General features: G+C 44.2%; 1 protein-coding gene and 1 long non-coding RNA gene across 3 annotated transcripts; one reads left to right on the top strand and one right to left on the bottom strand.

Moving 5' to 3' along the window:
* Nucleotides 1-38,810: 38,810 nt before the first annotated feature.
* LOC146867466 (uncharacterized) lies at nucleotides 38,811-260,145 on the bottom strand. Of its 2 annotated transcripts, none has more exons than XR_014961694.1 (3): nucleotides 259,815-260,145; nucleotides 133,284-133,356; nucleotides 38,811-38,941 (listed from the first exon to the last, which is right to left on the bottom strand). It is a non-coding gene; the product is annotated as an uncharacterized LOC146867466 (long non-coding RNA). The 2 variants fall into 2 exon arrangements; XR_014961695.1 differs by lacking the exon at nucleotides 38,811-38,941 and adding an exon at nucleotides 81,982-82,856.
* CYP26A1 (cytochrome P450 family 26 subfamily A member 1) lies at nucleotides 255,258-260,927 on the top strand. The gene is made up of 7 exons (XM_085606132.1): nucleotides 255,258-255,798; nucleotides 256,084-256,311; nucleotides 256,943-257,227; nucleotides 257,773-257,919; nucleotides 258,268-258,402; nucleotides 258,702-258,857; nucleotides 260,060-260,927. The coding sequence occupies exons 1-7, from the start codon at nucleotides 255,610-255,612 to the stop codon at nucleotides 260,399-260,401; spliced, it is 1,482 nt and encodes a 493-aa protein (XP_085462258.1). The 5' UTR covers nucleotides 255,258-255,609; the 3' UTR covers nucleotides 260,402-260,927.
* The last annotated feature ends 9,617 nt before the right edge of the window (nucleotides 260,928-270,544 follow it).

The raw sequence follows: 270,544 nt of genomic DNA, 5'->3' as shown, positions 1-270,544 counted from the left end.
CAGCAGCATAGATCTGAAGAGCTACCTTTTTCAATGTTTTATCAACGCTTTTTTGATTTGCTCCCAGTGTGCTTTAGGGATGTCCCCTAAAAAACCTGTGGGTTTCAAGCCTTGTGGGGCCTCTCACAGGCACAGATCCCCACTTGGTTTGTTTGTGTTGCCTGGAGCCAGACTGTGACCCCAAAGCCTGTTTGGACTGTCGGACAATGCACCAAATGCAATTAAGGAGTGTGCTATGAAACTCCTAGCTGCTCACCATCAGACGACTCCGCGCTGCTTCAAGTCCAGGTCACATGAAAGGTTCCAACCCTGCTCTTGGAGTTGCTCCTCTCATTCATAATTGAGGTCCCAGACCTCATAGGATAAGTCCCACTAAAAGAAATCCAAGAAGCTCAGGAACTCTTTGAATTTGCCTCACCAGCCCAAGGTGCAGGAAGGACGCCACATGTTAAGGCCCTACTCCGTCATTTCCCCAGCGGAGCATGAGTCTGAGTCTGCTCTGCGGCTCCCTGAATGCCACAGAGCTGGAGCGACCCCCGCCTAGTTAAAGGAATTCTATGAGGCCATGCACCTCATCTTTGGGCAACTGGACCCCTATGGAATGCCGTTGGGTCCTCTGGATATGGACTGACCATGTTTGAGAATCCATGACCTTGTACCAGGGTTCAGTACTGTGCCATCGTTCCTAGTGCCACTGATGCCTTTCAGTGGAGATGAACCCATCATAATTCCTAACTCTGACATGGAGCTGGATCGGCGTCGCCTGACAACTGGATCCAAACCTTATGGATAGGAGACAGTACCCCCTTTTTCTACTGGGGCATGTGAGGATTATGAATGAAGGGGATCTGAGAATCCCTATGATTCCACCTTGAGGAATCGTTGGCCGAGAATAAAGGATATGAGAAGCTGGCTGATGCCAGTGGCCTGGACACCTTGCCAAACACTGGCCTCTTCTCTCCTCCTAGTATGGATACGGAGGAAGTAGCTTTCTTGGCCATGGTATTGCAGAGGGCAGCTGTGGTCTTGAACCTTATGATGCCCTTGGTGGAAGACAAAACTAATGTCTTGACAGAGATGCTTCAGCCCAGGTTATCCCCGACAGAACCCTTACTACCCTTCAATGAAGACGCACCAATGTCCTGCTTGGGCCCTGAGCCAATCCCTGCCCAGCCACTCCAGAGCACAGGACTGCTGCCTACCACCACTGCCATGCTCCTGATGATCCAGCTTCACTCACCCAGCAACCCGGTCGTCCCGGCCTCCATGTCCAAGGTAAACCCTGGCGAGTTCCCTATCACACTGCCGGATAGGGAATCCGAGAGGCTGGGCACCTTTGGGAAGAGGATTTGTTTTCTTCCACTAGCCTTGCACAGCGGTCAGTGAACATTGTATATCTCATACAGTATGAGACTCATTTCTCAATTGCTGCCCATGGTCTCGGAGGACACCTTAGCCAAACTGATCCAAGTTCTTGCCGATGGCAGGGACACAGCAAAGTTCACAATCTGCTGCGGACTGGACTCACCAGGCAGGGCCATTGCTTCCTCACCAACACCACATGTGGCTGGGATCTACTTGCTTCGTGGGGGATGTCCAGGCATCTCTTAAGGACATGCCCTTTGATGGCAGTCCACTGTTTGGCGATAAGGCGGATTCTGCACTTGAGCGCTTTAAGACAGCAGGGCCTCAGCCACATTGCTGGGACTCTCCATGCCCCACAAAAAATGCACCCCACCTTTTGCTTATTCTGTTGCTACAGTAGGGGCTACCAGCTGCCTCCTATTCCACCCAGCCACCACAGCCAGTAGACCACCCAGTCCTTTCATGGCTGCGGCTTCCACAAACCATGTGGGACTCAAGGCCGGAGGTGTGCCCAGTCCACCATCCCCTGGTAGCCAGGGCCACCAAACCGCTTTAATATGCCCTCAAATCATCACTGACAACTGATTAGCAGCAGTACCAGGCTCCAATTGCCCCACTCGCAAGCCATCACTTTGGACAAGTGGGTGCACCAAATTGTTCAGCAGGGTTACACCCTTCCATTCAGGGAAACCCTGCCATCTATGCAACCATCCTCAATTCATCTGATGGAGGACTACTTCTCACTGTTACATCAGGAAGTGCAGGCTTATTTAGGCCAAAGGAGCCCTCGAGAGGGTGTTGACATCAGAAGTAGTTCGTGGTTGCTACTCCTTCTACTTTATGGTGCCAAAGAGTGACAGAGGCCTCCGTCCCGTTCTAGATCTCTGCTCCCTGAATGACTTTCTAAAGAAAGACAAGTTCAAAATGTTCACTCTCGCTCAGGTCCTGTCTGCGTTAGACCTTGGAGACTGGATGGTAGCGTTGGCCCTACAGGATGCCTATTTTCATAGGCGTTACACACAGTTCATGGTGGGCCACAAGCAGTTTGCTTAGCTCCCCTTTGGTTTTACCAGTGTCCCGCGGGTGTTCATAAAAGTGATGGTGGTGGTTGCAGCCCATCTACAGAGATCAGGGGTTTCAGTCTTCTCCTACCTTGATGACTGATTGTTGAAAGTGGCTTGCTCTGGCAGTCGTCACCCACCTACTGACTATGGCGGACCTCCTGCATTTGCTGGGGTTAACTATAAATATGCCAAAGTCACACCTGACTTCCTCTCCAACCTACCTTTTATTGGAGCTGTTCTGGACACAGTGTAATTCTGCACCCGTCCTCCAGAGTGGGGAGTCCAGAATATTCAGGCTATGATTCTGATGTTCCAGCCTCTTTCCTGGATTTCGGTGATACTGACCCTGAGGCTGCTGGGCCTCATGGCATCCTGCATCCTGCTGGTGAAGCATGCCCACTGGCATGTGCCAGCTCTGCAGTTTGACCTAATGCCTCAATGGGCACAGCATCAGGGGAATCTGTCTGACCTGGTCCAGATATCAGAGGAAACTGTACAAAACCTGCAGTGGTGGTTGATGAATGCAATTGGGCCAGTGGCAGGCCCATCTATCTTCTCCACCTAGAGCTAATTGTGGTGACAGATGCCTCACTTCTGAGTTGGGGCGGCCACCTGGGTGAGGTAGAGATCAGAGGACTCTGGTCTCCATCGGAGTCTCTGTTCCACAGCAACCTGTTGGAGTTGAGAGCGATTCAATTGCCACTGAAAGCCTTCCTCTCTTCCAGCAAGAGACAGTTGATTCAGGTGTTCACAGACAACAACACTGCCATGTAGTACTGCAACAAGCATGTTGTGGTGGGGTCTTGGACCCTGTGCCAGGAGGCTTTATGCCTCTGGACATGGCTGGAACCCCAGAACATTTTCTTGGTTGTACAACACCCGGGGGGAAGCTCTGAATACCAGGATGGAAGAGGTTAGCTGGGGATGCCTTGAACATCATGAATGGCATCTACATCTAGAGGTGGTACAAGGTCTCTTTCGAGACCAGGGAGAACCTTGGTTAGATATACTTACCTCCTTCGAGAACACGCAATATCAGCACTTCTGTGTCTAAAGTGGCTCTGGGTCAGAGACGCATTTTGTCTCCACTGAAGCTCAGGACTCCCGTACGCCTTCCAGTCAATACCACTCCTGCCCGAAGTTCAGGAAAGACCGGGCCCAAGTCATCTTTGTGGCTGTGGATTGTGTGCATAGAGTCTGTTATCCTGAACTTCTGAGCATGAGCATCAGTCCTCTCATCATGCTGCCCCTTCAGGGGGATCTTCTGTCACAGCAACAGGGTGGGGTTCTCGGAAATTCAACAGTGGCAGCTCAGGATCTTCGATCACCCTCCCGAAATCTGGGAAGTCATCTTATGGCAGCCAGGCGTCCATGGACAAAGACCATAAATGCCTGCTGTTTGTGGTTTGGTGCACTGATAAATATGTTGACCCTCTTTCAACCCTCTTGTCTGCAGCGTTGAGGTCTGTATTGTCCCTCTCCCAGCACGTCCTTGCTCTGGGCACAGTTAAAGGGTACAAGTCAGTCATCTCAACTTTTTTGCAGTTGTCGGATCAGCCCTCCATGTTCAAGTCACCCGTAGTGACATGTTTTTTTAAGGGTCTCCAGCATATGTTTCCCTCTAAACCCTTCACCATGCCCCTCTGGGACCTTAATTTGCTTGGAAATTTGTTGATGTGTTCACCAGCTGCCCTTTAAGACTCTTAACAATCAAAACTGTTTCTTGGTGGCCATTAGTTTGGCGAGGAGGGCTAGTGAGATGCAGGTGCTTTCTGATAAACCTCCTACACAAACTTATTCCCAAACAAACTGTACCTTTACACCTGTGCCACCTCTCTGCCAAAAGTGGTGATACCCTTCCATGTCTGCCAAAGCATCGCGCTGCCACCTTTCTCTGTTCTGCCTCACTCGGTGCTAGTGTCAAGGTGATATGCAAGTGCTGTGTACTTGATGTTCCATATTTTCTGATAGTAGCATCTTAGGGCTGTGTTGAAGATGTCTTTATCTGTGGTGTCTTGACTTAATTTCCATTTGTGCTACAGTTGAATGCAGTGGTATTTCGTTAGCTAGAGTCCCTCTGTGTACTATTTGGGCTATGGTTGGGCTCTTGCCATTGGGTTTCACTTAAGGGGAGCCTGTGTGTTGACACATTCGGTGATCCAGCTGTTGAGGTTCCGATGGCTTTCATCAATGTGCTGGGGTGCTCGGGCCGATGCTCAGAGAGGGCGGAAGCCCACTTCTCTCCTGTGATGCTTTTCAAGCTGCAGCAGGCGGTTCCGGTGGTGGTAGGTCTGTGGTTGTGTGGGTATGTTTAAACTGAGTCAACAACATGCAGCATAAATATGCTGCAAACCCATTCGCACTGCTTCAAAAAATGTGTTTACAAACTTTTCAATATTTAGTTCATTTTATTTCTGAAATGGTCACTTATTTTCCAACTTGACAATTAATCACGATAAAGTCGTCCAAATATCCATAAGCTTCACACAAAATAGTTGTGCCCATCCATGCCTCTTACTAGTTGCGTCAGGACATTTAATTCATGAATTGCAGCAAAAAATCTTATTCCCAATGCATTTCGGGCACCTTTAATTGCCCTTCGTCAGGGGACGCTGTTACAATAAAATAAAACAAAACCCATGTTAATTTGCCATATTGCTACTCAAAAACATTTTTACAACTTTGCACACTGTAAACATAACCTGCATAATCTGCCCTTTTGAATAAGTGATTAACAGAATAACTGACCCTCAATACTCTTCTGCCAATGTAAAGAGTTAATTCAGCGCGGTAACCTCCCCCTCTCCACCTCGATGTAAAATCTGCCAGAACTCTGCCCGCATTGCTGGATAAACACTAAACGTCCCCCAGTGAATTTAACGTGACCTTAAAATCAAATGAATGCATCGCTGCTCCCGACTAATGTACATGTGTTAAATGCCTGTATTCCCATTCTGTGCCATTAAACGAAAATACCCTCCAAAGTTTCCAGATAACCTGCTTTTAAAACGATGTATATATCTATTCTGTGCCGTCTCTTATCAACTGGTCACTCTCCTTAATGTTACTGCGCGCGCTTTTTCAACTCTAGCTTATGCGCCAGTCACACCTGTAGCATCAATTGTCTTGCCTGCGGTTACAACCAATCAGAGACTGTCAGTCCTTAAACCCACGTATTTCCGCCCTGTACTTTCTGCCAATTCTTCGCTACTACATGTCCCATAAATCTTTGCAAACAAATCACAAATCTGTGCTTTCAACTGAAACATAAACATTGTGTGCAAAATACAATCACCCTTATTTTGACATAAAAACTTAACTACCGTGATATTTTGCTCATAAATAAGAAGTTAATTAGTAATGCGTATGCTTAATTGTTTCAAATCAACTTGCGAAAGTCCATGTAATTACAGTATGCTGTTGCAATGTTAGGATTACAATGATAACCAAGAGGAAATTGATAAACATGTGTGCACCGGCTGTTTTCATATGTTTAAACTGACACAGGTGTGGTCTGTCCAGGGCATAGTTGCTGGCTTTTTGACTGCGATGTTGCCGATTGAGGAGAAAATCGGGTCAAGTAAGTTTCCGGCAGTGTGGTTGGGTACATTAACATGCTGGACAAGTCAGAGGTTCTCTCGAATGGCCATGGAGTTTTGGTCTGTGCGGTATTATAGGTGAAAGTTGAGGTCTCTGAGGAGGGTGAAGGTACTGGGATTGATGATGAGGGGTGTGACGAAGTCCATGATGTCACTAGTGACATTGGTGCAGGGTCCTGGTGGTCTATATACAAGGTTTCCACCCAGGGAGAAGTTGGCTGTGATGCATATCTTGAACGTCAAGTGTTCAATGTAGCTGGTGGAGGTGTCCATGTGGGTGGTGCAGCTGACGATATTTTTGAATATGATGGTAACTCACCTCTGGGCTGGTGCTGATGTGATATGCATGCTTTTTGCAGCTATGAGCATTATAATAAAGAAGGAACCACAGATGCTTGCTATGTTCTTTCTGTAATATCACTTATGCTGGCACATCTTATGCATCCGCGTACTGAATAGTGGGAGTTTCCTCACTTGCCTGGGGACATGGACTTACGCAAATAAGAAACACATTTGCCCCTGCACAATATTGTTAACTATGTTCTTAAGCAGTAGGGCACCAGGCCACAGTCTGCACAGGTGCATCCAATCAGGTTGTGCCATGGCTCAGATGAGGCCCATGCACCAGTTTAATACATACAATGCTAAGTGGTTTTTATCTTGAGCTGAATGAAACACACACATTGCCACAGACTTTTGTATTGCCCCCTCAGTTTCTCCAATTCATTGTTTTCAGTTATCCTTCCAGTTTTGGCAAGCACTGCATATGAGTAAAATAATTACTTCATGTTGCAATACAGCTTTGTGATGAAGCATCGGTCCACAGATCTATATTACTGAACTATGAATCGTGCAAATTAATGATTACCAGTAAGATCAAGTAAAGAATAATTGATGTTGTAGTTGTTTGTCTTTTTATCAACATTGTTGCAGTGGCTGTCTGGGTGGGAAGTTGCAGGTACCATAAGTGGGCACAGATTTCTTGAAGAATGTATGACTACAGGAACATGTCCCCCATCAGATGTGCATGATTCCTGAAAACACCCACAATTAGGCATGTGTAGGACTTGGCCTTTTTGGCTAAAGTTCCCTAAACTTTTTGCTTTCCCCCTACACCGTTTTCCTGACATAGAGTTGCCAATTTAGATGCTTAATGTACTTTGCTACTGCTGATCAGTGTCAAAGTACAAGGGTTCCCTATGTAAAGTACAATGGTAGTTGGCCTGATTGGTATGTTTGCCTTACTAGTAAAAGTCCCTAGTGATGTGCACTGTGTGTGCAAGGGCTAGTAATGCAAAGGCACGCAGAGAAGGGAACTCAGGCCTTCAGTGTAGGCCCTGCGCGCAGAGTGCTAAGTTAGTATGTTGTCTTGACAAGTACAACCACTTGTCAGGCCATACTTTTCCTTTTGCATACACAGAGAGCACCCCTGTGGTAGGTCCCGGGTAACCCCTGGGCAGGGTGCAGTGTAGAAAAAAGTCAGGACATATACTGAGGTGTGTGTTATGTCCTGACCGTGAAAAACACTCCATTTCGTTTTTCCCTGGTGAAATGCCATTCTGCCCATAGGACAGAATGGGGGAGGCTGGGTGTTGTGTTTGTTAGCCTAGTTTCCTGTACGTTTAAAATGGAGAGGTGAAATTTAGTATGTATGAACTCACAGTGTCATAACATCTTTCTATGAAAGTGGTTTTGTCACTGTGTGTTCAGAAACCACTCTTTTAGAAAGTGGCTGAGTTTTGTGCTTTAAGCATTCCTGTGTGTCTCTGCTGAATGTGTATTGACTGTCTAGATCTGAGAGGTGAGAGGAGCTGGGAGAGTCTTGACCCAGGGAGGGGTTGAGATGGCATCAGGCTGCCCGATATCTGGAGAGTAGGGGGAGGAGAAGCCCAGGAGGTGAAAAGGCCTGGGCTGGTGCTATAAACCAATTGACCCATCTCCTGCTGCGTGATTAAGCATCCAGGCCCCCAGCATCAAAGGGAAAAAAGTGACACTGGGAGGGAGACACCCAGAACTGATTTAGGCAGGGGTCAGGTACCCCTGAGCACAACAAGCTTCAAAGACATGAAGGGGTATAACTAAGAGAACTGAAACCCCTAGAATTTGGTGTAGTTTTGAATGGCAAAATGGACAGGTCAAGTCTGCAAAGGCTTTGACCTCTTTCATGGTCAAGAAGAACCTCTGCCAAGGTAGAAGTTGCTGAAGAGACTGCTGGATAGGACTGACCCTTGCCTCGTGATCTAGGGCTGGCCTGCAGTTTGTAGCTTTTACTAAGGAAGAGATTGAAGGAACATTGCAGTGGGTGGTGTCACCCCCTTCTTGAACAGGACTGTGCTGTGTCCTGAACCCCAAGGTCCAGAGGTGAGCTGGCTCCCTGTTTGGAAAAACAGGAACCTACATTTCCGGATAAGTCCCAAGCAACGCGGTGTGCACGTGCTTTTGCAGCTTGAGACCCTCGGAAGTTGTGCCTTGTGATCATGGGCACACAGGAGTAAACTGAGTCTCTGACGCGCAGGGTGCGTGTCATGGTGCAAGCCGAGGCGTTGGTGAAGAGCACCTGGTCATCGTGTGCACCGGGAGAAGAGATGAGACTCGGACATGCAGGGTTGTTGCTGTGCTGCAAGCTGAGGCGTTGGTGAAGAGCGCCTGGTCATTGTGTGCAACAGGAGAAGAGGTGAGTCTTGGACGCGCAGGGTGCGTGTCGTGGTGCAGCCGAAGCGTTGCTGAAGAGCACCTGGTCATCGTGTGCACCAGAGAAGAGGCGAGTCTCGGACATGCAGAGTGCGTGTCGCGGTGCAACCAGAGGCGCTGGTGAGGAGTGCCTGGGTAGTGTGTGCACCAAAATCGAAGTAAGTGTCCACAGTGCTGAGTGAGGGTCTTGGTGTCCCCTGAGACCGCCGGAAGGAGGGCCAGGTCATTGGGCCTCAGAGTGAAACAGTAGCGGACCGAACTGGCAGCCCTGGAGGCCATGCCCATTGACGGAGTTCTGGATCAAGGCCCAAGTCGCGGAAGGAGGAGAGGAGAGTGGGGTCACGTCCCCTCAGGTTACATGGATCACCACCTGGGGTGGGGTGCGGGCTCGGATGGACACTCTCTCAGCCTCTCGCTTCTGTCAGCTGCGCAAGCCTGTTGCTTCGACTCGGATCGAGGCCCGTGCTGGTCCAAGGAGGGGCAGTACTGGGGCCGGAGTGAGAAGCGGTACTTTTGTGTCATCATTGAGCCATGTTGGGGGCAACTGTTAACGGAGCACCTAGACTGTCGTATTACACTTTGCATTATTGCTGCTAACAAACTATCGAACTGTCGTATGACGCCTGACCTTATTTGTGCCTGACGAACTACATGCTTGGTGCGCTATGCACTGCGTTATTTTTCCCTTGCAAAGTACATGATTGTAACATGGGGCATTGCATTATTTCTTCATCGCACAGTACATGATTACAACATGGCACATTGCATTATTTCTTCATTGCATAGTACATGATTGTAACGTGACGCATTGCTTTGTTTCTTCCTTGCACAGGGCATGCTGGTAGTGATACGCATTGCATTATTCCTTCTATTTCAAAGTACATGACTGTGGCGCTACGTATGGCATTGTCTCTCTATTGCACAGTACAGGAGTATGTTGTTATGCATTGCAGTATTTTGTTTCTTTTGCAACTTGTGTGATTTTAGTAATACGACCTGCTTAACCTTTTGGAAACGGTTAGAAGTAAGCTTAACTGTTGGTTAGAAGAGGTGGTTGGGATTAGAACCTACCAATCCACCGGAAGGAATACTACCCATTATTATATGTTGGTTTTGTATTGTGTGGTCATATTGTATATCTTCTTTTATGAAGATTATACTCGTTTTTATAAAAAATCGTGTGGAGTCTATTTATGGTGACATCATTGGGTTGCTGTGAGTGTGGTTGCACATACTGTACACTTGTGCCTTGGAGAGAAGCCTGGCTGCTCGTGCCAAGCTACTAAGGGGGTGAACAGGGCTATCTCAGACGGTGTCCTTACTTAGCCTAACGTTGAAACGAGGGGTCCGGATCTCGCACCTGGCAACAGCGGTATGTGACAGGAACTCCCGCCTCCAGCATTTGGTGGCGCCGGTGAGAGATAAGGACCCCCACTTCCAACAGCATGGAACAAATGAGTAGATAGGTAGGGATGTCAGCAGCCCTGACAAAGGCCTTAGACCCATATGGGATTTAAATGGTGGCCAAAACATGTTGGCATAAACGGTTGATTGAGTCATTGATACTCATACAGGCCCCATGAACTGTTTTATCCGCGTCCAAGGTACCCAACTAATAAACGGAATTTCCTAGGGTATACCCTGAGACATTTTTACTGTTTTTTCTTCTGGATTCCTGCTTAGAAATCCAGTCACGATTTAAATAAGAACTCCCAGCCTTTGTAGTACTGCTACAATGGTGTGAATAGGTGCTGATGATGAAGCATGCCACTATTTAGTGGGTGAGGCACCTACTCAAAAATCTAAGGATTTCCCTCTAGGACCTCACCTTGACAATCCAGCCTAGTTGCTCATATGAGTATAACATTTTATCAATATAAACTCAATTCATCAAAGAATTTCATCCAAGAGTTTAGCCATACTTGGCAAACCGAAGACTAGTCAATTATACAAATTGGCACGTTTCATGAATAAAGAAAAAAAGGATGTTTTGTTTAATCTGTCGTTAATAAAACACAACCTCCTCCAAATTAATGTTTCTTTATGACTCTTACCCTACTATGCTATACTATACTGTACTATAGATGTTGTAAAGTGCATGGTGACCCAAATGTATCCCAGCGCTAGTATATATGCACCATATAGAATGGTGAAGACATCTTAGGGCAGTTACTAATTAAAGAGTCAGGTTTTAAGGGCTTTTCGAAAGCATAGCTGTTTGTCACTCGGATAGCTATAGGGAGGCTATTCCAGAGCTTGGCTACATTGATACTGAAGGACTGTCCTCCTCTACGAGCCCATTTGAGAATGGAGGCAGTCGCAAACTGGAGGTTCGAAGATTGAAATGGTCTATTGGGGATATAGGGTGAGGCAAACTGATGTAAAATCGGTGGGCCTTGTCCATGTAAAGCATGGTGGAAAATGCACAGTGACTTGAATTGAATTATTTGGGTGATGGGGATCCAGTAAAGGTCTCTCAAGCCCTGTCTGACTGTGATCTAGAGATTCCAAGTAGCATGCATGCGGCCACATTTTGCAAGACAATGTTTCTGTATCACTCCTTTGGGAGACCCCATGTATAGGGAGTTGTTATAGTCTAAGTGGGAAAGAACAAGGGCCTGTACCACCACCCATCTCGAGTTCTGTGTCAGCAAAGGCAGAATCTTACGCAGCATCCTCAACACTCCAAAGCAGATAGTAGATATTTTGGTGCCTGGGCTTCCACTGATAAAGTATTTTCTAGACACATCCCTAGACTTTTTATGACCGCCTTAGAGACTGAGGGGAGCCGAGGGTAGAAGGCCAGCCTAGGACTTGTTGAGTGGTGATGTTGTATCCAAAAAACATTAATTCTGTTTTAGCGCTTAAGACACGACTTGTTCAGCCAGCTGGACACCTGCTCTAAGCAAAGGTCCACTGGGGAAAAAAGAAGGATCCAAGTCTGGGGCAAGAGAGAAAACCATCTGGGTGTCATCTGCATAGGAAACTATAGAGATTCCATAGGGGGCTATAAGGTCTGCCAAAGGTTGCAGGTATATATTAAAAAGTGTCAGACTAAGAGAGGACCTCTGCAGGACCCCACAAATGACAGGCATAGTTTCCAATAAGAAATCCAGCCAGAAGAGCAGAAAATAAATAGATTAAATAATAAAGGCCTAAAAACCACCAACAGAAGAAAATCATTCCTTGTTTTTGAAAGGAAATTGCAATATTCATTGATCAACATTCAGTGAGGTGCAAAGGCACCTTTTGAGGCATACTGCACGGATTTTAGAAAGCTTTTTTCTTGAAAACATGTATTTGAAGAGATGTTTTAAATCAGTCATAAAAATTGCTGGCACAGGTTATATTTAGTGGAAATATCACAAGGGAAACAGCCTTTACAACTGATGCATTCCAAATGATGCCTTCACCATGCATCATTTACCCTGCAAAGTTTTACCACGCATATGCCTTTACCACTCATGGTAAGTATAGTTAAGGTAAGGATATGTGTGTAGTGTGTATGTAAACGTAGAGATATTGCAGGGGCATAAGTTATAGTTAGCTCAGGTAACTATAACTGATGAATTTCAATAGTTTTGTATGAGTGAGATTTGAGCCTAACTATAATGTCCCTGTAACTTTTGGCTTTTTCAGTGAATTTCTAAGGGTTTTTTAAAATTCTATTTTCTAACTATAACATCCCAGTAACCTTTGTTTTTTTCTGTGAATTTCTAGGGTTTTTTATTTAAAAAATCATAACTGTGACCTGTAACCTTTGGTAGTGGTGTGTAAGCAGCTGTGTGGGTCTGTGAGAGGGTTTATGAGTGTCTATGTGGGTTTGGGAGTGGGAGTTTCTCAGTGGCTATGTAGGTCTGTAAGTGAGTGGCAGTGCTATTAATTTCTGTGTGAGTCTCTGAGTGGGTCTGTGGGTGGGTGCATCAGTCTCTGGATGAGTCTGTGAGTGGGTGCATGAGTATCTGAGTGGGTCTGTGATCGGCTATGTGAGCCTTCTGAGTGGATCTGTGAGTGGATGCATGAGTCTGTAAGTGCTTGCATGAGTCATTCAGTGGATCTGTGAGTAGGTGTATGAGTCTCTGATTGGGTCTGTGAGTATGTGTGTGAGTGTTTGAATGGGTCTGTGAGTGGGTACATGAGACTCTGAGTCGGTCTGTGAGTGGGTGCATGAGTATGTGAGTGGGTCTGTGAGTGGTTGCAATGGATCTCTGAGTGGGTGCATGAGTTTCTTTGGAGGGCTCCGAGAGAGTGCATGAGTGTCTGAGTGTGTCTACCAGTGTGTTCATGAGTGCTTCAGTGAATCTGTCAGTAAGTGCCTTAGTGTACAAATATATATATATACATATTTTCCGGCGGTCTTCGTAAATTCGTCACAACGTTACATGGGGCCAGCGCTGAACATTGCTGTGAATTTAAGAATATCGTGTGTGGCACAGGAAAACATTTTCTTCTACGTTTTCTTCACGTAAACGGTCTCAGAGATACCCCTATTTCCAAACCATGGGGTCAGGGTACATCCAGACCTGACCCTTTATGTCAGTTTCTGCCATTTCATTTGAGTACCAGGGACTGTTCCGATAAACTAAAATGGTGACTGCAACACTCTGCTCAGGTTGCGGCCAGCTAATCACGACTTTCTTGTTGGCGTGTGCATTTGCGATTCATACAAATTTGGATTTCCTTAAATTTACCAAATGCTACTGAACAGATTTACACCAAATAAATGAAAGCGTGATCTGCGGAACCAAATCTAGCTTCCTGCCAAAATCGGTGTAATTTCGTCCAGCATTTCGGGCTGTAGTCGTGTTCAAAACTCCAATGGAAATTATCATGGGAAATACACTTTTTTACCCCCTTTTTTCTTGGTCCCAGCTTGAAGGATCATCCCCAAACTTTCCATGGACAACAAAAACCACTGGGGCACTTTTTTGGAACCTATCATGAAGATTCATCAAACTGTGACAAAGTTATAGGTAAGTCAAAAAACGCTTAGTATATAGTAGTATATATATATATATATATATATATATATATATATATATATACTTGAAGATGAAGGATCACAAGAAAACAACAGCCAGCCAGGGCAAAAATCTGGATCCCAAAGGATACAATGAGTCACAAAGAAATAAAATATCCAAGAAAGAAGTGACTCAAACAGATAGATTCACCAAAGAACAAAAATATATTTCCACTACAACGTTTCAGCTTCCGCCTTCCTCAGGTAGTACAAGAGCAAACCATCTTGTACTACCTGAGGAAGGCGGAAGCTGAAACGTTGTAGTGGAAATATATTTTTGTTCTTTGGTGAATCTATCTGTTTGAGTCACTTCTTTCTTGGATATATATATATATATATATATATATATATATATATATATATATATTTTCACAGAAAAAAACATAGGTTTCAGGGGTGTTATAGTTAGCTGGCCATTTCACTCGTACAAAACCATAGAAATTCCCCTGTTATAGTTAGTTCTGCTAACAATAACTCGCGCGCCCGCAATGCACTGCTGATGATATCACATATTGCATCATTCATGACATGGTCAGTGACATCATTGATGACATCTCAAATGACATCACTGATGACATCATCCAGTGAATGTGGTTCAGTTTGGAATTTAAATATGTATTATATATATACCAATCTGTATTGAAGATTGTGTGGATGTATAACTGTCTGGATGGAGGATTTAGTAGCTGTCTGACTGTTTAAGTGAGTAATTAAACGCGTCTCGCTTAATACATGGATTAGTAACTAAACTATGTGAATATGTGCAGCACTGTCTCTCTTGTTGTATAACATGCTGCATCTGTTGGTCACTAACTACATGAGTGTGTATATTAGTTATTGATTAGTTGGGTGAGTATTTGTATGGGACACTGAGTTTGTGTGTGGTTGGATGGGGTGTGTGTAACTCTGTGCATAGATGTGTGAATGGTTGATTGACTAGGTGTATAGGTTTAAGAGTGCATGTGGAAACAGTTGTTTGGGTGACTGAGTGTATTTGTGTGTTGGTGAGCAAATATATGTTTTAGTTGTACATCTTCAACAAAGTAAAAAAATAAAAGTCATTGTATGTGAGAGTTGGTGTATATAAATAAGTATGTGTAAGAGTCAGTGATTGTGAGAGTAATTATATTAATGAGTGTATAATTGTAATGGTGATTTTTTAACATATTAACTATGAGTTACTATGTGTTTGAATAAATGAGGTGTTGTTGGATAATTGTGTAAGTGAGTAAATGTAAGTGTGATTAATTTTTTTCATGAGTGAGTAGGATGACTGCATAACCGACTAAGATCACTGCTGATGTGTCAATGTCTATATATGTGTATAAGTGCATTTGATAGTGTTCTATTAATTAGTGACTGCATGTATAAATGATTCTGTTGCTGAATGGGTAGTTGTGTGTGTAGACTTAGGAATCAGTGAGTGGGTATGTAGTAACTAGTATTGGTGTGTCAATGGTTTCAAATATGGTACTCTGTATTTTACAGTGAGTGATGAAAGGTTATACTAGTGTATGATGAGGTGTATCAGATTGTCACGTTGATGAGGTCATCAGTGATGTCATCAGTGATGTCATCAACAGAGACAGTGCTGCACATATTTACATAGTTTAGTTACTAATCCATGTATTAAGTGAGACACTTTTAATTACTCACTTAAACAGACAGTCAGACAGCTACTAAATCCTCCATCCAGACAGTTATATATCCACTCAATCTTCAATACAGATTGGTATATATATATATTACATATTTAAATTTCAAACTAAACCACATTCACTGGATGATGTCATCAGTGATGTCATCGGTGATGTCATTTGAGATGTCATCAGTGATGTCACTGACCAGGTCATGAATGATGCAATATGTGACATCATCAGCAGTGCATTGCAGGGGCGCGAGTTATAGTTAGCAGAACTAACTATAACAGAGGAATTTCTATGGTTTTGTACGAGTGAAATGGCCAGCTAACTATAACACCCCTGAAACCTATGTTTTTTTCTGTGAATTTCTAAGGTTTTTTAAATGTTAATTGCTAACTATAACGTCTCTGAAACCTATGGTTTGTTCAGTCAATTTCAAAGCTTTTTTAAATGCTAATTTCTAACTAGAACGTCTCTGAAACCTATGTTTTTTCTCAGTGAATTTCAAAGGTTCTTTTAAATGCAAATTTTTAAGTGTGATAGTAGTTATACCTATTTTTTTGTACTGATTTTCTACAGTTTTTTAACTGTTTATTTATAAATATTTTATCAATTAAATAACATTATATATTTTTCTGAAAATTGCACAAAAAAAACCTCAAACTGAAATATTGATTAATTTTCTTGTTTTCATTTTTTATTTTAATATATTTATATTATTTTCTTTAAAAAAAATTCCAATTTTTTTTCGGAGTCGTGCACTCAAAGCGTACACATCACGGTGGGTGCTCGCATTCTAGCCGCCATTTTAGAAAAGTCGTGAAGGATCCGCGTACGGTGTGCGACAGCTGCGTGTTTTTCAGTTACATCATATACATTTAATATTACGTGATGTGCACGATTGGTATGTGACCAGTCCGCGACTCCTGCTCCCGCGCAACCGCGACACATGCGCATTACGGTACGAGATGGTTGCAGGTCCCGCGTGACGTTATATACGTGCTGGGGCGCGCTGGGTGCACGACTCCCGCAAAAAAATGTTATGTTCCAAAATGATATGTATGTGTCTTTAATATACATATTAGGGCAAGAGATTATCTAAGATATTCATAAAAATAATATATTTGTACTTATAATAAACTTATATTATTTTTAAATATATTTTTGCGAAGTCGGGTGCGTGCATCGTGAGTGCAGAGAACCAGGTCAGCAGAGCTGCTCTAGAGGCTTAGAACCAGGTCAGCAGAGCTCTTTAGAGGGAGAGAACCAGGTCAGCAGAGCTGCTTTAGAGCCAGAGAACCAGGTCAGCAGAGCTGCTTTAGAGCCAGAGAACCAGGTCAGCAGAGCTGCTTTAGAGCCATAGAACCAGGTCAGCAGAGCTGCTTTAGAGCCATAGAACCAGGTCAGCAGAGCTGATCTAGAGGCAGAGAACCAGGTCAGCAGAGCTGCTTTAGAGGGAGAGAACCAGGTCAGCAGAGCTGCTTCAGAGCCAGAGACCCAGGTCAGCAGAGCTGCTCTAGAGCCAGAGAAACCAGGTCAGCAGAGCTGCTGTAGAGCCAGAGAAACCAGGTTAGCAGAGCTGCTTTAGAGGGAGAGAACCAGGTCAGCAGAACTGCTTTAGAGCCAGAGAACCAGGTCAGCAGAGCTGCTCTAGAGCCAGAGACCCAGGTCAGCAGAGCTGCTTTAGAGCCAGAGAGCCAGGTCAGCAGAGCTGCTTTAGAGCCATAGAACCAGGTCAGCAGACCTGCTTTAGAGCCAGAGAACCAGGTCAGCAGAGCTGATCTAGAGGCAGAGAACCAGGTCAGCATGCTGCTTTAGAGGGAGAGAACCAGGTAAGCAGAGCTGCTTTAGAGGGAGAGAACCAGGTCAGCAGAACTGCTTTAGAGTCAGAGAACCAGGTCAGCAGAGCTGCTCTAGAGCCAGAGACCCAGGTCAGCAGAGCTGCTTTAGAGCCATAGAACCAGGTCAGCAGAGCTGCTCCAGAGGCAGAGAACCAGGTCAGCAGAACTGCTTTAGAGCCAGAGAACCAGGTCAGCAGAGCTCTTTAGAGGGAGAGAACCAGGTCAGCAGAGCTGCTTGCTTTAGAGCCAGAGAACCAGGTCAGCAGAGCTGCTCTAGAACCAGAGAACCAGGTCAGCAGAGCTGCTTTAGAGCCAGAGAACCAGGTGAGCAGAGCTGCTTTAGAGCCATAGAACCAGGTCAGCAGAGCGGCTTTAGAGCCAGAGAACCAGGTCAGCAGAGCTGATCTAGAGGCAGAGAACCAGGTCAGCAGAGCTGCTTTAGAGGGAGAGAACCAGGTAAGCAGAGCTGCTTTAGAGCCAAAGAACCAGGTCAGCAGAGCTGCTTTAGAGCCAGAGAACCAGGTCAGCAGAGTTGATCTAGAGGCAGAGAACCAGGCCAGTAGAGCTGCTTTAGAGGGAGAGAACCAGGTCAGCAGAGCTGCTCCAGAGCCAGAGAACCAGGTCAGCAGAGCTGCTTTAGAGCCATGGAACAAGGTCAGCAGAGCTGCTCTAGAGGCAGAGAACCAGGTCAGTAGAACTGATTTAGAGGGAGAGAACCAGGTCAGCAGAGCTGCTTTAGAGCCAGAGAACCAGGTCAGCAGAGCTGCTCTAGAGCCATAGAACCAGGTCAGCAGAGCTGCTTTAGAGCCATAGAACCAGGTCAGCAGAGATGCTTTAAAGCCAGAGAACCAGGTCAGCAGAGCTGCTCTAGAACCTAAGAACCGGGTCAGCAGAGCTGCTCAAGAGCCAGAGAACCAGGTCAGCAGAGCTGCTGTAGAGCCAGAAAAACCAGGTCAGTAGAGCTGCTTTAGAGCGAGAGAACCAGGTCAGCAGAGCTGCTTTAGAGGGAGAGAACCAGGTCAGCAGAGCTGCTTTAGAGCCAAGGGACCAGGTCAGCAGAGCTGCTCTAGAGCCAGAGAACCAGGTCAGCACAACTGCTTTAGAGCCATAGAACCGGGTCAGCAGAGCTGCTTTAGAGCCAGAGAACCAGGTCAGCAGAGCTGTTGTAGAGCCAGAGAACCAGGTCAGCAGAGTTGCTCTAGAGCCTAAGAACTAGGTCAGCAGAGCTGCTCTAAAGCCAGAGAACCAGGTCAGCAGAGCTGCTGTAGAGCCAGAGAAACCAGGTCAGCAGAGCTGCTTTAGAGGGAGAGAACCAGGTCAGCAGAGCTGCTTTAGAGCCAGAGAACCAGGCCAGCAGAGCTGCTTTAGAGCCAGAGAACCAGGTCAGCAGAGCTGCTTTAGAGCCTAAGAACCAGGTCAGCAGAGCTGCTCTAGAGCCAGAGAACCAGGTCAGCAGAGCTGCTGTAGAGCCAGACAAACCAGGTCAGTAGAGCTGCTTTAGAGGGAGAGAACCAGGTCAGCAGAGCTGCTCTAGAGGGAGAGAACCAGGTCAGCAGAGCTGGTCTAGAGCCAGAGAACCATGTCAGCAGAACTGCTTTAGAGCCATAGAACCGGGTCAGCAGAGCTGCTTTAGAGCCAGAGAACCAGGTCAGCAGAGCTGTTGTAGAGCCAGAGAACCAGATCAGCAGAGCTGCTCTGTAGCCTAAGAACTAGGTCAGCAGAGCTGTTCTAGAGCCAGAGAAACCAGGTCAGCAGAGCTGCTTTAGAGGGAGAGAACCAGGTCAGCAGAGCTGCTTTAGAGCCAGAGAACCAGGTCAGCAGAGCTGCTCTAACTGACACAGACTGACTGACACTGACTGACTGACACTGATTGACTGAAACTGACTGACTGACAATGACTGACACTGATTGACTGACACTGACTTACTGACACTGATTGACTGACACTGACTGACTGACACTGACTGACTGACACTGACTGACTGACACTGACTGACTGACACTGACGGACTTCTCTCTACTACTCTACTACTCATTCTCTACTACTCACTCTCTACTACTCACTCTCTACTACTCACTCTCTACTACTCTACTACTCACTCTCTACTACTCTCTTTCTACTACTCTCTACTATTCACTCTCTACTACTCACCCTACTACTCTCTACTACTCACTCTCTACTAGTCTCTCTCTACTACTCACTCTCTACTAATCTCACTACTACTCGCTCTCTACTACTCTCTCTCTCTCTACTACTCACTCTCTACTACTCACTCTCTACTACTTGCTCTCTACTACTGACGCTCCACTACTCTCTCTCTACTACTCTCTACTACTCACTCTACTACTCACTCTCTACTACTCTCTACTACTCACTACTCACTCTCTACTACTCTCTCTACTACTCACTCTCTACTACTCTCTTACTACTCTCTCTCTACTACTCTCTCTCTACTACTCACTCTACTATTCTCTACTACTCACTCTCTACTACTCACTCTCTACTACTCACTCTATTACTCTCTACTACTCACTCTCCACTACTCACTCTCCACTACTCACTCTCTACTACTCGCTCTCAACTACTCTCTACTACTCACTCTCTACTACTGTACTACTCTCTTACTCTCTCTACTTCTCACTCTCTACGACTCTACTACTCACTCTCTACTACTCACTCTCTAATACACACTCTCTACTACTTGCTCTCTACTACTCGCTTTCTAGTACTCACTCTCTACTACTCTCTACTATTCACTCTACTACTCTCTACTACTCACTCTCTACTACTCTCTACTAATCTCTCTCTACTACTAACTCTCTACTACTCTCTCGACAACTCTCTACTACTTATTTGCTTTCTAGTACTCACTCTCTACTACTCTCTACTACTCTCTCTACAACTCTCTACTACTTATTTGCTTTCTAGTACTCACTCTCTACTACTCTCTACTATTCACTCTACTACTCTCTACTACTCACTCTCTACTACTCTCTACTAATCTCTCTCTACTACTCACTCTCTACTACTCTCTCTACAACTCTCTACTACTTACTCTCTAGTACTCACTCTACCACTCACTCTCCTACTCACTCTCTACTACTCTCTCTCTACTACTCTCTACTACTCACTCTCTACTACTCACTCTTCTACTCTCTACTACTCACTCTCTGCTACTCTCTCTAGTACTTTCTACTACTCACTCTCTACTCTCTATTACTCACTCTATACTCTCTACCTCTCCCTCTCTACCTCTACCTCTCTACCTCTCTCTACACGCACACATATGCACATATATATATGCATATATATGCATATGCATTTATATATATGTGTATATATATATACATACATATATAAACATATATATAATCTGCATATCTATATAAGTGCAAATATAAATGTATGCATACATATACATATATGCATGCATATGCATGTTATGTACATGAAAGTTTGAAAAACACTAATAAAAGCAAAGCTAAAAAGCCACCTAATTACAAACAGAATTGCTTTAACTTAAACGAGGGCGAGACCAATTGCATTTTCAATGCTTGTTTACTTTGGTTCCATCAAGAAGGCATTCAGATGTGTCACACATTTGCCATAAATTCTGAATGGTAGCACTCTAGTTGCTCATTAGATCACTGTAGTAAAGCTACTGCTCACCAGGGAAGTCTGCTGCTGGTATTCAAAGTGCATGTTTCAGTCTGCATGTCAGAATTATTTAAAGAAATGGAAGAGGATTTGAGAAGTCAAAATGTGCCCTAATTTTTCTTTCTGTAGCACTAATCATAATTTCTATGGCAAAATGAACCCCCTCATTTTGTTCCTTTGCAAATTAAATGTTTTAAGTGTTACCACTTTATTCCAATCAAGATGGCTTCAGGTGTGCCATACTTTTGTCATAAGTAAGACTGTTAGCGCTCTAGTTGTTCTTTAGAACACTCTGGGACATTCTGTCATTGGGCTATACTTGGGCTAAATCTGGGTGATATTTGTGCTACATTTGGGCTCTTTTGTCTCTGGTGGCCATCTTGGGAGACTTATTTGTGATGAAGTTTCCTAATTTTCTCATTTACTACAGTCTCCTCAGTAGGAATACTTTCAGTTTTTTATTTTTTATTCCATCAAGAAGGCATTCAGATGTGTCACACATTTGCCATAAATTCAGAATGTTAGCACTCTAGTTGCTCATTAGATCACTGTAGTAAAGCTACTGATCACCAGGTAAGTCTGCTGCTGGTATTGAAAGTGCATGTTTCAGTCTGCATGTCAAAATTTCTTAATGAAATAGAAGAGGATTTGGGAAGTCACTCAAAATGTGCCCTAATTTTTCTTTCTGCAGCACTAATCATACTTTCTATGGCAAAATAAACCCCCTCATGTTGTTCCTTTTTAAAATAAATGTTTTAAGAGTTATCACTTTATTCCAATCAAGATGGCTTCAGGTGTGCCATACGTTTATCATAGGTAGGACTGTTAGCGCTCTAGTTGTTCTTTGGAACACTCTGGGAAGCTGCAGTAGAACACAAAGGAATCAACTGACAGTCTCTGCCCTTGTTGAATGTACATGTTTTACTGAGAATGTCAGACTTCATTCTCACATAACTGAGAAAGATAATGTGAATTTACAGAAAATATGCTCTCAGTTTAGCTTCCAGATCACCTTCCAAACCTCTGTGGGAAAAGCATGAGAAAATAGTTTTCTCTCAAACATGATTCATGATATCCCAGCAGAAGGCTTTTTCACATGGTAAAATCACCTTAGAACATACCACAATTCCTAAAATGAGTATGGTACCATCAACAAATGATTTATAATGTAACTAAAGTCTTAAAACCTTCTATTAACTGTAATGCTTTTTAATGAGGTGTTATCATGTATATTGGTCCCAAGATGGCTGCCAACACTTCTTGGATGAAGTGCTGACAGCCAATCAGATCTCACGATGAGATGTGTGCTTAGGCTCCACCCAGATATATATGTGATTTTACTTTTGATTTTCTCAGGAACTACTGAACGGATTTACACCGTTTAAGCAAAAGGCACAACTCTGAACCAAGCTCTACCTTTCTGCCAAATTTGTTGTAATTCCGTTCAGCAGTTCGGGCTGTAGCTGCGACTAAAGGTCCCTATGGAAAATTGCATGGGGAAAACATGTTTTGGGACCCCCCTTTTTTCTCAGGCCCCCGCTTGACGAATCACCCCGAGACGTTCAGGATAGGAGCAGTCCGGAGCGGGCCACGAGTTTTGAAAAGTTTGCGAAGATTCATCAACCGGCGCCAAAGTTATTCTAAATAGAATGTTGCGGATTTCCTATGGATAATAGGTTTTAACTATAACTACCTACTGGCGACCGCCAGTAGGTAAGATATATATATATATATATATATATATATATATATATATATATTCACTGAAAAAACATAGGTTTCAGGGGTGTTATAGTTAGCTGGACATTTCCCTCGTACAAAACCATTGAAATTCCCCTGTTATAGTTAGTTCAGCTAACTATAACTCGCGCCCCCGCAATGCACTGCAAATGACGTCACATATTACATCACTCATGACATGGTCAGTGACATCACTGATGACATCCCTGATGACATCTCAAATGACATCACTGATGACATCACTGATGACATCATCCATGTGATAAATTACTGCATCTTCTCACACCCTAATTTAACCGTTGATACACGAACTCAAAATTTTAGACGTCCATTCTCAAAACCATAGAAACTCCAATACCAATAACTACATACCCACTTATTAACTCTTAGGTCTACATACACCTCCACTCATTAACATGTACAGTCACTCATACTTACAGTCACTCCGTACAAGACTATCATATGCATTTATACACCTACATAGACACTCACACACCACCAATCATCCATAGAGGTACTGTCACACCTAGTCAGTCATGCAAATAATTAATCACACTCCCGTTTACTTACCTATGCAGTTATACACACTCAAGTTCACTTACTCATAAAAATAATACCACATTCTTACGCTCTTATACAATCATTGATACAAGCACACACTCATCCATACAGCCACTCTCACAATCACACACTCTCACATATACCCACTTATATAGTCTTACACGCATATATACTGCCTTTCACATATGTAGTTAGTCACAAATGTACCACTGAGATATACATTCAATCCCTAACACAACCATACATACACTCACTCAACCATACAGTTCATCACAGATGCACTCTTAAAACCATGCACCCATAGAATCACCCACTCACACATCTATGCACAGAGTCACACACAGCCTACCCACACAAACACTCAGGCACCCATACAGATACTCAGACAACCAATCGATAACCCATATAGACACTCATATAGCTATTCACAAAACCATGCAGCCACTTATACACCAACAGACAGAAATATACAGACATTCACACAGTTTAGTCACTAGTCTGCAGTAAGATACATTTAATGACTCACTTATAGAGTCAGTTACGCACCTAGAAAATCATCCATTCACACACTTGTACAGCCACTCATTCTTCCACAGGCCTTTCACTATAAATATATAAAACATATTTAAAATTTACAGAAACACACAGTCACTGGATGATGTCATCAGTGATGTCATCAGTGATGTCATTTGAGATGTCATCAGTGATGTCATCAGTGATGTCACTGACCATGTCATGAGTGATGTAATATGTGACGTCATCAGCAGTGCATTGCGGGGGCGCGAGTTATAGTTAGCTGAACTAACTATAACAGGGGAATTTCAATGGTTTTGTACGAGGGAAATGTCCAGCTAACTATAACACCCCTGAAACCTATGGTTTTTTCAGTGAATTTCTAAGGTTTTTTAAATGCCAATTCCTAACTATAACGCCCCTGAAACCTTTGGTTTTTTCAGTGAATTTCAAAGGTTTTTTAAATGCCAATTCCTAACTATAACGTGCATGAAAACTATGGTTTTTTCAGTGAATTTCAAAGGTTTTTTAAATGCTAATTCCTATCTATAACTTATCTCTGAAGATATCATGAAAAGCATTCTTTTTTAAAAGTAGGGTGCACATTAGTTTTGTGGAAAAGCATCTTTGTGATTGGTTAAGAAAAAGCAGTTTCAACGTGGAGTACATATCATAGGATAAAATTTGCTCAGCTCAACCACACCTGCTACTTGCATTTGGAAGGCACTGTTCGAACTTAAAACAATCGTCAAATTTTAACCTGCACGTGTCATTAAATGTTCAAGAAAATGTTACAAAAAAATATCGTAAAGTTTTAAAAAAGTGATGAACTTTTAACCTGCACGTGTTGTAGAATGTTCTAGAAAGTGTGTTGATAGAATACGTTGCACTTCTGACTTCTATGTGTTGTTGAATATTTAAAAAACGGTTCATATGGAAAATTAAAAAGAAACCAATAGAGAAGTTTTGAAACCTAAAAGAATCAAGGAACTATTCTAATTTATTCTTTACATGTATTTATGTGTGCAGCAACAAAATTATAGACACAACAGCAGCAGGAAGAGGAAGAAGCAGGGAGTGGGGGGATGAGGGGAGATGGGCAGAATGGCACACATGCACAATTAAGTACAGCACAAGTATAAACAAACAATGGCCAAAATGAAACACACCAACAAGGAGCACAAGTCACACAACCCGCCAACATCACACCACTGAACGAGCATAGAAGTGAAAACCACGCTGCATTCATACAGGATGTGTACAAAGGCCAGTCGTTGGTGTTGTCTGCGACCGTGGTCATCATGGATGAGATGCCCAGCATGTGGCACATGGTCGAGTTCACTGTGTGTTATGTTGCTATACGGCTGCTCCTCCCTCCCACGAGCCCCCACACTTTTGTACGGTGACCTGTTGTATCTCGTGCACTCGTACGGCACGCCATTGTAATGCCTATTTGCGCATGTCCTGCTACATTTCAACAACAACAACATCACAGTGCCGTTTGGAGGTGGTACATGCCACTTTACAACATCGTCTGCTGCGACTCTTGTAACAGGCCACACCAGAACACAGAGACACACTTACCGCACTTCCTGTACATGGACATGTCTGTGACACCCCGTTCCCCTTGCCGGATAGGCACACCCCTCCACTGACCTGTGAACCCCAGACCAGCACACGCCAGTTGTGCATGCAGGAGGATGCGTACGTAGCTACACATCCAGGCTCACTGCCAACGCTGAGGTGACAGCACACTGTGATGTTGCAGGGCTCGTGCCTATCCTGCTAAGACAATGACCACAGGGACACACTCACTAAGATATGGGTTTGGGGGGCATTGGCGGTCCTGGAGTTGTTGAAATGAGTCTTCTGGCCCTCATGGGTATCCCTGTATCATGCTCATTGACTTTATGGCACCTGTGGGTGTTCTGGTGTGGCTCTTGGCTGTGTTCCCTTTCATGGTGCAGGTAGTTGTCCTGCTTAACACCAGCAGAAAGCAGGTGTAAAATCCCTGGTGCTAACTTGTCTTATCGCCGGAATTTGTTTCGCATTGCAATTAGTGTGAAAGTTGTGATGTGATTTTTTTCGTATGCAGAACAATATACGAACTGAGCAGTGTATCTCGTCAAGATCCAGCACCTGACGCACTATTCCCAATCAATATAAATACAATGAGATTTCTTAATAGATTTTGGGCCTCATGTAGGTAGCGAAATACCGGTCGGTAACGGCCGATTTTCGGTAAATATGCCGTTACCGACCGGTATACAGACAAGTGAGATGTAGGAGTCCAAAAACCACTTTTCGGTAAATATGAGGCGGTAAATACCGATTCATAGTTACTGAATTCTAAAATACCGATTCATACTTACCGAATACAGAATTAACGAATCGGTAAACATGAAGTGGTAAATATGAAGTGGTAAAAATTTAAAATGACATGTAGGAGCAGTCGGTAATTAAGAAATCCATTAAAATCGGTAATTAAGAGTCGGTAATTAACACGGACTAAAAGCAGGTGGTAACCATCAACAATGGATAAAAACAAACCCAAAATTCAACAGCGTGGACAACATGGCCGCTATGTACGTCATTGCAAGGCGCCTAAGTCTACAGGCAGCAGGACTGAGGGTGTGGCGACGGGAGGAACAAATCTACAGACAGCGCATCACACTATTCCAGCTGACTGATGCAGAGATACATGAGAGGTACAGGCTACACCCCGAAACCATCATGGACTTAATCAGGGACCTACACCCACTCCTGGACCAGCCAGTTAGAAGGGCGCACGCCATACCCCCACATGTGCAGGTGCTCTGCAGCCTACATCTGTTGGCATCCGGCAGTTATCAGGTGGTGATAGCTGCGGTGGGTGGGGTATCCCAAAGTTGCCTGTCCCGTTTCTTCAGGAAGTTCCTGGATGCCATGATGCAGAGAATGCACCACTACATAAGCTTCCCGAACTCACAGGCTGCACTGCAGAAAACAAAAACTGACTTTTATCACATGGCACAGTTCCCCCATGTCCTCGGCTGTATTGATGGTACCCACATCCCAATCTGTCCACCAGCAGATACAGAGCACATCTACAGGAACAGGAAGTCCACCCACTCCATCAACGTGCAGGTGATCTGTGATGCAGGGAACATCATCACAGATATTGTTGCAAAGTTTCCTGGGAGCACCCACGACTCTTACATCTTCCAGAATAGTGGGATTTACACACGACTGAGTGCCGGAGAATTCGGAGAGGGATACCTGCTAGGTAAGTCACAGTGACGCCCCTTGAAACATGCAAACATAGTGTATAGAGGCATGTTACTGATGGTTCCCTTTCACCCATCCAGGCGACAGTGCATATGCATGCCGGTCATTCATCCTCACTCCCTACCTACACCCAGCTACCCAGAGTGAGAGACGATACAACGTGGCACACAAAACAACACGCAATGTGGTGGAGCGCACGTTTGGACTACTGAAGAGCAGGTTCCGCTGCCTGCACAAGAGCGGAGGCGCACGCCAGTACAAACCCATCACCTGCTGCAAGATCATTGCCACTTGTGCAATGCTGCACAACCTTGCCACGAAAAAAGGTACAGATGTGGAACTAACATATTTTGAGGACAACGAGGATGAGTCAGGCCAGCCAGAGGGCAACGCAGCTAGAGTGCCAACTGCAATCGATGGGAGAGAGAGACGGGCAGAGATCACATCCAACTATTTCTGAGTAAGTAAGGGGACACAGCGAGTTGTGAGCAGTCATGACGTAGTTTAATGTGGCACCACGCCATGAACACATGATCAGGCCAATCTGGCAATATATCATCTATACAAGGAGTATGTCCAGGGTTACGTCACCCATTGTGAAGTGGCTAGGCAGGGCGACATCAATGTTTGCGCATACGCGCTGCAGTGGTGGATTGCACGGCCTGTGCATCCTCACTAGAGCCAACCCCAAGCCGCCTGCTGCTCCTGCGTGTTTCTGGGACGGGGGGTGTGATGCTGCTGGTGGTGTCGATGCTCTCCGCAGGATCCCCTGCAGCAGTTGTCGACGCCTGACTCGTCAATAGCACCCCTAGTGCACTTGTCACCTGCACCATCCCCCGAGACAGGTCGCTGCAGCACTGTGTTAGGCCCTCCTGCATCGTCACAGAGCGCCGGCACAGTAGGGAAGTGGCAGTTGCCAGACGGTTGAGTGCCCTGCTGGTAGTGTCCCTTCTCTGGCGTTCCCGGCGCCGTGCTTCGATGTCAGCATCTAATTTGCTGCACAACTGCTGGATAGACTGGGACATGTCCCGAATGCCCGCAGCCATGCCGCCAATGTTTGTGTCCATGTTGACTATGCTTGTCTTCATCACCCGCATGTGCCTCTGGACTGACATGACTGCCTTTGATTGCAGGCGCTGTTGCTTTAACATTTGGCCCTCGAGCCCCAAGAAGACACCATGGCCGTCAGTGGGTGCTGGTGGACTCTGGACACGCGACCTGCGGCGCCCTCTTGTTTCCGTCTGTGCTGCCTGTGAGGTGTGGGGCACAGTGGCATGGCTCCCTTCCTGGGGCCCGGTGCGGTCTTCAGGGCCCATGCTGTCGTCTGACGAGGTGTCCAAGGCTCGTAGCCTGGCTGCTGGACGCCTCCTCTGTCTCACGCATGCAAGCGGAGATGTGGCCGGTGAATCGAACATGAGTGGCGAGGCTGGCTCTGGTGGTGGTGATGCTGGCTCTGGGTGAGGTGATGCTGGCTCTGTGTGCGGCGATGCTGGCTGTGTTGGTGGTGCGGCTGCCAGTGGGCCTGCTCCCCGGTCTGTACTTGTGCTGGCTGGAGGTGTTTGATGTTGCCGTGGTGCCGTCTCTCCTGCAGCATGCCCTGTCCTGCATGATGTCACATCTGTGGACAGAAATACAACATTGGCTCAGTGTCCCCGAAGGGCTGCATTGCAAGCGGCACAATAAATAATTTCACATTCCAACATGTCCCCTGTCTCCTTGTGCCTCGAGTGCGTGACATGCCTTGTTGCCCTGTAACATTTACGTCATGGTTAGTGTTGCCCTGACTACATCTCCCGAAATGCATTGCCTGTCTGCACTGACACGTGTGGACTGCAGTGTGATTCTCGTTTCACATTTGGGGGATGTGGGATGGGGTAGGGGGGGATACATTGCTGTGCTTTCGTCTTACCTTGGTGTGTTGCGGCTCTGGCAGAGCTGTCGGCGTCCCCAAGACCCACGACGCTCTCTTGCTCGATTGTGGCCGCCACCAGCTCCTCCAGTTCGGTGAGGGCAGGTGCCCTGTTGGTTCCACCTCCGGTCTGGCTGGCCTCCTTCTGGATGTCGCCCATCTTCCTCTTGGTTACAATCCTCAGGTCATACCAGCGCTTTTTGAGGACCTCAATGTCCCTGTGGGTCACTCCCACAGCATTGACCTGCGCCTGGATGGCCAGCCATATGTTGCGCTTTTCCACCTCAGGCACTTGCAGGGATTGCCTGCCGAACAGCTTCTGGTGCTGCTTCACGACCTCCTCCACCAGCACCTGGAGTTCCTTGGGGCTAAATTTCAGCTTCCTCCTCCTTTCCCCTCCGTCTTTCTGTGTTCTCTGGCTGGACATGCTGTTCGTTTACCCGCTCGCACATGCAACTGCTCCCTGCCTCTCCTCTGCACTCCAAGCCTCTCCAGGGTCGGCTAATTATGTCCACCTGCCTGGGTGTGGCCACTTCGGCTAATTGAGTACACCTGCCTGGGTGTGGGCAGTTCCAGGTTGGGTGGGCTGTCGTTGCACTGGATTCGCTGTTTCGTCAAGTCATGTGATTTTCTTTACCGACTCCGTACATACCGAATCGGTATTTTCCGAATCGGTAACTACCACCTCGGTATTTTGCGATTCGGTAACTTCCACCTCGGTATTTTCCGATTCGGTAAATACCACCTCGGTATTTACCAATTCGGTGAATTCCGATTCGTGATTACCGAATGTTACCGAATCGGTAACTGTTACCGAATTTTTACCTACATATAACTTACCGATTCTAATTTACCGATTCGGTACGGCTCGGTATTTTAGAACCGGTAAAATTTATTTACCTACATGAGGCCCTTTGTGTGTACACTGTAAGTGCAGCCAATACCTCAGTGCAATACAATACAGGATTTTAGTATTTAGAATAAATCGCAAAGGTGCACCTCATGTCTTTTTGCACGGGAACGGCTACTTTCCATTTCATTATCAGCACTTTAACGGAAGTAAAGTTGAGATAAATCTAACACACTATTCAGAAGTTGGTGCAAACTACAGATATCACTAGTATTCCAGCGATAAGTACCCCAAAATTTAACACCATGGTGGACTCCATCAAATAACAGTAATAAGAACAACAAAGAGTCACACAGCAGTTAAGAGAACAACCAAAAACATTATTAATTTTTTTTTCAAACTTTATTTTTTATAATAATAAATATATAAACGATAAACTATTTTCAAACTTTATATTTTTATTAACCCCTTCAGTGCCCATGACGAGATGGTCTCGTCATGGGCCGCGGTTGCGCTGTGCCCATGACGAGACCATCTCGTCATGAACTCCGCCCGCTAATAGAAAGCCCGGCACAGGGCGGGGAAAGGGCGGGGCACGCAAGAGGTTAACATAAATATAAACAATAAACTAATAAACAAAATCTAACAACAATAATACAAAACAACAAAGCAGAACACTCCTGTGGGAACCACGGATGTCGACAAGAGACCTGGAAAATCAAAAAGATTGTTAAAAAAAAACCAACATGGTGTTCTTAACAAAATACCACAAGAAACAAATCACAGATATATAAAATGTATACAGCTAACAAAATTTTATAAGTTTAACTTACAAAAACTGTAAATGTTGCCGCTATAAAATATTTACCAAATCTGAGGAATTATTTTTGCAGAAGGCACCACGCCCACAACGTTTTTCATCAGTAGTGAAGAAATTTTTAATTTTTTCCAAGGGGCAAACAAAGACCAATGCCACCTTCTTCATTCGCAAGATTTGCCAAAGAGTTCTGTTACGAGGGGATCCTAACAAAAAATACTCATGCGGCACAGAAAGTATGATGAAACACCTAAGGACCCTTCATCCAAACAATCTTGCACGAGAAGAGTGCAAACAGATGAGAAGCACTCCTGTTCTGTATCTGAAAAGAATCACAAATAAATGTATATTAATAACTTTCAAATTTATACTATTCCATTACTGTACAAACACATTTTATATAAAAACTCACTAAGAAACTATAGCCCTGAACCACAAGTGTGACGATCGTTAAAACACTACATGCATAGTGCATACTACTTTGAAGCAGTTCATGCCCTAAAGCCTACCTTACTAAAAGACTACATGCTAACTGACTAAATGATTACAGTACTATGAGGAGACACACTGGGTGAGTGACAGGGTGTTTGCTAGAAGAGTATGAATACTAACTAGAGAATTGAAGGTGTGAAAGACAACTGTGTAGGTGATTAGAGGCCTGCATCAATACTGCATAGGCATTTAAAGCAGTCCATGTGCTAAGGCCTGGCTCACTGCATGACAACTTGGGTACTGACTGAATGATTAGAGTAGAGCAAGGAGAGTGCCTAGGCAAATTTATAAGTGCTAGGATTTCCGCACAGGGAATGGATTAGTACTTGGTACTGAATGAGTCACTAGAGGAGTGCAAAGGCAGTCACAAGTGCTGGACTGTATGGATACTGACTAGGAAATTGAAAGTGTGAAAGACAAGTGTCTAGGTGGTTAGAAGACTGCATGCATAGTGCATAGGGGTTTGAAGCAGCCCATGTGCTAAGGCCTGGCTCAGTGTATGAATACTTAGGCACTGACTGAATGATTAGAGTACTGCAAAGATAGTATCTTGGTGAATTTATAAGTCTTTGGGTTTTAGCACAGTGAATGGATTAGTACATGGTGCTGAATGGGTCACTAGAGGACTGCAAAGGGAGTGACAGGTTATTTCCTGGAAGTGTATGGATACTGACTAGGGAACTGAAGGTGAGAAAGACAATTGTGTAGGTGGTTAGAGGACTGCATTCATAGTGGATAAGGGTATGAAGCAGTCCATATACTAAGGCCTGGGTCACTGGATGAGTACTTGGGTACTGACTGAATGATTAGAGTATTGCAAGGAGAGTGCCTGGGTGAATTTATTAGGGTTTGGCGCAGTGAATGGATTAGTACATGATGCTGAATGGGTCACTAGAGGAGTGCAAATGGAGTGACAGGGTGTTTGCTGGAAGTGAACGGATACTGACTGGGGAATTGAAGGTGTGAAAGACAAGTGTGTAGGTGCTTAGAGGACTGCATGCATAGTGGATAGGGGTTTGAAGAAGTCCATATGCTAAGACCTGGCTCTGTGCATGAATACTTAGGCAGTGACTGAATCATTAGAGTACTGGAAAGAGAGTGTCTTGGTGAATTTATAAGTGTTTGGGTTTTGGCACAGTGAATGGATTCGTACATGCTGTTGAATGGGTCTCTAGAGGACTGCAAAGGAAGTGACAGGATATTTCCTGGAAGTGTATGGATACTGACTAGGGAATTGAAGGTGTAAAAGACAAGTGTATAGTATGTTAGAACACTACATGCATACTGCATAGACATTTGAAGCAGTCTATTTGGTACTTAGAAACTGACTAAATAATCAGACTACTTCTAGGACAGTGCTTAGATAAAACTTTTACATTTTCAGTTCTGCCACAGTGAACAGAATAGTACATGGTACTGCACCTTAGTGTCAAACCCTGACTCATTTTATCAATGCATAAGCAAAGACTAGCTTCTAATGCTACTAAAACTTGACAACATGAGAGGTTTTAAATTAGTTATCTGTCAGCAAATACACAATGTTACCAAATGCCTCTCTCACAGTGGTTCTCAAATGCACACAGACTCACAGTGTGATTCTAGACAAGCACCACTATCCCTAGGAGTTTACCAAAACTCATTCACTACAGTGGAAGTGGTAAGCGAACTGCACACAATCTTCATATTTCAGGACTGCACTTTTATGTCAAAGCCTGACTCATATAATCAAAGCATAAGCAAAGACTGGCTTCTAATGCTACTAAAACTTGACAACATGAGATGTTTTAAATTAGTTATCTGTCAGCAAATACACGATGTTACCAAATGCTTCTCTCACAATCCTTACCCAAATGCACACAGACTCACAGTGTGATTTTAGACAAGCAACACTATCCTAGGAGTTTACCAAAATTCATTCACTACTGTGGAAGGGGTAAGGGGACTGTACACAATCTACATATTACAGTACAGCACATCAGTGTCAAGGCATGACTCATTTAATCAACATATAAGCAAAGACTGGATTCTAATGCTACTAAAACTTCACCACATGACAGATTTTAAAACAGTTATCTGTCAACAAATACATGATGTTACCAAATGATTCTCTAACACTGATCCCAAATACACACTAACTCACAGTGTGATTCTAGACAAGCACCACTATCCCTATGAGTTTACCAAAACTCATTCACTACTCTGGAAGAGTTAATGGTACTGCACACAATCTACATATTTAAGTACACCACATCAGTGTCAAAGCATGACTCATTTAATCAACGCATAAGCAAAGACTGGATTCTAATCCTACTAAAACTTCACAACATGACAGGTTTTAAAACAGTTATCTGTCAGCAAATACACGATGTTACCAAATGCTTCTCTCACAGTGATCCCAAATACACACTAACTCACAGTGTGATTCTAGACAAGCACCACTATCCCTATGAGTTTACCAAAACTCATTCACTACAGTGCAAGTGGTAAGGGAACTGCACACAATCTACATATTTTAGAACTGCTATTTACTGTCAATGCCTGACTCATATAATGAAAGCATAAGCCATAACTGTCTTCTAATGCTACTAAAACTTGACAACATGACATGTTTTACAACACTTATCTGTCAGCAAATACACGATGTTACCAAACACTTCTCTCACAGTGGTTCCCAAATGCACACAGACTCACAATGTAATTCTAGACAAACAACACTATCCCTAGGAGTTTACCAAAACTCATTCACTACAGTGGAAGTGGTAAAGGATCTGCACACAATCTACATATTTCACGACTACACTTTAATGTCAATGCCTGACTAATTTAATCAACGCATAAGCAAAGACTGGCTTCTAATGCTACTAAAACTTGACAACATGACAGGTTTTAAAACAGTTATCTGTCAGTAAATACACGATGTTACCAAATGCTTCTCTCACAATCCTTACCCAAATGCACACAGACTCACAGTGTGATTTTAGACAATCAACACTATCCTAGGACTTTAGCAAAACGCATTCACTACTGTGGAAGGGGTAAGGGGACTGCACACAATCGACATATTTAAGTACAGCACATCAGTGTCAAAGCATGACTCATTTAATCAACATATAAGCAAAGACTGGATTCTAATGCTACTAAAACTTTACAACATGACAGGTTTTAAAACAGTTATCTATCAGCAAATACATGATGTTACCAAATGCTTCTCTCACAGTGATCCCAAATGCACACAGACTCACAGTGTGATTCTAGACAAGCACCACTATCCCTATGAGTTTAACTCATGCACTACAGTGCAAGTGGTAAGGGAACTGCACACAATCTACATATTTCACGACTGCAATTTACTGTCAATGCCTGACTCATTTAATGAAAGCATAAGCCATAACTGTCTTCTAATGCTACTAAAACTTGACAACCTGACTGGTTTTAAAACAGTTATCTGTCATCAAATACACGATGTTACCAAATGCTTCTCTCACAGTGGTTCCCAAATGCACACAGACTCACTGTGTGATTCTAGACAAACAGCACTATCCCTTGAACTATATCAAAACACATTTCTTCATCTAGAAGTAGTACTACATTTTAGTATAGAAACATAACATAACTCATTTCACAAATTCATAAACAATGACTGGTTTCTAATTCTACCAAAATATAAAAACTGCAGTTATCTGTCTACAAACACATGAAAAACACAAATGCCAATCACAGAATTGTTTCTACATGCACACACATTGTAGAGAAAAAAAGTACTCCCTACACTTTAGCAGGAAAAATACATTAGTCTGATTAAAATCAAAATAGTCTACATACATCCCCTCACAATTAAATAACTCACCTTTCAAGTTCTTTTGTAGATTAAGGAGTATATCAATCACTCACCATATTTTCTTTTACAGAATCTCTGCACTGTGCACCTCTCAGCAAAAGCAAAGAATGAAAAAGTTTCCCTTTCATTTTCCACACGTATACATGTAAACATCAAATCACAATCCTTCGCACATAAACTCAAAAGCAAACACACATTTCTATTGGTTAAACATTTCAACCCTTTCCAACTGAAATACATTTCAACCCTTCCCCCAATCTGCCTTCTGCCTGTTACCATAGAAACAGGTCATGGAACACTGCACTGAGCTCACAGGTCACGAGTTCAGCACACAATGTTCCTACACAAGACAGGAAGTGTGCTTGACTTTTCAAAATATCAGCTTATCATATATAATGTTCCTTACAATCTGTTTTTGTTAACCAATAACAATCATACCTTTAAAAAACAGAAATATACACCCTACCTTTCAGTGTAGAAAGTTGTTATACAACCAATGATTTCTTGTCGTTTTTCAAAAAACGTTGCCGTGGATCCGCGCACCCACCGCGAGAGAATCCGTGCATCCAACGCGGTAGGATGCGTGCACTGTGCGCGCATTTCGCCGCTTTTTTAAAAAAAAAACAAGGGGGGCCACAGGGTGTCCTTCTGGGACCCCCTAAGCAGATCTAGAGGGTCAGAGTATTTCCACTCTGTCCCCTTTATATCTTTTACACACTTATTCCCCTTCCATCTTCAGCCTCGCTTCTACCGAGGCAGAAAATGGCCGCTAACAGTTCCTGGTTCAGAATGTAGAGAGACGCTTGACAGCCAATTAGCATTCAGCGCGCCATCGGGAGGGTGCACGCTCCGTTCGGGGAGGGTGCGCTTACGGTGCGGGTACGGTCCGCGGATCCTCCGTTGCTATAGATATCACTAACATTTTTACCATCATTTTCTCAGGAAACAACTGAACAGATTCACACAAATATGCAAAAGGCACGAGTCCGAACTGAGGACTACCTCTTTGCCAAATTTGGTGTCATTCCGTTCAGCGGTTCGGGCTGTAGCTGCGACAACAGATCCTATGGGAAATTGCATTGGGAAAACGCGTTTTGGGACCCCCCTTTTTTCTCGGCCCCTGCTTCACGGATCTCCGCAAAACTTTCAGGGTAGGAGCGGGGCAGAGCTGGCCAAAAGTTTGGAGAATTTCACGAAGATTCGTCAATCGGCGCCAAAGATATTCCCAATAGAATGTTGCGGATTTCCTATGGAAAATAGGTCCTAACTATAACTATCTACTGGCGACCGCCAGTAGATAATATATATATCTATATATACATATATATATTGACTGAAAAAAACATAGGTTTCAGGGATGTTATAGTTAGCTGGACATTTCCCTCGTACAAAACCATTGAAATTCCCCTGTTATAGTTAGTTCAGCTAACTATAACTCGCGCCCCCGCAATGCACTGCTGATGACGTCACATATTACATCACTCATGACATGGTCAGTGACATCACTGATGACATCACTGATGACATCATCCATGTGATAAATTACTGCATCTTCTCACACCCTAATTTAACCGTTGATACACGAACTCAAAATTTCAGACGTCCATTCTCAAAACCATAGATACTCCAATACCAATAACTACATACCCACTTATTAACTCTTAGGTCTACATACACCTCCACTCATTCACATGTACAGTCACTCATACTTACAGTCACTCCGTACAAGACTATCATATGCATTTATACACCTACATAGACACTCACACACCACCAATCATCCATAGAGGTACTCTCACACCTAGTCAGTCATGCAAATAATTAATCACACTCCCATTTACTCACCTATGCAGTTATAGACACTCAAGTTCACTTACTCATAAAAATAGTACCACATTCTTACGCTCTTATACAATCATTGATACAAGCACACACTCATCCATACAGCCACTCTCACAATCACACACTCTCACATATACCCACTTATATACTCTTACAAGCATATATACTGCCTTTCACATATGTAGTTAGTCACAAATGTACCACTGAGATATACATTCAATCCCTAACACACCCATACATACACTCACTCAACCATGCAGTTCATCACAGATGCACTCTTAAAACCATGCACCCATAGAATCACCCACTCACACATCTATGCACAGAGTCACACACAGCCTACCCACACAAACACTCAGGCACCCATACAGATACTCAGACAACCAATCGATAACCCATATAGACACTCATATAGCTATTCACAAAACCATGCAGCCACTTATACACCAACAGACAGAAACATACAGACATTCACACAGTTTAGTCACTAGTCTGCAGTAAGATACATTTAATGACTCACTTATAGAGTCAGTTACGCACCTAGAAAATCATCCATTCACACACTTGTACAGCCACTCATTCTTCCACAGGCCTTTCACTATAAATATATAAAACATATTTAAAATTTACAGAAACACACAATCACTGGATGATGTCATCAGTGATGTCATCAGTGATGTCATTTGAGATGTCATCAGTGATGCCATCAGTGATGTCACTGACCATGTCATGAGTGATGTAATATGTGACGTCATCAGCAGTGCATTGCGGGGGCGCGAGTTATAGTTAGCTGAACTAACTATAACAGGGGAATTTCAATGGTTTTGTACGAGGGAAATGTCCAGGTAACTATAACACCCCTGAAACCTATGGTTTTTTCAGTGAATTTCTAAGGTTTTTTAAATGCCAATTCCTAACTATAATGCCCCTGAAACCTTTGGTTTTTTCAGTGAATTTCAAAGGTTTTTTAAATGCAAATTCCTAACTATAAGGTGCATGAAACCTATGGTTTTTTCAGTGAATTTCAAAGGTTTTTTAAATGCTAATTCCTATCTATAACTTATCTCTGAAGATATCATGAAAATCATTCTGTTTTAAAAGTAGGGTGCACATTAGTTTTGTGGAAAAGCATCTTTGTGATTGGTTAAGAAAAAGCAGTTTCAACGTGGAGTTCATATCATAGGACCACACCACACCTGCTACTTGCATTTGGAAGGCACTGTTCGAACTTAAAACAATCGTCAAATTTTAACCTGCACGTGTCATTAAATGTTCAAGAAAATGTTACAAAAAAATATCGTAAAGTTTTAAAAAATTGATGAACTTTTAACCTGCACGTGTTGTAGAATATTCTAGAAAGTGTGTTGATAGAATACGTTGCACTTCTGACTTCTATGTGTTGTTGAATATTACAAAAACGGTTCATATGGAAAATAAAAAGAAACCAATAGAGAAGTTTTGAAACCTAAAAGAATCAAGTAACTATTCTAATGTATTCTTTACATGTATTTATGTGTGCAGCAACAAAATTATAGACACAACAGCACCAGGAAGAGGAAGAAGCAGGGAGTGGGGGGATGAGGGGAGATGGGCAGAATGGCACACATGCACAATAAGTACAGCACAAGTATAGACAAACAATGGCCAAAATGAAACACACCAACAAGGAGCACAAGTCACACAACCCGCCAACATAACACCACTGAACGAGCATAGAAGTGAAAACCACGCTGCATTCATACAGGATGTGTACAAAGGCCAGTCGTTGGTGTTGTGGGATGTCTGCGACCGTGGTCATCATGGATGAGATGCCCAGCATGTGGCACATGGTCGAGTTCACTGTGTGTTATGTTGCCAAACGGCTGCTCCTCCCTCCCACGAGCCCCCACACTTTTGTACGGTGAGCTGTTGTATCTCGTGCACTCGTACGGCACGCCATTGTAATGCCTATTTGCGCATGTCCTGCTACATTCCCACAACAACATCACAGTGCCGTTTGGAGGTGGTACATGCCACTTTACAACATCGACTGCTACGGCTCTTGTAACAGGCCACACCAGAACACAGAGACACACTTACCGCACTTCCTGTACATGGACATGTCCGTGATACCCCGTTCCCCTTGCCGGATAGGCATGTTGATGGTGACCTCAGCTAGGCCTACCAGTGCAAGGGGTTCGCCCTTCTCTGCACAGAGTCCTCAGACCAATAGGAAGAAGTTGGCACAGAAACTGGAATAGAAAATACAAAGTTTAATAAACCTCATGAGGTGGAACTACATTCACACAGCACCCTTCGGTGTTGAGTGAAGTAGCACACTGAACAGAAGAAGCATGGTCCTTTTATACCCACACAGGGGCTGAAAAAGGTGGTACAAGTACACATGAGAAGAGTTATGCACATAGATGGTCATACAGAAACTGCACAGTCAACAAGTAGGAGGAGTAATAAGTTGCTGACATCAGTTAGAACAGCCTGACAGTTCTATACTAGGAACAGGTGCACTCTTCTAGCTAAGCACATCTGCAAGACTCTGGGAGAGGGAAACAGCAAATGTCCAGCACATAGCTAACTAAAATGGCTGCCAAGTACAAAATGGCTTTCAGCTCATGCTAAGAGATTAATGCAATCTTCAACAGGCCCACCCCTCCACTGACCTGTGAACCCCAGACCAGCACACGCCAGTTGTGCATGCAGGAGGATGCGTACGTAGCTACACATCCAGGCTCACTGCCAACGATGAGGTGACAGCACACTGTGATGTTGCAGGGCTCGTGCCTATCATGCTAAGACAATGACCACAGGGACACACTTACTAAGATATGGGTTTGGGGGGCATTGGCGGTCCTGGAATTCTTGAAATGAGTCTTCTGGCCCTCATGGGTATCCTGTATCATGCTCATTGACTTTATGGCACCTGTGGGTTTTCAGGTGTGGCTCTTGGCTGTGTTCCCTTTCATGGTGCAGGTAGTTGTCCTGCTTAACACCAGCAGAAAGCAGGTGTAAAATCCCTGGTGCTAACGTGTCTTATCGCCGGAATTTGTTTCGCATTGCAATTAGTGTGAAAGTTGTGATGTGATTTTTTTCGTATGCAGAACAATATACGAACTGAGCAGTGTATCTCGTCAAGATCCAGCACCTGACGCACTATTCCCAATCATTATAAATACAATGAGATTTCTTAATAGATTTCGTGTGTACACTGTAAGTGCAGCCAATACCTCAGTGCAATACAATACAGGATTTTAGTATTTAGAATAAATCGCAAAGGTGCACCTCATGTCTTTTTGCACGGGAACGGCTACTCTCCATTTCATTATCAGCACTTTAACGAAAGTAAAGTTGAGATAAATCTAACACACTATTCAGAAGTTGGTGCAAACTACAGATATCACTAGTATTCCAGCGATAAGTGCCCCAAAATTTAAGACCATGGTGGACTCCATCAAATAACAGTAATAAGAACAAGAAAGAGTCACACAGCAGTTAAGAGAACAACCAAAAACATTATTAATTTTGTTTTCAAACTTTATTTTTTATAATAATAAATATATAAACGATCAACTATTTTCAAACTTTATATTTTTATTAACATAAATATAAACAATAAACTAATAAACAAAATGGAACAACAATAATACAAAACAACAAAGCAGAACACTCCTGTGATAACCACGGATGTCGACGACAGACCTGGAAAATCAATAAGATTGTTAAAAAAAAAAAAACATGTTATTCTTAACAAAATACCACAAGAAACAAATCACAGATATATAAAATGTATACAGCTAACAAAATTTTATAAGTTTAACTTACAAAAACTGTAAATGTTGCCGCTTTAAAATATTTACCGAATCTGAGGAATTTTTTTTGCAGAAGGCACCACGCCCACAACGTTTTTCATCAGTGGTGAAGAAATTTTTAATTTTTTCCAAGGGGCAAACAAAGACCAATGCCACCTTCTTCATTCGCAAGATTTGCCAAAGAGTTCTGTTACGAGGGGATCCTAACAAAAAATACTCGTGCGGCACAGCAAGTATGATGAAACACCTACGGACCCTTCATCCAAACAATCTTGCATGAGAAGAGTGCAAACAGATGAGAAACACTCCTGTTCTGTATCCGTAAAAAAAGAATCACAAATAAATGTATATTAATAACTTTCAAATTTATACTTTTCCATTACTGTACAAACACATTTTATATAACAACTGACTAAGAAACTATAGCCCTGAACCTCAAGTGTGACGATCGTTAAAACACTACATGCATAGTGCATACTACTTTGAAGCAGTTCATGCCCTAAAGCCTACCTCACTAAAAGACTACATGCTAACTGACTAAATGATTACAGTACTATAAGGAGACACACTGGGTGAGTGACAGGGTGTTTGCTAGAAGAGTATGAATACTAACTAGAGAATTGAAGGTGTGAAAGACAACTGTGTCGGTGATTAGAGGCCTGCATCAATACTGCATAGGCATTTAAAGCAGTCCATGTACTAAGGCCTGGCTCATTGCATGACTACTTGGGTACTGACTGAATGATTAGAGTACAGCAAGGAGAGTGCCTAGGCGAATTTATAAGTGCTAGGATTTTTGCACAGGGAATGGATTAGTACTTGGTACTGAATGAGTCACTATAGGAGTGCAAAGGCAGTCACAAGTGCTGGACTGTATGGATACTGACCAGGAAATTGAAAGTGTGAAAGACAAGTGTCTAAGTGGTTAGAAGACTGCATGCATAGTGCATAGGGGTTTGAAGCAGTCCATGTGCTAAGGCCTGGCTCAGTGTATGAATACTTAGGCACTGACTGAATGATTAGAGTACTGCAAAGATAGTATCTTGGTGAATTTATAAGTGTTTGGGTTTTAGCACAGTGAATGGATTAGTACATGGTGCTGAATGGGTCACTAGAGGACTGCAAAGGGAGTGACAGGGTATTTCCTGGAAGTGTATGGATACTGACTAGGGAATTGAAGGTGAGAAAGACAATTGTGTAGGTGGTTAGAGGACTGCATGCATAGAGGATAAGGGTTTGAAGCAGTCCATATACTAAGGCCTGGGTCACTGGATGAGTACTTGGGTACTGACTGAATGATTAGAGTACTGCAAGGAGAGTGCCTGGGTGAATTTATTAGGGTTTGGCGCAGTGAATGGATTAGTACATGATGCCGAATGGGTCACTAGAGGAGTGCAAATGGAGTGACAGGGTGTTTGCTGGAAGTGAACGGATACTGACTGGGGAATTGAAGGTGTGAAAGAGAAGTGTGTAGGTGCTTAGAGGACTGCATGCATAGTGGATAGGGGTTTGAAGAAGTCCATATGCTAAGACCTGGCTCTGTGCATGAATACTTAGGCAGTGACTGAATCATTAGAGTACTGGAAAGAGAGTGTCTTTCTGAATTTATAAGTGTTTGGGTTTTGGCACAGTGAATGGATTAGTACATGCTGTTGAATGGGTCTCTAGAGGACTGCAAAGGAAGTGACAGGATATTTCCTGGAAGTGTATGGATACTGACTAGGGAATTGAAGGTGTAAAAGACAAGTGTATAGTATGTTAGAACACTACATGCATACTGCATAGACATTTGAAGCAGTCTATTTGGTACTTAGAAACTGACTAAATAATCAGACTACTTCTAGGACAGTGCTTAGATAAAACTTTTACATTTTCAGTTCTGCCACAGTGAACATAATAGTGCATGGTACTGCACCTTTATGTCAAACCCTGACTCATTTTATCAATGCATAAGCAAAGACTAGCTTCTAATGCTACTAAAACTTGACAACATGAGAGGTTTTATATTAGTTATCTGTCAGCAAATACACAATGTTACCAAATGCCTCTCTCACAGTGGTTCTCAAATGCACACAGACTCACAGTGTGATTCTAGACAAGCACACCTATCCCTAGGAGTTTACCAAAACTCATTCACTACAGTGGAAGTGGTAAGCGAACTGCACACAATCTTCATATTTCAGAACTGCACTTTTATGTCAAAGCCAAACTCATATAATCAAAGCATAAGCAAAGACTGGCTTCTAATGCTACTAAAACTTCACAACATGACCGGTTTTAAAACAGGTATATGTCAGCAAATACACGATGTTACCAAATGCTTCTCTCACAATCCTTACCCAAATGCACACAGACTCACAGTGTGATTTTAGACAAGCAACACTATCCTAGGAGTTTACCAAAACTCATTCACTACTCTGGAAGAGTTAATGGTACTGCACACAATCTACATATTTAAGTACACCACATCAGTGTCAAAGCATGACTCATTTAATCAACGCATAAGCAAAGACTGGATTCTAATCCTACTAAAACTTCACAACATGACAGGTTTTAAAACAGTTATCTATCAGCAAATACATGATGTTACCAAATGCTTCTCTCACAGTGATCCCAAATACACACTAACTCACATTGTGATTCTAGACAAGCACCACTATCCCTATGAGTTTACCAAAACTCATTCACTACAGTGCCAGTGGTAAGGGAACTGCACACAATCTACATATTTCACACAACTGCAATTTACTGTCAATGCCTGACTCATATAATGAAAGCATAAGCCATAACTGTCTTCAAATGCTACTAAAACTTGACAACATGACATGTTTTACAACACTTATCTGTCAGCAAATACACGATGTTACCAAACACTTCTCTCACAGTGGTTCCCAAATGCACACAGACTCACAGTGTGATTCTAGACGAACAACACTATCCCTAGGAGTTTACCAAAACTCATTCACTACAGTGGGAGTGGTAAAGGAACTGCATACAATCTACATATTTCACAACTACACTTTAATGTCAATGCCTGACTAATTTAATCAACGCATAAGCAAAGACTGGCTTCTAATGCTACTAAAACTTGACAACATGACAGGTTTTAAAACAGTTATCTGTCAATAAATACACGATGTTACCAAATGCTTCTCTCACAATCCTTACCCAAATGCACACAGCCTCACAGTGTGATTTTAGACAATCAACACTATCCTAGGACTTTACCAAAACTCATTCACTACTGTGGAAGGGGTAAGGGGACTGCACACAATCTACAGCACATCAGTGTCAAGGCATGACTCACTGAATCAACATATAAGCAAAGACTGGATTCTAATGCTACTAAAACTTCACAACATGACAGATTTTAAAACAGTTATCTATCAACAAATACATGATGTTACCAAATGATTCTCTCACACTGATCCCAAATACACACTAACTCACAGTGTGATTCTAGACAAGCACCACTATCCCTATGAGTTTACCAAAACTCATTCACTACTCTGGAAGAGTTAATGGTACTGCACACAATCTACATATTTAAGTACACCACATCAGTGTCAAAGCATGACTCATTTAATCAACGCATAACCAAAGACTGGATTCTAATCCTACTAAAACTTCACAACATGACAGGTTTTAAAACAGTTATCTGTCAGCAAATACACGATGTTACCAAATGCTTCTCTCACAGTGATCCCAAATACACACTAACTCACAGTGTGATTCTAGACAAGCACCACTATCCCTATGAGTTTACCAAAACTCATTCACTACAGTGCAAGTGGTAAGGGAACTGCACACAATCTACGTATTTCAGAACTGCAATTTACTGTCAATGCCTGACTCATATAATGAAAGCATAAGCCATAACTGTCTTCTAATGCTACTAAAACTTGACAACATGACATGTTTTACAACACTTATCTGTCGGCAAATACACAATGTTACCAAACACTTCTCTCACAGTGGTTCCCAAATGCACACAGACTCACAGTGTGATTCTAGACAAACAACACTATCCCTAGGAGTTTACCAAAACTCATTCACTACAGTGGAAGTGGTAAAGGGACTGCACACAATCTACATATTTCACGACTACAATTTAATGTCAATGCCTGACTAATTTTATTAACGCATAAGCAAAGACTGGCTTCTAATGCTACTAAAACTTGACAACATGACAGGTTTTAAAACAGTTATCTGTCAGTAAATACACGATGTTACCAAATGCTTCTCTCACAATCCTTACCGAAATGCACACAGACTCACAGTGTGATTTTAGACAATCAACACTATCCTAGGACTTTACCAAAACTAATTCACTACTGTGGAAGGAGTAAGGGGACTGCACACAATCTACATATTTAAGTACAGCACATCAGTGTCAAAGCATGACTCATTTAATCAACATATAAGCAAAGACTGGATTCTAATGCTACTAAAACTTCACAACATGAAAGGTTTTAAAACAGTTATCTATCAGCAAATACACGATGTTACCAAATGCTTCTCTCACAGTGATCCCAAATGCACACAGACTCACAGTGTACCACACCAAGCACAAGCACCACTATCCCTATGAGTTTACCAAAACTCATTCACTACAGTGCAAGTGATAAGGGAACTGCACACAATCTACATATTTCACGACTGCAATTTACTGTCAATGCCGGACTCATTTAATGAAAGCATAAGCCATAACTGTCTTCTAATGCTACTAAAACTTGACAACCTGACTGGTTTTAAAACAGTTATCTGTCAGCAAATACACGATGTTACCAAATGTTTCTCTCACAGTGGTTCCCAAATGCACACAGACTCACTGCGTGATTCTAGGCAAACAACACTATCCCTTGCACTATATCAAAACACATTTCTTCATCTAGAAGTAGTACTACATTTTAGTATAGAAACATAACATAACGAATTTCACAAATTCCTAAACAATGACTGGTTTCTAATTCTACCAAAATATAAAAACTGCACAGTTATCTGTCTACAAACACATGAAAAACACAAATGCCAATCACAGAATGGTTTCTACATGCACACACATTGTAGAGAAAAAAAGTACTCCCTACACTTTAGCAGGAAAAATACATTAGTCTGATTAAAATCAAAATAGTCTACATACATCTCCTCACAATTAAATAACTCATCTTTCAAGTTCTTTTGTAGATTAAGGAGTATATCAATCACTCACCATATATTCTTTTACAGAATCTCTGCACTGTGCACCTCTCAGCAAAAGCAAAGAATGAAAAAGTTTCCCTTTCATTTTCCACACATATACATGTAAACATCAAATCATAATCCTTTGCACATAAACTCAAAAGCAAACACACATTTCTATTAGTTAAACATTTCAACCCTTTCCAACTGAAATACATTTCAACCCTTCCCCCAATATGTGCCTTCTGCCGTTACCATAGAAACAGGTCATGGAACACTGCACTGAGCTCACAGGTCACAAGTTCAGCACACAATGTTCCTACACAAGACAGGAAGTGTGCTTCTTTTCAACATATCAGCTTATCATATATAATGTTCCTTACAATCTGTTTTTGTTAACCAATAACAATCACACCTTTAAAAAACAAAAATATACACCCTACCTTTCAGTGTAGAAAGTTGTTATACAATCAATGATTTCTTGTCGTTTTTCAAAAAATGTTGCCGTAGATCCGCGCACCCACCGCGAGAGAATCCGTGCATCCAACGCTGTAGGATGCGCGCACCGTGCGCGCATTTTGCCGCTTTTTTTTTAAAAAAAGGGGGGCCACAGGGGGTCCTTCTGGGACCCCCTAAGCAGATCTAGAGGGTCAGAGTATTTCCACTCTGCCCCCTTTATATCTTTTACACACTTATTCCCCTTCCATCTTCAGCCTCGCTTCTACCGGGCAGAAAATGGCCGCCAACAGTTCCTGGTTTAGAATGTAGAGAGACGCTCAACAGCCAATTAGCATTCAGTGCGCGATCGGGAGGGTGCGCGCTCCGTTCGGGGAGGGTGCGCTTACGGTGCGGGTACGGTCCGCGGATCCTCCGCGGCCATAGATATCACTAACTTTTTTACCCTAATTTTCTCAGGAACTACTGAACAGATTCACACCAAATATGCAAAAGGCACGAGTCCGAACTGAGGACTAGCTCTTTGCCAAATTTGGTGTCATTCCGTTCAGCGGTTCGGGCTGTAGCTGCTACAACAGATCCTATGGGAAATTGCATGGGGAAAATGCGTTTTGGGACCCCCCTTTTTTCTCGGCCCCCGCTTCACGGATCACCGCAAAACTATCAGGGTAGGAGCGGAGCGGAGCTGGCCAAAAGTTTGGAGAATTTCGCGAAGATTCGTCAATCGGCGCCAAAGATATTCCCAATAGAATGTTGCAGATTTCCTATGGAAAATAGGTCCTAACTATAACTATCTACTGGCGACCGCCAGTAGATAATACACACACACATATATATATATATATATATATATATATATATTTGCAAGCACTCTTACACTCCGCGATTCTGCCACCAGCCACGGAAAAAGAGCACGGACCACAATCCTTAAAGATCGAAGTTTTTTAATGTCCTTAGGTTACATCCACAGAGTAGCAGCCATTACGCGTTTCGTCCCTGCTGGGGGACTTGATCACATGACGCTGAACCACCATATATATATATATATACACACACACACACACACTTTCACACACACACACTTTCACAAACACACACACATGCATACATATATACCTACAATACCTAGTGGAGGTCACCACTAAGTAGTTATAGTTAGGTCTGCTTTTCCATAGAAAGAGCATTTTCTGGTTTGCTAATAACTTTGGCCCTGTTTCACACATCTTCACAAAACTTTCCAAAAACAAAATTAATCCGCCACAGCTCCTTCCTGGAAAGTGTTGTGGTAATCCATCAAGCAGGGGCTGAGAAAAAAGGGGAGGCTCCAAAAACTCAAAATCCCCATGCATTTTCCATAGACTTCTTTAGGAACGGAATTTCACCAAATTTGGCAGGAAGCTAGGTGTCGCTCCGCAGAGTGTGATGTGTGTGATTTGATGTAAATCCGTTCAGTAGATTTGAGAAACTAAGGGTAAAAATAATTGTATAATTTGGCAGCTGGGTCTGCGAGAGTCTTGATAGACTCTCGCGGGAGCGCAACTTAAAAATGAAGCTTTCTGATTGGCCCAGCGAGCTTTAATTCCCTTGGGCCATCTTGCGCCCACAGGAGTCAGAGTCCCCCGAAAGAGAGCGCTCTTTTTGGCTACCAGCAACATGAGAACCATGTGGCTGGCAGCCATTGCAGGACTTAGGGACTTAGCCCCCTGTCCTGAACTTAAAAATATATATATATATATTATAAACGGGCAGGGTAGGGCTACCCGGACTCCTTGGCACCCATGGGGGGGGGGGGGTACCTAGAGAGATCCAACCAAAGGCCAAAATAGAAAAAAATGCAGCGATCCTGTGAGACTTTCACAGGATCAAAAGATAAAATTTTCAACCTGCCAGCATTCACTGGTTTAAGCCCCGGGGAGCCCACCCCAGGGCTATATTATAAAGGGGAGGGGGCGGCATGGTCTTACCTTGCCGAGCTGCCAGAGGCCCTGGGGAGCTCACCCCGGTTGAAATTATCTTTCATGGGGAAGGGGGCTGTGTGGACCCCCTCCCTGTGCCTACAGAGGCCCTTGGGAGACCACCCTCAGGTCCGAAATTAGCTTATATATGGAGAGGGGCAGCGCGACCCCCTCATCATGCATCCGAAGGCCACGGAGAGCCCACCCCAGACCAAAACCTCACAAAATGGGTAAAGGTGGCTGTGCAGCCTTCTTCCTGTGCCACAAACAGTCCTAAGGAGCCCTTCCCCAGGGCTGATTACTTTAAGGAAGGGGGGCCGCGTGGACCCCCTGCCTGAGCCATTAATGGCTCAGGGGATCCCATCCCTCGGGCCACCTCACAAGCAATATCAATCAATCTATCAATCAGGAAGTTTTAAGCGTGCTTCTCACACGTGAGAGTCTCAAGGCGCTGGGTGGGGGTGAGCAGCTCCGCTCAGCCGAAGAACCAGGTCTTGAGTGTCTTTCTGAAGCTGTTCAGGGAGGGGTGGCCAACCCCAGGACAAAGCAGTTTCCCTGCTTGCAGCGGCACAGGCAGGGAACCTGTGTTTGCTCTTGCATGGCGGGAGAATTTCTAAATCTCCTGCCAAGCGGGAGTAAACGCCAAGTCCACTACCAGGGGGTGGGAGATTCAACAATGCTTCCACTTGCTGAGAGTGGACTTTAGATCTGGTTCCCTACCTGCACTGAATCGTTAGCAGCTGCTTACTTACTATGTGCGGGAGCATGTAGGGAGCTGGTTGGGGCAGCAGGGGCTTTAGGGCTCCCCCTGTTGCCCCAACAAGACTGTGGTGAGTATCCTGGGTTGGTACCAAACTTTTGTAGTCTCAGGCCCCATGGGATTGGGTCCCCTGGCGTTAATTCGGCCCAGAGAGGGGGGGCCACATGCCCCCATCCCCCTAAAAATCACTCTGGTGTCTTCGGGGGATGGAGTCCCTAGGGCTGCATGCCCCCCTTCCCCCTAAAAATGTCATTGAGCCAGGGGGAATGGGGTCACCAGGGCTTAAATTTGCCTGGAGAGGGGGGCTACTGCCCCCTCTCTCTTACTTAAAAAAAGATCTTGGAGAATGGGATCCCCTGGGCCTAAAGGGACCCTGGAGCACAGGGGCGTGTCTCCTCTCCTTTATATTTAGTAATTGCTCTTGGAGAAGGGGTCTCCCAGGGCCTAAGGATTGGGGAAGAGGGCTGCATGGTCTCTCTTCCTTTTAATTTAAAAAAGGTACTAGGGAATGAGGTTCCCAGGGCCTAAAGATTCTTGGGGATTGGGACCGTGCTGCACCCCTCCCCTTAATTATAACAGGCCCTAGGTGATGGGGTTCCAAGGGCCTAATAAGGCTTGGGAAGGGGGGCCAATCGGCTACCCTCCACTTTAAAAAAAAAAAAGGCCCTGGGTGATATGGTCCCCAGGCCCTGTGGCCAACCCCAGTCATGCACAGCTAAAGACGATGTGCAGTGTGGTGTTGGCTGCCTTTTGGGGTTGGCCACAGGGCCTGGCTGCTAGCTAGTAGGCCTTGTGGCCAACTGCCCACTGTGCATGGCCGAAGGTCGTGTTCAGCGTGAGGTTGGCTTTATGTGGGGAGTTGGCTGCAGGGCCTGACCACAGGCCAGGCCCTGCATCCAACCATGCATGGCCGGCGGTGGGCGGGTTGGATTTAAGTATGGTAATTAAATATAACTTAATTTTTTTTAAAGTACAAATTCACTGGAAAAAAAAAGGTTAAATTAACTTTATAATAACATTTTCAACATAAAAATACCCACAGAAATTCACCAGTTATAGTTAGCAGCGTTAACTATAACTTGCACCCCTGTAATCCACTGCTTATGACCTCGCATGTGACATCACTCATGACATGTTCTATGACATCATTTATAACATCACTTATGACATCTAAAATGACATCATTGCTGGCATCACTGATGACATCATCCAAGCACCTTTTGTACATGTTGCTCTGTAATGGGTATACGATTAGAGCTATGAAAGTAAGTGCACAATAGCTCAGAAGAATATGAAGCATATTTACTGCTATCATACATACAACCACCATAGGCAAAGCAAGCTTGTGTTATTTCCAACATTATCCCGATACTATACTCTGCATGGGTAGCCGAGTTCATGTTGACTTTTAACCACAGATGAAAGTGTAACTTATCCTGCACACAGTGTTCAATCTGTATACAACTGTTCAGGGAAAACCACATTTTTTCAGATACTCAAGCCCAGTTACATAACTAATGCCCTATTACGGCGGCTTTACCTGTATCAAACCCATTGCAGTCACTGAGCCTACACTGAGAAATGAAATGGATAGGAGTAGAAAAGTGGGTACTGTTAACTCTACATAGAGATTTTACTCTGCACCACACTATTTGCACACAGTGAAACTCTCATGAGAAATACACCATAGAGTACTAAAAATAGTCTACTAAGAGCTGTGTACTCTATGCACAACGTGTCCAAAGAATAACTATTCACTTAAAATAACCAAGGTCTGAAGGAGCTAAAGATCATACTACTTGCAGCCTTCATACTGTGGTAAAAACTTTACAGATAGCCCATCTTCTGAAGCAACACATGTACATAGGTTAGTATCTGATGCATACAGTCTTCTATGTTAAGTAGAACGTGTCATGCTGAGACGATTCTGTCCAATAACTTAAGGCTGCTTACAATACTTAGTATGCAGAATCTTTGCCCTGATGAAACTATTTTTGCAGTGCCAAAAACCTTGTGTAGAACATAATGAACACAAGTTAACTGTCATCTACGCATAAAGTTACTCTTCAATCCAAAGATTTAGAACATGTTCAATACCTCTACACACCTATGCTGCATTAGGAGCACATGTGTTTTGTAAACACTTATACCAATTAGCTGGACACAGGCTGTACAAAATTAGACAGAAAAGTAATATGGTAGTTACTCGCCACTATGCAAACTATAAAACAAACGAACACACTCATTGGATGATGTCATCAGTAATGTCATCAATTATGTCATTTGAGATTTCCTCAGTGATGCCATAAATGATGTCATAGAACATGTCATCAGTGATGTCATATGTGAGGACATAAGCAGTGCATGGTGGGGGTGCAAGTTAGAGTTCATGCTGCTAACTATAACTGGTTAATTTCTGTGGTATTTTTATAGCTGAAAACTTAAATGTTGTCACTGACAAGTTCACCTAACTATAACGTTACTTTAACCTTTGTTTTTTTCAGTGATTTTCTAAGGTTTTTTCTTTTAAACAAAATCAGATCTTTTTATCACACCTAACTATAACGCTATTTTAACCTTGGCTTTTGCAGCGAATATATATGAGCTTAGGGGTGGGTACTTGGTGAGTATGGGGTGATAAGGGTTGGTTTAGCGGTGGGTAAGAGTATTGGATTTTAAGGGTTTTATTACTGTTAAGGGGTTGGTAGGGGTATTTTAAGGTTTTGGGGTAAGTAAATGTTTTGAGAGTGCTATTAGGGTTTAGGGCTTGTATGGGGTGGTAAATATATTTTAGAGTTTAGGAGCAGGTAACGGCATAGGGTAATAAGTAATTTTTTAGGGTTAAGGTGATAGTAGGCATATAGGTTGGTAAGGGTTTTGTAGTAACGAGGTCCACAGCCAGGATGTAGTTTCAAGTAGATTTATTGAGACTGGTTACAGGTAGTTAGGTAGAAGAGATACAGCCCCACCAGAAGCAGTCTTCCTGCTGCTCAGCCCATACTCCAACTGACAACCTCAAGCATCCAGGCACCCAAACATTCCATTCAAGACTCTCACACCAACATTCCATGCATCACATTCACACTGGCTGAGCAGCTAGAGAGTAAGTAACCAGATACATACAACACAGGTTACTACATACCTTCCCTTCTTCTACAAAACAAAAATAGCAACCTCCAAGAAGAGGACGGTTCAACCAAGGAGAACCCCAGGAAATAGAAAAATGGAAAAGTATAGAAAAAGCAAGAAGAAAGTGAACCCAAACGTGAGGGGATCATAGCAAAGATACCAAGAAAACCAAGCGTCAGCAAGGAAGAAAAAGCACCAAAGAATAAGCAAGAGTAAGTACAAGACTGACTTTCCCCAAAATAGGTGAATAAATGGACCAGAAACAAGGAACATCTACACCAAACAAGAACTACAAAAAAATTTAAGAAGAAAGAAATGTTGACTGCTAACCATACAGCGAATCAGGCCTTGTGGCAGACAATTAACGAGTGTGCACAAAGAACGCACAAACAATGATACACAAGGGACTCAAACTCATCAGAACCTCTAAATGAAGGTTAGAAAAGTGTAAAGAACAATAAAACACATGGGACTAAAAACCCATTAGAACCCCTATGTGGAGGTTAGTGTAAACATACAATTGAACACATGGGACTCGTACCCAATAGAACCCCTGTGTGGAGGTTAGCTACGTGAACAGAACACAAAAACACATGGGACTCAGACCCATAAGAACCTCTAAGTGAAGGTTAGATACATGCATAGAACAATGTAACACATTAGAACCAAGTAGATGGGACTAAAACCCACTACAAACTGCCTAGATGGGACCCAAACCCCCTACAAAAACATGGGACTTGTACCCATTAGAACAGCGTAAATGGGACTAACACTCACTACAAAAACATAGGACTTGTACCCATTAGAACTACGTAGAGGGGACTAAAACCCACTACAAACGACGTAGATGGGACTAAATACCACTACAAAAACAAAATGTGAAACACCAGGTGAATACACCATAAACTGTGAAGATACGTTGAACACCAGGTGACTACACCATGAACTGCATGAATTGCGTGGACACTAAGCAGGGAAAAACTAGCACAATGAAAGAACGAAACCCAATGCCGGTGAGCGACCACTCACCATAGTAATGCTACTATGATCACACCCTAGGCGGTCACACCAGATTTGGAATCAGACCGATTCCAAAAACCATGAGGGTTAAGCAAAAGAAAAGAGAATATTTTCAATGCCTTTGCCCCTAAAAGAAAATATTAGCTGCAAACTGAATAAAACTTTAAATATCAGGGGACCCCACAGGAATTACATGCAGCGTATTGATACAAGTTCCAGAGAAGCAACCCCTTGACTATGCCCACCCAACATATTGAGTGTGAACTCAGCCGTAACTGGTGCAGATCAGAGCTTCCGAATCCCCTCTACTTCCACGGACGGAATGATTCCACAGTCACACACGCATACACACATCACACGCTGGTGGGGCCCATTACACCAACATTCATCCTAAATCACTCTATCCGTGCCCTGTAAAGGAGAAACACTTTCACAAGAACCTTATCCAATCTGCCTGTACTTTGAGGTCAATGCAACCAGCTAGTTGCTTGTAAATCTAGCGAGAACATTTCATAGATTACACAAATCAATTCAATAAACATGACAAGAAATAACCACCCGAGACAGAAATTCAAACAGATTGTTCATTTATCTAAAATTGTAAGAAAAGCCAATTAAATGCAAATTCATTTCTCTCATATTTACCTATTCTGTCTAAATGTCAGATCCTAAGTCAGAACCGGTCCTCTGTAGAAGAATTAGAGTTTCCTGCCGTCATGTAGAGTCATCGTCCTCTTCGTCAGCATAGGGACCTCGGATCATCAGCTCGGGAAGAAGTGGCGCTAGACCTCTCTAGTCTGCTAATATTTATACTAAAATTTGCATTCTATAAAGTTACAATTCTTTGTTCAGAACGGATGAATGGCGGAAATAATGTCATCTTGGTACATTTTCGATATTGTGCGAGATTTTCTAACACCTAGATTGTCCCAAATAATGAATAGCAGAATTGAACGTCCATGACTAATTCGATACATCTACGGATGTCTCTACTAGGTAAATTTGTTTCAATAGTGAGTTCATTATAAGTTCATGTGCAACATCTCCATCTTCCAGGGGCACTTGGCTGCGTTCCTGGACTTGTCATCATGTTTATGGCTTTTCAGTTCATCGGAGGTGCAAGGTCACAGGCAGAGCGAAGCCTTTTTGTAAATTTCCATCTACTTGAGTGCAGGCTGTAGATGGTAGCCATTTTCGGATAGGCCACATTGGACAACTTAAGCAAAAATAGACATAAAACAGAATTACTGCACGGAAATGATTATACAGTGTTATTCCCCTGCTACTACCCTTATGTGTGTGTATTTACCTAGCCATTTGCGACATCAAAAGCCATTAATGCATTTTAATTATAAGCGCAAACACAATAACATCACATAAGCAACATCGATTTTCTGTCAATTTGCTCACCAATTTAGTTCACTCATTATTTTAGCCATGCAATAGCATTCCCACGTGTAATTCTTTTGTTAATATGGTTGATTAGACAACATTCGACAAACTTTTAATAATTAATAATTAATCAGCAGTACTTTTAGTTATAACATGCGAAAATGAAACAGGTATTCGGTTTTAAAGAAAAAACCCTGCTCCATCAATCCCCCCTTTGGTGATATATAATCACCACAAAAATCAAAACCTCAAAATCAATTTAGTTTCCCCTTTTGGAAGAATGCAAAATATCTTCTTTTTCATTTTTCTAAACTCTTTTTTCCATCTCATCTTCCTTTTTAGTTTCTATATACATGCTTTCTCTTAGCTCTTCTAATTCTATTTCTTGTGGATCTCCTTCTGGTTTCTTTTGTCTCCTTTTAACATTTTCTTTTGTGATTTTCTTTTTATTTCTTCTATATCTACAACACATACATCCTAATCTAAGGATCAATAATGCAACAATTACACATGTTAATGGAAATAATATCTTACCAAAAATGGTACTACCTATTTTAGCTATAAAGTTTTTAATAGCAATCATCTTATTAGCCATTCTAGTCCAGATACTTTCAGCTTCCAGTGGTACTAATTCTTCATGCAAATCAGTAATGTTTTTGATATAAACTTTTAGATCTTTATTTTCGTCAGGAATGTAAGTGCAACAATGTTGAACTTTCAGCATTCCACAGACTCCACCCTCTTTTGCCAAAAGAATGTCAAGGGCAAGTCGATTTTGCATCGCCATAGCACGCAAAGCAACCATTTCTGTATTAACCAAAAGAAAGCCTCCAGCGGTGCTTGTTGACAAGCGATCCACCACTGTTGACAGCTTCCGAATGCCAAATGCATTTAAAGAAATTCCCACTGCTGGAATTAAAGCTCCAAAAATATCTCCTACAATTTCTGTCCATGTTTCTCTTCTATAGCGTGTTAATGTGTTAGAATATTCAGCCTCATCTACTCTATCCATGTGGAAAATCTTTGGAAAGACCAGGCCAACATAACATGTACCAAACCAATGGTCAGGCAAACGGTAATAAGCCTTGTTCCCGCAAATATAATACACTCCCGGAAAAACTGGATCTTCTCCTCCTCTAAATCCCCATCCGGTTATATAGTATGTATCATGGCACTCACTAGTCCCTATGAAATAATAATCATATTGGGATCTCTTCCTGGTAATGCACAGTTTTCCTTTCTGTGGGGCATCTATAGCCATAGTTGGACTGGCTCCATTTTTCAACTCCTTTTCTTTCTCAATATCCCACATTGTGTCACTCATTTTATGCCCTTCTGCTTTCTTGTGCATATTCAATCTTCTTCTCTCAACCATGTCTAGAAAATTCTTCTCTTCTCCTTTCAAACTGCAAGTTAAATTATTTCTAAAAACATATTCTAAGGTTAATTCTTTAGTTTCTAGAAAAATCTCACCTAAAGTGTTAGCATCCTTTGCAGGATTCAGTGCTTTATTCATAGGCAGTTGCCCAAGAATATTATCTATATTAGACATATTGTAATCTAATTTCCCTAACTGATAAAATATACTAATCAACACACTACAGGAAATTCTATACGTAGCCGGAAGATGATGATAAGTCACTCCTTCCGAAACAGAGGCAGGTAATTGCATGCAGACGTAGCAATCCCTTACATTTTCTTTACGTACTCATACAACAATTTAGAAAAACATTGCTAGAAAAATCATTAATTGACCTATCCTTATGTATATGTATATTGCTAGTTCTAGTCGGTACTATTTTCTGTGGAATTTTTCCTATATTAGTTTTATTCTCAATATGACCTTCTAAAGTGTCTATAGTTACTCTAAATGAAATCAATAGAGCAAGCACGCTCCAAAGCAGCATTAATAAACCTGTACAGCAGCAGCACATTTTGCACCATCTTTTCAGAAAGGTACATTTACTTTTATTCTCAGTGTTAGCCATTTTGTTAATTTGACCGTGTCTTTTGACTTAGCCTCTTCTACTCCTCAACTGAACTTTCAAGGGCAGCAAGTACCCAACAGATTATTACAATTTACTAATTTTTAGTATTTCTTTTTCTTCTCTTCTCCAAGTGATTTTCCTTGAATTTACTCAATTTGGATTGTCATCACTTTTCACTGTCTCTTCATCATCATCAAACTGTATCAGGTCCTGAACATCCGTCTCTTCTCCAATGTCGGACAAGATAACTCTCAGGATTCCCACAGCTTCTTCTTCAGCAACCTCCTTCAGTAAAGCCTCCTCTGGACTTCCTTGGCTGTCCGCCTCTTCTCCTTGTTCAGGCAGTGCCACATACGTCCATTCCGGTGACTTGTACCTCTGGTTTGGTTTCCTTATTCTTTTAGTCCTTTCAGGTATCTTTGTTTCCTCTTCTTTGGTTGGGTTTTGACTTGACACTTCGTTCACTTGTTCAGCTTTCGAAGAGTTAACTCGTGTCAGTCTGTACCTTAGTCTCTTTATCTTATTTGGCCAAAGATCTCCTTTAGCATTTCTCTTTTGTTTTCCTTCTTTATTGTTTCTTTCTCCAAGCCAAGTTCTCTTTCTCAGAATTCGTCCTCCATGTATCTCATTATCACTTTCCTCAGACTCTGTCTCTGTTGTCTTTTGTTCATTAACAGTTTTCTTTTCCTCAACAACTTCCTTTTCTCCAACAGTCTCTTTTTCCCCCAATTGATATTTCCCTACTTCTGTCCCTCCTCGGGTCTCCGACACGCAATCTTCTTGCTGTCTACTTGTCCCTTCACCTAGCTTGTTGTTGATATTCCCTACACCTCTTCGTGGTTTTTCCGCAATCTGTCCCTCACTGTCTTTGTCTGTCCCTTTTTCTTCAATATTTATCTCAGGTGGAACTTGTCCAATTTCCTCATGTGATTCAGGTGTCTCCTCTGTTGGAATGTTCTTTTCTTTTCTTTCTTTCTTTTTATGTTGGTCACTGTCAATTGGAACCTCAGGTAATTCTTCTGAGTCTGAACCTGCTTCTGCAGTTTGCACTGTTCTCTTCAGAACCTCTTCTGGTGGGATGAAAATTTCCCTTGACTCACTTTCCCCACTTTCAGTATTCTTTTTCCTTCTTACTGTCTCACTGTTTGCATCATCACTGGAATCTGATTCTTCAAAGTATTCTTTTCCAGTACCATCTCTTGGATTTGGAACTCTCAGTGTGTGACTTGTATGTATCCAATTTTTCACACCAGCACACTTCACAGCAGTCATTGTGGTCAAGATGACTTGTCTTGGCCTTCCCCACCTTGGAACCAGGCAATTTCTTCTTCTGTGGACTTTTATCCTTACCCAGTCCCCTGGGCTCAAATCATGGGCTGGTTTCTTTTCAAGTGTGGTGGCGTCTTCTCCAACCTGGTGAAACACAGAATGAACTGCGTCAGCCAGGCCTTTACAGTAATCCAAAATCATGTCATCAGTTATCGTCATCAACTTGTTGACTGGTACATATGCATGCCTCATTGCACGTCCCATGATAATTTCATGTGGACTCAAACCTGTCGTTCTGTCTGTAGTAGACCTAATGGTCATCAGGACTAGAGGCAAGACATCAGGCCATTTCATTCCTGTGGCTAAGCACATTTTGCCAATTCTGTTTTTGATGGTACCATTCATTTGCTCAACTACACCAGAAGCCTCTGGTCGGTAAGCACAATGCAACTTCTGCTGTACACTCAATGCTTCACAAATTATACTCATTATTTCATTATAAAAATGTCCTCCTCTGTCTGATTCAATGGTTACTGGGAACCCGTACCTTGGGATGAACTCTCTTAACAGTAATTTGGCCACTGTTATCCCATCATTTCTTCTAGTTGATTGATTGATTGATTGATTGATTGATTGATTGGAGTACTTATAGAGCGCAACTATCACCCTACGGGCATCTTGGCGCTTGCATTGGGAACCCATCCTGGTTTTTCCCTGTAAGATAACCCGTACTGGGCATCCCCAAGGTGAAAGCCAGGCATCCCGCCGCGGGGGGCCGTTGTGGAGATTTAAGCAGGCTTGTTGCCCAGAGCTGCATAGTGTGAACTCGTGCTTAGAGTGGGCACCGAAACGAGAATTATCGAGTCCGTGGACAATTGGGTTCTGGACCCTGCCGCGTCGGGAATCGAACCCAGGTCCCGGGCCTGATCTCTGCTTCAGGGTATGCCTCCTCTAACCAGTGAGCTACACTTCTCCACAGTTGGATAGGCCTCCACCCACCTGGAGAACAAACAGACCACCACCAGGACATACCTCAATCTATTGACTGGGGGCATTTCAATGAAGTCTATCTGCATTCTTGTGAAGGGTCCTCCCTCCCTGCCTATTGTTCCTAGGCTCACCACTGTTTTCTTTCCAGGATTGAATTGCTGACATATCAGACATCTCTGGCAGATACTTTCTGCTATCAGTCTGAACTTTGGACTGTACCAGGTTTGCTTAAAGGCTCTTATCATAGCATCCCTCCCCAAGTGTCCTTGGCCATGATACATCCTTGCCATTGTTGATAACAGGCTATTTGGCATGACTGGTCTTCCATCCCTGTATACCCACACATGATCTTTTTCCCTTGGTGCACAACCTGCTTTCACCCAATCCTTCATTTCTTCGTCTCCTGCCTCATCCTGCAATTGTTTTACTTCCTCCCATGTTCCCACTTCATTAGTAAACATTAAGGAACAAGAAGATATTTCTCGCTCTTTACTCCTGTTAATTCAATGATTGTTTCTTGCACAGTATTGTGTTATGTCATTGGCGAACTTGTTACCCACTGTTACAAAATCATCACCATGACCATGAGCAGCACATTTTACAACTGATAGTTCTTTAGGCAGCTGTATCGCCTCTAGCAGTTTTCCAACCACTTCAGCATTCTTTATGGGAGTTCCACTTGAGGTCAGGAAACCTCTTTGTAGCCATAGCTGGCCAAAATCATGGACAACTCCGAAGCCATTCTGGCTGTCAGTCATCACAGTCACTCTCACACTCCTCCCAATCTTGCAGGCTTTTGTCAGTGCCACCAATTCTGCCACCTGAGCGGATTTAACTCCTTTCAAGGGTGATGCTTCCACAACTTCCGAGACTTTGCACACAGCATATGCAGCACTCAACACTCCTTCCTCTGTTCTCAGACAAGATCCATCCACAAACAACACATGATCACTTTCAGGCAGTGGTAGATCTCTTATGTCTGGCCTTGGCTTTGTACAGTAATCAAGTACATCCAGGCAATCATGATCAACATCATTTCTTACTCCCACACATTCAGCATCAGGCAACATTGTCGCTGGATTCACATTCACACATCTCTCCAGGCTTACATTGGTTGCACCGAGAATGACTTTCTCATATTTAGTCTGCCGACTATGAGACATAAACTGTGTCCGGCTCCTTGTTAAAAGGGTAGCCACATCATGAGGTACGAATACCCTCACATGGTATCCCATTATGATTCCTTCACTTTGTTCCAGACTTTTGCAGGTAGCAGCTACTGCTTTCAGGCAACCTGGCAAACCCACAGCTACTTGGTCAAGAGTTGCTGAGAAATAGGCAATTGGCCTCCTCAGACGTCCATGTTTCTGCATTAACACTGAAAGTGCACATCCATTTCTTTCACTACAATACAGCTCAAATTCCTTTTCATAATCAGGCATTCCTAGGGCAGGAGCTTCACATAATCTGTCTTTCAGCTCTCTGAATGCAGCCATTTCTTCTGTGTTTAGTTCTAATGGGTCTTTCACCTCACTTTTGGTCAATTTGATCAATGGTTTGGCAACCAGGGAAAAGTTACTTATCCACTGACGACAGTAACCCACCATTCCCAGGAACATTCTCACCTCTCTTTGTGTCATTGGTGCTCTCATTCCTCTAATGATTTTGATCCTGTCAATGGTCACTTTTCTCAGGCCTTTCTCAATATTATGTCCCAGATACTGGACTGCTTTCTTACAGAACTGCAATTTGGCTGGAGATACCTTTAATCCTCCATCTGCCAAGTGATTCAGTAATGCAATGGTGTCTACTTCACAAGCTTCACGTGTTTTTGATGCCAAGAGTAGGTCATCAATATATTGGACCAAGACCGAATTTTCAGGCATTGTCAGACTTTCCAGATATTTCTTTAGCAATTGATTAAATATTGAAGGGCTCTCTGTATACCCCTGTGGAATTCGGTACCATGCAAAAATCCGTTCTCCAAATCTAAAAGAAAATATTGGCTGGCTGTCATGATGCAATGTGATTGAAAAGAAAGCATGACACAAATCAATTACCGTATACCATTCTGCATCATGGGGAATCTGATACAAAATCACTGATGGATTTGGCACAATGGGACAACATGACACAACAATCTTGTTAATTTTCCTCAAATCCTGTACTATTCTGAATTTTCCATTAGGTTTCTTCAGTCCCATTATTGGTGAATTACATGGGCTGCTCAATATTTCTCTTAACACCCCTTGCTGGATCATTTTTTCAATTAAGGGTGTTATTCCTTCAATTATTTCAGGTGTCAATCTGTATTGCGGTATGTTTTGGTAAACCACTCCCTCTTTTACAGTAATCTTTACTGGATCTACATTTCTCATCAGACCCACATCTTCTCCAGTAAAATCCCAAACTGCTGCTTTCACTGTCTGTTTCAACTCTGAGGGTAATGCATCTGGATTAAATATTGCATATGTTCCCAAAGCCTCACATTCTCTGTTATCCATGGTCATTCTGTATAGAACATCCTCATCAGGTTATTCCATCTGGAGTACAGAAAATAGTGCAATTCATCTTGCACAGCAGATCCCTGCCTAGCAAGTTCACAGGACTTGTGTCACACACCACAAATCGGTGCATGTCTGAATATTTTCCCTATTCTAACCCTTACTGGTTCAGTAAGTAGAGTTTTAATCTGTGTGTTGGACACACCAACTACTTGGATTGCTTCGTCCGAGAGAGGAAGATTCTTTATATCAGCTGACCTGACAGTTGATCTCGTGGCCCCTGTGTCAACTAAGAAAGTGACACTTTCACCATAGATTTTCCCATCTACAAAAGGCCCTGCCTGGTCTATTTCTAGAGTTGCGCCAAGTACGCACTCCTCTTCCTCTCTTCGGCAACGTCAGAAGTCTCCCTCGGAGTCACTTCCCTCATTCTTCAGCCAGTACTGAGAAACTGCGCTTGCGCGTTTTGGTTTGATTACCTTCTCTTCATCGTAGAATCCCGACTCTTGGCTGTACTTCTGAGATCCTCTTCTTTGTGGCAAGGGTGGTTTTGACACCTGATTCTGCTGCTTATCAGCCTTCTGCTGTTGCCGATGCTGACCACACCCCTCACTCTGCACCTGTGAATTCAATGATGGATTATCGTCATTAGTAGACGGTGGATTCTTACACTCGGATTTCCAGTGCCCCAATTTTCCACAGTTGTGGCAGGGGAACTTTTTCTTTGCCTCCTCAATATTCCCCTTTCCTTTTCCTGGACCAAACCTGGGCTTATTTTCTGGGTTATTTGCCTGTTCAACCAACTGGGCTTCCTGTCTTTCTGCTACTTTCACCTGTGCCCACATTGCCTTTTCTTTTAGATTTCTCTGTTTTGCCTCAATCTCATCACTGAAGTATTTTGCATGTCTCAGAATCTCATCAATCTTCTTACTCTGCCAGTCTACGGTGTGCTGCCGTATCATTTCACTGATTTCAGGCCGAAAACCGTACACAAATCTATACACAAAATGACTCAAATCCTTGTTACCCAGGTGTTCATCTCCACTGAACTGCTTAAAAGCTAGTATCAGTCTTTCATAGTAAGCATGGACTGATTCTTTCAATTCTTGATGTGTTCGATCTATTTTAACCCAGTCTGTCTCCTTGGGGGGTACTTTATTTTTCAAGAAGGTCATAACCTGCTCGTACTTCTTCATTACCTCCGGGTCTGGAGCTCCTGTTTTTGGATCTCTTGGGTATTCCTTAGTGGGCCAGTCTATGACTATTTTACATTCTGCCCACAGGTCTGCTGGTACAATTATATCAAACAGACTATTCAGGTCAATCCACAGTACTTTTGACAGCTTTACAAATCTGTCGACCTGTCTGTACCACTCAACGGCCTTTTCCCTTAGTCGAGGGAAATCATTCGTAAATGATAGAATATCCTGTCTTGTCCATGGGACATGTACGTACCCACCTCCTGGAATCTCTCTCATGGGGTAAGCTGACACTGCCTTCTCTTTTTCTTTCAGGGGAAATGCCGAGTAAGTTCTATCTGCCCCATCCTCTCGCTTTCGGTACCATCCGTCTTTCCATCTTTCTACATCTCCCCATTTCTTCAGCAAGGCAATCATTTCCTTAATCTGTCCTGTTCGGCCTGCATTGTTCAGATTCTCAATATCCTTGTCTGAAAAATCCACTCGGTAAGGCTTTTGTAAAGCTTTCACCTTATCCATGTCAATTCCCAATTCACTGGCTATTCCTGTTAACCTGTCGTGTATGTTCTTTGCTCTCCACGTGATACTCTTACACAGGAAGAGGATCTCCCCTTCCTGATAATCCTTCAGCGTTTCTGTAGGTATTGTTCCTACTATCATCTCTTCCATTTCCATACGTAGCCTAGCTACATCAATTCCCTGTGACTCTTTCTCCTTTTTCTGTAAAGTTTTCAGCCAATCATTCAAATCCTCAGCAGTTATCACAGATTTTTCTGCACCCCCTGGTTCTGTCACTCTTTGCGGTTCTAAAATTGATCCTCTGTTCCCTTCCATACATCCAGAACTCAAACTTGAGTTAGTCTGCACACTCAATTCTCCTCCACATATGGTATGTCTCCACTGATTTTCTCCTGTTCTCCACTGTGTTTCTCCTGCTCTCATTTCTGCCCGCTCCGGAGAAACAATCAATCTATTTCCCACATATGGTACCGTCAATCCATTCTCACCCGTCCTCTGCTAGTCAAAAATCGGCATAACCGGGCCTATTGTCACAGGCACTGTAACTGCCTCAAGATTTTTAGTCAATTCTCTGATTTTCTCTGTCAGTTCAAAGGTAGTTCTTGCTAGTTCTCTGGTCTTTTCATCCTCAAGTTCATTCTCTCTTTCTATCTCTCTCTCTCTTTCTCTCTCTCTCTCTCTCTCTCTTTCTCTCTATCTTTCTCTCTCTCTCTATCTCTCTCTCTTTCTCTTTCCGCCAGAGAATAACTGCTTTTTAACCCAGGGGTGGTACCCTCTGTTTTAATAATCCGCAAGGTCTCTCTCATCGGGGTCACTGCTGTCCCTACCTCTGGTTCTCGTCTATACGGGGGTGGTCTTTTATAGAGCATGTCCTCTAAGACATCATCATCAGACTCATTTGCCCCATATCTCCTGGGATCTACATTAGGTTCTTTCTCGGTACACTTTCTCCCTCCTGATTCCTCTTCCGTTCTTACAGGATATAATCTATCGGTCACACTGGCATCACGCCACCTTCTCATCCGGTCATGATGGGTTTCGCGATCATACTTCCGCCCAAACATGTACCTATAGCTACCTCCACCTCTCTGCTTTTCTCGTTCATGCATTTCATCTTCCCATTCAGTCAACGCCTCAAACTGCGTTGGCCTAGGCCGAGGCTCTAGATTCATCATCTGCTCCCGTAAGTTCCTTAGTATGGCCAGATTAAATGAACCATGTTCCGGGAATGCTAACACTCCATCGTCCTTTGTATACTTCACCCAGTTATCTAACCAAATACAGGTATGATACCCATACTTCGCAACCATGAAGGATGCTGGGGTTCTTATCGGGGGCAATAACTGTCCTTCCCTTGTCACTATGTCTTTATCCTTGTCAAACCAATTCTTTACTTTACTAAGCAAGGATTTTTTCTTCTTTTCCTCAGCGTGGTAATACATCTTTCTTATTTTCCACTAGCTGTTGACTCTTTCTACAACTGTACGATCTCTTGTCCAATTGCAGCGCGACTCACACCAACGCACCAATCCTGGAGCGTCTACGTCACTTACTCAGTCCGCGAATCCCAGCGCGACTCACACTAACGCACCAATCCTAGAGCGTCTTCGTCACCCTGTATGTCTCCCAATCCTAGCGCGGCATACACTAGCACACCAATCACCGTGCTTCCACTGCTCTAACCCACTGTCCAATCACAGAGCGGTCTCCCTGACGTCAGCAGTCGCTGCAGTCGCTTCTGCTCCTGTCTCCTGTCTCTCGTCTACCCCTCCTTTACAAGACTACTTGGTAGACTTTGTTTCAACTTCTACGAGTCTGTTAGTTACAACATACAAACATCTCCATTGTCTGCTTCGCTAGCCACAGAACAGCAAAAAGACCTTTCCCACGAGAATTCTGCCTTTCCCGAGAGCAGCGCTTACCTCTGCCCTACTACAGAATCGTTACTTCCGTTGATAAAGTAGCACATCCCTCTACTTTACCCTTCTAACAAGCATTAATTAACTGTTTCCCTCCGGAATGTTCCTAAGAGTCTCACAATTAACCAAAATGCCTTCTCATTCACGCACTTTTATACTGGAAAATGTAGTACATTCACACAGAATTCTGTCTTTCCCGAGAACAGCGAACAGTCTGTCCTACTACAGAATTATATCACACGTTAACAAAGCAGCGCTTACCTCTGCCCTGTCCTTCTAACAAGCTCTAAGAATACCTATTACTTCTCCAGCGGTAAGCTTTAATGGAATACCTTACGGATCCCTGGGACCTAAGACCAGAGTTTTACAGATAACCTTCGCTATCATACACACTTCTCTCACACAGAAAATATGTTTCTAATGGCAACACACGGCGATGCTACCTCGTCGAACCCAGACAATGCGACGTGCAACTTCAATTGTCACACGTTTTCCCCTGTCTGCATACAGGGCCAACAATCCCGCCTTTTTCCGAGAGCAACACTCCCTCTGCTCTACTACGGAACTGTCACCGACTCCCTACATCCCAGAAGCCGTTCACAATACATAGAACCCAACACGACTTCAACATATAGTGTTAGTACAAATATCAATCAATCAACAAGCCTATATACACGCAATTTCGCCAGATTAAGACAATAGCTAACCATCATTCTGCTACCAAGAAACTTTATGTGATGCGTAGTTCAGATACAAGTTCCAGAGAAGCAACCCCTTGACTATGCCCACCCAACATATTGAGTGTGAACTCAGCCGTAACCAACAGGTATAGAACTACATGCCCATGTGAATGAGCAACAACAGCCTTCAACAACAAAGACCCTGCAAGATGATGCTTGAGGACTCCACAGGAAATTATAGGCAGCATACAAATGAAGATGAACATAAGCACCTTTCAAAATTTGCAGAGAAAAGAACATAATTATAACGTGTGTGTGTCACCTAGACAACAACACACCAGACCCCAATATACATGTAATAGACACAACCGGTGCGCGTGTCATCGTAGATCAGTAGGAGAGATGAAACACTCTGTTTCCCAAAGATGGTGTGTGTGTCGGTGTCCATAGAAGGCACAAACTTCGTGGAAAAGTTATAGCAGTAGATTATGCAAACATGAGAGGTAGCACCACGCTAGTATAAGTTTGGAAAGCTTCTTGAAAAAAAAGACAAGAAGCGCTAGATGAACATGCTTCCCGGACTTGTGCGATGATGTTGCATGCTGAATTGCCATCTGTGCTGCTTTAGAAAACAAATCTTGGGTCGTGGATGTGCCGGTGTTCCTTAGGAAATAAAACAAACATTGAAGATTTCCGCAGTATCCCTGCTCACCACCACAAATAAAGATGGTGGCACATTGACGACGCTGCCCCGGATGGCTCTCGGCAAGTCTGTGCAGCTGGGCGTCCCACAGCAGCGAAAGTTGATCACCTCACCAAGACGTCACTGAAGAAAACTTCGGCACCGCATGAGACCACAAACCAGGTGAGCAGTGCGCGCACAGTTCGTAATATAAACCACATCAAAAAACTGTTCAAATGGCTTCTCAGCAGCGTCATTTTGCTAGATAGGCAAAAATAAATAATAAAGTTACCTTCTGCTCACGTGGTCTAAAATACCTCCAACCACACAAATCACCCAAATCCAAATGGGCTGGCATTCCGTAAGCCGGATGGCTTAAAGTCTAAGCATTTCTCTACGCACCGGCCAAAAACTGTACAATGAGGGGTGCCTCACGATGGTGCTTTCTCACGTAATAGAGCCCCTAGAAGCGCACAGAGACCACGCACCACCGTAATCTGATTGGAGCTTGTATTAAAAACCACAGACAAACATCATGGATTGATAATGATGCCACAAGTTTACTCCTTCCCACAAAAGAGTACAGAACAAATGTCTCGCACCAACTCGCAGCAAACAAAACTTTCTCTGTAAACTTTTCCAGGCCCAGATTACCAGAAACACGAAAGCACAGTCTGCAGCAATCATTCCCAATCCTTTAGCCCAGTGAAGTATGTGCAGGCTCGGGTTGTCTGGTGTAAGAAACACTGGTGTAGTGCACAGGATCACACAAGCTGTCATGCTGAGGATCACACAAGTTGTAATGGAAGTAGGAAATCTGAAGTACAAGCAGGCTGAGGCTGTCCGGTGAATAGGACACTGGTGAGGCTGACACGCCTTGTACTTCAGACTAGAAGTCTTCTTCTTAGTTTCTGTAGGTTTCCTTAAGAGATTTCTTGTTTCAGAGTCCTTTTTTAAAAAAGGAACGCGTAGTGTTGCTTCAAGAATCGTCACCAAAAATTTGTAGTAACTTGGTCCACAGCCAGGATGTAGTTTCACGTGGATTTATTGAGACTAGTTATAGGTAGTTAGATTGTAGAGATACAGCCCCACCAGGAGTAGTCTTTCTGCTGCTCAGCCCATACTCCAACTGACACACTCAAGCATCTAGGCACCCAAACATTCCATTCAAGACTCTCACACCAACATTCCATGCATCACATTCACACTGGCTGAGCAGCCCCCTTTCTCCACCACTCTGCAAACGCACCTCCTGGTGCACTACTAGTATGGGGATGAAGTCCCCTTGGCTTTTGAGGGTCCTTAGGGGCCAACTAGCCCTCCTGTTACCTCCAGCAAGTCCAACACAGTGTTTTTGCGGACAGATTTTTGGTGGCAACGCCCCCTTTCTTCACCACTCTACAAACGCACCTCCTGTCACACTACTAGTTTCAGGATGAAGTCCCCTTGGCTCTTGAGGGTCCTTGGGGGCCAATTAGTCTTCCTGTTATCTCCAGTAAGACTCACACAGGTAGATTGCAGAGAGGTTGTCAGAGGCCATGCCCCCTTTCTTCACCACTCTACCAACGCGCATCCTGGAGCACTACTGGCTGGGGGACGAAGTCCACTTTAGTCCTGAGGCCCTCAGGAGGCAAGGGGACCTCTTCCCCTCACCAGCAATGCACTGAATGGTGTGTTTGCAGAGTGGTGGAGAAATTGAGTACCTCTCAGCAATCCCACTGTGTGGGGCTTACTGGAGGTAACAGGAGGTCTTGTTGGCCCCTAGGGACCCTCAGAAGCCATCCCCTGGCGACTCAGCCTTTATTTTTTTTTAATTGAAAGGTTGGCCCCCCCTCCCATGTCATTTTCGGCCCCGGGGGACCCCATCTCTCCAGGGCCTGCCCTTTTTTTATTATTACTTTTTTATCAAAAAGGGATAGGGACCGTGCGGCCTTCCTCCCGGGCCATTTTCAGCCCCAAGGACCCCATTCTGCAGTGCCTGCTTGTTTAAAAAAAGAAATGATAACCTGGGAGGGGTGCCACAGGGCGCTCCTCCCGGGCCAATTTTGTTCCTGGGCCCCCCATCCTTCAGGCCCAGCCTGTAGTGTGGGCGCCCTGGTCCCAACCCAGGGCACCCACATTTTCCATGTTGGGGACTGCGGGGGGAGCCTCAAGGCCCCTGTGGTCCCTGCTGACTCCTCGCCTCCTGCGAGAGCTGGCATAGCTTTGGGATCCAGGGAGCAGCTGACATGCAGCTTCCTGGATCCCAAAGCAATGTTTGTTTCTCTCCTTGCTTCACAGCGGGCAGGGAAATAGACACTTCTCTGCTTTCTGCATGTGAACCCATTTTGACTCTTGCTTGCGGAAGGCAGAGCAGGTATGCTATGGTTTGGTGCAGGCGGTGCTCCTGCCAAGCTATAGCAAACTGCAATAACCCGGGGTGGGCCCCCTGGGACATTGCTGGACCAGCCCTGGGGGGTGGTGGTCCCCAGGGCCATCTAGGGCTCCTGGAAGGAGGCCACCCCCCCTCCTTTGTGAATTAAGCGCCAGTGAGGTGGTGGTCCCCGGGGCCTGGGGCCTGCAACGGACCCTCTTAATTACTGTATTTGTGCCCCGGGAAGGTGGCGGTCCCTGTGTTAGTGGCGCACCTTATAGCCTCCTCCACATTTTGTATAAATAAAAAATAGAGTGCCCCGGGTAGGTGGCAGTCTCCTGGGGCTGTGTGGGGGCAGGAGCCCCCCACGCATAATTATATAGCTTAGCCCTGGGGAGGTGGCGGTCCCCGGAGTGCGGGGGCCACATTCCTCACCGCATTTTTTTTGTCTTCAGCCCCAGGGAGGTGGTGGTCCCCGGTACTGGTAGGTTGCCCGCGCGGGACCCCCCCCTCATTATTTTTGAACGCCCCCAGGACCTGGCCTAAATTAAACAGAGCGTGGGAGCCCGTGCTGCGTTTTTTAAATCATTTTTGTTGGGAGTCGCGAATGCAATGCGACTTCCGTCAAACTAATTTTTATAAAAAATGTTTTTTTGCTCCTAGCAGGTCCCTAAGGGACCCCCCTTCCTCTCCCCCCAAGAGGCCTAGGGGGTCTGCGTGTTTTTACCCTGCCCCCTTTTCTTTTTTTGTTATCTTTTTACTTGTGACTCAGTTCAACTGAGTCACAAGATGGCCGCCAACACTTCCTGGTTTGAAGTGTTGGCAGCCAATCAGTTCTCACTCATGAGATTGGGAGGGGTTGCGTATCTACCGCAGCCTCAGGTGTATTTCTGAGAAATCTTTACATTTCTCAGTAACTACAGAACAGATTTATACCATTTAACAAAAAGGGAGCTTTCTGGACCAACAGCTATCTTTCTGCCAAATGTGATGTAATTCGTTTAGGAGTTCGGGATGTAGATGTGTATAACTTTTTCTATGGAAATTAACATGGAGAAATATTTATCGGCCCCTGCTTGATGGGTCACCCGAATTTCATGAAGATTCGTCAGTTGTGACTTTCTGTAGAGATTTAGGGGCATATTTATCAATGTGCTGCGTTGCCCTTGCACCCAAAGGCTACGCAACACTAAAGTTGGATTTATAACGCCACGCAAGGCCACCATGCGTGCCCCTGCACGGCATGATAAATCGAGAGCAACACAGCACGAATCTCTGCGTTGCATTACTCTGCCTCAGAGAGGCGTTCCATGGGTGTAGCATGGGTGTTCCCATGCATCCACCCATGGATTTTGGCATATTTCTAGATTGACCAACACTGGTAAACCTGGGAATGAGTCAAAATGCCCCCTCGTTGTTTCCCGATTCTAAGTGTGCTACATTCTGCAGTACACTTAGAAAAAAGAAAATGCCTCTGAGGATATCCTGCCTACAATGCAGGCACCCTTGCACCACGGCACAATGCATATCTCACATGTTGTGCTATATTTCAGAGCGAAATATGTCCTTGCATCCATTTTGGACTTGAAGATGCATTTCCTGCACAAAAAAACACAAAGATGCAAAAAACAAAGTGACATATTTTTAAGCCCCTTTGCATTGCTGTTGCACCACGCAATGGGGTGCAAGAGCAACGCAAATGTAAAATGAGATTTATGAAGCCATGCAAGGCCACCTTGCGTGGTCCTGCATGGCTTCGTAAATCTTGTGTAATGTAACAAAGCCAAAATCGCTGCATTGCATTACTTTGTGCCAGGGAGGCATTTCCATGGGTGTTGCGTGTGTGTTCCTACGCAACATTCATGTTTGTGATGCATTCCCAGATTTACAAGCACAGGTAAACCTGGGAATGTGCTAAAAAGATACGCCTCTCCAGGAGAGGTGTAACGAGGTGAAATATCTTTATTTCACCAAATTTTTTCCTCTTTCTATGTGTGCTGCATTTTGCAGCACACATAGGGCCACATTTTTCATGCATTTTACTGGTCGCAGACGGTCCAATTCGCAGAACAGGGCCGTTTGTGACCGGTAAAATGCTTTTTGGTATGTATGAATTCCAATTTGCGATTCGGTAACATGTTATCGAATCGCAATTTTGAATTGCAAATACATTCGGATTCTGTATTGGGAATGGGCGTGTTCAGGGCGTCCTTTCCTAATACTGAATTCCAGCGGTAAGTAGGAATAATTTGTTACCTAAATGTGGTCACAAAACATTTTGCCACCAAATAGGTGGTAACCCAATTTGCAAATGGTAAAGGGTCCCTAAGGAACCCCTTCCGCTTTGGGAATCGTAGTGCAAACATTTTTTAAGAGCAGGCAGTGGTCCTACGGACTACTGCCTACTCTTAAAAAATGAATGAAAACTTTTCATTTTTATTTTTGGAATGCGGCCTGTTTTAAGGAAAACGGGCTGCATCACAAAAAAATGCTTTATTTAAAAAGCAGTATATAAAACAATTGGTTCTGTCAGGTAATACAATTACTGTGAACACTGTACATTACTACAAAGGAAAAGATATTTCTCAATTCCCTATTTATAGCACACAAAAAACAATTTAGAGAAGAACACGCCAATAAGAAAAACTCACAAGTCAAGTTGATACATTTCAATAAAGTACTGAATAATAATGGCTGTCACAGACACAAATAACTTGCAACAAGAAGTGACTACGGTGAAGAAGTGACATATAGTGAATGGTGAAATAAACAATAAACTATATACATGACATACGCAAGTGACATAAAATAAAAGGATTATTTTGAATTGTTGTCCTGTTTCCTAGTTTTTCGCATGTAATGCAAGACCCATTAAAGAATCAATTTGTGGTCAAGAAAACTGTGTGGACATATGTAATAATAAATGTTGACGTTTTGACCCTGGAAACAGTGCAGAATGGTGTGCGTCAGAGCGGGTCTTTCTCAGGACTATGGAAGTGGGGGTGGACAGCCACAAGGGAGAGACTTCAGTCAATGAAATCAAAGGGTTAAGACGTGATTTTAATCCAATAATGGGCTCCACTGAGTATTCAGGTGGTGGGGTTCCGTTATAATAATCGGGAGAATTCTTCCTAAATAGAAATTCTCGAATGCTCAGAAAATCTCCACCAGCCGGTTGGAGTCTTCTGTGTGAGCACACTTGACATCCACCAGCCGTTTGGAGTCTTGTGTAAAAGAGCCTTTAATCAATTGTGCAATGTCGACAATAAAGGTCGTATCACTTCAAAATAGGAGCGTGCACCCATCTGTCAGCTTCTGGACGTTTTTGATGTCCACCAAATAGGTGGTAATCCAATTTGCAAATGGGAAAGGGTTCCTAAGGAACCCTTTCTGCTTTGGGAATCGTAGTGCAAACATTTTTTAAGAGCAGGCAGTGGTCCCACGGACTACTGCCTACTCTTAAAAAATGAAAGAAAACTTTTCATTTTATTTTTGTAATGTAGCCTGTTTTAAGGAAAACGGGCTGCATCACACAAAAAAATGCTTTATTTAAAAAGCAATCACAGACATGGTGGTCTGCTGACCCCATCAGGCCACCACCCCTGTGATTGTAGCCATTTCCAATGGGTTGCAAATTGTGACCTGCCTCATGAATATTGGTGAGGCAGGTCCATATGCAACCCATTGAGAATCGCAAACTGTGTCTGAGACACTGTTGCACATAGCTGTTTGCGATTTCCTAATTGCGAATCGCAAAAATTCGCAAATAGGAAATTACAAAAATACTTTTTTGTACATCTCGCCATAAGAAAGAGGAAAACTCCTCTCAGGATTGCCTTTGTGCAGCAAGGTGCCCATTTCCTGCACAAAAACAATCCTGCCTATAACACAGACACTCTTGCACTATGATTCAAGGGGGCCTGCATTGGCGCTAGGCTGCCAAAACATCACCAGTGCAAGGGAAAAGTACAGGAATGTGGCATAATAGATAAATATGGCACATTCCTGCACTTTCCCTGTGACGCAGCGCAGCAAGGTGACGCTGCCCATTGCCACAAAACTCATTCATATGCCCCCAAGTGTCCAGAAAAACAGCTAGTCATGTTCAGTCTGTCATGTTATTCCTCTGCTCCTGCAAGAGGATTTTTACCTGTTGGACTTGAAAGTACAGGACATGGAATAATGGCATAGTCTTGGTAATTTCATGTAATCAGCGTAAGGGGAAATGCGGGAATTTACCTGAGATTATGCCGGCATATTAAACAGTTTGCCCAGACCTAGTTAAAACAGCTGCCGTCAACAACAGCTGATAATCAACCAAAAAGAAGACTCTCCTTTCAGAATCATTTATGTGCCTCTGTCATTGTTTCCTAAGGATACATGTCTGGGCTTCTGTTTATTTATGTCCTGCTGGCGGTTGGGACAGGAGAGCAGATATCTATTCGCGTGATGCCTCAAATTCCATAAAAAGCCTTGAAAGGAATTGAAACATTTGGCTTCCACATTTACAAGCCGCATATTGGCTTATTGAATTTTCCGTATTAATGAGCCATCTGCCTTTCCTAAATAGCTAGCAGTGATTGATTCTGTGCTTCGGATGGAGCATTATACAAGAATTCAAATAGGGGGAGGGGGGGGGGGGGGACCAGAGAGAGCATGTACTATAAGAAATGAGGAATAAAGTGCCCCCTTCCATATGTAAAAAGCGCATTCAAGGCACCCTTGCGTTCCACGACCACCTAGCAGAACTCAACAATTGGTCTGATTCCGGTTTCTGGTCGCATAACTAACTGTTCAGTGGTATTTTATTACACAAATATCACACTACACATACATAACGACTGCATATATTCGTACAGTAAATTCAATAATTTTTGAGGAAATTTAAAATGATATAATCCACCTAAAGAGAATCGTTTTTTATGTAAATAGTGTATTCACATATTCACATCTTGTTCATAGCGCTCAAACTCTAGCCTGCCTGATGAATGGATAATCCCATACACTGCGGTGGGCTGTTTGAGGGCATTGCATGTGGTTTTAATATACAATACTGAAATACATGAGTAAAGATTAGCCTTAATAATGTTTTTGGGAACTTTTTCAACTATGTGGAAATGTACTTAATGAAGCGCTGTCATGTATATCCATGCTGTTAACACTACAGCCTTGTGACATATGGACGAGTTAGAGGACATCATTTATAATTAACTATCTCAGTAGTATGTTGTTTATGGCGACATTTCCTAACAGCAAGTAGAGAGTCTCTCTGCACTGGCTTTAAGCTTTGTGCACTGAACAACAGCGACATGAGCATGGATTGTTATTTTGGGTTAACAAATTTCTCTGACATTTGTTGATATCATGGACAAATACGAAGATTGCACCTTGGAACATTCTCTAATTTAATGAATCAAAAAGATGAACGGTCACATGATGAAAAGCCACGAGGTCGCCATTTTACAGATTCTTAGGATATAAAAATCCAAACGGTTAATAAATAATATAACACTCAGTATAACATAAAGAGCATTAAACACATTAATGATTAGTGCAACATTTTACATCTGTAAACCTCATGAAGGCTCATGAGAAAGTTTGCAAACGTGACAAAAATTGCAAATATTTTCTGCTTGGATTTTCCAAGTGAAACCCAGGGATTTCGCAGAACGTTTAAGCAGCATATATAATCATTTTCTGCTAAAGTAGGTGCCAGATAGCCAGTGCTGGACAGATCACACACAGCCTTCATTTTAAAATATTCTATGTGGTTAAGACACCTACTGCAGAGATGTGTGTGTGCCCGGCAATATTCACAAGAGGAAAATAAACGTGCGATAACTCTGGAGGTTAATAGACATGCTAGAGAGATCTGAGTTTTGTCTGGCCACAGTTTCACTCATCATAAAGTAGCAATGAGGGTTAATGGGTTGTATGTTGGAGCAACGAGTTCCTCAACAATGACCACCTAAACAACGTGGTCTCTAGCACGACCGCGTCTCAGCCACAATTTTTTTTTACCACGCATTCCTTTACCATGAATTTATGTGGTAAAGGAATGCATGGTAAACAGCCTTCTAACCCAAACCCTCCCTCCCCTTAAAAACTAAACTGAACCCCTCCCACTCCCTAAAAACTACCCGGTACCCCCACCCCCTAAAAACTAACATGAACCCCCCAACCTCCTAGATACTACTCCGAACCCCTCCCACCCTCTAAAAATTAACACAAACCCCCATCCCTTAAAAACTAACACAAACCCCCACCACTAAAATTTAACCCAAACCTCTCCCACTTCCTAAAAATAAACACAAACCCCTACCCCTTAACCCCTTCAGTGCCCATGACGAGCTGGACTCGTCATGGGCTGCGGTGGCGCTGTGCCCATGACGAGTCCAGCTCGTCATGAACTCCGCCCGCTAATAAAAAGCGCGGCACTGGGCGGGGAAAGGGGCGGGCATGCAAGGGGTTAAAAAAAACCCTGAACCCCTCCCACCCCCTCAAAACAAACACAAACCCCCTTGCCCCCTAAAAACTAACACTTACCCCACCCCTTAAAAACTAAGCCGACCTCTCCTACCCCCTAAAACCTATCACAAATCCACCCCTGAACCCCTCTTACCTGTCCTGTTCCTGTCCGATGCTCCTCTCAACTCCACCCATCCCGAACACTAGACCGACTTAGCCTTAACCACCACATGCGTGGTTAAGGCTAAGTCGTTGTTCAGGTAAGTCGTTGTTTGGAATTTTCCTGGGTTAATGTGCTTCCTGCAAAGCACAATGTGTGACATGCAGATCAGAGATTTGTATTTTATATACATTAGCCAGGTCTGGTGGCTTAGTAGACTAATGGGTCCACTGTAGGGGCCTGTGTTTGGATCAAATTTGCACGGGTCCGCTCAGCCTTCCATCCTTCTGAGATAGATAAAATGAGTACCATTAAGTTGGGGAGCAATAAACATCTGTTCTTCAGCTCTAAAATTCCCACAGGTGAAGGTGCGCTTTACACATACACGTTATGTTATGATATATACACATATATATATTTGATGGCGGTGCGTGGTACACCCATGGTTGAATAAAACTACCTTGCACTGAATGGATCTGGGTCCGTTTCGTCTTTCCGGTGTTTGTGGCAGCAGTTGACGAAGTTCTTCTTATATATGTACATATGTACAGAGGAACCGCCTTATCAAGTGGCCTGCACAAAATATTGGCAACGTGGCTTTTCATTTCCAAGGTATTGGACTGTGCGGGCACACCCTGAAAACTTGCCAAACAAGAGGCTGCTGCGGATTGCAGTCCGTCATTGCACGGGGACACAGGATCATTGTACCTGCTTGCCACGGCCTGGTTTGGACTTTGCGCTTGGGGTTGAGGCGTTGCGGATTCTAGGCAGCCTTGAACACCGACATTGCAAGATACACTCGATAAACATTAGTTTTCTCCCTCCCTTGATGGATATAACAGCGCTCACAGAAGTACAACATAGCTCCACATCCGATACTTGCCGGAGAAATGCATGCTGGGATTTGGTGTTCTTCAGCATCGAACTGCAGCTGCAAGCAATTGGAGCCTGCCGCTCTCCAGCCAATGGGAGTGCGGTGGAACATACAAAGGAGGGAGGTAGTGTAATCAGGTGAAACCAGGCATCTGAGGAAGGCGAATGCGCCGAAATGCATCATGCCCATCACCGTGAATAAAGGACTGCCAAGAGAATCCACGCTGTGTCCTCTGATCTTTTCTTTGAAGGGATTTTGTCTGCATATTATCGCGCGCTGGCCAGTAGCGCGTGTACAGAGGAACCGCCTTATCAAGTGGCCTGCACAAAATATTGGCAACGTGGCTTTTCATTTCCAAGGTATTGGACTGTGCGGGCACACCCTGAAAACTTGCCAAACAAGAGGCTGCAGCGGATTGCAGTCCGTCATTGTACGGGGACACAGGATCATTGTACCTGCTTGCCACGGCCTGGTTTGGACTTTGCGCTTGGGGTTGAGGCGTTGCGGATTCTAGGCAGCCTTGAACACCGACATTGCAAGATACACTCGATAAACATTAGTTTTCTCCCTCCCTTGATGGATATAACAGCGCTCACAGAAGTACAACATAGCTCCACATCCGATACTTGCCGGAGAAATGCATGCTGGGATTTGGTGTTCTTCAGCATCGAACTGCAGCTGCAAGCAATTGGAGCCTGCCGCTCTCCAGCCAATGGGAGTGCGGTGGAACATACAAAGGAGGGAGGTAGTGTAATCAGGTGAAACCAGGCATCTGAGGAAGGCGAATGCGCCGAAATGCATCATGCCCATCACCGTGAATAAAGGACTGCCAAGAGAATCCACGCTGTGTCCTCTGATCTTTTCTTTGAAGGAATTTTGTCTGCATATTATCGCGCGCTGGCCAGTAGCGCGTGTACAGAGGAACCGCCTTATCAAGTGGCCTGCACAAAATATTGGCAACGTGGCTTTTCATTTCCAAGGTATTGGACTGTGCGGGCACACCCTGAAAACTTGCCAAACAAGAGGCTGCTGCGGATTGCAGTCCGTCGTTGTACGGGGACACAGGATCATTGTACCTGCTTGCCACGGCCTGGTTTGGACTTTGCGCTTGGGGTTGAGGCGTTGCGGATTCTAGGCAGCCTTGAACACCGACATTGCAAGATACACTCGATAAACATTAGTTTTCTCCCTCCCTTGATGGATATAACAGCGCTCACAGAAGTACAACATAGCTCCACATCCGATACTTGCCGGAGAAATGCATGCTGGGATTTGGTGTTCTTCAGCATCGAACTGCAGCTGCAAGCAATTGGAGCCTGCCGCTCTCCAGCCAATGGGAGTGCGGTGGAACATACAAAGGAGGGAGGTAGTGTAATCAGGTGAAACCAGGCATCTGAGGAAGGCGAATGCGCCGAAATGCATCATGCCCATCACCGTGAATAAAGGACTGCCAAGAGAATCCACGCTGTGTCCTCTGATCTTTTCTTTGAAGGGATTTTGTCTGCATATTATCGCGCGCTGGCCAGTAGCGCGTGTACAGAGGAACCGCCTTATCAAGTGGCCTGCACAAAATATTGGCAACGTGGCTTTTCATTTCCAAGGTATTGGACTGTGCGGGCACACCCTGAAAACTTGCCAAACAAGAGGCTGCTGCGGATTGCAGTCCGTCATTGTACGGGGACACAGGATCATTGTACCTGCTTGCCACGGCCTGGTTTGGACTTTGCGCTTGGGGTTGAGGCGTTGCGGATTCTAGGCAGCCTTGAACACCGACATTGCAAGATACACTCGATAAACATTAGTTTTCTCCCTCCCTTGATGGATATAACAGCGCTCACAGAAGTACAACATAGCTCCACATCCGATACTTGCCGGAGAAATGCATGCTGGGATTTGGTGTTCTTCAGCATCGAACTGCAGCTGCAAGCAATTGGAGCCTGCCGCTCTCCAGCCAATGGGAGTGCGGTGGAACATACAAAGGAGGGAGGTAGTGTAATCAGGTGAAACCAGGCATCTGAGGAAGGCGAATGCGCCGAAATGCATCATGCCCATCACCGTGAATAAAGGACTGCCAAGAGAATCCACGCTGTGTCCTCTGATCTTTTCTTTGAAGGGATTTTGTCTGCATATTATCGCGCGCTGGCCAGTAGCGCGTGTACAGAGGAACCGCCTTATCAAGTGGCCTGCACAAAATATTGGCAACGTGGCTTTTCATTTCCAAGGTATTGGACTGTGCGGGCACACCCTGAAAACTTGCCAAACAAGAGGCTGCTGCGGATTGCAGTCCGTCATTGTACGGGGACACAGGATCATTGTACCTGCTTGCCACGGCCTGGTTTGGACTTTGCGCTTGGGGTTGAGGCGTTGCGGATTCTAGGCAGCCTTGAACACCGACATTGCAAGATACACTCGATAAACATTAGTTTTCTCCCTCCCTTGATGGATATAACAGCGCTCACAGAAGTACAACATAGCTCCACATCCGATACTTGCCTGAGAAATGCATGCTGGGATTTGGTGTTCTTCAGCATCGAACTGCAGCTGCAAGCAATTGGAGCCTGCCGCTCTCCAGCCAATGGGAGTGCGGTGGAACATACAAAGGAGGGAGGTAGTGTAATCAGGTGAAACCAGGCATCTGAGGAAGGCGAATGCGCCAAAATGCATCATGCCCATCACGTGAATAAAGGACTGCCAAGAGAATCCACGCTGTGTCCTCTGATCTTTTCTTTGAAGGGATTTTGTCTGCATATTATCGCGCGCTGGCCAGTAGCGCGTGTACAGAGGAACCACCTTATCAAGTGGCCTGCACAAAATATTGGCAACGTGGCTTTTCATTTCCAAGGTATTGGACTGTGCGGGCACACCCTGAAAACTTGCCAAACAAGAGGCTGCTGCGGATTGCAGTCCGTCATTATACGGGGACACAGGATCATTGTACCTGCTTGCCACGGCCTGGTTTGGACTTTGCGCTTGGGGTTGAGGCGTTGCGGATTCTAGGCAGCCTTGAACACCGACATTGCAAGATACACTCGATAAACATTAGTTTTCTCCCTCCCTTGATGGATATAACAGCGCTCACAGAAGTACAACATAGCTCCACATCCGATACTTGCCGGAGAAATGCATGCTGGGATTTGGTGTTCTTCAGCATCGAACTGCAGCTGCAAGCAATTGGAGCCTGCCGCTCTCCAGCCAATGGGAGTGCGGTGGAACATACAAAGGAGGGAGGTAGTGTAATCAGGTGAAACCAGGCATCTGAGGAAGGCGAATGCGCCGAAATGCATCATGCCCATCACCGTGAATAAAGGACTGCCAAGAGAATCCACGCTGTGTCCTCTGATCTTTTCTTTGAAGGGATTTTGTCTGCATATATATATATATATATATATATATATATATATATATATATATATATATATATATATATATATATCTTTTCCAACACAACCCACTTCAGGAATCATGGGCGCTCTGCGGTGGTGCGTTCGAGGTACGGCAGGGTTAAGCCGTTGTAATATCCACTTCGTTTACCCACACAGGTTTCCTCGCGCACTCCCAGAAGGACAAACAGCTTCACCAATGATCGTTTTTTATAATTCCTTTACTTTCAGCATGCCAGATACAAAAAGACAAACTCTACGCGTTTCAGTCTCAGCAGAGACCTTGCTCAAGGTCTCTGCTGAGACTGAAACGCGTAGAGTTTGTCTTTTTGTATCTGGCATGCTGAAAGTAAAGGAATTATAAAAAACGATCATTGGTGAAGCTGTTTGTCCTTCTGGGAGTGCGCGAGGAAACCTGTGTGGGTAAACGAAGTGGATATATATATATATATATATATATATATTCACAGAAAAAAACAAAGGTTACAGGAACGTTATAGTTAGACTCAAGTTTCACTCGTAAAAAAACTGAAAAATTCAGCAGTTATAGTTAGCTGAGCTAACTATAACTCTCGCCCCACAATGCACTGCTTATGACCTCACATATTACATCACTTATGACATGGTCGGTGACATCACTGATGACATCTCAAATTACATCACTGATGACATCATCCAGTGACTGTGAGTGTTTTTTAAATGTTTATGAGTGTTAAATATATATACACCAAGGTGTACTGATGAATCAGTAGGTGTATGATTGGCTGTATCGATGATTCAGTAGGTGCGTGACTGACTGTATAAGTGAGTGTTTAGGTGTCTCAGTGAATGTATGGGTCACTGACTAGGTTCTCTGAATGTCTGTATCAGTCTGTTAGTTGGCTGCATGGGTTTGTGAGTAGGTACAAGTGCTGTATGGTTTATTGATTGGTTGCCTGAGTACCTGTATGGGTGTATGAGTGTCTGTGTGGGTGGGTGCGAGGGCATGTGACTGCCTGCATGGATGAGTGACTGCGTAAGTCAGTGAGTGTATGGGTTAGTGATTGTAAGAGAAAGCTTGTATAAGTGACTTAGTGTGTCTATGACTGTGTCGGTGAGTGAATGGATGTGTCAGTGGTATATGGGTGAGTAACTGGATATGTGAAAGGCAGTATACGTAATTGTTGGAGTATATCAGTTACTGTATGTGTGAATGAGGGATTGTGATAGCAGCTGTATGGGTTAGTGAGTGGGTGTGTGAGGGTCTGTATGGGCTAGTGATTATATGTTAGTATCTGTATGAATAAGTGAGTGGGTGAGTGTATAACTTTGTAGGTGAGTAACTGGCTGTCTGATTGACTCTATAGGTGAGTGAGTAAGTGTGCGAGTAGCTCTATGAGTGACTGACACTGTGTGAGTGGCTGTATGGCTGTATGAATGGATATATCATTGGCTGTATTAGTGAGTGAGTGGGTGTATGAGTGGCTGTATGGGAGACTCAGTGGATGTGTGTGTAGACCTATGAATCAGTGAGAGGGTCTGTACATACTGGTATGGGTGTGTTAATGGTCTTGAAAATAGTAGGGTGGAAGTTGGAGTAGGTGTTTGAATGGTTACATGGGGATGTGAGTGTCTGCATAAGAGATTCTGTGAATGATGTCACCAGTGATGCCACTGACCATGTCATGTATGATATAATATGTGAGGTCATAAGCAGTGCATTGCGGGGGCGCGAGTTATAGTTATATCCGCTAACTAGAACTGCTGAATTTTTCTAGTTTTGTGTGAAACTTGAGCCTAACTATGGCGTTCCTGTGACCTTTGTTTTTTTTCAGTGAATTTCTAAGGTTTTTTAAATTCTATTTCCTAACTACAACAGCCCTGTAACCTTTGTTTTTTTCAGTGCATTGCCATGTTTGTTTAAGTAGCAATGGTCTTTGCAGAATGGTGTGGAAAGGGGGTGGGGCCTCTGACTAGCTTTCAGAAATCCTGCTGAGTAGGACTCATAGAAAGTACACAGAGGGCTTCTTGGTTCCCAAGGTCCTTTAGCATCCAGGACAACTTTATTCCCCAGCCAGTAGTGTGCCAGTAGACTTGTTTGCACAGAGGTGCAGAAAGGGGGTGTGGCCACAGAATACCTCTTTGCAAACTGACTGTGTGGAACTTGCTGGAGGTAGAAAGAGGGATACTTGGCCCCCAAATACCCTCAATAGCCAAGGGGACTTTATCCCACAACTAGTACTATACCGGGAGGCACGTTTGTAGACTGATGCAGAAAGGACGTCCTTGATGATTGCACAGAGAGTGCCCGTATGATTCTATGAGTGACACTGCCAAGGACAGACTGCGAATATCGGGTGTTTTTAACAAATTGTAAAACACATATATAGACATATTTTACATAAGGTTTCAGTGTAACTATTTAGTAAGATACTAAGTTTACTTTTCCCTTTGTATTCATTTGTCGAAATAACTAAATCAAAAATGCATTTTTGTTCTTCACAGCAACACCAGAGGTCACAATGACATCAGTAGTCACCAATACAAAGGACAAAGTGAAAAACAGATATATAGACATATTTTACAAAAAGTTTGAGTCTAGCCGTTTAATAACATAATTGTTTAAATTTATTTTAACAATACATTTAACAAAAACAACAATTAAAAAAAATAACTCAACATCTGAACTCACAAATACAACATAACTACCAACAAACACACATCTATCTACCCATTGTTACACAAACTGATGGGTAATTAAAACTGTTGCCAAACTAGTGCAATGCACAATCTGAAAACATCACATCACTAGGGAAGTAAGGAATATCATTGGATAATATACTGATAAGTAAAATCAATAGGACATGTACACCCACTCCTCCTTATTGAATCTTCTTTTCCAGAAGTTTACTTTGACCAGGTGGTAGATTTTGGCTGGAGACTTGTTTTAGACTCATGTGGGAATATGTTCATGTTCCATCATCTTAAAACTTTTCATAGAAAACTTCTCCAACTGCTGATCAATCAGAAGGAAGCTGGAGGACCATCTACATCAGTGGCAGCAGCAACAATTCCCAGCCAGACAGTCCCTTTAGAGGTTCAGACTACTAAAACAAATATGGCTCCAGAGTTTTCAAGAATGGCCACATATTGCATGATCTGTACTGCTGTTATAACAGCTGGTGAGCAGTGTGTTGCAGCTATTTGCAATACTGCCAAAAATCGTACATGGTGGATTTTTCCCCCTTTTATATTTTTTGCACATTTCATAAGACAAGTTCATAGTAAGCAGCAAGAAGGCACCGCAAAGCTGAAAGACCCTTGACTTCAATAGCAGCACAACAACACCGAAGCAGAGAGTCCATTCAAAAGTCCAATCTCAGCTTCAAGATTTGGCTTCACAGTTTTCCCTGATTGCGTCATACTGCATGGATTGTGGAGTTGCAGTTAGTGCTGGAGAGCAGTCCATAACAGCCCTTCGCACTGCTGGAAATAATAATAAATGTTGATTTCTTTTTATTTTTGACCTTCATAGTTTTTCTACATTAACAGGCATTTTATTATCTTACAAAATGGGTATCCAATATCTACGTGTTGTTCATTTTATTATCTTCCAATTTATTCTAACACTACTTACATATAACTTGCCGTACAGACAAGTCAAACTATCTCTCTACAAATAAATACACAGGTAACGTTTGCCAGTTATCATAATAAAATTGTACACTTTTTAAATATAAGTCAGCAGTCTGTGTTTAAATCTTCTAGTAACTGCATTAACAACATATACAAACATACCTTGGTTTTTTACAGAACACTGTGTTACATTTTGTAATTTATTTTTTAAAACTATCATCTGTGATATATGTGTCTTGTTCTGCAACTCCTCCTCTTAACAACTTCATTTTCCCTAGAACCCTGCTCAGGACCAAAGAAACGAAACTGCACATCACCACAAACCTTTTCTACATTTGGCACACTACCATGCATCTACTTATGCCTCCTAAACATAAAGCAAGAGTTTTCACATAATACAGCCTCCTACCTAAAGTTCACATTGTTGAATGGTATAACTTATATTGTGTCTTAAACTTCGCCTTGGAAAGATACGTAGGAATTTTCTTAATAGATTGCTGTCCAATACTAGAAACAGTACTACAGTTCCATTTGAATACAGCACCCAGACAACGCCTTCCTCGAACCTCTTCTGCAAAAACCTCTTCTACATTTCTAGATACCATCACCTCTTTTGCTATAGGACTACCATTCTTCATTTGATAACATCGTCCTCTTTAATCAACAGCATGAACTAATTTGTTATACTGGATATCTTTTTTTTCATTAAAGAAAGCCTATGTACAAGAAGTGTGTATCCATTATCCACTAAAAACTGTACAACAGTTACTTCTATTCACTAATCTTTTCTTCTGGTTTTGTCTCCTTATGCAAATCACTATTTTGCCAAGAGTCTTCATTCTATTTAGTATCAAAATGAAAAGCTTCCTCTTAAAAGCAAAGGCCTTATCAACTTCTCTCACAACTTGTTCTTTCTGTTTTATTGCATCTCTCCTTCTTCTACCCTTTTTAAAATGTAACATACAATTTACAAGGCTATAACTATGCAATCATTATAATATTGGTGCAGAACCTATGCAGCCATCTAAACACCCACTTACAACCCATGCAGACATTGAAATACTGAGGCATACACGTGCACTGATGAAACACTCAGGCTCTACTCATGCACTCATGTAATTATTTAGAGAGTACCATTGTAGAAAACCCATCACTCATATTGTTTAAAGACTACATATTCCTCAGTAAAACATGTAAATACATGGGTTTGTAGTTTAATATATCAATACTCCCTGGATGATTGAATAAGTGCATAGGTAGGGCCTAGGTGGTTCCTTGAGGATACAATTAGTGCCTAGATGATTCCCTGACTATGTCATAACTCCATGGGTCATTCCATATCTGCATACTTACTGCCGGCATGTTTGCAACAGTATACCACTAGTATCTGGATGTTTGGATGACGGAATGAGTACAGTCTGAATGATTCGACAAGTGTGTGACTAATGCATCAGCAATTCAATACATGCATAGATACTGGTAGGATGATTAAATGAATGCAACTCTAGTGCCTTGGTGATTGCAAGAATGCATACATAGTATATAGGTGATTTATGCAATGCATGTATAGTGCATACATGATTGTTTAAGCCCATGCATAGCACCTAGCATATTGGATGAGTAGATGAATAGTGTTTCAGCGATTGAGTACTGCCCATGTATTTTTAGTTGACTGAACTAGTAGTGTCTGGATACTTACATAACTATACGAGTAGTGCCCAGAAAATGGAATAAGTGCATCAGTAGTGCCTACCTAATTGGACGAGTGCATGACTTGTGTCTGAGTGACTGTATGATTCCGTTGTTAAAGCTTTAGAGATTGGATGAAAGTAAGTATTATGCTGGGGTGATTGTATTAGTGCAAACCTATTTGCTCAGTAATTAAATAACTGCACAGGTACTGGATGGGTGATAGGTTTACTACAATGGTACCCTCTATGTAATTACGTGAGTGCATGAGTAGAACCTGAGAGTTTCATCAGTGCCCGTGTGTGCCTCAGTATTTCAATGACTGAATGGGTTGTGAGTGTTTAGATAGCTGCATAGGTCCTGCGCAAATGTTATAGTGATTGCATAGTTACAGACTTGTTAATTGCATAACGCAATAGATAGTACCTAGGTGATTAGATGAATGTGTATGTAGTGCCTGCATCATACTTCAATGACTACAACATTTCTGCCTGCCTGCCCGATTGCAAGTGTGCATGTATAGTTTCTGGATAATTGAATAATTACATGGATACTGAATAACTGATTTGATGACTGCCTGCGTAATGGCTGGGTGATTCCATGGGTGACTGAATACTGCCCGACTAACTGAGAAAGTACAGAAGAGGGATGAGAGCACACTGCTCCACCTCCCTGCACAGTTTGCCCCTTAGCATCCTAGTAAAGGCAGTTCAGTTTAAATGCTTATTTGAATTTTTGTTGAAGTGTTTCACCAAAGTTGGTGCAGGTTAGTGCTGTTAATCTCTAGATATGTGTGTTTCTGGATAATATCCTTCATCAGCAGATATAAAAGACGAAATTCTTGGGTTGCTGAGAAAGCTGCCAATCCTCTCAGGTCTCTGTGCATATCCCTGGTGCACAGGTGCATCTCCAAGAGCTCATCAGCTCAGTGGCTCAAGGGAGCTTTTTTAAACAGAAGGGGGATGGGAGCACACTGCTACACCTCCCAGCAGAGTTTGCCCCTTAGCATCCTGGTAAATGCAGTTAAGTTTAAATGCTTGCTTGAATTTTTGTTGAAGTGTTTTACCAAAGTTGGCGCAGGTTAGTGCTGTTAATCTCTAGACACATGTTTCTTGATATTATCCTTCATCAGTAGAGATACAAACAAAATTCATCTGGGGTTGCTGAGAAAGCTGCAACAAACCTCTCAGGTCTCGGTACCTCTCCCTGGCGCATAGGTGCATCTCCAAGAGCTCATCAGCTCAGTGGTTCAAGTAAGCATTTCAACTGAGCTGCATTTAACAGAATGCTAAAGGGCCAACTGTGCTGGGAGGTGAAGCAGTGTGCCCCCATCCCCCTTCTGTTTAAAAAGGCTCCCTTGAGCCACTGAGCTGACGAGCTCTTGGAGATGCACCTATGCAACAGGGAGAGGTACAGAGGCCTGAGAGGATTGTGGCAGGTTTCTCAGCAGCCCCAGAATTTCATTTCTATCTCTACTGATGAAGGATAATATCCAGAAACCTATGTGTCTAGAGATTCATAGCACTAACCTGCACCAACTTTAGTGAAACACTTCAACAAAAATGCAAGTAAGCATCTAGACTGAACTGCATTTACCACAATGCTAAGGGGCGAACTGTGCTGGGAGGTGAAACAGTGTGCTCCCATCCCCCTTCAACTGGGAAAGTACCTTCATTGCTGTCAAATACATAACAGTTGTCACTATATCTCTGAATTATTGGTTATCTCCTTCTGTCAGTATCAAACAGCCTGTTTTACTGTATACATGCTTCTCTTCTGAGCTGTGTGAGTGAAATCTTGGTATCACAATTGATATATAATTGCATACATGGCCCTCTAGAAACATACATTGCTTTGTAACTGAGCATGCACATGAATCAGTAAGTTTCTAAAACAGAAAACAACATTTTGAAATTTTTCAAAGCACAAAACCTTTTGCAAATGGAATACCTACATTATTTCTTAAATTCTTCTTCTGCTTCTAAACCATATATTCAGCATATCTTAAATAAAAGTTACACTCGAAATGAAGCTAGCACAAGAACTCTTGAGGCATTCTGCACTATTGCTCCTTCTCTAGTTTAAACAAACCATGTTTAAAGAAAAACAGTACCCTCACCATATACATAACATTTTCATCAGCCTTATTGAACATAGATCCCCATGCAAACATATATGCGATTTCTTAATAGATGTAAACCTTCAAACCATCTTTCCCAAAATATATACCTCTCTGCATCTTAAAGCAAACTCAAAAGTCCCACTGTATATAAAGCTACGTGTAAGCACAAACATCATATCTCACCATCTAGGCATTAGCAAAATAGTCATAGAAGATCAAAACCACTTTGACAAACACTTCCCAATACATACCTAACAATTATTACTTCTTTCTAATTCACATACAGGCAGACAACATGTTCTCATCTTTTATTTCTCACTACACTATTCCTGTTTAATAATGTAAGAAAAAGTACTACAACTCCCAGAATGAAAAGGACAGGTGTATTTATTCTCCACATGCTGTTTAGACATTTGAAACATTCTTAGTTCCTCGTTGCAACTTTCCACAAAACTTTACTGTTATTTTTCAATAAAATACACAATGGAATAAACAGGCACTAATTCATTTTTCTCTTACTTCCCAAAACATTCATCACTAACCTCTTATTATTATTATTATTACATTTATTGGGCGCACAGCTACCCTGATAGGGTTTCCCGGCGCAATGAGTCTTAAGTTAGACTAGGTAATTCAAGCCATTTGCTGAATGAAGAGCCATGTCTTAATATCTCGGCGAAATTTTAGATAGGAGGATTCCGACTTCACATGATTAGGAAGAGAATTCCAAAGTTTTGGACCAAAGTATGAGAAAGAGCGTCCACCCATTCTTGTCAATTTAAACCTGGGAAGTGTTAGATTACCCTGGGTAGAGGAACGCAAAGCGCGGTGTGGTATATAAGGGCAGATAAGTTCTCTCAAGTATACTGGAGCTGCACCTTGTTTAATTTTAAAAATATGGCAAAGAGCTTTGAATTTAATGCGGTTATTAACGCAGAGCCAATGAAGATCCTGCAGGAAAGGGGTAACTGAGTCTCGTCGCGCAATATGACAAAGAAGACGTGCAGCAGAATGTTGAACCATCTGCAGTTTCCTAACAGGTTCCTTATTGCAACCAAAGTAGAGAATATTCCCGTAATCCAATCGGGACATTATAAGGGACTGAACTACAGTTCTTTGTGTTGTAAAAGGAAGTATCCCAATTATTTTCCGCAGCCATCGTAATATGGAAAAACAAGTTCCAACTGTATTTACTGCTTGTTGTCTCATAGAGAGTTGGCTGTCAATGATGAAGCCTAGATTACAGGCTTGGGTGACCGGCTGGGGAAATGGACCCATTTCTTGAGGCCAGTGAGAGTGGTTCCAGAGATGTTTATCTTTTCCCAAGATGATAACCTCCGTTTTATCCCCGTTTAATTTCAAGCAGTTGGTATTCATCCATTTCGAAAGTTGGAGTAGGCCGTTCCGTAACGAGGATATCGTGTTGTCTTTAGAGGAGGATAATGAAAAGATAATTTGAGTATCATCTGCATAGGAGTATAGGGTGAGTCCTGCGTCCTCAACGATGGTAGCAAGGGGACGCACATAGATTTTAAAAAGTAGTGGACTCAAAGTAGAGCCCTGGGGAACTCCATATGCAGAAACTCAAGAGGTGGAACAAACCCCAGGAGAAAAGACCTGAAATGAACGGTCACTCAGAAAAGAAGACAGCCAAAGCAGAGCTGAACCTTCCACACCTGCTAACTGAAGAGAATGCAGCAAGATAGGGTGAGATACGGTGTCAAAAGCTGCGCTCAGATCTAATAAAATGAGCGCCATGGTCTCACCCCGATCTAAACATTGCCGCAATTTTTCAGTTACTCCCAAAAGGGTAGTTTCAGTAGAGTGGTGCATTCTGAAACCTGATTGGGAGGGGTGCAGATATCCCGATTTTTCAATGTGGGTGGTTAAATGAAAGTTGATGTGCTTTTCCAAGATTTTAGAGAGTACTGGTAGAAGTGAAATGGGGCGGAAATTTGCCAAAACCGAAGGATCAGCATTAGGTTTTTTTAGTAACGGAATCACCATTGCGTGTTTCCAGTCCGTAGGAACATGTGATTCACGTATTGATGCATTTAGGAGATCTCTACAAAGACTCAATATGGGTGGAGAAAGTAATTTTAGAATGTTGGCAGGCAGAGGATCCAAAGGGGAGCCCGAGTTTACCCTGGATAGACAATAATTAAATGATTCCTCATTGAGGAGAGGCCACTATGAAATTTTCATTATGTTAGAATCGGGGACCCTTTGCCCTCTACTCATACCTGTAACAGAGAGATTTGAGTCCTGGGGCAGGGTAGGAACAAATTTGCTATATATTATTTTCACTTTTTCAGTGAAAAAATTAGCAATATTGTTGCATTTAGTAATATCCAGGGCAGGGGGTGCAGGAAGAGTATTTGCCCCGGATAATTTTTTGACCACTGAGAACAACACTTGAGGTTTGTTCAATGCATTAGTGATGGTTTTGGAAATATGCAAAGCTCTTGCTGCCTTACAAGCTGCGTGGTATTTGTGAAGGGCAGTCTTGTAATCAATTTTACAATTGGAATCATACAATTTCCGCCACTTCCTTTCCAAACCTTTGCATTGTGATTTTAAGCTCTTCAGATCTTCATTAAACCATGGAACAGGAGTCCGATGGGAAGAACAAGTTTTCAACGAGAGAGGCAAACAGAGATTTACAGAGGAAAGTAACCAGTTTGATATTGCCTTGTTTAAAGGAATAAGTGGAAGTGTTGAATCTGGAATATTCCCTTCCAGAAGATTGTTTAACGTGTCTAGGTTCAACTTATGCCAGGGTCTCTTATTCCTAGATTCATGTAATGGCCTGGACGTTGGGGGATCAAGAACCTTGAGTTGAAAAAGGACCGCGTAATGGTCAGACCAACTTAGAGGCAGAGCTGGGTAGTTACATACAAATGAAAGATTCGAAAAAATAGGATCTAATAGATGCCCTACTTGATGTGTAGAGCCCTTGTTATGAAGAGATAAACCAAGGGCTTCCAGGTTGGCTATGAGAGTAGTACTATCTGAATTCATAGGGTCTTCCAAATGCAGATTAAAATCACCCAAAATCAAAAAATTTGTAGCATGTAAAATAAAGGGGGCAATTAAATCTGGCAGTGACGATGACCAAGGTTTTGCATATCCAGGGGGGCGGTAAATGAGAAGACCAGAGATAGTAAGTTGCGGAGAAAGGGCAAATCCAAATAGGGCGGCCTCACAACCTGGGAAGGGTTGGGACTCAAATTTACAAGAATAGCCCGATTTAAAAATAATCCCTATTCCGCCGCCCCTTCCCGTACTCCTATCACTCCTGACGAAGACATAATCAGGAGGAAGGGCCTCAGCAATATCTGGTCCAGAACCATCGTGGAGCCAAGTTTCCGTAAGGTACAGGGCATCCGGTTTTCTTGAAAGTAAAAAGTCATAAATATGAGCCCTATTTTTCGGGAGTGAGCGACAGTTTATGCTCCAGAAGTGGAAAGCCTTGTCTACTCCTAGAGATGACGTATTCTTTGCAGTGGACCGTCCTAAGTACCTCTGTCGTTTTTTAAGACTGCGGCCAAATGCGAAATGGCAGTTATCACATACAAATCTTTGCTGTAGACATGTGGCTGTGGTGCATTTGGAAGAGGCCTGGACTCGCAAAGACTTCAAATTCGTCGCAGAAGATTTGATGATAATAGGTTTTACAGTACAGTGTGAAGAAAGTCTCCCTGGCACTGGGCACGGCAGGGCGCGGACGGGCGCAGACGGGCTTGCCTCTGGCGCGCCTCAGGCGCGCCCGCTGCGCGCGCGCGCTTGCATCCGGCAGTCAAAGTTGAGGCCGGTGCGAGCTGATAGGCTCCCGTTAAACTCACGAGTCACGTGATCGTGAGCGTGGGGACGTCAATAGCGGAGCGTTTAGACCAGCGCCATGTCTGAGCTGGTACAAAGCGGCAATTACAGTGATTTTTAAAAGAAGTAACAAAGTGTTCCAATGGTTTCCTTTTTTATAGTGCAAGTAAGCAGGTAACAATCAGGCAAATACAATTAACAAGAAAAGCAAGTTTACTAAATGGCAATCACATATTACAATTAAAATGTTTTAAAAATAGGGGTGGCCTAAACCTAAGTGCAGCGATCTAATCTTTATCAATGAAACTCGTAAGAACAAAAGATCGTCTTCCGACAAGCGGCGTCAATTACCACCTCTTAAACACATGCCCTCTAATAGATACAGTAAATCTCATATAGTTTTTCTCATCACTGTGATACTCCTTTTAATCAAACTCCCATATACATCTTCATTCCTAATGTACATTTTTAAAATAATTACAAAGTTATATGCATACAACTGAATTCAGTTTGTAGATTATATTGTTGTTTTAGCTCTTTCTGCATAGTTTGGATGACACTGCTAAGATTTGTAAAAACTAATAACAAGAATGGTACACCACTCTCACACAAAGCAAGTCTTAAATGGCAACCTCTTCAACTTTCCACTCTATTATCATGAGAAAGACAGCAAATGAAATCATGTCTTTCATTTTAGACTACACTATCTCCTCTTGTGAATGGTTAGTATCCGTTAACCCTTACCCTCTCTTTCTAAAATAGATTCCTATCTATGTGTTAGCGATCATCGCTAAGTAATTGCGAAAAAACAGGAGTTCAAACTGATATCTAGCTTCATTATTATGAAATGTAAATACTACACAACAGTTTATTACATAGTCCTGAGTTGGAAATTAAAACTTGCCATTACTTACATTGTGTCATCACTCCTCAACTTTAAAAAAATGTTCTGTCTCTTTAACACCCTTCCCCCAATACGGTCTAAGATCAGTGTACCTAGCAACCCAGTGGAACCAGTAAGTTACAAGTTCACAGCACATTCTAGAAGGAAAATGCTGCTTCCAAATAAAATACAGCAGGTGTGGTTTACTTCACACACTCAAAAGCATATCCATGTCTGCATAACATTTATTTTCTTAAACAACAGCCAATAATAAAACTTCTTTCTCAGGCATCCAACACACTACCTAATTGTATTCACTTTCATGCTGACAGCATCCAATAAAATATATCTTTTATTTCTTTTCTTTTTTAAACACTTCCATTTCAAATGCTCTTCCTTTGGATCCGGGATACATAACACAACAAGTAAATTCGGATTAGCGAGACTATCCATTTATTTTCATTGACTGCTCGATTGAACGCTTTTAAGGCTTAAACGTTCATCTATAAATAGGTTACTGGGACTATCACGTTTTAACAGAGTCACGCCGGTTTTTCAGAGCACGTCTTTATTTAATTTCCAGTTTGGTTCTCTCATCGCACCACCGCAATGCGACTGTATTTACTTGATTAACCGTACTGGTTTACTATGAACACCCTTGGAGCACTGAGCACGTTTGAATAGAGTAACGCCATATTTCATTTTCATTTTGGTTCTCCCAACGCATCCATGCAACGCAACTTTATTTACTTGATTAACCGCAATGGTTTTACTATGACCACCCTCGGAGCACTAACCGATTTTTACGCTTATTTGCCCCCATTTACCCTTGAATACCATATCCTACGATATTATGAGTCCCTTTTCTTTCCAGCACCATGCACTTAACATGATGAACCGAAGATGTTTGTTCACATTAGTTTAATAACACATTTGTGTACTTTCAATTTCATTCATAAGGATGGTTTCCTCACTGCATCATTGCATATTTTGTTTAATTATAGAGTGATCTCTGATGAAGGGCACCATGCCTGAAATGCATGGGATAATATTTGAGGAGACAAATGGATTATGATTATCGCCATTGAACCGGCACGATGATGGATTGAAATTAAGTCCATTAAATAAAACCATTGGATTGCAAACTTCGACTATTGTTTTTTTACCATCAAATACAAAAGGATTTAAACCCTTCTTTCATAGGGTGAAGAATTGTGCCTAGGGGGATTCAGCCCAGTCTTCAGGGCTGAACTATCAAGAGAGTATTTGGCCACGCTCACGATCAGAGAGCGATACCCCAGGAGCACATCCAGTTTAACAATATTGATTTAACCATTAATTAAAACAGGAGGCTGTGCACTGGCATCGATTTTGATTCCTTTGGAAAACTACCTCACTCAGCTCCTGCCTTCTCCTGACTACTATTTCTCCTTCACTTCAAAATGCTTAAAGTATGGATTGTGGGCCACAGCTATATCGATTAGGCAAAAGAGGCTGCAAAAAAGAGAGGTATTGATAGGGTTTGCCAAATGTGCAGATTACTTGGTTTGCCCAGAGAGGGTTAAAGTTTAATCAGTTTCTGGCTTTGGTTAAATCCTTTGTAGATTCCCAAACTCCTCACCTCATGATTGTGCACTGTGGTAGCAATGACCTAGGCACATTGCCTGGGGTAGGGCTGGAAATCCTAATGAAAGAAACCTTTGCAGAACTGATGTCGCTTTTCCCTCACACTGTCACGATGTACTCTAATATATGCCAAAGACAGAAATGGAAGTGGTAAAATAAATCTGTCCACAGATTGACAAAGCCAGGAAACATGTTAATAAAACGGTTTCTGAATTCCTCAGAGACCATCACATGGGCAGTATATATAACAACAATATGAGTTTTGCCATGCATTGCATAAATGATGGATTGCACTTTACAGATGAAGGCAACAGGGTGTCTCTAAGTCACCTGAAACTCCGCATCTGGTCTTATGCGTAGCAGCCATATACACACAACCAATGTAACGACTCTGGTCAGAGCCACCCTAGTACCTGAAATATTGCATAGTGTTTTTCTAAAGGGTTTTTTCCGTTAGTTTTTGGAGATCTTCACGACGATGTCATGATCCCCGTGGACACGTTGCGAAAACAGTAAACAAATGCAGTCACTCCATGGCCACCAACACATCCAAAAATAATATGTATAAGAATCCATTCTGAACATTGCCCTACACACATTACTATATACTTACTGCTTTCAAAGCATGTTTAAACTCATATTTTTGTACTAAGTATATTTAAAACCCATCTTTCAGACCTATTTTCTGTTTTTGCGGTTATTCGGGATGTCGCGACGACGTCGTTAATTGCACCTTTCCCATAAAGTGAAAACAAATACATGCACACAAACTACACAATTTTACACACTAGGGGTTTATTACTGAACACTTCAAACTCATGTTTTTCTATTATATTTCTAGAACAACCATCTCTAAAACCTTTTTACCGTTTTCGCGGGGAGTCCAGACATCGCAATGACGTTGCTCATTGCGGACCCCGCGGTTACGTTGCAAAAGCAGAAAGCAAAAAGCACGATTTCAATGGCCACCACCACAATCAAAAATTATAACTATATAATTAATTCTAACCATAACAGTAGATAACTCACTATATAAATAACTCTAGAAAAACATTTATCAATATCTCTATAATAATTCATACTAATAATTCATTGATATTTTTTTAAAATATTTTCACCAATATTCATGACAACGTTGATTGTCACAATGGTACACGGGGGGCCGCGCTGGGAATCACGGTGTTGTCGCAAATATCGCCTGCAACTAAACAAAACCAATTTTGGACACAACTTGTGACACTAACACCCCCATTTCTCAACCATGGGGTCAGAGCATCTCCACCCTGACCCCTTATGTGGGCTTTCACACAGATTTTTAGCCCCGGGAACCATTCCCGATAGTTAAAATGCTGGCCGCAACTTTCTATTCATCTTACGACCACCCAATCAGAGCATTCCCGTTGGTTCATGCATTCGCAATTAATTGCGAAATTACAGCAAAATATCTGCGGACAGAGATATCACTATCATTTTAAACTTACATTTCTCAAAAACTACAGAACAGATTTACACAAAATAAGCAAAAGGCATTTCTTTAAACCGACATTTACTTCCCTGCCAAATTTGGTGTAAGTCCGTTCAGCGGTTGGGCTGTAGAGGTGGCTAGGGTTTTATATGGAAATTAACATTACAAACACAAGCTTATTTCAGCCCCAAAATTCCTGGTCCACACTGCATGGTTCACCCCCAAACTTTCCTAATCAATAGTACCCACTGTGACACTTGTTTGGCACAACTTCATGCAGATTGATCAAACGACGCCAAAGTTGTGGCCAAGTCAAAAAATGCTTTTCCTTTGGAAACTAGGTCCTAACTATAACTACCTACCTATATGTATATATATATATTCACTGAAAAAACCATAGGTTTCACACATGTTATAGTTAGCGGAAATTTTACTGATAAAAAACCTGTGAAATTGCCCCGTTATAGTTAGTGCTGGCAACTATAACTCACGCGACCGCAATCCTCTGCTGATGCTAATACTGTATTTAGACACTTATTTGCCCATGTCTTCTTCCATACATTTTTAGCTATACATATATTACAAATATTTTTTTTTCATAAAGACACATATGTCATCAGCAGAAGATTGCGGTCGCGTGAGTTATAGTTGCCAGCACTAACTATAACGGGGCAATTTCACAGGTTTTTTATCAGTAAAATTTCCGCTAACTATAACATGTGTGAAACCTATGGTTTTTTCAGTGAATTTGCAAGGTTTTTTAAATGCTAATTCCTAACTATAACGTGTGTGAAACCTATGGTTTTTTCAGTGAATTTGTACGGTTTTTTAAATGCTAAGTTACTTTACGCCATTCGAGGCGTGCGCGCCCACTTAACGCAGTTCGTTCCGTGCACGGTTTTTATCAACTTTAATAAGCCCTGTACATTTGGTGGCCTTCGGCCACCAAAAGCACAGGGGGTGGGGTCAATGTGGATAGTGTTTTTTTTATTTCGATTTTATAATTTCAGGTTGCCAAAATTTAGTTTTTTTTACCTATTAATAAGCCCTGTACATTAGGTGGCCTTCGGCCACCAAAAGCACAGGGGGTGGGGTAAGTGTGGATAGTATTTTTTTTATTTTTATTTTTTTACCGTACGCTTACCGTAAGCGTACGGTAAGCGCACTCGGCGAAATTGCCGAAAAAAAAACAAACCCGTTTATGCTCTTGGGGGATGTTTGGGGACTCCCTCAACATGACTATGTGGTAGGGAGTTGTCAAAACAGCCCCGTAACATGTTTTTGGCCATCATGTTTGATAAACAACACTCAGTGCGAGAGACAAAATGGCGGACGCCGCTTCCTGGTTTCGGCCGATTCGAATGTTTACTAAGATCTAAGAGCCAATCAGAATCGCGCTCGCGCACGCCACCGTACGCTTACGGTAAGCGTACGGTAAGCGTACCGTAAGCGGGCTCAGATATATATATTGATTTAAAGGCTATTTTCTCAGAATCTACTGAACAGATTTACACCAAACCTACAAAAGGCACTTCCTTGACCTAGGGACTACCTCTCTGCCAAATTTCTAGTAATTCTGTTCAGCCGTTCGGGCTGTAGCTCGTTCTAAAGGTCCTATGGAAAAATGCATGGGAAAAACGCGTTTTGGGACCCCCCTTTTATCTCAGCCCCCGCTTGACGAATCCCCCCGAGACTTTCAGGGTAGGAGCGGAGCGTAGCGCCCCACCTATTTTGAGAAATTCGCGAGGATTCATCGACCGGCGCCAAAGTTATTCAAAATAGAATGTTGAGGTTTTCCTATGGAAAAGGGGTCCTAACTATAACTACCTACTGGCGACCGCCAGTAGGTAATATATATATATATATATATATATATATTATCTACTGGCGGTCGCCAGTAGATAGTTATAGTTAGGACCGTGTTTCCATAGGAAATCCGCAACATTCTATTTGGAATAACTTTGGCGCCGGTCGACGAATCCTCGCGAAATTTTCAAAACTAATGGGGCGCTACGCTCCGCTCCTACCCTGAAAGTCTCGGGGGATTCGTCAAGCGGGGGCTGAGAAAAAAGGGGGGTCCCAAAACGCGTTTTCCCCATGCATTTTTCCATAGGACCTTTAGACACAGCTACAGCCCAAACGGCTGAACAGAATTACTTGAAATTTGGCAGAGAGGTAGTCCTCAGGTCAAGGATGTGCCTTTTGTAGGTCTGGTGTAAATCTGTTCAGTAGGTCCTGAGAAAATAGCATTTAAATCAATATATATATCTGTAAGCGCGCTCCGTGCGCTTACCGTAAGCTTACCGTACGCGTACGGTGCCGTGCGCGAGCTCAATTCTGATTGGTGGTTACATGACTGTAAACATTCGAATCGGTCGAAATCAGGAAGTGTCGGCCGCCATTTTCTGTCTCTCGCACTGAGAAACAAAGGTGGGGAACGCGAAACGGGGGCAACGAAGAGAGTTGCAGACCCCCTAGTGTTTGTCAGGGGGTCCAAGAAGGACCCAAAAGTACGAAAAATAAATTTAATTTTTTTTAAAAAAAATCGCGGGGTACGCGTACGGTAAGCTTACCGTACGCGCACGGCAAAAACAAAAAAAAAAAAAAAAAGAAGTAACAATCACATTTCTTAAATAAATTAAATGACCCACAAGGGAGAAAAAAAAAGGCGAGGCGCGCACGGCATGGACAGCGCAACGTGGGCGCTCGGTACGCGAAGCGCACCGAGCGCTCACAGCGCGTGCACAGTGAGCGAAGCGCGCCGGGCGCGCAGGGTGTGCGCATAGTGAAAAACCAGAAAAAAAAATAAAAAATAAATACATAACTTAGCATTTAAAAAACCGTACAAATTCACTGAAAAAACCATAGGTTTCACACACGTTATAGTTAGGAATTATCATTTACAAAACCTTGCAAATTCACTTAAAAAACCATAGGTTTCACACATGTTATAGTTAGCTGTACATTTCACTCGTAAAAAAACAATGAAATTCCACGTTATAGTTAGATCAGGTAACTATAACTTGCGCGACCGCAATCCACAATGTGTAATTTCAGATGTCATCATTGATGTCATGAGTGATGTCACTGACCATGTCATGAGTGATGTACTATGTGACGTCATCAGCAGTTTATTGTGGGCGCGCAAGTTATAGTTACCTGATCTAACTATAACGTGGAATTTCATTGTTTTTTTACGAGTGAAATGTAAAGCTAACTATAACATGTGTGAAACCTATGGTTTTTTAAGTGAATATATATATATATATATATATATATATATATATATATTTCACAAATCCTGGTTCAAGGAAAGTAAAACAGGCGCTGACTCCGTGGGTGTTCGTCAAAGAAAATACTTTATTCCTTCATAGATGGCTAGACGCGTTTCGGCGGTCTTGCCGCCTTGGTCACTACAACAGGTACGTTGCCATGTTTGGTAAATTTAAATGCACCTAAACTGATTATTGACATTGTTGTCATGACAAATAATTGCTCCTCATAGACATAGACAAAATCCTGTTATGACAGTACATATAGATGATTGAATCACAGTGTCATGTACTCAAAAATTTGTAACAGAAAACAAAACATGATAAATACATCTTTGTAAATATACCAAAATCATGAAGAGCATAATTATTTAAACACCGATTACAAATTTGCTTTTGACTTCCTGGTGTTTTTGTACACCCTAATTGTCAAGTGACTTTTTAGATGTATCTGCAGAGCTATTTTAGTGAATACCCAAGTGGGTATCGTTTAATATCTGCTCATTTTCTAATCTGTTTAACCAAAATAATTATTTGAACTAGTCATGTTATTGTTTCAGTGAAAAAATAGAAATAAAAATATATAAATAAATATAAAATTAAAAGATTATGTAGTGAACGTAACCTGTTACTTCCGGAAAGGATCAAAAATTTGGGAACAATTAGCTGGTCATTGGGCCTCCAGCATTCATTCCATTGGGAATTTTGCTGTCCAGTAATACGATGTATCTTGATTCTAGTTTTCGCAAAGACAGTTGTCTGTTTCCACCCCTGTTGTTTTTGGGGATACTGTCTATAACGAAAAAGGAAAGATCTTCACTTCTACCACCATGGAATGTGTTTATGTGTCTTGCAACAGGGTATGTAGGATCATCATGATTGATGGCACGTATGTGTTGCAGGATCTGTACATGCACAGGGTGTATGGTACTACCTACATACATTTTGTTGCAAGTACAGCGCAAAACATATACCGCAAAATCCGTTTTGCAGGAATAACTGCCTCAGTTTTCGAAAGGGGTATTTCTAAATGGTATTGTCTAGCTGCGAACATTTTGCGGTCTGAGCCAATCGACTCCTGTATTAGGCCTTGGTGTGTTGCATACTAATTCTTGATTTGGCACGTCTGTATGTAATTTGAGGAGGTTTCTTACATATTCCTCCTATTACCGAGTCACTACGTACCAATGGCCAATGTCTCAATAATATTTTGCGTAAATTGTTGTGGTAGATGTTATATCCTGTGATAAGTCTTGGTGGTGTGTTCATCTCATTGCTCACAGTAGAATGTTTTTTACTAGTTTCAGTGTGTAACAGATCTACTCTTGTGGTACCTGCACACTTCATTTCTGCCCTATTCAAAACTTGTTTATTATAGCCTCAGCCTGTTAGCTGTTGGAAGAGACCATTCTTAGCCTCATTGAAACCAGTTACAGTGCTACAATTGCGTTTCATTCTTAGGCATTCACCATATGGAATGCTTTCTATTAATTTATTAGGGTGAAAATTGCTAGCGTGTAGAATGGAATTGCCTGATGTAATTTTTCTAAATGTTCTGGTTTCAATCATTCCATTCTCTATGTACAATTCTAAGTCCAAAAATTGAATTGCCTCTCTACTAATTGTACATATGAATTTGAGGTTCAAACTGTTCTTATTGATGTCATTCACAAACTTTGTGGCAGTTTCTTCAGTGCCTTGCCATAGAATGAAGATGTCATCTATGTATCTCACATATATTTTAACATTTTCTGACATTTCCTGTTGATGTTCAGACATGAGTACTTGCTCCTCCCACCAGCCCATATGCAAATTAGCATAGCTGGGGGCAAAGCAAGTACCCATGGCTGTGCCTTGAATTTGTTTGTAGCATAATTTATCAAACAGAAAAATGTTATTGTTCAAACACCATTCAGCCATATCTAATAACATAGATGATGTTGATAAAATTCTATGGCTCTCTTTCCTAAGAAAAATTTCATGGCGTTCAAGCCATCTCTGTATGTGATACTGGTGTACAAACTTTGTACATCTAATGTCATGAAAACATAACTGTCATTCCATGCATAATTGTAGATCTTCCTCAAAAAGTCTCCAGTATCTTTAATGTATGCAGGTAGTTCCCGGACAAATGGCTGAAGAAAATGGTCAATGTAGCGGCTAGTGTTTTCAAATAGCCCCCCAATGGCTGAAATAATTGGTCTTCCGGGGGGGCATGTGGGGTTTTTATGTATTTTAGGGATGAGATATAGCTTAGGTGTAACTGGATAATCGTTTTTCAAAAAATCCATCTAATTTTTAGTTAATAATCCTGCCCTTTTCCATTCATATAATGCCGCATGAAATCGTTCTTTTACACCCGTGGAGTATGTTGAGCTGATGCGACAATAACAATTTATGTCTTGCAGTTGGATCATTGCTTCCTTATAGTACATCTCCATTGGCCAAAGAACTATATTGCCTTCTTTATCTGACCATCGCACGACTATGTCCTTTCGTTTTTTGATTTTTTGCATCAAATTGTTGTATTCCATGTTTGATTGTGTTTGGTTTTTGTAAATTGATTGCTACTCCTGATTGCTAGTTCCTTGAGATCTTTGATGACATTCTCCGAGAACAAGTCTATCCCATCTTTGGGCATCATGGGTGGAATGATCGATTTTGGTTTAAAGGGACTCTTTGTATTGCCAAATATGTCTAGGTTAGATCTGATTGCTGCTTCCATAGGTGATATCTGGCTGAATTCTTGATTTAGTTCCTCTAGATTTTGGAGGAGACTCATGTCTGCTACAGATAGGATGCCAGTAGTAGAATCGATATTGCTTAGTGATGACATTTCTGTCTGTTTCTTGTTGATATTAAAGAAGTGTTTACGTAGTTTCAATTTGCGTATAAACTGAAATAAGTCTATCCTTGTTTGAGTGTAATCAAAGTTTGTGACAGTACAATACGATAATCCAAGCGATAAGATGTTTTTTTCTTTAGATGTTAACTCCATATTTGTTAAATTAATCACGGTGTTGTCTGTAGTCGCATGTATGTTCATCTGCGCCTGTTCTTCCTGTATGTTGATTTTCCTATTTTTTGTGGCGCGTTTGCCCCACCTCCTATTTTTCCTTCTCCTTCTTTTTGTTGATTTGCTGATTTCTGCTCTTGTCTTGTAGGTCTTGGTCTTAAGCTCATTATACGTTCTATCCGTAAAAAACCAAATTCTTGGATGGGTGTAGGGGCACTGCGTGTTACGTTGCTTGTGGTTGCTCCCTCTAGATCTGACTCCAATTCTGAACTTAATTCTGATTCACTTGGGTCACTCATACGTGGAAGATTCTCTACCGTAGAGGATAGTTGCTGTCGACGAATATTATCGTATTTCTTGGAAAATGTGTAAATTCTCCCATTGAGATAGTCATTTCTATCCCTTTGAAACTTCATGGCTTTCCTTTCTTTGATTGTTTGCTCATGTTTCAATACTCTCATCTCAATTTCAGCTAGATTTTTCTTCACTTCTTCTTGGTTATCAAGTTTTTCCAAATCTTTAAAAATTTGATTTATTCTTTCCAAGATTTTGTCTCGATCACTTGTAGCAAATTTTATCAAGATTTGTAACATATTTCTAGATGATTGCGCACTATTCTCCGCCCACATCTGTAACATTGCAGGGTCAGGATTTTCATAAGTAGGAGCAACAAGGATTCTCAGACCTCTAGGAATATGACCAACATCTAAGTACCTTTGCAATGATTTGCACTCCCACCATTTCGAAACTTCATTTTTTCTTAATTGTTTTAATATATATATCATGAACTGCACTCTGCAAGTCACATTTGACTGAGGTATGATGCTGTGACACATGTTCTATAGACCCAGTATCAAGAGATTCCCTCTCTGAGCTTCATTTGTGTTAGACAACCTTTCTTTGTCCCGTTCTTGCACTTTTTCTATTATTTACAACCCGTTTTAGGTCTCGCCTAGGCAGCGCGCATCCGCTGCTCTAGGAGGGCCTTTAGCCATCGGTCTCCACTTTTCAAGCACTGCACTCGTGCTTGTGGCGGCATCCACCTTGCAAGAGCGAGCAGCGGCGCGCCACAAGCACGAGTGCAGGGCTTGAAAAGTGAGGACTGCGCGCGCACGCACGCACCACTCCTAGCTGTTCTCGGCCCCTGTGATATTCATTCCCTCTTTCGAAGTTGCTGGTAGCCCTCCCCCCACCCTTCTTCCACTTCAATTTAATTTGTTTGCTTGATTGCCAGGAGCCGGGATAGAAGTGTTGCTGCATTTATTGCAAATTAATAAAATTAAGGGGATCAGAAATGGAAATGTGGTTCCCTGGAAATGTAATTAGATGTGATCATAAACAAGTGTTGAGCGAATGCCCTCTCCTTCTCATTCGCTCATTTGCTCTCTCTTGTCTTTGTCGCAGTCAGGATAGCTGCGCTCTCCTTTGCCATCCATCCTGTCACCTCCTTGCTTTGACCTCTCGCTTTCTCTCTCGCTCCCTTTTTCTTTCTCTCGCTGTCTCTCTCATGGTCCCTCGCCCATCCTTATTATCACATTCTCTCTGCCTTTTTGCCTCTCCCTCTCCCGCTCTTGCGTTCTCTTATTCTTAATGTTGCCGTGATTCTCATGCTGTCTCACTGATTGATATCAGGCATCAACAAGCCGGATCTCCTTCCTCCCTGTGCTTTAACACGTCTCAAACCTCAACATTATGTTTATCTCTCTTTATTTTTTCTTAGCGCTCCCTCTATTTCTCCCTCTGTACCCCCACACTGTCTCTTACTCTTTCTCTTCCTTCTCTTCTTCCTCTCCTCCTCTCTTCCTCTTTCCCTCTCTCTCCATCACTTCCACTCCTCTCTCTGTTGTCCTTTCTCTTTTTCTGTGCCCCTATAATGTCTCCCTCCTCTCTCCTATCATCTCTCTCGTGAGAAAATGAAAGGACCTTTTTGATTTGACATAATGTTAGGTATTGAAGTACCTCCTGCTAGGACCTGGCTGACAACTACACTTAAATCTTGTGGCCTTACTAGAGTTACCGACAACGTCATAAGCAGGCCAGGTAGTTGGTGGTATCCAATGAACAAAGAGGTCTACATGGAGAACAGGTGGTTAGGGTGGCCAGAGGAGAGGCAGTTGGAGTTTTGAGAGAGGGCTGTTTCCGTGGAGTGTTGTTGCTGAAGCCAGAACGTAAAGAGTTGAGCAGGGCCAATCATAAGAGATAGAGATAATGAGTGACTCGATCAAATGCCAATCCTTCAAGGGTTTTGGAGTGAAAGGGAAGTGACAATATAAATCCGCTGTTTTTCGTTCTCAACTCATGGGTTTTCACCACCTCACTGTGGGACCAGAAAGTGAATCCATAGATTTAAGAACAGAGCTTAGCATAGATGTACCATGAACACACATGTATGCCATGCATGGGCATGACCCCATTTATTTTGCCCTCCCCTGCTCCCTTTTTCACGCCCTTAATTGTCATTGTTGATTGGAACGTTCAGATTTATGCTCTACTCACCCTGATTATCATTCTATTTGGGTGGCTTGCGCCACAAAAGTCTGTTTTTCACCACAGGGCACTTCATTTCACCACAGAGGCTTTCCTTCTATTTCGTCTGGTTAAAATTCACCCAGTGCATGCTACTGCTCTGTGTTCTACCATCAGAACTGAGGGGCTTATATACAAGGCCCTTACGCCGCCGGTGCATGACAAAAAGGTGACGCACCAGCGGCGCAAGGGGCTTGTTAATAAGGCCCTAACAGAGATTATTAAGGCATGGGCAAAGTGGGCTCTGGCCCAGGGCCCCCACCTTTCCAGGGGCCCCATCATTAAGTTTTTATGACAGTTCCAGACAGTGGCATAACACAACAAGCATTGGCATAGCCAATAGGTCTCGCCTTTGGGACCTTATAAGTATTTTGTTATGCAGCAGGTCTCAAAGGTGACACCTATTGGCTATGCCAATGCTTGTTCCTATTTATTTTCCTTTGTGAATTTACCTTATTTTGACAATGGCACCAAAAAGCGTAAGCTTTTTGTATGTGTTTGGTGTCATACTCTTTGTCTCTGGATTTCTGTCTAGTTTGTTGGAGACAAGGAGAAGGGTTGCAGAGGCCATTATACCAAAGAGAGAAAGTGAAGCTAAGTAAATGTCCTTTCCATAAGGTGCTGCAGACCATGCAACATACTAGTCACAAATGGGTGGACAACCTCACTCAGAAGTTCTATCTGCTGCTGGGTGGCCACCTGGCAATGAGGCAGTGGTCATGAGGTGGTGTAAAATCATGTTATTTGATAATTTTATTACACACGTAGAGTTCTTCCATTGGTGTGGCCATACCATAGAATTGTGAACCTCCTGTAAAAGGGAGTATTTCAACAAACACATGAGAGGAGACTGTAGTAATGTGAGAGATAAACAACAGTGAGAATTTGGGGCTCGATTTAATAAGGACTTGCATTGTCCTTGGTTGATGCAAGTTGTCGCAAGGCCATGCAACTCCTTCAATGAAATGCACAAACCATGCAGGGGGAGATTTGTGCCATGGTGCATGACATTGTGGAGAAATGTAATGCAATGCAGTGGCTTGCATCAAACAAAATGCACCTAACACAGAGAGGCGTGTTGAGTGGAAATATCTTTATAGCACACATAGAAAGAGGACTATGCCTCTAAAGATTGTGTTTGTACAGGAAGGTATCCTTCCCTGCATAAAAACAATTCTGTCTGTAGTTCAGGCACCCTTGCATAATGGCGCGAGTATACGTGCCTGCATAAGTGCTAGGCAGAACACAGTGCACCAACACAGCGAGAGCTGTGGAGCGCCATATCCCGTTCATGCCATGCTACAACCTTTCTTGCTGCAGTGCATAACATTTTAATAAATCTGCCCATTGTTATTTTTTGAATAAACAAACGAAGTGGCAAAAAGAGTAAGCACAGTCTTTTAACATCATTTTCTATTTGCTGATGAGTGCTGACAAACAACTACTATTTGCGAGACATTGTGATGCTACGACAAAATCATATGTGCGATTATATCGCATGCCTTTTAACAACGCAGTATTTACTACGACGGCATCTTTACCATGCATGCCTCTACAACAAATTTTGTTGTAAAGGTATGATTGTTAAAGGCAAATGTGTGGTAAAGATTACACCCCAGCCCCCGCTCCGAGACCTAAAATCTGTCCCCCAGCCCTGCAAAAGACTCTGCCCCAGCCCTAAAAATTACCCCGACTCCCTACCCAGGGTCATAAAACCCAGCCCCAAGCCCTAAAAACATACCCGACCCCAGCCCCCCACCTTAGCCCTAAAACCGAACCCCAGCCCTAAAAACGACCCCGCCCCCTGCCCTGAGCCCTAAAAGTGGCCCACAGCCTTAAAAGCTACCTCAACTCCCCCCTCTGAACCCTAAAACCCAGTCCTACTTACCAAGCCGCATCAAGATCCTTCTTTCTGTGCCATTCCTTCCTGGTTCTCCTTCCATTCTCCCACCCATCTGCTCTGAATCTAGAGCGGTGACTGCCTTTACCACCCATATGCGTGGTAAAGGCATATGCCTGGTATAGAGAAGCTTGGTAACGTTTGCGGGGTAACTGAACGTGTGGTTCTGCCTGCATTGTAAACGTCGTTTCCCACTGTGAAAGCATAATGTCTTATCACTGGCACAAAAATATTGCCATTGTCCAATAGCTAAACCGATAAAGAAGAATATATACTTTAAATCTTTTGAGAGGCATACGTAGAGGCTATTAATGCACCTGATCCTGGTTCTCATTAAGAGATAAAGAGATACTCCCCCAGAGCAAGATGCGCATGAATATGTATGGAGTATACCGGGTTACCTTTTTTCTTCATGTGATATTTCAATGGGAAAGGCAGTTAGGTCTTATGGATAGTGAAAATGTGATGGGGAGGGGCCAAAGGCCAGACAAGCAAGAAAATAATGTGTATGAAACCAGCAAAGAAAAAGGAACCAGGTGTAGGAGAAATGCAATGAGAAGTCTAAAAGGGTGGGACTTGCATAGTAGGGCCTTGTAATAAAGTGAAAGAAGCACAGTATATAAGTTTAGCCCCTCGCCCTTGACCTAGCCCTCCTGGATGAGTTGGCAGGCCAGGTAGGTGAGGCAACAGAACTTGTTTAGCTTCTAAAAATGTAATGATTTGAAGGCACCAAGGTCCGCATGTAAGTCGTCTCATAATGGTCCATCTTTAAATTGATGATATAATTTATTCTTGTTATAAAGTTCATCATATTGTTAACATTTCATTCTGTGTTATTTAGTGAATACTTCTGAAATAGTAAAATGTTTCATTTTACACAGCCGACACGTGTTTCACCGCACAGGGCTGTTTCGTTCTAGGCCTGATATTATGTCGAGGGGAATCTTTAAGTAATTAGGCACTGTAGATACTATGTTTGATCTATAGCAAGGTGAAACCCTGCCAGCCCACTTTTCAATTACTGATGAGTAACTGCATTATGGGTTCCCAACCATAATCCTTGAATTTCGTCTTCATTTGATCATAAAATCTGAGTTGCGTAATACCAAGGCACACCTTATGAAAATTCTTGTTTGACTATTTTAGAAGTATTCACAATCCAGCACAGAAAGTGGTCACCAAACATGTGATGAATTTTATCAAGGATATAATTTGGATGGTCAATATAATACATGGACTATTGCGAGACGGCCTATATGTGGATATTGGTGGCTTCCAAATATTACATTTTTATATTTTATGGAACATCTCTAAGGAGAACTGGAGTTTTGTGATACTGGACACTTTATTGCTTAGTGCATTTCCCTTTGTTTTTCATTTGTAGAAGTTTGATTGGCCAAAATGTTTTGTTTAATCGATAAGGTCCTCCTACCTGTACACTTTGCTGATAAGTGCTCACTGTTGGGCACTATCATAATATGTGTTCCTCCATTAGATAGATTGCCCAGTCACCAGCCTGTGAAGGGGCTTGTTGGACTAGGCAACAAGGCACGTTGGATCGACATGTTTGATATATAATAGGTCTTCTACACTCCCTGCATCAGGAGACGCATCAACTCCGGTGGCATCAGGTAGCTCCTGAAGTAGGGCTGGAGGCGCTTCTGACAGCAAAGGCCAGCCAGAACCATCCAAGCCAGGCTGATCTCCACCAAACAGCTATTAAAGGTAGATTGTCAAAGCAGGGGATGATGAATTAGCACCTTTTTTAATTGGTAAGAAGTAGTTCTAGGAGTTATGTCAGATTATGGCACACTAAGAGGCCGCCTCGATCCTGCAGCTGGAGGACTATTCTTTCACCTTGCACCAGGAGGGGGCGTTTTGAAATGATTTGTATTAGTTACCTTATTTTAATACTTGTTCCTAAAACTTACATTATGGGTTACTTCTTTTTTTCTCCCGTTTTAATACTGTGATTAAAAACAGATTGTCTCACCCACCCCCCAAAGAAGAATTTGTAGGTTGCAATTAAATGTTATTTTCCTTCTAAATGTATTCTTTTACAGGCTTGCTCAGCATTGAATGCTCATTTGTTGTTACTGTGTGTTGGTTGACTGGGGAGTGAGCCCTGGTCAAGCAGCAACCAAAATCCTTGTCAGGGTGATGCATAAGCCAATCCTAAATTAACCTGGGCTCAACCTTCTGGTAACTTGGAATAGAGCAGCCAGGCTTAATTCAGAGGCAATGTGTAAAGTGTTTATGTAACACTTAAAACAGTAACAAAGTAAAAACACCACACAAAAGGAATCCCACACGAAGTTAGAAAAATCAAACGTGCTTTAATAAATACAAGAAGTTCAAAAAGATAAAAATCCAATCAGTAGAACCAAAGATAGTCAAATTTAAAGATCTTTGTGAAAATAGCACCAAAAAGCACAAAGCACCAACTGTGGGTATCTGGTTGAATTTGACCGGACCAAAGTCACAAGTGCAGGCCGACCACAATAGAGCGCGGGCCAGCTACAGGGATCCAGTTAGGCCTGCTGAAGAAAATACCTTAAATCCTGGTTTGCTGAGCATTGAGTGGATATGTGCCAAAGATGTGTCACACAACCGAAGCAATGCATCGGTTCCGAGATGCTGTGAGGCTGTCATGTGAGGGCCTGTATTGTCGTCAAGGATCCGCGATGGGATTTGCACTGTGAAATCCTGTGTTGAGGATGTGGCGTGCAGCCGGGACGATGCGTTGGTTCCAAAGAGCTGCAAGGCTGCGATGCAGAGTCCATCGTCATCGTCAAGGCTACCATCAATGAGGTATGCGGGGGCCTCTGGGGAGGATACGCTGAGCAGTCATAGCGATGCATCAGTTCTGAAGCGCTGCGATGCAATGCGGGTCTTTGTGACAGGTCCATTCCACTCAGCAGCGGAGAGGCATCGATTCTGCTTAGAGTTTCCAGCAGAGGATATGTGTTGGTTCCGCTGGATCCACAGAGGCTTGCAGAGTACCTTAAGCTGGCTTCCAAGGGACCAGGACTGAGGTGGCACTGCTCCACAGGGTAGATTCACTAATGGCAGAGTCCAGGTGCACTGTTGTGTCCCTAAGTCTTCAGATCAGGAGGCCAGCCAACTAGCCCTTGGAGTCACTCTGGTTCTGGGTTCAAGAGATACGGTCCAGTCCTCTCACCCAGGCATGAGAGCAGTGGGCAGCAGGGAAGAAGTTTCTTCGCAGCAGCAGCCCAGCAGAATGTCAGTCCTTGTAGCAGCACAGCAGTCTTTCTTCCTGGCAGAGTATTCACAGTTGTGCCTTTGAAGGGGGGAGAAGCATTTAGAATATGTCTTTAAATTGCACAGGTGCCCTGCCTTCCTGGCCTTCGCTCCAGACTAACTACAGGCGGTAATCAGCCCTTTGTGTGGAGACAGGACACAGTCTATTCAATCGTAAGTGGGGCTGGGCCGAGCTCTTCCCTCCTGTCCTACCAGTGATCGAAATCGAGTCATACCTAAGCTCCTCATTGTTTGTCACTGTCTTAGAGAAATATAGAAAGCCCAACTGTCACCCACACCCTGTCATATGACCCAGAGACATGCTGTAGGCACCAAATGGCTAAGACAAGAAAATGCTAACTTTCCAAAAGTAGCCTTTTCAGAACTATAATGTAACAAGGTAACTCTAATGTTATCCTATGGGAGAGGTAGGCCTTGCAGTAGTGAAAAAACAAATGTAAGACTTTTTCACTACCAGGACATGTAAAACTTAAAAGTACATGTACTACTGCACCCTGCCCTCAGGGCTGTCCAGGTCCTACACTAGGGGTGACTTATATGTATTAAAAAAGAAGGTTTGGGCCTGGCAAAAGGTTTACATTGCAAGGTTGAAATGGCAGTTTAAAATTGCACAAACACAGGCTGCAATAGTAGGCCTGAGACATGTTCAAAGTGCTACTTAAGTGGGTAGCACAATCAGTGCTGCAGGCTCACTAGTAGCATTAATTTACAGGCCGTGGGCACAGGGGGTGGCACTTTACTAAGGACTTACAAGTATATTAAATATGCCAATTGTGTATAATCCAAGATGAAAGCACTTTGGCACTGGTTAGCAGTGATATAGTGTGCAGAGTCCTTGAAATCCAACACAAATGGGATCAGAAAACAGGAGGGTAAAAGCAAAAAAGTCTGAGAATGGGCCAAGTCCAACATAAACCCCATCCAGTCAAAAGCCAGGGTACACTAATGAATACCTTGATGAGCTTCCCTGCTTAGGAGATTGAATATGGATGAAGGCCCTGGTATGCAGGGACACTTATGAGTTCTATGCGCCTCTGAACTCAGTTGGATCCCTCTGTCTACACTCTTCTGAGCCACTGGACTGACCCATGGAGAACCCTCCTCCTCTCTTGTGGACTCCACCTGTGAAGCACATAACCTTAATTTGCTTACAAATGTATCCCAGTAGACATACAGTACCACTATGGCCAGGAAAGTGATTTGGCACATTCCACCCCTTGAATCCGACTACTGTCCCCAATCCAAGGAGAGCTCTAGCCATAAGGACAGCAACCAACAGAGGTCACTGACAGCTGTCAGTGTCAAGAGCCAGACCCCAGGCCAGCCGGGGATCTCTGAGCTCTGAGGTTTCTCAGAGTGGGGGGCGGTAGCCCGGAGAATTAGACACCCTTCTTCCACTTCCCTTCCCATCAGCTCAGAAGTGGTATCCCAAGACTAGTCACTCAGTTCCGGGTCTATACCCTAAGGCAAAGTAGGAGACAGGGGTGAATCTTCCTTCCCCTGTCCCTTTACCTGGGCTCCCGTACCCTTCCCTTGGTAGTTGTACCCCCAGAAAACTGAACTGTCAGAGTGCCCTGGGTGGCCACCCCTCTCAGTTCTCCTCATACCAGGGGCAACTCATTCCCCAAAATGCAGTCTATGGCCATTTTGGGACTCACTATGACCCTCCTCTGGGTCATCTCTCCACCCCACTCCGGGAATACCAGGGCCAAAGGGAGGAATAAGTCCTGCCCGTGTGTTTGAGTCACCCTACACACCTGGCTGGTGTACTGCTCTGGAGAAACTAGCCATTCCACTATTGTGGTGTGGATAGCCCTGGTGTCCCTCAGAGAAGTGACAGGGATCCTATTCATTTTCACCTGGTTGAAGTGATGACTCCCACCCTCAGGAATCACAAGCCCACCCTCTGACCCTATCTCTTATTTAAGGGAGCTCATGGCATAGTCTATGACCTGCCCCTGGGGACTACTTACCCCTAAGGCCACATTGGTCAAACCCTGTTGAGGCCCCACTAGTGGGGGGTTTCTTAGGACCGACAGAGTCCCTCTGCTTGTGTCCTAGCTGAGAACAATCAAAGCAGTGGAGTTGGAAATAGGGTGCCCTGGGCCACCACCCAGGCTTGGGAGGAGTATGACTAACACCTTCCCAAAAAATCATAACAGTTAGAGGTGTATACATTGAGGAAGCTTACCTCTCTGTTGTCCAGCGTACCTGAGATGAATGAGTACTGACACTCAACATCCGCACATATCTCTCGCATTCTGAAAAGCACTTCCGGTGCTATCCATATGGCCCCTTTCCTCAAGTAGGATAAATAGGTGGAGGCTTACCATTGCCCTCTCCATTTCATCCTCAATTCATCTGCCTCAGAGTCTATTAAATGTGTCTCTTGGAGGAGTGCAATTCCTACATGGCGTCATTTTGGGGATCCCACCTTCACCAGAGAAGATCTGGCTCGGCCTTCAGCCGGCCACTTTGTGTCCAAATCATCAGTGTGCATGTGCTGCATCTGTGAACGCGGTCTGTCCAGGAGCCAAAACTAACAACAAAACAACCGTAAAACCAGACCTAGACCCACCCCATCCCCCCAGGGTAAACATTGATATGTCCTCCCCAAAGATGGTTCCCCATTCAAGATGTCACTGAATACTCCTCTCTTACCCCCTCAGTGTAGTATCCAGAGTCCTGTGTTGGTCAACACTAAAACAATACTAAGCAAAACAATCTAAAACACCGGGCACAGATCCTCCATTAGCCAAGGACAGCAACCTGCTGCACCCCCAGATCCCCAACAGTAATAAGCCGCCCGATAAGAGCTGGCTATCAGTGACCTGTTGTAAATGAATGGAACAAAATAATGTAAATATTAGGAACACAAACAGCCTTTAAGAAGGGCACTATGCTAAACTAAAGTTCATCCAGAGGATGGTCCTTCATAGATCATACCTCGCCCCTAAGAGGATTCATCGAATGTTCCCAGACTCCTCACACTGCTGCCCCCACTGTAAAGGAGAGGAGGCGGACTTCTTTCATATGCTGTGGTCCTGCCCCTGCCTTCGAGACAACTGGGTGGGAGTCCGTCACTCTCTGAGCGAAGTCACGCAAATCCCGGTCTCGGACGACGCACTGAACTGTCTCATGGGTCTCCGTAGACGCACTAAGGTGCAGAAAGTACAATTGAGGTTTGTAGACTTGGCCCTTATTCTAGCAGTAAGAGCCCTCACCATAAGGTGGAAGTCCCCCAGATGTCCCGCAGTATCCACTTGGCAAGCCGACATGCTTCAGTGGGGGAAGGCAGAGGGTGCAGCTCTTGACAGAGAAGAAGAGAGGGGACTGAGAAAGCAACCCATCTCGATGTACTGGGAGATTATGCTACTCGCACTAGAATCACTTGACCTATTACCCCCGCAAGGTACCCCAACCCCATAACACACAATATCGCTCTCTGACCCTTTCTCTTTGGGTTCCGAGACCCAAACCCATGCAATATAACCCAAGGGCACTTAAGTCCTCCCGGGGTTACATCTATAACATACTACCTTGATTATTATGGAAGCTAAATTCAGACAGACCAGGAGTCGGGATTGGGTGGGTTAGGAAGTGAGGGGACACGGTTGAATAGGTTTCTATTGTTAATTAGAAATGTAAAGGCTCTATATTGTCAAGTTTTGTGCTGGGACTACAATATTTTAGGACCAACGATTTCATTGGAGAACATCGTACTTCGTCTTTTATTTTATTGCATTGAGCATCATGTACGGAATTTGCTTGCAACATATGTGATGTAACTATAACAAATACAAAAGACTGCCTCTGTATGATAATCGTTGCATTGGATGGAATGTCAAAGTCATTAATAAAGTGTGTTAAAAAAAAATAGAAGGGCACTATGCTGGAGACCTCTGCAGCAAATATCAGTCAGTTTGCAGTAAATCACCTGCACTGTATTTCTGGGGAAAAAAGCTGGGCCATAATTTGTACTGCCATACGGTTCATACTTTCTCATTAAAACTGTGCATTTGTTGCACAGCACAAACGTCAAAACTATGCGAGACCGAGTCCACACACACCATCATGATATGTAGGCCTTAGTACTGACTAGCTAACTGTGCATCATCTGTACCCCTAACCTAGCAAGGTAACAGGTGGTATGTGCAACCGCAGAACGTGAAAAATCTGACTCCCCAACGAAATTGTGGAAACAGATATAAAGCCCTTTTGTTTGGTGACTCATGCATGCCCAAAGAGAAACACAAGAAATCCTCAAAATGGCATTTCAAATATTTATTAAAGCAATAAGATGATTTGTGTGTAAAATATGTGTGCTGCAATTATCAATAGAGGAAAACAAAACAGAGTAAATAGAATAACAAGAATGGTAAAGAAAATGAACAATTCAACCATTGTGCTGTTACATAGAATATATGCTTGCATACGAGTATAATTATAGTTATGCTCCTACCTTGCGCCTGCTATCCTAGTGTGCCTACGGTGGTTGAATCTGCCAGAATCCCTGAGGATGAGCTAACCAGTTACCTGTGGGTAAGTTTCATCTGGGAGCCTATCTTGGTGTAGGGTTGGGCACCATCCTTCTCGGGAGGTAAACAGGATTCAGCTGGGCTGGAATTCTGGCATGGGGTGACCTCGACAGTGTCAGTGAAATGTTCCTCTAACTCTACAAAGAAGTGATGTCATTTCTATAACAAACTTCATCCATATTGCCATGCCGAAGCCCCAGTCAGGCTGCCATTATTGATTCTGTCCTGACAGAACTGTTGCAGAGCGAAAAATAACAAATATTTTCTGCAGTGAACTTTAGCTCTCGCACAGAATTTTCAAGGCTCTGATAATAATCCTTTCAAGAAGTGTAAATGTAAGCAAAGCTACTTCGGAGCATATTATCCCATACAGGCGCGCAAGCAAATGTGTGTCAAGAGTAAACGTTCAAGAAGAGATGTCAACTTTAAACGTGCGTATGTAAAATGCTGATGTTCTCGTCTGGGCCTAAGGGGACCACATAACAGTATGCCATAAAACATTTTCACCAAGTAAGGTCCTGGGTGCAAGGGTCTCCTATTCATCCATATCCCCTAATCAACACAGGGCAGCTGCCAATGATCCTCATTGACACTGCAGGCCAAGACATTTGTGTGAGGGCATGTCTCTATGGCAGCCAGTGTTACATCCCCTGCACCACCACTTGTGTGGGGTCGGTTGCAGCCTCCACGCCTCTATGCCCTTAGTTTAGCTGACCTGCTAGGCCTATCCCTTCTGCTCATACTCCAGCCAGCAGGGCATTCGGACGCCACACCCCCATCTCATGGACCCATCGACTTAAGACAAAGCCATGCATCCTCCGGACTAGTGAAGCAACTTGACTGACCGCTGTGCGCCACTTTCAGCTTAGCAGGGAAGAGTAGCATCTACCTGATGCACAGGAAGCTTAGTCGCTGATTGACGACCAGCAACAAATGTCGCATGGCCTGCACCTTGCGCGTAGTCAGGAAAGATCCGGATCTGCGCGCTCTCCTAGGCAGGGTTTCCAGGAGTCTGGGCCCACAGTAGGATGTTATCCCGGTCCCTGTTATTGAGCATCTTTACTATGATAGTCTGTGGCGGAGCTCCCAGTGAAGGCCGGGGCACCATCATGTGATGTGCTCGGTCTATTACAAAGAATGCGGATAACTGAGAGGGTTCCACCACCGATCGTATCCATTTCTCCACAAATGTTTGGGTAGAGGTCCCATCCCTCCCCTAAAAGAATCTGATGAAGCATAGATTGCGGAAGCGGGCCCACTCCTCCATGTCCTCCAATCTATCATCTAGGAGCTTTGTCTTTTCTGTTAACTCTCACACCGCGGTCCTGAGGTCTTGTACTTCTACAGAAAGAGCCTCAAACTTTGTTTTGGTTTTTTAAAACCTCCCCATGACCTTGCGCACATCTGCATGTAGGAGATTGGCTTCAATCAAAATGGAGTCTATTTTTACACTCAAGCACTTGTTTCGAGGACGCAATGGCTGCAAGTATTTGGGTGCCTGTTAAGTCTCCCATGACTCCCTGGGTCTCACCCTCTCTACTTTTAGGGTAGCCCGGTGGTGGTCTGGGCTGCTCAGTATACTGATCCATTCTGGTTTGCTGCGATCTGGTTGCCCATCCCGGCCCATGGCTGCCGCCTTAGTGCTCAATTGGCAGAGTTATCTCAGAAGTCAATGGTATTGCCAGGAATACTCTCCCAGTGGCCGAGGGTGGAATTCCAGACTGCATAGTTCAAGGAGAGTAGCTGAGGTAGTGCTCTCCATGGGGTGGGACCACACAACACCAATATTGAGGGGTGGGGCATTTCCAAATAGAAAGCCAACGCCTGAGGCCTCCGTGCAGCTAAGCCTGTCCGATAACTCCAGGCCTCCACTCCAGTCTACTACGAGGCAGGGTTCTAGCCCTCTGAAGGAAGGGCCTCCGCCACTGCTGTCTATCCTGAAGGTGGGTGCACCCCAGTCTCAATGGAGTCAGTCCAGGCCTTGTCCCTCCTTCCCGCTTGGGGCCCAAAGTTACCTCTATCCCTCACGACCAGGCCCCGCGTGGCAGGACATCACCGCAAATTTCCTCGGCCTCACAGATCATTGAGCACCCCCCAATGAGTACAAGAGACCCTCGCCACACAGTCTTGCCCAAATTGTGACTGCAGGGGCTCCAGATGCCACCAGATCAGACACGGCTGTGGCACAGCTGCATTATAAATCGCTTGTAACACTTTTTTGAGTTATGTATGACTAAATGATGAAAATTTCTGAAAGAGGATTTACACTCTATATCCAGCCAAAGCAATCCAAACTTCAACCTTATCTGAGAGCGGCGGGTGTGCTGTGGTAGTTGGAAGAGCCTTATGTATGTGATACATTACAAATTGTCAAGATCCGCTGAGAGTTTTGTGGGACAGGCCTGGTAGCCGTAGGAGATAGTTGGAATCAATTTAGCTTTTGTAACCTTTATGAAGGCTTCTGCCGAAGGGATGTACAAGTGTGTGTTTAATCTCCTTAGTGCAAATGCCAAGTTGCTAGCTAGCTTTTCACTTAATCTGCATTTGTTGGGTATTTGATTTGCCAATTAACGATAGCCAAACCCTTAAGTATTGCCTACATATAACGATGTGTAGGCAAAATTAACCATGCCCAAGTGTGACAATTGCTTTTATTTGTTTTCTAAAGACATTTACCTTGTTTTTTAAACATTTGATTCGTTCAGTGCCCGCTTCAAGCCTTTTCTTTGTTTTTTCTCAAATTATCAAATCTCAATCCTGTGTGGAAATGACTTTGCTGGGGGAAGTGACTCCCCAAGGCTAACAGCATAGATGTTTAATAAAATATTACATGATGTGCGAATGAAATGTAAACATGGTAAATTATATTGCAAACATGAAATCATGCAGGCTCCTTCAGCTGACAGTGATGAATGATCATAAGAATGAAGATAGCTGATTTTATTTGACCACGCACATACTTTTTCTTTACATAAAGAACATGTATGTTTGGTAATTAGGCTGCTTATTGAAATTCAAAACTAAAGCGAACCCTAAATGCCCTTAAGCATGACTTGATGAGTGAATAATCTGCAAGCAGTCATTAATGTGACAAGGTTAAATTGTTTCCTGTTCTCGATCTGCCAGAAAAATTTGAATTTTTCTTCAGGTTAGCAACGAAGCATACTTGACAGTCAATGTCTGAAAGTGCTACCTATGATTCCTTTAGCTGCAGTTTATTTTTATTGCATCATTTTGTCTTCAAGAGCAAGGATCACCATGAAGAAGTGCCTGCTTGAAGATTGTAGCACTGCACATCCTCTCTAAAATTACAGCTGGAAACACAACAGTCCATTTTTTTTTTTTTTTTTTTTTGAAACCTTTTATTACAATCTCAAATAGTTACAAGTATGGGCCTACAACCTTCTGGCCGGCCGCTAGAGTAGCAGTAGCATATGACATACATACAGAAAATTCTCTTGGCGGTGCGAAAAGAGTAAATCAGGAGATATCAGTAGTGCAGGCCACATAACTCCGAACCAACAATACGGTTTCCTTTTGTCAAAACACAACAACACAAAAACAACCACACCCGCAAGGCAACCCGCAATCCCAAGTGACAGCACGCGCTCCTTAAGTGGGGGACCCCAACCAATCGCCAAACTCTGAAGAGGGGAATGAGAACAGATCAGGGACTGGGGAACCACGTGCCCATGTCTGGGGGAGGGGGTCGGCTAGGGGGACGGAGCTGGTGAAGCAGCCGGCAGCAGCGGCGGCTCGCAAATACCCCCGCGATAGGCGTTCCAGGGGCCCCAGATTTTCACCCACGCCCCAGGCTTGCCCCTCGCAACATACACCACCTTTTCACGAAACATACACCAATCCATGTGTTCTTTCCAGGCCGACACCGCCGGAGGCCTCTGGGATCCCCACAATTGAGCAATGTCACGCTTAGCGATCATGTATCCCAGAGTCACCCACCGTGTCTGCGGAACCGAGTAGTCAGTTGGCTCCCACACATTCAGCAAGCATCTCCTCGCTTCAGGCAACAGCACGACACGCGTGACCACTCGCAGGACCTCATGCACACCACGCCAGAATCGCTCCACCTTTGGGCATTCCCACAGAATATGCAAGAAAGTTGCCAAAGCACCACAGCCACGCTTACACAGTCCATCCTCAGCTAGGCCCATACGTAGAAGCCTTGGCCCCGTCACATAGACCCGGTGGAGGATCTTAAGCTGGACGAAGCGAAGGCGAGCCGGGATGGCCACCTCCTTCGGAGAAGCCACCGCGGACATCCAGTCCTCGTCGTCCAATTCCAGCCCATCGGCAACCCAGGCCTCGCGGAGGCCAGTCAGCAGGCCCGATCGGTCGTTAATCAGTTTTTTGTATATGAGGGAGATCGTGCTGTCTGGGACATGGCCATCCAGCACTCTGTCCTCCAGGGGGGAAGACTCCGGAATGGACGCGACATCCGGGAAGACGGAGCCCAGCGCGTGGCGGACTTGTAAGTACCGGAAGTACTCACTGCCTTGCAACTGAAACTCCGTCTGCAGCATCTCGAAAGTTTTGAATCCCCCCCTCGTCCAGAGATCTCCCACTGTGCTGATGCCGATCGTGTCCCATTTCTCGAAGCCCTTCGAGGTCCACAAGGAGCCCAACCTCGCCGATGCATATAGCGGTGACGCCCGGGTCAAACGGTCCTTCCACCCCATAGCTGCGTTAGCCGCGTGCCATACACGCACCATGACATGCGCCGGTCCCGTCAGGCGAGGGTCCGGCGCGCCAGAGTAAAGCGCCCGATTGTAGTCTCCACCGGGCAGGAGCATCTTGTCCATTTCAAATGCCGGGTTCAGGGCGGGCCCGTAAAGGCCATGATTAATCGCAGCTAGCTGGGAGGCCCAGTAATACCGTTTAATATCCGGGAGGGCAACCCCCCCATCGTACCACGGGAGCGTCAATTTAGCCAAGGCGATACGTGGCCTCCCGTCCCAGAACAGGCGACGCTGCAAACTCTCCACCTCTCGGAAGTAGCGCGCCGGGACCAAATCCATCGTGTTCTGGAGAGCGTACAGAAAGCGCGGCAACGACATCATTTTAAACAAGGCCGCTCGGCCAAGCGGCGAAAGCGGCAGACGCCGCCAACGCACCACGTCCTCCTTCAAGCGCTGGAGGGGGGGCAGCAAATTCCGCTCGTAGCGGGCCTCCGGGTCCAGAGTAATATATATACCCAGGTACCGAAACCCCTGGGAGGCGATCTGGATCGGACAGTCCCGTGGTAGGACCGGAGCCTCCCCGGCAAGCACATATACACAGGATTTCGCCCAGTTGATGACGAGGCCTGAGTTGCGACCGAATGAGCGCAAAACATCAACTAGGACGATCAGTGATTTACGCGGGGAGGCAAGATATAGAAGGATATCATCAGCGTAGAGGGACACACGGTCCTCATGCTCGGGGGTCCAACGGAGACCACGGATGGAAGGGTGCCACCGCAGCCACTCCGCCAGGGGCTCCAGGGCCAGTGCAAACAGGAGAGGCGACAGGGGGCAGCCCTGTCGCGTACCTCGTCCCAGTGCGAATGGGGCTGAAACTCGTCCATTCACCACCACCTGCGCCAATGGGCCGGAATACAACAATTTGACCCAGCTGATGAAGCCCGGTCCGAAGCCAAACTTCGCCAGCATCGCCCAAATGTATGGCCACTCAAGCGTATCAAACGCCATGGTGGCATCCAAGGACGCCAAGATGGCCGGTTCCCGCACGAACGGAACACGCGCGAGCACCCCGTGCAAGCGTCGCAGATTAAGGGCCGTGTTACGATGGGGTATGAAGCCGGACTGGTCTTGGTGGACCAAGTCGCCCACCACGCCGACCAGCCGGTTGGCCAGCACCTTGGCGAGGATTTTGGGCTCCGCATTCAAGAGCGAGATAGGCCTATAGGATGTGACCCGCTCACGGGGCCTCCCCTCCTTGTGGATCACCACGATCGTGGCCAGACGCTGGTCCGGCGGAAGGGAACCCCGCGAGCAGGCCGCCAGGAACATCGCGCGCAGGTGGGGCGCCAGCACATCCGGTCGCAGCTTGTACAGCTCGATAGGAATGCCATTGGGGCCCATGGCCTTGCCAGATGCGACCGAGCGGATAGCAAGGGCAATTTCGTCCGAGGTGGGAGGAGCGTCCAGCGAATTCCTGTCCTCCACCGAAAGGGAGGGCAGCGCGATGTCCCGAAGCAGGGCATGGGAATCCTCCTCCGAGCAGGGAGAAACCGGGGAATATACCTCGCGGAAATAATCCGCGAAGCAGGAGACAATGGCGTCCGGCTCGGTGACACATACACCATCCATCCTCTCGATCAACGGAACCACACGACTCGCTCTCTCCTTTTTATCCAACCACGCTATCAATTTACCAGCCTTATCACCCACATCATACAGTCGCCCCTGTTGCTCTCTACTGAGGCCCCTGGCCGCCTCCGTGACGAGGGCCCTATAGGCCGCCTGCTTGAGGTGTAGAACATGCAATGTGGCATCCGTCACCCCGCTCCCCAGGTCACCCTCTAGTTCAGTAATTTCGGCCTCCACCCGGGTTACCTCCTCCCGCTCGCGCCTACGGGCATGGGAGATAAAGGAGAGGGCCTCCCCCCTAAGAACTACCTTAAAAGCCTCCCAAAGGGAGATGGCAGAAGGGACAGACCCCACATTCTCCTCAAAGTACCGCTGCAAGGATTTGATCAATTCGGCTCGAATAGTGGGGTCGCGCAGGTACCAGGCATTAATTGGGGCCACCCTGCCCTCCCCCCTCGGGAAGACATCCAGATGCAGCAGTAGTGGGGAGTGATCTGAAATACCCCGCGCCAAATGGCGCACCTCTCCCACCCTCCCAGCATAGGCCGCAGGAACGAGGATATAATCAAGCCGCGAGAGGCTACCATGGGCACCCGAGTGGAAGGTGTATTGCAGCTGAGCGGGATGCTTTAGTCGCCAGCAATCCACCAATCCTAGTGTATCTAAAAGGCCGGACAGCCACGCCTGTGCCCGGGGGAGGTCCCTGGGGGGATGACGATCCATAGACCCTGAAGCCACCGCATTGAAGTCCCCCCCAACTACCAGAAGCCCATCCGGGAGGTCAAGGAGGAGGCGCCCCAGGTCCGCAAACGTGGTAGATTGCAACCCCGGCGGAACGTACACTGATACAAAAACGACCACTCTGCCCTCCATTCTACCCACCAAGACAGTGTAACGTCCCCTCTCATCATGGCGCACCTCATCAATCTCCAATGGGAGCGAGTTCTTAATCATGATGCCCACCCCCCGTGAGCCCGAGGTGAAGCCCGAATGGGCCACCAAGCGATAGCCTCTCCGATTCATGGCATGAAAGGAATTACCTATAAGGTGTGTCTCCTGCAGGAAGATCACATCTGGTGAAATTCGTTTCAGATATTGCAGGACCACACCACGCTTAATCCTATCCCCCAGTCCGTTAACGTTCCATGATAACACAGTCAGGTCCCTACCCCCCATCATACATGGAAGCCATCAATCGTCCCCCAAAGAGCATCTCAAAAACAACAATACAGTAAAGGGTTCGCCTTGCGGTGCAAACAAACAACACTCCACCCCCACCCACCCATCCCAACAGAACTCCCCCCTCCCTGCACCCCTGCATGAGCCCAGACAGCCCCCCCAAAGTGCAGTGTGCCTGTCGCCCCATAGATGAAAAACTAACTAGTCCCCCAGAGGAGGAGGGAAAGCCCCCAACGGACCCCGTACGACCTCCATAGGAGGGGAACATACACGATCAGTGAATGGTAACCAAAATGTTGTACCGAGCAAGGCCTACTTTTCACCCCTCAGTTCTGATCCGGTGCGCCCTCCCCGCCAACCGCACCCCCCCCACCCCCCCGGCCCCGATCCCCAGGCAGAGTATCCAACCAGTCCCCAGCCGCCTCGGGACGGTCAAAAAAAAGCGTGCGACCATCCACCTCTACTCTCAGCTTAGCTGGAAAAAGCATTGAGTACTTAAGGTTCATGTCCCGTAGGCGACGTTTAACTCCGAGAAAACTCAGTCTCTGCTTTTGGACCGTCGGAGTAAAGTCAGGGTAAAAATTCACGTCCATATTATCAAGCTTGACCGGTCCCTGTAGTCTGGAAGTCTGCAAGATAGCGTCTCTGTCCCGAAAGTTAAAAATCCGGGCAATGAGCGGCCGCGGCGGAGCTCCGACCTTAGGTCTTCCTCCGGGGACCCTGTGAGCACGTTCCACCGCAAAAAGTTTACTCAGCCCCCGGGGCTGGAGATGGGCGAGGATCAGGTCTTCCACAAACAAATCTGCCGCCTCCTCCTCCCGTCCCTCCGGCACCCCGACAATACGAACGTTGTTCCTCCGGGCCCGACCCTCGGCGTCCTCCAATCGACGGTCCATCATGGCGCTCGCCTGGCCAAGCCGGTGCACCTCCTTTTGAAGGGCCGCCACGTCTGTAGTGAGACTTAAGGTGGTGTGGGCCAGGGAACCGACCCGGTCATTTGTTTTAGACAAGTCGGCTCTCACCAGGCCCACCTCCACCAGGGCCGAGTCTATCTTCTGCGCCAGAGTATCAAAGCGCTGGTCCACCGAGGCCTTCATTTCGGCAATGGCGCCCATGACGTCCCGGAGGGTCAGATCCGCGGGTTGAGCGGACGCCTCAGCCGGGCCCGCGGGGGATGTACGCTGTGCCTCTGGGGATCCCTTCTGGAGGGTGTAGCGGTCCATATTGTTTGACTGCTGTGCCGGGCCGCGGCGGGTCGATTTCACCTTGGCCCGGTCGCCATCTTGCTTTGTGGACATGTCGCACTCCCGAAGTCGTGCCAATCTCCTCGAAAGGGCCGATAAACCAGTTCACAGGTTCCGGGGGGGGTTGACCACTGCACCGCAGGACAACTCACAGCCGGCGGGTCAGCCGGGCACAGGGGCAAGGCCACACCACCGCACCCCGCTCCGCAACCCTACCTCGCTTGAGGGCAAGGAGGGCGCAAAAGCGAAAGTGAAAGCGCGGGGTACGCGAGTCGCCCAGCCCTGCCCGCCGTTGTTGTTCGCTTTGTCCCCGGATCGCCCCACAACTCCAATCCGGGGGGCCGGCGCGGAGAAGGCCGCAATCTTCGAACGGTGCTCCCACCAGTGTCCGGGGTCCGATTCGAAAACGGAAAACGGGTGCCGCCTCAGCTCGGGTACACAGACACAGTCCCCTCGTCAAAGACAGGATATAATCAGGATTAATTCAGGAGGTCGCGGAGGTCCTCGGGAGCTTCGCACCTACGCGGCCATCTTGGTTGCGCGCTAGGCTCCTCCCTACAGCAGTCCATTTTTATTAATGATTGCTCGAACAGGAGGAAGTCTGTGGACATTTAGACCCTATTTATCAAGGTTTTGCATCGCCCTTACGCCACGCAAGTGGCCGCAGGGGCGACGCAAAACCTAAGTGAGATTTATAAAGCTACCCAAGGCTACCTTGCGTGGCTCTGCATGGCTTGATAAATCTAGAATAACGCAAGGCAGAGCAAATCGCTGCCTTGTGTTACTCTGCCCCAGGGAGACGTCCCATAGGTGGACCGTGGTTGTTCCCATGCATCCACCCATGGATTTTGGTGCATTCCCAGATTTACCATAAATGGTTGACCCGGGAATGCGTCAAAATGCTACGCCTCCCCAGGTGAGGTGTAACAAGGAGAAATATCTTTATTTCTCCTCGTTTTGTCCCCTTTCTTTGTGTGCTGCATTCTGCAGCACACAGAGAAAGAGGAAAATGCCTATCAGGATTGTTTTTGTGCAAGAAGGTGTCCCTTCCTGTACAAAAACAATCCTGCCTGTAACTCAGGCACCCTTGCAACATGACGCAATGGTGCCTGCATTGACGCTAGGCAGACAAAAGTGAGCCAGCGCTATGACAGGGCAGGACTGCGCCGTATAATGGTAAATATGGTGCAGTCTTGCCCCTTCACAAAGGCAGCAAGGTGGTTTGTTGCGTTGCCCTGCGTGAATAAATGATAAATCTGCCCCGTAATCTTAATCTTTTAAAACAATGTGTAGATGCCGATTGGGTGGACAGCAAAGGTACTCAAATTGTTTAGAAAACAATCCTTAGCACACGTACTACTTATACAAAATAAAGGTGTAACGTGTTTTCACAGTGCAATTCAATCAAGTGTACAAAAGAAATGAATTAGTCTTTTTCTCTTCTTGGTGGTTCTTTTATTGGTTGCCAGTCTTCTCAGTGGATCGTAACAGCCAACACGTGTTTCGTCGCTACAGGGGAATGTAGTCCCGCGACCTTTTCAAGGCTGTGTTTACAGAAAAGATTAACAGAACTAAATTGTCTATCCTGAAGAAAAACATGTTGTACTTAATGATAATATCACAACAACACGGTAGTGGAACTCGAAACCCAACGGAATATGGGTGAATAATGGGATAGATAACTTTACGACCAAATGTCATAGTCACCATACATTTGTGAGTTCATAAAATGAGCTGAAATTCTATGACTCTAATCGCGATGGAGAGAGCTAATATCGTGCATTTAGTTTAAAACGTTCATTAAATACTGAACGAGTCCATCATTGTGAACAGCACACCCGCGTAGTGAATTTCTGAAGGAAGTGAGGTGGGTGTAGTTGGTGTCTATAGGTTCTAGGGAGTGTGAGTTAGCGCATTTCAAGTGGGTAAAAGTTCGTGCTGTACATTGGTGCCAGAACTGTGAATAAAATAAAGTGCATGTGATCATAGCTACCTATTCTTGGCTTGGTATATATATCTGGAAGGAATAATAATATCAGTATCACACTGATGTCGAAACGAAAATAATCTTAAGAGTTCAGAAATAAGAGTAGATATATCATAAGTGAAAGACCTACTGAGTAGGTGGTGATAATTCCAAACCACCTATAGTTTCTGGGGTTGTGGCGTCACTTGTTATCATAGGATACTGCAATTCTTGGCGAAATCCTGGTCCCCTTCAGTGCTGTGAAAGCAAGTTAACTCCTAATTAACCCATAGTCAAGGTCTTCAACCGGTTAAGCTACAAATGATTATTAAGTAATATGAATCGTAGTTATAATCTAGTGGAGCATGATATCTATGCAACGCTATTCTGACATTGTCCCATTATAAGAAATTGGGTAGTAAAGTAGCAGTATACTGGGGGACTAAGCACGTACCGATATCAAAGCGCCAAAAAACGTATCTCGTGCGTGAAACCAGATTCTAAATACACCCCCGGTTAAGAGCAGTCGTGTCCTGATCTCAATATGAAAATATCCCAACCTTCGTGGATCTTTAATATTATAAACGCTAAAGTAACTATGTTTCTACTGTGCATAATTGATCCGCTCAAAATAACAGGCTACCAACATACAGACTAATACAATTCTATCGGAAGGCAAACTAGTTTCCAAGACCTCCCCTATGGTCTGTACCTTTCTGCAAGTCTCCAACCCTATCAAGCTATTGACATACTCATGAGCTAATCGTCATAGCTAATACAGTATAATGGGAACAGGTTTAATATGAAGAGCTAAGTTTCCTTAATTGAATCGAACGGGACGTGGTTCTCACTCGGTAAAATTTTATCCGGCGAGGTAACCTATTTCTATCACTCGTTAGTGCATTCTATATTAACAGCAGGACCGCGTGTGGCAAAGCTTACCTTATTCGACTAAGAAGTGATTCGGACGTGACGCCCGTCCCTGGTATCCCGGTCTCGAGTGCGTGCATGCAAGAGGTTTCCCTTCCCTTTATTACAAGTTTGGAGGCCCGGGAAGTGTATTCCCGTGTGTGGCTTAGTCCCGTCCAAACTCTCATAACGTGAATAAAAGAAGGACTATAGAAGTCTGGCTAATACGGCGGCCATTTTAAAACATGTTTAGTTATACGTAATTTTATAAGTCTCAACATATAGGATAGAGATGGAAATAGTGCAACTATCTCATGTTTAGTGAATATCAACGAATCTTTTAGAGCCTATTGTTCTCTCCATCTATTAGACTCAGTACATATCTATTAAGACGGTATGACGTGAAATTAGAAAGAGACCAAATATCACATATGTACAAAAATACAAAGAACACGTATTAAACAATTGAGAATTGAAACGAAGGTTGCTCATTGGAAAAACAGTCATATCTAATGCATTCATGGTGTAAAACCCATTCGAAACTGTCAATAGTATTTTCCAAAATTAAATTCTTTCTAACAGGAGTTACATTAAGTAGTGATATGCCTGGTATGTATAGTTCTTTTAGCCCTCTGTCAGATTGGATATAAACAATAATGAACTTACATATTTATCAATCTGATAAATTCCTACAGAACTGACAATGGGGGTCTTAATTGCCCAAAAAGTAGTGTAATTCGTGGTCAATGTTAAGACCCTGTTCCACACTGTGCATTTTTAAAATCCAGAGTGCCTCTTTCTGTCTTAGTGTGAGTTCTCTGTTCCCCCCCCCCCTTGGATTTCTTGGGACATGTTCAATTCCATAGAATTTAAACGTGTGATTGGGTGACTGGGCAGGACAGATTGACATGTGTGCTGCCAACGGTATCTCATGTCCCCCTGTTTAACTGCCCTGGTGTGTTCCCCTATGCGTTCACGTAATGGCCTGATTGTACTACCAATGTATTGTTGTTTGCATTTACACTCAATTATGTACACCACAAATTTTGTTAGGCAGTTGATGTTAGAGTGTATTTTGTATCTTCTGTCTCCTGGCCCTGCGAAGTCAGTCTTACGGTCATCCGCCCATTTGCAAGAACTACAGTGACCACATATGTAAAAGCCCTCTTTTACATATGTGGTCACTGTAGTTCTTGCAAATGGGCGGATGACCGTAAGACTGACTTCGCAGGGCCAGGAGACAGAAGATACAAAATACACTCTAACATCAACTGCCTCACAAAATTTGTGGTGTACATAATTGAGTGTAAATGCAAACAACAATACATTGGTAGTACAATCAGGCCATTACGTGAACGCATAGGGGAACACACCAGGGCAGTTAAACAGGGGGACATGAGATACCCGTTGGCAGCACACATGTCAATCTGTCCTGCCCAGTCACCCAATCGCACGTTTAAATTCTATGGAATTGAACATGTCCCAAGAAATCCAAGGGGGGGGGACAGAGAACTCACACTAAGACAGAAAGAGACACACTGGATTTTAAAAATGCACAGTGTGGAACAGGGTCTTAACATTGACCACGAATTAAACTACTTTTTGGGCAATTAAGACCCCCATTGTCAGTTCTGTAGGACTTTACCAGATTGATAAATATGTAAGTTCATTATTGTTTATATCCAATCTGACAGAGGGCTAAAAGAACTATACATACCAGGCATATCACTACTTAATGTAACTCCTGTTAGAAAGAATTTAATTTCGGAAAATACTATTGACAGTTTCGAATGGGTTTTACACCATGAATGCATTAGATATGACTGTTTTTCCAATGAGCAACCTTCGTTTCAATTCTCAATTGTTTAATACGTGTTCTTTGTATTTTTGTACATATGTGATATTTGGTCTCTTTCTAATTTCGCGTCATACCGTCTTAATAGATATGTACTGAGTCTAATAGATGGAGAGAACAATAGGCTCTAAAAGATTCGTTGATATTCACTAAACATGAGATAGTTGCACTATTTCTATCTCTACCCTATATGTTGAGACTTATAAAATTACGTATAACTAAACATGTTTTAAAATGGCCACCGTATTAGCCAGACTTCTATAGTCCTTCTTTTATTCACGTTATGAGAGTTTGGACGGGACTAAGGCACACACAGGAATACACTTCCCGGGCCTCCAAACTTGTAATAAAGGGAAGGGAAACCTCTTGCATGCACGCACTCGAGACCGGGATACCAGGGACGGGCGTCACGTCCGAATCACTTCTTAGTCGAATAAGGTAAGCTTTGCCACACGCGGTCCTGCTGTTATTATAGAATGCACTAACGAGTGATAGAAATAGGTTACCTCGCCGGATATAATTTTACCGAGTGAGAACCACGTCCCGTTCGATTCAATTAAGGAAACTGAGCTCTTCATATTAAACCTGTTCCCATTATACTGTATTAGCTATGACGATTAGCTCATGAGTATGTCAATAGCTTGATAGGGTTGGAGACTTGCAGAAAGGTACAGACCATAGGGGAGGTCTTGGAAACTAGTTTGCCTTCCGATAGAATTGTATTAGTCTGTATGTTGGTAGCCTGTTATTTTGAGCGGATCAATTATGCACAGTAGAAACATAGTTACTTTAGCGTTTATAATATTAAAGATCCACGAAGGTTGGGATATTTTCATATTGAGATCAGGACACGACTGCTCTTAACCGGGGGTGTATTTAGAATCTGGTTTCACGCACGAGATACGTTTTTGGGCGCTTTGATATCGGTACGTGCTTAGTCCCCCAGTATACTGCTACTTTATTACCCAATTTCTTATAATGGGACAATGTCAGAATAGCGTTGCATAGATATCATGCTCCACTAGATTATAACTACGATTCATATTACTTAATAATCATTTGTAGCTTAACCGGTTGAAGACCTTGACTATGGGTTAATTAGGAGTTAACTTGCTTTCACAGCACTGAAGGGGACCAGGATTTCGCCAAGGATTGCAGTATCCTATGATAACAAGTGACGCCACAACCCCAGAAACCATAGGTGGTTTGGAATTATCACCACCTACTAAGTAGGTCTTTCACTTATGATATATCTGCTCTTATTTCTGAACTCTTAAGATTATTTTCGTTTCGACATCAGTGTGATACTGATATTATTATTCCTTCCAGATATATATACCAAGCCAAGAATAGGTAGCTATGATCACATGCACTTTATTTTATTCACAGTTCTGGCACCAATGTACAGCACAAACTTTTACCCACTTGAAATGCGCTAACTCACACTCCCTAGAACCTATAGACACCAACTACACCCACCTCACTTCCTTCTGAAATTCCCTACGCGGGTGTGCTGTTCACAATGATGGACTCGTTCAGTATTTAATGAACGTTTTATACTAAATGCACGATATTAGCTCTCTCCATCGCGATTAGAGTCATAGAATTTCAGCTCATTTTATGAACTCACAAATGTATGGTGACTATGACATTTGGTCGTAAAGTTATCTATCCCATTATTCACCCATATTCCGTTGGGTTTCGAGTTCCACTACCGTGTTGTTGTGATATTATCATTAAGTACAACATGTTTTTCTTCAGGATAGACAATTTAGTTCTGTTAATCTTTTCTGTAAACACAGCCTTGAAAAAGTCGCGGGACTACATTCCCCTGTAGCGACGAAACACGTGTTGGCTGTTACGATCCACTGAGAAGACTGGCAACCAATAAAAGAACCACCAAGAAGAGAAAAAGACTAATTCATTTCTTTTGTACACTTGATTGAATTGCACTGTGAAAACACGTTACACCTTTATTTTGTATCAGTAGTACGTGTGCTAAGGATTGTTTTCCAAATTGAACTGGGCCAAGGCTCATAATTCTGGGAAGTAAGGTGGTACTTCTCACCTTGTAGCACCGTCAACTAATAAGTTCAGGACATATTATATATGCAAATTTTCCCTGTGGCGCCTTTACCTAAAGCCCAAAACCACAGTTTACAGCATTTTACTCAAATTGTTTAGTTGACCTAGCAACGTTCCTTATCCTTTTTGACCGCTTCAGCAAGTGTGGCAAGGAAGCCCAGATCTGTCATCTCCCCGCCTTCTAAAGTTTCATCTAGAACAACATATTCCTTTCATAACAAATTGATATTTTGAGATTGTGTCCTCCTGTCACAGATGATAGTCACAGGTGCACTGAAAACATGTTCCTAACATACATGGGTAGCAGGGCATGACGGGTATTTGATTGCAACCTGCTCGGTGGTTGTCACTGCTCTATTTTTCCATTGCTTTGTATCATTGGGTCTTTATCTGGAACAAACTCTTTACTTTCATCCGCCTACACAATCTGCAGTCAGTCCACATTCAAAAAGCTTTCTTGATAGGGGTTTTGTGCTGTGCATGGTGCTGATAAACTGGGGTTGCCAGTGGGCCACTGACATCACCTAGGAGGCTGATAAGTATGGAGTTGAGATTCTGTCCTGACTGCCAGTGATGAAAGATGACATGACCAGTGGTTGCAGAGTAGGTGGCAGTGCAGTCACTTCACTGGCGCTGCATTCCACAGGAAACAAAGTAGAGGGTATTACTCCAGTTCTCTCTCCTTTAAGCTTTTTTTTGTTTTATGCACCAATACTCTCTTCGTGATCCACCTCTTGTACTTAACAAGATCTCTACCTCTGAATAGGGCATAAACGTGTCTGGTACACATCAGCAGCAGTGAATCAGAACAGTGGCACAAAGGCGTTCAAGCTGGCATCTGATTTAAGTGCAAGGGTATGCCACTGGCCAAAACTAAAGCTAAAACACAATAACTTCCTCAGATGGTTTTCATTCCCACTTACTGTTGTTCAGCACAACCAGAAGGGTCATGTGACTCCATGGTATCATTGTTGCTGCTAATGAGACATATTCAAAGGTGTAAGCATCTGGATGACTAATACTCATTGTAGGGAAGTCAAAGATATGTGATGGAAGGATCATCTTTTGGTTGCACTACATAGTAGAACAACACATCTAAGCGGAGGATGAAGATCAATTGGTTCAGACTTTCCTGTATGAGGAAATGGAGTAAAACATCCTTAACCTTGTGCTGTTTTGTCATATAAATATGGGCTTTAAAGGAATTATTGAAATGCTATTGCATTTTGTGACTGATGCCATTATCTTGGCAATCTGTTTCATATTTCAAGGGGTCGCGAGCAATGGGGATTAAGCAATGTGCGGAACAGAGCACATGAACGATATTCAATTTTCAGTGGTGTAGACAACTCCACTGCTATGGTCATTTAGTATTAACTGGTATGAAGTGCTATGTAAAAAATAATAAAAATAGTTGTTTTTGTTAATATTATTGTTCCCATTATTATAGAGTTCTTCAAGGTCTCTTGTTACAGGAAAATGACATTCAATGTTACTTTTGAGACCCATGCTTGAAAAAGAAAGTAAGTTGTATGTGATAAGAAAAAGTAAAAAAATTGGTTTCAGGTGGATTTAATACAAGGGAATGAGATGACATTCATGTAATAATAGTACAGACCATACTGGGAACCAAAAGTAGCTCTGGCAAAATTGTTATACCATCCCTCGTATTATGCAGAGTGAGGTTATCCGCCTAGCAATTTCAAGGGGTGTTTGGGAAATGTGTCCCAAAAAGCAAAACATTTGTGGGAATTTATCCCTTTTACAGCACATATTTCCACAAATTCTAGCTAGACGTCATGGTTTTTATATAGAACATGATCACATACCTGCTCATTATCTCCAGTAATGGTGGCAATAAGGAGGTCAAGAGTATTGAGAATAATAGTAACAATGTTCGCAATTAATAAAACAAGAATTTAAATGTGATGTTAACTCCCAATTGCTAAATTTGAGGTCTGCTAATTCGCAGCTAGTCCAAACCCCCTCCCAAGGAGTAGCAGATGCCACCCCACATCTATCAACACTCAATGCAAAAACTGGGAAGCTTTAAAAAAAACAAATCAAAAGACAATGTCTAGAAAGAGTGAATCCTCTATCTTTTTTTATTTTTATTTGTTAGTGCCTGCCTGTAGATATTCAAGTTCAATGATGCACGCATCCAGATTGGTGAATTATTAAAAATATTTATCCAAGAAAGTTAACTTTTTTGTCAGATTTTTATTTGCTTATTTCCCTAGCATTCTACGCAAATCATCAAATTATTATGTGAAAATAGTTTTGTTAGATATGTTTATTTTGAAGGCAGATTTCCGCCAACATACAACAATTATTAAATACTCGATTAGCAATCATTTCAAAGGTTAATCATGAAACAGGAAAGTCATAAAGTAGAGGAATTTCTGATTAAAATTCAGTATATTAATCAACAGTTTCCAGATTTAATGGGCCCCAATTATTAGAGCTTGTACCTACCAATCCACCCAATTAGCAATCCAATACACAAGTAAATTACACAGTAATATTTCTTTACTGCTGCTGAAGTTTTGCACACTAAAAAGGCCCTTTTGTCTAGTTTTAATATCACATTCTAGCAATATTCTTTTATCTGTTTTCTTCTAAGGTTACCTTAAAAAGGCAGAACAAATGAAAGTTTGTCTAATTATTGACTGGGGAAAGATTAAATGCCCACCACTGAGTCGTTCCCATATTCTATTCAGTTGTGTTGCATCTAAGTGACAACTGACAAACTCTCATGTAGAGAGATAGCATATAAGCAGATAGCATCAAATCCATTTAACTTTCCCAAATGCTAAGTCTTTATTACCTGGGTAAGCAGGTCCTATCAAGGATGTAGCTATATATTTATTTACTTATTCTGTCCCAATATCTTCTTTGAATTGATCATCAGGAGCCTAAAAACAGGGAAGGTTACAAAACAATGTTATTCCGAATCCCACCAGGATCTGTTTAAACTAGGAAACCAGCCTAATCTATATGATTTTCTGCTTTTAATAAATCTTTTAAGGTTTCCGGATATACTCTGCTATGCTCATTCTACCAAATACAGAACAAAAGCCCCAAAAAATGGGTTAATTGCTGCAACACCTGCAATATATTTTGCATCTAAATCTATCCGTAAAGATTTCCTAGGAGTGAATTTAGGCATTATACAATGTCCTCGGCACATTTTCATTCCCTTCAGATAACCGATTCAATTTCACGTGACGCTGTAATTCTACTCTGTACAGTGCACACACTGAGGATGGTATAGTGCTCTCACTGAATATTTAGATCTGTAAACCTCTACAGAAAGCAATAATGGCTTGGGCTTCTGGCTAAGACAATATTGAAATAAGTATAACATTTACAATGCCATCTGCATACAGGAGAACCAGTACCTCAGTGTTGTTACATTTACCACAATTGACACCCCTCAAATAAATGCTCTCACATACCATTCATAAAAACAACATGACCAGTAAACACCATTGGCCTACTCCCTTGTTTACTAATAAGGAATATGAGATTGCTCCTTTCTGACTATAATGTAAAATAGACAAATCAAAGGCCAATTCATATTATCAAAGGTTGCTCTGAGGTCAAGGAAGCCTGAAAACAACCATTCTTTCCTCAAAGCGGCTTAGTTCATCATGTGGTAGAACAAACACATTTCCTGCTCAATAGTGTCCAATCTCTGCTGCTTAAAGTCTGCTTGCCAATCCTTGATGATATTGTAAGTGTTTGAATTCTCTTGTAACATAGGCACAACATTATTTCAACTAGGTTTCCAATCCTGTTGAGACATGAAACTGGAGGACAGTGGGAGTCATTTGATCTCCCCTCATATAAATAGGACCAATAGTGGCATACTGCCAAGATGTAAGAACTAATCCTGTATACAAAATTATATTGCTGAGTGTCATCAAAGGTACGGACCAAATTTCACACTTTAAGACAAAAAGTGTATTGGGTCTAGATTGGGACCAGTGGGCTTTCTCGTCTGCTGAGCTTTGATAAGGGCCTCAACCTCCTCTAGGGTAAAATTAGCAAGATATGCTTTTTATCAAGCAGTTTATTTCCAAGTAGAGGCATGGCCTGCTGTTCTTTGTCAAAAGTTTGAGTCAGACAATCTACTTTATTTAATTTGCTTCTTTTTTCTGTAGGGTGCTGGCTTAAAGCACCTGATAGATTTCTGGTAGAGAGGGGTATGGGACTATGGGAATCCTTATTACTTTATCTGCTAACTCGTTATTTGCTGTGAAGGACTGTTCTTCCAATGCTGGGGCAAACTGCTTATTTTTTTAAAACCAGAGTATGTTTCTCTAATGGATGACACTTTAACAACCCAGTCTGTCTGGCCCCTACTTCCAAAATCTTCCAGATTTGTATTTCAACTGTACGGATAATAACTTGACACCCTAATATACAAACTACTACCTAACTTTTAAGTTTAAAACATAGATACACCAAATCCCTTCTCAAATTCAGAGGAAGACATTTAGAAGTTCTTGAAATTTCAAAGCTACCAAAATATTGCTTAAAATAAAAGTAAGATGCTCTGATTACCTTAATCCATAACCTGTCTTCTTTGCTAAGGATTCTTCAGAATCCGCATCACCGGACAAACTTTCAGGACATCCTGATGAAAGAATTTGAAATTCGTTAATGAGGTTCTAACAAATGCTTCATTGTACTTCTGAGACACAGCAACAATAAGTCATTCTACATCTCTCACTGTGGATCCCACCCCCTAAAACAGGCATGATGCGCTAATATAGTTTGATAAAGCAAAATTAAATTAAGTGTCTGTTCAACTTCTGAGATGAAAAGCTGTACGATCACTTAACTGCATTTTTTAGTTTGCATCATTTGAAATAAATAATTTAGTTATGTTTCTCAAAAGGGGCAAAACACTCATCTTAGGCCTCTTACCTACTCTTCTATAATCCTTGATTTCTGATGGGCTGCAGGTTCTGCTGATGCTTTCCAGATGTAGGTGTCTGTGCATTAGAGGTATTTGGTTATCTTTTTTCCTATCAACGTTAACTGGAACCTTTGCAGCCTTCCATCTGACTACAGGATTAACTTCCCATCGTATATCGGTTTCTGTTTATTGAGGTGTTATTGAAGTTGAAACCAGGGTACAAAACATCTCGCTGTCCGCTAATTGACTTCCATAAGGAGCCTAAGAAGTGTGAACACTGTAGGCTGCAGCTCAGTTTCAAGAGAGTAAAGACCAGGACAACATATCTAAAACCAGCGCTCATGGATACCACTAGGGAGGGTTAAAGCTGTGTTAATTAACGCATGCTCACTAGTAAAACATAGTACAGACATGTTAGAAATGATAGAAAGTCATAGACTTGATCTGGCCTTTATAACCGAGACTTGGCAGATGCAGCATCAGACCCAGAGCTGTCACTAGCACTCCGCGCAGGCTATATCATGACCAGAGAGGATAGAACACACAGGCGGGGAGGGGGGCTAGCTATTATTTCCAGAGAAGAACTGACAGTGGTGGGATCTTAAACAGGCAGCTCTCCTGACTATGAAATGCTAGCCTTCCAGATACTAATTAATAACAACAATACACTAAAAGGACTCCTTATATATCGTCCACCGAAAGCCCGAACCCCTCTGATGGACAGCATTAGTCCCTTTTTAGAAGCCAGTATTAACTGCTCTGACTTTACAGTACTAGGAGATTTTAATTACCACCTAGAAAACCAAGCAGATAATAACACTACCGCACTTATTGATGCTATGGCATGGTTCTTACTGTGTCAATTATTTAGACAAGAGACACATACCGCTGGACATACCCTGGACGGAATTTTTACCTCGAACCCCAGGCTAGAAATTTTGGAAGTTATCCCTGTCCCTTAGTCGGGCCACAAAGCCATAATAATCAGTATACAGGCTACCCGACAACGAACTTCATCAATTAGCACACCCACCTCGGTCACATATTACGATTGTGCCAAAGTCGACACCCCCAAACTACAGGCCCTATTACTCGCATCTAAACCAAACTTGGTTTCTGACTCCAATGCGGTAGCTCACGGATTAAGCACCTGGGTCAAAACAGCGGTAGATGTGGTAGCCCCCAAAAGAAAAAAAATCTCTGAACCTTGGTTTTCAGGAAAACTCAGAGAACAAAAAACAGTATGCAGGAGGGCTGAAAGAAGGTGGAGAGCTAACTACGATCAGGCAAGAAGAATAGATTATGAATACTCTCTGTCCGAGTACAAGAAATTGATCATTGAGGAAAAAAACAAATATTTCACAACGAAAATTAGGGAAGCCAAGAATTCCAGCAGAGAGCTGTTCGCTACAGTAAACAAACGTGCTAATCTCTCAGCTAACTCTCAGATGATCAACAGCCAAGGTTTTTGTAACACTCTAGGACATTTTTTATCAATAAAATTGAGATAGTGTATAAAACCTTTAGAGATAGCTATCACTCCTCCTCCAAAATAATTAAGTCAGGGCCAGATTCACATGCACCTGGTACAGGGTTCTCCTTTTCCTCGCCCATGGTGGAACAGATTATTCAAGTGATGAAGACAACCAAGTCAGGAGCCCCATTGGATCCTTGCCCCCCAAAAATATTCTATCTGTTCCCAGAAATACTCTGTGAGTAATTTAGGCTAGCTTTCAAAGAAATAATTCAGTCAGGCCAGTTTCCGGAGGTGTGGAAGTCAACCTCAGTCCTGCCTCTGTTAAAGAAATCCAACCTCGACCCGAAGGAACCTAGTAGATATCGCCCAATTTCTAGGATTCCTTTTCATCTAAGGTGTTGGAGAAATTACTCAACAGGCAGATTACAACTTTTATTTCCACCGGAAACCTCTTGGATCATTCACAATATGGGTTTAAAGAGGGCCATGGAACGGAGACTGCTCTGGTTATGGCAGTAGAGGAACTCAGAAGAACACTGGATGCAGGAGGGAAGGCCGCCTTGATATTGTTAGATCTATCGGTGGCCTTCAATACAGTCAACCATGAAATCTTAATTGGTAGACTAGGGAAGTTGGGATTCCAGGAGACTGCCCTCACTTTACTGTCATCCTATCTAACTGACAGGACTTTTGCAGTAGAAGTGGATGGATCGGCATCCAAATCTTTCAAACTGCCATGTGGGGTGCCTCAGGCCACACTTTTTAATATTTATGTGGCTCCTTTGGCATCGATCATCAGTTAATGTGGTTTCTCGGTAGTCTCATATGCCGATGATACCCAGGTGGTGGTATCAGTCTCAACTAATGTCGAAGAGACAGCCGATCGTTTCAATATCTGCATATCACAGATAAACACATGGATGCAGACTAACTGCCTGAAATTGAACGGCGAAAAAACAGAAGTCTTGCTGCTAGGGTCCAACGCCTCTTTTTGGTCTCCGAGATGGTGGCCGGTCGATCTGGGCGAATGCCCGATTCCAGTCCCTAAGGTTAGGAACCTAGGGGTAGAATTTGACAACAGATTGACATTTGAGTGTCAAATTAACAAGCTTGCCTCCACCTTCTGGGGTATTTTAAAAATGATCAGGAAGATCCAGCCTTTCATTCCCCCAGATGCATTAAAAACGTAGGTCACAACCATGGCTCTTTCCAGACTGGACTATGGCAATGCCCTATATGTGGGGATACAGCTACAGTTCTTACTGAAACTACAACAAATGCAGAATGCAGCAGCAAGATTGATACTGGACATCCCCAGATATGAATCAGTCTCCCACAGATTGAGAGACCTCCACTGGCTCTCAGTGGAAAAGAGAATACAATTTAAATCACAGTGCCTAGCAAATAAGGCCCCACAGGGCAAAGGACCACTGTATCTGAGGAATCATCTTAAAAGGTATACACCAACCAGAAATGTAAGGTCAGCTCATTCAGAACTTTTATTAATACCCAGGTACAAGCAGGTTCGCTGGGGGGGCAGAAGCTTCCTGTTAGAGACAGCGAAAACCTGGAATAGCCTACCAATCCCGATAAAGTGCAGCACGTCGCTCATGTCATTTAGACGACTACTGAAAACATGGTTATTCGCCAACTGATCCGCTTATATATGATCTGAACATCACCAGTTCCTGCTAAAATTCAGTATTCCTGCCAATTCCAACGCCAAGATGCCCTTGGGGATACGTACGCTTTACAAATCTATAAATCAAATCAAATCAAATCTGTTTATCCATTCTCCAAACTCCCCTCATCTGATTGTAACACTAGTGCATGCATCTGATTCCACACTATAGTTTTTCTTCGCACTGCTGTTTTTATCCAGCCTCAGTCACATGTTTGCAACGGAAGCACCTGCAAACAGTCCAAATTTGTAAAATCCATTTCATGGAGTGTACATCAGAGTAAACATTTGTTTACCTTAAATAATTCAACCAAAAACACATTTGTATGAGTGAGACAGCTGAGCGGAGTAAATGTGTTTGGTTTGCGCCCTAAGAATGTCCATGTAAATTTGTGAGACAGGATTCACAAAGACATATGAGTTCATGTTAATGTCTCTCTGGCAGTATCTTAATTTAAGGCATAGGTCTCCAAAGTAGATCCGCCTGTGCAGGATTCATGCAATTGTTTAGGATAGTCACCATGCACAGTTTTCTCATCAATAATTTCATTGCAAACATTGCAATGATATTATCAATGATGTCATTGAAGATGCCATGAGTGATGTAATATGTGGGGTAATTAGCAGTGCATAGTGAGGGTGCAAGTTACAGTTACCGTGAGGGCATGAGTCATAGTTACTTGAGATATCTATAACTATAACTGGTGAATTTCTGTTGTTTTTAGAGTTTGTAACATTCCTGAACATTTCACCTAACCATAATTTTACTTTAACCTTTGTTTCAGTGAATTTCCAGGGCTTTTTAACGTAAAGTAATAATTTATTGCCATACGTGAATCCAACCCCCCACCTGCCTTACAAGTCCATAAAGTCCTGCAGCCAACCCATGCCATGCAGCCATCTCCACACTGCGCATGGCCTTCAGCGCCGAACCCAAGACTTAGACGAGTCTCTGTTTGCGAAGAAATTCATTCCCTGATGGAGGGCCTTCTGCATCCCGAAACGCATTGGGATTGATCTACCAGATCTTGATGGAATTGATTTACTATACTATAATAAATAACAAAGCAATAGAGAGCTTACAAAATTCATTGGAGAATCATCATGATTTTTATCAATAGGATAAAACTGTTTTGCTCAAGCGTGTGATGAATTCAAAAGAAGCATGATATATGATTAGTTTAACTATGGAGGAGCCCTTTCAGGGGAGACACAGTAGTGCACTGAGGAGACACTGCTCCCGACAAGGAACAGTGCACTTTTCATATCATTGATGACATCATCCAAGCTTCTTTTGTACACATTGATCTTTAAATGGGTATCACATTAGAGCTATGAAAGTAAGTGCAAAATAGCTTAGAATATTATGAAGCATCTTTACTGCCTTCATACATACAAGCCCATAGATAAAGCAAGCATGTGTTATTTGCAACATTGACCCTGTACCATACATTTCATGGATAGTAGAGTTCATGTTGACTATGAACCACCATAAAAGGGTTGCACCCGGTGTTCAATCTGTATTCAGCTGTGCAGGGAAAACCAAGTTCCTCCAGAAACTCAAGACCTATTACATAACTAATCCCATACTACGGGCACTCTTTACCGGTATCAAACCCCTGACAGTCAATGAACCTACACTGAGAAATGAAGTGAATATTAGTAGAAAAGTGGGTACTGTTATTAGCATTTACTCTAAGGAGAGGGTTTACTCTGTACCACACTGTTTGCAGACATTGAAACTCTCATGAGAACTACACCACAGAGTATTAAAAAGTATCTACTAGGAACAGCGTATGCTCTACACAAAACGTGCCTAAAGGGGAAATATTCACTTAAAATAACCCAGGTCTGAAGGTGCGAAAGATCATACTACCTGCAACCTTAATACTGTGTTTAAAACTTTACAGATAGCCCATCTTCTAAAGCAAAGTGAACACGACTTACGTTAGTACCTGGTGCACACAGTAGAAATTGTCAAGCTGAGGCAATTCTGTCGAAAAATTCAAGGCCGCTTACAATACTTAGTACATAGAATCTTAGCCCCGCTGGAAACATTTTCTGCAATACCAAAAAACTTGTGTGGAACATAATGAACACAAGTCAACTGTCACCTGCACAGAGTTACTCTTCAAAACAAAGATTTATAACATGTTCAATACCTCTAAACATCTATGGCGCATTAGGAGCACATGAGTTTTAGAAGCACTTATAACAATTAGCTGGACACATGCTGTATAAAATTAGGTAGAAAAGTAATATGCAGTTACCCGCCCCTATGTAAACTATAAAATAAACGTACACACTCATCAGTGATGTCATCAATGATACCCTTTGAGATATCATCTGTGATGTCATATGTGAGGTCATAAGCAGTGCATTGCGGGGCGCAAGCTATAGTTAGCGCTGCTAGCTATAACAAGTGAATTTCTGTGTTTTTTTTGTTCAAAATGTTAATGTTGTCACTGACAAATTCACTTTACTATAATGTTACTTTAACCTTTGGTTACTTTCAGTGAATTTCTAATGTTTCAAAAAAACAAAAAACTAAAACAGATCCTTTTATCACACCAAACTATAACGGTACTTTAACCTTCGTTTTTTTCAGTGAAATTAAATGTTTTTTATTAATGTACAGTAATATTTAATTATGATACGTAAATCCAACACCCCCCGTGTATGGCGGAAGGCCATGAGCAGTGGGGGGTTGGCTGGAGGACCTTGCCCTAGGGGCCCCATCCACCCGTTGCGGTTTCTTTTTAATCAAAGGTGGGGTGTAGCCCTGGGGACCCTATTCCCCAGGGCCATTCTGTCATCCCCAACACCAGGGACCGGGCATGCTTGTTTGGGGATGGGCCATGCCGTCCCATTCCCGGACCAATTTCAGCCCCGGTGACCACATGCCCCGGGGCCCACCACCATTTTTATGGGGAACGAGACACACAATCCACCTCCCCAGGTCAATGCAGGCCCTGGGGACCCCATCCACAGGGGTCCGGTGCAATTTAGAGGAAGGGGGCAAATGGCCTTTCTCCCCGGACAAATTCTGACATAGGGGACCTCATTCCCCAGGGTCCAACACTATATTGAAAGGGAGAGGGGCACGTGGCCCCCCATGGTCCATTTTATACTCGATCATTCAGCTCTAAGACAACTCCGGGAATTTGTTGCGCTTTAAAAGTTTTCTTTCATTTCATTCCCGGGGCCTGGCAAAACCAAAGGTGGGTGCTCTGGTACCCCCCCCGGGCCCTCACCACACTGTAGTTGGGGGCCACCAATGGAGCCAGGCCCCTATAGCCCCAGCCGCATCCAGCTGGAACTGGCATTGCTCCCACCCACAGGGAGCAGCTAATAATGCTGCTATCTAGGCGTGAGCAATGTTTTGATCTATTTCCCTGCCTGCATCACTGCAGGCAGGGAAACAGATCTAAAGTGTGCTCCCACTGGGCGAAAGCATTTTTTAAGCTCACCCCAGCTGGAAGCAGGCTCGAATTTTGCTCCCACTTGGCCAGAGATTTAAAAATGCTTCTGCCAAGTGAGAACAAACACAGTTTTCCCTGCACATGCTGCTGAGGGCAGGGAAACCACTATGTCCCAGTGTTGGGCACCCCAGGATATAGCTACAGAGCCTGCCCCGGGATGGCCTCCCTGGGGCCATTAATTTACCATGGAGGGGCGATGCAGGCCCCCTCCCTTAAAAGAACTGGTCTAGGGGGTGGGTCCCTGGGGCCTTTTCAAGCTCGGGAGGGGGGGGGGGGTATGTGGCCTCCTCCCAATTTTCTGCTTCTGCTTTTTTAGCCCTAGTGTTGGGGTTCCTGGGGCTTTTGGAGGCTCAGGGTGGGGGGGCATGCAACCCCTCCCCATTTTCTGTATTTTTAGCCCAGGGGGTGGGCTCCCTGAGGCCTTTGGAGGGTCAGGGAGGGGGGCTGCGCAGCCCTCCTGAACCACAAATAATAAGAACCCCTGGGCCTTTAATGGCTCAGGGAGGGGGGGCACATGTCTGCCCTCCCCATAAAAAATAATTTATGTCTCTGGGGGCAGGCTCCTTGAGGCTGATATTGAATTAATGCAGCGCGTCTGCCATTTATTTTTTTAGATCCCGCAAGAATTACGTGGGATCGTTACATTTTCTGGCATTTTTTTTCTTTCTTTTTTGGGCCCAGGTGGAGGCCCTCTGAGTTCCCCCCCATGGAGCTTAGTGGGTCAGGGTTTTTCTAACCTGCCCCAATATACCTTTTTAGGTCTTGCCTAGGCAGCGCATGCACTGTCTCATTGAGACATGCAGTATACAGTATAGCGTGGAAGCTTTGTTTAAGCTCCACCACTTACTGCCCATCTTTTGGATTGACTTAGATCCTAAATGCTGCCTTATGATTGGTTTTTGGCTTGTTAGTCCCTCCTCCTGATGGCCATGCTGTCATTTGTATCCTTCCCTGGCTATTGGCCCCTTTACTACAACACTATTTTCTGCCCTGTGTTCCCCCCGGCCCCTCCCACAGTACGTGACTCCTTGCCCCCCACCCCCCACTCCCGTTAGTGCCCACCCTCCCATTTCCAATGCAATAGGTCTTGCATGAATAGGAGTCATATTGCATTGCAAATGCTTTTTTTCCCGTCGGATTGGCTGGGGGTATTCGCACTCTTATCTTACGCATGCGCAGTGGACGTCTCTCCTCCCACAGCCAGCCTGTCCCCTTAATGTTATATCTGTTCACGAGCCTCCTCCTCCTATATATCTGACTCTATCTGTACAGATTTTATTTGAAAAAATGTGTCACGTACGTGTGAAACATACAGTTACGTTTCCTGCTCACGGGCCCTTTGTTCGAAAGCAAAGGGTTCCCACTGTAAGATGGAATCCATGGCGATGCATTCCGTTGACACTTAGCTGACCGCAGCCTGTCCTCTTTCTCTTTCCATAAGGGGGCTGATCTGCCGGCAGCGTGCTACTGTTTGTTGTGTAAGGGGCCTGCTTTCACGTCTGGAAGAGAAGAGCGCAGTGCAGAGGCTGCCGTAGGCCACACGAATCGCTCCTTAATACCGCATACCGACAGCCTTCACTGCTGGAGCCCTCTGCCAATCTCCCACCTACCCTGCTCTCTGCCATATCTGTGCAGTTAGCTGCCCCTGGTGCCCCACTGCCACCGGAACCGGTGTCCGGAGCCTCTCCCACCGCCAAGCCACTGCTCAAGCCCACCCTGTCTGTGACCCCCCCGCACTATGTAAGCCGCCCCGCGGACCAGCCCTGCACCCCCGATCTCCCCCACCAAGCCATCGCCCGCTATGCTGCTGCCGCCCCCGGGGAGCAAGGGCCCCCAGCCCTAAAATGCTTGTATTACTTTCCAGATGGTGCTATTAACATCTGCCCTCGGACATGTACCCCTGCGGCTCCGACCACACTCCCAGTCCAATGGCCCGGCAAATCACTCGGGGGCACCCGCCATTTTACAGCACCCAAACACCCACCTCACTGCTGTAGCAGTGCACGTAGAACACAAACACACAATCTCCTTTATAGGGGACACCTGTGGCCATCTGCATAAGGTATGTGGGCTGTCCTTTACTGTGGCTAAACCCATGTGCTCTTCTCAGAGCGGAGGGATAATTGTGCAAACATATCTATAAATGAATTGTAGGTTAATCGTACGGCACTCATGTCTCCAAATGCTGCTTCAAAGCGCTTGGTCTGTTTTGATGCCCTGTCTTCGTGCATAACTATAGACGCTAAACGTGTAATTCCTGCAATGTCGGCGTGTACCTGCAGGGAATAAAGAGCACTCATATATTGCTTCGTATAGCACACCCTATTTGAGCTCAGTGCATCACTACACAGGTTGAATGGTATCACAGACGTCTGCACTGGGAACAGGTTATCATGTGGCAATGATGTTCTTGTGATTGGCTGTTTCGCTGCACATGGTACAATGCATGCCCGGTCAGTGGTCGTGCGCATCTCGGTAGCTGTCCAGGCTGGCTCTGAGATGGTTCTGTCTTCCATGTGCAGTTAGGTGTGAGGTGGCTACTGCAGTGGCAGAAGGGTTTGTGATGTGGGTGGCCTCATCATCAGTTTTGGAGATATCTGTAAGGCAGTGAAGGTTTGTCTTTGGCAAAGTGTCTAAATTCAAATCACAAGCACACCCAAGAAGCCTTGCCTTGGTGTCAACAGGCCCCTTTACTCACCCGTTTGTTATGTTAAGCCTAGAGGCTATGCCAGGGCCACAGGAATTATGCAATTGTGCAGCCACAGCGATTTTTGAACAATAAAAGATTTGCAGTATTTGCCACATAGTCCATCATTTGCCACATAATATGCTCAAATTGAAAAATTAAGCAATACTTAAAAAAAATAATGCTGCATTACATGGCATGAATTGTTTTTTCTAGCCACATAATTCACTCAACCCTTATGCATATTTTGGCCCTCCCATGCCTCATAATTCCAGTGGCCCGGGCTATGTCCTACCACTTGTATAGTGTCTTTTATCAAGAGTCCATACCTGGAAGGTAGGAAGCATTGTACACTTGTGCGGCAGGAAACATGCTGCGTTTGTGTTTGGAAATGAGATGTGAATGAGAGACTGAGTGAGGATCTTTACAACTGTGTCAAAGTTTGTATGGTTAAGTAGCTGCTGTGACCCCTAAAGAAATGAGATTTGCAAAATGCTGTTTTCTTGGGCGGGATGTATTTTCAAATTTAGTTCAAGCATCTAACATTTAGGAAATTATCGGAAATTGTGTTATTATGCTACTAAAATGTTTTCGTCAGTTACAACATACTCCATATATGACATTGTATTAGACCTGCCACCTTAAAAAAAAAGCATTTGGAGTGCAATAGGTCTCGCATTTTCAAAACTTTGACCTATTGGTATTGTAAATGACAATGCCTTTTATTATGGCATTTTTTTAAAATGCATGAATAAAAGGCAATGTCATTTACAATGCCAATAGCACATTTCCATTCCACACCACGTTTTTCAAATCAACAACAACACAATTGTACAACACACCACATACATCCAATCCACATTACAGAATTCCACATCATGCTAAATAATTAAACAGCATGCCGCATAATTAAACTCCACAAAATAAGACTCCACCACACAAAATAACATTCCACATAATTACACTCTGATGCACAATCCCAATCTACATAATTACAGTACACTCAATACCACATAATTACTATCCACATATTTCCATTACACACCATGCCACAAGTTTCCACTACACAAATCCACACCACAATATTCCATCACACACCATTCCACAGCTAACAATTCCAAGGCACATAAATTCACTCCACACCACATAGATACGCTCCAATCCAAAACACATGCGTAAAAGACATTTTTATTTACAACGCCAATACCTCTAACTCTCACAAATGCGAGACCAATTTGCATTGCAAATGCTTGTTTTGTTTACATATTCAGGACAGGGGAAAAAGCCCCCAAGTTCTGTAATGATTGCCAGCAACATTTTTCTCATGTTGCTGGCAGTCAATCAGAGCACTTGCTCTCACAGAAGTCTGACTTCGGCACGAGCAAGATGGCCCAAGGGAAATAAAGCTACCTTAGGCTAATCAGGACATTATTTAAAATTGGTCCTTACACAAGAGTCTTGGAGACTCTTGCAAGCGCAACAATTATTTTTTATCTTTAATATCCCAAACTACTGACAGGATGTATATAGTAGGTAGTTATAGTTAGGACCTAGTTTCCATGGGAAAAGCATTTATTGACTTGCCTATAACATTGCCGTCCTTTGACCAATCTTTATGAAATCTTTCAAAAAAAGTGTCAAAGTAGGTTCTGTGTGTCATGATAAGTTTGGGGTGATCCGTGCTGTGGGGACCGACAAATAAGGTTGCAAAATCAGGGTGCGTTTGTAATTGTAATTGTCGTAGGAAAGCGTTGTCAAAACTACAGCCCAAACCGCTGGATGAAATTACACCAAATTTGGTAGAAAGGAAGATGATGATACTCAGATTGGGCTATTTGATGCAAATCCATTCAGTGTTTTTTTTAAAATTAAATCCGAACAATATACTGATATCTCTGGCCATGGATAATTTGCAGCCGTTTTGCGGTGCTCGTGGTTAAATCGCAACATGTTCAAGTTAAATAGCAAAGCTCACCCCAGCAGGAATGCCCTGATTGGCTGACCACAACCTGAACAGAAAGTTGCGGTGGTTTCGCGCTGATCGTGGGTACATTGTGACATGCTTGAGGTAAAATTGCGAAAGAGCGCACTCAGAGTCACACATCTACTTAGAGACCTACTCATAGACTAAAGTGGACAGTCTCATATCCACTTAGAGACTCTTATACCCCCTCACAGATCCACTCACAGATTTCTGCTCTCACTTACAAACTCATGTATGTACTCACAGACCCACAGAGACACTCACTCACCCACTGCGGACCCAGTGAGACACTCATATACCCACTCATACACCCACTCACAGATCCACTCAGATACTTATACACCCATTCACACACCCATACAGTCACTCACACACTCAGTTACAGATCCTATCAGAGAGTTATGCACTCAGTCACTCACTCATACACTCAGAGACTCACACACCCACTCAGACTCACTCAGATGTACATCCACTCAAAGACTCACACATCCACTCACAGATTCACCCAGACATTTTCCCTCCCAGTCACAGACCCACTCAGACACTCATGCATGTACCCATTCATTCATCCACTCAGAGACTTATGCTCTCACTCACTGACCCATAGAGACATTCATACACCCACTCACAGATCCACTCAGATACTCATAATCCACTCACAGAGCCACTCACACACACCCATACAATCACTCACATACCCACTCATAGACCCACTCACACACACCCATAAAGTCACACACACCCACTCACAGACCCACTCAGAGACTTATGTACCCAGTCACTCATATAATCAGACACTCATGCACCCACTCACCGTTACACTCAGAGACTAACATACCTACTCACAGAAACAGTCAGACAGTTATATACTTACTTACAAATGCACAAAGGCACTCATGCACCTACTCACAGATTGACTGAGTCTGATGCAACAAATCACAGACCCATTGAGACACTGATGTACCCACTCATTGATGCACTGATATAGTCATACAGCTCATTACAGAACTATTGATAGACTGATGCACCATTTCACAGGTCAACTGAAATACTTAAACAGTGAATGAGAGACTTGCTGATACAGTGATGCATGCAGCCACAGATTCCACTAAAAGAGTTATACATTGTATTATATAGATATACATGCTATAATACATTCTTTTATATAGTAATATTTTAGTATGTTGGTTATGATCTATAATGTAGTGAAACGTTTTATATGTGGTGGTGGCTATTGAATGTCTGCTTTTGTTTTGTTATTTCACCATGTATTCATGGTGATCGTGGCTACCGATATCATCGTGGCGCGCAACATCATCGTGAAAAAGGAAAATTGGTTTTAAAGAAGGTTTCTATACAACTCCCCGAGAAAATTATGATTTTAAATAGTACAGGGACGTTATAGTTAGTTAAGAGAATTAGAAAAACCTTAGAAACTCACTGATATAGATATTAAGATTAAAATTAGATTTTTGGAATGTGGCTATGATGAAAAGACAATTGACATAGCCATAAAAAAAGCCAATCGCCTGGATCGAAATAATCTATTAAACAATTACTCGAGAGAACAAAGTACAACGGACGCTACAAAGTCTGAGACTAGGCTTACTCTCACTTATAGTCGGCAGCATAACTCTCTATGGAAGATTGTCAACAAAAATTGTCCTGTTGTCAAAAGTGATCCAGTGTTGGGCAGAGTGCTGCCAAAACATCCCTGCATTACATTTAGAAAATCCAAATCAATGCGGGATTCACTGGTCAAGAGCAGTCCAGAATTATTAACATCAGCAAATTGGCTCACTGCCCGCAAAGGTTTTATCAAATGCAATAATTGTAGGGCATGCAAATTTGCAGTAAACAAAACCTCATATAAAACACCTTTTTCTGGGGAAGATGTCAAGATTATCAAATTTCTTACCGGTCGTACAGAGTTTGTCGTTTATGTGTTGAGTTGCTCTTGAGAGCAATTACCAACAACGATCCAACATATCTAATAGCCGGCCACTTTAATGACAAGCACAACAGTGACCTGAAACATCTTACATATTTTCTGATTGATTCCATCACAATATCTAGACATAGGGGTAATAGAGAGGCGAAATTGAGATGCCTAGAGACACAATACATTGTTGAACTTGATACTAAGACCCCCAATGGACATAATTCAAGTGAAGATTTTTATACATGGTTATAAGTAATTTTTTAAGATAACCATAATGTCCAAGTTTGGTGCATATCAATCAGATCGTTTTTCCAATAAAAACAAAACAAAAATAAAAATACATTGTATTCTAAACTGATAAACAAACATATTTAATAAATTTTCTCAGCACGCTGCTATAAGCATTTTAGCTTCTTATCTTAATACAGAGTTTTAAGCAAAAATAATCTCTTAAAAACTCTGGTTTATAGCTATTTTATTTTATTTTTATTTTATTTATGTCAACGGAACAGGGATCTGTTCTTAGAGAGCACTTTCTTTCTTCTTTTTTTCACACTTTAACTAGCACTGTAGATTGACATGGAAAATTGTTCCACATGAACTGATCGACATTTGGTATTATACCATATTGGTTAAGCACACGCAACTGCCATAAGAGGTCGGGTTTAAGCTCAGTGATTTATAATGTATTATACAGACAGTTTATGAATTGCGGTCACCCAGTCCTCTTTTAAACATATGAATTTTACAACAATATGTCCGGATGATTAGATTACTGCTAAGAGAGTGCATGATGAATTTATAAGTGCTTGGGTTTTGGCAGAGTGATTCGATAACTACATGGTACTGGCTAGGTGATTGGAGGACTGCATGGGGAGTGACAGGGGGATTGCTGGACTACATGGGTGCTACCTATGTAATTGAAAGTGTGTGAGTAGTGTGTAGGTGATTAGAGGACTGTATGAGTAGTGCTCAGGGGATTGTAACAGTGCATGAGTTAGTGCCTGGGTCATTGCATGAGTACATGGGTACTGACTGGATGATTAGAGTACTGCAAGAAGAGTGTATGGTGAATTTACAACGGCTTGAGAATTTGCGGAGTCATTGGATAAGAACATGGTGCTGGCTGGGTGATTAGAGCAGTGCATGAGGAGTGACAGGGGGATTGCTGGACTGCATGGGTACTACCTGGGGAATTAAAGGCGTGAATGAGAAGTGTGTAGGTGATTAGAGGACCTCATCGGTAGTGATTGTAGCTCAGCATGTGTTAGTGCCTGGGTCATTGCAGGAGTACATTGGTAGTGACTGGATGATTAGAGTACTGCAAGGAGAGTGCATGGTGAATTTATAAGTGCTTGGGTTTTGGCGGAGTGATTGGATAAGTACATGGTGCTGGCTGGGTGATTGGAGGAGTGCATAGGTAGTGACAGGGACATTGCTGGACTGCATGGGTAGTGCTCTGGGGATTGTAGCAGTTTATGAGTTAGTGCCTGGGTCATTGCATGGGTACATGGGTAGTGACTGGATGATTAGAGTACTGCAAGGAGACTGCATGGTGAATTTGTAAGTGCTTGGGTTTTGGTAAAGTGATTGGATAAGTACATGATGCTGGATGGGTGATTGGAGGAGTGCATGGGGAGTGACAGGGGGATTGCTGGAGTGTATAGGTACTACCTAGGTAATTAGAGGAGTGAATCAGTAGTGTGTAGGTAGTTAGAGGTCTACATGGGTAGTGCACAGGGGATTGTAGCAGTGCATGTGTTAGTGCCTGGGTCATTGCATGAGTACATGAGTAGTGACTGGATCATTACAGTGCTGCAAGGAGAATGCATAGTGAATTTATAAGTGCTTGGGTTTTGGTGGAGTGATTGGATAAGTGCATGGCGCTGGCTGAATGATTGGAAGAGTGCACAGGGAGTGACAGGGGGATTGCTGGACTGCATAGGTACTACCTGGGTAATTAAAGGAGTGAATCAGTACTGTGCAGGTGGTTAGAGGTCTGCATGGTAGTGCACAGGGGATTGTAGCAGTGCATGTGTTAGTGCCTGGGTTATTGTAGGAGTACATGGGTAGTGACTGGGTGATTAGAGTACTGCAAGGAGAGTGCATGGTGAATTTATAAGTGCTTGGGTTTTGGAGGAGTGATTGGATAAGTACATGGTGCTCGCTGGTTGATTGGAGGAGTGCATGGGTAGTGACTGGGCAATGGCTGGACTGCATAGGTAGTGCTCAGGGGATTGTAGCACTGCATGTCTTATTGCCTGGGTTAATGCATGAGTACATGGGTAGTGACTGGGTCATTAGAGTGCTGCGAGGAGAGTGCATGGTGAATTTATACGTGCTTGGGTATTGGCGCAGTGATTGGATAAATACATGATGCTGGCTGGGTCATTACAGCAGTGGATGGGTAGTGACAAGGGGATTGTCGGACTGCATAGGTACTAGCTGGATAATTAAAGGAGTGAATCAGTACTGTGTAGGTGTTTAGAGGTCTGCATGTATAGTGTTCAGGGGATTGTAGCAGTGCATGTGTTAGTGTCTGGGTTATTGCATGAGTGCATGGGTAGTGACTGGATGATTAGAGTACTGCAAAGAGAGTGCATGGTGAATTTAGAAGTGCTTGGGTTTTGGTGGAGTGATTGGATAAGTACATGGTGTTGGATGGTGATTGGAGGAGTGCATGGGTAGTGACAGGACAATGGCTGGACTGCATGGGTAGTGCTCAGGGGACTGATGCATAAGTTAGTGCCTGGGTCATTGCATGAGTGCATTGGTAGTGCTTGGATACTAACTGGGTGATTGCAGAATATGGATTCAGTCAATCATTACTCATGTAGTTTTAAAATCACATACTCACTACCTTTGCACTCCTGTAATCGGTCAGGCACCTCTCAATAGTTCACTAAGCATACATAAAACTGTATAAATAGAATCTGAACACATAGATGAGTCATTACATACTATCTAGTTAAGTAGATAAGTACAACATGCCTGCAAGGGTAATATGTGGTGGTTTACTTTTGAGCGACATCTTGGCCATTCAATCTACAAATATGCAACATCATTAAACTATACCTCTCAACAGACTTAAGAAAGAAGGCTAATTAACAACACCTTTTATGAGCAATTTTAAAACCACACTTTTATTGTACATCTACACCTTTGTATCTAAAATTATGTGCCATCATTCAACTATACATATGCTCAGACTACAAAAAGAAGCCTAATTAACAGCACCTTATTTCACCATTCTATCTTAAAATATATGGCATCATTTAACTTTACCTTTGGTACAAACTACTAAACGAAACCTACTTATTAAAACCTTATATGATCATCTTTCAAACAGCACATTTGTGCTGCATCTTTACCAAAGTATCTATAATTATGCAGTATCATTCAACAATACTTTTGTAGAGAGAACAAAAAATGAAGGCTAAACTACACCTTATATGAACATCTTTCAAACTACACATTTGTACTGCATCTTCAACCAACTATCTGAAAATATGCAGCATCATTCAACTATACCTTTGTACAGACTTAAAAACAAGCTTAATTAATAACATCAGTAATCATCTTTAAAAATACACATCACTGTACAGACTCTTTTTTAAACAACATTCATGTACAATGAAACTAATTCCAATATACATCTCTATATGTAATAATATATTTCAAACAACACCGTTTTAGAATAATGTCAATTTTTTTTTTTAAATAGACCTCACAAATTTATAACTCACCTTGCAAATGAATGTGTTGAATGAAAAATCTCACACACACAGACAGGATTTTCTTTTACACACAATCAATGTAATGCACCAGACTCAGCAAGGTAAAACCAGTAATGGCAAGGTTTCCCTCTCTTTCTCCATATATAAAATTGCTTCCCAGAGATTTGCAAATTGTATAACACATTTCCATTGGTTACACATTATAACCTTAGCAAATGACTTCTTCACCCATTCTGCTTAATGCCAGTTTCCATAGTAACAGTTCATGGAACATTCAACTTAACTGACAGGTCACAAGTTCACCATATTGTCAAGTTCACCACACAATGTTGAAAATGCAAACAGCAGGTGTGGTTGGCTTTGCAAAACATGACCTTATCCGCTCTACTGTACCTTTCAAACATTTTTTACTGACCAATAAGAAACATGCTTTTTAAAGAAAGTACCATGCACCTTATTTTTCAGTGTACAATGTTCATAATCAACCAATCCATTCTCTACTTTTTTTAAAACAGCATCTTGTCCACCATTTTAGATATCTCACATTCTACCAACTGACTACCTCAGATACAGACATCTTTTGATTACTTACAGACATCCCTTCAAGATGCTTTCTGTGTGGATTATTGGGCACAACTATGTTTTCTGGTGAAAAAGGTATGCTGAACACAGGGGTATTTACAAAGACCTAGCTTTGCAAAATGTAGACATTAAATGGATTGGACAGAGAGGAGTAAAGTGGCATCAATTAAGGCCTTTGGTTACAACCTTTTTGCACCTCCAACCCCCTGACCTCATGATTGTGCACTGTGGTGGCAATGACCTTGGCACATTGACTGGGGTAGGTCTGGAAATGCTAATGAAGGACACCTTTGCAGAATTGATGTTGCTTTTCCCAAAAACTGTCTTTGTATACTCTAACATATGCCAAAGACAGAAATGGAAGTAGTCCAATCAATTTTGTCCTCAGATTGATAAAGCTGTTTCTGCTTACCTTAAGGACCATAGGATGGGCTCCAACAATCTTCATTTCAATATGGATGGCATCTACAGAAGTGATGGAGTACACTTCACTGATCAAGGCAACAGAGTGTTTCTTAACAACCTGAAGCTCGGCATCCGCACTTACATGTGGCTACAACAATATCCCAATGAAAACAAGGGCTCTTTCTAGAGCCACCCAATAACCCAACATATAACCTTGGTTTATATAAAAAAATCTTAATTGTTTTTGCTTGAAGTCGCGCACCCAACGCGACTACAAGAGCCGTGTACCCCTCGCGTTCACACCAGGGGGCCGCACTGGGAGCCGTGCACCCATCGCGTTCACACCAGGGGGCCGCGCTGAGCGCCGCAATAGGGTTGGGACTCCAAACTTTGGCGAAAACACAAACCGTCCACTTCCATCATTTTATATTCGCCCCGAGGACCCCATTCCCCAGGGCATGCCCAAATCTAGTTATTCTTTTTTTTTTTTAAAAAGAGGGGGGGGACCACGTGGCCCCCCTCCTGGGCCATTTTGGGCCCCGGGGACCCCATTCCCCGGGGGCTGGCCTCATGATTGGGGACTGTGGGGGGACCCCCAATGCCCCCACGGTCCCACCGGCTTCCCGCCTCCTGCAGGAGCCAGCATTGCTTGTGAGCAAGGTGAGCTGCTGACATGCAGCTCTCCTTGCCCAAAAGCAATCCTGCTTTCCTTCATTGAAGCAAGAGCAGGTTTCCCTGTTCTCGCTTCAGTCAAACAAAGCAGAGTTTGTTATGACAGGGCAGAAGCCATGCTCCCCCCTGTCATAGCAAACAGCAATGTCCCAGGGGTAGGCACCCCGGGACATTGCAGGAGCTGCACCTGGGGGGTGGCGGTCCCCAGGGCCACTATGGGTTCCTGAAGGGGGGCCACGCAGCCCCCCTTCCTTAATTTCTTAAGCCCGGGGGGGTGGTCCCCGGAGCTTGAGGGTCCATAACAGACCCCCGAATTTGAATTTGTAGTGCCCCGGGGAGGTGTTGGTCCCAGGGCTTTTTAATTTGTAGTGCTCCTCGGAGGATGTGGTCCCCGGGGGTTGGGGGAGCCCCCGAGCCCCCCACCCCTTATTTAATAACCCCGCACTCATCCGGTGTGCGACTTCTATTTTTATTTAAAAAAATAATAATTGGGACTCTGGGGGTCCTTGTGGGACCCCCAGAGCTGGTCTAGGGAGTCAGGGTGTTCCTACCCTGCACCCTTTTCTTGTTTTTCACCTTTTTTCCACAGTTTTCTTCTGACTTGGTATCCGGTCACAAAATGACTGCCAACAGAGCCTGGTTTGGAGTGATGGCAGCAAATATGAATGAAGCTCGTGATTGGGAGAGTTCGCTAATCCACTGCGTCCCTAGATATCGAAACTTTCTCTTTTTTTAACTTCTCTGGAACTACTGAACGGATTTACACCATTTACCAAAAAGGGATCTTTCTGAACCAAGACCTACCTTTTTTCCAAATTTGGTGTAATTTCGTTTAGCAGTTCGGGCTGTAGCTTTTGGGACCCCCCTTTTTTCTCGGCCCCCGCTTGACAAATCATCCCGAAACTTTCAAGACAGGAGCTGACCGGAGCGGGCCACTAGTTTTGAAAATTTTGCAAGAATTCGTCAACCGGCACCAAAGTTATTGGGAAAACCAAAAATGCTTTTCCTATGGAAACTAGGTCCTAACTATAACTACCCACTGGCGCCCACCAGTACGAGATTTTTTATATATTTATATTTATATATATATATATATATATATATATATATATATATATATATATATATATATATATATATTCACTGAAAAAACCATAGGTTTCAGGGGTGTTATAGCTAGCTGGACATTTCCCTCGTACAAAACCCTAGAAATTCCCCTGTTATAGTTAGTTCAGCTAACTATAACTCGCGCCCCCGCAATGCACTGCTGATGACGTCACATATTACATTTTCTAGGGTTTTGTACGAGGGAAATGTCCAGCTAACTATAACACCCCTGAAACCTATGGGTTTTTCAGTGCATTTCTAAGGTTTTTTAAATGCCAATTCCTAACTATAACGTGCATGAAACCTATGGTTTTTTCACTGAATTTCAAAGGTTTTTTAAATGCTAATTCCTATCTATAACTTATCTCTGAAGATATCATATTTAATGATTTTGATTGGATTTGTATATTTTTCAAATTCAGTGTGTCAATTTCATTAATAAAAAATTTTTTTAAATACTTTTTTAATCACCATTTTTTAAACTTATTTTTTCAATTAATTCTTTTAAAAATGTAAAAATATTATTTGAACTTAATGGGTTTTTCAAACATAGTTTTCTTATATTTTTCAAAATATTTTTTTAACTATATGTGCAAAACTTTATTTTATATATTTTTTGCAATGTTTTTGGATCGGCGCACCCTAAGCGCACCGTTGCCGATCGCTACGCGATAGCATTCGCACATGGTATGCGTTGGGTACGTGTTCAGTGCGCGATCGCAATGCGACCGGTACGCGACTCCCAGCGTATACGCGACACGTTCGATGTACGTAATGCGACGTTTACGCGCTTCCGCAATGCGTCATCTGCGTCTATGACGCGGTAGGTGCGGGGATCCCGCGAAATATTTAACATTTAAAAAAACATATATATATCTATTTCATGTGAATATTAATTGAAGACAAACTCTAAACTAGTCTTAAACCTAATATATTTTTACATCTAATCCTATTTTTTTTATTCAATTTTGCGGATGCGCGCTGGGTGCGTGCTGCGTTAGCGCAATGTGCGCGGATCCCATGTGACCTGCAAAAAAAGAGATTTGATTGGTTCATTACACTTCCTATTCTAACTATTGAAAGACCCCACCCATTTCAATCATTCTTAGAGCTTCTTTGGAGGAACATCTCACACCTTAGAACTAGAAGAAACTTTTTGGGGAAGATTTCCACAGCTGCAATTTTTCTGAAGACAATGGCTTCTGCACAGCAGCCACCATCAGAATCAGACCATTTGTCCGATGAGGAATTTGTTGTGGAACCTCCACGCCCAGAAAGATACACCTCTGTGGTGTGGAAATTTTTTTCCTTCGCAGAAGGACAAAATAAAACGAATTCAACTAAAGTGACATGTAAAATATGTCAAAGAGTGCTTTCCAGAGGAGATCCATCAAAAAAATACTCTTGTGGGACTGCAAGTATGTTAAAACACCTGAAGACTCTGCATCCCGTGAACCTGGCCAAGCAGGAATGCAGAAGACTCCGACAGCAGCCTCAGCCAGCAGTGGCAAGCACTTCTGCAGCATCACTATCAAGCACTCACCCGGATATACGTCCAGAATTTGGAAAACTAAAAATTAGTTGCATTAAATGCAACAAACTACTATGTTACGGCGAGCAGTCAATTGAACTAATCTGCCGAGCGCAGCAAAACCACAAGTGCTAAACTTGTGTTGATTTTTTTTTTGCAGAAGTGGACTGTTTTGTTCCTCCTGTTGTCTTTTTTCCTTTTGAAAAAAAACAAAAAAATAAGAAAATTGTTCCAAAAAGTACAAAAAAATTAAAAAACAAAAAAGAAGAAAAAAAAAAGTTCTTCTAAGAACTAACTTTACTGGTTTAAAAAAAGAGCTAAATTTCTTTGTTAGTGTGTGAAAGTTTAGATGAATGTATGTGTAATACGTAATTGACTGAATTAATGCATTAGTAGCGTATGGTGAATGTATAAGTGCAGAACTATGAGGAAGTGCTGCAGCATCACACAGTAACCTCTTTAACTGCAGTGTGCTGTAGTACTTCCGAAGCACAGGGATGCAACATATGTACATAAATATGTTGCAAATCTAAGCTTCTCTCTGCACGGCTGCTTAAACTGCAGCCATGTGGTGACACAGGCACCCTTGCACCATAGTGCAAGGATATCTGTGTCATGTGCTGTTTGTTTAACTACAGGAAGACACACCTCCCTGCACAAAAACAATGAGAAAATGCATTTTTCTCCTTCAATGTATACTGAACATTTCAGCATGCATTGAAGATATAAAAATGTGGAGAAATTAAAACAATTCTCCTTGTTGTGCTTTCCTACACCAGCATTCACACACATATCGAGATTTATGATTTATGATAAATCTAGACATGTGTCTTGTTCTATGAGTATTAAGTGCAATCATGCACAACAACACTTATAGAACACCCTTTCAACACAAAGTGGTGTGCATGATGAGGTTGTATTTCCATGGAGTATAAAAAGTGCACAGAGTGTCTTTTCCTCTCTTTGTAAATATGAAAGAGTATCTTGCACAATAACTATGTTACAAAAAGTGACATATTTCCGTTTTTAAATTTCCTTGCGAATGATAGAAGGTAAGCACAGAGTTTTGTCTGCAAAGATGTTCAAAGAAGAATGATTGACATAATTGCGGTCCTTCAATAGCTAAAATGGGAAATATTATGAACCCCTCAAATCTCTTTTTTGCAGGTCACATGATATCTGATTATGGTCAGATTTCACAACTACATAAACAGAGTGTTTTTAGAAACGTGTTTCAACTTTGTAGCTTCTTGCAGACCTCTTCATTCTGCATGTTGAGACTTAGTTAAACTTACCTTCACAGTAATAGGAATAAAAAATGGTATACATTTTTTTTCTGTTTTTCATTCCAATATAAATTCATATAATTGCTTATTTTAAAATTTGGATCTGTGAAAGAAAAGGAAAAAAAAATTATAACATATAATAATACATTTTTTACAACACAGCATAATTTCCACAAAGTAATTTTTTTGCCTTTTTTGCTGTTCTCAGAATATATTAAATTTCACTAAAAATAGTGATTTCAATCGTACTCATCACTTAACAGCGGGCAAAAAAAACACAATCTCAAAGATTGTTAAAAAAAAACAACATGCCATTCTCAAAAAAAAAAACAAGATACAAATCACAGATATAGAAAATGCACACAGCTAACACATTTTTTTAACTTTAACTTACAAAAACTGTAAATGATGTCGCTTTAAAATATTCACCAAACCTAAAGATGAATTTTTGGAGGATGCACCACGCCCACAACGTTTTCCTTCAGTGATGTGGACATTTTCTACTTGTCTCGAGGGGCAAACAAAGACCAATGCCACCTTTCCCATGCACAAGATTTTCAAAAGAGTTCTGTTACGAGGGGATCCTAACAAAAAATACTCGTGCGGAACAGCAAGTATGATGATGAAACACCTAAGGACCCTTCATCCAAACAATCTTGCACGAGAAGAGTGCACACAGATGAGAAACACTCCTGTTCTGTATCTGTAAAAAAGAATCACAAATACATGTATATTAATAACTTTCAAAATTATACTATTCCATTACTGTACAAACACATTTTATATAAATACTGACTAAGAAACTATAGCCCTGAACCACAAGTATGACGATGGTTAAAACACTAAATGCATAGTGCATACTACTTTGAAGTAGTTCATGCCCTAAAGCCTACCTCACTAAAACACTACATGCTAACTGACTAAATGATTACAGTACTATAAGGAGACACACTGGGTGAGTGACAGGGTGTTTGCTAGAAGTGTATGAATACTAACTAGGGAATTGAAGGTGTGAAACACAACTGTGTAGGTGATTAGAGGACTGCATCCATACTGCATAGGCATTTAAAGCAGTCCATGTGCTAAGGCCTGGCTCACTGCATGACTACTTGGGTACTGACTGAATGATTAGAGTACAGCAAGGAGAGTGCATAGGTGAATTTATAAGTGGTAGGCTTTTCGCACAGGGAATGGATTAGTACTTGGTACTGAATGGGTCACTAGAGGAGTGCAAAGGCAGTGACAAGATGTTTGCTGGACTGTACGGATACTGACTAGGAAATTGAAAGTGTGAAAGACAAGTGTCTAAGTGGTTAGAAGACTGCATACATAGTGGATAGGGGTTTGAAGCAGTCCATGTGCTAAGGCCTGGCTCAGTGCATGAATACTTAGGCACTGACTGAATGATTAGAGTACTGCAAAGATAGTATCTTGGTGAATTTATAAGTGTTTGAGTTTTTGCACAGTGAATGGATTAGTACATGATGCTGAATGGGTCACTAGAGGACTGCAAAGGGAGTGACAGGGTGTTTCCTGGAAGTGTATGGATACTGACTAGGGAATTGAAGGTGTGAAAGACAATTGTGTAGGTGGTTAGAGGACTGCATGCATAGTGGATAGGGGTTTGAAGCAGTCCATATGCTAAGGCCTGGGTCACTGGATGAGTACTTGGGTACTGACTGAATGATTAGAGTACTGCAAGGAGAGTGCCTGGGTGAATTTATTAGGGTTTGGGCGCAGTGCATGGATTAGTACATGATGCTTAATAGGTCACTAGAGGAGTGCAAGTGGAGTGACAGGGTGTTTGCTGGAAGTGTATGGATACTGACAGGGAAATTGAAGGTGTGAAAGACAAGTGTGTAGGTGGTTAGAGGACTGCATGCATAGTGGATAGGGGTTTGAAGAAGTCCATGTGCTAAGGCCTGGCTCAGTGCATGAATACTGAGGCAGTGACTGAATCATTAGAGTACTGGAAAGAGAGTGTCTTGGTGAATTTATAAGTGTTTGGGTTTTGGCACATGAATGGATTAGTACATGGTGTTGAATGGGTCCCTAGAGGACTGCAAAGGGAGTGACAGGGTGTTTCCTGGAAGAGTATGGATACTGACTAGGGAATTGAAGGTATAGTATGTTAGAACACTTCATGCATACTGCATAGACATTTGAAACAGTCTATTTGGTACTTAGAAACTGACTAAATCATCGGACTACTTCTAGGACAGTGCTTGGGTAAAACTTTAAAATTTTCAGTTCTGCCAAAGTGAAAAGAATAGTACATGGTACTGCACCTTAGTGTCAAACCCTGGCTCATTTTATCAATGCATAAGCAAAGACTAGCTTCTAATGCTACTAAAACTTGACAACATGACAGGTTTTAAAAGAGTTATCTGCTAAAAAATACACAATGTTACCAAATGCTTCTCTCACAGTGGTTCCCAAATGCACACAGACTCACAGTGTGATTCTAGACAACAACCACTCTCCCTAGCAGTTTACCAAAACTCATTCACTAGTCTAGAAGAGGTAATGGTACTGCACACAATCTACATATTTAAGTACAGCACATTAGTGTCAAAGCCCTACTCATTTAATCAAAGCATAAGCAAAGACTCGCTTCTAATGCGACTAAAACTTGACAACATGACCGGTTTTAAAACAGTTATCTGTCAGCAAATACACAATGTTACCAAATGCTTCTCTCACAATCCTTACCCAAATGCACACAGACTCACAGTATGATTTTAGACAAGCAACACTATCCTAGGAGTTTACCAAAACTCATTCACTAGTCTAGAAGAGTTAATGGTACTGCACACAATCTACATATTTAAGTACAGCACATCAGTGTCAAAGCATGACTACTTTAATCAACGCATAAGCAAGGACTGGATTCTAATGCTACTAAAACTTCACAACATGACAGGTTGTAAAACAGTTATCTGTCAGCAAATACATGATGTTACCAAATGCTTCTTTCACAGTGGTTCCCAAATGCACACAGACTCACAGTGTGATTCTAGACAACAACCACTATACCTAGGAGTTTACCAAAAATCATTCACTACTGTGGAAGTGGTAAGGGAACTACACACAATCTACATATTTCAGGACTGCACTTTTCTGTCAAAGCCTGACTCATTTAATCAAAGCATAAGCCATAACTGTCTTCTAATGCTACTAAAACTTCACAACATGACAGGTTGTAAAACAGTTATCTGTCAGCAAATACATGATGTTACCAAATGCTTCTTTCACAGTGGTTCCCAAATGCACACAGACTCACAGTGTGATTCTAGACAACAACCACTATACCTAGGAGTTTACCAAAAATCATTCACTACTGTGGAAGTGGTAAGGGAACTACACACAATCTACATATTTCAGGACTGCACTTTTCTGTCAAAGCCTGACTCATTTAATCAAAGCATAAGCCATAACTGTCTTCTAATGCTACTAAAACTTCACAACATGACAGGTTAAAACAGTTATCTGTCAGCAAATAAACAATGTTACCAAATGCTTCTCTCACAGTGGTTCCCAAATGCACACATACTCACTGTGTGATTCTAGACAAACAACACTATCCCTTGCACTATACCAAAATACATTTCTTCATCTAGAAGAAGTACTACATTTTAGTATAGAAACATAACAGAACTCATTTCACAAATTCATAAACAATGACTGGTTTCTAATTCTACCAAAATATAAAAACAGCACGGTTATCTGTCTGCAAACACATGAAAAACACAAATGCTTATCACAGAATGGTTTCTACATGCACACATACTGTCAATAAGATTGTAGAGAAAAAAAAAGTACTCCCTACACTTTAGCAGGAGAAATTCATCAGTCTGATTAAAATCAAAATAGTCTACATACATCCCCTCACAATTAAATAACTCATCTTTCAAGTTCTTTTGTAGATTAAGAAGTATATCAGTCACTCACCATATTTTCTTTTACAGAATCTCTGCACTGTGCACCTCTCAGCAAAAACAAAGATTGGAAAAGATTCCCTTTCATTTTCCACACATATACATGTAAACATCAAATCACAATCCTTCACACATAAACTCAAAAGCAAACACACATTTCTATTGATTAAACATTTCAACCCTTTCCAACTGAAATACATTTCAACCCTTCCCCCAATCTGCCTTCTGCCTGTTACCATAGAAACAGGTCATGGAACACTGCACTGAGCACACAGGTCAGAAGTTCAGCACACAATGTTGCTAAACAAGAGAGGAAGTGTGCTTCACTTTTCAACATATCAGCTAATCATATATAATATTCCTTACAATCTGTTTTTGTTAATCAATAAGAATCATACCTTTAAAAAACAGAAATATACACCCTACCTTTCAGTGTACAAAGTAGTCATACAACAAATGATTTCTTGTCCTTTAAAAAAAAAAAAATCTGTGGATCTGCGCACCCAACGCGATAGGATGCGCGCACCGAGCGCGCATTTCCCTGTTTTTTTGTTTTTTTAAAAAGGGTGCCCCCAGGGTGTCCTTCTGGGACCCCCTACGCACCTCTAGAGGGTCAGAGTATTTCCACTCTGCCCCCTTTATATGTTTTTACAAACGTATTCCCATTTTCTGCCGCCCTTCTACCGAGGTAGAAAATGGCCGCCAACAGTTCCTGGTTTCGAATGTAGAGAGACACTCGACAGCCAATTAGCATTCAGCGCACGATCGGGAGGGTGCGCGCTCGGTTCGGGGAGGGTACGCATACGGTGCGGGTAGGGTCCGTGGATCCTCCCCGGCCATAGATATTTATGTACTTTTAACTCTAATTTTCTCAGGAACTACTGAACGGACTCACACCATTTATGCAAAAGGCACGAGTCTGAACTGAGGACTACCTCTTTGCCAAATTTGGTGTCTTTCCATTCAGCGGTTCGGGCTGTAGCTGCGACAACAGATCCTATGGGAAATTGCATGGGGAAAACATGTTTTGGGACCCCCTTTTTTCTCGGCCCCCGCTTGACGAATCACCACGAAACTTTCAGGGTAGGAGCGGAGCGGAGCGGAGCTGGCCAAAAGTTTGAAAAATTTTGCGAGGATTCGTCAACCGGCGCCAGACTTATTGGGAATAGAATGTTGCAGATTTCCTATGGAAAATAGGTCCTAACTATAACTATCTACTGTTATATATATATATATATATATATATATATATATCCCAGCCCGTCTATTGCTCCACGGCGGGACAACCCAGGTGCAGACCACTTTCACGCTTACGGTAATACACGACTCCAAATATTCCTTTCCGCAGTGCTGTGCTTTATTCGGCATAAATCATAAACTCCAGTGCTGCTCAGGCATAGTGCCTGCCATGACGCGGTCCGATCGCGTAATGCGATCTTGATCACATGACCCGCCACATGACAGGGAACAAAATAAATAGAATGTGTGCACTATTGACTCAAAAAACATTAGGCTAAGTTAGTCAAAATGGAAAACAGGCTGTACTGCTAAATATCATATTCTTTTCCAAGTCTATATCAAAGTCTAAATACAATAAATAGATTAAATAAATATGATATTAATAAAAGATGCATATAAAATACCTCATTTTGGTTGTAAATTTCAGACCTTAAAACTAAACACGTGCAAAATAAACTAGTAACTGTACATTGATCTTTTCTGTATCGCTACAATTTTTTGTAAATGTTGGTTTGAACGTTCACTGTTGGAATTGAAGTGCTTTTACTCGACAAGAAGCTAAATAGTTCTAAAACACCCAAATATTATATACACATTCTCTCCCAATTTAATAGAAATGTTAAAGTGCTAGTGCTCACAGCTTCCGTCAATCATTCCATCATGCTAGAACATCAATAATTGTTAACTATATACAATATAGCGATACAAGACTAAGGCATGTTAAATCTCAATGAATAACTGCTTCAGTTTGCCAGCACGTCTAGTAATTGAAATTTTTGAGCTTTATGTAGGTCAACCAAAAGCAATTGTTCATGTACAGTCTGTTCTATACTGAAAGTGCTGTGCTTATGTGCAAAGAAACCAACCTAGTGCAAACATAATGTGCAAATACCATAAATATACCTCGGCGGCCTAGCCATAATTTGCTATTAAAGGCTAAACATTAGTAAAGTGCAAGTGCTGATTTCAATTACTTAAAGCAAAATGAGCCTTAATAACTAAGGGAATCAATGTAATCTCTCACTATATATGTACAGAACTTAAACTCAATAACTATAGATGTTAAGAAATTCATCATGGGATTAAAAAACCTCAAGGACATTGTTACCCTTATGGCATATCAAGATCTAAACAACTATCAGCCTGACTAAGATGATTATGTGCTCGAGTGGCCTAGAGGAAGTTGTGCATGTCCTCACTCGTATTTAAACCATTCGGCATCTTGGTGTCAAGTGCCAGTATGAAATGAGTTTTAAGTTGGCGAAGGCTCTTTTCACGATTCCCACTCCGTCCGGGTGTGGGAACTGCCCCTAACACAGAATATTCCAAATCCTTGAGCTTATTCTGGTACACCAACTTGAAATGTCTTGCGACATGGTAATTAGGGTCAGAATTTACAATTGCCCTTATATGTTGTAAAATAAGTTTGTATACTGGGAGCTTGGTGCTTCCAATGTACTGAAGCCCAAAAGTACAACATTATATGTATATGGCAAACTCAGTGTGACAGGTTAAATGATCCTTTAAAGGGACCGGTTTCATACTGAACGCTGTCAGATAGTGTGTCAAATTTGTGCCAAATGTGCACACATGGCATGAGTTGCACCTGTAAACTACTGGTTTGGTTAACAAAGTAGTCTCGGGTGTTAATTCAGGGCTAGTCTTAACTAGAGCATCCCTCATAGAAGGAGCCCTCCTGAATGTAATGGCCGGTAAAGAGTGTCAGATTGGTCTCAGGGTCATGTCTGTTAGTACTATGGGCCATTGGGAGTAGATGATTTGAAGGATTTTACGTTCCTGCTTACTGAACGTAGTGATAAGTCTTATATTGCGTTTATCACTATCATTGCCATCAATTGAGGGAACTTGACCTGCCTGGCTTTCATTTTTAGGTATTAGTATTTCTTCCCTAGATTTTTCATTCGCTTTGCTCAGGGCTTGGATTAACATGGACGTTTTATATCCTCGGCTTAAAAAACGTTCAAAGGCATCCTGCTGACACTCATCTAAGTCAGTATTCAAACTGCAAATTCGGCAAATTCGCAAGAACGCCCCGTATGGTATACTCTGAATTAGATGACGGGTATGTGAGCTCCCCGCATGCAGAACAGAATTGCCCGCGTTTTTTTGTGGTGCAACTTAGTCTGAATCTGCCCCTCATTGATGTATAAAAGCACATCTAAAAATTCTACACTCGTGTCGCTTATAGTGCCAGTGAATCTTAGATTTTGTGAGTTAATATTGATTGCTGTTACAAATTTCAAAGCCTCCTCTCTACTGACGTCCCAGATCATGCAGATGTCATCGATGTACCGCCAATAGTGTTTTACATTAATCTCCCATTGTGTCAGATGTTGTGTTCTGAGGGCATGCTCCTCCCACCAGCCAACATGAAGACATGAATAGCTGGAGGAAAAGCATGCCCCCATAGCGACACCTCTCAGTTGTTGGTATGCTACCTTATTAAACAAGAAGTAATTGTTGAACATGCATAGCTCTATCATTTTTATTAACATGCGATTGTGCTCTTGTAAATGGATAGGTCTATTGTCCAGATAGTGCTTTACTGCTTTACTGCCAATAGTCCGTCCGAATGGTGAATGCTTGTATATAAGGATTCAATGTCCATAACTCCAGGCAACAGATTGGATTGCCATTCAACATGTTTGATTTTTCTGAGGATGTCTGTTGTGTCTTTCACGAATGATGGTAACCCAATGACATGAGACTGTAAAAAGTAGTCCACATATTTCGATATCATTTCAATCATGCTCTTCCTGGCCGAAATGATCGGTCCTTCTGGAATTGGGACCACTTTTTTATGTACTTTAGGGATAAAGTAGAGGACCGGTGTAACAGGATGTTCAACTTTAAGAAAATTCAATTCCTCCTTAGTTATCAATCCCTGCCGCTTCCATTGTGATAGATGTTGTGCCACTGTGTCTCATGTCTGGAGGCTTTTCTGTAACACAAAGGATCAGATAGGTGTCTATTAGACTCTTCCATGTACTGATTCTTTGGCCATAAGACAACGTTTACGCCTTTATCAAATTCATTCACAATGATGTCATGATTCTTTTTTAATTTCTGGATTAGGGTATGGTACTGGGCTTGTTTGAACTTTCTATGGTGTTGAACTCAATTCACTGAACAATTAAGTTGTTTTAATTCTTCCACTATTTGATCACTAAAAGTGTCAACAGCATCTTTCGGCATGAGTGGCGAAAATGTTGAAGGTGGGTGAAAGGGGCTCGTTGCTGGTTTGCTGGTGTTGATGCCTATTGCAGACATCATTTGCTGTGTCGACTCACAGGGGAGGGTGTTATCATCAGACATAGATTGCTGCAACTGTAAGGTTGGAATATCTTTGACTTGCAGATTGGTATCTGAGTTGTTGGCCGTAGAGCTATCACTAGTTGTAGTTGAAAATGTATTAAATTGAAAATATTTAATTAATTTCAATTTTCAAATAAACTTAAAAACGTCAATTCTTGATTGGTATTATGAAAAGTTTCTTACAGGACAATAGGTTAAGCCCAGAGATAGAAGTTGTGTTCTGGCTAGAGTAAGTACTGTCTCTGTAAGGTTGATGACAGTGTTATTGACAATGGGAACTACCTTCTCCACTTCTTGTTTGCATTCCCTCTGTTGGTGTTGCTTCCTTTGCCTGCACCTCCTCTCCCTTCTGCATTGGTTACTGTTTCTCCTTGCTGTGTTTAAGGATTGCGTGGGCGCAAGGTCTGCCTCCGGTCCTGCCAAAGAAAATTCAGTTCCTTTGCTGGAGTGAGACTTGTGACACCAGTTGATGTTACTACTGATGTACTCTATCCGTCATCATCAGACTCGCTATTGGAGACGAGGGAACTAGCTTTAGATTCAATGTAGGCTACAGGATTCACAGCAGATGTAGATGACACAGGATTTGATACTTTGTTGGCAAGGGCCTGGCATTTGTAATTATCCACGATCCATACTGCTCCCAAAAGAAGAAGGCACGCACTCGAGGTTTGACGGTATAAAGCATTCTTTATTCTCTCGGGTCTTCCTCGACCCCACAACTGAAGAGAACTTTTTTGGCTACCTAAGCAGCCTTTCTCAATCTGGCTTGCGCCATTCACATGAAAGTTTAAATAGCCCTTCCCCCCACTCTTAGGCATGGTACAAATTAGTAAACATAGAAAACAGATGTTCCGTAGTGCTACAGAAATGTTTCACAACTTGATATTGAAAGAGTGTAACTACTAAGGTGAAATATCACACAAAGTGTATTAAAGCAAAATGCAATGATACAAAATACATTTGACTGTGTAGGATGTGATCAGTCCACATTGCGAGTGGTACTACGTATTTCAGTCACTGAAAGGAGCACACAAAAAACAAAATTGCCTGCCAAAGGGTTGGGCATGTGCTATTAAAAACACAGTAAAGTGTGTGAATATAATCATACCATGGCGCTAACCACTTCAGTAAATATAACCTAAATAAACAAAAATGTATTGAAAAAATATGATTAAAACATGCTGCTAGTATGTTACTGAGCCAATTTCTTAGAGACAGTGTTTCATTTTGAAATAAAGTATAAAGGTGACATCCCTGTAAGGCTTACTCTCTAGTAAATACAATGCAACAGATAGAGCGATGTTATCAAACGTCAAATATGCAACATGTCACTGGATACTACATGTACTCACTTGACAATAGGGAGCAGTCTAATATTAGGCTTAAATAGGATGCAAGGAGCTGGAAAACACAAATTGTGCAATCTTACAGACAAAATTGTCGGCCTGCAAGTTATCATTCAAAACTCGACCGGGACTACTAGTCCCATAATGCCCCAGGTTAAGTTATGAAAGTATATATATATTCACTTAAAAAACCAATGAAATTCCCCCGTTATAGTTAGTTCAGATAACTATAACTCGCGCGCCTGCAATCCTCAGCTCATGAAGTCACATATTACATCACTCATGACATGGTCAGTGGCATCACTCTTGACATCACTGATGACATCATCCTTGTGATAGAGTGGCGGTCGCGCGAGTTATAGTTATCTGAACTAACTATAACGGGGGAATTTCATTGGTTTTTTCCGAGTGAAATATCCACCTAACTATAACATGTGTGAAACCTATGGTTTTTAAGTGAATTTGCAAGGTTTTTTAAATGCTAATTCCTAACTATAACGTGTGTGAAACCTATGGTTTTTTCAGTGAATTTGTACGTTTTTTTAAATGCTAAGTTATGTATGTATTATTTTTTTTATATATTTATTTTACAATAAACGACGTATTAATTTATTTTTTTTAATGGTTTTTCACGGTGCGCGCACGGTGCGCGCACCCCCGCGATTTAAAAAAAAAAAAATTAAATGTTTTTTTCTGCCTTCGGGGTCCTTCAGGGACCCCCTGACAAACGCTAGAGGGTCAGGAACTCTCTACCCTGCCCCCTTTTCACGTTCGCCACCTTCCTTTTCCACACTCGCACTGAAAACAAACAAAATGGCGGCCGACACTTCCTGATTTCGACCGATTTGAACGTTGACTGACATGTAACATCCAATCAGAATTACGCTTGCGCACGTTAAGGTGCGCGCACGGTGCGCGGCTATAGATATGTATGTGCTTTTAACTGCAATTTTCTCAGGAACTACTGAACAGATTGACTCCATATATGCAAAAGGCACATCCCTGACCTGAGGACTACCTCTCTGCCAAATTTCAAGTAATTCTGTTCAGCCGTTCGGGCTGTACCTTCGACTAAAGGTCCTATGGGAAAATGCATGGGGAAAACGCGTTTTGGGACCCCCCTTTTTTCTCGGCCCTCGCTTGACGAATCCCCCCCGAGACTTTCAGGGTAGGAGCTGAGTGGAGCGCCCCATTAGTTTTGAAAATTTCGCGAAGATTCGTCAACCGGCGCCAAAGTTATTCAAAATAGAATTTTGAGATTTCCTATGGAAACACGGTCCTAACTAGAACTATCTACTGGCGACCGCCAGTAGATAATATATATATATATATATATATATATATATATATATATATATATATATATATATATATATATATATATATATATATTCACTTAAAAAACCATAGGTTTCACACATGTTATAGTTAGCTGGACATTTCACTCGTAAAAAACCAATGAAATTCCCCCGTTATAGTTAGTGCAGGCAACTATAACTCACGCGACCGCAATCCTCTGCTGATGACGTCAGATATTACATCACTGTATTTAGACACTTATTTACCCATGTCTTCTTCCATTAATCTTTAGCTATACATATATTACAAATATTTATTTTTCATAAAGACACATATGTCATCAGGGATGTAATATCTGATGTCATCAGCAGAGGATTGCGGTTGCGTGAGTTATAGTTGCCTGCACTAACTATAACGGGGGAATTTCATTGGTTTTTTACGAGTGAAATGTCCAGCTAACTATAACATGTGTGAAACCTATGGTTTTTTAAGTGAATTTGCAAGGTTTTTTAAATGCTAATTCGTAACTATAACGTGTGTGAAACCTATGGTTTTTTCAGTGAATTTGTATGGTTTTTTAAATGCTAAGTTATGCATTTATGAATTTTTTTTTTTTCAGGTTTTTCACAGTGCGCGCACCGTGCGCGCACTGTGGGCACTCGGTGCGCTTCGCACACCGAGCGCCTACGGTTCGCAGTGCGTGCCATGCGCGCGCGGTGCACGCACCTCGCGATTTAAAAAAAATAAATAATGTTTTTTTCTCCCTTGGGGGTCCTTCTGTGACCCCCTGACCAAGGCTAGGGGGTCAGGAACCGTCCACTCTGCCCCCTTTTCACGTTCTCCACCTTTTTTTTTCTCCCCCTCAGACTGCGAGAGACAAAATGGCGGCCGACACTTCCTGGTTTCGACCGATTCGAATGTTTACCGACATCTAACAACCAATCAGAATTGCGCTCGCGCACGGCAGGGTGCGCGCACAGTGCGCGCACGGTGCGCGCGTATAGATATTGATATGCTTTTAAATGCTATTTTCTCAGGAAATACTGAACAGATTTACACCAGACCTGCAAAAGGCACTTCCTTGACCTTATGGCTACCTCTCTGCCAACTTTCACATAATTCTGTTCAGCCGTTCGGGCTGTAGCTGCGACTAAAGGTCCTATGGAAAAATGCATGGGGAAAACGCGTTTTGGGACCCCCCCTTTTTCTCGGCCCCCCTTGACGAATCACCCCGAGACTTTCAGGGTAGGAGCTGAACGGAGCGCCCCATTAGTTTTGAAAATTTCGCGAGGATTCGTCAACCAGCGCCAAAGTTATTCAAAATAGAATTTTGAGATTTCCTATGGAAACTAGGTTGTAACTAAAACTATCTACTGGCGACCGCCAGTAGATATATATATATATATCACCATAGACTCCCTCCTCACAAAAAAGAGCAGAGGCCAAACAGGGGAAATCCAGGGAAACACTTTATTTACGGCAAATGCATTTCGGCCTGACGGCCTTCCTCAGTGCCCAAGCAGTGTTCAGGAGGTTTCGCAGTCCCAATTGTAATGTGCCCCGCTCCGTTGTTATAGGACAACGTCGGCTCCACCCCCAACCAGGTGTGTCTGCTCACGAATAGTAGCTCACGAGATTTGAGTGAACTACTGGTCCCAGAATGCTGTTGGCTTTCAGGTAGGTGATGCAGGGGGGTATTGTGATGCCAAAATGGTCGTGCTGCGTGCTGGACAAGCAGGGGTGCTTCCGAAACCAATGTCCTGCTGCGATGTCTATCAAGCGCTCCCCTGGGTCCCTGAACCACATCAATCTCCGTGCCTTGGAATCCAGCCGGCGGGGGCAGGTATGGCCATGCATCCCACCCAGAGTGAGGTGAAATCACTTCACAACCGCCATTCTCCTTCCGTGGCGTTGAGGTGTGCCCCAGCTTTTCAATACCTTGAAAATTGTCACAAAAAACGCCGAGGCAGCAGCCAGTAGAGTTGGGGCCAACTTGCAATGTGGGGTCCTCTGTATCACGTCTCTGGCTGTTGTGAGTAACATCACCATAGACTCCCTCCTCACGAAAAGAGCAGAGGCCAAACAGGGGAAATCCAGGGAAACACTTTATTTACGGCAAATGCATTTCGGCCTGACGGCCTTCCTCACACATACATATATATATACATACATACACTGGTGGTCGCCAGTAGGTAGTTATAGTTAGGACCAAAGTTTCCATAGGAATAACTTTCGCACTCCTTGACAAATCTACACAATATTTTCAAAAACCTTCCCATTTTTGATTCAGCTGAAAGTTTTGGGATGATCTGTCAAACAGGGGCTGAGAAAAAGGGGTCCAAAAACACGTTTTCCCCATGTTATGTCAATCGGGATTTTTCATTTTGTGAAAAAAACTACGACCCGAACCTCTGAACGGAATTACACCAAATTTGGTAGAAAGCTAGATGTTGGTCCAGAAAGTGTGCTTTTTGTGATTTGGTGTTACTTTTTTCAGTAGTTTTAGAGATATTCAAGTTTAAAAATTATAGATATCTGGGTGCCCAAAATCCTACTGAACCCCCACAGAAATGTGATTGGCTGCCAACACTTCAACAAGGAAGTATTGGCAGCCATCTGGGGACTAGGTTGAACTGAGTCCCACAAAGAAATGTTTAAAAAAAAGAAAAGGGGACAGGGTAGAAATACCCTGAACCCCAATGCTTCTGGGGATGGGGGAGGTCCCACTGGGACCCCGCTGGTCCCAAAAAAGCATTTTTTTTTTAAACATTGGCAGGATCTGTGGAGTCAGCCCAATTTTTTTTTTTTTACGAAGTGCTAGTTCCCGCACTACATTATCAGCCCCAGGGTGGGCCAGCTCCCAAGGGCATAAGGGTAACGAAGGAGGGAGGCTCATGGGGCTCCCCTCCTAGGATTTAGAAAAGACCTGGGGACCGCCACTTCCCCTGGGCACTGAACAATAGAAATGTTGGGTGGGTCCGCTCAAACACCCCGCAGCCCCGGGGACCACCACCTCCCGGGGCACATACATTATTTTAAAAACAATGCTTGGGAGGCTCTACAGCCTCCCTCGCAGCCCTGGAGACCGCCACCTCACCGGGCACATACAGAATAATGAAGGCGGTTCGTTGCTGAGCCCTGGCCGGAAGACCACCACCTCCCCGGGGCTACGTGAAAGAAAGGAAGGGGGCCACGCGGCCCCCTTCATGGAGCTCTAGATGGCCCTGGGGACTGCCACCCCCCAGGGACGGCTCCAGCAATGTTCTGGATTGCCCACCCCGGGACATTGCAGTTTGCTATGGCCGTGCTCCCGTCAAGTCATAGCAAACTCTGCTCTGCTTTGAGTAAGCAAGAGCAGAAAATGCTCCTACTTACTCGAAGCAGAGCAGAATTACTTTTGGAGAGAGGGAGCTGCATGTCAGCAGCTCCCTAAAAGCAATGCCTGCAGAACGTGGGGAGCCGGCAGGGACTGCGGGGGCCTTCAGGCTCCTCCTGTGGTCCCCAAAGTGAGAAACTGTATTGTGGCCAGGCCCTAGGGAATGGGGTTCCCGGGGCCAAAATCGGCCTGGGAGGGGGGCAGCGGGCCTCCCTCCCTTCTTTAAAATAATGTAAAAAAAATAACTAAAGAGCAGACCCCCGGGGATGGGGTCCCCGGGGCCAAAAATGGCCCTGGGAATGGGGGCCACGCAGCCCCCTTTCCTATAATTTAGAAAAAGATTGGTAAAAAAAAAAGAAACGCTTGGCCACAGGGTATGGGGTCCCCAGGGCCATAATAGGTCAAGGGAGGGGGTCACAAGGCCCCCCTCTCCATTCTAAAAATTCCTGGCCCCTTTATAATTTTAAAAAAGAGAAAGAAAATTCTACTGGCACGATGCTGGAGGCCCCACCCCCTTTCTGCAACACTCTGTAATCACGCCTCCTAGCACGCTGCTGGTTGGGGGATGAAGCCCTTTTGGCTGCTAAGGGTCCTTAAGGGCCAACAAGACCTCCTGTTGCCTCCAGTAAGTCCCACTCAGCTGGATTGCTGAGAGGTTATCGGAAGCCATGCTCCCTTTCTCCACCACTTTGCAAATGCGCCTCTTGGCACACTGCTGGTGGGGGGTGATGTATCCTTCTCTTCTGAAGACCTCAGGACAAAAGTGGACTTTATTACCCAATATGGAGTACAACAGGAGCCGCATTTGCAGAGTGGTGGTTGAGGAAATATGAATTTTGTGATCAGTTATGTCCCCTATCGTAGACCCCAACGGCTCCATGTGCATACTATAAGTACATGTATGTTCCCTCCAGTTCCAGTTATGAAGACGCAAATACATGTGCGTCCACCGTCAACATGTCCTCTTTCAGATCCGCCATGAATGGGTCAGATATTCCATTCCTAAGTATGAAAGGCCACCGACTTTATGTGGTTCACTTTCCACATTTTACAGATTCAGGCGAGTAGGCCCTGAATTCTGCCATCAAGCCTTTTCCTGCCTTCTGCCTCTGAAAGCTCCAGTCCGAGCCTGCATCTGTATCCATGAACTTTGTCCTACTCCCTGCGCGGCTAACGGTGCCTGATCCAGCCTGTTGCCTGCCAAAAACTGTATTTCACCTTCAAGATTATCTGCTCCGCTCCTCATCCGATGCATTCCTGTCTAGTAGTTTAGGTAAACATTCTTCCAGCTACCGTGCAAAGGGCCAGGCCTCACTGTCCTCATGCAAGTAATTCATAGCCCCTGTTACCATGGAAGATTCCTGCCCCCTCGCATCTCATGTAGACACTTAGACGCTTGTACACGCACTAACAGTCAGTATAGAATAGATTCCATCATAGAGACCTTTCCTTTTGGATAATACAGTTCTTTAAACATAAGATATTAGATATGATTTGGGATTAGGTTGACATGACCCCTCAGACTTCTGTCTCCACATGTAGAGCTAAATGTCAAGTCCCCTTCACCCTCTAGTTGCACGTCAATCACACGTCATGCGGCTGCGCGCGCATCTCTGCCAAATATTTTCTGCTGACATTGCAGGATTCTCTTCTGGATCCACCCACTTGTGACATCATGTTTAATGACGTATTTAGTTACGCCTATGTTTACGCCTTTTTTCATTACGTATGTGTATCATATCTGTATTATCAGCTGTTACGCCTCTTGCATCTGTCTTAATGTAATGCTTTCCATATAAATACCATTACTTGTCAATAATGTATTGCCTTCCCTTCCTGAACCTCCGTGGTGATGGAATTTGAAGCCTACAGTTCGAACTGTAATTCCTTTGTAGAGGAATAAAGCCTTTTAGAACCTCTAATACCACGGATTCTGCCTCTTATATTTACTGAGTTATTCTTACTAGACTTTACCGCATAAAAAATAGTACCGGTAATGAAATATTTACCACATAAATTGGCGCCCGAACAGGGACACTTTCTCATCTCACGCGCCGGAGGTGCGTTGCAGGCCCGGTCTCCTGCCACAGCTGAACGGACAAAAACGCGTACCTGCAGGATTTCCTGTATCTCCCTCCGGCCAAGCGGGGGCGACTGAGGCTGCGATCAACACCCAGACGAGGCGGTGAGAAGTGCGAAGTATCCCGACCAGAGCCTAGCTGAGAGAGCAAGATCCGAGGTATACAGAGGCCCACCAGGTTCCGAAGTTCCGAGTCCAGTCGAGTCGAGTCCAGTCCGGTCCAGTCCAGTTCAGTTCCGAGGCCTTCCGTTCCGCGCTACCCGGTGAGTACCATTGCCGGGGAGGCATTTAAACGTGCACATAGTCTGTGCCGGTCAAGACGGGTTTGGGTACACAAATCCGGTCTGCACTGTTTCAGCAGTGTATCTGTACTGTTTAGCAGTATATCTAGTATGTCTTGCATATAATTCAGTATTATCTAGTGTTAGTATTATGTCAGTAATTAGTTTTCTATTAGTTATCATCGTTCGTTAAACTGTTAAATGTTAAATGTTTTAATACGTTCTATACATTGTGGTGTGAATGACTGGTCATTATTGTGTTTATTGTATTAAGTGTGTTCAAGATTAAGTAACCAGATCTAAAAATGCCGCTCTTTTCGATATTAAGACAGATCAAAACTAGAAAAGGGGTACTCGAAGAAGCTGTTCCCATTCCACCTAGGGACACTCCAGGGTACTTCATGTATCATAAACATGGCCTAGACGCCGTATTATTTCTTGATTTATGGGTGGACTACACCAAGGATTTACCAGAAAGTCAGAGATGGCCCGCAGCTGGGACCTGGGATGCAGATTGCATCATGAGAGTAGAAGAAGAATTATGGAAAAAGAAAGCCAGACAGTCACAGAAAGATGCCATTGAATTATGGCGTAAAGAATCATATAGACATACAGAAAAAGCGCTCAGACAGGAAGAGAAAGGTAGGGAGAATTCGAATAAAACCCGAGAAAATTTATTAATTGAGGAAGGTACCCGAGTAAAATCAGAACAAGTAGATAGACAAAGAAATACCCTTATGAATGGTATGTATCCTCTTCTGGCCGAAGGGTTACCTAAGGCTACCCCGGAAATACCAAAAGACTTGCCACCTCCATTGCTCCCGACAAAAGCACATCCCAAAACGCATCCTAAAACAGCAAAAGATGTTTTCCTTTCCTCCTATTTAGATGACGTAGCTCCCGAGTATGCTAATGCCACACCACACACACCGCATGACGATGGTGTTCAACGTCAAGATCATCCGTCTGTATCCCCGCAACAACAAACTCCTACGCCCATTCCCACAGGTCCGTCCGTTTCTACCGTTTTTCCCGCATCTACAATTTCTATTTTACATCCAACAAATCCTTTCTTGCCCAGCACCTCAGATGGTGCTACAGGAGGTACAACAGACATGTTTGCCACACCGCCGCGAAATAAACAGACCCTTAGAGATTTAGCACTCCAACGTACACCCCAACTAGCGACATCCGACATGTTTAAAGAACATCTTGTGGATTGTAGATACGATCCAGTGCCAGGTAAACAGGACAGATTGCTACTATCATCACTACGTATACGACGAGCTACATTGTATTTAATGACGATACCAGGAATGGTTGAACACCTAGACAATATATATCACTTTGTCCAAACAGGGCGAGGCCCAGAAAGTATTAACGAAGCTATGGAATACCAGAAAGTGGATGTACAAAGACAACTACTACGTTTTTTCATAAACTGCGTGATCAGGAACCAAGACAGGCCTGAGGCAGATCATGATACCATGCAAAAACTTGCCAAATGGGGTCAGAACATATCAGACGAGAAACATGATAGACAGGCGTGTATAATCGCCATGTATCGAAAGATCCGCAAGGAAGTAGAACGAATACATAAAGAAAGACGAGAAGCAGACAGAATTGAATCAGAGGGAGAGGAGGAGCAAGAATCAGAACAATTAGAAACGATAGCTTACGTAGGTAGAGGAAGACCCCATAATAATACTAGAGGCTTTAATGATCCGATACGTCCGATACGTCCAGAATGTAACAGACATTTTCAAACCCCTATGTTAAATACAAGGTCCCCTGAACACCTATTCCAAGCCACTGATAAATTACTCCGAGATCTAAGGGGGTACCATATGCTCGATTCCATGGACGAACAAGAATTAGCCAGGTCAGCAGTACAATGGGCTGACAGTCCCAGCAAATACAGTGATGATGCACTAGCACACACGTTTCTGAATCTTGCCCCAGACGAACAGCGTTTAGCTAGTATATACATGATTCAACACCTCCTTATATTATATAAAAGCCAACACTCCGATCCTGGACCCTTACCTGACATATTGACAGAACTACTCACGAATAAATGGAGAGGGTCAGGTACTGATTTGATTAAAGAAATTCTAGAATTTCGAAACCAGTATATAGTTTTCGTATGCCCAGAACACGTTCCAATTCCCACTATGGGAAGGAAAATGTATCACATAGATAGACAGAATCCCTTACGCGAAGTACACCCAATCAGAGGCGAAGATAATAACTTTACACGCGTGTTTGTGTACACGCCTATAACTAAAATTGAATTATTAGAAATGAAGAAAGTAGTACCCAGCCATGACAAAGATCCAGCAGGTTTCCACCGTGAGATAAAAGACATGTTACTCATGGGAGAGTATACCTACCCGACATTATGAAAATATTGAAAGTGTTAATACCTGCCGGCGTTTACGAGAAACTCAAAGAAAAGGAATGGGAGGTGGGAGACCAAAAGATAGATTGGACAGCATTAGAAAACGAAGAAAAGGCCCGAGCTGCAGGATCAGGGCTTGGGGAAAAGACTACAGCACTACCAGGATTACTAGTGCAGGTACTGCCACGTTTATTAACTACGAAAAAGGAGGACTGGGGTGCAATCTCAGCCTGTAAACAAAAGCAAGATGAAGACACTAGTGATTTCTATTCCCGATTTGAAAAATGTTTTGGTATTAATAGTGGCATAAAAGCAAGTAGCGAGTCATATCCACATCTGTTTGTGACAAAATTAGTTGAAAATTCCCTACCACAAGTTAAGAATAGAGTATTGAAATTTGAGAGTACCTGGCAAGGTAACACCCCGTCACAGATGTTACAGATGTTACAATATCACCACAATAGAATTAGAGAAGAACAAGAACATGAACAAAGACGTATGAAAGATACGAAAATGAAAATGCTTGTGGCTCAGTCAGTTCCAGCTGATGGTCATAAAAAGGGTGATGCCACAGGTCCGGCGAAAGGGACATGCAACTATTGCAAACAACAAGGTCATTATATACACGATTGTCCAGTTCTGAAACATAATATCGCCACGGGTAGAACACAGGAAAGACCACGTCCACCTAGACAGGATCAGAATCAACAACAAATCCCTCAGCATGCACAACCTAGGTCAGCTCCGCAACAACTAGCTCCGCAACAGGCAGCTCCACAACAGACTGTAGCACCACCACAAGCGCAGCCTATTGCTGCAACACAAGCAACGACACAACAGATGTACCAGTATGCACAAAATGACTATCCCGATTATCAGCGATACACATGAAATAGCCTAGAGAGGGAAGTTGGCTTACCCCTTATTGAGGTTCCTGTAGATCAAGAGGGACCTTATGTACATAGTGAACTATTAGGGGAAGACAGAAAGTTTTTACTTGATACAGGGGCAAGCAGAACAACTATACGACGCAGTGAAGTTCCAGGGGCACCCCTCTCAGGCTCACAGAATATTTCCCTTGGATTCTCAGGAAAGCCTATCATTAATGAAGTTACGCAACCCCTTCCACTTACGGTTGGTCCATTGACACGTACTACAGATTTATTGCTTACTAATTCATGTCCAGAAAACTTGTTAGGTATAAAAACATTGAAAGCTCTAGGAGCTATAATATGTTGTTCTCCGGAAGGAGTACGATTATTTTTACGTGACTTCAAGGGTCACTACGTGTCCAGAGACATGGATCACCGGCTGCAGAGTTTACCTACACATTTATGGGCACAAGGCCCCACTGATGTTGGTTGCATGAACATTACACCATATCGAGTCACACTAAAAACAGGAGTAGTACTACCACGAATGCGACAATACAAGTTACCACCAGATGCTGTTGTGGCTTTGCTGCAAATCATTGACGAGCTCATTGCACAAGGAGTGGTTGTCGAAACCGACTCCAATGTATGCAATTCCCCGACAATTCCGATTCTTAAAAGAACAGATCCAAAAGCATCACCAGTATATCGATTAGTTATTGATCTGCGCGAATTAAATAAATGTATTGTACCACAATACCCTGTGGTCCCAGATATCTCTTCATTACTAACCGCTATTGACTCAGAAGCAACGTTCTTTACTGTAATTGATCTCAAGAATGCTTTCTTTAGCGTCCCAATAGATCCGGAAAGTCAATATTTGTTCGGATTCAGTTTAAATGGACGAAGTTTTAAATTCACACGCGCTCCTCAAGGATTCACAGAAAGCCCCAGCATCTATAGCCAAGCACTGAAACGAGAACTTGACAGTATCCACATGCCAGTTAACACTGCCTTGCTTCAATATGTCGGTGATCTGCTGATCACCGTCCGAAGCGAACCTGAATGTGAAACAGCGTCACTGACGGTTTTGAAATTTCTGGCCGACAAGGGGCACAAGGTGTCCCCTTCTAAGCTGCAATTCTGTGTCCAGCAAGTTGTTTACCTTGGGCACTCGCTGTCCAAGGAGGGAAGACAGCTTACACCTGATCGCATCCAGTTAATCGCTAACATGCCACCACCCAAGACACAAAAGGAGGTGCGGGCTTTTATAGGTCTCACTTCATACTGTAGGCAGTGGATCCCTCAATATGCATTTCTAGCAAAACCACTCATCCAGTTGACAACACAGGAGGCAGCCACATCGACTGTTCTCCCTTGGACTCAAGAACATACACATGCCTTTGAAAGCTTAAAGATAGCTTTATGCCAAGCACCTGTTTTAGCAACACCATGTTACAGTAAACAGTTTACACTCTTTGTTACAGAACGCGACGGTACTGCCTTGTCAGTACTCACTCAGGAACAAGCAGGATCACACAAACCATGTGCTTATTTCTCTAGTACATTAGATCCAGTAGCTCAGGCTCTTCCTGCGTGCCTGAAATCGGTGGCAGCAACAGCTTTAGCAATCAGACAAAGCGATGCCATAGTGTTAGGACATCAATTGACAGTACAAGTACCACACGCAGTAGAGGTTCTCTTGAACCGCACACAAACACAACACTTGACTATAGCGAGACTCACCGGTTATGAATTGACATTGTTTCAGCCACACATAGAAATCAGACGTTGTAATACGTTAAATCCTGCCACACTTTTGCCAGTAAACGGAACAGATCCATTAGCACATGATTGTATTGAAGTCATTACTATCACGACGAAACCCAGACAAGACTTGACAGACATCCCTTTATCAGATCCAGACCTGACATTGTATGTAGATGGTTCATGTATGAGAACAAGTACAGGAGAGTTAGTGGCCGCTTACGCAGTCACAACAGACACTGAAGTCATTGAAACAAATTGTATTAATACTTTGTCAGCTCAAGCAGCAGAGCTCATCGCTCTGACACAAGCCTGTATTCAAGCCAAAGATAAGAAAGTCAACATATACACAGATTTACGTTATGCATTCGGAGTCGTCCATGACTTCGGCGTACTGTGGTGAGAGAGAGGTTATTTAACTTCTCACGGTGCCCACATCCAACACGGACCCCTCATCCAAGCCCTATTAGACGCGATTCATCTACCTACTGCAATATCGATTATGAAATGCAAAGCCCATACAAAAGTTACCGATATCATTTCTCAGGGTAATGACCTAGCTGACAGAACAGCTAAACAGACTGCTCAGAACCAGACTCATACAACTGACGCGACAAAGACAATAGTTCCGACACCAACACATTGCATGACAGTTAAGGATCCCGCCCTTGATGTAATTGACATACAGACACATGCTACACCAGAAGAAATAAAGAAATGGACTGAATTAGGAGGGATCCAAACGGATCAAGGATGGATGACGAAGGAAAAATCTATATGGTTTCTTCCCGACTCCATGGTTCAAGTCATCATTAACACAATACATAGTCCAGCGCACCTAGGGGAAAAAGCTATGCTAGACAGCATTCAACACATTTGGTTCAACAAACACTTGCGAGCAGCAGCCAAACAGAAAGTACGTACCTGTATGATATGTTGTCAGTTCAACCCAGGTAAAAGCATCCCCGTAGAGCAGGGTGGATTTCAACCTCCCGATCATGCTTTTGAAGTCCTCCAGATGGATTATATCCAGATGGAACGATGTCGAGGATTCAAATATGTTCTCGTAGTTGTCTGTGCTCTTTCCCGTTGGACAGAAGCCTACCCGGTTTCAGATTACACTGCCCCGACTACTGCCAAACAGTTAGTTCGAGAATTTTTCCCACGATTCGGTTTACCACGTGTTGTATACTCAGATAACGGCCAGCCATTCTCATCCGAACGAATGAAACACGTTTCACTTCTGTTAGGTTACCAATGGAAATTCCACTGTGTCCGACATCCCGAGGCTGCAGGTCTCGTGGAACGTCATAATCAAACCCTGAAAATTAGATTGTCCAAAATATGTAGAGAAAAAGGTGTCGATTGGATAGTAGCCTTACCAGTTGCGCTCTTTTACATGAGAATGGTAGCACATTCTCGAACAGGGCTATCCCCGTATGAGGTGATCTTCGGTAGACCACCAAATATGTGGGGGACGCCTATACCTCGCAAAATCACTGATGTTGACTGTAATATGCTGACAGATTACCTGGCTTCCTTGATGTCTGCACTACAATCTTGTCGTTCACAGGTAGCTGCAGCTTTTCCCGATAACACTGAGGTGAAGCCCCATGACGTGGTTCCAGGTGATCTGGTTCTTGTGAGGAACTTCGACCGGAAGACCCAGTTGGAGCCCAGGTGGAAGTCACCCAAACTCGTCTTGCTGACAACAAGGACAGCCGTGAAGGTTGAGGGACGTAAAGGGTGGTTGCACTCGAGTCATATCAAGAAATTTTATGGACTATCGTCCGATGTGAACACTCAGCCTTGTATTCCTTCACAGACTGATTCAAAGCTCCCCTTGGTTGAACCAACGGAAACTGAACTTTATAAACTGAAATTAAGGTCTAGCAAGTCAGACAATTTGATTGTTTAAGTCCTCTCCAAGGTGAATCGGTTGAATTTGTCTCTGACATGTATCCTCTAGACCGGAATAGAGAAAGAAATCGACAGATGCAGCTTAAAAAGCATGCGTATTGTAAATCACTTCGTAGTCATTGCACAGTAACATTATTAATTTTGTTTTTTCTAAGTCTTCTGATCATCATAACTAGTGTATTGCTTCATATGTATTACCCTATTTCCAAACGTGCTTACAATGTTACTGCTGAACATTCTTTTAGCGAATTACCTCCGCATGAGTTGTCTTATAGATTTGCGCTGCGCAACAACACTTTTATTAGTATGTTACATCATTCCCATCAGACCAGCAATGCTACAAATTGTTGGATATGTGGCCGACTCCCTCCCTATCAGAACTATAAGGGAGTTTTGCCCCTCTTTCCATATCCGTTCACACACAATGGCTCCTGTGGAGCATGGTTTAGTTTGATTAATTCCCTAGATTCAAATTCCGTAGTTTATCAAGACAACTGGGTATGGGGAAACCTGAACCTAGTTTTGCTTAAAGTCTGCTATCCTAACAAGGAGGGACTTCCCAAAAGAACAGGAACTGATCTAGAAAATGAAGTATATGGATTAGGTAACTTTACACTTAACCTCATGATTCTGAATGTTGAATCTGAAGCTACACCAATCTTGCCCGCTATGTCAGTATTCCCAGTTAAAGGGGAATTATGTGTAAGAAAGAATGGTTCCATACACATGGGCCATAGTAAATGCACCACTGTAATAAAATTCAGTGATCAAGGCAAGTCTACATTTAGAGCTTCTCGTCATTCCTACTTCATATGTGGCCAGACCGCATATATACGTCTACCTCTAGATTGGGATGGTACCTGTTACATAGCATTCCTTCTGCCACCTGTTTTCCTAGCTCCTCCTGACTACCACAGAAATACCCATTTAGTACACAACAGACAACAGAGAGATCTCCCGATTGTCGATTATACTGAAACGGCATGGGAGCAATACACAGATTTCAATAAAGGTTTCTTTCCCTATATAGGTACAGTCACTAATAGTAAGCTGATACGTAGATTAACTAGAACCCTTGAAGCAGTAGTGAACGAGACTACTTCCGCCCTAGGCAACTTAACAGAGGAGCAGTCTGCGATGCGGATTGTTGTGCTTCAAAATCGTCTTGTCCTTGACGTCATCCTGGCCGATAGGGGCGGAGCTTGTAGGGTCATCGGATCAAGTTGCTGTGTTTTCATACCAGAAAATTCGCCGTCAGTATATAAAGCCATAACTCGCCTTCATAAGATTATAAGCCAGATACACCAGAGTCCAGGCACCTGGACTTGGTCCGGTTGGTTCTGGAGCGTGTTGTCAGCCTGGGGATGGAGGATCCTATCCTTCCTAGGTATTGGCTTTCTCATACTATTCAGTTGCTGCTTATGTCTACAATGTGGGCCAGCGATTTGTGGTCTGTGTGCCACATCGTGTATCCCACATCCAAGTTTTCGTTCAAGATCCCGGAAGAAGAAAGAAGAACAAATGATGCTATATGAACAGATCGATGGATTGATGAAGATCGATATCTCCTGAGGGTCCGTAGGGGACAAGGAGGGAATGAGGAAATATGAATTTTGTGATCAGTTATGTCCCCTATCGTAGACCCCAACGGCTCCATGTGCATACTATAAGTACATGTATGTTCCCTCCAGTTCCAGTTATGAAGACGCAAATACATGTGCGTCCACCGTCAACATGTCCTCTTTCAGATCCGCCATGAATGGGTCAGATATTCCATTCCTAAGTATGAAAGGCCACCGACTTTATGTGGTTCACTTTCCACATTTTACAGATTCAGGCGAGTAGGCCCTGAATTCTGCCATCAAGCCTTTTCCTGCCTTCTGCCTCTGAAAGCTCCAGTCCGAGCCTGCATCTGTATCCATGAACTTTGTCCTACTCCCTGCGCGGCTAACGGTGCCTGATCCAGCCTGTTGCCTGCCAAAAACTGTATTTCACCTTCAAGATTATCTGCTCCGCTCCTCATCCGATGCATTCCTGTCTAGTAGTTTAGGTAAACATTCTTCCAGCTACCGTGCAAAGGGCCAGGCCTCACTGTCCTCATGCAAGTAATTCATAGCCCCTGTTACCATGGAAGATTCCTGCCCCCTCGCATCTCATGTAGACACTTAGACGCTTGTACACGCACTAACAGTCAGTATAGAATAGATTCCATCATAGAGACCTTTCCTTTTGGATAATACAGTTCTTTAAACATAAGATATTAGATATGATTTGGGATTAGGTTGACATGACCCCTCAGACTTCTGTCTCCACATGTAGAGCTAAATGTCAAGTCCCCTTCACCCTCTAGTTGCACGTCAATCACACGTCATGCGGCTGCGCGCGCATCTCTGCCAAATATTTTCTGCTGACATTGCAGGATTCTCTTCTGGATCCACCCACTTGTGACATCATGTTTAATGACGTATTTAGTTACGCCTATGTTTACGCCTTTTTTCATTACGTATGTGTATCATATCTGTATTATCAGCTGTTACGCCTCTTGCATCTGTCTTAATGTAATGCTTTCCATATAAATACCATTACTTGTCAATAATGTATTGCCTTCCCTTCCTGAACCTCCGTGGTGATGGAATTTGAAGCCTACAGTTCGAACTGTAATTCCTTTGTAGAGGAATAAAGACTTTTAGAACCTCTAATACCACGGATTCTGCCTCTTATATTTACTGAGTTATTCTTACTAGACTTTACCGCATAAAAAATAGTACCGGTAATGAAATATTTACCACAGTGGCCTCTAAAGACCTCCCAGCAACCCCACTGTATGGGACTTACTTGAGGTAACAGGAGGGGTAGTTGGCCCCCAAGGATCCTATGAAGCCAAGAGGACTTTATCCCCCAATCATCAGTGCACCAGGAGGCGTGTTTGTAGAGTGGTGGAGAGAGGGGGTGTGGCCTCCGAAGACCTCTATGCAATCTTGCTATGTGGGACTTACTGGAGGTCAGAATGCTGATGGGGCCTCGTGGCCTCCCTACCCAGGTCGATTATGGCCCCAGGGACCCATCCCCTAGGTCCTGGCCTTTTCCTTTTTTTTTTAACATAAAGAAAGGGGAGGCTGCGTGGCCCACCCATCCCTGGGCCAATTTTGACCCCAGGACTCCATCCCCTGGGGCCTGCTCTATATTTATTTAGTTATTTTTTTAATGGAAGTGGGGCCATAAGCCCAATTTTAGCCCTGGGGACCCCATGCCCCGGGGCCAGGCCTTTATCTATCTTTTTTTTTTCAAAGGGGATGGGCGCGTTGCTCCCTCCCCAGGCCTATTTTGGCCCCGGGGCCCCATACCCTGGGACCAGGCCATCAATCTTTTTTAAATGGGGAGGCCACCATGTTGATGACCACGGGGTAGCCTCTCGCCCCCCGCCGTCCCTGCCTGCTCCCCTTCTCCTGCAGGAGCCAGCATGCTTTTGGACAGAGGGAGCTGTAAACATGCAAGATGTGAAATGAAATGTGAATATGGGTCCAATATGGATCCAGTACCTACCACATGGGCTAAACGATATATATATATATTTATATATATACTAGAAATTGTTTAGCCCATGTGGGAGGTACTGAACCCATAGTCACATTTTGTTTTCACATCTTGTTAGTCCTAGGGAAGTTGCCCTTAATAAAGATCTATCCTAAATTAGTTAGTAGTGTGGGCAGCCCTCTTTCCAGATCTGCTCACCACCAGCCCACTCTCACTCCTGCTGTCTGCCCTAATACAAATGTGTGTGTCCATCTGAACTTTCCTTTTGAGTTGTGCTGACAGCTGTTTGGCAACAGGAAATCCCTCACTGTGGATGTCTGCACTGTCCACTGACCATTTGCTTTTGCCCCATCCCCTACATATAGAAATGCCTACGAAGAGATGCCGGTCATTAATCGCAAGAAATATGGATTTTGAATGTGGCATACATTGTCATAGCTTCCAATGAGTGGCATTACTTTCTTATAAATAATGGTTCTTTGGAGCAGGTGGCATTTATCTGGATTTCTAAGATGTTCTGCTGCATCAGTTAGAAGAGACATCTGACAAGGACATGGAAGTTGATGCGTCACCTGAATAGTGGGACAATGTTTAGGACACCTGAGAAGCCTACTGCTGATTGCTACTTGGAAGACTCGTTGCTGGAGAGTGAGTAATGATGCTTAAGCATTAGATGCTACTATTTGGAAGGGGTAGAAGAGTGTGAGTGCAGTGGGGTCTATGTGGGACATGTTCAGGTGTTTCAGTAGCATGGCAGAGACTTCTCAGCCCATGTTGCAGCAAGCGTGTAGCTGTACATATGCATGGGTGTTGAAGAAAAGTATGAAAATAGATGTGCTGGTGTTGCAGAGATTCTGTTTGGAAACATACCTATGTCTGGGATCACAGGACTTCAGAATGTAGGGACCATACTACATCAGTACCTAAGGGCCCATAGCTGACTAGCTCATAGTGCCTTACCTGCCCTCCTAACCTTCCCAGAGTAACAGGCAAATAGACATAACTCTCTAGTGCCCAGGGAACCGAGGAAACAGATTGTCACATTTTGTTTTCTCACGTATTCATGTCCATGATAAACAAAAGAAAGACACATGGAAAGTTTAACAATATTTATTGAAACTACCGTGCTCTATTATGAAGCAACTGTGCTGCAATTAGAAAACATATACAAATGAGCATAGTAATCAGCATTAAGAGGAAACTGTATACAATGAGACCCCCTATCATGGTTAGGGATATCTGCCTAAGCCTACTCTCATTACGTGAGCACAGTGATGTGTCAGTGATTTCTGGTATTAGTGCTGGCCTCCAGACCTGACATTTGTAGTTAGCTGGTCTGCATCACAGGTTGCTCAAGGCTAGCGTCTCCTTTCCAGGACCTTTCCCTCTGCAAGAATCCTTCTCTCTGTTTTTCAAAGGGCAAGTCTTGGGTTATATGATAAGAAGTGCTGTGTTGGAAAACAGCCGGTGCACTTTTGTTGTGTCTGTATGTTAGGAGATATTGCTTTACTGAGCACAGAAAAAACAGGGCACAATGTTGTTTGAACTGGTACGAAATATTCAGACTAAATCCCAGCAGAAGAGCTGAATAACAATAATAACATGTGCAGCCTATTTCTAAATTAATATTGTGGCACAAAAATAAATGTTTTACGAGTGGCTGTGCAAAGCAAATGTGGCTACAATGTGCATCCAGGCTAAAATAGGGGAAAACTATAGTGGGCCTAACTAGGAACTCCCTACACTTGTATATGTTGCTACTTACCACCTTATGAGTGGTCTTTATCATACAGTTTAACTGCATTGAAAATGGAGCAGAAGAAAGTGCTCAGAGGTAAAATGTAGGTGCTGGGATCAATCATGTAATCACATTTCTCGACAAAGAGAGACAGAGTAAGCAATTTGCTAGCTAACTCTGTCTAACAATGTGACTAAGTGACTAAATCCAACACCTACATTTCACCTCCAGTGATTTCTCAAGTTTCCTAAATATAGCATGTAAAGAAATAACTGAAAAAGACAAAATAGCATTTGATACTTCCTTTCCTATATTAATGGAATCATTGGAACCATGCTAAAACTGGTGCAAACATGATGTATGCCTTTTTAGCACTAGCGCCTATCAGGAGTTGAACAGAGCAGAATTGTGCTCACGCCTGTATTTACCATTTAAGTACTATAAGGTCCAACCTTGGACTGTATTATCAAAAGTGCACCGGTGCAAAATGAGTATGTGTGTCTGCTTTTTGCACCCTGGTGTATGCTGATTCTACAGAAGGGCCGTAGAGTCTTGCACTTCACCTTCTGTAATTCAGATTGTGCCTGCGCACATGTAGCACAGGAGAGGAGGCATTTCCTCAATTGGATGAGGGTATGACCCCATATAAATGAAGAAACACTTTGCCTCGAAGCCCGCGCCATAATATAGACATGGACATAGAGGCAAAGAGGCCGTCAGGATGTGCACTGGCTATGTGCCACATAGAGGTGGTGCACAGTCATTGTACCATCCAATGGCCCAGCTTGGAAGGGGCAGGGGGTGCTATGGACCCCCAAGACATCCTGCTGCAGACTGGTGCTCTGCTAGTAACAGCTGATCGATCCATCTTGTGATGGACATGAGGACATAGGTGCAATCTAATTAATAGTTTATTAGAGATATTCCTGGATTTAGGGAGTTATCTTGAAATAAACGTCTGAATAAAAATAGCTAAAAATATTGGCAGTTTGATTCCAGGAACTTTCTCCTGGGCTTCCGCCAGATAGTTAGAAAGCTAGTCAGGGGTTGCCCTTTCTTCAAAGAAAAACAACGTATAAAGGTATAGTTAAGTAAAGTATCTAGTCCTTGATGATCGAAAGAGGTGCACACACAGGGATAGCGCAGTCGTGAGGTAAAACCTTAAACCCAGATAAACCGTTCTCTTTCATGCTACTTGGGCTCAGGTCATGTCACTGGCCCTGGGATGTGGGGTTGAAAGACTCAGCAACCAATTCTCTTTGGTGATTAGGTCATATAGGCGGTTATGATAAGATATGATATACATTTGTAGAGTGCAATAATTCACAACCGAAGGTGTATCTCGACACTAGCCTCTTCCGATCCCATCCCCAAACTTCTACAATAGCTAGATTTTCAACAATTTCTTAAATTAACCAAAATATACACAGCCACATAGAAAGACAGGAAGCAGATTCCATGCCCTCTAAGCAGTGTGAGAGTAGGATCTGCCCCTTGTCTGGAAAGCCCGACCCACGGAATAGAGAGAAAAGCCTTATGACTAGATCTCAGTGTAAGTGCCAGGCGGTAAAATTTAAGCTTGTTTTTCAGATATTGCGGTGATCTACAAAAAATGGCTTTGTGAACAAGACAGCAGCCAATGTAAAAACTTTCTGATAGGTGTCGAAGGGGAGTCTGCTGGAAGATTGCAAACCAATCTGGCCACCGTATTTTGTACGACCTGAAGATTTGTCAGAAGAGTATTGTCAGCTGCCATAAGCAGGACATTGCTGTAGTCCAGGCAACTGATAACCAGCACCTAGAGCAGCGTTTTTGTGGCTGAGTCAGGAAGCCATGGAAAGACCTTCTTCAAAGTGTGCATCATAGCGAAACAAGTCCCTCTTACCACAGCAACATGATTGCTCATTGTCAAGTCTGGTCAATTTTTATCCCTAAGTTTTTAGCTGAGTGGCTAGGGATCGGAGCAGAACCCAGCTCCACTGGCCACCAGTCTGGTGCCCAGAGATGTTGAGCTTTGACAAATAGCAGGGCCTCCATCTTCTCACTATTCAGTTGAAGATAGTTCCTACCCATCCAAGTAGCAATGTCTTTCATGCAGTTTTGAAAGTGCTGCCTCAAATTCTCAATGTCTTGTTACATAGTGATGATCAACTGCGTATCATTGGCATATGCGATCATTTCAAAGCAGTACGTTCTCAGAATTTGCACCAAGGGAGCAACATAAACATTAAACAACGTAGGCCTCAGGGATGAGCCCTGAGTTACTCTCTTGGTGAGAGGAACTTGCAGAGATTTAAAGGAACCCAACAAGATAATTTGGGTCCGATTTTTTAAAATGTCAGTTAACCACTGCAAAGAGAACCCACTGACACTGATGTCACACAGTCTGTTGATCAGGACTGAACGAGATACAGTGACAAAAGCCACTTAGAGATCTAATAAAACTAGCATGGCCAGGGCTCCAGCATCCAAAGAAAGACGGATTGAGTCAGCTACTACCACTATTGTGGTGTCCGTACTATGGGCTGCAAAGAATCCCGATTGGGAGGGGTCCAAGAACATATGATCATCCAGACATGGCATGAGCTGATTATTCACGTGGCTCTCGAGTATTTTTCCTAGTATAGGATGCATAGAGACCGAGCGATAGTTGCTCTGGTTTGAGAAATCAATATTTTTTTTTCTGTAGGGGGACAACCAGGGCTGTTTTTCAAGCTAACAGTAACTTGGTGATTCCAGAGACAAATTAAGTAGAGCCTGAACCTCAAGGGCAAGTTCAGCTGCCAAAATAGCCGTCACTCTGGATGGACAGATGTTCTTTACGGAACCAGGTTTGGTTGTCCTCCAGGCTGTTAAGACTTGCCCTTCAGTCATGGAAGCAAATCGGTCTAGAAATAGGAGAGATTTATTAGAAGGTGACATTGGAAAAATGCACTTGGACTACTGCTCAATAGAAAATTTCCTATAGATCGCTTCCACTGTTTCCTCAAAAAAATCTGCAAGGGAGTTGCAGAGATGTTGTGAGGCGGATATGGCTAAATGGCATGCCCGAGGGTGTGTAAAGTCCTTAAATACCTTGAAAAGTTCTTTGGAGGGTTTACCTGCAGCTGCAGCTCCTCCGCTATGGCGGAGGAGAGTCGCCCCACTGCTCTGCGAGCAGTGTAAAAAGGAAAATGATAATAACTAACTGTAGGAAGGTGGAATCTGACTATATGGTTGCCCCCACTTTTTGCCTGGTGTTTTGCTGGTTTATGACTTAGTTGGACTGGGATCCTGCTATTCAGGGCCCCTGTCTATCTGCTTTCTCTGTAAAATGGTTTCCATGTACATTAGGTACATCTTTAATTGAATTCTGGAGTGCCTTAGAAGCCCCTAGTCTATGGTATACTATGTACCTAGGGCATAGGTACCTAAGTGGCCTTCCAGGGGCTGAAGCATGTATTATGCCACCCCTGGGAAGCACTCCAAAATGACACCACAGGTCTGCTACTGCAGCCTGGGTAAGGTGGTGCATGCACCCCTTACTGTGGTATAGGATACCTATATCACTACCATTGCACACACATCTAAAACCTATAAGTCACTCCTATGGCAGGCCTTAACAATCCTGAAGGCAGAGTGCTTGGTTTTTATGTGAGAGGGTGCCCCTGCATGAGAAGAGCCCCTCTGCAGCGTTTGGAGTACCTCCTCTGATGCGGTTTGTGGTGCAGCCTGACCATATACTCTTAAGTGCATTATAACCTTGCGGTAAATGCTAACTTTGGACTTGCTGCACGGAAACATGTCGTGTTTGGTGTCAAACGCTTTGGAATACTACCCCCCACCCTTCTAGAGGGAGAGACATGTTCACACTGGTCTGTCCGGTAAAGACTTTCTACAGCCCTAGTATCATAAAATGGATGCCACAGGCACGGGTCTGGCCTCCTGCTGCTGACCGAAACTCCGGCAGGGGAGGCCTGGACAATAGGTTTCCTGTCCCCGGGAGGTGTAGCCACCTCCCCAGACATGCAGATGTGTATTGGGGCTGGGCGGGAGCACTCTCTGGTGCTTAGAAGTCCTGCACTGGGGGCACACTTGGTGTCCCTGTGCATAGTCCAGTTCAAACTGGTTGCAGGGGCTACCTGCCCCTGCTCTGGCGTGAAACTGGACAAAGGAAATGGGTGTAACCACCCCTCTTTCCAAACCCTCCAATAGGTGGGTCCCTAGAGTATGTCCAACCCCCAAACTTTGTATAAGTATGGGACCCCAGTCCTTGAGACTTTAGATTACCCTGGACGAAACTCTGCAACATATATCCTGGACCTTCGACGTTCTACGTTAACCAGAAGACTGAAGAAATCTCCCTTGGGGTCAAGAAGTGACTCCCCAGCTTGGAAGGCACCAAAGAATCAACTGTCCGGTCTGCAATTCTGAAGCTCCCGCCGGACTCCGAAGTCTCTGCATCCCCAGAGGTGGATTTCCAGACTTCCCCAACACTACCCTGAGTCCACAGCAAAGCTGAGGCCCGTGGCTATCGTGGGTGACGTGGAACTGTGACCCCTGGACACCGTGATCTGTTGCTGATCCATCATCTTCCTGGTCTTCCTCGAAGTTGTGCTTTGGGCTCCAAGTAGCCCCAGCCTTGAGCACCTCTTGCTCCGAAGATTGCTGGCCTCCACTCCACGAGTGACCCGTCGGCCGGTTTCAAGTGCGAGGCTCCTAGTCGCTAGTAGGTCCCCACAAAGGCCACTCCTCTTCTGATTGGGCTTTCCTGGTGGCTCCAGACGTGCCCCAACTTACCTTCACTGGGTGAGTCGCCCAGACCTTGCTGGTCTGCACCAACGTCCTTTCTCTGTTTCCAAGTGACTTGCCGTTACCAAGGCTTGTTGGGTCCTATCTGGTCACCGACACCGCAGCACTCGACAGACTTCATGGGACAGCTCGAATCCAGCTCCTGGTCATCGTCGACACCTCCTGGACCTCGTGGCTGAAGAGTGAAGACACCCGTCAACACACCTGAAGCAGCCGACATCTGTGGGCATTGGACTATCGTGCCCTTGGTCACTGGTAAGTGACCCAGACTCTGTCCCCTCTGCTTTCAGGTTCCTTCTATCCTAGATCCAGGCTTGGATCTCTCCGGACACTTCTCTTCATGGCAGCAGCACTTCCTGAGCAGCTTCCATTGAAAACAGCGACGCGACCCGACACCTTTTGACACCTATGCACCCGGCTTCCCTGGGTGAGGTAACTCGAGTACTCCGGTGCTTCTGTGGGTGTTGGTCCTAGACACCTCTAAGATCAAAAGGGTTCACTCGTAGTCATCCTCTAAGTGTCCTTAAACTCTTAATTTCCAACCGCGACAAACCCATAGAAGTTAACGGCGATTTGCGGCTGTGTTCTCACACTGCACGCGTCCCCCATGGGTCACCTGTGTCACTACCTTGGGTGGTTCCTTGTGGTCCAAGCACTTCTACAGGCTCTAGGCCTAGTGTCTAGTTCAGTCGTGGTTCTTAAACCACTTTATTGGTATATGGTTTGGTACGCCCCTAGGGCCCAAGCGTGTATTTGTGGTTTTAATGTTGAATACTGACTTGTAACTTAAGTACTTTGAGCTTCAGCCACATAAAGAGACTAGAGGGGTGTGTTTTATCTTAAATACTTATATTTTAAATATATACCTGGTGTGGTTGTCCTTTCATTTGATCATTCAAGAGATTATAGACTGGTAAAACAAGCTGCTTTACATTCCTTCAAGACTTAGCCTGAAGGCTGCTCTCCATAGCTACCACTAGGATAGCTTTCAATAAGGGTTGTCTTTAACCTATCAACATAATGGGTTGTTTGGACTGATACAAGGTGCCCACTATAGCTAGTGGACAGCATATATCAGGCCAACTTCTCACACTAACGTTATTATTTTCGTTTTCCTTCCTGCTTGGGTGAGGGACAGGGTGAGTAGGGTTGGGCTGGCCAGTGCACGGGGCAGGGGAAGGAGTGTTACGCACACTCCCTAAGTGGGTACTACTCCTTGGCCGGCCCTCTTGGGTTGGCCAAACAATCCTACACACTTTGCATCCTCCCCACCAGGCTGCATTACACAGCCTGGTGGGGTACATGTCCAGCCTCCAAGCCCCTGCCTGAGCGCTGAAACACGGTGCTCAGACCAATCACAACGCTGCTGGATGTTGCTGTAAGGCAGCGTTGTGATTGGACAGGGGAATCTGGGAAGCTGTGTGCTTCCTGTTGCTGCCAGAAGAGATCAGAGGAGAGGCGGCGGCACACAGGTAAGTTAAAAAAAAAATCCTTGTATTCCCCCATTCGCTCCTCCCCACGCCCCACCACCTGCGCTCAGTAGCATCCGCTTCTGTTTGCCTGCACTAGTTATTTGATTACAAATGAAACTATGTCTAGCTTTCCTGAGGAGTGCATGACAGCTATAAATGCTGCTTTGTCATTCAGAGATTTAGAGTTACACCAGCGTCTCTAGTTTTCTACAATCTGCCTTCCACAAGCGTAAGTCCTTCATGAACCAAGAAGCCTGGGACCTGCCAGAGGTGTGTTTAGAGGTATTTAAAGGAGCAATTTTGTTGAAAGTCGTCATCGTAAGATGATAATTATCTAACAGTTCACCAGTCTTGTGCGGCACAGATGATGCTCCGGGGTCTATACGGACACTTGAGGTTGCAGTCTGTAGTCGTCAGGTGCGACTCTGCCTTCGGGTTGATTGCGCCCCCTGACGCAGAATGTTTATGTGGTTGGGTGCTTTGGTCGGCCTCAAGAATCAGCGTCTTTCTTCTGGTCCACATCCGCTATGCTGGCCTTTTCCTTGGCTTCTCGCCGCCTTCTGCCCTCTCCTTCTCTTATATTCTGCATACCCTTCTGCAAGACAAAATGCTTTCTTTATTTTAGGCTGTTCATTATACTGCCTATTCTCCACGTCAGCCCCGGCTCTAGGCATGGGTGGGCCATGAAGGTGAGTGAGCACTGGCCCAAAAAAAACAAAGTATTTAATCAATCTGACATTTCAGATATTGGCATCTGTCCGGGTTTGACATTTTTATCACACTAATCAGCACCCAAAGAGGTACATACTTTGCTTTCCTTGATGTGCTTCTTTCAGGCTTTGGGGGATCGGAGGGATGCCACTTGTAAAATCTTTAAGATGCATAACTTTAAGACTGTAGCATGCTCCCGGTCATGTTCAGCAGCAGAAATGTTTCTGCTGGCACACAGAGCCACTTTAGAGCTTTTCATTACAGTGCCACTCTACAGCTTTTCACGTTTTTTAAAAACTTTGGCAGCTTTTTACTTTGCAAAGCATTGAAGTTAAAAAATACGATGCAATAAGCCGAGAATCATAATTCAGTTTTTGGTCACTTGTGCATCATAGCAGCTTATAAACTCTGCTGAATTCACACCTCTCCCAAGGCTTGAAAGTAGCCTATATCAATGATGTTAATCATAAAAAAAAATAAACGATAAGGGGGAGTCCATGGGGCTGCACACCCCTGTGAAACATTAAGGTGAAAAACGCGTGTTTTTCAGTTCTGAATGAGCCTTGGGTAGGCCATGGCATTCATTGGATGGGCGGGGACCACCCTCTAGAACGGGGCCTGCTCCACATTAGTATACAAGAAATTCAAGGAGACATGGCCTGTCGAGAAACATGCCCACCACAGTGCTACAGGGTCCTAACTCCTGCCAGAGGGTAGAACAGCCGAGGGCAGTGATTTGTGTGAGGAAATGGGCCACGTGACACGCCTGTTACTAATTGATGGCTACCCAGAAATCAGGAAAATATCCGTGACTGAATTACATACTTCGTAAAAATGCCACAACCGCATTTTGTATTTGAAGGTGAATCCGCTTGTGGCTGTACACATTTTATATGTGGTCTTTCTTATGCAGAGTACAAATCCAGCATTCTGATTAATAACAAATGTCCTTTATTTAGATGGACTTCTTGGGGAATTGTATCATGCAATTAATCACATGCTTTTTGAAGTGTTTTTGGAGGTGCATGCCCTCTTTCGAAGTTGGAACTGAGGCATACAACTGCTACAACCTGACACCTGGATTAACAAAAAGTATCATTAGTTTGAGCTGGTTTCTTAATGAAATGGAATGGTTGCAAATTGTGAACTATTTGATTATGTTATCCCTTTAGAATATATATATTTTTTTGCTTTTCATGCGTTTATTATTTACATCTTAAATAGTTTATTTGCTTTATAACGTACTTTTGCTTTAAGGATTTTGCTAAGGGGTTGACGAAAATGGAGAAAGATGAAGCCATGGCCATAAAGATTATCTATACCCGTTGTCACTTTTATAAGCAAACGTTTTATTCGAAGAAAGTAGTAACCTGATAATGTTTTTTTATTTTTCATATACATTCATTTTGTACGAGGAAGTTTGGCGTCCTAGCGGAGATCTGTGCATATGCTTGCTTAAAAGGATAAGTATAAATTACCTTGTTTTAAGTTAATACATTTTCGCGTAGTTGCTCACTTTTCTTTTTTAGTTGAGTTATTTATGGTGCAGTATTGTCCCTGGGGTTTAGCTATATTTTACTGCCCTCTTGTGGCAAGAATGGATATAGGTCCGAACTAGTACTCAGAAGTTTCACCACTGATCAAACGCACAACCGAGCAAACTGGAATTATAAAACTGGTAAATGGAACCTTTGCAGAATTACTTTTTTTGGGGGGAAAAACACATCAATTAACCATACAGTATGGGGTATTAATTGTGTAGACTAACGACACATTTGAATGACAATGCAACCTTTCAGGTCATTTACACCTAGTAAGCCAACAGTAATTCTCACCGACTGGCATGCACACCCAATACAAACAGCCATTTGTAATTCACAGCGAATGCAACAAAACTCACTACGCACAGATGCCATTAAAACGTTTGCTGGGAGCAAACCAAGAGAAAAAAAAATGTGGAACGCCACATTTCAAACGCAACAAATGAGTATTTTGAAACACAAACCAAAAGACAATGCACCTATGGCCATGTAATTCCAACACGACACTTCAAAGCCACGTGTACCCAGGGCACGCACACCCACTTCACCAAACTCGTTTCAATATGACGCCCTGCTTCAGCACAACATGGATCATGGCAGGGCGCTGTCTTAAACGTAACTGCAGCCACACCAATCAATCAATCATAACACTTGTATAGCGCGCTACTCACCCGGAAGGGTCTCAAGGCGCTTGGGGGAAGGGGGCCGCTACTGCTCGAACAGCCAGGTCTTGAGTTGTCTCCTGAAGGCGAGGTGGTCCTGGGTCAGCCGAAGGTGGATGGGGAGGGAGTTCCACGTCTTGGCCGCCAGGTAGGAGAAGGATCGGCCTCCGGCGGTGGCTCTTCGGATGCGTGGTACGGCGGCGAGGGCGAGGCTGGCGGACCGTAGCTGGCGGGTGGGCGTGTGGAAGGTCAGGCGGTCGTTGAGGTACTTGGGGCCCAGATTGTGGAGAGACTTGTGTGCGTGGGTGAGGAGCCTGAACGTGATCCTCTTGTTGACGGGGAGCCAGTGCAGGTTCCTCAGGTGGCCGGAGATGTGGCTGCGTCGAGGGATGTCCAGGATGAGTCGGGCGGAGGCGTTCTGGATGCGTTGTAGTCTTTTCTGTAGCTTGGCTGTGGTTCCGGTGTAGAGGGTGTTTCCGTAGTCCAGCCGGCTGGTGACGAGGGCCTGGGTGACCGTCTTCCTGGTTTCGATCAGGATCCATCGGAAGATCTTGCGGAGCATGCGGAGGGTGTGAAAGCATGAGGAGGAGACGGCGTTGACTTGTCTGGTCATCGAGAGGGAGGAGTCTAGGATGAAGCCCAGGTTGCGTGCGTGGTCTGTCGCCTTGGGGGCGGTGCCCAGGGCTGGGGGCCACCAGGAGTCGTCCCAGGCGGAGGGTGATGGTCCAAGGATGAGGACTTCCGTCTTGTCTGAGTTCAGTTTCAAGCGGCTGTTCTTCATCCACTCGGCGACGTCTTTCATCCCTTCGTGGAGGCTGGTTCTGGCGGTGTCGGGGTCTCTGGTGAAGGAGAGGATCAGCTGGGTGTCGTCGGCGTAGGAGATGATGTTGAGGTTGTGTTGGCGTGCGATGGCTGCGAGAGGTCTCATGTAGACGTTGAATAGGGTGGGGCTGAGTGATGATCCTTGCGGGACGCCGCAGATGACTTCAGTGGCCTCAGAGCGAAACGGGGGGAGGCGGACTCTCTGTGTTCTTCCAGCGAGGAACGAGATGATCCACTTCAATGCCTTCTCTTGGATGCCGGTGTTGCTGAGGCGTTGGACTAGGGTGCGGTGGCAGACAGTGTCGAACGCGGCGGAGAGGTCCAGGAGGATGAGTGCCGCTGTTTCCCCGTTGTCGAGAAGGGCTCGGATGTCGTCGGTGGCTGCGATGAGGGCGGTCTCGATGCTGTGGTTGGCTCTGAAACCGGACTGCGAGGGGTCGAGGGATCCATTCGTCTCGAGGAAGGCGGCAAGCTGTCTGTTGGCGATCTTCTCGATGACTTTGGCAGGAAAAGGGAGGAGCGAGATGGGGCGGAAGTTTTTGAGGTCGGTGGGGTCCGCTGTTGGTTTCTTCAGTAGGGCGCTGAGCTCGGCATGCTTCCAGCTCTCCGGGAAGGTGGCGGTGTCAAAGGAGGTGTTGATGACGTCTCGGAGTTGGGGTGTGATGGTGGAGTCGGCCTTGTTGAAGACATGGTGGGGGCAGGGGTCAGTCGGAGATCCGGAGTGGATGGTGTTCATCGTGCGGGCTGTGTCTTCGGTGGTCACTGCGGTCCAGGTGCGGAGGGTGGCGGTGGGGTGTGTTGGTTCGACGGTTGGGTGCGAGGATGGTGCGCCGAAGCTGTTGTGGATGTCGGCAATCTTGCGGTGGAAGAACGAGGCGAGGGAGTCGCAGAGATCTTGTGAAGGGGTGATGTCGTTGTTGCCGGTGCTGGGGTTGGAGAACTCCTTGACGATGCTGAAGAGTTCCTTGCTGTCGTGGGCATTGTTGTCCAGTCGATCCTTCAGTGATTTCTTCTTGGTGGTGCGGATGAGCTGGTGGTGCTTGCGGGTCGCGTGTTTGAGGGCGGTCATGTTGTCAGTGGTCCGGTCGAGGAGCCAGGCTTTCTTGAGGGTGCGGCAGGTCTTCTTGGAGTCCTTGAGTTCGTCGGTGAACCAGGGGGCCTTCTTGCTTCTGGGTTTGCTGGGAGGGTTCTTCAGTGGTGAGAGGTCGTCGGCGCAGGCGGTCAGCCACTGCGTGAAGTTGCAGGCTGCTTCGTTGGGGTCCGGTGTGCTGGCAGGTGGGTTCTGGCTGAGGGAGCTGGTGAGCTGGTCGGCGATGATCTTGCTCCAGCTTCTGTGAGGAACCTGTTGCGGGTGGTGGTGGGTAGTGGTTTTTCTGAAGCTGAAGTGGAGGCAGCTGTGGTCGGTCCAGTGAAGTCCGGCGGAGTGGCTGAAGGCGATGTGCTTGCTGGATGAGAAGACGGGGTCAAGCGTGTGGCCGGCGTAGTGGGTGGGGGTGTTGACCAGTTGCTTGAGTCGGAGGTTGGTGAGGTTGTCCAGCAGGGTGACGGTGTTGCGGTCCTTGTTGTTCTCCAGGTGGAAGTTGAGGTCCTCTAGGAGGATGTAGTCGGCGGAGGGGAGGGCGTGTGGGCTGATGAAGTCCGTGATGTCTTCGCTGAATTGTGTGCGTGGTCCCGGGGGTCTGTAGATGAGGGTGCCTCTGAGGGTCGTCTTTGGGTCGGTGTGAATCTGGAAGTGGAGGTGTTCGGCGGCAGCGTAGGTGTCGTCGGCGTCGGTCGTGATGCGGATGGTGTTCTTGTGGACGATGGCGATGCCTCCCCCAGTCTGGTTGATGCGGTCCCTCCCGATGATCTTGTATCCATCCGGGATGGCGATGGTGATGTCGGGGGCTGAGGAGGCATTCATCCATGTTTCAGTGAGGAACGCGACGTCTGGTGATGTTGTGTCGAGCAGGTTCCAGAGTTCGACGGCGTGTCTGTGGACGGAGCGGGTGTTGAGCAGGATGCATTTGAGGTCGCTGCTGGGGTTTGGCTTGGCGGGCGCGGTGCATGTTCGGGCAGCATGCACTCCCACTCCTTGGGTATGTGAAAACAGGGAGTAAAGGACACATAAAGGTACTTCACACAGCAAAGAATACTGCACAATTTCATTTACGGTCACCATATGTAGAGGTACTGCCTTAAAAAGGACCTCAAGAGGAACATAACATACCCAGAAAGAGGACACAGAAGGTATGCACACTCAGCAATTATACCACAGAATCTCTTTATGAAGTTAGTAGAGGCGCAGTAGACATTTCACGGGCAAACCCTTGTCCAGATCCATGTTGATGTCCACTGTGTCGGCATTCCTCACGACACAGAGCTATCTGGCAGGCTGTACTGTACTGTTCTGCAAGTGTTTCCTATTCAACATGTTTGTGCAGTCAGCTGCATTAGCTGTTTTTGGGTGTTGTCACCGTGATTTATTGATTGATCGAGTTACTATCAAAGTTGCTGAGTGAATTGGTTTGGGTAGTTTGTTACATGTTAATTTGTTATTACAATACTGAACAATGATTGAAACTGTACTGGTTGCACTATGTCAACTATATACAGTAGTGGGGAGCAATATATGAAATATTATACGATTCTCAAATCCACAATAATTGCACTCCACGTGTATTCTTCTACTGTTTTATTAGAAAACATGAACAAATATATTTTTATACTACATAAGCACTTAATAAAATATTATTTTGTACACTTGAATATGATCTTGAGTCTGAGTCACAAGGCTTCCATGTTATACAGTAATCCATCATGTGCCATGATAAAATTCTTATGGCATCCAATCTAATGTTCATGTGATAGATATTCTCCTGTGTTTCCTTGCTAATTCTTAAAATCCCCAATAACCAATACAGCCACAGTCAACACGTGTTTCTCAGTGGTTAGCTAGGGCTTGGAGATGGTGTCGGAAGCTGGCTCTGTATATACTATACCAAAGTGAGGTATAGTGTGCACAGAGTCTAGTGGAACCCCAAAGGTAAGCAGAGGTAAAATTAGATAGTACCTCACTCTCTATTTGTGGTAGCGTGGGTGAGCAGTAAGGCTTTATCAGAGGGCAGTGTTAAGCATTTGTTGTACACAATCAATCAGCAAATGATATCACACACTCAAAGACTGAACTTCAGACCAATTGGTTTTGTATAAAAATATTATTTTAGTTATTTTATTTCCTAGAACCAAGCCAGCCTGGCACAGGTAAGTGATAACTACTTTGCAGTAATAATGCAGTTTGCAAACAGTTTGTAGTGCAGTTGTATATATACTTTTAGTTGGATTACAGTAGAACTACTAGTAATGCAATGCTTTGAAAAGATTGTACATATACTTTGTATTTGCTTTTTAGTAGAATGTCAAGTAGATTATTTTACAGATTACTTTTCTTACACAGTGCAGTATACCTGGATACTGCACTGGGACATTTCCTGTAAACAGGTAAGTAAAATCATTTTTGTTATTTGGTTACAGTTTAAAAGACTTTTATAGATTTTCCAACTCTACACTTAGAAACTTTTCACAGAAAAACAGTCAATGTTATCCTATGGAGGATGTCAGCAGTTGAAATTGCTATCCGACTCGGAGTAGTCTAAGATCCTGGGATAGTTAAGAGATAATAAGTGGTGATAATATTTGTTTGCTAAGGTTTGTGGTGCAGATTCGTGAGGTACCATTGACTGCACATTTGAGATAGGGACTATAACAATCTGTTGTGATTGTAGTAATATTGATTGGTGTTTGTGGAACCTATGGTGCAAAGGGGAAACAATGTCAGTCAGGGTGATTTCCAGCAGGTCGAGATTTTATATCTGTGTGTGTGAGGAAGTCAGAAAATGTTAAAATGTTATTTCTGATTGTTTCTGGCATGGATTAATTACTTTGAATTCTTTAGTGGAGCAGAAAAGAGTTATTTGATTATTTTGCTCGCTTACAGTTGTAGAATTTTGTGTGCGAGAAAATTGTAAAGGAGGGTGAACTGCTGTGAGGAGTGAGAATTACGTCAGAGATGCCATGCTGGTATAGCAAAAGACACACAGATGACGGATGGAATCTAGAGCAAATCAAACATTCACCCCCAGTCAACAGATCTGGGTTAAATCCATTGTTCTTTTGCTCACCATGCCACCCCAGTTTAGACCCAGCCATATGCAAATCAGTCTTGACCCTATGCCTCATGGGAACAGTCCACCCTGAACTGCCAAGCCAGGTCTTTCCTGGACGAGAAATAGGCATCCTGGGACCGGTTTCGGGGCATCACCCCTCATCAGCCAGGCTAGCTTCAATCCAGTGGCACAGTGCGGCCGGAACCCATGTCTGGGCATACCCGGCGCAATGAGGGCGAGAAAGCAAAAGATGCACAGATGATGGTAGGCATGAAGAGCAAATCAAACAATCACCCCCAGTCAAGAGATATGGGTTAAATCCATTGTTCTTTTTCTCACTATGCCACCCCAGGTTAGACCCAGCCATATGTAAATCAGCCTTGACCATGTGCCTCATGGGAACAGACCAGCCCGAACTGCTAAGCCAGGCCCTCCCTCGACCGGAAACAAGCATCGTGGGACTGATTTTGGGTCATCACTCTTCATCAGCCAGGCAAGCTTGAATCCAGTAGCACAGTGAGCTTGGTACCCACGTCTGCGCATACCCGGCCCACTTAGGGCGAAAAAGCAGGAGACACACAGATGATGGACGAAATGCAGAGCAAATCAAACATTCATCCCCAGTCAAGAGATCTGGGTTAAATCCATCGTTCTTTTGCTCACCATGCCGCCCCAGTTTAGACCCAGCCATATGCAAATCAGTCATGACCCTGTGCCTCATGGGAACAGTTCAGCCCGAACTGCCAAGCCAGGCTAATTATAGTGAAGTGCTGCGCTGGGATTGGTTGACAAGTAACCAAGGGTTAAGACTGCAATAAGTTTACGAAAAGAGAATTGTGTCAGAATTGATGGAAAATACTGATGTGTACGGAACTGTAAATTGAATGAAGGCACTGAAATTTCTGAATTGATCATTGCTCATTTATTATAGAATCCCTACAATCATGAAATGTTTTAAAGCTCTTAGAGATTCAATGAGAGGTGATCTGCGAGTCCCTGTTTGGGAGGGTAAAGAGGCTCCACCGCAAGCTAAGCAAGGTCATTATATGGCAACAAATGTACATCTTCATACATGCTTGAGGCTTAGCCAATGCCACAAGATCACTGAAAACAAATGACCATTCACGTTTCCACCATATAGGTACTTTTGATATAAATATTATTGAACATTTAAGGAAAAATTATATTACATAAAGCCACCTCCTATACCCACATAGTACGAAACATTGAATGCTTGAGAACGAGCAGCTCATGTTAAAGAAAAAGAAAGATATTAGAATAGAGCAAAGAGAGCAACACAAAATTACGCAGATGCTCAATGGGGTGAGGGACAGCAAAGGTGGAGGAAATGTGTAAATGAGGGTGCTAGGATGTATCCAGCAATAACAGAAAAGTCTAAGAAGAATCAAAAACAGGGAAATGACGAGGGGTCTGTAAGGAATACTGACACTGATAGCGATTTGGGAAGGATATTTTGGATGCCTTGTTATCTTCACATCCACTGCCATATGTGGTTCCCACAGCAAGTCAGAGAGTTTTACAACTACTGTTTGCACTGTGGCTACAACTCCTGTTTATCCAAATATATCACAGATTGAGAGACCACCTCCAGTACTTCTGATTGTGATAGCACCTTTTGAAGCGGCCCTCTCATGGGATGCACAAAACATCTAATGAAGAATTTGGAAGATGGGGCCCCGGGGCTCATGAGTGGACAATACCAGCGTGCTAGTTGCGGACTGTGCAGTAACCAATCTACTGATAAGGGGTGGGGACCTCTTTCCTCAGGAGAGCAACCCAGAAGAAGGTGAAGAGCGTGAGGTGTACACAGAAGGGGAACACAGAACAGAGGGGACGAGAAACGTTGAAAGGGGGCAGGAGGCCCTGAAGGACCACTGCAGGACCAGTCAACGCTCTCAGATTGTGGGACAGAGGGAGAAAACAGGCGTAGGATTCCGGCAAATTGAAGAAAGGTGTGGCCAGGAGAATATGTGGGAACCCGAGAAGGGGGCGCATCCCAGTTTCCTCAATGCAAAGACAGATTCGGCTGACTCAGGGAGAGGTACGAAGGACAAGACTGCCACGGTCCTAGATCAGCACTGTGGCCTCAGGCAAGTACTAGGGAAGAGATCTGGGCTTGTGCAGTGGTAGGCGGCAATACGGGACATGTTAGGTGAGGAATGGCATTGATTTCCTGATACACCGACAGAGAACCTTCGGGGGACAGTCAAGCAGGTGATTGTTTGTTGTTTAGCACTGTCCGGTCCTAATCCTTCTCTTCTTCACTAAACTCCCTTTTATAAATACACTATATGTTTCGCGGGCCCCATTTGCACAGAACCTATTGTGCACTGGCTGTTAAGACTACGGAAAAAGTAAAGTGTTTATTCCTTACTGACAACAACACTGATCACGTTGCAGTGGGAGGTTAAGGAAAACTCCTGGACACAAGAGCCTCAGTATTAAGTCCTCTGTCTTTCTATCCCAAAGGTTACACACAGCCGTCCCCACCCATGGAGGAACCAAAATGCATACAAGGAGGAAGACGAAAGAGACCCCGGAGAATTGCAGTCAGACCTTATTTTTACTATACAAAACAGTTTCAAAATAAAAGTCATACTACTCAGAAAACCGATGTTGGCAAGTCGCTTCCATTTTTCAGTCACAGGCCCCCACAGTAATTGCTGCAGGTATTACTGCTTGTACAGTGACTTGTTCTGCACTGTGTCACAGGTTGTAACAGCTCACACCTTAGGGGTTCCTGTAGCAAGTGCACCAATAAATATTGTTCCGAATCATGCTGTTCTGGTGCTGGAGGGGATGTAGCTGTGACAGGGTTCATCCCAACATCGCAAAAATCACAGATTGTTACCTAGACGCCACCACAGAATATCAAATCATTGAAAGAATGGAAAAGGATTGTCATTAGGATACAAATTGCACAGAGACACACAGGACTATTTGATGATGGGATGTTTCTACCACGGTTTGAGGAAACCCTTGAAAACAAAAGACACAGAGAGACGAACAACTAGCCAGGAAAGGGTGAAACCGTTAGATGTACCAAAATTGAAGGTGGAATTAGAAGAGATTATTAGAGTATGTTTAGACATTTTACATTTGAATCAATATCAGGAAACAGATTGATATATCTGAGTAGGGATATCGCACATAATAGGTTAACTGAATTGGCAGAGAAATATGAGGTGGACCTCTCCAAGAGTGTTCCTCTACAGAAAAGCTTTAGGGCACAGTTGGATGATGAAGCTATTGTGACCATACAGTCCTCAGGAATGAGATTGCAAACGAAGAGCAGCCAGTGCTGGGTCCCTGGCGACATCAGATATAGATTGACTTCATCAGCCATCTGATCAGATCAGCCACCACAATTCTGATCCATCATATGCCCAGATAGAAGATATTGCTCCTGCCCATTAAAGGCCTGTTGCTTTGCTAATGGAAGGCAAGAGTGAATACACTAATGGACCAACAAAAACTGGTATGTTTTCTTTCAGGGCACCACTGGACCCCTCCTTGACCCCAGCTTCTGCTGCTCATACTTTAGTGTCTGGCGCGCCAGTTAGATATGTGTCTTGAAATGTGGCTGGATTGCAAATCAAGTTAAATGTCTTAGAGTGGGGAGAATTTATAGATACTCACCAAATCATCTCATTGCAGGAAACATGGGCAATAGAGCAAGTTTATGGGCATGGGTGCCTCACCTTCTATATTATTATTATTATAGTTGGATTTGTATGGTGCATGGCTGCCCCAGCAACGGGGCGTCCCAGCGCCACCAGAGACAATGAGAGTAACCAAGGAGGAAAGAAAGTAAGAGTTAGGCCGGGAAAAGCCAGGTCTGTATGGCTTTGTGAAAATCAAAGTGATTCTGGATCGCTCTGATAGAAATAGGAAGCGAATTCCAGAGTTTTGCCGCAAGACTGCGGAAAGAGCGGCCTCCGGCTCTAGCTCTCAGGACTCGAGGAATACTAACCAAGGCTTGGTCAGCAGACCTTAAAGTGCGCCGCGGCACATAGAACTCTAGCAAGTTGGACAGCCCCAGTGGTGCCTGTTGAGTCAGAATCCTGTGAGACACAAAGTGTTTTAAACTGGATTCGCTTTTCAACAGGCAACCAATGTAGTTTAGGAAGAACATGGGAAACAGAGCAAGATTTCGGAAGTGCCACCAGAATGCGTGCGGCAGCGTTCTGAATTCTCTACAGGCGCCTGATGCTGGACTTATTGGCACCAAGATAGAGAGAGTTACCAAAATCCAGTCTGGATAAAATTGTCGCCTGGATAATGGTTTGACGCACTTTGGGAGGAAAGAAACCTAGAAGAGGTTTCAAGCCTCGCAGAAGCCCAAATTAGATCCCTGCCACAGCTTTCGATTGTGTATCGAAGGTAAGACCACTATCGATCCACACACCAAGGTTCTTTACTGCCTCTTTGGGCGAGGGAGCCGGTTTAAGACTATCCGGCCAGCACTGCTCAGACCACATATCCCGGTCCTTCCCGAACAGCAGAACCTCGGACTTACTGGCATTCAACTGCAAGCAGTTTGCAGCCATCCAGTCCGCAATTCTAGCAGGTCCTCCTTAAACTTTTCCAGATTAAAATTACATCTCTTAGAGAAGGCTATCACCAATTGGGTATCGTCAGCATACGACACCAATGACATCCCTCTTCTTTTAGCCACCAAAAAATAAATATTAAACAGTAGGGGGGTCAGTTCTGAGCCCTGAGGCACCCCCTGTTTCAAGGCAAACTCCTGCGACTGAAAAGGTGGCACCAGGACCTGGAAAGATCTACCCTCCAAGAAGGACCGACACCAGGCCAGAGCCAAACCCCTAAGTCCAATATCCTGTAAGCGCTTTAGAAGTATCTCATGGGAGATAGTGTCAAAGGCGGCACTTAGGTCCAAAAGAACTAAGGCCGCAGAATCACCGACAGCAAGGCTCCCTCGGATTTCTTCCGTCACAGCCAACGGAGCAGACTCTGTACTGTGGCGAGCTCGGAAGCCGTTCTGAGAGGGATCAAGGATGGCATTATGCTCAATGAACTCAGTGAGAGTAGTGTTCACATGAAATTCAACCAACTTAGCCAGAAAAGGCAGCTGGGAGATAGGGCAATAATTGCCCGGCTCAGCAGGGTCCAGAGACTGTTTCTTTAAGAGAGGAATGACTTTCGCATGTTTCCACGCCACTGGAACAGATGCTGAAGACAGGGAGAGGTTGGCCAAATCTAAGCTCACTGGAGAAATCAGGGCAAGAAACTGACGGAAGTGAGCGGGTGTCAAAGGGTCGACCGGCGAACCCGATTTGATTTTCAAACAGAGGGTCTCGAAGTCAGGGAGGGGCAGCAGGGTAAAAGGTGACAAACCGTTGCCCGCCCAGGGTCCAGACTCCACTGGCCCACCCATAGCGCCCGACCAGGCCGAGGTAGGAAGGCTTTGATATATCTTCTCAACCTTGTTCACAAAATACCTGGCCAGAACGTTACACTGATGATTCGATGAAATTAGAGAGTCCCCTGATGTACCCGCACTCTTCATGCCCTTAAGCAGAGAGAAAATGGTCTTAGAAGGGTTGGTGCTGACCGAGATTTTTTCTGCAATAAACTCTGCTTGTGCTCTCCAAATTAATTTATGGTAGAGCTTAATAGACGCTCGGTATTTGTTTTTTGCTACCAAATCATACGAGCGCCTCCAAGCTCGCTCAAGCTGTTTACAATATTTTTTGGCTTTGGTCAGCGAATCGTTGAACAGGGGTTGGACTGTCCTCGATTATTCCCACCCAATTTAGCCGGGATGCAACTATCCAAGCCAAGCGTCAGCCAGTCATGAAAACGCGAATTTGCAACCTAAATGTTTGGTGGCAGCTGCGGCCTGTGGCTGGACCAAAAAAATGAAAGATGACTGATGTCCAGCTTATGAAAGGGACGTTTTAAAACTGGAGCAGGCCGGTTCAAGCCCGGCTTTCCCTGCCACCGCAGTGAAAACGAGACCAGAAAATGATCTGTCCAAACCTGCGGAACAGGTGGCCGAACCTTCAGCGAGGTTAAGTTAGAAAATAAAGGGTCCACTAAGTGCCCTGCAGCATGCGTACACTCATGCACACACTGAGTCAGCTTATAAGCCTCTAGATGAGCCAGAAAACTGTCAATCTCTGCTTTCCTATCATTCTCAAGATGAAGATTTAAGTCACCTAAGATCTTGAAAAATAATTTTTAGTCTTTACAGAAACCTTGTAATTCAGTTATTGTGCAGTACGTTGATGGTTTGCTTGTGGCATCAAGTGCACAGGAAGCTTGTAAACAAGATACAATTTTACTTTTGAATCATCTGTCTGAGGACGGACACAAGATGTCCCCGAACAAATTGCAATATTGTGAGAAAGAGGTCCTATATTTGCGATATCTCATTCAAAAAGGAATGAGAAAGGTGTCACAATAGAGAATTGCGACCATATTAACAATGAATCCAACCAGAAATCAGAGAGAAGTCAGAAAGTTTTTAGGAGTGGTAGGCTACTGTAGACAGTGGATACCCAGCTTTTCCTTAGTTGCCAAGCCTTTACTAAGGCTGATGCACAAAGATGTGCCTGATTCAGTTCCATGGGACAACAATTACTTGAAAGCATTCCTAGAGCTGAGAGAAAGTCTCTGCCATGCCCCCGCACTACGAATGCCTGATTAGAGTAAAATGTTCACATTATTTTGCAGTGAGAGGGAGGGCCGCACTCTCTTAGTCCTTACTCAGCTATATGGGGACTCTCAAAGGCCAGTGGCATATTTTTCAACTACACCTGACCCTGTTGCTGCAGGGCTGAATAGCTGCTTTAAAGCAGTTGCGGCAGTTGGTGTCAGTATTGAGAGCCGTGAGAGCGTAGTGATGGGACACCGTCTTACAGTGACGGTCCCTCACTCTGTGGAGATATTGTTCATACATATAAAAACACAGTGTTTGACAAACAGCAGATTTACAAAATATGAGCAACAATTCCTTGCTATAGATAATTTAATCCTCAAAAGGTGTCAAACACCTAATCCAGTTACACTGTTACCATTGCCTGAAAAATGTAATTGATGGAGATGAGGTTGAACATGACTGCCTGGATGTTACAGATTTATGCACCAAGCCAAGATCAGACATTAAAGCTGAACCTCTTGATGAGCCCGATAATGTAATTTTTGTAGACGGCTCATGTTTAAGAAACAATGAAGGAACTTTGAGAGCAATGTATGCTGTCTGTACAATTCAGGAAGTTGTGGAAACAGCAGCTGTTTCTTTGTGAGGGCGGGGAGGCGTCATCCCCATGCTCGCTGCGCTAAGTGTTAAAAATAAAATGGCAATTAAATGATTTCATTGCCATTTTATTTGGAACACTTAGCACAGCTCGCAGCAGCTGCCAGCCTGCCCCCAGCCAGGAGAAATGGCTGCAGATTGTCAGCATGGAGGACTGGCCAGACACTACAAAGCACGCATGTCAGTTTGGCCAGCTAGCTTACGCCGGCCAAAGTGACATGCGTACTTTGCAGCTCTCCACTCAGCTGTCTAAAACAGCTGGGTGGAGAGCAAACATAGGCCTTCAGGGCCTAAAGGAGCATTGGTGTATTGGTGCAACCCACTCCATACAATCCTGGCACTCCTCTCATGCTGGTTAACAGCATGAGAGCAGCATATGGATTGATGAGAGTAGCTCCTCCTGCCACAGACTGCAGGAAAGCACCGAGGAGGACGCATCATAGCTCGTGTGCAAGTACGATTTATCATTATTTTTGTAATATATTAAATGTGTAATGCATGTAATTAGTTTATGTATAATTTTGGGGTTTTGAAGGGAGCGATTGTTATTATTTGGGCTTTTGGAGGGAAGGGTTGTTTCACTTTGGGATTTTGGAGAGAGGGTTTGTCTGATTTTGGGTTTTTTGGAAGCGGTGGGGCACTTTGCTTCATGGGACGTGTTATGCAGCTGCCTGCGAACGCGCTTGTAAACATCACAGATTATATTATAATCGGCTACTGCAAAGGATGTCACTGCTATTTTTCACCAGGAGCAGTGCCACGATCTTAACCCCAGTGATTAGGTTTTGATAAAAAAACATGCTTGAAAATGCTGCCTTAAACCGAGGTGGAAGGGTCCCTACCCGGCGATCCTGATTACCAACATCGCTGTAAAGTGTGCCGGGATACCTAATTGGGTGCATGCTTCGCACACCCAGAGAGTGAGGTGTCTGTATGAAGAAGTTTTCTTCTTTGTGCCAAGTCCGACACCTTCCGTGTCTGTATGTCCTGAAGGACCGAGGGGGAGGGGGTGAAGTACAGCACAATCTCTCACCTTTACAAGTTCTTGAAATCTAGCAAAGGTGTGTGAAAGAACCCTCTGGAAATGGAGAATTGAGAACCGAAAGTCAAGAGGCTGTTGAATTGTCACCAGAGCCACCAACTGACCCTGGTGAAGGATCAAGTGTAAGAAGAGAGAGACCCCTGTGGAGATCAAGATAGCCAGGTAAAGAGAGACAATTGAGAACAAGTGTGTCAGTTGAATGCATACCACAAACAATCATCAAAGAAACAGAATACAGTGATATAAGTGAGTCAGAAGATCAACAGACACTGAGGAGATCCAATAGAGCAAGAGAAACTTGTTATAGGTATTCTGCACCTGAATGGACTTACTTCACAGAGAATGTGCCAGGCGTAACAGATCAAATCCTAATGAACTGAGAGAAGAGTCATTCGAGCCCCCATAATATGCCATACTAAAATCAGCATTTGATTTAATTTCTTGAAACAAAACTTGAAAGAAAATACTTGACAAGTAGTGTTTAGTAAATGCAAGGCAGAGAGATCTGATTCTACACACAGTGAACTGTGTTTAACTGGATTATTAAGACAGTGATAAATGAACATGATACTTATTCTTTAATAAAGACAAATAAAAGAATTAAGACAAATTCCCTAGGGCCAATGCTGCAGTAGAAGAGTAGGGATAACTTTTAGAAAAAGGCGGAGTAGGGCTAGGGATGATTCACAAATACTTTTGCACATAAGCTGAATAAAATAACTGCAAGTTATTCACCAAATATTTTTCTCGAATTGCACAAGTAAAAGCCACCACAGAATATTAAATCTGCCTGCTGCTATATTCTGTTGAAGATCTGACTGTAGACAAACGTGTATACTTACCAAGGCTAGATGTAGAATAGTGATTATTGTCACACTAATAGTTGTTGTGCTAGCATTTGTAGTTCTTTTAGTTGGAATGTGTTTTACCCCAGAAGTGGAATATTTAGATCAACATCACCATTTCACACAATAGATGAGAAAAAAATAAAGGGTTCATTGTAAACATCTCAAAAGAAGATTTTGCAACACATGTTTATTCTAGATTAGTTCAGAAATACACTCAAGCTTTAGACAATAAGTGTTGCTACGTTTGTGCACGCTACATGTAGTATATTGCTTATTTTATAGGCAGGAACGGTTTGAATATAATTTTTATGATTTTGATATGTTTCTTTCTAAAGTTCCCCTTCAGAAAAGAATGAACCTTCATCCACAAGCTGAGGATATGGAAGTTGCATGGTATTTCTTTAGGTCCCTACAGCCATATACACTGTTGAGGCATACAGAAGAATTTTGACCTGTTTAATGAAACCATTAACCATTAAAAGGAAATTAATTTTAGAAGAAAAAAGAACTCATATGTTTCACAAGGCAAACAAAGAAGAAGATGGTTTAAGGAATGTTTGGAAGAAAGAAGAAGATGAGTAGAAGAAGAAAGTGAAATATCCAAAATTTTAATTAGAAAAACGATAAAAAGGGAAACTATGTTTTTATAAAAGAAGAAATCCATTTAGAAAGAGACACACTGGGATAAGTAGCAAAGTTCTTGGAGGAACTGGTCAAATATTAATTGGGGAGGGAGTTTTTCCAAGAGATTATTTTGTTTGCGGACAGAATGCATATTTTCAGTTACCTGCTGATTGGGAGGAAGTTTACTATTTAGCATTATTATTTCCAGCTTTGGCATTGATTTTCTCTCACAGACACACATGTAGTACCATTGATGGGACATAAATGGTGGGCAATTTTTTTGGAGCAATCATTCCACATGTAGGAGTAGTTTTAAATGATGAGAAAATTAGAAAGCGCTCTACAGTAGCAGATAAATTGGCTTCGAGTACATCTGGGGCTTTACTAGCAGTCAACGCGGTACTGGTAGGTTTTTCAAGGTTGATGAGTGTTAGATATATTTATTATGATTACTAGCAGAAAAAGGTAAAGTCTGTAAAATGGTGAAGGCTCAACATTGCGGCTCATACATACCCAACGAGAACAGAAAACTGGAAGATTTTGCAAAAAACATTTCTGACATTAAACCTGAAATAGAAACTTTAGAGACAACTAACATGTTAGGAACTTTAGGTAAAGAAGCTTCTGCCATTAGTAATCAGTTTGCAATGTAGGAGGAGGACTTTGTAGGACTATAATGAAGCCTATATTAATTTTTGGGATATGTTTAATTAGCTTATATGCTTTATATTAAGGATGTAGATGCTACTTAACAAAAAGGAAGAGCAAAGCATAAGAAAAGCAAATGAGAGAATAAATAGAAAAGAAAGAGAGAAAGAAAGAAAAAAGAGAGAAAGAAAGAAAGAAAGAAAGAAAGAAAGAAAGAAAGAAAGAAAGAAAGAAAGAAAGAAAGAAAGAAAGAAAGAAAGAAAGAAAGAAAGAAAGAAAGAAAGTAAGAAAGAAAGAAAGGAAGGAAGGAAGGAAGGAAGGAAGGAAGAAAGAAAGGTTGCACAAGAAATTGAAAGATACAAACACAAGAAGATGCACTTTAAAAGAGGCATTTGTGGGAAAATGTGATGGTTATTCAACCATCAGAGGTGGGGGAGGTGCTGACGTGAATTTATCCTTTACATATAAAAGCGCATGTAACTGGAAAGTGCAAAAGTACTTGAAAATAAAACGTACCTTTGAATGCGAATTTGCAGTACATAACCACTTACACAATATGAGCATAACATAAATAATATTGTAATGAGTTAAGTTAGCTTAACTGACAATGCCATGTTGGCTGGAAATAATGCAATGGCATTGAAAGGCCTGTTTTCCACATTGAACTGTTTTGCATGAGATTTGTTTCTCTTTATCTGCAGATGTTTTAACTTTCCAGAAGCTTTCTGTTAGCTAGTGAGTAGGTATTTGTTTTGTATTACACAACTGATAGTGAGGTTCACAGCAGTAGGAGAAGAGTCAAAAGGAAAGATGATTCATGGGAAGAGCTGTCTGAACGGCAAAATGTGGATGAATTATCATTTCAAGGATAATGCGTCTATGGACCATTGGGCAGATGTGAGAAATTGGGGAGGTGGCCTATTCTCAGGAGTTTGCTAAAATCCTATTGGATGTATTGGAGGACGAAAAGAAACCTGTAACCATCTAGTCTATTGTGTGTTTATATTGGTGCGTGTTTCTAGATTAGGGGGGGCGCTTTTCCTTTGAGCTATTGGAGCTTCACTCTCCTGCATTTAGCTAAGATCCTCTTCTGTGTTTCTCTCTTCTTAGGAGATTGCTTAACTTATTATTTGATGCCTGCTGTTTGCCAGCTTGATCTTTCTTTATTTGGTTTTCAAAGGCATTATGCCTATACAATTATTTCTCTCAGCAGAACTCATTATTGGGTATCTGAACTGACACCTTATTCTGTTTTGATTCCAAGGTAATTTAGATTAGGGAATTGCCTTTAAAGATCACGCTTGCTGTATTATTACGATATTAACTGTAATACTGACATACGTTGTATTCTTTCTTATATTGAAATATCGACTATTGGATTAAATTCACTTCAAATGATGATGCTTAAAAGACTAATAAATAATTGAATAAATATTGGAACTAAAGAATTGAAAATAAAACTCTAACTCACACATAATTCTCTTTATTGACTGTATTAAAGTCATTAATAATTCATCATGTCTTTGGGTCGATGTGGATGGTTGCTCCTTTTTACTTCTCCTTGTTCATGATCAGAGGTCCATACAACCAGTGGCGGGGATTATTTAATGATTATACTCGAAGATTAAGATACAGAAAACCCTCTCCATCACTGTCATTCTACTATGTTGTTATAAGTGCCACTTGGGATGGACTCAACTGAAGAACCAGCAGCATGGAAGAAGAAAACACGCTCTTCAAAGGTCTGCAATCTATTTCATTGGAGGACAAGAGCTATTTAACAATAGGAAGATCCTCTCTTTAATGCTAATCACACAGTGTTGCGTTATATGTATTTAAATGCAGATTCTTAATTTAGGGCCCAATATAAATTTAGGCAGTCAGGCTGTCCTCCACCAGGGCAATAATTTCTAGGTATGGGGGAGCCACCTAGCTACTAATTTTAGGGGTGTTTTAGGGGAGAAGCAGGTAGGGCCAATGGGCACCTTACCTGGGGTGACTACACCCTCTATTATGCTACCCTCCTGTGGGCAGGGGCATAGACCTAGCCCTGATTGGAGGGGTCTTTCCATCTGCAAGATGGCAGGGACTGAAAGATGTGCTTCACCTTGGCTCCTTCACTTTTGGGGTGGAGTTGGCCGAGGTGGGCACACCCCCTATTTTCCTAAGTTTTCCCGCCGGTTTTCCCACCTAAAGTCGGGGTGTAAACCAGAGGATGCCATCTGCTGCTAGCAGCAGAGGCTGCGGGTTGCATTACAAAGGCGGCAGGCCTTAGAAGTCTCCCCCTTCAAGCACTGGCCCATCCTGGGGGATGAGGTGTGACGCCTCAGCCCAGGATGTGCATTATTTCTGGTTCCAGAAAGCAGGGGCTCTCTGCCCAGGGGTCCAGAAACATATCTGGTGGTGGCTGGCTGCCTACAACCGGTCAGAGACCACACCAGGGTGTGTACACACTGGCATCAGTGTGGATTTATTGAAAGGAGTAGTTTGGTACTAAACACTCTTGTGTTCAGTGAAGCCATCAGGTGTTGTTAAACTCGAGTTGTCTAGTTTCCAGTCCATGAACTCTCTATGGCTTCCCTGGTCCTTACAATATTAAGGAATGTAAGCTAATATTGTAGGGGCATATCTGCTCATTCAGATATAGCCTCACCTGTGGTATAGTGCACCATGCCTTAAGGCTGTGAGGCCTGCTAGAGGGGTGACCTACCTATACCTCCAGGCAGTGTTGGCTGACATGGTACCCAGGCAGGGTGCCATGTCGACTTTGTCGTTTTCTTGCTCACATGGGACATGCAAGCTGCAACAGCAGCGGTGTGGTCCCAGTGAGGGAGTCCCAGGGGACCCGCTTCAGCTCCCAGGCACCCAGGGTACCATTTACTAGGGACTTACAGGGGGCAGAAGTGCAAATTATGGACATGTTTTGGGGAAGAAGCATTGGCACAGGGGACCTGGTTCACAGGGACCCTGTACACTACAATTGAAACCACATCAAGACCAGGCAAAAAAGTGTGGGCTAACCATGTAAAAAGAGGCGCTTTCTCACAGTGTGGCAAAATATTAATGAATCATCCTTGCGTACTGAAGTACTAATTGAAATTCCTAAGCTGTGAGTTTTGCTAAGAGACATTGCTGCCATTACCTTTCCTATGCATGCTTCAGAGTCTTTGGATTCAATTAAATCTGTAGTAATCATTCAAACCAGTAACAACTGTAATCTGGTAAGGTATTTTCCGGACCATTTTCCTTGAACAACAGTTAGGACCTTATTATAAGTTTGGCAGTCCCATGGACTGCCGTATTGGCGGTGGAGATTCGAGCGCGATGAGCTCGGCGGTCTGACCAGTGCATTACGAGTTGGGTGGATCAGCTGTGCAAAGACCGCTGCTGGACCACCGAGAGTGCCAGCAGTTTGCGGTCGGAGAAAGGCAGCCGCCATAGTGCGGTATAGAAGAGCTGCACCAATGTGCGTATTACGAATTGCCTATTCCATGAGCCGACCACGGTGTTCTGACCGCCTGCTTCAAGGTGGCGGTGACGAAGGATTTGGGGTGCGTACTCACTCCTTTGTTCTTCTCCCAGTCAGATTCCCACGTGGATCCCTTTCTCCAGGTCCCCCCCTTCACAGCAGGATCTTCACCCCGAGGATTATGACCCTGTGTGCGGTGATCTTCAGTTGAGTCCTTTTCGTACCATTTGCGATACAGCATCGTTTGACAAACTCTGAAACTCTAAATACAGCCCCGAGTCTCTTCATCCTTCTTCAAAATGTGAGACTTCCATATAACTACTTGAAGAGAAAGCAAAGCAATATTCACCGCATGACACATTGGAGATAATTATGGAATGAGGAAAAAACATGCATTGTGCTAGGAACTCAATTCAATTCAATAGTTCTTTATTCGATGGTTAAAAATCATCATAAAAGATTCCACGTTTATACAATTAAAACAATATTAAATCAGTTTACAGAACATTGAATGATACTATAAGTGTGCAAATAAATCATGAGTCACATACAATCCTCAAAAATGGGTTACCTAAAACTAACAAACTGCCAATTCTACAGTCTTCCTGATTAAAGCTACCCTCTAGAGACTCTAAGTCTAAATGCAAATTTTAAAAAACTTATCACTGCACATAGAGTCAATGGGTCACTAGCCCTTTGTAGAAAAGTCAATGCCTCCTTGGCCCGGGTAAATCTTTCCTTTTTCAAAATGCCTATCAAAAATCTACGTCTAGGGAGGCTATAAATAGGACATAAAAGTACAAAATGAAGGGTGTCCTGCGGAGACCTATTGTCGCAGCCGCAGGCACCCTTCTGCTCAATTGACCTACTAAAACCAGCTGGTTCTGCTAATAAATAAGGTAAAAAATTGAGCCTAAAACGTGCCATTAAAAACCTCTCTTGGGCATTATGAAGGACACACAGGTATGGTTCCAACCCCCTGGTCGTTACAAGCCTGCTATGGGCGCTCACCGAGGGTTTAGTCTCTTCTAGTGTGCTCCTGTCCGCTGCTCTTAGTTCCAGGAAAATTCTCTTTAATTTTAATTTATCCTGTACTATAATCGATGAAGGGTTGCGAAACATCTCTAGGTGACCCATATTTTCCAAAGTGTTCTTAATATAGCTGATCCATGGGATTTTCAGATATTTGTCTCTTCCCCGGCAATCTTGCATGATCATCCTACTCAGTGCTGCTTCAGGATTCGTCCATAATTTAAGCCAGGCCAGAATTGGTCTGAACTTGATCAAATCCTCTATGTAGGGTCTTCCAAGTTCTTTATGGGCAATAACAGCTGGCGTGCAATTGGGAACGTTCAATATTGAACGAAGTATTTTGTTTTCTTCCCTTTGTATACCATCCAGGTTTATAAAACCCCATACTTCTGAACCATACATAGTTTTTGGGCAGCACATTGAGCCATACAGATTTATTGTTTGTTCAGGGCTCCACCGGCCAACTTTTCTCCCATAGCCGGAAATTGCACCAAAAGATGCCACCAGTTTTCCACTTCTTTCTTGTGCAAGGGATGTGAATTTTAGAGATTCATCGAATAGCACCCCTAAATATGAGAATGTTTGCACCCTTTCAAGGATATGGGTGCCAATCCTATAGGTGAAACCGGTCATTGGCCTATGGCCTGCTGTCATTACATATGATTTTTTTAAGTTGACAGACAGGTCAATTGTCTCCATGAATTTAACAAACCCGTCGATGAGGATCTGCAGGCTATTGGGGGTCCGTGCCAACAGGACCGCGTCGTCTGCGTACAGCAGCACTGGAATGTTACGGGTCCCGACCCTTGGGAATCTGCTTTTAAATTATTGAGGAATTGTTCCAGGTTATTAATGTACAGTGAGAACAAAAAAGGGGCTAAGATGCATCCCTGCCTCACTCCACTTGTGCATCCAAATGATTCTGTCAAACCCCCATCTTTGTTGTACCGTACCCTAGCCGAGGTTTCGCTATGTAATTCCCTCAATATATGGATTAACCCGGGGTCAATTCCCAGCTGACTCATTATTGCCCATAACTTATTCCTGTTGACATGGTCAAATGCGGCGGCCAAGTCCATGAACCCCAAATACATAGCTTCATTGCTGGTCTTGGTGTACTTTGCTACCAGCATATATAGGTTCAGGCATTGGTCGCTGGTTGACCTGCCAGTCCGGAATCCGTACTGGGCGTCTGAGATTATGCTATTATCATCAGCCCACTCAGTCAATCTGGTCAAGATTACCCTGCCCAAGATTTTAGCAGTGACATCTATCAAAGAGATAGGCCAATAACATTGGGGATCATCTTTGCTCCCTTTCTTGAAAATAGGGACTATAATTGCCGTTGACCAGGATCGTGGCAAAGCGGTCATTATAGCAGCGTTTATCACTCTAGTTACAATAGAGGCCCAGAGATCCACTTGACTCAAGAATAAATCTGGGGGGATCCCATCTGGGCCCGGGGCTTTGTTCTTAGTGAGTCCCTCAATACCCAATCTAATCTCTTCCAAAGAGAAAACCACTTCATTACTCATAATGCTCGTCCCCTTTTCCTTTGATAGAGTCTCCTTCCCATGATTATATAGCCCCTCAAAATGGGCAATCCATTGTTCGGGGAGGATATTTGAGGCGATCTCCGGGGCATTATTGTCTTGAAAACAAGGGGAGTTTATTAGTCTCCAAAATTCAGTAATATCCCTGTTTTCGGATGCCTCCCTCAGGGCCGCCCATGCTCCCACCTGTAGTGTGACTTTCCGTCTTTTTAGCTCCTTCCTGTAAGCTGACCTGCAAGTTTTTACTACAGCCTGATCCCTCGGGTTGCCACTCAGGGCCATTTTTAGGTTCTTCAGTGCTCGTGTGCAACCCCTATCGAACCATTTTGGTGAATCTGGGTAAGGTTTCTTAGGGGCCTTGGCCGACAATAATTCGTTCACCAGGCACGTTATTTGGTCGCACGCTTTTATAAGGCAAGCCCCAGCCACCGACGGGTCTAAGCACTCATCAATGAGAGACTTGCCTTTTTCCATCAGGGTTTTGAAAAATCTGGGCCCATCTATTTTTGCCCACTTAAGCCTTCTACCCTGTGCCGTCACACATTCCATAGTAGTGCCATCCACTGGCTTAGTTTTTTGTTTTCCTTGGTACAGGAGCTCCATAACCAAAGGGTTATGGTCGCTAAATGGGCTCCACTCAATATCTACCTTGGTAATGCGACTTTTTAAGCCTCTCGAGGCAAGTATGTAATCTATATAGGACGAGCACCCTCTCCCCTTAAAAGTGGGGGGGGAGAGTGCTGTCCGATCCCAGGTTGATCATATCAACTGTGTGCTCAAGGTCATAGGAATGAATCAGCCTACCCCATTCCATGCCACTTGAAGAGTGGCTGAAATGGGGACCCTTTTCTATGGGACATTTGGACCAATTAGCACTAAAGGGGAACAACCCCGGGCATAAGTGGCAATTCAAGTCTCCCATAACTAATAACAGAGGGGCCAAAGCACCCTGGGCTAGGGAGAGTTCATGTTTCAACCTGGCATCCAACTCCTTCAGAGTAGAAAAATCATTATCCGAGGCAATGGCATTGTACACATTGAACAAAACAAGACCCAACCCTTTGTTTCTAAACCTAGGGGCCTGTATGTTCCATGTGAACCAATCCACCTTGGACCATTTGCCTTCTATATTAAGATCAATATATGTTAGCAGGCCACCCTTGGCCCTGCCAGAGGGGGTTTTCTGGGCGGGTACAAAAAAGCATTTGTAACCGGCTATTTGGAAGTGAGTATTATCCGTGGCCCAGGTTTCTTGCAGACAGATGATATGGAAAGGGGTCATAAACTGTTGCCATTCCTTGTTGTTAAATTTTCCTGCAATACCTGCTATATTCCACGAGATAATTCTCAAACCCTCTTTTTCAATGGTAACGGGCCCTGCCACTTCCAATTCTTGGCTGATAATAAATCGCCCCCCGTTATCCTTTCCAAGGGGTTGTATCTGTGTGTCACTATCCTGTTTTCTTCGCTTAGTAGCTATAGTGACTAACTCGGGGGATGTTTGTACATAACCCACACCAAGAGTATCTGAAGCTCCTTGAGTTTTTACTAAAATCCTGGGCCTGTCCCCCCCAGATGCTGGCTGCCCTTCTTCAGTGGATAAGCCATGTCCCAAAGAGACTTCATCTAGCAGGCCTACCTGGTCAGATATTAGATAGTCCATATCAGCCTGTACTAAAGAAGAGTGAGAGTCGAATAGTCAATCAATCTCCTCTAGTGACCTTAATGGGGCAAACCTGTTTACCCAGGACGCGTGTCCTCCATCCCATACCCCCATAGCTTGTTTGGAAAAATTCAGACCTCTATTTAAGCCAGGATGTCGTCCCTCCACGTGTCTCCAAGCATGATGCTGTCCCTCATTTAATACCTGATGCCTTGAATAAAAGAAACTAAGTGGCAGGGGCCTTATACTTGTCATACTTCCAGAGGGTCCCGAGCTCAGAATATGCTCAACCACCCTGCTGTCCCTAAAGTTTGCAATGATACAGTTTCCCTCAATATTTTTTGGGCTCCTCCCTATCCAGTTCACTCGTCTAACCAGGAGGATTTCCCCATCCTGGTTGTTGGCAATAGGTTTATTCTGATTAAGCCACAAGATGAGTTTATTTTTTAATTCCTCATGAGATTCTTTCTGTGCTTCTTTGAGTTCTGGAACCCCTGCAAACACAACAACCAACGGACATGCCTCAGGGGGAAGGTTTATCGTGGGGAGTTGCTTATGTATAGGGGAGGGCCTCTCTTCGTGGGCAACTACATCAATTGTAGGACCAGCCAGGGGCTGAGGCTGTGCATCTACGTTCTGTTTCCCTGGACCTTTGTCAGAGCACCGTTTACTCTCACTAGAGGTGACTTTGCTAGCCACTTGTCCGTGCGAGATTGGAGGGTCATGAATTTGTGCTAAAATTGTGTGTGTGTTCCTGCTATCATTGGCATTGGTCACCCTTTTGGTGACTGAGTTGGTCACTAAGGGGCTAATGTGAGTACTTGAGACACCTACCAAGGGGTCTTTAGACACTCTATTCTTTATACTAGCAAACGGGGTATGCAGTTCCTAATAATAACGCAAAGTGTGTTAGAATCACTAGGTCCCAAGGTGATGGTGTGAAAACGGTCTGATTAAGCGGAGTAGAAGATACTCCTTCTGGAAAAGAAGACCCTCACACACCCAACAAGCGGGTGTCTTGCTTCATCACCGGGTCTTTGCTCCTTATCGGGCCGGCAGTGCAATGCCCGATCAGGCACCCCGAGGGGGCCTTCCTGTCGGAGATCTTTATTTCCAAACGCCGGTGAGTAAGGTGTGTGGGGAAAACGGTTAATTGGGAAAACTGGTGTCGTGCAAGTGGAGTGAAAGGTAAGTGTACTAAAACAGGGTAGGTGATCCACTTCAAACAAATTTAATAAAGTATGGTCAACACCCTGATTAAAAACAAACCGCACATCTCTCACCATTAGGTGTAAGAGTGATATGTGCTACAAAAATCAAAGAGGTCAACATGTTTCTTGCCTGGGTTTTAATTAAATGGCAATTCTTCAGGACCAATGTATACGGCTACCTGCACGGCTAGGTGCAGGTAGCCGTATACATTGGTCCTGAAGAATTGCCATTTAATTAAAACCCAGGCAAGAAACATGTTGACCTCTTTGATTTTTGTAGCACATATCACTCTTACACCTAATGGTGAGAGATGTGCGGTTTGTTTTTAATCAGGGTGTTGACCATACTTTATTAAATTTGTTTGAAGTGGATCACCTACCCTGTTTTAGTACACTTACCTTTCACTCCACTTGCACCGACACCAGTTTTCCCAATTAACCGTTTTCCCCACACACCTTACTCACCGGCGTTTGGAAATAAAGATCTCCGACAGGAAGGCCCCCTCGGGGTGCCTGATCGGGCATTGCACTGCCGGCCCGATAAGGAGCAAAGACCCGGTGATGAAGCAAGACACCCGCTTGTTGGGTGTGTGAGGGTCTTCTTTTCCAGAAGGAGTATCTTCTACTCCGCTTAATCAGACCGTTTTCACACCATCACCTTGGGACCTAGTGATTCTAACACACTTTGCGTTATTATTAGGAACTGCATACCCCGTTTGCTAGTATTGATTGTTGGGCATGTATGCTGGACCTACAATAGTATTAAGTTAGTTTATTATTGTAAAAGCCCCCCCTTTCCCCTTTCTTGTTTGAGACTCTATTCTTTATCTCACTTAATATTTTGTCCAGTCTGCTTGTGACCGGCTTTAATTGATTAATAATCATTAATTCTACCTGGGTCTGAAGTTCTGACATGATCTTGTTTAGCCAGATTGGAGCATCTGTCTGGGGACTTGTCTGAGTGGCACGGTCAATCCCACAGGAGTTTCTATTAATTGGATTGGTAGAAGGGGCTACGCTATTAGTAATCTTTCGCTTTTTGGGAGCGCATTTCTTTTTTATGCGTGTAGTAGTGCGTTTAGAATGACCTACCTCCTTATTTTTACTAATAAACATAGATTGGGCACATGAGATGTCCCTCTCGCTGGTTTCTAAGGTGCTGGGGGGTGAGATAAGCAGGATCTCCTGCTCCTGGGCTCGTGTTCGTTCGGCAAGGTCAAGGTCAGGAGTTAAAGAGAGACGTCTCTCGGTGCGCTCAATTTCACTAGATACAGACCCTAGCGCTTTTTTTAGCATATGGTCAATGGCTGTGGGCTGCATAATAACAGGAAAAACCGGGCTATTAACTTCTTTCTGTACCTGGGAAGCTTCGACAATACAACGCTTAGGTCTTAATGATCGTGTCTGTGTTTTGCCGGCCATGCTTCCCCCAACTGCAGTTCAATATCTATACGAGTATCGTAGGTTGTTTTATTCACCCACCTTCTGCGACACTAACACTGTGCCTCGTTTAAGGATAACAAACCCAACTTCCACACCCAGGGCGCTGAATGAGTCACAAACATAAAGGTTATATTATACCATCGATGTTCACAGAGTCTCAACTGGCGTTACTCACAATAGGATGTCCAAGTCGAGTGGTCAATAGGGTGGCCCAGCCCAGCCTCCTGCAGCCCCGGACGGCCACAGACGGCCCGCCCTCTGCCCGGGCTCAGCCCGGCGATGCCCGCGCGCGTCCTGCGACGCGGGGGGAGCCTCTGCTTTTGTAGCGCCTCCGGGCGCGCTTGTGGCCGGAAACAAGGCAGGTCGGGAGCGGAGGATGACGGGAGCTGTAGTTCCCCCCCACTGCGGCCAACAGCGAAAGTGGCGGCGAGGGGAACAGCAGCGTCAGCGTCCCGTATCGTTCCTGGTGGTCCAGTGGTCTGCCCCCAAGAGATTGCCTGGTAGGTCCGGTTACTTGTCAGCTTAGGTGCCCCCCGCTCCACCGAGGGAGCCTCTGATTTTGTAGCGCCTCCGGGCACGCGTGTGGCCGGAAACAAGGCAGGTCGGGAGCGGAGGATGACGGGAGCTGTAGTTCCCCCCCACTGCGGCCAACAGCGAAAGTGGCGGCGAGGGGAACAGCAGCGTCCCGTATCGTTCCTGGTGGTCCAGTGGTCTGCCCCCAAGAGATTGCCTGGTAGGTCCGGTTACTTGTCAGCTTAGGTGCCCCCCGCTCCACCGAGGGAGCCTCTGCTTTTGTAGCGCCTCCGGGCGCGCTTGTGGCTGGAAACAAGGCAGGTCGGGAGCGGAGGATGACGGGGGCTGTAGTTCCCCCCCACTGCGGCCAACAGCGAAAGTGGCGGCGAGGGGAACAGCAGCGTCCCGTATCGTTCCTGGTGGTCCAGTGGTCTGCCCCCAACAGATTGCCTGGTAGGTCCGGTTACTTGTCGGCTTAGGTGCCCCCCGCTCCACCGAGGGAGCCTCTGCTTTTGTAGCGCCTCCGGGCGCGCTTGTGGCCGGAAACAAGGCAGGTCGGGAGCGGAGGATGACGGGAGCTGTAGTTCCCCCCCACTGCGGCCAACAGCGAAAGTGGCGGCGAGGGGAACAGCAGCGTCAGCGTCCCGTATCGTTCCTGGTGGTCCAGTGGTCTGCCCCCAAGAGATTGCCTGGTAGGTCCGGTTACTTGTCAGCTTAGGTGCCCCCCCTTGGTGCTAGGAACTCAAATGACAACAATTGACCTAATATCCCTGCAGTCTTGATTTTATTTGTGGAACTAAACAGTGCCTGTCTTAAGACAAGGGTCACTGGTGGGTCTGAAAATTGTTAGCTTCTCTTGCTGTTGCAAATAATGGCTGTGGACCTATTGTGAAATTCTGTACGTTTTTTTACTTTGGTGTGGTATTTGCATGTTGACTACAAAATATTGTTTGACCATAATATTGTAGTCATAGTATCATCTGTTTCAAAATATTTGGGGCCAGAATATCAAAGGTAGATATATTCTTTTTTATCTATGTTCATAACATTGATGTTTAAAATATTGTGCACTACAGTATTGTGGTACTTAATGTTTTTTTAATGTATTATATTATGCGTATAGTTTATATTATTTTTAAATATTAAGATTATTGCTATATAAAGTTTAAATTCACTTACATTTGTACAGTTTTCAGGTTGTGTGGATTTATTGCAGTAAAGAGGGTAGGGCTTATTTTTTGAAATTATTTCTTGATTTCATTGCATTTTTAATTTTTATTGTTATTAATTTATTTGAAATATGAACATTATTATAATTTGTTTTATTCAGGTTGTGGAGTTTATTGGAGACATGGTGTTTATTTTTTATTAGATGATCATTTATAGATTTTTTTAAAGAGCTGTAGTTACTTTAAAATTTGATTTTAAAACATTTGGTTTTATTATATTTAACAATTTGACAGAAAATGTGTTTCATGTTGTTGGGAGTCATTAAGCATGTACTTTATTTTTTAAGTAATGTACATTTTGATTAAATTAGGGGTTGATCAGTCTTACAGTTTTTACTTTAGTAGTTAAAATTTTAATATTTTCGATTTTAGTAAAATATTGGGATGCCATGTTTAAAATAATATATTCTATAGATGGAAATTATTCACTTTTTACAAATTAGAGGTTTACATTCTTTCTCAAGTCAAACTACTTTATTTAAAAAAAAACATTCTTATAGAAATATTACACGCAGTTCTCAATTCATAAAAATAGGCAGCTTTAAATATTCTAAAACAACAATACATGGTTGAATCATTCAATCACACATACTTACAGATTATAAAATGACAATCATATGAATATTAAAATTTCTACCAAGACTCAATACAATCCACCGCACAAAATCTCCCCTGTGTTTGAAGCATTTAAAAGACGAAATAGCCAATAGCAAACAATTCATTTTACCCCAAAAGGCATGTGAGTGGCACCAAAGCCCCTCTCTACTGATCCTCACATAATTGTCTGGTGACAGCAGCGCCCTCAAGACAGGTCATTAAAAGGGGCAGTTAAACATCTAGTTGAAGACCTAGAAGATGTAATCTTTCACCACCCAGGGCATGATGTGATCATCAACTGAGACTTTAATTTGATATTGTGAGGCCTAAGTTGGAACATTTTTCAAAACACTATGCCCCACATAAACGGCCACTGAGAGTATTGGTGATCTTGCTGATAGTGAAAATCCTACTGGGAAAATGTGTAAATGATTGTTTCAACTGCTTCTCGCTAGTCCTTTTAACATGGTGTGAAATATTCAGCTCGATAGGAAACATTACTCATTGTTCGCATGGTGGATGGGCCCTTCTGGATTTCATATACAGTTCACGTTTTCTTTTTCAAAATGCTCTGATTTTTCAGTTATAGAAAGATCTCATATTGATCATCACCAGTCAATAACTATTCTGAAACTGTCAATTTCACAAACTGAAAAGCTTACTATGATAGGGAATACTGAGGGTTTAGGTCAACTTAAGAGAATCAGATGTAGAGCAGTAAATACAATAAAAATAAAAATAGACTAACCTCACAAGAATACCAGAAATTAATGGGTATAGTCCTTAACCTCACAGACCCACTCTAGAAGTGGCCAGCGCACTATAAGGCACGATGGCTATTAATGAGACCAAAATGTGCCTCGCCATTGCCAACACAAACTCAGAATAAAGGCTGGTTCATGGCGGAATTAAAACTATTAAAGTCGGAGCTCAAGAAATGAGTAAGCAAACACAATAAAAAGGACAAATACTCTGACACCATGCAGTTCATACTTCAATTAAAAGCAGAGAATAAGAAGTAGCTGTGGGTAAAAAAGGAAGTACTATGAAAATCAGTAGTCAGTTGTTTTCAAACTCTTCAAAGTAAAAGAACGAAGTAAGTTCAAGAACTAGATAAACTGACTTGACAAATGCCATAACCTTAAAACAGAAAATGGAGTAAGCATCCATGACTGGGTAGGCCACATCTTGCTAACCTTCCATGACAACAATTACATACTGGACCAAGTTAAGGAACCTGCATTAGTTTCCAAAATAGTACCCACAAGAAATCATGGCAGAACACAGTAGAGGAGAACATCACACTCAGCTACGCAATCAACACAAAAAATACCATAATTGCATTAAAGCTATGCCACTGAGGAGGTTCCCTGGTGCCTAATGGAATACCCAGGTCTCTACTCAAGGCCTACATAGATCACTGGGAGACCGGGTTCACACCTTTGTATAATCATTCCAGTCATCTGCTGTTACAGAATCTTGGTGTGAATCCATCTCATGCCCCTTCGTGTTATCGTTTAATAACTCTACTAGATATCGAAGTCAAAGCTTATACTAGGATCCCATTGCAGTAATTAGAATCATGGAGCGAGAGCAAGTCAATTATATAATTTGTTTATATGGGCTTAAGACCCAATTGCAGCACAATTGACAATATCCTGACAAACTAATTTTTGGCCCATCAAGCAATTACATTGAAAAGTGATCCTCTTTTTTGCCTGTTTTGTTGATTACTGTGCTGCCTTCAACAAAGGGGACCTCCAGATTCTATGAAGAAAATGTCAGCCTGGGATCTCCTGGCCTCTTTACTGATGGCTATTATTTCTCTTTATTCCAATACTTGGGATAGAATTAAAATCACCAGTGATCATGGTGTCTCAAAGTGAATAACCACAGAGACCTCAAACAGACTTGTGTGTCAACTGCTGTACTCCAACTTCTATGCAGCCGATATTGGTGACGTAATAAAAAAAAGCAAGATCATTCCCACCAAAAATAAGAATCATCGACTACAAATTTTGCAATATGCCAACCACATTGTGTTATTTGATCCAACCTAAATTGGCCTGCGGAGAACTCTAGATCAACCATGAATTAACAATCTCAAAAACAAGTTAGAATTAAATCAACATAAATCAAAAAGGTAATGATTTTTTGAAAATATCCAAAGAAACCCAAGAAATCATTGCTTCCTGATTCATCTACTTTGGGTTATGTCACAGACAACAGTTAACTTGGAATATAGTTAATTAAAAAGAGGATGCTAAGACACCAGCTAGCAACTATAAAATACAGTGTTGCCACTCTCGCATTTGGATTGTGCAGAGTAAACGCTAAACTACAGAGCCTTTGAAGTGTAATTCTAAAGATAACTAGAGTAAAAATCATGCCAGCCTTGATTTACAGACACCAAGGATTCCCATGCCACTTGGTACTCGATACAATGCAACACTTTCAGAAAGTTCTTTTATCGGCCAAAGAAACCCATCAAGAGCATATGCATGCCTTGAATTTGATCCACTTGGACAGTACTTAGGGGCTCATTACGATGGCAGATGGACTGGAGTCCGTCCGCCATCGTGTTGGAGACCGGGACTGTCCGCAATACATGCGGCGGTCCTGCACACCAAATCAGGATGCGACCGCCACCATGGCGGTCGCATCTAGCATTTTAACATTGTAGCGGGTGCTGCTGACAGCAGCAGTCGCAGCGAAGTCAAAATTGCATGTATGGCATTTCACTACACCACATGGCAGGCACCACATGGTGCCTGCCACTTGGTACAGTGAAATGTTGGGGGTACCATGGGTACCCCCCATGCACCCACACCTCCCCCAAACACAAGGGGGCCCGCAACGGGTCCCCAAAACCAATCTCCACCAGCCTTTCCATCGCGGCTTATCTGCCATGGAAAGGCTGGCTGGAGACAGCATCGTGATCTGGCGGACGGTGCCTGCTAGGCACCGCTGCCATTTCATTGCTGCAGACCGCTTCGCCAGGCAATCGCAACGATTGCCTGTGGCGGACAGACTTTGCGTCCGCCACGGTCGCAGCCTGGATCCCACCGCCATCGTAATCTGGCGGTGGGAAAATCGAGGTCGGATGTGGGAAGGACCGCCACCACCGGGCTGGCGGTGGCGGTCCTTTCGCCATCCAAATGAGCCCCTTAGTGTGTGAAGCCACCTTCATGAAATATTGGCATCTCATAATCAACACAAAAAGACTGTCTGAAATATGTTAACAGTTCAACTATAGAATATGGCAATCACATTAATAACCCTTGGTCTAGATATTCATTGACGCAATCCAAGATCTTGAAGTAGGCACTGTCTGCAGAAATAAACCAACAAAATTGGCCTCAAAACGATAATTACATTTCAAATGATGTTATTAAGTCATACGGCAGATTTAATTGACTGGGACAAAACTAGACCTGAAAATGTTATCATTGATTCTTATAAGTCGTTGCACACCCACAATTTTCTATTGGTGCCACAACATAACTCATTCTTACAAAAAAAACATGCTCTTTCTATAAAGAAAATTCGGATTACCCTGGTCAAACCAACCATTCACAAATCCAAGGTGTAGGCTTTGTGACTACAAATATGAATCAGTACTTCACCTTTAGTGGTGCTGTCCCGGGGTGAAGCTTGAAAGGCAAATCTTACCAAACAAATGTTTCTTGAGAACAAAATCACACATTGTAAAGATGCATTAAAACATTGCCTCAACTCAAGGGCCATTTTGTATCTTTGCAGTGCTGTGAAATCTTTCTAAGTGTTTTTTAAAACCTACATAGAATATCGCCGGATGTTCCAGCTGCCGCAATACTGCTTGACACTGACAAGGCCTTTAATTCTCTGGAATGGCCATTTTTCCTAGCGGTAATGCGCAAGATGGGCATGCAGAGAGGTTTTATCGCCCTTTCTGCACTACTATATCATAACCCCACTGCTAGACTCCGACTGAATGGTACACTATTGCGGTCCTTTTGCCTCTTTCACGGCACCAGGCAGCGGTGCCCACTCTCACCGTAGCTTTTCATTATTTCAATGGACACCTTGGTTAGACACTTTCAAGAACGTCTACTGTACAGAGGACTGCAGTTCAAGACAGGCCCCTTACTCGTCTCCCACTATGTGGATGATATTATCCAATATGTACGTACCCCGGAGGAGAATCTTCATCCTCCTTTTAGGGAGATTATTCGATTTGGAGTACATTCTGGCTTGGGAATTAACTGTGGCAAGTTGGTGATATTTCCACTCACTCCCAGCACTAAGAGATGGGATTGCAAATTCCCTCTTACCTGGTGCTCCGTTAAGTTGCTATATCTGGGAATCCATACCAAGAGTAACATGGGGCAGTAGGAATCCTAGGGTTAGCTGGGACGCTATGTCATTACCTTATGCCAGAGGAGGATTTGGGGTTCCTAATTTACAAGTATATTACCTGGTAGTGCAGTGCAGCTTTGCACACTCCTGGTACCACCCAGACACCAGACTTCCCTACTCCAAACCCAAGGCTGATCTGGTGCTGCCCGCGACATTACACACACTCTTACTCCAGGGCCTCCCAAGAGACCCCCGGGATATCCAAACTGTCTCCACCACCAGTTGGGCTTGGCAGAAACAGTTTTGAGTCATAGCGCAACTGCATTATACTCCCCAGACATTCCGATATTAAATAATCCTTGGATCCCACTCATGACAGAAAAAAAATAGTGCAGCGTACGTTAACCAAATTTGCAATTAGTAAAATGGGCGACGTCTTTGCCGGAGCTGATGAAGACAGATTCAGGGAGGCTACTTTCATGGACCAATTCATTCTTAGCCAGGTATGCAGCGCACTTAGGGCTGCAATCACTGAGTTCCCACTGGCGCCTGCTGAGTTTGTCCCGTTAACCACCGTAATTTCGAACCCTGGGAGCGAGCGACTAGTTTCCAAAATTTATCATGCATGTATGACACTTGTCCCCAGTAGAGACACCAAGGTCTGGGAGGCATGGGGGAGAGAGATATGGGATAACCATTTCGGATTCACACTGGGACTTTTGCTGTGAGCAAATTAAAGAAATTTCCGTAAACATTAAGCATAGGTTACTCCACTTTAAGTTTCTATGGAGGATTTACATGTCCCCAGAAAAAATACACAACATTGACCCAAACAGATCGCACTCCTGCAGTAAGTGTGGTGATCCACATGCAGACTTTGCACATTTAGTTTGGAACTGTGTTAAGATTGGGGTTTATTGGTAATCAGTTTGCAAAGAAATCACTAAAATGATAGATTTGGAGGTACCACCATCTCCAGAATCCGCTTTACTGGGTTGTGTATTAGATTTCCCTAAAACTGTCTGAAAATTCACGGCGATGGCTTTTCTGCTCGCTAAACGAGAGATAGCCCTCAAATGGGGCTGTAAGTCATTACCCACATCTAAGGCCTGGCTCCATAGTTTAGCCTATTGCAATACAAATAGTGACGTATATGCCGACACCTTGCCCTCTGCGTCTCGCCCAAAAGATATATGGGGCCCCTTCAAAGCTTACTTAAATGACATGACTACGCACTCTGCTTCACAACCTCCAGATGGTCTGGTCCCCACAGGTGTTGGGTGATCAGCAAATTTCTGATGTATCTATTGTTAAATACATTTCATTGTGATGGAGGGCAAAAGGTATGCCTATATTAGAGAAGTTTGCCGGGGAGAACGACATTGCTTGTAACACGATGTTGGAGGGGGGCAGGTTGGAGGGTGGTGTTAAATTTGAAGAAAGTGTAATGTATTGTTCTTTACATGACTTTATTCGGCATAATATTCTGTGGTGTGGCAGTGAATAACAACTGTGAACTGTGTTATAGTTGTACTCTGGAAATGGAAAATAAAGTTATTTTTTTTTAAACTTTCAAAATTATCTGAATTACTCAAGTTGATTTTACAATCTTTTAGCATTTTTGTAAAAGATCATCTGGTGCAGATAAAGTTGAATTTTAAAACTCGCAAGTTTAACGGCTTAACTTATTTCTTGATATTTTTTTTTATTGCTGGGATCACTTTTATTTCTTCAGACCTTTGTAATGATTTTAATTAAGGCTACAGTTTTCAGAATTTTACAGATAAATATAGACAGAAAGCAATGTGTTTCCTGTCTGCATTTATTTTTCACTGTGGAAAGATACAAAACACTGGGCTTCTAGCGAGCGACTCTCCATGTGGTCTTTCATGGATTTCAGGCGAGCAGATAGACAGCATGGGAGATTAAAAAACAGTAGAAGAGCCCCTTAAATGCAGGCACAAGTTATATGTATTTGTGGTATGATGCTAATATTTAGCTGTGGGTGCAGTTCTTTGTTATATTTAGCTGCTTAATTTGCCTAAATACAATAGGCATCAGAGTAAAAGTGCATATTTATGAGTTAAATAAGTAGGGAACTATACCATTTTATGACTTTATTCATTTTCAAAATACAAAATAAATATGGATAAATACCAATAAGATGGCCCCAAAATAAATATGGATGAATACCCATGAAAATATTTTTCAAAAAATACTATCAAACTGGGAGTCCTAATCTTAATTAACCAAATACAATAAATGTATACATACTAATATTACTTCTGTACTACTGTATATTTTTTCTTATTTTTGTATTACTTTTCTTGTCATATTTTGATTTTTTGAAATATTACTATGAGAAAATGCTGCTTTTGTATGGTCATCACCTTTTTTGCTGTATTTTATTGCTAGTTTTTAGACTTATCACGCTAGGGCATTGGTGTCCAGTGCCTGGTGTTTGTGCTCTGACCGGTAAAGCATATTTTTTAAAACTAATTCCTACTTGCCATATTTAACTTTCTTATAAGACCTTAGTATGTGTTGCAGAAATACACTCATGGCATGGAAATTTAAATATAATCTGTGGACTGCAGCACATAATGTGTCATCAAATAGTTAGCAAAGGAAAACATGGCTTCAGGCCTACCATTGTAGCCTTTCTGCTCCGGGTGAAACCTACTGCCTGACCTTTCAAAAATAACTTTTGACAGAACCCTTCCTATTAAAGTTTAATACTAATATAACATAATATGTAGGTCTCGTAACCCACAATGTAGTGGGCATGGTATTTAAAAGTGGGACATGCAGAAATGTAATTTTACCATGTTTTATCATCATTGTGTTAAGCTGTGGCTGTCCCATTAGGAAAACTAGAGTACAGATACAAATATCAATTCAGTTATCTAGAGTTTGGAACAAGCTAGAGAAATCGAGGCACTTAGTATTTTTGAAAGTACTCTAGATGCTAGACCACGACCCCATTGATTATCATCTTCTTTCATTCTAGACTGCACAAGTATGACACTTTGCAAGAACTACTTTATTTTGAACAAAGGGTCTCACAAATCAAGAAAATAATTCTCATACAATGGCGTTTTTTATAATAATTATATTTTTGTTTTAAGTTGAAATTCTTTTAATTAAAATAATAGATATTCTAATGGTAAAATGTTGGTATTAAGGGCCTTATTAGGACTTTGACGGTCCTCCAGCGGTGCAGCCACCACGCCGTCTGCTTGAGCACTTCCAAGAGCCTGCTCACCTTCCTCATTAGGATTGTAATCCTGGTTGGTCAGGCGGTGCTGAGGCGGTCTCACAGCAGTGGTCTGTTAGGCTCATAGGGGAGCCTAACATGCAGACTGCCACCGTGAGACTGTCTGCAACACGTTTCTGCACGGCGTGGCATGCATGCCACACTGTGCAGGAACTGGGGGTGCAAATCCAGGGGGGTGGGCAAAACATGTGCACCCCTGCATGCACCCCCAGGCCCAGGACCATCAGGGTAGCTGTCCACCACCATTTTCATCACATGCTCCCTGCCATGAAAGGGGCGGTGGAAGGGTAACTTGTAATATGCTCAGCAGTGCGGCAACGGCAGCATATTGCAGCTCCCTGACCGCCGGACGACCACCGTGGGATCCTGGATCCCTGGAGGTCGCAGCGGTCCTGAGGCGGTACAATTGGAGCACCGTACTCGTAATAAAGCTCTAAGTACACTATATCTTTGTAGTCAATATTTTTGTACTTTATGTTAAATGTACTTTGTATATATGTAAACTCTGCATTTTTGTTGTGGCTATCTTGATAATTATATTTTTGTACCACAATATTTTTTAGATCAATATTCTGACACACATACACACGCCTACAGGAGATGGCTCACAGAGAATTTTTATTGCCTAAATATTTTATCAGTAAAAAGCTGGCAATCCCCTAAAAAAAGGACATCCTAAGGAAGGACAGCCAGTTTTATTGTCCTATAAATTTTAATGGAACTGTGAGATCCTGACCACCCATAGGGCCTCATTTATGAAAACTGATGTATCGCTGCGTGAAAACAGCTATGTGTCACTTTTCATTGTGCCCTCCTTGCGACATGATGGATGCGTCATATTTACTGTATGACGCATCATGTCACAAGGAATAACAGATACGTCAGTTACACTGTTGGTGCAAAAATGACGCATTGCTGGAGTTGTGTCGGAAGTGTGACGCAACTCCAGCAATGCAGGGGGAAGGCTATGGGTATAGCCCTGCGTCACCCTTATGGCTTCCATGAGGCAGGCGTAAGGCTTTGGCGCATTTGCGTCCTAGAAGTAATGCAATGAAATCTAATCGATTTCACTACGTCTCTTCTACGAGGCTCTTGTGTGGGAACGACCCCCTGCATACATTATACCTGACACTGGTATGATGTAGCGCAGGGGTTTACAAAGTGTCGCATCTGCTTAGATGCGTCTCTTTGTAAATATGGCGCAACGGGGCATATTTTACGCCGCCGATGCATCACAAAAAGTGACGCAATGGCAGCGCAAAACTGTCGCAAGGCCTCATAAATAAGACCATTGTAATTAGCATTAATGGCCATATTACATTTTAATATTTATTAGAACATTGAAATGTTGAGAGCTATATTGAAGACAATGGAGCCGCAGCAGCCTATATGAACTGGTATAGGTCCACGGCTCTCAACATTTCAATGTCCTAATACACTTTCCCCTGCAGCTCGAAAATATATTATTTAGGCAAAGGACAACAAAAGGCAGAGGCTGTGCAGGAGGACATGCACAGCCTTCACCCTTCCTTCCTCTTGAAATTCAGTGTCACTGGGGCTTTCAGCAGAGGGAGGGGTGAATGCTGCTCAGCTTCCTGGTCTCCCTGACTTGGTTGAATTACAAAAAGCAGTTGAACCAAGCTGGGAAGAACCAGGAGCTGCCTTCAGCCCCCCTTCCCAGTGGGCCCTGAAGAAACCCTGTGGAAGACAGAAGGTTGGAGAGCCACTCCACCTGTGGATACCCTAGTAACCACGTTACCTACACCAGGGAAGCTGGGTGCATAGGTGTGAAGTTGTGTCGGAAACCGTCATCGAACCCAGTGGTGGACTTCAGGAAAATGCCGCTGCTGGAGAAGGTGAAAGTGTCCAGTGGAATCCGAAGGTGGATTCAAGTTAAAGAGTACCTGCAAGCAGAGGGGACAGAGTCTATGCCACTCAGGAGGAACCTGGAGACCTGGAAGAAAGCAGCAGGAGGGCAGAATCGTGTCTCTGGTCGGCAGCAGCCATGTTGTGCTGTCCGGGTCTAAAAGACATGCACCGGGAGCACTGAGAGCCTAATTGCTGACCTTTACAGTACTTGGAATCATAGCTCTTACACCGTTTACCAGCATGATACCAAACATGATAGGATTCATTGCAGCCAATTTCGAGATGGTCATTGCGTAATTACGCGGTGCCCCCTCTATATGGTATATGGCTGCCTCACTTACAACCTGGGAGAATGGACTCCGTAGGCTGTAAAAGTGTCCTGCTCCTACAGGGGCACCCTCATACTTAGAACCAAGCACCCTGCCTTCAGGATTACATTGGCCTGCTATAGGGGTGACTTATTAAGTGCTGCAACCCTAGATTTAGGAAACCTATATCTTCCTTAAGTAGTGCTAGCACCAGCTTACACAGGCTGCAATGGCAGACCTGTAGTTACAGTTTGAATGGTCTCCCATGGGTGGCAAAATACAAGCTTTAGCCCATGGGGGGACCTCTGGGGTACCTATGCCCTGGTACATTAGTACCATATACTAGGGACTGATAAGGGTACCTCAGTATCCAATCTGGGATGTACCCAAGTACTGAACATAACAATTTGGGGGTGGGGGGGAGCAGAGAGACTGGGGTCCTGATTAGCAGGATCCCAGTCAGACTAGTCAAAAACAGCTTAGCCCCAGGCAAAAAGTAGGGGTAACCATAAAAGCAGATCTTACGTTCCTACAGGATGTTAATGAAGGTTCTGAGATGGTGATACTATTGTAGTCAAAAGAGACTGTTGGGATGGAAAAGTCCTCTTCATGGAAAGGGATGTGCACCCCTGACCTGCGTGCCCAACTATACTGACGACTGGATCTCTAATGCTGATTTTTGTTGTTACAGGCAAACACAGAACATGCATGTGCACCATGACTTAGGCCTGTCTCATGGATTATAGGCTTGTTTGACCAGGAGGGGCATCGAAACCGCTGGTGAAATAGTGGTGGAAGGTCCCTGCTTCTAGCAGGAGTTAAGTAGCCCGAGCGCAGCGGTGGGAGCATACCCTGAAGTGATCAGTAGGAGTTAACAGGTCCTTTTTAATCTGTGTCACTGGAGTAAGGCCTGCAGGCTCACTCACTTTTTACAGGCTACGCTGAGGTGTGCTTAATTCACCCTTGGCCAACATCAGTTTGGTGTGAAGTGCTGCCTAGTGCAGCCCAGACATGGTGTACCTGCGCAGGGTCTATGTTTGCTTGGAAAGGGTGCCATACAGGGATAAAACAGTAATGAGTAGTGCGTGCATAATGTATGCATGTGCCTGAGGTAAATGTGCTTATGAGTGGTACAGTACCTGAAGGATGTAGTGCTGTGCAGTGCATGCAGGAGAAGTGCATGTGTTAGTTGTATGTGTACCTGTGAGTGGTGCAATACTAGGCCTGGGCGGTGAACTCCGCTCTGTTCGTGGTGTTTTCTGCACTCCGCAGATCTCGCGGAGTGCAGAAAACTGTGCTTCGCGTAGTGGAGCAGAGTTTTATCCCCGCTCGTGATCCTGAATGGTAATTTCGCGAGCGTGAGCTGCCGCTCAGGTAGAATTTCTACCCGAGCGGCAGGAGGACCAGCACAAACGGCAGTTCGTACTGCACTCCGCCACTTGCGGAACTCCATGGAGTTTTTTTGTAACTACACCCAGACCGATGCAATACGTGAAGGGTGCAGTGCATCCATGATAAATGCACATCCTGAATGTATGTGTGCCTGTGAGTGGTACAGTACATTGAAGATACATTACTGTGCAGTGGGGGTATGCTGTATGCATGCACTGGGTGTTTGTGCTTGTGAATGGTATCATACATGGAGAGTCCTGGGTTCCCTTTTGGGAGGCCCAGGCATGCTCTGTGAAACATGGAGCACAGGTAGAGAGATCCTTCCAGACTGATTTACGGATTACTGCATTCCTGTAAACTGGGTGGGACACACACTGGGGAGGGGAGGGGAGGACCAGACATTCCCTACACACTTCAAATGATGCTCTTTGAGTCAGTAAGAGGTTAGAAGGAAGGGGCCAGGGCACATCTCAGGAAGGAGATGGGGCTGATAAGAAGTAATCCAGGTATGAACTCTAGTCACTCCCACGGCCTGTATTGTGAGACTATCAGCTTCAGAGACACTCCTGTTGTGACAGACTGCTTTTCAAGAGGAAGCGATAACAGAGAAGTAGATACTTCAAAAGAAGAAGAACCCCAACATAAAACTTCAAAGACACTGACCCTAAATCACATTTGTTGTCTGGAAATGGACAATAAAAATGGGAGGGTGATACCCCAAAAAACGTCATCTGGCAAGCAGCCAGACAGCTATGTGAGGAGGGGAAGCTCTGCGAGGTTTCTGCTTGTGACCCGAACTGGGGGCCAAGTCCTGGTAGTCTCCCTGCTGGGTGAGGGAACATCACCCAGGGAATCCAAGACCACCTGCACTGGAGCACCAGAGTCTGCCAGCTTGCCAAGATCAGTGTGTGCTGTGAGGAAGAGGAGAGCATAAGAGGCAGAAAGGTCCAGTGGGAAGCCCTATCGAGTGGACACCCAATGTGAGGTGTGAGGAAACAGCTGCTGCACTAATTGAGTTATTGCCTGAGTGCAAAATTGAGCCAGCGACCCTCCGTATGCCAGGAGAGGACCAATATTATTGATAGCCGTGAAAAAGACTGCCGAGTGGTAAGGGCTGATGCCTTGCTAGGTAACATTGCAGCGACCAGGAGGGGCTGCCATGGAAACAATTGCTGGATGGTAAAGGCAGAAGCCTGTTTGGTATTGTAGCGAAACCCTTGTATGACAGGAGGGACCACCGTGGTAAAGACTGCTGTGTGTTAAGGGCCGAAGCCTTGTATGGCAGCGGTGGGTGTTGGCCCAGTTTCTCAGATTCCATAGTAGGCCGGGCCATGTGACATTAGGAGTACAAGGCCTCATCCTCCATGGTTGGGCCACTAGCTCCTGCGTGTCCCGTGTCCCGTGGCCCTTTGAAAGGGGTTCTGACAGAGACGAACCAGTGATGGGGCGACAGGGTAGTTTAATGTCATTGAGATCAATATAGGTAAATTATATTTGGGTTGGCGATGAAGTCTGATGTCTCAGGTGGGGAATAACTTGAAAGGTTGATTCGGGTATGGAGGGGGTGGGGCAATGAAATCAATGGAGTCTAAATATTGTTTAGATGAGGCGAAGATGTGATCCCGCTTAAGCCAGCAGAGTTGTGCTACTAATGGGATAGCAATGCAGGTTTGAGGGGGAGAAATCCAATTGAAGTAACTGGCGCATTCTTGAATGGGGACATATATGTTTAAAGTCATTGATGCCCAGGATATGAACCATTGCTGGAAGGGATATGCTGGCTAATTGCACTAAGTCAAGGAGAGTGAACCATTGCTGGGGGGTGATGTTCCTCTTGAGACTCCATAGTTTTTCTCACTCCCTGTGTGTGGAATCGGTCATGATCACTAGAAGAGGAGGCAGCTTCAACAGACTTAGGAACGTGCTCCACGTGTGAGTTACCCCAATGGACACGGAGACCCTGCTTCTAAAGGCAAATCTCAGTAATTCCTCTCAACGCCTCTTCCATGTAATTAACACCGAGAAGACAGATATTCAAGTAGTGCAACAAGGACATACAAAATTTTGCTAAAACTTTGCAATGGGCCAGAAATCTTCATTCACACACAATGGACTGACTTGAGGCAAAAAGCACAGGCCACAGACTGGAAATGGTCCACCCACACAGCTATTCTCAGGAATATCCGATGCACTGGGTGAATCAGTATATATATGTATGCATTCTAGTGGTCTGGCAATGCCGTGAAAGTGTCTTGTAGAATCAAGAGAATCATCTTAATAGCTTGGGAGTCAGGTTCTGTAGAACTGCACTGATGGAGTCATTGGACCCAAGAATTATAATGCTGAACATCAGATTAGTGCAGTTTGTGGCCATTTTCAAAACCTTGGTTAGGGTATTTGTTTGGACATGGGAGGAGTTGGGCGGGGTCGGTGAAGAGAGCCGATAAGAATCAATTGGGTGCATCGCCATGCAGAGACGGGTTGCTAGGGAAATGGACATAAGCTGCTCCCTATCCCGTCAAGTTACATAAACATTTACATGTTACAAAGTTATTTTTTGTCATCTTAACCTTCACACAATGGCACTTTAGCCGCATCTTAACCTTACACATTGGCATTTTATCCGCAAATCACAATCAGTTATATAGTAAATTCTATACTTGCTTCCCATTCGAAAAATGAAAAAGTTAGATTATGATCGACAACAACTTTTAGATCTGTAGGTATATGTTGTGGTATTTACGTTTTTTCCAAGGTCTATGGTTTAATTGATTGTTTAGGCTTTTTAGCCTGTCATTTTAATCTTTGCATATTTCCATTTTTATTTGTAATTTATAAATATGATGGGTAGTAAATCTTGTATTTGTCTTCCAAATAAGAAATTATATGGTTTGACGCTGATGGATAACAAGTCTTTAGATCTTTTTAGGTATATGTTTTGTACTGTATGTCCTTTGCAAGGTTTATGGTTTTAATTGACTAATAAACTATTTTTCTTTCATTCAAAAGAATATTATCGTTAGTATAATCTCCATTTTGAAGTGGATTGTGTTGGCCTACTGGTTCACGTTCCTTAAAATGAGGATTAGTCTGAAAATAAAGTCAATGTAGGGACTAGAAAGTGGATGGTGAGGATTCATCACACTTTTCCTACTCAGGTACTGGTATGATGGCTTATTTGTGTTACATTACCTACATTTCCTCTACACAAGCATAGCATTTTAGGTATTATTTTAATGGGAAATATTATGTAGCTTGCAAGCCAAACAGGGGATCCAGGCAGAAGTCAAGGAAAATTAAGCATGGTTATCATGCATTCTGAGAAAAATCATTGTGCCATCATTGCATGCAAACAAAGAAATCATTCCACTGACATTTGTACTGCTGTGCCAGTTGGCAAGAATCTCTCCACCACAGTTGTTGCCATATATAGACGACACTCCCCCATTCCAGAACCATCTTTCACATCTGATACCCCACAATCCAATAAGCCAATTGCCTTAATAGACAAGAGCAACACCCGCCTCGTAGCAAACCTGCATCGGCCCTCCCACAGTGGTTGAACTCCATGCCTTCAGAGGCATCACCCTCCAACGATGGTTCATCTCCGTCGAACTTTGGTTGAACAGTAGGGGTTAACGCTTCATGGCTTTTACATGGGAGACACTTATGCCTCTTTTAAACCTTTTGTTAGACACTTCAATTCAAAAACAATGATTTTTGTTAAAGGTCTTCTTTTGTCAGGGTGAACATGTTTTATTGTTTTGGTGAGGGAAATAGTCACTGGTTTTGCTGCAGACCTCCTTTGTTAGGGTTTTTTTAGGGCAACCAACAAGGGACCCAAGGCTTGAAATGTTTGGGCCTTCCTTGCAAGTGAGGAGGAAGACGAAAAAGAGAGCTATGGGGTGGTGATGATCGGATTACTTACTAGTATTCTTAATAAATCTTAATCAAACTTGTACTCATCCCAGTCCTTTTAGCTCTCCTTCTCTCGGAGTTCAGTGACTTTGCCCTCACCGTCGCTTGCCTATGTCAGACCGTCCCTGCGACAGTGGCCCATTGTGTATGATCCAGGTGGGACGGAGGGGAAGATATGAGGGGGCTTTTTTCTGTGGAAATGTCGGTCTAAGCGGTGGCTATCACCTCATAAGTAAGCCTGGAAAGAGATAACTGATGGCTGATATAATGCTGATAGCTGTTAAATGATTGGAGCATTCCAAATCGAACTACTTTCGGCTTAACATGGTTCTACAACACAAAACTGAGAATTTTACATTTCACTTATTCACCTTTTCTAAGGGTAAACGTTTCTCAATTAACATATGTACGAGCTCAGTGCGCCTTTCGGCCATATTAAATAGCATTAGAGATGCATACTTTATTGCTTCACAGTTTCGACGAACAATAAATGACAAGAAATTGGAACATGGTAAAAAGAAGACGTCTTTTGAAGGTTCCTTTAAAGCCACTGCAATTGAACATGGTCATACTCGCTTCTAAATTGCGCCCAGAGCTCCATTACACCTAGAAGGTTAGAGACATCTCTCCTTTACCCGATGGACACTCCATTTTGCTGAAATAAAACATCTGCGGGTTCAATTTGAAAGCATTCTTGATCCCGCATACACAAAGGGAGAACAACGCACATGTGCACCAAGACCCCGGACAGTGGCCACGGGGGCAAAGGCTTATATTGTTTGACGTGTCCAAGTTAGAAATCCTTTTTAATGATCTGCGATCCCTCTTGTATAATGATCTCCCATCCATCCCTTCCACGTGTTGCTTTTTTTTATCCACAAAACGTCAAAGATGTGAAACAATTGCAAATATCTCGCTGTAAATAAATGGCAGTGCGCACCACTCGGTAGTACTTATTAACAGCCATTGATGACAGAGAGCGTTGCCAGATGCATAGCTTTTTTTCTCCAAATCACCTGCAAAGTGTTCTCACAAGGGGCCCGTGCAGTGTGCGCTGCCGTCCGGAGTGCGATGCGCCACCTGTCTCCCCGAGCGGTGCGCACGGCTCCCAGTGTGACAGGCCGCGGCTGGGGATGCGTGTGCGGCAGGCCTGGCCTAAGTGCTGCTGGCATGTTGACCCCTGGGTGAACCAGAAGCCTCTGCCCTTCTGACCTTGTCTCTGAGGTGAATCTTCGCGGTCAGCGGAGGCAGAGCCAGTAGGCGGCGAGTACAAGTGTCAATAACTAACTTTAATTAGCGCGGCTACTGAACTCAGCCCCGCAAAGGCGCCATTGTGATCTGAAGTGATGCCGCACACTCGCCCCTCAAAGGCGGCCGGTGCGAGGCCAGTGCACGGGACGCCTCAATTACTCAAAACACATGCATGCCAACCTGCTGGCTGACTGATAAGGGCGAAGTCTGGCGATAAGAAGGTGATGCCATTAAAATGATTGCGGAATACACTGTTTTTGGAGGGTGATCGTATGAAGTCTCAATGGAGGCCTGTTGCAATTTAGCAAGGTGACTGTGATTAAAAAAACAAGACCTGCAATCGCGAGCTAGTTGAAGGACATGCAAATATTTAGTATACACTGAGTGCCATTTTCTTTAGAAACCGGTTACCTCATTACACTAGCTTGCGCCCTTTTAAGTTTGGCCACTACCATTAACCCCCCCCCCCCCCCCTAATTGAGGGCGGGAAATTGGCACATTAGATTAAAATCATCAATTTCATTTAGATTTAAAGGGAGGTAAACACGTATATCTGTGACTCCAAAGCAGGTCACCGCGATTGTGAATTCGTGCAAAACTGCCGTGGACTCGACCACGACCTACTCTCGGTTGGCACACAGTCCGAGTTTCAATGAGGGCACACTGAATCCCATTAAATCCGGTCAGTTCTACTTCACAAGAGCTTCCCTGGAAACTGCGCGGTTGGCAGCGAGCTGTGCTACGGGAGCTCGCACCCGAGCGTGCCGCGGAGAGCAGCCTTCCCCGCTGACCTCGCTGCGAGCGCACTCTGGCGCCCTGCAGGCCGGGAGCTCGCACCCGAGCGTGCAGCGGAGAGCAGCCTTCCCCGCTGACCTCGCTGCGAGCGCACACTGGCGCCCTGCAGGCCGGGAGAGGGCGGGCTCCCGAGGGCGGGCCCCGGCGGTAATTATCGCGCGCGGCGCTTTGATGGACACTGAACTTGGCGAGGGCGCGGGCAGCAGGGTTCACGCAGATGTCACGGTCCGTGAGGCCGGGTCAGCGGCAGGTCAGCTCCTGGGAATGGGAAGGCAGTCCGAGGTCAGGGCGGGCCGCCCACCGCCCCGCCCCCTGAAGGCTGCGCCCCTGCCCACTGCAGGCCTGGCACGCTCCGGGGACAGTGCAGGCTGGGAGGGCAGGCACGCTCCGGGGGAGCCTTGGAGGGGCAGGAGTGCTGACCACAGGGACTGGAGTGGGAGGACAGACGCGCTGCGCTCTTCGGGGAGAGCTGGAGGGGCAGTAGGCTGGCTTCGAAGACACGAGTAGGGAGCCCTGGGAAGGACTAGACAGGACTCTGGGAGATATGGCACGCTCCTGGGGCGCCCTACAAAGTGTAGGAGGGCTAACTACTGGGACCAGGAGCCCTGGGAAGGACAAGAGGACTAGACAGGACTCTGGGAGACATGACACGCTCCTGGGGCGCCCTACAAAGTGTAGGAGGGCTAACTACTGGGACGCTGGGACTCTCCGGGAAGCCATCGAGTGGACAATGGGCTGGCACCAGGGACAGGACTGGGCCTGGCGCGCTCCTGGGGAGTCTCATACTGGAAGGTTTGGTAGGGGTGGGGGGCAGGCAGTGTGCACGCTCTGGGTGAGATCTGAGGGCCCACTCCGTTCAGGTAGTCCTAGGGACACAATATGGGCACTGGCGGGCTAGAACGCATATATGGGAGGGAACAGTCTCCGAAAAGTCTGGCAGGATAAGGAATAGGCAAGTGACACTGGAAGAGCGCAGAACTTTGCCCAGGCTTCAGCTTGCCTTTCCCATTAGTAGAGTCTCTCCCTGTAGTAGAGTTATTTTCCTTTTACATTTCCACGTTTTTGTTTTTGGTACATTTAATGTCCTACCATTACTAAATGGTGTTAACATGTAAATAGTTATTTCAAGTTTAAGATAAGTGCATTGTTTCAGAACCGCGCCGCTCGCCTTTCTCTCATTGCATAATTACACCCCTGTCTAAGCGTCTCATATGTGTGGTATTTAAAAAAGTAAGTGATTTTTATGTAACTTTGAAATTAGGTGACTCTTCTGCAGGGGCGTAGCTGGGGGGGGGGGGGGGGGGGGCGGTCCGCCCCGCCCCAGGCGGCACTATTTTGGGGGCAGCCGGTGTTCCGTCGTTTCCACTCTCCATCTGGCTGTGCTCCCCCCTTGTTTTTGGGCGCATGCTTATCAGTAAACGCATGCAGAATGCTCTTTTCCTAAATACAGGTATTTTTGGGCTCCCCCAGTGTTCTGCCGTTTTAGTGCGCATGCGTGTCATTTCACGCATACGCACAAAGGGGCATATTATCAAGCACGGCGTTAAAATGATCGCCGCTTTAGCGACAGAAAACTGCCGCTAAAGCGGCGATAATGGGCTTGATAATATGCCGTAGAGAATTCCCATAGAAGCCCATGTTCACACCAGAACATGGGCTTCTATGAATTCCATAGAGCATATTATCAAGCCCATTATCGCCGCTTTAGCGGCAGTTTGGGCAGTTTTCTGGCGATAATTTTAACGCCGTTTCTTGATAATATGCCCCCAAGTCATTTGTCATTCAATTTGAAGCTCCCACGGCTGCGTTACCACCACTACCAGTGATTGTGGCAGTTAACCAGCCTGTGAAGACGCGTGCCACCGCGGCGCGCTGCATGGACCAGGCCCGGACTTTCATGAGGTAACCAGCCTGTGAAGAGACATACGAAAATAGTTTCAAAATTATTGCTTAAAACAGTAATTGTTTGCCAACTTTACGCATGCCATTACAGTTTTCGGTCAGGTGCACGCACAAACCGCTGCAGCGCTTTAGGGGAGGCATAGACATATGGCCAGGCATCAACATGCAGGATATAGCTGCATTTGTAACCTCCCCTCTGAAGTAGGGGGAGCACATCTAGTTAGGTGAGGCTTATTCAGAATATGTATCTCCATGATATGAGCTCAAAGCCCCCATGGGGCGGTGCACTGACGAGGGGGCCCTGGTGGGGGGGAGGGGGGTTCCTGCCAATTTCAGGGGCACTGCTAATTAAACAAAACATTAGATTTGCCCCGCATTTACAGTCCCTACCTGCTACACTGGGCCATTTATGGAGAACGTGCTACACCGAGCTCTAGAGTTTGGGAAATATATTGTGACTAAATCCCTGTCCCGCACCCCTCTGCCCCAAATGCCCACGGCCATACTTGTCTATTTATGGAAGCGGGCGATAGCTGATGCTTGGGAAACACGTGGCCCTTTTGACCCATGTTTGGGTGAGATGGTGTGGGCAGCTGCCACACCCAGAGGCCCAGCAGGTTCTGGATGTTGCTGGAGCGGCTGGCACCTTCTAGACTAGGCCGCGGTGGACACTTATGAAACCGGGGAGGGCAGGCCCGGTTCTTCAGCGCCGTCACTGCGCCCTTGCATTAAGACGGACATCAGGAACATGGCTGAGCTGTTTTAGTGCTAGGGGGTACTGAAATGGCAATTAAAACGAATGTAACGTCAGGAAATGAAAATGGATTTATCTTTGTACTCGTATTAAACCAGAGCTAGGAATTAGGAAATACTGCACACCTCAATGATATGAGGTAAAAAAATGGGACACACTGCACTTTAATGTCACAAAATACACATTTTGCATGAAAATGTATGCATCCGACCGCTGCGTTGCACTATATAGCAGCCGTAATGATAACGCACCTATGCTGGAGCCAAGACATTTTTTTTATTACAAAGCTACATCTGGCTATTGTCGTCCATAGTTATCCAGTGTGTGTGTGTGTATGGGGAGAGAGGGGGGGGCTAGTTTGTGAGTTCTTGATTCCTACCAGAGATGGGCAAGCCAGCGAGTCTCGAGCTTGGCTCAGGATGAACGACTGTCTGTAGCTCGGCCCATGGCGACTGGCTGAGCCAAAACAGAGCTGAGCCAATTATCCCAGGCACTGCCTTTCAACTGGTAAACACCAAGGGGGTAATAGGGATAATAGGCACGGCATGGAAACAAGCCCCCCACTCAACCCCACATGAACAATCAATAGCCACAAGGAAAATGGGGTGGCAAAAACAATTAAACACCTATGAATGTGAGGGATCAGCATACATCAAACACAATCAAAACTGTCAAACCAGACGTCTAATAAAGTCAGTCGAGTTACAACTGAAGCTGCATCAGTTAGGAATAGATTTCATTACACCAACAAGGTTTCCTTACACCTTTTTGTTTTCTTCAATAAACAGTTTATACATATAACTTTTCGTAACCTGTGGTACTTGTATTTATTGAACACAGTGAACTAATTTGGGTCAAGGAATAACTGAACACAAAATATTATACTTTGGGGATGAAAGTGAAAGAATATATATTTATCCAGTGGCAGATCCACACAATGCACAACCAGGAAACCTGGCTTGAAATCACAGCTTCTTGACAAAATTGCGGATCCTGTACAAATCTGTTTACTTCACGGAGTCTCAATGTAATTGAGGAGCAAACCTTAGGCAAACTGAGGAAGAAATTAAGTTCAGATTATGTGTTATATAAAAATCTGACTTTAATGTGGTTTAATATACAATAATGTAGTAGCACATACTATATCGCTATTGTCTCTGTATACAATGGAAATGACAAAGATATATCTCTTGGTTCACTAATGACAGTGAATGCATATTTGGAGGTGGGAGAAAGCTCATGTTTAAAATGTATAAACTTTCACAGATGGTAATGTAGTGATATGATCTAATGTACTAAAGTCAAACAAGTGTTGACGAAATAACCTGCTTTAATGTGAGAGACAGTTTGTCATATTTTATTTGATATTTGCTGTATCAGCCTATTGATGCCTCCGCTTGTTCTGTGACTCTCACAGCCCAGACAGGCTCCTGGCTCAGCAAGAACTTGGCTCTCTATATAAATCTTCTGGCTCGCCCACCTCCAGTCCTTACAGCAGTTAACTGGGATGCTGCAGGGCCTGCATCTGGTCTCTCCCCCATTGAATATACACTTTATGCATTGTAGTTGCATTTGTGTAGCACATACACCCTTGATGGAACCCTTAAGTCCCTTCCGTGGACGAGGTGCCTGCTACTACCTTAGTTGTGGTTAGTTTGGAGAATGAATCTGTATAGTGTGGCCTATGTGACATTGGTTTCATGCATAAGGACCTGAGGGGTGTTTCTTAAATGACATGCATGAAGTGGAGCAAAAAGGAGATAGCTATAGCTTTGTTTATGTTTCTAAATACTGTCATTGTATGGTAGAGTGTGGGTGTAGAGTGTGACCTATGTGGGAGTTGTTTTGGTGTTGTGCTTGATGTCTAGCGGGTGGTTTTACTGCTGTAAAGTATGGAGTGGTGTAAAGAGGAGGAAGGGATACATTTACTTATGTGTTTAGCTACTATTTTAGTGCTGGTGGGCCTTCATCAACTGAGACTTGACCTTCGAGGATTGCTCTATGCTTACGCTGCAGCTTCACGCACTTTCTTATGCAGTGGAGTAGAGAGTGGCGTCGTAACTTAAACTCTGCCAATCCACCTCTGCTGCTCGCCGTAAGTGTTCCCCAGACCCTCCCTCTGCTCCCTCCTGCCGCTACCTGCCATGGGCAGCAATCTGAGGGATAGCCCCGGGCGCCAGAAGCTCTAGCTAAGCCACTGCTCTTCTGTCGACTCTGGCTCTTTCTCTGAAAACGTTTATAGGCCGTATCACAATCCAACAACCATAGCGTCTACATTTCCAAGAGCAGCTCTTAGCACTGGACTGGTGAAGGCGGTAGTAGATAGTGGGAAATACATTGGTAAACTCAGAAATGTCATATGCACTGCACAGGAGCAGGAAGCATGGATCTTTATATATTGGCGTTCATGTCGGGTATTCAGCGGGTACTGCCGCAGCAGTAGTATTTTATGTAAAAGTGTATTCTGGTTTGCACAGCCAATGCCTAGTGAAAGAGGCCATTTTGTTGTGCAATTTGTAACACGCCTATAGAAACCCCTATGAAAATTCCAGATGAACTACAAATGTTTTCTCCTGCGTTCAGCATCAAGCATTTTAAAGCCTAAGCACTTCAATGCCGTCAGGGGTAGTAAGCGCTAAACAAATGCAATTACAATACGCTCCCTACGCTACTGAGGTGGGTGCCATTTGCAGGTTCGGTGTGGTTAATGGTTTCAGGTTAATCAAGTTGGATTTTAGCGGTCCTCCAGCCCCAAGCCGTTTATCCTCTCCTCCTCAAAATTCAATGCAGGGCAAATGGATCCAGTAGATAGGACTCGTACCCCCCAGGATGGCTCCCAGCCCAGCCCCCAGCCAAACCCACAAACCAATGCTTGACGACCAGAGCTGTGGGTTAAAAAAGGCCATGTTTATTACAAATCATCACACAAACATGACAGGATATAATTCATACAATTTGATACGATATGGATTTATCAAATTCAATCGTTTAAACAATATTTATATTCAAGTTGCCCCTAGCTTCGTGCTCCATCCGCTAGTCGGGCAGAACTCAATTTATTCAGCAGAAAAACGTTGTCTATTGCTCCAGCACTAAGGGGCCTTGTGGCTCGCTTCGCCCAACCAACTGAGAACCACGCAAGGCGCAACCCACCTGCGTCCTTGAGGGGTGAGCCCCTGTCATCTGGTCTAGGTCCGCCACCTGAGGGGCCCACCCCTCCACCACCAGGCTGCTCATCGGGGCTCGTAGGGAATACCCAGGGGCGGAAGCGCCATGCCCTATTTTTAAACTGGCGACCTTGCCCCCAGCCGTTGTCCCATTCTCTCTGGGGTGAGCTTACCGTCTCTCCACCTCAGTGCTGGCCTACGGAGTATGCCGGAGGACTCCCCTTATCAATGTAAAGGCAATTTATGTGGCCTCTCTACCGCCACAAGGGGGACCAGGGCAGACCGCCTTTCACCCTCCCCACCCCAAGCGACCTGTGACCTCTAGAGTTCTCAACCATCTTCAGGCCTGGAGCATGACTGATTCAACTGGCCTGATTCGTCAGTCTTGTTACCTCTGCAATGCGAGATAACCCACCCAGGGGACAGGAGTCCCACACGACGTCATTGCGCCCGCTGCCACTGCGTGTGTAGCACGTGCCCCACCGGCCCTGCTCACATGCAAGCCCCCATGGTCTACACCGCTCCTACCACCCTACCTAACTCATGTCCCGAGTCATATCTAACCTGCTGCGCATGTCGCGGCTCTAATGCTGAATCTTGTGACTAACCAACGTGCACCATCTGCGGGAAATAGCCCTGTCAGCTAGATCTCCTAACTATGCGAGAGTCTGCCATGATAATCGATGAGCGTGCATACTCCTGCGAACATCCACCCGCCGCTACAAGCTCCTGCTCTAACATTCCGTCGGGAGGGGCCTGTCTAGCCTAGCTAACCCAGAGCCCGGGCACAACCGCGCTCCCACCGTTCTGAGTCGCGATGCCCGAACCAGTCTGTTCCCCCTGGCGGGGCCCTCGCTAGCGCCCCACCACTCTGCATCTGATGCGGGAAATCGAGTAAATCAGTCGGAAGACTGCTGTCGCAGTGGGGGGATACGTCCCCAGACATATACTAATCTTTTTATCCTCAGGAAGGAATTACCCCAAATGTAGCCATGAAAGTAAGTTGCGTCCTCGCGCCAGATACGGGCACGCTTTATGCCCTCCATCCCTGCCAGCTGCCTCCACTGGGCTTCAAAAGGCGGGAGAAAAAACAGGGGGGGGGGGGTCTCCCCCTGCTGACACTAACCCCAAGTCCTGCAAAGCCTAACAATCTCAGTGAGCCTGACAATTCACTGGTGCACAGATGTAGTGTGTTGGATGATCCCCGGAGTGTACCACTAGGGCCCCATTCACCACTTCCCTAGCTGTGTCCCCCGTCCCCCTAGGGAAGCACAGCGGGAAAAAAACACACCCACTAAGCACCCTCCTTTCCTGCCACATGCTAATGGACCCGCCTCTACGTCCCCAGATACACATTGACATACGCCGCATGCGCAAGCAGGGGCAGGTCCGGGTCCCACACGTAAAAGAAAAAGGTGAGTGCCAGCTCACGCCCACCCCCGGACCAACTGGAGAAGGAAGTTGTGACCCAAGGTCACACAAGAACAGGAGCGGGAGGTGCCACCCACCCGCCGCTCCAAAGTTGGGGCATAACCAAGGCATGGACCGGCCTTAAGAAGACACCCAGCGTCAAGCAAAAGCCAATTTAACCTGAAAGACCGCAAGCGCATGATGCGAGAAATTCGCCATGGATCAATAGACTGTTTCCATCAACAGCAGCGGCGAGAAAAAGGACCCTCCCCAACTTTGCTCCAGTAAAACCAAGCTCGCAACTCCCGCACATGTCTGCAAACCCCGAAAGTCGATGACAACTTCCGTCCTGCCGCCCGCCACCTTTGGTGACAAACAGAATTCATTTTTTAAACTACCTTAGGAGACCAAGGCGACTGCCGCGGCTAAATAGCTGTGTCCGCCCATCCTAGGGCTATTAACTGACCTGCTGGCACAGTGAGGAATGCTCATACTGACAAACTGGGTGGGAAATCTCTTGTTACAGACTGCCAATATCAGAAAATATTTAACGTGCCTACTGCAGGTGTCCGAATGAAAATGCCCGATCAGACGTCTACCCTATGTAACCCCGCCTATCCGGGTAATAATTAACTAGCAAACTGCGGATTACTTTACTCTGGCCTGCCACACAACCCTCATAATAGAATGTTTGGTAGTATTTATATATCTGCGATTTTTAGGTGGTGCTGCACGACCATAAGTTGTTGGGTATTTGAGCCCCTTACACGCGCACCAGTTACGTTACACAAGGGCCCACTCATTTCTTTTTAGGCACGGGGAGAGTAAGTGCTTTTCCCAGAATACCTGCACTTTGAGAAGGCGCTGAGGCTCGAAGCTGGTTCTCCAGACTAATTTAGTGGGCTATGTTGTGGATGGAAAGCATAAGGTTCCGTCTACATATCTTTCACATATATACAAAGCTGGCGAAAGTAATCCCCCATGAAGCCAGGCATTAAGAGATGAAGATAAGGAGTCTACTAGGCTCGTGCCCTGCATGTGTGCCCGTCCTTCTCATGACCCCAGAGTAGGAGTCTACTAGGCTCGTGCCCTGCATGTGTGCCAGTCCTTCTCATGACCCCAGAGTAGGCACAATGCGCCGTGCACCCGCTGAGTAGAACACAAGGCACTGGCTCAAAACCCACTTTGTTCTTCCTCTTTAGCCCCCTACTAGTCAGCATGTGCTCATGTCCCAATATTGAACCTTTGTTCCCACTCCTTGCACTCGTTAACCGTTGGACGGGGATATACTCGTGTTACCCAATCCTACGCAAGCACTAACCCTTGCTGCCCTGATGACACTACAACATTCCACTTCCTAGTTATTGTTCCCACGTGACGTGCACCGCCATCCTTCCCCCGACCGCCCATACAACAATGGTGTTCCTTACAAATTAAGAGTAGATGTTAAAAGTTGTTTGGTACCTTGTTCCTAATACCCAATACGCCTTCAGCCACCAACTGAACACAGCCTTCCTCAAACTAGAGGCTCAGAACAGGTAGCCAGGACACACCTTCCGCTACCGACTGAACACAGCAATCCCCACAATTAGAGGTTCGGATCAGGTAGCCTGAGCGCACGAAAGAGGCTCTGACACTCATCTGCACGACCTGGCCAACACAAACGACAAAACACGCCACCAAAGTCGGATGCTCCATCATCGAGTATGGCTGATTCACGTTCCCCCTGTGCCCCCGGCGTTCCAAACGGTGCAAGGTGCAGCTGCTCTCACTTCACTTTGGAAAGACAAGCCACAGAAGTGTTGTTTGCCCATATATACCGCACCACTCTGTCCCCACTGCTTCCCCCTCTGTGTTGCTCCAATCCCCCTGCAGAGCAAAAACTGGGAGCCCCCCCAACCAGTGACTGCCCGCCTGCACGCCGCCATCCCCTCAGCCCACTACAACCACCAGCCCCCGCCGAGGCCCGAACCCGGGCCCCCCCAACATCCCACAACCGGGCCGGCCCACCCAATCGCCACAGAAGAAAGGGGAACATCGAACCGGGCAAATGAAAGGGAACCAAACCCGTCCCCTGAGAGTCAGCGTCTCAACCCCAGCCATTATGCCACATTAGTTCCGGATTCCGGCGCCCCTCAGCCCTGCCGAGGCCCAACCCTGGGCCCCTCGGCATCGGACACCTGGGCTGACCCTCCCGATGCCAACGGAAAAGGACCTTGACTCAAACACCATCAAAGGGAATCAACTATGTCGCTCTGAGAGACAGCGTCTCACACCCTAACCACCAGGCCACAGTCGCAACAGATCCCGGTGCCCCTCCACCCGCCGAGGCCCGAACCTGGGCCCCGCAGCAACGGACAACCGGGCTGACCCTCACCCCCGCCGGGGCCCGAACCCAGGCCAACCCTCCCCATCGTAACGGAAAAGGACATCAAAAACGGACAAAGTCACAGGGAAACAAACAAGTGACCTTAACAGAGGAAAATGCACCCTTCTGAGGGTGGAATAGGGGGCCGCGTTGCTTGTGTATTTTTAAAAAACTCATACATTCTTCAGCCTAGAAGCCTGTTTGCAAGGAGCGACGGATCCCCGGGTTGACACACAGCCGCATTATACCCTCTCATTCTGATCTGTATTTAGAAAGCCCGAGGTGCAAAAGGCAGGCGCCCTTGCGAGACAACATCTCATACCCTACCCCCTAGGCCACTGCAGCAAATGATCCCGGTGCCCCTCAGCCCGAACCTGGGCCCCCCCACCATCGGACAGATGGGCTGCCCCTCGCAATCACATCGAACACGGATATCGAACCGGACAGAGTCAATGGGACTTCAACATGTCACCATGGGAGTCCGCGACTCACACTCCAACCACTAGGCCACAGTAGTTACGGATCCCGGTGCTCTCCACCCCGCGATTCATCCGCTCAAAAAATGCCACAACGTGCTGCACTCGCCCCCACACCCGAGTGTTTTACCATTCACCCAAGCTCCGAGCCCAGCACACACCGCTCCATCACCTTACGTGAACTGCAGCTCCGACAACCACACATTGCACAACGCAGCAGACCCGTGTACCCGCCACAACACCACAACGCTCTCAGATCTCCCGCGCCCCCACCAGTGTAGACACATGTGTGCCCAACAAAGGAAGCCGAAGCCCAAACCCATCCACCGCTGGGCCTTCGTAATTGAACACAGAGCGCGGGTGACCGGCGACCAAAGCCAACGCTCCATCCCCGCGCGCCTTCAAAAAACAAAATCACTGCGCACCTCCAACGCAAAACAATCAAAGGCTCCCTCTACCTCATTGCTCCACCAAGACACCACGGCTCCATCACCTCTTCCTAGACCGCGCCGCACCTCTGGCCATACTGGCAGTCCACTGTTCTCCAGCGTCCGGACCCGCAGCCATGCACTCCCACAGCTGCTGTCCCTTAAACTCCACAAGCGCAGGACCTCCAACGACGCATAACTCGACGACCTGCATAAATGAGATTAAAAGGAGACCCTTGCATCCCGGGGCCGGCGCAGCAAGAAAAGAGAGGGCGAGGGCACGGGCAAGTTGCCCTAAATAGGCCCTCACCCCCTCCCCCCCTCGGGGTGACGCCTCCGGCCGGAAGTGACGTCACGACGTTGACCCGGAAGTTCTTCGTGTTGCCGTCCTGTTACTCACGATCACCAAGAGGGGGGGGGCGTGCCTGGGTGCCCGGGGGGCCGAGTCCTAAGTGCGCGCTTCATTATATTTCGCGCTTGTCAAACCATTCACAAATGGTGAACAAGTATTTCCTCCGGGAGAGGCAACAGTTCAAGAGAAGGCCATGAGTTCAGTTTTGTTCACAACACTGTGCACACACCTGTGCAGTGAGTCACACTTCCAAGTAGAGGTTGGGCCTTGGAGTGCATGCGCAGCCACCGGCAGCTGCCCAGGTGTTTGTAGCCAGGACTGCTCAGAGGATGTCCAGAACCCGACAGAGAAACCATTTCCTGCTCTGCAATATTTACAAAGCACTCACCAAAGGGCCTCGTGGGTTACCTTTATTTAAACTTTCAAGTTCCTAGTAAGCTTCGCTGGGGCATGGCGTAGTAGGAAGATTCTTTACACCCACCATCTTAAATGCTAAACTACGGTCTGTGGAAACCTCGCCTGTGTGGGGGTCTATGTATCCAGTAATGTTGAGTACTGGACGGGCCAGTGACTCGTGAGTGGTGAAGCCTCCTGTTGATCGTGGTACCCCAGTTATCCCTCAATAATTATAATATTAATTAAAAGTAAATAAAGAAGATATTGCACAGTTGAGCTGTAAATAGAGGTTCTACCACGCTATGTTTCGTTCCTAAATAAAGATCTTTAACCGGAGGACAAGGGGTTAAGTATAGGTGGCGTGACAGAATCTGATTCAGTTGCCCATGTGCGTCCAGGCGGTTTCCTGTGTAAAACGATAGAAACTCGGTCTGCACGGCAGTAAGCAGTGGCTTCTCAAGTTAATTGCAGGTTAGTGTTGTACTATGGTTGTTCAGTTTGACCTTTGCACTGAAAGACGTATATACGTCCATTAGAACACGTCTTACATTTATATATTTCCATCGCCAAGTCCTAAATATAACATGAACCCCTACATGCCACAATGATCTCCCGAATAACCTCTCTAGACCCTTCCCTCTTGTACCCATCCTTGGAGTCCGCCCAAACCTCATTTTACTACTATGAACTTCAAAGAGATGCGATCTAGACCGTCTCCTCCTTCATCCTATTCAAACTAACAGACTCACATGTCCACCGCCCAAATGAACAATTTATATATCCCTATATTAATCCGCAACTATTCCTTTGGGTTCAGGAGTGGCCTGCTACTTGCCAAAAAGCTCATCGAGCCTGGTCAGGGGTAGTAAGCGCTTTATAAATACAATAACAATATTTACGTTTGGGAACGGTGAATAAAAAATTGTGAATTTGTGAACCACAGCAGTCCTTCGAAGCGACTAGCTGCTGCGACATTCAGGCAGTGACAGGCTCTCCTGGTTATCTGTGAAAGCCAAGCAATTCAGTGCTTACCAGATACATAGACCCTCAATATTTAAAAACATACTTGAAGACAACATGTTTGCACCGGCGCTAATCTTAACATTTTCAGTTCAAGAACTAACTCACAGACATTCATTAGGAATACCCTCACCAGCATGGATATTGTAGCGAAAAAGTGTAAAGTATGAAAAAGTATCAATAAGTTGTGTAAACTCTCCCAAATATAGAGTTGGCCTGTGTGCGAGTAAGGTAATGCAGGTATGGCGTTTCTGGCCATGTTGCAGGTGGTGCGGGAGTCGGACACTGGTTCATCTCGCGGTTTGGCCTGTCCGACATCCGAATAACGAGGGTTAGGAGGCCGCCGAGTGTGTCCGCATACAGGGTGTTGCTGTATTTTGGTATTTCCCCTCCAAGCGATTTCCTATAAATCTACAGTAAACGTAAAAAACAAGGTGCTAAAAATGTCAGGGTAATAACAGGTCACCGAAATACTTTCTGAGGTCCCTCAACCCCACCCCCTTTTTTTTTTACACTTTAATTACCCAACCTGTTAAGTTTTAGTTCATACTTCGCGTGCAGTAACTCTTGGATTTTTCCAGTTATGATTTGTAAATTCAGAAGCATCTGTTTCTAGGTGAGGGGATAACGAGCTGGCGCATTCTTTGCAAGCCCAAGCAGATGCGCAAATAGAGACAGAAATCCCCGCTGATATCCCTAATTTGGAGGCAGGGGACGAGCAGGGAGTAATTACACCAGGGGTTTAAAAAGGGGTTTAACCTGCTGCCCTCGAAAAGGTGCAGTTAAGTCATAAAAGCAACCGTAAACGGCTTTATGTCCTGGTTACGGCTAATCTTTATGACAAATATCTGATCCCAGCATGGGTGCCCGCAGCTCCCCTGCGAGTTTATAGGGCGCAGGGTGGCAGGACAGGCTCCTCCGCATGTGGTAGGCCACCCCACGAGTGCATGCTAACAAGTGGAAACCCGGGGAAGAGTCTGTGGAGCGCGTGGGGAGGAGGGGGGGGGGGGGAGGGTCAGCCTACTTGCACACTGAGTGAGGAATGCTTTTGAAGGGGCAGAATTACCCACTTAAAAAATTCACAATTTCTGCTTGGACGGGCCCCCTCTTGCTAAGCAGGGAGAGTAGATGTGCACATATCAGTTTGGGTGACACCAGAGGGGTGCCTGGGTCCATGCCCTACTTGGCTCCCCGTGACTGGCCTCGACTAGAACAGGGCGTGGCCGCCATTTTGTTTTGTGAATTATTATTGTGAAGACTGACTGGGGTGAGGGTGCTTGTATGTACTTAGTGGCCCGAATACATGGGTTGCCTTCGAGAGCTAGGACATGGTGTAAAACAGAAGAACGAAAGCAGTAACTGATATAATGTGAAAAGGGCAAAGTCATGGCATGCCACCTCAAAACAATTTCTCGTTCTTTAAGTTCTTAGTTTACGTTACACCTTAACATACTTTACAAACAAGAGTACCGAACTTATCTCACACAAAACATCATGGTATAAAATGTGGACGCCTTCCCATGGCACCTGCTTTTTTTTTTTTTAGGGGAAATTGCAGTGCATACTTGAAGTACAGAAGCAATTCGTTCATGGCATCAGACATGGCACCACTAAAGGTGCCCATGTGCGTTGTCCATTACACTCCACCCTCTCCGGGAAAGGGACCTCCACACAGCACCCCCACATGGTCCCCATGGCACCGCGCACGGTGCCCCCGTGGCTAGCCCTGCTGCGTGTCACCGGGCCGGTGGCTGACTGGGAGCTGCCGTTTAATCCGAGAGTGGCCATAAGTAGCCCCAGGAGGGTGGCCCCGTGTTTACCTTCTGATACAGCCCGCTTTCCCTGGCTGACCCGCGGTTGAACCTACGATTAGCGCACTATCAGAAGTTTACGAATCGGCCTCTTATTCCTCCCAGAATCCTAGACGTAAAAACAAGCTGGGGCTGCGGGGTGAACCGCAGGGCAGCCTCGGTGTAAGTGATGCTGCTGGGAGACGCCGCGCGAGCCATGACATAATTCCGCCTTTATACTGTAACGCGGACAGGGCGGAAACCCCCGCTCTCGGCTCGGTTCTTGGAAACACAGTAAGATTGAGAGATTTGTTAAAGATGCGACTTCCGGTTCCAAAGCACACCCCCACACACACAGCCAAATGCTCCACAATAGCTCAGGGGGTTAAAGCATCTACTGGGGAGATGTCTATGTATAATACAGGTCCCAGCTGGGTGGACTCCGCCTTTCACCATTTTATTCCTTCAGAGTTTTTTAAATATGAATCGGGTACTCGCATGCTCGTCCTCCTTTTAACCCGACCACCTGTTGACATTTCTAGACCATTTTTTTATTTCGCTTTTCACAAATATTGTATGGAACGTGCAAATAAAAACCGCCTTTCTGACTCGAAAACTTATTTAAAGTGTGTATCAAAACGTCGTTGCAACAGTGTTAACTACTGCGCAAGCGATCCCGGGATAGGGGAGGGGGCAGCGGTAGCAGCAAGTGACATGGATACTTTTATTTTGCGTTTTTATTTGAACTGTCTGCAGGATAATTTCGGAATGAGAACGTAAAAAGGCTTTAATATGAACATTTAAGAATTAATATGAAAATTAAAAAAAACACAGGGAGCCTTGAGCCAAAAACAAGATTAGTGTATGTGGCAACGCTTATAATAAACTGTCTTTGAGAGGTAAATTATATTGCATTTTCCACATTTCTGAGCTTTTTTTCGCTTGCACCCATCTGTGCCCACCAGAGGCGTTCAGTGCTGAAATTCTGCGGCCGTGCTGGGTGAACTCTAGGCGTTCGCTTGCCTCTTCCAGGTAAGGGAATAACATTCTGTATTGGTTTTCGGGGATTTATTATTTGTAAAACAGAGGCGCCCCCCTTATTAGGCGGCCCATGAGTCAGGCCCTGGAGCCGGCCACAAAGCCCTGCTTGCGCCCCATTGTGCGGGGGAATTAGCACCTTTTCACAGTGAAATCCGCCGATTGTGTGGGGGCGCTGGAGGTGGAATACAACTGGTTAAAGGATTTGGGCAGCGTCCTCCGTGGGAGGAGCCAGTGCAGGCTGCAATCTGCAATTAAAGATGAACTTTGTGTGAACTAATTTATCTGACCAAGGTAAAAAAGGGGGCAGAGACCTGGGGTGTATATAAAAAGGGGAGGGCAGAGCAGTTAGCTTATTCTAGGAACACATGCTTCTACGCTCTGTCCCACTTAGGAGAGAGCAGCGCAGGTAGAGAGGGCAGAACTTTACATTCACAAGAAATATTTTTTTAGGGAGTTAATTCTAATTGCGCCTGGTTGTGCAGTGGGACCCTTCTACAGAGCCTCGTTAAGGAGGGCTTACCAGAGCGATTTAGGAACTCTCAGGAGGTACTGTTGAAGTCGGAGAGGGCAGAACCAGCGTCCCTCTGCAGGTGTAGGGTCTGACCAGGCAGGTGCCCAGGGTTCGACAGGGCACCGCAGACCGCAGCTTGGGAGGTAGGCGCTGGTGCAGGCAGAGGTACCGGTGCCCCGCCATGGGGCTCTCCACCCTCCTCGCCTCCGCGCTGTGCACCCTGGTACTGCCGCTGCTTCTCTTCCTGGCCGCCGTGAAGGTGTGGGAGCTGTACTGTCTGAGCACCCGGGACCGCCTCTGCCGCAGCCCGCTGCCCCCTGGCACCATGGGGCTGCCCTTCTTTGGAGAGACCCTGCAGCTGGTCCTACAGGTAAGGAAGCCCGCGGTTGCGCTTCATTTTACAGCATGACAATGTGCGGGACACCGCAGGCTACAAACTAGCATTTACGCGAACTATGTCCACCGGAGTGGTATCCGCTAAAGGAATCGCTCGCTTAATGGGTCTTACTCCGATTTCTCTTTAATGTAGGTGTGTGTGTTTACTTTTATAGCTTCCTGCATATTGGGCACAGGCGTCCTACTTAGACCCGTGTAGTAGTTCTACGTGTAGCGCGATCTTCTTTTAACAACCTGTTTTAATTTTTTGTTCTTACAGAGACGGACATTTCTGCAGATGAAGCGCAGGAAGTACGGCTGTATTTACAAAACGCACCTGTTTGGGAGACCCACGGTGCGCGTGATGGGAGCGGAGAACGTGAAGGCGATCCTGCTCGGGGAGCACAAGCTGGTGTCGGTGCAGTGGCCGGCCTCGGTGCGCACCATCCTGGGTGGGGGGTGCCTGTCCAACCTGCACGACTCCTCCCTGCACAAGAACCGCAAGAGGGTGAGTACTCGACACTGCAGCCAGCCCCAATCAACACCGCTTCTTGGCACGCGCAGTAAGCCAGGACAGTCACTTTTTCTCAGTACTATTCCAAAAGCAAAATGTATGAATGTTAGTGATGTGGTGACTCCGCTATAGGTCCCACTGAAACGTCCGCGGCCGCTTGTTGGTTCCCGGCGGCTTTATTCAACAGGCACCTGTGTGCAGAGATTCTCTCCATAAAAAGGCTTGCAGCACCACCCTGTGGCAGGCCCAAGATAGCGCCTGACATTTTGCCCAGATTTCAGTGGTTTCATCTGGCCGGAAGGATGTGAAGTCAAACTAGAAGCGTGGTTCTACGGTACCGACGGTTTTGTGACCGCGTCACCCTTGACAGTAATCCCTGTGTGAACACGACAGCCTTACCCATCATTTGCTGTGTTCGTACGTGGCGTTGGAGGCCTTTTTATTACACTTTAGACTTATGATGAAACGGACCCTGTTGTTGCTGTTTGGCCTAGTGTGGCGAAAGTATTCTCTCGCGCGGTGGTTATGCAGGGGTTGTTCTTTAGGTCTCAGAGCCCCTCCAACACAGGCGACAATACAGCCACCGGGGCCCTAGTCTAACTTCTGCCCCTCTCTCCCACCCCAGGTCATCATGCAGGCCTTCTCGCGGGAGGCGCTCCAGCACTACATCCCGGTGATCGAGGAGGAGGTGCGCGGCTCCCTGGCGCAGTGGCTGTCCGGCGGGGCCTGCGTGCTGGTCTACCCCGAGGTAAAGCGCCTCATGTTCCGCATCGCCATGAGGATCCTGCTGGGCTTTGAGCCGCACCAGACCGACCCCGAGACCGAGCAGCAGCTGGTGGACGCCTTCGAGGAGATGATCCGCAACCTCTTCTCGCTGCCCATCGACGTGCCCTTCAGCGGCCTCTACCGGGTAAGGAGGACTCCTGGCAGTGCGGACTGGCGGTGTGAAACGGGTGCACCAGAGTGGGCTGGCCGGTGGTGTTGGGTCGAAGTCAATCACACGTTAAAAGGTTATTTCGGACGGCTCTTGCCAAACTCGTGAGTGACCTTTCCCCAGCCCTAACTGTACTTTGAGTTTACACCTTATCGTAAAATATTTTCCTAGACAGCCCGTCTTTTCTAATAGGCACTACCTAAATTGGAGAGGCACTTGTGTGGCATTCAAATTCAGGGCCCTAGTGTATATATAAGACGCTCACTGTGACCTGCTTGTATCGTGTACGTAGGGGGTGGTCCCGGTTGCCATGGCGCCGCAGCAGGCTCTTTATCGACTGAGCTATCCCACTGCTGGAAGTGGTGGAATGCGACCTGCGCCTCAAGAGTGAAGCGCGGGTAGCCTCGGGCTTCCCTCGCAGTACTCTCCTGAGCCGGCCATGGGTGGTGCGTGGGGATGGTTGGACTCGGTGTGTTATTGAAATCCCATATTTATGTAAGTACAACTTGTCTTCTCTTCAGGGTCTAAAGGCTCGGAATGTGATCCACGCCAAAATCGAAGAGAACATAAAAGCGAAGATGGCCAAAAACTCGAACTGCCAGTACAAGGACGCCCTGCAGCTGCTGATCGAGCACACGCAGAGGAACGGCGAGCAGCTGAACATGCAGGTAAGGTGCCGAGAGGCGAGGGCGCGCGCACAGGGCGCTCTGCAGCAGGACGCACCGGGGTAACCAGTGCATGCATTATTCGGAAGCAACGTCCATGTAGCCGCATCCAGGTGTAGCTACTGGGAAGCAGCATTTGCCGTTATTTACATATGTTCACTTTATTGCTAAGTGCGTAGTTGTCCCTGGGCGCCTGCATGGTTTTCCTGTGTCATTACTTCTCTAGTCCCCCGGTACACAGCACGACCCTCTGTAGTGGGAACATGTCGCTAAAGTCAGACACCTTCTGAGTGTGCTTCGGTTCAGTGGCCCTTGGGCGCTTACCAATTCCCTTCTGGTTTCCACAAATAGGAACTGAAGGAATCCGCCACTGAGCTCCTATTTGGAGGCCACGAGACCACGGCTAGCGCCGCCACCTCCCTCATGACCTTCCTGGCGCTTCATTCGGAGGTTCTACACAAAGTCCGCAAGGAACTGCAGATCAAGGTATGCAGGGACATTTTGTGTTAAGAGGCTACGTCAAAATATTGTGTTTGTTCACTTTTATGATGCGGTGGTGCGGGTGGGGTAGGGGCACGCATTTATGCCTCACTGCAGTCGGTGTTAAGCACACTTTTACAGAAACCGTACAGAATAATGCATCGGCGCCTGCGAAATAAATATGTCTCAAGCAGAGCCTTGCTTGCTTTGTATACCATAGGCCTTGTTTTCGCCAAGCAACCCCTCGCAGCACGTATAGCCTGTTTGACGGGCCGACATAGTCACCCCTTGCTGTTTTTTCGCAGGATTTACTGTGCAGTGGCGGCCAGGAGTGCAGACCCCTCACATTGGAGGCCCTGGAGCAACTGAAGTACACGGGCTGCGTCATCAAGGAGACCCTGCGGCTCAGACCCCCTGTCCCAGGGGCGTTCAGGGTGGCCCTCAAGACGTTCGAGCTGAATGTAAGTTGCGATTTTCATGTTTGCACTCGCTGTCATGGCAGGCTCCTAGCAGGGGTGTTCAAAGCAATAGTGCACCCCCAGCACAGAATAAACGCGTTTTAGTACAAGCACGTGAATGGGCGTCTTTGTAGCAGCTGCAAGGTCCTTTTCAGTACTTGCCTTCCAATTGTATGTGTGTAAGGTTAACCCAGCACGTGGGATGAGTCACAAAGCCTCCACACTTGCGCATCTGCGTGCGCCGTCCAAAACATGCACAATGGCCCGTGCACTTCCAATTCTTAGGGTTTATGCACAAGCCCCTTCTGTCGCCGGTACGTCACTGTTTCCCACTTTAAAAGTGACGCGCAAGGGGCTTGTAAATAATCCCACTTTAATTTTAAAAATACAAGCTGTCGTGGACACTCAATAATGCCTGCAGGGGCAAGCTACACTTTCTGTAGCACCCACCTTGAGAATACCGCTACGGGCGCAGTGCTGCATGCCATGACTTTCTTTTACCAGCCCGATGTCTTCTGGGAGTTGTAGTCCCGATTCACTTCAGTCGATGCAATCTAATGTACACACCTGCACATAATGATTTGGAAAGGAGCCCCAGGACTGGAGCGTTGCTTCCTTGGTGACATGGGTCCTCTACTAACCTTGCTGTATAGAACAGCACCATTACCGTAAACAGAATATTTGTAAACATTGTGTCTAATCGTTAACCCTGTAGTAATGCCCATGTGCCAAGTTCGCAGTATATAAAACTAAATAAAATGGCCTCCCTTTGAACTACACCAGGCATATTCAGCTTATCCTAACTCTAGACATCAAGGGTCTTTTTTACAAGCCCCTTGCGCCGCCGGTGCGTCACTTTTTATTTGGGGAAAAAGTGACTAACTGGTGGCGCGAGGGGCTTGTAAATAAGCCCTTAATACTGGTGGGGAGCAAGTTTGGTTGGGGGGTATCCAAGCTTACCTGCAGGGTCCCGCCTCCCTCCATGCGATCTCACCAGACAGCGCGCTTAAACAAGCGGCGGGAAGTTCACGGGGTCAGTTGGAGCAGCACTGCAAACAGCTGACAATTTGCAGCAATTTCATGGCTGTCACTGCTCACGGCCTCTAGAGGGCCTCCGCCGCACTGTTTCTCCTCCCTCGCGCATGCGCCCAGCGCTTGAGACTCGTAGACCGCCTCTAACAGCATTGCATTGTTTCCCTAAACAGGGGTTCCAGGTCCCCAAAGGCTGGAACGTCATCTACAGCATCTGCGACACGCACGACGTGGCCGAGGTCTTCCCCGACAAGGAGGAGTTTAACCCGGACAGGTTCATGTCCTCGCACCCGGAAGACAACTCCCGATTCAACTTCATCCCTTTCGGGGGCGGCGTTAGGAGCTGCGTAGGGAAAGAGTTCGCCAAAATCCTTCTCAAGATCTTCACGGTGGAGCTGGCTCGGACCTGTGATTGGCAGCTCTTAAACGGGGCCCCGACTATGAAAACTGGGCCCACGGTGTACCCCGTGGATAACCTGCCCACAAAATTCATTGACTTTAATGGCATCATATAGTATACCCGAACGGGTGAACCCAACACTCCGCAGCAATAGCAATTACATGTTTGTGTATATATATTTTATAGCAACATATATATCTGTTAACTTACTTATTTTGTATTTAACTTGTAAATGTATTATGCCATAGTTATTTATAAACCTTCTAAAATATTTTTGTAAAAACTGTTACATACTTTTGAATGTCCAAGCACTAACATTATGGGACTGTGACGGCCCATGATAAGTTTATTTCTGTAGAAATAAAAGTTTTTCTATTTTAAGAAAATTACTTAAGGTTGATGCTTTGTGTCTCCCAAGCTTTTGGAACTTCATATAAGGTACACAGGGCTTTTACTAAGTTCTTTCAGCTGCAAAAAAGACAACGTAAGAAAAAATAAGCGGTTGAAAGCGATTGTGTGCATGTGGTAGCCATGTTGTTAAATTAAACCAATCCTTGTTACAATAAAAAAAAAAGCACGGAAAAGCACGGACGTCTGGTTTGGAAAGCGTCCACCCTGACAGGCGGATACAAATGAATATATTAATTCCCACTTCTAAAAAAAATCTGTGGTGTCAGTTAATTTCAACGATGTCATGTTTTGAATAAATGCACTTTTGTTTGCCTTTTCCAATTTCTCATTTTATACAGGTAACTAACTGTTTTCACAAGCTAAAAAAAACGCACGGCCGGGGACGAGATGAATCAATTGCATGATGAAATATGCGAGGGGGGTGCACTAGTCTCAACATTCCACAATTAGTCACATTTCGTGAGGGAGTTAAACAAAAAAAAAAACTTGAAGGCAATTTACTCTTGGGTAGGAGAAAAGCAGAACAATCGACATGGCGTTGCTGTGAATGGGTGCCTGGGCTCAGCATATTTTGGTATTTTCGGAGATGGTGTGTGTCGAGAAAACTTGCCAATGTGGGTGGTGGAGAGGAGGGAAGAACACGTTGTCCCAGCACCTAGGCGAGGGCTACCATATAATGTAGACTCCATGTCGCAGCCACTATGTCTGGTTTAATTGCACATGAGGGCACATAATGACACTAATCTGCACATGTAATCTGGGGCATAGATGCACACAAAACATACACAGGGCTGCAAAGTCGGAAACCCACCATCAGACACTCCATACCCCTTTTATTTGACTCCTGCAGGTTCCTGCCATCTACCTTTTGTGATGCTTTCACCGTCTTTCTTCTTAACCCACTCTTGCTGTCGGGAAATGTCAGATGGGGAAAAATAAGGCCCCTCCCTAACAGCAACTACCAGCTCAAATTAAGTACTTTATACCACACCAGACTACCAAAGAGTCACATAAAATGGCATTGAGAAATGCGTCCTCCCTCTCTGATCTGTGTTGGGGTGATGTGTCCTCCCTAGTACTAACGGATTTAACCTCCTGCTCTTGGGGCGGACCGACAGAGGGTGTTAAGCGGGACTATGAAATTGTCCAAGACCCCTCTTCCCCCACCCCCTTGCAGAGGTGCAGGGCACAATTCATAAAAATGAGATTTATCCAATAAACTCCATTGAGTGGCCACTTTGTTCCTGGTCTCCTGCTCTGTGGTGTCACCCGTGCATGTCCACCCATGCCAATCAATACTCCTCTCCTAACCCTAGAATAACAAAGAAGGGAGGCCGCGCAGCACCCCTCCTGGAGCCAATAATGGCCCTGGGGACCACCACCCCCAGGGCCAACTCCCTATGTTCGGAGGTGCCCACCCTGGGACATAGCTCTTTGCTCTCGCTTGGCGAGAGCTCTGAAAGCTCTGGGCAGCAGGAGCAACCAGTAAGTCTGCTCCCAGCAGGTGGGAGCAGGAAAATTGCTGCTCCCTGGGAGTGGACTTTTCATCTGTTTTTCTTTCCACAACGGATGAAAAAATTGCTCCTGCACACAGGGAGCAGCATTTTTTTTGCTGCTCCCTGCGTGTAAGAGCAATGCCGGCTCCCGTCCGAGGCGGGCAGTTTGCTGGTACTGCAGGGGGCATTGATGCTCCCCTGTGGTCCCCAATAGAGCACACTGTGTGCTCAGGGTGGGGCCAACCCAGCATCAATTGGCTGGAGTATGGGGTCCCTGGGGCCAAAATCTGCCTGGGGAGGAGACAACATGGCCCTCCTCCCCTTCTATGATCTTTAATCCTTGGGGGAGGTGAATGCATTGTTGATCTATATTCAAATGTATTCCCACCGTTTGCCAGTATGATGGACAGCTTACCAAAAGGCCCCCAATGGGGTTGCCGCCGATTATAGTGGCGCGTTCTTGATGCCAAAGAATATGAGGACCATCTCCACCAAACAAAGAGGCACTTACTTCATATGGTTAAGAGGAAGGACCCTTGTTTGATGGAGATTTACCTGTTTGTAGTCTCGTTGTCTTCTCTATAGAAGGGTTCATGTTATCACAGATTCCTGGATGAAGGCGCAAAGGAACAATTACATTGTCGAAACACACACAAGGTCACTGGAGACATTTCTTTGTGATCCATTACGCAGCTGTAGTGTAGAATATGCACTAGACCGTTACCCAACAAGGCAGCACTTACTAATTTTACTAATTAACCAGTAGAAAGTACTCCAGTTTGGTAGACATTTAATGCAAAACTGTGGACTCTTGTTGGATAAAACGGCAGATGAGGTTCTGTTCTGGCCCAGTCACTCACACAGCTGCTGACAGCCACGCAGACACTCGCAGATCCATACAGCCACTCACACACCCACAAACCACTAACACACCCACAAACCACGTGTAGGGTTATGAGTCAATGCTCCTCCTCAGTTCGTTTGATCTAAGAATAGTCAGAGAGACCATTAGGTCTGGTTGCTATAGAGGGTTTTAAAAAAAAAATCCAACATAAGAGTTACATCCTTAATTCCGTTTGCAGTTTTTTTGTCTTAATTTTTTCACACTGAAACAGAGCCAACAGCCAACACGTGTTTCGCCCGGTGGCTAGAATTAGGCCAGGGCTTTTTCAAGACTTATATTATGAGGTAGTAGCACGTCATATTTACATTAAGGATTTACATTCAGTAGTTCTTCACATTTAAGGCAGAACAGTTTTTTAATCTCTATCAAACGATCGTAGTCCGGGGGTAATCCCAATGGGAAGCACCACGTTGGGATTACCCCGGATTACCCCCGGACTACGATCGTTTGATACAGATTAAAAAACTGTTCTGCCTTAAATGTGAAGAACTACTGAATGTAAATCCTTAATGTAAATATGACGTGCTACTACCTCGAAATATAAGCCTTGAAAAAGCCCTGGCCTAATTCTAGCCACTGGCCGAAACATGTGTCGGCTGTTAGCTCTGTTTCAGTGTGAAAAAATAAAGACAAAAAAACAGCAAACAGAATTAAGGATGTAACTCTTATGTTGGATTTTTTTTTTAAAAAACCCTCTATTCTATAACAAATAAAACAAGCTTTTTCTATCAACCAGACCTAATGGTCTCTCTGACTATTCTTACATCAAACGAACTGAGGAGGAGCATTGACTCATAACCCTACACATGAACTTTCCCTTGAGGTCATAGAGGTCCAGTGCCTCGAGCCAATCTCCTAAAAATAATTTATACATACATTGGGCAATTCTATCTGGAACTAGGACCCCTGGACCTTGTAAACTCAGCATCCACACCCACAAACCACTCTTACACCCATCCAGCCACTCTCACACCCACTCATACAGCCAGTCACCCCCACTCACCCACCCACAAAACTACATCCACACATTCAGCCACTGACACCCACATACTAATCCATACAGCCACTCAAACCCATACAACCAACAACACACCCACTCTCTGACTCAAATCCACTCACTCACCCTAAAAACTACTCACACACCCTCTCATACACCCATACAGACACACAAACCCAATCACAGACCCATACAGCCATTCACACACCTAGTTGCCAACCCATACAGCTAGTCACACACCCACTCACAGACCCATACCGCCACTCACAGGCCCCTACAGCCACTCACACATCCACACACACCTATAAAGCCACTCACACACCAACAAAACCACTCACACACCCACTCACAAGACACATAAAGCCACTCACACACCCACTTACTGACCTATTTAGCCACTCACACACCCATTCTCAATGGTTTAGAGGTTACAGCAAGAAAATAAAAACTTTCGAAATTCACTAAAACCCCCAAAGGTTACAGGATGGTAAGAAGTCACTCATCAGCAGGGCCTCTGGTGAGTTGCTGGCTGTTTTTTTCTTTCTATTTTTTTGCCGCCCCCTTCCCTGGGCCATTTTGGGCCCGGAGACCCCATCCCTCAGAGCCTGCCCCTTAAAAAAAAAAACTATAAAGGGAGGGGGCCCCCCTCCCGGGCCATTTTCAGCTCCAGGGACCCCATCCCCAGGAGCCTGCCCCTTTTTATAATTTATTTTTTAAAAAACATGGTAGGTGGCCTATTTCAGCCCCAGGGACCCCATCCCCAGGGGCCTATAGTGTGGGTGCCCTGGTCCCTCTCAAGGCACCCAAATTTAAAACAGGGACCGTGAGGGGAGCCTGAAGGCACCTGAGGTCCCAGCCAGCTCCCTGCCTCCTTCAGGAGCCGGCATTGCTTTAAGATCCAGGTAGCGGCCAACATGCAGCTCCCTGGATCCCAAAGCAATGTGTCTGTTTCCCTGCTCGCTTGTGTCCCCCTTTAATTTGAGTAGTGATCCTGGGGGATTGGGTCCACAGGGTTTTTTGAAGGCTCAGGAGGGCATGTGCCCCACCTTCCTTAAACGTTAGTGCCCCCTCCCCTTTAAAAAAAAGCATCAGTGGGCGATGGGGTCCCCAGGGCTTAAAAAGGACCAAGGAGTAGGGCACCTGGCCCCCTTTTCTTTTGAAAAACAAAAGGCCCTGGGGTCTGGGGGTCCCCAGGACCTAATGAGGTTTGTGGGGTACATGGCCCCACTCCCCTTTAAAAAAAAAGGCCCTTGGGGATGGGTTCGACAGTGCCTAATAAGGCTTGGCGAAGAGGGCCACTTGGCCCCCATCCCATTTAAAAAACATAAGGCCCTGGGGGATGGGGCCTAAAGGGCTTAATGAACGTAAAAAATATAAGGCCCTGTGTCAGGTTTGCTGCAGGCCCTGTTGCCAACCACCCATCGAGCACGGTTGAAGGCCGTACATGGTGGGGGAGTTGGCTTTACATATGGTAATAAAATATTACTTTACATTTAAAAAAAGCCTAGAACTTCACTGAAAAAAACAAAGGTTAAAGTAATGTTATATTTTGTTGGTCTTGTGTTTATAATTAAGCATCTACACAGTGAAAGTTTGAATTTTAACAATATGTCTAGCGGAAACGGTTTGTATTGGTTTTGCTGAATCCTATTTTCTGTGCCTTTATAAGAGAGGTTACTCTCCGAATTGTTGATGACAAGATTATTTTTTCACTGATGGCAAATTTGCTTTCCACTGGAATTTCAATCTGTCAGTGCTTTTATCATTTTGTGGCACTTTACTCTTCTTGCCCACCAGAGGGTCTTCTCTCATATTGTCAATGCTTTTTCCATTTTATGGGACATCGTTGAGTAATGATCAATCCTTCCTTAATGTGATTTAAGTTTAATTTGATTATACAGTCATGCACTCCTTGCACTCCTAGGCAGAGGAAGGAGATGATGATTCATGATAATAACCATCATGGTTATTCAAGATATACCTGGAGTTCGCCACTATGATTATGCCAAAATGGAAATATTGACAGTAGTTAAAAAATGTACTGTGATTCCTATTTGCCTTCTTTTCTTTATTCTAGCTCCTCCTCTCTTAGATTTTCTTGTGATGTCCATGCCTCAGCTACTGCATCACTTTACTCATTATGTTTTATAGAACAAAGATGCTCCAAGATGCATTTTTGCAGGTGGCAAATTGTACTCCCAATTAATTTTGTTTTACATGGTGTTTGAAATATATACAAAACAAATGTGCTTTTCCATATGCTTTATCAATCATATATATTAACAATCCTCTTTGCATTCCTGGACATTTAACAATTGTTTGCAGGCTTTACAACTGTGGCATCACCAAGCACATTCTGGTTCGAGCTTAATTTAAATAGAAATTATATTACATTTTAGATAATTAAATTAAACTAAAATTAAATAATACAATTAAAATTAAAATGTAATTTAAATTTAAAGCGGTTTCCTTGCTTTAATCATGAAAATGGCTGTTCGTTGTCAAGGTGGCAACAGATAGTGCATTTTGAAACATTATCACTGGATCAACACTAATTCTTTCATCAATATCAGACTCTCCTTTAATTTTATTCCAATGTTTTTGAAACATTTTTCAGATTTTGTGGATTTTTTTTTGTACATTGCAATAAGTCTGATGTTTTCCTCTTCGAATCCTTCAGATGTTGGAAGCTTTGCAACTAATGGTTCCTTTCTTCTTTGTGGTTTTGCTTTTTCATATGCCTTTTCAATAGCATGTGTGGGATATCCTTTATTTCTGACACATAATTTTATTTTTTATAGATTCTTCTCAATTTCTTCTTGTGCTGAACAACTGTGTTTCATTTTTAACATTTTGTTGTATAGGGTGCTCCATTTTAATCATATGTTGTGGTGGCTTTTAGAATGACAAATGCTGTTTTTGCTGTTTTTTTTCTATTTTGCTATCCGGCACATACATTAAAGTGTTCAAGATGTCTGCTTCTTCCTTGCTAAGTTTGTGAGTCAAGCATGTATTATATATGCAGATGTGCGTAGTGTAATGCTATTTATTACCATCGTTGGGACTGAAGGAAAGTGTAGTCCATCGGTCACAAGATGCAGTGTCATAAAGAACTAATCTTGTAGAGGCTCAATCATTGCAACTTTTGCCTAACAATTCTTGAAAGTAAAATCTTATGGACCTCATATTCCTTTTCAGCATTCACATAAATTGGTACATGATTTGGAGCAAGATGTGTTTTTGCAGGGCAGGGATCCACTAAAGGCTTCAAGTACAGGATGAATATTCATGGGTAATTTCAACCACACTGAGACTCGATTTATAACCTGTTCAATGAGGAGTAGACCCACAATTTTACTTGAAACTTAGAGGGCTTCTTCAAATGCATATTTGAAGTAAGTAACCATATTTTATCACCCACCATGTATTTAGGTGTTAGGTGCAGGGGTTCATTTGTGACCTGCATATAGAGTATATGTAGCCGTACTATTTTTAAAGGCTGTCCAGATATTTAGATTTCTCTGAATTCAGTATAATGTTATTGTAGAAGTGGGACTAGGTGGACAAAAGCATATGTAGAGGAAATATTCTAGGATGATATCCATACATGCAAAAGAAGAGGCTATTCCAATAACTCTGTATTGTAGGCTATTTCTGCTAACAACAACATCTTACTCAAAATCTCTTGTTTTAAGGCATGAAATCTAAATTTTGCTCAACTCGCTGACTTAATCCCTTGGTCTGGCTAATGGTCTGCGTATATTGATTTCTAGACATAAATCCAAAGGTGGAAAGTGCACTCATTGAGTTTGGACACATTAAATCAAATAGTCCAAGTGGTATAGTATTTCTTTCTTTTTATTCTTGTAATTCTTTTTATTCTGATGATTTAAACACGAACAATGCACAGCCAACGCGTTTCGTTCCGTTCAGGAACTTCATCAGGGCTGTAATAATCACAAACAGAGGACAACATTTAAAAAACTTATATATGCAACAATCATAAAAACAAACATATAATACATGACTACTCAGTCTTTAGAGGAAAAATGGCGCTTAAAAAACACATACATATAAAAGCTCCTAAACATGTAAATATATACATAAAGTAAACAAAAATATTCCTTGCAAAGACACATACTTTAAAATACATATAAAAATACATATAAACAAATGGACAGTACTCCATATTAACAAACAAATTGTGTAAGAACGATACAAGGTTGATATATAGCAATCATAAAGTATAAAAAAGAGAGAAACAGCAAGAGAGAGGAAGAGAAGAGAAACCCTCATCCACAAATGATTAACAGTGCAATATACCAAGTATGTAAAAACGATGATTAGTCTACAAACAAATCAACAGAGGCCGAAAAAGCATCTCACCTCTTCAAGGAGAGTAGAATATATGCAAAATACTCCAAATACGGTATATATGCTCCTTTAAGACTCGTTTCGTCTCAAATAGAATGAATAAACCGTTGGAAAAATATTACATTCCTATATAAAAATGAAAACACATAATCAATGAAAGATAAAGAATTCCTAGGCGGAAGATATTCCTAAATGGTAGAAGAAATATTGAGTCAAAAACAATAGAAAAAACACCTCAAATATTTTCATATAATAAAGATGACTAATAATTACCCAAAGAATGGTTATGCTGACCATTAAAGTCCCACCCAACATGTTATTCTCATTACACCAAAAGTAACCAATCAATATGGTGAGACACAACCCAAAAAGGTCACCTTCAGGTGTAAATGCATAGATAAAAATATATATAGCAAGCACGAAAGGACCAATACGCTCACCTTGCGTGTCGTCATCTCATATGTAAATTTATACCCAAAATGGACCCTCATATGATCCTAATGGTGAGAAGCATAGCAGTTGGCGATATTTCTAAAGGACGTGCAGTATAATCCTGTGTGAACACAGTGGGTAAAATCAATGATAAAAATTCATAATAGCAGTTAAAGAATCTTTTTCACATGCCACATGGACCCCCAAAGAAGCACCACAAACGAGGTAAAAACCTCGCAAGCATTCGGAGAATGACAGTATTAACAAAGGATGTTAGATATAATTCTGTGTCAAGACGGTATGAAATAGCAAATAATCAAGATTCATCCGTATATAAGTACTGAGTGTCATATTCACATGCCTCGTAACATCCCAATAAACATAGTGATGGCCACGGAAGCTGTTTTTGAAAGAACGATGCAAAATAAGCAGAGAAATAGTGGCGCTATATTGACCACATCCGCAAACGTTATTCAAAATAGCATTATCTCCGTACTCAAAACTCCAAGGACCTACACGTAACACCGCACAAAAAAGGAAAAAACACATGGCCAGCCTCGTCCGCCCGCACCCATCCTCGTAAAGCTCACAAAACAACTAATATCAACAGACGTACTCGAACAGGGAAAGAAACAAGATCCTTATACCTTATATTCTGCGTCCGGTCTAAATAGGGCAGCTGTCAAGTATCAACTGGCCAGATATAAGGGCTCTTCATTTAAAGCCTTGATCTGACATCCTGCGTTCCAACGTTGAATATGGTCACGTGGGATTACGTAGCAAGGTTATGTGTTTGAAATTAAAGACGGACGTACACCACATGTATGGCGGCCATATTGTAATGGTAGATAGATCGATAGAAAGACAATAATGTCCCAAACACCAATCAAAAAAGGCAAAGTTATAGCCTTCATAAACAGGACAGTAAGGATATACTGGTCAAACTAAAGGATTTCCAATGGTCTGAAGACCTGATGTTCGTGACCATGGAACCCCGGAACCCCACAAGCGCGCGATGTCCCTCTTAGCAACCATGTTACCCAGAGTCACCCACTGGGTCTGCGCCTCATCATAATCAGTGGGCCCCCAGACATTCAGGAGACAACACCGCGCTTCCGGCTGCATAGCAATGCCCGTCACCTCCCCCATCACCGCATGAACTCGCCTCCAAAATTCCGTGATGACACCACATTCCCAAATGATATGGAGGAAAGTACCCACCATACCACATCCCCTCCTACATAGGCCTTCCTCAGAGAATCCCATATGAACCAGTCGCGGCCCCGTCACATACACTCGATGCAATATCTTGAGCTGCACCAGCCTCAGACGCGACGGGATCGCAACCTCCTTAGGAGAGGAAACAGCAGACTGCCAGTCCTCATCATCCAACTCGAGTCCGTCCCTGGTCCACTGGTCCCGCAGCCCCAGAAGCATATCAGCCCGAACATTTATCAGTTTCTTGTAGATGAGCGAGATCGTGCTCTCTGGCATATGGCCATCAAGGATCCGGTCCTCCAAAGGAGAGGACTCAGGCACCCTCTCACCCTCCACAAGGACTGACCGCAGGGCATGACGCACCTGAGCATATCGGAAAAACTCGGATGCCCCCAACTCATACTCCTTCTGCAACTCTTCAAAGGA

The sequence above is a fragment of the Triturus cristatus genome, chromosome 1_2, assembly GCF_964204655.1.
Source record: "Triturus cristatus chromosome 1_2, aTriCri1.1, whole genome shotgun sequence".
NCBI classification, from domain to species: Eukaryota; Metazoa; Chordata; class Amphibia; order Caudata; family Salamandridae; genus Triturus; species Triturus cristatus.
This window is presented reverse-complemented; position numbering and strand designations above follow the sequence as displayed.

Excerpts from the sequence above, each read along its gene's own strand:
- CYP26A1 (XM_085606132.1), top strand. The coding sequence starts at position 255,610 with ATGGGGCTCTCCACCCTCCTCGCCTCCGCGCTGTGCACCCTGGTACTG. Across the intron at positions 257,920-258,267 it reads GCGAGCAGCTGAACATGCAG|GAACTGAAGGAATCCGCCAC; the intron begins GTAAGGTGCCGA and ends TTCCACAAATAG. Across the intron at positions 258,403-258,701 it reads GCAAGGAACTGCAGATCAAG|GATTTACTGTGCAGTGGCGG; the intron begins GTATGCAGGGAC and ends GTTTTTTCGCAG.